This window comes from Megalobrama amblycephala, linkage group LG6 (assembly GCF_018812025.1).
Source record: "Megalobrama amblycephala isolate DHTTF-2021 linkage group LG6, ASM1881202v1, whole genome shotgun sequence".
Lineage (NCBI taxonomy): Eukaryota > Metazoa > Chordata > Actinopteri > Cypriniformes > Xenocyprididae > Megalobrama > Megalobrama amblycephala.
In genome coordinates this window covers 5271396-5539667 of record NC_063049.1, presented here as the reverse complement: position 1 = coordinate 5539667, position 268272 = coordinate 5271396, and the positions used below count along the sequence as shown (strand labels likewise).

Genomic DNA, 268272 nt, shown 5'->3' with positions numbered 1-268272 from the left:
GGGACATAATGATTGACAGGTGAATGCATTTGGTAACTAAGGGAACTAATTAGGGATTAAACAAGACTAAACTGAACTGAAGACACAGGTGACAAACACATGGAAACAAAAAGGCAACTAATCTAAGCATACTCCTGACAGTCACAAGATGTAAACATTCAACAAATTATGAAATCTCACTTACTGACCTTTTCTGTGTAATTTTACAACTTTGTTGCCATAGCAATGTAAAGCAATGGCTAAAACAACTGTGAAAATGACAAGAGCAAGTATAAGAAGTTTTAACTTATTTCTAGCTTATTTCTAAAGCACTTACAGTACATTAACTCTTCTAGTTAATGTACTGTAAGTGCTTTAGAAATAAGCTTCCATTTCCACAAAACTCTGGCCCTATTCATTTCCACTGCAAGTGCTTTGTGTGTGTGTGTGTGTGTGTGTGTGTGTGTGTGTGTGTGTGTGTGTGTGTGTGTGTGTGTGTGTGTGTGTGTTTTAAGGAAATATTTTTGTTTAGTTCTCTTTATTGTCTCCAAATATGCTGTATAAAATAAAACAAAAGTAAAAAGAACAAAAAAGAGAAGAAAGCACAGAGCTGGAATCTTGTAATTTAGCACAATGACACATGAAGTGTCTTCTTGAGCACAGTAGTAACCAAAGACTTGACCTAGAGAGGAAGACAAAAACCATTTCCAGTGAAATGGTAAGAGCTTCTTTGTTGATAGATTTTACAGAATTTAAACCACAGATACCAATGTTTTAACAAGCTTTGGGACTGATGATGCTACTGAGAATTTGTACTTCTGCTTTTTGTTTGTGGGATTGAGGTTTGTTTCACTATACCGTCAATGGAATTTTCAAAATATGGGCTATTTTCAATCAGAAGCCTTAACCAATCACACAAGATTCTTGACCGCTCCCCTATCTTCCATTGGTTGCTCAAACAGATAGTTCCGCCCCAACCAGAGTTTGTATTGACGCCAAGCGGCAACCTCCCCCAGTTTCTCGTGAAGCCAATACAGAAGTGACTTAAACTGCGATTCATCGACTGGCCGCTAGGGACAGGCTCCAAAAGAGAGCAGAATCTCATAGAGTCCCATGTTAAATTGGCCAAGTTTATAGCAGAAAAAAACATGTTTACAAGTTGGTTCAAATTGTGGTTTTGGTCTATACTGCTAATTTTGCCCTTCATGACAACTGTGAAGGTTTGTGATTTTTTTATAACTCATCCGTTTAAATTATATTAAGCCTTAAAGTTCTGCATAATTAAGGGCGTGGTCACTTGAGTGACAGGTGGATTGGCGCTGCTGTCTGTGAGCCGTCATGTTACCTCAGCTGCCGCTGAATTTGGCATCTCAGCCGTTTTTGTGCTTTTTTTCTCGATTATTTTATACAATTATAAAATATGGCTTGCTGCATAATATTCGAGACTGATGTGTGTCTGTGTAGATGCGCATGCATGGGGAAGAGACACAGAACACACGTTGTTTGGATCGTGGCATTGGCTGAAAGTTTTGGTTGTGAGATTTACTACAATGACAATGGCGGGAGGATATCAAAATCCGACAGCACTGCTTGGATATTATAACTAAAACTGCTGCACTATTTGGAAAACTTTGGACACGGGCTCATTTGTTTGTTAGATATGATCATATACAGTTTTACAACATAAAGGCTGCTCAGATTGCATTATTTCTTGAAGAACGATGATCATTCAGAAGAAATGTGAAATGTTTTTTTGTTTTGCAATGGACACTCATATTTTACCCAAGTGCCACAGATTGGATTCATCTCGCGATCTCTATTTCATTATAAAGGTATGAAGTCCCATTTGATTTTCCATGTTGTTATTTGCACACAACACTACTGGTGTTGGAGGATCTATATCTTAAAGAAACACCGTAGATTGACAGTAAACCTTTAGAACGTTCTGATGATAAAACTTATCTTCATTAATATTTTAGATCGTATCTAAGATAGATAGATAGCTCCTTTGCTGCTAACATGGTCACGTCGAGCTAGGCGGGCGTGGTTTCAGCAACCAGTCATATCAGCTCAAACCACCTCCCCGCCTCTTTGCCCATTTTCAGTTATCCGGGAGTGACGTGCGGTGACGCGCAGCTAAGATGGCCGCGGCCTCATTTACGCGTCAAAACTGCTGTTCAGAACTCTATGGGTGACGTCACGGACGCTACGTCCATATTTTCTTTTACAGTCTATGATTGACGCTAGAATATAGGACAAAAGTATTTAGCACACTTTTAAAATTTAAATGACCAAACAGCAAAAACTTTTTATTTAAGCTCAGTTTATTCCTGTAAGGCTAAATTTGGTTTCATTTGAAACGTGCTTTTTTAAACAAACTGATATTTAATGAGTATCCACTCAGAGCACAGTAGTGTATTGTGGGGTTCCCCTTTGCTTGTTACTATGGTGTTTCACAATCATTCAATGTTAGCCAAATTTAAAAGGAGGAAGAACACGAGCCAACAGACGCACAGCCAAGACATGAAGCTAGAAATAGGGTGGAAGCCATGGGCCTACAGTTAAGCAGCTATTAAGAAATAAAATAAACTACATACAAAAAGTGCATTCACAGAGGCTGACTCCACACTACCCCATAAATAACATTACACAAACAAAACTCAACAAGCAAACTGTTTAGCATTCTACAGAAGTGGCACTAAAGCTCACATGTCTTTCTGAGGAGCAAGATGTGTTGGCATTTCTACCACATATGGTGAAAAGATTTACATCTGTGTAGAATTTGCTCCTCGTCACACAAAGAGTGTGTGTGCAGGTCAACGAGAGGACTTCCTTTGTTTTAATCTTTAAGATAAAGTGTAATTTCTTAAGCCTCACCAAACAGGGGTGCATTTCCCAAAAGTAACCAGGGTCGCAAGTTTTATTTTACTCTGTCGGTAATGACGGAACTTACGACTAGTTGCTTCTGGGAAACGTGTTCAAAAACAGAAAAAAGAAAGAGAGGTTTCTCAAACACTGCCCTCGCTTCCCATTGGTTGATGAAACACATAGTCCCGCCCCATACTCATGTTATTAGATGAGGCGATGTTGGTATTGAGCAGGTCGAGATGCTCAACACGATAAAGGTTAGCATATATAAATAACTTAACAAAGCACCAGATTGTGGCAATGGAGCAAGTTGAGCCAGACGCTTCGGGATAAGTTGGGCCAGTGGGCTGTTATTATTTAGAAGCATGTTACATTTTATTTTCATTCAAAACTGCACATTTTGTGTTGTTTTTAAAAGCTGTAAAGAGCAAACAGTTCACCAAACTCTAGACAGGCTCTGAAGAAAATCAGATCTAGACAATGCAGACTGTCAGTGAATGTTGCAACCAAATGCAGGAAATACCATTAGAATGGCTTGATTGAAATCTGGCAATAAAATTGAAAAAGACTTTTGCAGTATTTTTCCTAAACATATGTGCCAAAGAAGACGACGTCTTAGGGAAGCAAACTTGGGGAAAATGCAGGGAGGGAAGAACAGCTGGAATGCTGAACAGTTTCACAAGAACAAATGTTATCTTATCTGAGTGTTCAGTCCTGTTGTAGAATCAGCACTTTCCACACTAAATAGGCCTAAACTCTTTTCGTTTTCAAGAATTGGTCAGTGAAGGAGGTGCTCAGCCTTTAGAAATGATCGTCAAGCCCAAGAGGTTAAAATAAATATTGTATTGTCCATTTTATTGTGTAATACTTTTATTTATGGGGTCTGCAATTTGAACAAATCTGTAACCAAACTTGGCAAGTAATGTTGCAAATTTAGCCGAAATGACTCAGTAGGGTGTAGCTAGTTTGGTGGTTTGTGTTTATTCATAAGCTTATATTTCCCCCAAAAATAAAGCACTGCTTCTTCTTTTTTATTAAAAACTGATGTTGAATGATTTGTTGAATGGTTTAGCTTGCCGTGTGACAACGCAATTAGTATTTTACTTTTTTTTTTACATGAAATGGACAAAAGGTCCAAATGATGGGTTCTTAGGTGTCACATTTTTAAAGTGTCCCTATTATGTTATTTTAAATCTTCCTAATTTTGTTTTGGAGTCTCAATAGCAGATTTACATGCATTCAAGGTAAAAAACAAAAACAAAACAAAACAAAAAAAACTTTAATTTTCTCATTATAGCCTATACATTGTACATCACCTCATTTCTCAAAGAGTCTGAAAATGGTTAGTTTGAAGAATTAGTCTCTCTAAACCCCTCTTTTCCAAGAGCTGACTCTGCTGGTTGGTCAGATGGTCCACTCTAGGCTGTGTTCAGCCCTGACAAAACATTGCAAAACTTTTTTTTAATTGGAAACGGTGCATTGAACACCCCGTTCTGATGACGCAAGCGTTGCAACTACGGCAGCTGAGAAGATCATTCTGTATTCTTTTTGAAGAATTTTCAGAGCCTGATGAAATTGGTATAAATGTTTTTGTCAGATGACCCAGTCTGTTGTGATTGGTCTACTCTACTCTAATTGGTCAGATGACCCAGTCTGTTGTGATTGGTCTACTCTGCTCTGATTGGCGTTTTTCACAGAAGTTCGAACGCACGTCCGGTTCAGCGTTCGTTGTGCATAGTGACTTCCAGGCGAAACAACAATGGCTGAAGCATCATCGAGCGTCCCTCACTGCGCAAGTAATAAGCAGCAACAAGCATATTTGAGTTTTCATGCATTTCCAAGCGACGATTGTCTGAGAAAGAAGTGGGTGCATGCTATTTGACACGTACGAGGTCCAACGTTTACGATCCATAGAGGAAGCACATTTGTCTGTAGCCGGCACTTGACCGACACTGATTACACTGCAGCTACCGGTCATAAGCGGTCTAAAAAAAGGGCTGTCTCATCCCAATTTATTTGGAACAACTGGGGAGAAACTTGACAAGAGTCGGTTTACGAAAGGGATAGAGCTCGGTCCTTACTTGACACTTTTCCTGTCCTTTCCTCTGATGACACCCAAAGAAGACGACATAGTTCCTGAGGAAACAGCTGGAGCAGATCATGACTATGCAGTCACTCCTCTTCCAGGTATATTTATGTATTCCCAAAAACACAATGTATGAAGCACATTCCCCCTTATACTTTATTAAATCTATTATTGAAGTCTTTATTAAATTTAAGTCCTCTCACTTTCAAGTCTTAATATCATTTTAATTCATTTTGACACAAATTACTGTTCAAGAAAAAATATCACCGTACTTTATTTCTATCCTAATTTCTACTACAAATGAGCAATAATAAAAATAAGTCTTAAAATTATTTAAAATGTCTATTACAATAAACATTGGGTTTAAATCATAGAAAAAGCTAGACAATTAATCATATGAATTTGTAAATTATTCCAAGACAACTTTTAATGCTAAGGGGACCTATTATGCAAAATTCACTTTGGATATAAATGTGTGTTGGCAGTGTGTGTACACAACCACCCTATAATGATAAAAATCCAACCACTCCTTTTTAAAAAAAAAAAAACATAATTCATAAGCAGTGTCTCAGAACAAGCCGTTTCCAGATCCCTGGCAGTGTCACATTAGCCACAGGCCCCGCCTACAAATGTTGACAGACACTTCTGTTTGAACATAGAACCGCCCTGAGCGAGTTCACAGAGAGTTGTACACAGTCCGCCATTGCTGCACTACGAGAACGTCTCCCAAGAGTTTTAGGTGTTCTGTAGCTGGATGGATTAATCCACAGAGCTCTCTCCATTTACTCCCTAAATCTGAGCCGCTGAAGACAAGGTGGATTAATTTTGTTTTCAAAGAAAATGCTCCCTCAACTCTACCGAAATTTGTTTATGTCTGCGCGAATCATTTCACACCGGACTGCTTTATGAAGGAATGTCAATACAAAGGGACAATACAAAACACTAAAAAGTTGTTACTCAAGGATAGATCAGTACAAACTGTTCGTGATCCAGCTTACAGTCTCCAGAGTGATACTGGATACGGCAGTAATAAAGGTGAGAGCACTTTATTACAGTTCATCGGAGTTGATTTACGGATATAAAGTTTACCAGTTTATTTAGCACCACCCGAAAAAGCATAAGGTCTTTATATATTTGTTTACTGTTTAGTGTTTCTGTGTAATTCACTGTGTATGTTGATGATAATGCAAGGGAGAGAGAGAGTTTATGGATAATATTTTAATGCACACTTGCACTGTGTTTTATTAAACTCTTACAGTGAAAACGGACGATTCATCTTTTGTGTGAAGTACAATAAACATCATAAAACTCATCTGTATAGTTTTGGCCATCATTCGGAAGGTACAACAGGCTTGCAGTAATGGTGGATAAAATCAAGAAGACAATATAAGTTATAACTGTAATTAACCTAAACTAAACCTATTCTATCTCCATGCAGCATATATTCACAGTTTCTGACATTATTGTGTGTCCTGACTGACTCCTGACACTGGAGAACGAGTTCTTGAAGCTCCGCCCTCTTAGGCCGAGCGCAGCAGCTCATTTGCACAGAAACGGCACGTTTTTGCTCACCCCCAAAAAGTGGCAATTTTAACATGCTATAAAACTTCACATACACACTCTGGGGACAACAGACACTTATTTTACTTCTTGTAAAAGGGGGCATAATAGGTCCCCTTTAATGGTAAAGACACGTCAGGTTGTGTCACTGCACTACACCACACAACATTGTATGTTTCCATAGAGACATACCAAGTTGAATGTCATTATATAAGCATTGTTGATATAATATGGACACAGGGTAAAAGCTATAATATTTGGGCATAATGTGTAGTTATAATAATATTTTGTAATAATTGTTAACGTAAACAATGCTTGTTTTGCCACTATCTTAATCTGTTAATTTTTTTGTGGATCTAGGTGCACAGGATGCAGCAGTTGCACATATACAGGAATTGGAAGCTGAGGTCATGCAGCTGAGAATAGGCCACTCTCTGTCCTAGTTTCAGAGATTCTGTGCTTCAGATGAAGACATACATTTTTACACCAGGTTTCCTTCTGAAGAGGTCTTCTGGAAGGCAATTTGCGTCCATGCTAGTCTACTGGTCTAAGGACCAGAAGAAAGGACAGGCAACTGCAATGCTGTCGTGTTGCTGCAGGACTGAAGGAGAAAGTGTTGGCTGACATTTTCAAAGTAAGCATCTCCACTGTCCACCGCATCATCATAACTTGGGCTAGTTATCTTTACCTTGTCCTGGGATCATTGCCCATATGGATAAGCAGAGAACAAGTGAATTCCACCAAGCCAGAGAAATTTAGGCAGTTTTGTCCAGAGGTGAGGGTCATCATTGGCTGAAGAGATAAGGTACTAGAATCCATCTTCACTCACGCTCCAGTCTGAGGTGTTCTCTTCATATAAAAATGCCATACCTTCAATGGGGTTGATCGGTATTGCAGTTACCTTTTTCCAGCTTGTACACAGGCTCAAGAGTTGACGAAACAGTCAGGGATTCTTGACTTGCTGGAGCCAGATGATGCTTGCATGGCTGACAAAGGATTCACCATTGAGAATATGCTGGCAGAACGTGGAGCCAAACTCATTATACCACCTTTTAAAACAGAAACTCAATTCAGCAAAGAAAATGCAGAAAGAACAGAAGCCATAACTCATCTTCGAATTCTTGTTGAGAGAGCCATCAGAAGAGTGAAGGAGTTTGACATCTGGGACAACTTTAACCCTGTCTGGAACAGTTAACCAGCTGTGGAAGAACTGCTGCTTGATGAGCAATTTTCAGTGGCCGCATGATGTTAAAGGTCACAAAGGGGTATGTCCATAGTCTTTTTATTTTAAAGGGATAGTTCACCCAAAAATGAAAATGTCATTCATAATCATTTACTCACTTTACATCTTGTAAAAGTGGCATTATACGACCCCTTTAAAAGTTCCCCTTACACTATAAGCTTTAGTTTCAATATGGTACTACATCAGCATTTTGAAAAGTGCAAGTAGGGGTCATGTCATTCTGAGAGCAGACATTCTGAACTTCTACTGTAGGGGGTTAGTTTTATCATAACAGCAGTTCAGAATCGCTTCTTTGTTTTGGGAGACAAAAAAACTCCATTTATCTGCAGTTTGATCTTTGAAACTTTGCAGATCTTTTACATTCACAAACAGCTCAATTACACATTACATGAAAGAGCATATCTAAAAAAAAGAATATAGGGGCACTTTAACTCTTTTCCCACCAGTGTTTTTTTTTTAAAGGTGCCCTAGAATCAAAAATTGAATTTACCTTGGCATAGTTGAATAACAAGAGTTCAGTGCATGGAAATGACATACATTGAGTTTCAAACTCCATTGCTTCCTCCTTCTTATGTAAATCTCATTTGTTTAAAAGACTTCAGAAGAACAGGGGAATCTCAACATAACACCGACTGTTACGTAACAGTCGGGATCATTAATATGTACACCCCCAATATTTGCATATGCCAGCTCATGTTCAAGGCATTAGACAAGCCAGTATTAACGTCTGGATCTGTGCACAGCTGAATCATCAGACTAGGTAAGCAAGCAAGGACAATAGCGAAAAATGGCAGATGGAGCAATAATAACTGACATGATTCATGGTATCATGATATTTTTAGTGATATTTGTAAATTGTCTTTCTAAATGTTTCGTTAGCATGTTGCTAATGTACTGTTAAATGTGGTTAAAGTTACCATCGGTTCTTACTGTATTCACGGAGACAAGAGCCGTCGCTATTTTCATTTTTAAACACTTGCAGTCTGTATAATGCATAAACACAACTTCATTCTTTATAAATCTCTCCAACAGTGTGTAATGTTAGCTTTAGCCACGGAGCACTATCAAACTCATTCAGAATCAAATGTAAACAGCATGCATGACGAACATCTTGTAAAGATCCATTTGAGGGTTATATTAGCTGTGTGAACTTTGTTTATGCACTGTTTTATAGTCAAGGGGTGGGGTGGGGGGCAGCCTGAATCAGTGCGTCGTTAATGATGCCCCAAAATAGGCAGTTAAAAAAATTAATTTAAAAAATCAATGGGGTATTTTGAGCTGAAACTTCGCAGACACATTCCGGGGACACCTTAGACTTATATTACATCTTGTGAAAAAAAGTTCTAGCGCACCTTTTAAAAGTTGCCAGCCACCACCAGCATTTTTGATCATTTTCACAAAACTTTCATGGCCCATAGAATATTTTGTTTTATGGATATCATGCAATATATCAAACAAAAGAACAGTCTCTACTTTAAAACAAACAAACAACAACAACAACAACAAAATTATTCTAGGTTAATTCTAGTTTCATTAATAAAAAAAAACATTTTGAACAAAAAGCTGCGAAAAACATGTTTTTGTCAAATACTACAATATGTTTTGTTCCAAAGATTACTCTTTCAGAAGATTGTGTAACTACATCTCCTACCATATATAACAGTGAAAACATGGATTGCCAGGAAAATTCCATCAATGGCAGGGAAGCGTTGTGTCATAAACGATGGAAAATTATGTCAATGGTGGGGAAAGGGTGGTACAATTTTTTGTAACATTGAAAAATCATGCAGTAACAGGGTTGCACTCAAATGTAGTGCTGGTAAAATGTTGTATGATATTGTATATATTAAATATTATGATGTTGTATGATATTCATTGTTGGATACAGTCGAGGTAAAAACTGCTCTGTACTGTGTTTGTGGAAGTCACCCTTGATGTAAACTTTTTTTTCTTCCAAGAATTCTTGTTGAATATCTTGTGGATATAAAGTCATGAGAGATACATAATACTGTCATGAGTTTAATACATTTTAAATATATACATAGCATTGTGGCATATCATCCCGCATTCACACATACAGTGGGTACGGAAAGTATTCAGACCCCCTTACATTTCTCACTCTTTGTTTAATTGCAGCCATTTGCTAAAATCATTCAAGTTCATTTTTTTCCTCATTAATGTACACACAGCACCCCATATTGACAGAAAAACACAGAATTGTTGACATTTTTGCAGATTTATTGAAAAAGAAAAACTGAAATATCACATGGTCCTAAGTATTCAGACCCTTTGCTCAGTATTTAATAGAAGCACCCTTTTGATCTAATACAGCCATGAGTCTTTTTGGGAAAGATGCAACAAGTTTTTCACACCTGGATTTGGGGATCCTCTGCCATTCCTCCTTGCAGATCCTCTCCAGTTCTGTCAGGTTGGATGGTAAATGTTGGTGGACAGCCATTTTTAGGTCTCTCCAGAGATGCTCAATTGGGTTTAAGTCAGGGCTCTGGCTGGGCCATTCAAGAACAGTCACGGAGTTGTTGTGAAGCCACTCCTTCGTTATTTTAGCTGTGTGCTTAGGGTCATTGTCTTGTTGGAAGGTAGACCTTCAGCCCAGTCTGAGGTCCTGAGCACTCTGGCGAAGGTTTTCGTCCAGGATATCCCTGTACTTGGCCGCATTCATCTTTCCCTTGATTGCAACCAGTCGTCCTGTCCCTGCAGCTGAAAAACACCCCCACAGCATGATGCTGCCACCACCATGCTTCACTGTTGGGACTGTATTGGACAGGTGATGAGCAGTGCCTGGTTTTCTCCACACATACCGCTTAGAATTAAGGCCGAAAAGTTCTTTATTGGTCTCATCAGACCAGAGAATCTTATTTCTCACCATCTTGGCAAACTCCATGCGGGCTTTCATGTGTCTTGCACTGAGGAGAGGCTTCCGTCGGGCCACTCTGCCATAAAGCCCCGACTGGTGGAGGGCTGCAGTGATGGTTGACTTTCTACAACTTTCTCCCATCTCCCGACTGCATCTCTGGAGCTCAGCCACAGTGATCTTTGGGTTCTTCTTTACCTCTCTCACCAAGGCTCTTCTCCCCCGATAGCTCAGTTTGGCCGGACGGCCAGCTCTAAGAAGGGTTCTGGTCGTCCCAAACATCTTACATTTAAGGATTATGGAGGCCACTGTTCTCTTAGGAACCTTAAGTGCAGCAGAATTGTTTTTGTAACCTTGGCCAGATCTGTGCCTTGCCACAATTCTGTCTCTGAGCTCTTCAGGAAGTTCCTTTGACCTCATGATTCTCATTTGCTCTGACATGCACTGTGAGCTGTAAGGTCTTATATAGACAGTAGGGTTGCACGGTGTACCGGTACTACGGTAGTATCGCGATACTAAAGCTTCAAAATACTGGCGATGCCATTGTATTTTTTAAACGGTAGTATCGTCAGTACCGTAAGGAATGTTGTATGTGCGGCAGGTATGCTTCAGTTGAACATGCGTGCCTGCAAAAACATTACAGGAGACTGCCATTGACTGTTTGCTGTGCCCTATGTAGTAAATGCTCTGTAGAATTAGCGCCTCATTGTTTCCTGATGCTTCAGTTCATTTGGCAATGAGATAACGTTGCTCTTGCACGTTGTTCGCATTGCATTTTATCTGGAGAAAGGGTCTGAAATGCACTTAATTAACATCATAAAATCTTTATATAAGAATAAATTCTCACAGTTTTTCCGTTGCTCATTTGACCACTTCTGGAAAAGATTAAATAGTTTGTTTCTAGAAACACGATCGAACACGATTCAGACAAATGCAATTCCATTCATCAATAAGCTATAGCGGCTTTGCACTCGGTTCTTATCAATCATATCAATCGTGATTTTATAATTATAAGTGTATTATATGTTTTACATACTGCTCTCCAGTCAGGGTTGGAAATTTCAAGATAGGCTGGCAAAAATGCTCCTGATAGTTTGTGACACGAGCAAGAGCGCTGTTTTTGTTTCGTTTCTAAATGAATCTGTTTTTGAACAAATTGGGCGAGTCTCTGACTCACTAATCCATTCATGAAGACAGTCATTTGCTTCGTTCCTGAATGAATCAGCCGTTTTGAACGAATCGGTTGAATGATTCATTGACTTAATCATTAACACTTGCTGCCACCTACTGGCGACTTTAGTCTCCCATCTAAAAGTAGGCCAATTCTATAATTTTTTACCATCTAAAATTAGGTCTATTCTATCATTTTTTTTCCACCAACATTTTTATTTCTATATTCAGATTTTTATATTTGAAACATTAATATCATAACATTATTTATGCAATTGTAATTGAAGTGTAAATGCATAAATGCTACATCGTAATGTCAGTTCATACAGCTTCTGTGCAGTGCTAAGATGAATTTTGTTTACATTGATTCATTTGAATCGTAATAAAAGCCTGTTATTCATTCTCATTAATGAAATATTCAGAGAAAAATCTGTTCTGTTTTCATGTTTTTATGAAAGTTTGGTTCATTTTGTATACTGCATGGTATCGCGATACTACCTGGTATCGTGATACTTCAGCTGGTATAGTATCATAATATGGCGTTATTTTACTGTCAAATGTCGAGAGCACATTATTGTGACACGAGAGCATATCAATGTAATGCGCGAGCGCAAATCTGTTCCCTCGCGCGCGGATTTCCTTTGTTCTCGCGCAAATCTGTCCGCTCGCGCGCGGATTTCCTATGCTCTCGCGCAAAACTGGACGCGCGCTCTCAAATATACAGGGCTCTCTCATGAACTGCCTCTCCTCTAGCTCAGATATTGCGTGTGCACGCTCAAACTGTTTCCTGCATGCTCAAACGTGTCCTGCGCGCTGAAACTGCACATGTGCGCTCACGAATCTCTCCGTGCTCTTGCAGAAATTAATTTGCTTTTGGATTAAACGCTGTCAAAAGTTATCAACCAATCAGAAGAGACGACTGATCCATGTAAATGATACGTGGAATCTTATTGGCTGAGAGTGAACTGCGCCTGGAATTCTTTCTACAAAAATGGATATTTCATAATATTTATCAAATGTAACCTAGTCTAACTGCATCACATTACAGGTCAAACCCCAATTTATCTAAACAAACAAACAAAAAATGTTTCTTAAAGTTATTGTGGTCATACGTTTTGTGTTGAAATTTATATAAAAAATAGGTAACATTTTACAATAAGGTTTTTATTTGTTAACATTAGTTAAATGTATTATCTAACATAAACTAACAATGTGCAATACATTACTGTAATTATTAATCTTTGTTAAGGTTAAAAATACAGCTGTTTGTTGGTTGTTTACTTCACAGTGCATTTACTAATGTTAACAAATTCAATAAAAAGACCTTCAATAAAGCAGACTCTGTACTGTGAAGGGCTCAGAAACTAGACTGAAACATCTTGTAAGAATTTAGATTTAAATAAGAGTGAAGTTGACGTGAAACTATTTTTTCAAAAACATTTGAGATAAAAGGTAGATTAGAAATATGCTGTAATTTTCAAGTACAGAAGAATCAAGATTTGGTTTCTGAAGAGCAGGAACCACCAGACCATGTACTAATGTACCATTTACTAATGTTAACAAATACAACTTTTGATTTTAATAATGTATTAGTAAATGTTGAAATTAACATTAACAAATATTAATAAATGCTGTAGAAGTGCAGTTCATTATTAGTTAATGTTAACTAATGCAGTTAAATAATGTTAATGAAACCTTATTGTAAAGTATTACCAACAAATATCTTCTGATTTAAGACCGAACAAGATCAGGTCAGATCATCATTCCCTTAATACTTAAAATGTGGAGATCACATATACCACCATAGTCAATTTCTTTTGAGGTCGGGTATAAAACATGACATACAAAAATACTTAAGCTCTTATGTATGCATGATTAATCAAAATAACACGATCTTATTCCTAAATGACAACGATTCGGTTATGTCTATTAAACCTTTGAAATTACGAACATACTGGAATATTTAAACCTGGTTTTGCATTGCCGCTGAAAACAGTGGTCATAAACTATATGTTTTAAACAGCTTCACAAAGCGTTTTCAACAACACACTATTGCTACTTCTGTGTTGCAAACATTAAATAATAATGCAAGTAGCCTATTGCAATAACAATTTATAGTCCGAATATACACTGATTTTAGCAATAAATTACCTTTGAAACTAATGTTATTACACTGTTCTGCCAGTAGGTGGTGACCAGTGACTGTTAAAATGTATTTGATGATCAGAATCATTAATTCAAGAAATTAATTTAAAAACACTGTACGAATCATATCTTCATTCATTTCAAACGATATTGTAATTTAAATTAATACATATTTTTAAATAGGCTTTATAACATTTTACACATTTCTAAATAGACTGATTTATAACATTATTAGTTGTTTAATCTTTTGTTTTTAATTAATGTTTAATTTAATGTTTTGGTCCATGATATTGGCTAATATGATGGTTTTGGATAAATCGTTCAGTGGGGTTTGACCTGTAATGTGATGCAGTTAGACAAACAAGCTTATTAATATAGAAAACATCCAAGCGCCCCATTCCAAGCCATTTCTAAGATATGTCCTGCATTTTGATTAATATTATTAAATATTATTAAATTGTAAAGAAATGAAATATCCATTTTTGTAGAAAGAATTCCAGGGGCAGTTCACTCTCATCCAATAAGATTCCACGTATCATTTTCATAGATCAGTCGTCTCTTCTGATTGGTTGATAACTTTTGACAGCGTTTAATCCAAAAGCAAATCAATTTCTGCAAGAGCACGGAGAGATTCGTGAGCGCACATGTGCAGTTTGAGCACGCAGGAAACAGTTTGAGTGTGCACACGCATCTGAGCGAGAGGAGAGGCAGTTCATAAGAGAGCACTGTATATTTAAGAGCGCGCGTCCAGTTTTGCGCGAGAGCAGAGGAAATCCGCGCGCGAGCGGACAGATTTGCGCAAGAGCAAAGGAAATCCGCGCGCGAGCGGACAGATTTGCGCTCGCGCATTACATTGATATGCTCTCGCGTCACAATAATGTGCTCTCGACATTTGACAGTAAAATAACGCTATATCATAAGACATTTTTATGGTATCGTGACAACCCTAATAGACAGGTGTGTGGCTTTCCTATTCAGGGTCTGAATACTTAGGACCATGTAATATTTCGGTTTTTCTTTTTTAATAAATCTGCAAAAATGTCAACAATTCTGTGTTTTTCTGTCAACATGGGGTGCTGTGTGTACATTAATGAGGAAAAAAATGAACTTAAATGATTTTAGCAAATGGCTGCAATATAACAAAGAGTGAAAAATTTAAGGGGGCCTGAATATTTTCAGTACCCACTGTATGTTATAACTAATCCTGACCGATTAAAATGATTAAACTAAGACATAATTAATTTCCAGGACCGCACTGTACACAACTATCAGTCTTTGCATTAATGTTGCAACAGCAACAATACTACTATGGGTTTGTAAAACTGTGCATATTACAGACTTTAAAGGATTAGTCCACTTTTAAATAAACTTTTGCTGATAACTTACTCACCCCCATATCATCCAAGATGTTCATGTCTTTCTTTCTTCAGTCGAAAAGAAATGAAGGTTTTTGATGAAAACATTCCAGGATTTTTCTCTATATAATAGACTTCAGTGGGCACCAAATGGTTCAAGGTCCAAATGGCAGTTTCAGTGCAGCTTCAAATGGCTTTAAACGATACCAGACGAGGAATAAGGGTCTTATCTAAACGACGATCGGTCATTTAAAAAAACAAAGTTTGTTTTATAAGCACAAATGCTCGCCTTGCTTGTTCTGCGATGCGCGTTCGTGACGTCACGTAATACGCAATTACATTGAAAAGGTCACGCTTGATGTTGGCAGAAATACAGAGTCAGTGTTTACAAGTTTAAAGTGCAAATACTAAGTCAAACGCCGTTTACAAAAAAGGGTAAAACAACTAATGGTTCTTCCATCCTGTTGTCAGTGCCATCAGACTGTCATACCCTTCTCCATCAGAACAAAAACACCTCTAAAGGGGGTCGCACACCGTACGCGAAGCTCGGCACAGCGCCACGTCTCTGACAACTCACAGGTACCGCACACCAGCCACGCACATTATATACGCACAAGCTCAATTTTGAATCGACTCCTAATAGAAGAGCTGCACAATGGGAGTGTTTTATGTCAACAGGGAAATGTTACATATGCCTATGCTTTAATGTTTCGCACTGAGGTTAGTGTACATGGAAAAATGGCACAACAAAGCAAAAGGAAAGAAAAGGCTACATTTATTATACATTTTTAGACTTTATTCATGCTGTTAAACAAAAAATGTAAAACTAATGTATCTTGCAGCACAGGGTGAAGTCAGTATGTACATTAACGACGATTTGAGAGAAATAATATACATTTAATGTAAAACAATGTACATGGTGCTCTGTGGCGCGGCAGGATTTTGAACAATTTCCTGAGTCGTAGCTGGGTACCGTGGACAGGTGCCGAATGTCACTGCTGGTGTGCGTACACTCATAGAAAACAATGCGTTCGAATTTTAAAGACGTGGTGCGGCGCTGAGCTTCGCGTCCGGTGTGTGACCCCCTTAAAACACTGTTGCTCAGTAACGGTGGAAATCCATTCTGTCCGGTAATGCATCGAGATGGAAACAGGGAATCACCGACTGATTGAAATGGCGGGATTGAAATGGTCAAGTCGTGGTGAGATTCTTCCTCTGTTGGCAATGGTTGGCATTTGCCACCACGTCTCGTTAGATCTTCGTCGCCCAATGCTTGAGAGGTGTGTGTCGCTGCAGGAGTCTCTTCCATCTGCCTAATTTCTTCCTCTGTGTACTTTTAACTTGTAAACACTGACTCAGTACTTCTGCCTACATCAAGCGTGACCTTTTCAACTTAATTGTGTATTACGTGACGTCAAGAACGCGCATCGCAGAACAAGCAAGGCAAGCATTTGTGCTTATAAAACTTAAACTTTTTCATTTTTTTTTTTTAAATGACCGATCGTTTGGCTAGATAAAACCCTTGTTCATCTTCTGGTATCGTTTAAAGCCATTTGAAGCTGCACTGAAACTGTCATTTGGAACTTCAACCGTTTGGTGCCCATTGAAGTCCATTATATGGAGAAAAATCCTGGAATGTTTTCATCAAAAACCTTCATTTCTTTTCGACTGAAGAAAGAAAGACATGAACATCTTGGATGACATGGGGGTGAGTAAATTATCAGCAAAAGTTTATTTAAAAGTGAACTAATCCTTTAAGCTGATGACAACAGGAAAATAAGAGTGAATGAGATGAAATATCATTGAGAGATGACAGAAGTGTTTATATATATCCAGAAACATCCAGGGTGCGAGCAGTCCTGCTTCTCATTATGAATCAGAGGATCAGGTCTGCATGATAAGGTTATTTATTTATTTTTCATGATTATTACACATCATGAAAAACACTGCTGCATCACAATTTGTATACTATCAACCCTATCCACCCTAAATAGTATTGAATATTAATATATCACATACTATTTAGGATGGATAGAATGCACATTGAGACACAGGCACTGTCTTTACAGCACATGGAGTGTGATAATGACACTGAGAATATAACCAATTAAAGTGCCATCACTTCGAATTAGTTCATGAATTTAGTTCTTAATGAGAGCTCTGTAGTCTCACCAATAAATCACCAAGACCGTTCAAACATTTTCAATATATTTAATTCGTAAAAGACTTTGATTCCCAAACTTATTCCCAAATCATGTGGCGTTGTGCCATTCTGGAAAACAGCCTAAACAGCCTTAAAATTAGTTATGAAATATGAAAGAGCTAAAGATATTAGAAATAAATGTTTATTTGGTAACACTTTATTTTAGGGTCTTTAAACTATTTGCTTATTATCATGCATATTACTAGAATATTAGCTGTTTATTAGTACTTATTAAGCACATATTAATGCCTTATTCTGCATGACCTTATTCTACATCCCTTAATCTACCGAATACCTACACTTAACAACTACCTTACTATTAATAAGCAGTAAATTAGGAGTTTATTGAGGTTTATTGAGATTGTTATTTGAGCATCATGCTGCTTTTGCTGAAGTGCTCTGTGGGTGGCGACCCCAAGCAATGGTAATGATTTCAGCATGAGGGCATGAGGCGCAGGTCAAATCTGTGTTTGCATCTCTGCTGTGGGATTACCTGCAGGCTGACATTGTGATCTGAGTAAAGAGCCTTGTGATAAAGCTTTATTGAATTACAAATAAAGCATGGCATCAGTAAACTATCACAATAAAGCCCTGAGCATTTAGACACTATTATGTTGACAACACCATCTGATACTATTACTAAAACATGGAAGTAGCTAGCATGACACTTTCTGTGAGGGTGCACACTTGCATATAATTTAGTATAGGAAAACCACAGCTATTTGTCTTTTTTTTCCTCCAGTGAATGTCTTAGGGTGGAGTTGTTTTTGATAGTTACTATGAATATATACCATACAAAAAAAGCTATTGAACATTTAAGACACTGATCTTTTGCGATCATATGCGGCATGTATCAGCACACTATATGGGGTAAGTTTTCACAAAATGAGTCTGCTGTCTATTGCCTTTTCTACTCAAAACTATATAGTCCTTGTGACAAATTCCCTGTGTGACAACTAGGCCCAGTATGACCTATAATTCTCTGTTAGACAGGTTACACATTTTATCTGCCCTTGTGAAAAAGAACTACACTTTAGCATACTTGGAAATAATATAGGCCTACTTTAAAAGAATATACTTAAGTAAGAAATTAATGTAATGTTTCTGGACACTTAATTGCAAGAAAATAAAAATGTAGTATAATTTAAATGCATTACCTGAATTTAGAGTGCTTTTCTGACCCACATAAGAAGGCCTTAATACATCTTTAAAATGTAATTTTATAATTACTTCTGTTGTCTTTGAAATATAGTTAAAATTGTACTGACAAGCATTTATGATAAACTAAAATATACTTCAATGTCATTTCTATTAAAAACTTTTTATGCCATGTATTTAAATATATTTTGTAATTACACATTTAGTACATTTAAAATATATTAATTTTAAATGTAATATCAAATAACACACTATAGTTAGGAATGGAGTTGATCTAAGGACAGATGCATGTAATACACTGTCAAAAGTAATACGTTATATCTATTTGTCAGCCTCTGTGATAAAGAAATACAGAAGATCCAAATGCGAGTAAACACTGGTTTATTAACTCAAGTTCCACAGAACAATAAGCAAAGAATGTTAGGCAGGCAGGTAACCGAAGGTGGTGGGCTGGGTGACGCAGGGCTGCAATGGGTACCAGAGTCTGAAGAATAATCCAGCCCAGAAAACAGGGCAAAGCACGAACAGTCCAGAGAATCCAAAATCCAGGAAGACACACGGGAAAAGGAGCAACCACACCCCAGGACAGCCTGCAACGATCTGACAAACAGGACACGTTGGCACACACATTAAATAGAGCGCTGAAACAAGGCACAGCTGACGAAGATCACAATCAGTCGTCAACAAGGTAACGCCCACACTGATACTCACGCACACTCTCTTACACACCATGCAAGGGCGAGTCAGTGAACCCATGAACCGTGACAGTACCCTATCTCCTAAGAGCGCCTCCTGGCGTTCCCAGGAGAACCTACCTGTTGATTGTAATCATCAATCAGAGAGTGATCCAGGATGTCCCTAGGAGGAACCCAACTTCTCTCCTCCGGACCGTAACCTTCCCAGTCCACCAAGTACTGAAATCTGCATCCCCTCGTGTCCAAAATGTGACGAAACGAATAAGCAGGTTCCCCATCTATGAGACGCGGTGGGGGAAGGAACCGGAACCGGCGGATTAATGTGGGAATGAAAAATAGGTTTGATTTTGGAAACGTGGAAAACGGGATGGATTCTCCTGTACACCGGAGGAAATTTGAGGCGGACTGCCACAGGACTAAGGATTTTAGTGACAGGAAACGGACCAATGAATTTGCGTGCAAGCTTATTACAAACGGAGCGAAGAGGAATGTTCTTAGAAGAAAGCCACACTTTTTGACTGACAACATATACGGGTGGCTTCAGCCGGTGGCGATCAGCCTGAGCCTTGGTGCGCGCTTTTCCACTCATCCCCCTCCCTTATGTGGACCAAATGATAAGCGTTGCGCAGATCTAATTTCGTGAAAAAAGATGATCCCTGCAACCGTTCAAAGGCAGAAGACATCAACGGTAAAGGATAAGTATTCTTTACCGTGATGTTGTTCAGTCCTCTGTAATCAATGCACGGCCACAGCGAACCATCCTTCTTACTCACGAAAAAAAACCTGCACCAGCGGGAGACGAGGAAGAACGGATGAGCCCAGCTGCCAAAGAATCAGCAAATATATTTCTCCATGACCTCCCTTTCTGAATTAGAAAGTGAATATAACTTGCCTTTAGGCGGAGAAGTACCTGGCAATAACTCTATTGCACAGTCATAGGGACGATGTGGAGGAAGAGAAGCAGCCCCGGACTTACTGAACACTTCCTTCAGGTTAAGGTAGTTCTCTGGCATGTTTGACAGGTTCACCGACTCCTCCTGTAACACAGAACGAGACACAGACGAACAAGCAGACACCAAACAAGAAGCGTGACAGTTGGTTACTCCATTCAGCCACTGAACCCTGGCCCCAATCGATCCTGGGTCTGTGCTTGACCAGCCACGGATGACCCAGTACAACGGGCACAAGTGGAGACCTGAAAATAAAAAAACAGTCTGTTCTGTGTGGTTACCGAACGTGACGAATGTCAGGGATCCCGTTGTGTGAGTGATGGCCGGTAACCTCTGACCGTTGAGTGCGTGCACAGAGATGGTCTGACTGAGTGGAAACATCGGAATTTGAAGGTGCCTGGCCAAAGAATAGTCCAGAAGATTCCCCTCCACTCCTGAATCGACCAGTGCCTGGCAGCTGTGAAACCCCGTTACCCATTGCAGTCTCACCGGAAGGAGAGTCGCTGATGAGGATTTCTCCATGGTTATCCCACCTGACAGTAACCTCCTTACTACTGCCAGGCTTGATCTTTTACAGGACATTCTCTCAGGAAATGTCCAGATTTACCACAGTACACGCACAACCCTCTCTCTCTCCGATGTTCTCTCTCCTCCCAGGAGAGCCAAGCCCTACCCACCTGCATGGGCTCGTGTTCGATCAGATGGCTGACCATGTTACATCCGCTGGCACCAGCACCCTCCAGACACTCGACCCTTGACACTGGTCATATACGATCAACACGTTCTTGTAAACTGGCATCCACTCGTAACGCCAGCTCTATCAGTCCGTCGAGTCTTACTGGTAGTTCCAAGGTGTAGATCTCCTGTTGCACACGGTCAGCCAGCCCATGCAGTAACATATCCCACTGTGCCTCCTCGTTCCACTTACACTCTGCCGCCAAAGTCCGGAATTCAATAGTGTAATCCGAAACGGGTCTATTAGCTTGACGAAGATCAGCGAGTTTATGTGCCGCCACAGTGCGATCAAAAACTCTCTTCATCTCTTGGGAGAGTGTAAGGAACGAGGAGCAGCAAAGATGGTTGTTTTCCCACACTGCCATTCCCCACAACGGTTTTTGCCCTGACAGCAGCGTCATGACCAACGCCACCTTAGATTCCTCCAAAGAAAACGTTATAGGTTGGAGAGAGAAAAAGATAGAACACTTCGTCAAAAATGCTCTACACACATTCGGTTCTCCAGCATACCTCTCAGGTGTTGGAATATGTGGCTCATGTTGGTTACCGATGTTGACTGGTGGGTGAGGAACGGACGGTGTGGCTGGCGCAGTGGGCGATGACAGATGTTGAACTTGGGTAGTCAGCTCGGTCACCTGCGCCACCAAAGCCTGTACGGCCCGAGCCGTCGCCAGTACCTGTTCATCTTGCTGGTCCATGCGCTGGGCATTCTTACTTAGATACTCCTGTAAGTCGGACGATCTCGCTGGATCCATGATGGTCAGATCGTTCTGTCAGCCTCTGTGATAAAGAAATACAGAAGATCCAAATGCGAGTAAACACTGGTTTATTAACTCAAGTTCCACAGAACAATAGGCAAAGAACGTTAGGCAGGCAGGTAACCGAAGGTGGTGGGCTGGGCTGCAGGGCTGCAATGGGTACCAGAGTCTGAAGAATAATCCAGCCCAGAAAACAGGGCAAAGCACGAACAGTCCAGAGAATCCAAAATTCAGGAAGACACACAGGAAAAGGAGTGAGCACACCCCAGGACAGCCTGCAATGATCTGACAAACAGGACACGTTGACACGCACATTAAATAGAGCGCTGAAACAAGGCACAGCTGACGAAGATCACAATCAGTCTTCAACAAGGTAACGCCCACACTGATACTCACGCACACACTCTTACACACCACGCGAGGGCGAGTCAGTGAACCCATGAACCGTGACACTATTCCATAAAATTTTGGCAACAGATTGCAAGCAATATTATTAATTAAATTCAACAAATAGAATTGAGTTAGAATTAATCAAATTAATTCCTTAAATGTCAACCATTAAAAAAACGAGTACAATTTAAGTAAAATTTAAACAAAAATATCTGAAAAACAGACAGACGTCAAAGATGATTTTTTTATTTTTTATTGCCAACACTGAAGACACCTGTTGATAAAAAGCAGAATCACTGAAGGAAAGAGAAACACAAGAATTAACAGAGGTTTAGATGTTGATTTAGATTTTATTGAAAATATTTGGTCATCATTATGGTGATCGGTGTGTCATTTAGTTGGGCAGGTTGACTCTTTGCTTTTTATGTCAGTTTGTGGTTTTTGTAATGGTGTTTGCTAATTTTACACATTTTAAATGGTTGAATTTTAAGGAATTTATTTGATTAATTGTAACTTAATTCTTATGTGTTGAATTTAATACATAATATTGTTTGTAATTGAGTAGATAGAGCGTGTTAATTTTTACAGTGTAATACATAATTTACTGTTATTACTACAGTAAGTACATATAACAAGGGCACTATAAAATAAAGTGTTACCAAATATACTTTGAAGATTTAAAGTACACTAAAGTGCACATTCAGTAGGCCTACAATTAAGCACACTTCTTTTTCACAAAGGCGGTGTCTGTACTTGCAGTTGAATGTAGGGCACAAACCCACACAAAGGTTTATCAGTGTTGTTGTTGTCGTCAGTGACGTGTGTCAATGACTGCTGACGTTGAGGCCGAGATTTTCCATCAACAAGACATGTAGCCTCCAACAATCTCACAGGAGAATAATTCATGTTTACATTCCTCTCAGATGAGGGGACCAGTCTTCAAAATATAGTACACATTGTCACATTTTGGTGTGGCATGTAAAATTACAGGTCCTTTGTGCAAGTCTCTTCACATCCCTGAAGCCCCACTAATCCAGAGACAGAAATGTGGTAAACATGGTTTAATGAGTGTTTCTACAGGACTGTTGATATGAATTTAAATTAAATGTTGAAAGAGCACAGGAATTCCCAGCTGTTGAATTGTTGATGAATAATACTGATCGACAATGTCTTTTAAAGTTCAGGAAGTAGTCATTAAGATATTTAAAGGTGCCACAAGAGTTCAGTACATGGAAATGACATACAGTGAATCTCAAACATCATTGTTTCCTCCTTCTTATGTAAATCTCATTTGTTTAAAAGACCTCCAAAGAACAGGCGAATGTCAACATAACACCGACTGTTACGTAACAGTCGGGATCATTAATATGTACGCCCCCAATATTTGCATATGCCAGCTCATGTTCAAGGCATTACACAAGAGCAGCCAGTATTAACGTCTGGATCTGTGCACAGCTGAATCATCAGACTAGGTAAGCAAGCAAGAACAACAGTGAAAAATGGCAGATGGAGCAATAATAACTGACATGATCCATGATAACATGATATTTTTAGTGATATTTGTAAATTGTCTTTCTAAATGTTTCGTTAGCATGTTGCTAATGTACTGTTAAATGTGGTTAAAGTTACCATCGTTTCTTACTGTATTCACAGAGACAAGACTGTCACTATTTTCATTTTTAAACACTTGCAGTCTGTATAATTCATAAACACAACTTCATTCTTTATAAATCTCTCCAACAGTGTGTAATGTTAGCTTTAGCCACGGAGCGCTATCAAACTCATTCAGAATCAAATATAAACATCCAAATAAATACTATACTCACATGATCCGATGCATGCATGCATCATGCATGACGAACACTTTGTAAAGATCCATTTTGAGGGTTATATTAGCTGTGTAAACTTTGTTTATGCACTGTTTAAGGCAAGCACGAGCATTTAAAGGGGCCGCGCGCTGAATCGGCACATTTCTAATTATGCCCCAAAATAGGCAGTTAAAAAAATTTATAAAAAAAAAATCTATGGGGTATTTTGAGCTGAAACTTCACAGACACATTCAGGGGACACCTTAGACTTATATTACATCTTGTAAAAAAAACGTTCGATGGCACCTTTAAACGGTTTTCTGTTCACCAAGACTGCGTTTATTTGAGCAAAAGTACAGTAAAAACAGTAATATTGTGAAATATTATTACAATTTAAAACAGCTGTTTTCTATGTGAATATACATATGTTAAAATGTAATTTATTCCTGTGATCACATGATCAGTATCACATGATCCCTCAGAAATCATTCTGATATGCTTATTTGATGTTCAATTATAAAAACTAGAAAGCAGTTATTTTAAATTGTAAAATTTCAAAATATGTATTAAATATTGTATTTTTGATTAAATAAATGCAGTCTTGGAGAGCAGAAGAAACCTAAAAACTGACCGATACAGTAGTTATATACTTACATTTCTGTCGGAAAGCTGTCATTGAAAACTTGGCTGTAGAAAACTATATTTTTTCCATCACCATGTCCCTTTAGGGGCTCTGTAAAATATAGTCATGGTACATGGACTACTTTTAAGGTGCCTTTCATCTGCATCAACATTGTGCTCAACATCTTTGTGTTCCACAGATGAAAGAAAGTCACGCAGGCTGGAACATCATGAGGGGGAGTAAATAAGCACAGATTCAGATTTTTTGGATGACTTACAGTGAATAATTTCATTGTTTACTGCTTTGAGCCATGCTCGTCATGAAGGCCTTCGGCAGCAAGAAACGTGCATCTGTTGTTGACGTCTCCTTATTGCACTAGTGAGTCACTTACTTTGACTGCACTAAATAAACCCCCTGAAACATGATTCATGTCTTTAAAAGTATTTTAATAATGTTTGTGCTGCGTTTTGTGACTGTTTTGTGCCATTTGTTCTGCACACTTATTATTGACTAAATGATCTCTCTACCTCTCATGTTTGATGTTTTGCCGTAAAGACTCCAGGAATGCTGTTGGATCACAGTTATTTCAGGAGATTCTACTGGACATGAGAGTTTGTGTCCCATTTGTGTCCATGGAGGGGAATGTGATCTGCAGGTCAGCATCGTAAAGCGTTATCTTCTCAAATCCCCCTCAGCCGGCGCAGACCGAACACAGCTGCCTTATGGTTCTTGTTAAGTTGTTTTACAGAGTCAGAACATTTTCTGAAATTATTTTGAATAATAAACCTACAATTCTGTTTTGTGATAATGTGTCTGACTGTACATTGTGCACATGGCTACTTACCAATTAAATAAATAGATGGACTTGAAATAGTTTATCCCAATATTTCACCCAAAAACTGAACGTTGGTGGGGTCCGAAACAATTTCACTGGACAGACACACACAGACCACTGAGACATGTCTAAGATGATTTGTGTTCAACATAGGGTTGTGCGATATCGACAAATTATATCTTGATATTTTCTGGCATTTTCTCAATAATGATAACTAGTAAATAATTGAGTTGGTACTTTGGTAGATTTTGGGCTGCCGTGAACAGCTGATTTCTAATATTTTATATTCTTCATATGTTGTGTAGTGGTTTGTTCGCAGTAGTGACAGAAATTATCTTTTTTACATTTTTTTTAAACATTTTATTCATTTTTACCTTTATAAAGCCATTTTTATAACCTTATAAAATATATGCATAATCTTTTGTGTCAAATTCTTACATTTAATTGATAAATTAAATTATAATAATAAGACACAATAGAGCTGTTACCAATCAAATGAAATCAGTATCAACCTAATGTATCTTTGCAATGCAGAGGAAATGCAGAAGCTGCATCTGAAGGTGCATTTAGATGCATTTACAGACTGTTTAATGCAGCTCAGAGGGACATAAATAATATTTTGATGTTTTAAACATAAAACGTTGAATACTGATATTTTGAAATTATTAAAAAAAAAAAAAAAATCAGTACAGATACACATGAAAAAAAATGAAGACAAAAAATACACAAACACAGATAAGTTGCCAGGGTAAAAAAACAACAACAATGCAATCAATTTAAACCTTAAGAGGACAAAAAGGATGAATATAGAGATACAGTTTTCATAGCTTTGGGATTAACAGAGCATTGGATAGTTTCTAGCTCATCTTTGAATAGAGAAAAGAGGTTTAGAGCCAGTAAATTTTTGTTTATGTATGTGGAATTTAGCTAGCAGGAAATTAATTATGTAATTTTTCCCTATTACCTTTTGAGTAGTCAAACAATCCAAAGAAAACATCTTTAAAACAGAAAGAAAAGCCACTTATAAAACATGATTGGATAAACATGAACACATGTGACCAAAATTTCTCTGTGTGGGTACATTGCCAAAACAAGTGAGTGACATGTTCCTCAGCAGAGTGACAAAAAGAACAATTCACTTCAATATCTCACTTATATTTCTTAAGAAAGGCTTTGGTCGGGTAACATTTGTGACTTAATTTAAATGTCATTTTCTGTACTTTATTGGTAAGCAGATAGCCTACTTATGAGACTAGGACCACACTTTCTCCCATGGTAAATTCTCTACAATATTATTCCAGTATGGAATTACATAAGGAATTGTCATTACCTCTCTCTGGAAGAGAACTCTGATTTTATCATTATTTTATGTTGCTCTACAGATAAGCACACAATTCCGATCACTGTGTCATTTAGGTTCAGAGAGTAAGTACATGGCCATGGAAATGTAGTCCCTTGTAACAGTAAAGACACTCCAGAAGGAATAGCATTGAAAACAATAGCATATTCATTAGCAGTTATAGGAGCATTTGACGTTCTAATAAGTGAGTCATTGAATCATTCGCTCAAATGATTCGTTCATTCACCGCCGTGTGTTGCTCAGGGATGCAAAACAGTCCTGTGGCTTTGTTTGGAACTATTTTCGTTGGTGAAATAGAGCAAAAACAGGCAATATTGTGTCTAAAATGTAAGTCACTTAATATTAACTTTATTTATTGAACGATATAAAAACAATATCACATTTGTAATCATGCTGGTATTTGACAAAACGACACTCTTCATGTGATATCAGGTATATTAAATGATATAAATATAAAATACATACAGAGGTATTTTGCCCCCTTATCTTGATTATTGGGTGAATTCTAAATGCATTTAATTAGACTGTATCATGCAGTGAAAGCATCTAAATGCGCAAATGCTAGTCTAACCTACTAGACTACATCATGTGTGCACTCTCCAGGAGTGTTTTTGTACAGTGAGGGACACATTTCTAAGGCCTCTAGATGATAATCATGATCAACTTTTCTGATAAACCTGTTGCACACAATCTACAGTCCTTCCTCATCTGATTGATAGTTTTTTTTAGCAAGTAAAGGGTATTTTAGTATAACTGTACAAACGTTGTGGTTCATATGTCTTTTTGCTGTGAAACTGATTTTTGTAAAGTAAACATAAGAATCACTTTGATATTGTTAGTAATATTTCAAGATGAACATTTACTGGTCCGAAGCAGCTTTATATGATTATCCAGACATCATTTCTTAGAAAAATCATGTTCAAATGTGAGAATCAAATATGATCATCAGGGTTTTGAGGAAGGATTATTTGTTCATCTCACAATCATCATTGTATTGCATTGCATTATATAAAACTACAGAGATTTGATCATAAAAATAAGCATTTAAAGGTGCCATCAAACGTTTTTTTACAAGATGTAATATAAGTCTAAGGTGTCCCCTGAATGTGTCTGTGAAGTTTCAGCTCAAAATACCCCATAGATTTTTTTTTAATTAATTTTTTTAACTGCCTATTTTGGGGCATAATTAGAAATGCGCCGATTCAGGCTGCGGCCCCTTTAAATTCTCGTGCTCCCCGCCCCCTCCCGAGCTCTCGACTCATTGCATAAACAAAGTTCACACAGCTAATAAAAACCTCAAAATGGATCTTTACAAAGTGTTCGTCATTCATGTTGCATGCATACATCGGATCATGCGAGTATAGTATTTATTTGGATGTTTACATTTGATTCTGAATGAGTTTGATAGTGCTCCGTGGCTAAAGCTAACATTACACACTGTTGGAGAGATTTATAAAGAGTGAAGTTGTGTTTATGAATTATACAGACTGCAAGTGTTTAAAAATGAAGTAACGACGGCTCTCTTGACTCCGTGAATACAGTAATAAACGATGGTAACTTTAACCACATTTAACAGTACATTAGCAACATGCTAACGAAACATTTAGAAAGACAATTTACAAATATCACTAAAAATATCATGATATCATGGATCATGTCAGTTATTATCGCTCCATCTGCCATTTTTCGTTATTGTTCTTGCTTGCTTACCTAGTCTGATGATTCAGCTGTGCACAGATCCAGACGTTAATACTGGCTGCCCTTGTCTAATGCCTTGAACATGAGCTGACATATGCAAATATTGGGGGCGTACATATTAATGATCCCGACTGTGGATTCGCCTGTTCTTCAGAGGTCTTTTAAACAAATGAGATTTACATAAGAAGGAGGAAACAATGGAGTTTGAGACTCACTGTATGTCATTTCCATGTACTGAACTCTTGTTATTCAACTATGCCAAGATAAATTCAATTTTTAATTCTAGGGCACCTTTAAATATCATATTACTAAGATATATTATTGCCAGATAATTATTTGAGATTTATTTGATTTTATTTAAGTAGTCACTATACTGTTTTAAAGATCTCATCGATTTACATTATAATCATTGGACTTTCATCCATAAATATCAGCATCTAAAACACATTTTTTTTTTTTTTTTAGATTTTTGTCTTAAGAAAACTAAAAACGATTTTTCTGATTATTATTTCATATATCAGGGTTTACAGGGCTAGTAGTACTAAAAAGTGACTTTCTTCTGTTTTAAGTTGTTTCTCATCCAGCTCTCAGTCTCTTACTGATATATTATATAATAAAGTGTGAAATACAAAAAACACCTGGATGTTTTCGCCAGCAAAGCAAAGGCATTTGTTTCTTCTCTCTGAAAACATTCCTGGTGTTCCATCTTCCTCTGACTAAGCTCATTTTATCGTCCCTGCGGTTCAGTTCCGTCCATGATGTTTGGCAGCGATCCGAGCTGATTCACAGTCAAACAGAGCAGGACAAAAACAAGTCCATTCATCAAAACCACAATAATACACGGTATTCAAGCACTCGATGTGTCCAGCATGAGCAGGACGGAGCTACTTCGAACTTGTGAAACCATGAGTTCATCAACGTTCTGAGAAAATGAAGCTATAAGAGACTAAAGAATAACAGATTTTTTCTGTGCTGTGTTGGTTTTGCTGGCACCGAGGGACTGAGTACCACAACGACAGGAAATGCCATGGAGAAATGCTCATGTCAGAGCTGTCTGGGAATGTTATTGACATCTGCCCAGTAGGAGCGCTGACCTCGAAACCTAACGATTTGACCTCTTGACCCTGAAAAACCAGGTGCAGAGACACTTCACACACACTTTGATCTCTCACATACATAAACATGTTCTTAGGGGCCATTACATGACACCGTTTAACTGAAACAGGAAACGTTTTATGCATTTCAGCCGTTTATTTACATGATAACTGCATTTTGGGGGCCAGAAAATGAAAACTTTTGAAAATGGGTTTTAGAGTGCAAGTTTTTGAACTGGCCTGGCATAAATAATACCGTGTTTTTCATTTCTGTGGATCCATTTAAGCTTATGCTTCTTTCTACTCCTTTTCGAACATGTATAAGTTAATATTATTTTGTTTTTTTGTATTTTTTTTTCTTTCCTAGTTTTTATTGTATAATTTTTACATATTCGAAATAAAATCAATCAATCAATCAATCAATCAATCTGTGTGAACGGGATCGTTTTGATGTGGTCTGTAAATGAAAAATGCAAAGGAAAACGTTTCCGTTTGTAGTACATCATTGTCATGTAAACGTGTTCTTGTGTGGTGAGGTGAGTTACTGGATCAAAGTTAATTTAGTCACTTTGTATTTTCATGTTTATTCCAGTGCCTCATAGACTTCTATTATACATCTATTAGATCACCCCAAAATTAAACTTCTGTCATTAATTACTCATCCTCATGTTGTTTCAAACCCTTAAGTCTTTCATTCATCATTGAAACACGAATAAAGATATTTTAATATACCCTTCAATTGAAAGTCCACTCAACCAAAACTTTTGTGCATTAAAAAGCACAAAAAGACATTGTGAAAGTAATCTGAATGAATCAAGTAGTTCAATTCAAGTCTTCTGAAGAGACACACTTGTTTTAATTTAGGCTGTAATCGAGTGGTGGAACTATGATGCATTTTTGTAGGTCAAAACCCAGAAGCGAGTTCGCATTTTAGCACCTCCGGATCCATCGTCCCACAGTAAATGGGTTCTTGAATGGGTTAAATGGCTGACACAAGGTCTGTGGTTAACACAAGCTCAAGATACATTCACATTTTATTCTACGACATAAAGTTCATCAGCATTGACCTACCCATGATTTTTTTAAGCTGTTACATGTCTTCAAAAGGCGGTCTTGGCCTTCGGCTGTCGAGCGTCGGTTTGGTGTGTCAGGGCAACTTTGGACCCAGACGCTGCCGGCGTGAGCCAACCCCGCAGTCTGCTTTCTTCGCCGCTAGTTCGTCGGCATCGGTTTGGTGTGTTCCTGCCTTAACAGAAACAATGAAAACAAGGAACACCTGGAAAAAATTACAACGAGCAAAAGAACTACAAAGACCATGGACACGTGAATGGCAAATTTCAAAATAAAAGACATGACACAGATCACAGGATCCCAACAGTTTCCTTTGTTGTGGTAAATAAGTATGTTTTCATTGGTTGTCATGGTGATTTATTGATGATCTCACACCTGTTTCATATTCAGTTCATTATATTATGTATATATTGGCCTTGGTTCTCTAGTGTTGTATGTGCCTTAGCTCACTGTTTTTCGTGTATTTCCTTGTTTGTCGATTACTTGTTTTGTTTATTAAATCTTATGCTGCAATGTGAGATTACAGATTACAGCACGTCATGATTTCTTACGATGATTCAGCATGTTCAATCGGTGTAAATAAGCTCAGACAGACTCCGACAGGGGTCACACACTGATCCGACAAAACCAGGTGAAGTGTCTGTTGCCGTCTGCCGGTGCGGTGTGAACTGGCCTTAACTTTACACACATATTCAGTCAAGCATGTCCAAATATTTTACTGCTATAAATAAACTTGCCTGTTTCAAGTTTAGGTTCGCAATGTTTTTCAAAGGTAAAAAAAATATATAATCTATTCAAAGTTTAATGCATTCACCCTTGCTTAAACTAAATGACTAACACTAATAATTGCGCTGAGGGAGATGTGAGTCAACAGCTGCCCTGGATCTGGGCTGGAATCCATGAAGGAGGCCATGAGGAATAATCCACCCAAAAAGCTCCTCCTGCGGCCCACGACTGCTTCATCATTTCCCGGTGCTGGACACTTTACAAAAATGTTTTTTGTCCTAAAGTGTTTAATGGGAAAAAGTTCCTCATAAGCAGAGGGGTGGCAGAACTTCCCAGCAGCATATTCATCTGATTTTACTTCCTACACAAATGTCAACATGAAATCAAAATGGACAATTCTTATTTATTTAAGGTTTTTTTTTAGTTACATGAACGCTGATTACATTTTATAATGTTTCAAATATTACGGGAATGTAATTCTGAACATTCTCAAACAGATAGTAAAAAATGTTACACAAACTAAAACATTTCAGAAAAAAAGTTCCTTGAACGATGTATAAAGAATTATTTTGTGCTTAATGTTACTGGAAGAACATTTGTCCATAACTTTGACAGAACCTTGCCAGAACGCTAAAATTCTGAGAACGTTCCCTGTTAGCTGGGCCAACAGTGACATCTCTTCTCTTCTCTTCTCTTCTCTTCTCTTCTCTTCTCTTCTCTTCTCTTCTCTTCTCTGATGCTGAGGGCGGGGCAACCTGTCACTCACTTGAGATCCACCAATAGCAAACCACAACCATCCAATCAATTCCCCACGGACAAAATCAAGCCCCGCCCTACATTTGTTCTTGCTCCAGAAGCCGTTTCACTCAGATATACGTCACTTCTGTTTCATGCCAACTTTAAGCAGGAAATATGTGAGTTATTGTTTTACACAGAAACAGTAAGCAACTACTTAGAACATCCTAATAACCATAATCTGGCATTGCCCTAAAAACCTGCCAAAATGACCCAGAATAGCCAAATTTTGAGTTCAGCTTGGATTGAGAATTATGTTTTTGTTTGTGCATATGTACATATACATATATGTAACACAGTTCGTATGTACGGGAAGAAGGAGGCGGGAACCGGCGAACGTTTAACAAACTTTAATTTAAAACAAACAAATACAAAACGAAAGTAAAATGCCAGCAGTTCCTCGCGGACAACTGCCGGCCACACAACAAAACATAAAATAAAATCCAGGCCTGGTCCTCTCTCGTCCTTCACTGTTGTTGCTCCTCCTTTAATGCTTCTGGAGCTCCTCCGTGATAGATTAGAGACCGGTGCAACACGCAGCTGATGCTCGTTAACACTCGCGTCACCGGCACTCTCGCCCGCCCTGCTCATCACACTATATATAGGTGCAGGTCATATAATTAGAATATCATCAAAAAGTTGATTTATTTCACTAATTCCATTCAAAACGTGAAACTTGTATATTATATTCATTCATTACACACAGACTGATATATTTCAAATCTTGACCAACTGAAAAGTATGAACATGAAAAGTATGAGCATGTACAGCACTCAATACTTAGTTGGGGCTCCTTTTGCCTGAATTACTGCAGCAATGCGACGTGGCATGGAGTGGATCAGTCTGTGGCACTGCTCAGGTGTTATGAGAGCCCAGGTTGCTCTGATAGTGGCCTTCAGCTCTTCTGCATTGTTGGGTCTGGCGTATCTCATCTTCCTCTTCACAATACCCCATAGATTTTCTATGGGGTTAAGGTCAGGCGAGTTTGCTGTCCAATTAAGTACAGGGATACCATGGTCCTTAAACCAGGTACTGGTAGCTTTGGCACTGTGTGCAGGTCCTGTTGGAAAATGAAATCTGCATCTCCATAAAGTTGGTCAGCAGCAGGAAGCATGAAGTGCTCTAAAACTTCCTGGTATACGGCTGCGTTGACCTTGGACCTCAGAAAACACAGTGGACCAACACCAGCAGATGACATGGCACCCCAAACCATCACTGACTGTGGAAACTTTACACTGGACCTCAAGCAACGTGATTGTGTGCCTCTCCTCTCTTCCTCCAGACTCTGGGACCCTGATTTCCAAAGGAAATGCAAAATTTACTTTCATCAGAGAACATAACTTTGGACCACTCAGCAGCAGTCCAGTCCTTTTTGTCTTTAGACGCTTCTGACGCTGTCTGTTGTTCAAGAGTGGCTTGACACAAGGAATGCGACAGCTGAAACCCATGTCTTGCATATGTCTGTGCGTAGTGGTTCTTGAAGCACTGACTCCAGCTGCAGTCCACTCTTTGTGAATCTCCTCCACATTTTGAATGGGTTTTGTTTCACAATCCTCTCCAGGGTGTGGTTATCCCTATTGCTTGTACACTTTTTTCTACCACACCTTTTCCTTCCCTTCGCCTCTCTATTAATGTGCTTGGACACAGAGCTCTGTGAACAGCCAGCCTCTTTTGCAATGACCTCTTGTGTCATGCCCTCCTTGTTCAAGATGTCAATGGTCGTCTTTTGGACAACTGTCAAGTCAGCAGTCTTCCCCATGATTGTGTAGCCTACAGAACTAGACTGAGAGACCATTTAAAGGCCTTTGCAGGTGTTTTGAGTTAATTAGCTGATTAGAGTGTGGCACCAGGTGTCTTCAATATTGAACCTTTTCACAATATTCTAATTTTCTGAGATACTGAATTTGGGATTTTCCTTAGTTGTCAGTTATAATCATCAAAATTAAAATAAATAAACATTTGAAATATATCAGTCTGTGTGTAATGAATGAATATAATATACAAGTTTCACTTTTTGAATGGAATTAGTGAAATAAATCAACTTTTTGATGATATTCTAATTATATGACCAGCACCTGTATACAGTACTGTGCAAAAATCTTAAGCACGTTAGTGTTTTCAAAAATGGTTTTAAGCCAGTTATTTATATCTATTTCTATAGTGTGTCAGTGGGAAATATCAGTTTACATTTCCAAACATTCTTTTTGCTATTAATTACTTGCCATTAATAACTCTTCACAGTACTGTATCTTTTCAGGTCGGTTTCTTCAAGCCTCCTTATCAGTTTCTTCATGTAATCACAGACAGACTCGATGATGGTGAGATCAGATCTCCGTGTGGAGCACCGGCTCTTGTCAGATTTCTTGTGTATTCAAAAATCTCACTGGATTATTACAATTAATGGCAGAAGGAATGTTTGGATATTTCCCACTGACACACTACAGCAAAAGATATAAATAACTGTTTAATTTTTGGGGGGTGAAAATACTAACATGCCTAAGACTTTTGTAGCAGTACTGTGTAGATACCGATCATAACATTATGATCACTGACAGGTGAAGTGAATAACAGGTGAAGTGTCTTCATCACGGCACCTGTTAGTGGATATATTAGGCAGCAAGTGAACATTTTGTCCTCAAAAGTTGATGTGTTAGACACAGGAAAAATGGGCAAGCGTAAGGATTAGAGCGAGTTTGACAAGGACCAAATTGTGATGGCTAGACGACTGGATCAGAGCATCTCCAAAACTGCATCTCTTGTGGGGTGTTCCTGGTCTGCAGTGGTCAGTATCTATCAAAAGTGCTCCAAGGAAGGAACAGTGGTGAACTGGTGACAGGGTCATGGGCGGCCAAGACTCAGTGAAGGCTGGCCCGTGTGGTCCGATCCAACAGATGAGCTACTGTAGCTCAAATTGCTCAAGAAGTTAAAGCTGGTTCTGATAGAAAGGTGTCAGAATACACAGGGACTATAAACTATACAGGGAACCCTGTCAGCTGGTACATTATTATAATAAGGTTAAAATGAACAGTTGGCCTATACAATTCATATACAATTACTATAAAGTGTTTTTATAATAATAATATTATAATATTTTTTAATGATGTAAGAGTAAAAATATAATATTTTAATATGCCTATAGTGCATATATATTTAGCAAAATGCTCCTCTCTATAGTTAATTTTTTAAAGCGGTTATTGAATGGCTTTCCTGAGGTAAATGTAAGGTTACATATAGACTACATTGTTTACAAGCTGTTTTTATCTTTCAACTTACCCTCCCTGATGTTCATTCATGTTTATTTGGTGCTATAACTAGTAGTAAAGCAGAAGAGATTATCATTTGATCTGAGCGATCTGTTACGCCACATTAGAGAGCGCCAAAACGCTATTTATTGTTTGAATTTCATAATAAAATTGAAAGAATTTGAAAGCTGAGACTTTGTCTTGATTGTCAGCGTGTTGTCAGAGTCCTCTCTTCGCTGCTTTATTATTTCACTGAGTGAGAGCAGTGTCAGTTGTGTGGGTTGGCAGTCCTGCGGCAAAATCCTTGCAACCACTCCACAGCCTGGTCTCATGCCAGTGAGATTTGCACAAACAAGATTCACTCAGAATCCATTCTACCAGCTTAGACACTCATCTTCTGATAATGTGTCTGTTCAAACTGCCTCCATATTGTGAAATGTGCTTTCTATCTTTATTCTAAAAAATATGTCTTGTATAGAAAACACTAACAGCTATTCTGTGAATCGGTGTTTGTGTATTATTTCTCTCAGTCGCCCTCTAGAGTGTAAATCAGGCACTGCCCCTGATTCCCTCTAGCAAAATGTCTGACCACAGGAGCTTATGTTATACTACTGGCATTTTTTTTCTGAAGTTCACAAAAAAATTGTTCCACATCTCAAGTGAAATGTAAGCTTCATGTAAGGCTTTGTAATAGATCATTGTGAAATTGATAACTTTGCGAACTGGTTTGACATATTTAAAGGAAGCGACTTGATCCAAAGATTTATTTGTGAACGATGAGTTTTTGCAGTTGCAAATGTAACGAAATTGTATAAAGAAATGTTTTGGAGAATTAGTTTTCTTTTTCTAATGTAGTGAAATAAAAGTCAACAAAAATATTATACTAAAGTAGAGATTAGCTTTTTTTTAAGTTTATTTTGTATATTGTATTTTTAATTTTAATATATTTTATTTTATTTCAGTTAACAAAAATGTGGGGTTTTTTTTAATATTAGTAAACTGTAGGGGAATTACAGTTAAACCACATAAAGAGACCAATATGCTCAGTGAAGACCAGGAGAAAAGAAAGTTTACTGAAGACAAAATTCTCCACACTTCCAAAGGCCGTAGAAAATGAGTAAGAGGATCCAGCCCTGAAATAACTCGGGATACAGAAGCACTAGTACTTGTAGTAATCAGCTGACGTCATGTTTACAAGTTCTGAAGTTCCCAGTACAGATCATTCTAGCAGCATCCAAACGTGGTGTTCTGTTCTTTACTCAAATGAGGTCATTTAAAGTCATTATCTTGAACACATGTTCAAGATAAGCATTTAAGTATTCAAACAAGCATTAAAGTATTCAAATCTTAGATGTTTACTAAGATCATTCTATTATCTATTGAATGCAACAATAACATAAATGGGTCATGAACTGCATTGTTTTATAATGTTTCCTGGGGTGCACTTATAATATTAGTATGATTTTTACATAAAATATCATAGGCATTTTTCCTACCCTAATTTTATCCTCTGGTTTGAACGCTCTTGTTTTAAGGGGCGTGTCTGTTGTGAGACTTCAGTGTAAACGCCCACTGCTGTGATTGGCTGACATATTTGCATATGAAAATATCCAAGTATTACTCTCTCTTTTACCGTGTTTTTACTATTACAGCTCACAAGGTTAACTAATCATGAAAAGTGTTGATTATATTTGGATCTATGGCATTATATTTAGATTGTGGCATGAAAGGTTGCAGTGATGAACATTGTAGTCGATCACAGACATGTGCATGAAAGCAGTGATCTCGTCATTGTAACTCAATTTCTGCACACTAACAAATTTTTTCATCATAAGTAACAGTGTAAACACAATGTAAATAAGAGATTCTTTGAATAAAACGGGAGTTTTGGCACGAGTCCAGAACTCAGTCACTGATAAACTCACTCTGTTTGATTGACAGCTCCAGCGATTGTAAAGGGAGCGTTCTTTGATTGCGTTCTATATATAATTTAATCACGTTTAAATAACAGATTATTTTCATCCTACTAAGAGAAACAAGGTGAAGTTGAGCGTTTAGTCACTGGTTTGATTTAATGACACAGAGAAAGAACATCTGACTGCACATGAATCATTAATATCAGATCAGGCATTAGAATGAACACAGTTACTGACATGTTGTTGCATTACAGTCGAGTCCATATCATAAAAGTCTGTTTGCCTGCGCTGAAATGCGATTGATTTACCAAAGAATTGACAGAATATAAATAAATAAATCTCAACTGAGACATTCACATTGTTGAAAATAAATAACCATATTCCGGCATTAGGATCATTTGAAAGGTAATGTTATTTTAGTCCTGTATCGCTCTTCTCTCCTCCTCATCTCACTAACACACCAGTGGGCAGGGCTAAAGTTGCATTGATGAAGTAGGCGTTGATTTCTTCTGTGGAGGCGGAGTTTCACCCATCTATAGACAAATTCCACATAGAAGGTGACATTCTAGTGACCTTGCGCAACGTTCTCTAAAAGTTCTCTAAAGGTGACGAAAATTCCAAACTTTTACAGAACATTTGGGACGTTCCTAAAATGTTCTCTAATGAAAGTGCTGCAGTTCAAGGTTCCTTATATGAGTTTAGAGGGACGTTCTATTTTGGTTATTTTACGGTCACACAAGAACGTTACAAAGAGGACATTTGGGAAGTTAACAGAACGTCCTATAGTAATAGTCCCCTAAACATTGCCAGAATGTCCTGAATGTTCCCTGAAGGTCCACCGTACTGGGAACGTTACTAGGCAACGTCCTTAACACCAGTGGGGACATTCTGAGAATGTTCTGGGAACATAACATAGCGGGGATTCCAGGATCAGTCGTTCGATGGGCCTGGTGTCAATAAAAGCTTTTATTGGACTAACAAGGAAGTTTTCAGTTCTGAAACTTACAGGATATTCTTATAGTACCTCTTATATATCAAAAGCTCAAGGAAAAGTTGATTTCCCAATTCATGACCCCTTAAAATTGACCCCTCATGGTGCTCTAACCTGCAATATGCCCTTTCAGTAAGATTTTGTTTGGGTGCAGTACCAGCGTTTCCCCATTAGATGCCAGCAAAACTCCACTGGAACACACAGTGGTTGGATTTGTGATTTGCAGTAGAGTTTTTCTCTCTCAAATATTACAAGCACACATAAAATTTCTTTATTTGGCTCTATAATATGCATAATCAGAAAACAAGATTAAAGCGAGTATTTGCTTTAATAGGCCAAACCTGAGAAAATGGCACCATCTGAAAAAAAAAAAAAGTAAAACATTCAATTTTGAAGCCTTGCCAACAAAATGAAAGCCTATTAACAAAGAGTGCATCATTTTATAGTTAAATGGCCCGGGGATTGATAATTGCAGTTTTAATGGGTTTCAATGGGGACATTTTTGTCCTTAAAGGATTAGTTCACTTTCAAATTAAAATGTCCTGATAATTTACTCACCCCCATGTCATCCAAGATGTCCATGTCTTTCTTTCTTCAGTGAAAAATAAATGAAGATTTTTGATGAAAACATTCCAGGATTTTTCTCCATATAGTGGACTTCACTGGAGCCCAAACGATTGAAGGTCAAAATTAGTTTCAGTGCAGCTTCAAACGATACCAGACGAGGAATAAGAGTCTTATCTAGAGAAACCATCACTCATTTTCTAAAAAAAAATAAGACACTGCTAAGTGTATTACTGCCCTCCTCAGGTCAAAGTAATTGTTATATACTTGCACTAGCATATTGCATATGACAACTTAGTTCAAACTTTGACCTGTGGAGGGCAGTAAATCACTTAGAAGTGTCTACACTGCTATAATTCTAATAGAGAAGAAGAAGAGAGCTAGTTCAAGATAAGCATTTATGGTTAAAACATTTATTTTTTATTTTTATTTTTAGAAAATGAACGATGGTTTCTCTAGATAAGACTCTTATTCCTCGTCTGGTATTGTTTAAAGCCTTTTGAAGCTGCACTGAAACTGTAATTTTGACCTTCAACCGTTTGGAGGCCATTGAAGTCCACTATAAGGAGAAAAATCCTGGAATGTTTTCATCAAAAACCTTAATTTCTTTTCGACTGAAGAAAGAAACACATGAACATCTTGGAGTAAATTATCAGGAAATTTTAATTTGAAAGTGAACTAATCCTTTAAGGTCTTGAGAGGAACTATTATGTTCCTAGTGCAAAATAGATTATTATAAAGGAAATGGAGATGAAATAGTACAATTCCAATAAAAATACACACATGTGCCAACATTTATGCAGTTGGTTTTACAGACAAAATCATAAAAAAAAAAAAAAAAAACAACTGAAAAAGACAGAAATGTCCATAAGGTCGCACAAGGGTTAAAGAGATAAAATGTGTTTATAAACAGACTATTAAGAGCAAAATATGAGATAACACTGTATATATAATGGAGATAAACTGCAGTCGCATTACATACAATGTTTGTGTCTTTGATGACCTCTGTCTCTTGGTAACGGCTTATTAACGTTTATAAAATAAAAATATTATTAATATTTTACTATTTAATGTCTGGGTCTGGAATGGAGCTAAAGCAATGCAGCCTATACATAAATGGCATTGGACAAGTATAAGGTGTAGTTGATCGTGGTAGACTGAAGCTCGATGATGGCAGTGGAGCAGCTGTCATGTCCCCGCAGCGCCGCTAGAGGTGCTGTGAATCCGCCGAGCACTGAACTCTAAACCCCCGCAGATCTGTTCAATGAGAGCAGAAGATATCATAATATCGAAAGTGCATTAGTGGTCGTTTTAACGGTTCACCACCTCAGCAGGGAATAATATTCCGTAGGATAAGGAATTCCGATGAATATTCGGTGCAGTTGATGATCTGTGGCGTTTATACAGTCTGTCCGGAGTGAGATCCCGTAGAGGCTGAACCCACTGCAGGTAAGCGGGCTCGATTACAGATCTACCCGACGCATGAGCGCTCTGACCGGGTCACCGCGTTACTCGAGCACCGAGGCTTAGTAGCTACTGTAGGCCAATGTTTACATTTACTTATAATGTATATCCAGTCAGCGGTATTGTGTGGAGATCACTTTTCCTGAATAAAATGACGCTGCAATAATTGTATAAATTTTGTAAGAGATTAATTTGAAAAGACTTGTAGATTAAACGACCATTAACGCTTAATCGGATGTAGCGCCCCGCTCTTTCGGCCTGATTTAACGGGCCTCATCCGCCATTGTTTTAGAGCCACTTTTACAGCGATTAATATACACAAACTTTACGTATTTAATAAAATTAGATAACAAAACTCGCACTTGCATGAGGTTATATTTCTATTTTTAGCATTTATAAGTTAAAATCAGCGCAGCATCACATCAAAGTTTCTGTTTCCTGGGTTTGTTTTTAGCATCGCAGCTAACGAGAGAAATATCAAAATAATGTGTGATTATGACAGCTAGAGCCTCAAACTGAATTTTAAACTGATATATAATACAGATTTGCTTTAACAGCGGTTAAGGCGTTCAAATACCGACTGAATGTGATGTTTTAGAAGTTATTTAGCGTATCGATTTGATGACAGAGATGTTTATTTAACAAAATCGATCATTTGTTAAGTACAAACTTAAAGGGAAGATGAATTGGGTATAGTTATGATATCCGCAGAAGTGTTTTAATTCAGTGTCACAATACAGTCAACATGTACCATGGTGGTTTTCTTTGCCAATTACCTTTATTTACCATGCATGTCACATGATACATTAAACATGCTAATCATTCAATGTCATTATGTAAAAATGTTTACTCATCGAAGGACTTTGTGCCACCATACAGTACATCATCTTATTTTGACAACATAATACATATTTTATAACAGTGTGTGCTCATTGCAAGCTGAACCGTCCTGTCAATCATGATACAGTCATGTCAAAGCCAAGCTGAGGATGTAATATTCATCAGTTATGGCTTTGTCACATGCCTGTTTGTTTTGGTCCCACTGCTCTCTGTTTTTGTGTCGGGATCTTAGTAGTTAACCTATGACCGCCTCAACTAGCTGTGACTCTGTTTAGTTCAAATATTAAACCGAGTCACAAGGGCTAACTATTATATTCTGCTTTAGTGTTTGGTCATGTTTAAAGCATGGATATTACATAACATTTACAGTCTTAGTGTAGTATACGAGTTGCATTCGTGAGTTGTGAATCTCTATGGTGAGTTTGTTGTATGTCATTCATTCATGTGGTGTAACGTAGACTCTCTTCTGTCTCCGATCAGCTGATGTTCTCAGGGACCAGAGTCACGTGATGTACGAAGGTAAACACATCCATTTCTCAGAGGTGGATAATAAGCCGCTGTGCTCCTACAGCCCCAAACTCTGCAAGCAGCGCAGATTGAACGGATACGCCTTCTGCATCCGTCATGTTCTGGAGGACAAAACCGCTCCGTTCAAACAGTGCGAATATGTGGCGAAGTACAACAGTCAGCGATGCACCAACCCCATCCCCAAAGCAGAGGAGCGACGGTAAGACGAGAGGCTTGAGGAGTGTGTAGAGTCGGTGCTTATTCAGGTGTTCAGTTTATTTAATCATTTATTTAATCACTTTCATTTCCTGTAATGGTTATAGAGCACCAGGTAAAGAGTGGCTTTCCTGTGGTACGGCCCTATGAAATCCCATTTTATTTTTTTCCAAATTCCGTTTTTCAGTTTGAATTTTTCTGTACTTGCGGTTTAATAATTAAATTAAATGTTAGTGATAAAAAGGCACATTTAATTAATTGAAATCATGAAGCTTATACGATTTAACAACGATTTATTGAAAGTTTTATTTTTTTTCTCAAATTCAGTTTTTTCCTAAATTTAAATTTTTCTGGATTCCTTTTAATGGTTTAATAGGATTTTAATAATCAACAAGCATGTCTCGTTACGGAGAAGACTTCATATTTAAATTAGGGCTGCACAATTATTAATCGCGATTAATCGTGCGCAAAATAAGTCTGTGTTTACGTAATATGTGTGTGTTAAGAAAAATATTATATATATAAAATATTTATATTTATATATAATATAAATTGTATATAAATATACATATTTATATATGCATATTTTTCTTAAAGATATACATGTATGTGTGTTTATATATACATAATTATTATACACATAACACACATATATTATGTAAACACAGACTTTTATTTTGCACATGATTAATCGCGATTAATAATTGTGCAGCCCTAATTTAAACGTCTTTTTGTGGTTTAATATTCACAGACATTAGTCCATATCACGATTTGATTAAGTGTGCAGCTCTACTTTTGATTTATTCATCCAATCAATCACATCAATTCCTTGACATTCTACATGATACATTAAATAAAATTTTTATATCTGGATTCCACGATTCTGTCCTTGTTTTCTGCACCACAGAAATCATAGGGCCTGCTGTGGTAAAATCACTGTAATGCACAGATTTAGTGCAGTTATTGAACAACAGCTACAGTAATATGATTTTCTGCAGTATCAATACAGCGATATAAGCTGCGCTTTCTTACTCTTTGTACGACAGCAAGTAGTTTGTGTAGTTTAATGTAATAAATATTTAGTCTGTTGTTGTGCTGCGTTTGAGAGTGTGTTCATTTACATGTGAGCAGCTCATGCTAAAATACCTTTTCAGTCATACACTGTTAAAGGATTAGTTCACTTTAAAATGAAAATTACCTCATAATTTACTCGCAGATCATAAGCAAACTTAAGATGCTGCGGAGACATTACACATCACATCCTGATGGAAAGTGTCTTTGCGGGATGTGTGTGAACACACCCACAGATTCCAGAAAATCACTGGCAGTGTGAATGAACCAAAATCAAACCATCCCTGGACACATTATCGGGGGATTTTCCAGGATTTCTGTGTGAAAAGGGTTTTAGTCTTTCCTCTTTCTGATGAACACAGAGTTATATTAATAAATATCCTGACACATACGAGCTTTATAATGGCAGTGAGCGGGACCAACAAGTATGAGCTGAAGAAAGTTTCTCCATCCACGGCTCCGGGGGATAATAAAAGCCTGAAGTGAAGCGATGTGTTTGTGTAAGAAAAATATCCATATTTAACATGTTATGAAGTAAAAGATCTAGCTTCCACCTTCTGTATACAACAAGCTTGTGGCAGTAAATAGAATGAAAACTGTCTGAACATTGTCCATTCTTTCTTCACAATGTTTAATTAACCAGAATTATTAAGCAAAATCAGAATCACAACCAGAATCATTACATTTCATATAATTCTATGTGTGGATAACAGGGTTATTATTACCAAAACTAAAGCTAAAACAATTAACAACAACAAAAAACACGGTAAATAGATTAAAATAATAATAATAATGACAAATTTTGCCTTGGCAACTACCTGAAATGAAATGTTTAAGTTGAAGTGCTAAAATTACTAAAATAATAAACAAATAAATAAAATATAAACACATAATGAATATAAATTTAAAAACTGTATAGACATATTTGGGGGAAAAAACAACAACTAATAAAACACAACAAAGTTACTAAAACTTCAACTAAAATTTAAGTGCAGTAAAAAAAAATAGAAACAAATAAATTGAAAAACTATAATAGTATAATACTAAAATAAAACTGGTGGATACGTTTTCTGGCCTAATAACGCTTTTGTGAAAGCCTGTGTATCACAACAGTATTACATGAGAATGAAATAAAGCACTAAAATTTGAGTAGCATGGCTTCATTGACAGAACTGTAATCAATTCATGATCTAATCATTCAGATGTTCTTTTAAATGTGTGATTTGAGTCAAACGTTGTTCATTTGCTTTGGCAGATACTGTAACAGCCACCTACAGGTGCTTGGCTTCATCCCGAAGAAGGAGCGTAAGAAGAAGCAGGATGCTCTGGAGGAGGTTCGCGCCCGCGCTCATGTGGAGTCTGTCGCTCTGAACATCACCGTTCCCTCTCTAGCTCTGAGAGACTCTAACGGGCTGGACGGCCTCCCCCCGTCTCCGCCCTGCTCCCGTCTGACCCCAATGCACCTCTCGGACGCCGACCTCCTCGACCCCTTCGCCTTCTACGAGGAGGACACGGACGGGGAGGAGAGTGTGGCGCAGAAGAGCTCCGGCAAGTGGAAGCTGCCCGGCCGGCCGGTGATTGGCCTGAGGGTGACCGCCCGGGACCCAGAGCGCCGCCAGCCGGACATCGAGCACTTTAGCGCCGTCACTGAACCCTGCACACTTCCAACCTCCCCACACTTACCACAGCCACCTCCACCACCGGCTCCACCTCCGCCTCAACCCTCAGCGAGGCTCGTCCAGCCCCCTCAACATACAGAGCGGCCCGCTTACGCCCAACATGGGGCAGTGCAGACTCTGCTATGCAAGCCAGCTCCTCCTCAGACTGGGCCTTCTGTGTTGTCTGGTCTGCTCCCGTCAGCTGGGGTTCAGCACCAGCCTGTTATCCGGAGACCTGTCCCCGCTGCGTCCCCTCGCCCACCCGCTGCCCCGGACTGCCCGCAGCCCCGCTCTGTGGCCATGCGCCCCGCTGCCTTTACAGCACCCCCTGTCTGCCTGCTCAGGCTACAGCACCTTGTGCAGCTCTACGCTCAGAGACAGAGAGAGCACGGAGACCTGTTCCCACATCTTGGTATGACCTCCTTACTTCATCAAAACACTACTGTCCTACACACTGCAGCGCTCCAGACTAGCATTTGAGTGCAGTGGCGCTGGTGCTACTAAGATCTACAGATGGTGGCACCAGCACCTGATTTGGTAGCGCTGGGGGGATTTTTAATCATGAAGTTATTTTAATCACAAAATTACTATTGTTCTGCTTTAATCAGTGCAGTTACTAATAATGTTACATTTTTTTTTATTATTGGAAATTTGACAGTAAAGCGCTGAGCTTGAATTCAGATGCAGATAAATGTGCAAAAACCAAATTTTTATAGGGAAAATTTAAATACTCTACTCTTATTAAATGTACCATTTTTCTTTTGAGGGCTTTTCACACTGCGCTTAACCCCGGGTTATCTTTGATCTAAACACCACTTTTAATCCAGGGTAAAGGAATGTACTTGTGCTCACACATGTAATTTAGATGCGGGGTTAGCACCACTTTTTACCGGGGGTTATGAAACCCTGCTCCGGAGCAGGGTTAGCACTGCTTTCGTGGTGTTATTCCCTGCATTGCGGTGCCAATGTTAGAGCTGGACGCTTGGCAACAGACAACCAATCACATACTCATATTTGCCTGCTTTGGACAGTCACGGGAAACCGTGCACATTGTATATAAACAGTAAATTCAGTGTTTGAGAGGAAAAATGTCAAATGCTGACAGAAAACATGACAATTTGTGTGAAGAGACTGTTTAATTTTTACCTTTTATAGTGCAAAATGTCCATTCAGTATAAACTCGATATTACTGTAGTATTGGAGTACTGTCAGCAATACGAGGATATGCAATGCTAGCACTATGTAAACGGGTCGCATGCTGCATTTATCCAATCAATGACACTGACACCGCAAATATGCAAATAAGAACATTAACCCAGGGTTTAGGAATGTACAATGTGAAACGTCAGCTTACAAATACCCAGGATTAATTGTTAACCCCGGGTAAATTATGAGCAGTGCGAGATGTGAAGCAAGATAACTAGGGTTGGGTATCGTTTGAATTTGAGCGATTCCGATTCCGATTTCGATTCCTTGTTTCGATTCCGGTTCCTAACGATTCTCGATTCCGATTCTTTTAAGAGGCAGGGTCAAAAAAAGTTTAGGATATTTTAAATGAGCTAGCTAACCAACGGTCTTTCTGAAGGAAATAGTCTGACCTTCTCCATCAATTAATTCTATGAACTTTTTACTTTTTATGAACTTTACTATGATTTTCTCACAGGGCTGTTTTCAACTACAATATAAATATCAAATCTATGAACTTGAATATAAATATTATAAATTATGAATATATTGAAAACACATTTACACATGAGTGTATGGCTGCATTTACACTGCAAGTCTTAATGCACAAATCCGATCTTTTGACCATATCCGATTTTTTGGCCAGTGTGTTTACACTCACTTTAGACGCGACTGGTATCGATATCTGTGTTTACATTAGGCTACTTCCTGCCCCAAAATGATCGTCACTGATAGTTTTAAATGCACATAGTAGATCCTTGGGTTTTGAATGGCCGTGCTATTAAAATTATTTATATAATTCATGGAGTGGCCATGATTAGCCTGTCAGAATGGATAAGTTAACAGCTGTCATGGATGTATTGCAGCGCGAATTCTGACTGAACGGATATAGACCGGAAAATAAAGGTAATTTGTGTTTTTGATATTTTATCTACATTTATTAGTTTTATTTAACTAATTTATCCGTTTTTTGAATGAATTCGAGCGAGCAAGGGAGAGAGCGCGCGCGTGCGAAGCTGCTGAATATATGTGTGTGCGCAATTTCTTTCATGTTAGACAAAGTTCCCACATTAATATTGAGCTGCGAATTTTTAGTGCGAGTGCATACATGCACGTCTGCTTCATAAAACAACATTGAAGCTATATTTTAGTGAGCAAACGTGCCGCCCTCGCCGTTTGATGGCTTGGAATTACAATAGGAATCGGATATGTGTGTTTAGACGTAGGTCGCATGTTCAGAGATCGGATATGTATCGGATTTAAAACCACATTTGGAAGTGGCTCAGATCGGATACGAAAAAATCGGATCTCGTGTGGATTGCCAGGCTGGGGGTCGGAGCCAGAGGAAGAGGCAGCGGAGGACGGTCGGCGCAGCGCATCAAAGAGATTTATTTATTTCTACTCCATGAACTCGGAGGTGCTTTATCATGTTCGACGTGCACCCTCCTATGCACGAAACAATCTTGCCGCAAATGTTGCATTTTGCCGAGATTTCGTTCTATTTAGAAAATTGAAGCAGCACTTTGGACCGCCAACGCACGCTATCCATGTTCGACTTGCTCGGTTATACCAACACTTTCGGTGGACGCTTCTTCGTTGATGTTAAGCGGTTTCTACTTCCAGTCGGCGGACTGGGAATCGAAACTATGAATCGAAATTTAAACTTTTGAACGATTCCGGGAAAATCGCAAAGCTAGTCCCGGTTCCAATCGATACTCGATACCCAAGCCTAAAGATAACCCAGGATTCCATTTACCCGGGGTTTGGAATGACACGGGGTTAACTAGTTCAAGTGTGAAAAGCCCTTTGTAGTATCATACTGAACTGACCAGTTATTATAAAAGGAGCGCTCTTTACTTGCTTTCTTTGTAATTCAGTCACAATTTGAAGAAAAGTTTTTGTTTTTCATGAGACTTTGACTTCCTACTTTTTTTTCCATAGTAGGGAGTAGAAATGGCTAATAAGTCAATAAGTGCTCCTCTGCCACCATCTTACGGTTAAAATGTTAGTTTTCTTACATTTCACAGACGAGGCTTAAGATAGTCCCAGACTAAAATGCATGTTTGAGCTGTTGTAACTGAAAGAATCTTGTACTGACAGATCTTAAAATATGTCATTGTTTCGTCTCAAGATTCACACCAGTAATGTTTTTTTCCTAGTGAACATTTATAAAAGCTACTTAAGTGCCCTAATTTAACTAAGGCTTAAAACTGGCTTAGGCTAAGCCCTGTCTGTGAAACCGGGCCTTAGTTTTACAAATCATCACATTAAAAATAACATTAAAACTGGATAATATTTAAAGCTTTGAAGTGCTGGAAAAAGTGTGAAGCACTTGAATGCCCTTGAATTTCAATTTTAAAAGGTTGTAAGAAATGAACCCTGAGATGAAGAATAATGTAAAAAACAAAACACTTGACTATTTCTGCCACAATACCATGGTTACAGTTAGCATTACATTAAATCAACGTTGGTGATTTGTGGATTGAAAAGCCCTCTATTACTTGTTCGTTCATGGCACAAAGTATCTCCTGATTTCCACGTCAGCGCTGTTCGATCTGATATGGTTTATAACAGAGAATTCCTCCCTCAGAATTGTGGGATATAAAGTCGCAATTAACTTTATTTTTTATTAAACAAGTTTCCATACTAGAAATACACAAATTTGTGGTCATTAAGCTTTTTTTGTTGTTGTTGTTGTTTTTGTAAGAAATTAATACATTTATTTAGCAGTGATGCATAAAATTGACCAAAAGTGACAGTAAAGATATTTATAATATTACAAAAGATTAATATTTCGAATGAATGCTGTTCTTTTGAACTTTCTATTAATCAAAAAATCCTAAATAAAAAAACTGAAGACAGGAGTAATGATGCTGAAAATACAGCTTTGATCACAGGAATAAATTACATTTTAAAAATATAATAAAATAAATCACGTCCTTGATATCTGATAATATATGCATGTGTGTTTGCGTAGGGCTAGACTGGTCCGAGGACAGTACAGATGAAGACACAGAGGAGCTTGTTCCTTTATTGCCTCAGGCCTGGAGACTTCAGGAAAGAAGCCCCCATCAAAGGTAAGAGATTCACTCTTCACTTGCGTCTCAGGTTAATATAATGCCATTTACAATTAAATTACTTCATGAGTGCAGAAAAAAATGTTTTAGAGACAAAGAAGCATTTAATTGCCATTTTTTTAAAAATCATTTTATCATATCTTATTATTTTCTTGGTATGTTTGTGTGTGTTTGTCAGCTCCTCCAACGAAAAGCCGCTTTCCCGGCGGGCACGTCTGGCACAGCTATGTACATACCTGCAGGAGAGGTATAAACACCTGTGCCGACAGGACAGGGCAGCCACCCGTCACAGCAGATACCGATACGCCTTCCGGAAAGCTCTGCTCCATGCTGCAAGCAAAGACCCAGACTGCACTGCACAGCTCATTCAGAAACTCAGCAAGAACTCCCAGACCTCAGCCGGGTGTGTTGAACATGGACTGCGTTCAGTCAACACGTGGACTGTGTATGTTTGCTTTCATTTTAATATTTGTATCATTTCTTTTCAGTTCAAGGTCTGCAGTACCACCCAAGTATGAAAGGACAATGTGTACGGGAACTACGAAAGGTCAAAACTGCAGCAACGTAGCTTTACCATTTTCACGCCACTGTTTTCAACGTATCCTTTAACATACACTTACTTTAAGTAAACTCTTAGTGGTGGCCTAGTGACGAAACAATGTCAGTTTGAACAAGTAACACCTTCGTGCGGTTGTCAGATGTGTCAGTGTTATGTTCTTGACAGCATGTCGCCGCAGATATCCTACTGAATCGCTCTCAGCAGCTGTTCTCCAGTTGCACGGCACGGTTCGCTGATGGACAGCAGTGCTCCGTTCCTGTGTTTGACATCACTCACCAGACACCTCTTTGTGATGAACATGCCAAGAAGATGGTGAGAGACCACACCTTACATGGACAGCCTTAACAGGATGTGTTAACAGCACAGAATTGGTTGTAAGTAAATATGTGTGTGTGGCAGGATAATTTCCTGCGTGGAGATGGCAACAGACGCAGTCTGCAGCAACAGCGGCGTCCACGTAAGAAGACCAAGCCGCCCGCACTGACTAAGAAACACAAGAAGAAGAGACGACGAGGTCCGCGCAGACCGCAGAAGCCCATTCCCCCAGCTGTGCCACAGGGCAACTTGCTAATGCCCTCCCTCTCACTGCCGACCCACCACGCCCATGTCAGGTGCCCTTACTTTCAAATACATCACAGTTTTGCTTCACGAATGTGTCATTGTTGCATTCCAAAATGTCATAACACATCACAAACACCAGTGTTGTGTTCAAGACTGGCTCATTCAGACGGTGTAAATATGTTTTCCACTGGGGGGAATGAAGCCTGGTGTTGCATCAGTTTCACACAAGCCTCTGCAGCGTACACACACACACACACACACACACACACACACACACACACACACACACACACACACACACACACACACACACACACACACACACACACACGCGCGCGCGGTCTGTCATCGAAGTAGGGTGAGAGTGATTCAAGATCAGTTGGCTGAACTATGTTGAACTTTACTGTTTTACATACAGCCGCTGTATTAAACAGTACATAAAGTATTGAATGAAAAGTGTTTGTGTTGCTGTTTAATAGTGTTGTCACGATACTGGAATTTCTTAGCCTGACGTGGTCATACTCAATTCTAGTCAGAATATGAGTCTGATACTGCTCCATTGGGCTTTGATTATGGGGCCGTATTTCAACCGATCCAGGAAAGACCTCAATTGGATAGACCTACAACCAATCAGAGCTACAGAGTAAGTGACGTATGTTGAGCGACGCATAGTTGTCAACAGAACTCTTCTTAGCGACCATCGGGGCCAGCTGATAAATCAAACTTTTGCCGAATCCCGTAGGAAGGACGGCAAAGACATCTTTCCCATCGACAAATGCCTTGATCGCGGTCCTCTGTTCCTCTTTTAAAATTAATGCGCTGTCGATATCTTCTATAACGGACGCGATGGCGGAATCTACACATCTCAGTTCTTCAACAACAGCCATCATTGTTGTAAACTAATTGACCTTTCGCAAAGACTCGCCCCCCTTAGTTACTGTTGCTTTGTCCGACAAGCCGTGGCGCTGTCACGCCACACAGAGTGGAAAATACATCGCGGAGCAAAGAGGAAACTGACAACACATCGACAGACGAGACAGAGCAGGTTACTTATGATATTAAACAAAGTCCCAGCTTTCAAACTGTGTAGTTATTAAAAAAAATTCAAACAATAAAAACCGTTTTGTGGCTCTTTAATGGGTTGTGACCATGATCGTGACAGATTGCTGTAGCGCATCAGCTCAAGAGGCTCGTGAACCGATCATCTCTTCCTACTAGTCCATTTATAGCATCAAATAAACATGAATGAACATGAGAATGAATGTTGTTTCAAACGCGGAAAGACGTCAATATGCACAATTTTTCAAGTTTAACTCCACCGAATGTTAATCTTCTAACTCCTGACTGCTTTGTCGGACAAAATGGCGGATGCGTCGTTCTGATTGGTTAGATCGCTTGTCAATCAAACTCCCCAAGCGCTCTTTGATGACGTGGGTGGTTACGTAACCACAGATAGCCTGTCCATCATCGATTAAAGCCCGCCCTGGCAATTTGATTGGCTCGGCCTTCTGGGAGCCGAGCATAATTACTCCACAATGGATCGAGTCCAGACCGAACTTCCCATCCAAAAAATGTTGTGGGCGGGGTTCGGGCTGGCACCCAGGCTAGGAATTTCTTTCTTCGATACCATACCTTGAAAAATATCGATATTCAATATAGGGCTGCAGCTAACAATTATTATGATAGTCGATTAGTTGGCTGATTTATTTCTTTGAATCGATTTATCAGAAAAAAAAAAGCCCCTTTTTGTTTTATTTATTTTATTGACAAAACACATTATTCCACATCCTGCCCAAAGCTGTCCTTCAAACAAAAGTACCAACTGAATGCTCTGAAATCATATATAGTGAATATATATATATATATATATATATATATATATATATATATATATATATATATATATATATATATATATATATATATATATATATATAAATGCTATAAAAAAAAGAACATGTTAAATCCCTACATTAAAAATGAAGATAGTAATAAAGAGAAACAAAAACACAGACTCAGCGTTAACAGATAAGAGGAATGTTCTGCAGGAACACATACATTCACTCTCGACACAGTAACCTTTACTGTCATTTTATTTATCCTGTAAATGTAAGAAACGTTTTACATTTATATTCAATTACATGCAGTTATCCCTTTACAGTTACCACTCTCATAAAATACTTAAATCACATACAGACTTTTAAACCTAAATTATAATAAAAACCTTAACGTCCAACAACAGATATTTCAGCAAAATTTATATTTTTGCGCTGAATTTTAATTGTCTCCCTCTCTAATGACTCTGAAAACATTCCAGGATTTTTCTCCATATAGTGGACTTCACTGGGGTTCAACGGGTTGAAGGTCCAAATTACAGTTTCAGTGCAGCTTCAAAGAGCTTTAAACGATACCAGACGAGGAATAAGAGTCTTATCTAGAGAAACAATTGGTCATTTTCTAAAAAACCAACCCTTCTATTCTTTTTAACCACAAATGCTCATCTTGCACTAGCTCTGCGCCACGTATTATGTAATCATGTGTGACGTGGGCAGAAGTACCGCGGTAGGGTGAAAAACTCCATTTCATTTTCTTCTCCAACTTCAAAATCATAGTTGTTTTACCTTTTTTTTTCTTTTTGGTAAAGGCCGTTTGACTTAGTCTTTGCACGTTCACTTTGTAAACACTGGATCGGTACTTCCGCCTACGTCACTCGTGACCTTTCACAATGTGATTACTTAATGGTGGTACATCACAGAGCAGTGCAAAATTAACATTTGTGGTTAAAAAGTATATAATTTTTATCGTTTTGCTAGATAAGACTCTTATTCCTCGGCTGGGATTGTGTAGAGCCCTTTGAAGCTGCACTGAAACTGACATTTGGACCTTCAAACCATTGGTAGCTGTTGGAGAAAAATCCTGGAATGTTTTCCTTAACCTTAATTTCTTTTTGACTGAAGAAAGAAAGGCATAAACATCTTGGATGACATGGGGGGGGTGTGTAAATTATCAGGAAATTTTAATTCTGAAGTGAACTAATCCTTTAAGGACAAACAGGAAGGAAACTCTTGAGAACCCCTTGAGAACTGAGGTTTGTTACCGCCAAAGCAACAACGCAAGAGGATCTGTGCTTGTGATGTGTTGGCCATATTCATGATATATTTCATAGAGTGTTTCCGACTTGATTCAACTAAAATTGAACTAACTTTATTCTCCGCTTGCATTCACTCTATGCTGTCGCTCTTGCAGGAGTCCGTCGACCCCTGAACTCAGTGCAGATGAGCTTCCTGATGACATCACAAACGAAATGCCTGACATTCCCAATGATCTTGAGCTGAATCAGGAAGATTTCTCCGACGTGCTGCCCAGACTACCCGATGATCTTCAGGATTTCGACCTTTTTGAGGGTAACGTCACATGTGATTATATGACAACAGAATATCGTAGAGACTTGAGGGTGGCCTCTTTTGACTTGGGCCAGCAAGCAATCACACAGACTACCCTAGCATTGTGGCAGTTTTGCACCAGTTTGTCAATCACCACTCATGTTTTCTTCAGAAAATGTAAAAATCTTCTTGTTAGTTGGCTTGTTTGCACTTTGTCTGAGTTGTCTTTGTGGATCCAGGTAAGAATGGCGAGTTGTTGCCCACCACAGAGGAGGCAGAGGAGCTAGTCAGAGCCCTGCAGGCGATGGGGTCGTATCCCGACTCTCTGGTGTGTTTGTCCTCAATGGGTGAACTCACCCCAGCGGACGGGGTAGACCACCGAACCATGGCCGTGTTCTCGGGATCAGGGGTCACGGCGACTGGCATTGGAGACCTTCTGAACAGCCGAATGACTTCCGAGACCTTTCATAATCTAGAGCTGGAGGGGAACCTCCTCCATGCCCCAACAGACCATCATCATTTCCCAGCATCCCCTTCTCCCCAGCCAACCCAGAGCAGTACCTCCGCACCCTCTACAAGTTCCAATGGTGGATTAACAGAACGAACGTTTTCCCGAGTTCCCAAACCAGACTCCTCCCCACCAGGTAGTCATTACAGCAGTGAGCATGTGCCATCGCCCTACAGGGATCACATCTCACCCCCACATGGTGCCTCTTATCAGACCGACCCGCCTCTCTTGCTGGAGGTGCCTTTGAGTGGAGCGCCAGGGCCTCCGCGCACCTCCTGGAATAACCTCCCTCTCTCGCTCACAGACCCGGCACAGTTCGGTAACCTCCTCACTGCTGAAACTCACCTGCTCTCCACCGCTCTGTCCACCCCGCCTTCCACGTCCCACTCCACAATCCTGCAGCCCACCGCCGCTCTCTCCGCTCTTCCCCAAACGGGCCTGACCGGCCTCACCACACCGTCATCCTCGCCCTCTTCACGTGACCTCCTCACCCACACCCAACCTAAACTACAGCTCCCACAATTTAGTGCAGCCTTTGGCCACCAACTGGCTTCCCACAGCGGGATCCCCAAAGACCTGCAGCCCAGCCATAGCTCGACAGCGCCACCTACAAGCTTTACCAACACTAGTGCCACTGCTGCCACTCCCCCATTCCCTCAGAGCAACTGAGTTTGGGTAGAGAGACCATGCTATCTCACATTTTAAAGAAATAGTTCACACAAAATGGAAACTTTTAATTTTACTCATGACTTTCTTTCATCCGTGGAACAAGAAAGAGATTTTGAACAATGTTCACTCTCTGCTCTTTTCCATAAAACGAAATTATGCAGTGACCAAGGTCTGTCAAGCTCCAAAAAAGCTATTTCTGCACATTCAAACTTGTGTATCATGATAAATTATGACTTGATGACCGAAGGCATTTGGGAAGCACGTTTTCACTCACACCTCGTCACATGTTGACACTTGGTCAGGTCTCCTTGGCGTCATTTTTTAACACACAGGGTAACTTTTTAGCATCATTTTTCGACAAGCAGGGTAATCCATTGCTTTCAGTTGTTTGCCTTGTGTCTGATCAAGATGCATTTAACTCTTTGCATTTGTAAAAGTAGAAATGATTTTTATAAATATTTAAACTTTATTAGATATCACTTAATCCCACCTCTACCCTAAACCTACCCTCTTCTCAACAATATAAAACATGTAACAGGCAAATAAAATTACAGCATTTAATATTATATTATATTATATTGTATTATAATATATTTATTGCAAAAACTGACCAAAAACTGTATAAAAGTATTTCAAACAATTTGTGTTATATTCCAAGTCTTCTGAAGCCATACAATATCTTTATATGAAGAACATAGTGGAATTTAAGGTCAAGATACACCCAAACTCAGGATTCAAGATATACCCAAACTTTAGCATGAACCAATTGGTCACGAGACACACGAGAGCCAATGCCATTTCACAATCAAAGCTGATGTAACACTTATTCTGGCAGCAATTTTTGAATGTGCACAGGATCTGATCTTGATGACGGATGGCGACGGTGACTGCTTTTGTGTCGGTTCCTCACACAAATGATGTTTTATTAACAAAGTTCGGGAGGAGCATGTTCAGTTAATTAACCTAATTAACACAGGAAGAGGACATTCAGTTAATCAACTCAATTAGCATCAGGAGGTATATATACAGCAGACTTACCTCTGTTCTGTGACAGTTTTCCAGCATCCCTTCACCACCCCATTTCCTCACTTTTAACTATTCCTATCCCAACCCGAGTATTCAGGGTTCGGGCCAAATTCCGAGCTTAGAGCCCTCCCCCTTGGTCAGCACGCCAAATACGCATAACCTTTACTCTGTTTAATTATATGTAAGTGTGAACTCGTGAAATCAATCGTTTGGCCTCTGAACATTTGGAATATTTGTACTTTTTGAATAAATTGTGACTATTTGTATCTGGTTATGTTTTTTTTATTTCCTGTGTTTTATATTATATAATATACGAATGGGTAAGTTTAGGGATAGGGATTGGGTTAAAACATGACTAAATAGTGAAAATAAATAAATGTAAATAAAATTATGTTGGTTGATTTACATTGAAAACCACACCCCAACATATGTCTCAATGGCAAAATTATACCCCAATATATAATTTCATCTTGATGATAAAATCTGTATTTACTCTAGAGGTTTCTCATTGAAAGCAATGGAGTTCCCTGTTTGTTGAAGAATTACCCTGAAAGGGGTACCCTGTGCATTAAAAAGCGAAAGTCAAGTCACTTTTATTTATATAGCGATTTTTACGATGCAGATTGTGTCAAAGCAGCTTTACAATGATAACTGGTATATAATTTTTGGCTGCACAGCAGCTCTTAAAGAAAATGGTGTCATTGTCTAGGTAAAGTAAATTCAGTATTGAATCAATAGTTATATTGAGGCCTTAGATACCGTGGGGTCCTGACCAAGCGTCAATGTGTGACGAGTTGGGAGTGAGAATGTGTTGGTTTGGCGTCACTTATGTCAAAGCTAATGCGACACGTATTCACGTACCATATTATTCTAACTTCCATATTTGCCTATATGCACACAACTTTTGATTGCTGTAAGATTTTGAGCAAGTAAAGGCCTGTTCACACCAAGACTAATTTTTGAGTGCAATAAACTTTTTAATTTATATGAACAGCTGTTAATGCGTCTGTTCAGATGGACTCGCCAATAAATCTTGCACTTTTGGCCACATACCTGAAGCTGCTGCTGGTATATAAAACTATGACTGGGCGACGCTCACAAACAGTAAGCGACAATGAGTAGCCAGAGGAACCGGTTCTCTTGTCTCGTTACTCTTGAATTTGAGGTTGTTTGTGATAAACACCAAAGCAAATACAAACATCTGTATGGCTGTTTGAAAGCATGAACATACTGTTTGACTTCCTTACTTCCCTGTGACAAGTGGGTGTACTGCTATGCATATGCATAAGCACCACTTACTGTCACAGAGTGAATTTGCATTTTCATTCAGCCCATATGCCTTTTTTTTGTTTGTTTTTTTGCATTGGTCTTAACAGACGAATTGGTCTGAAAATCAAATTGGTATAAACAGGCCTTAATGACTTAATTTTCAGTCTGTTCCCAACACAAAGCTTTCGTATGAAGTCAGAAGACTTGGAACATAGTGTACTAAGTCATATGGATCAGTTTCATGGTGCATTTTTGGAGCTTGAATGGCTTGAAATTGACTTTATTTGCATGGAGAAGAGCAGCATGAATATTCTTGAAAACATCTTTTGTGTTCTACAAAGGAAAGTCTGTCATGGGTTTAGGGTTTCTCTTTTGGGTGAACTAACTGTGACTGGCACCATAGACCAGCAGCAGATTTGAGTCTTTCTGGACATGTATCTCTGCTTGGTCGGTCAACAGTGTCCATCCTATGTTTATTGTTGTAGTGACCCAAGAATTGTGTTCTGCCCTTAAATACCCCTTTTTCACCAAATGGTGCTAGTGCTGGAGCCGGTGCTCGGTTGGGAGATCTGCGGAGCCTCCTCAGAGCCGACCCGTAGTGAGAGCAAAACAATGACCTAACTGACAACATTACTACATAACCTGCTCATGTGCATTGCAGCCTTAGTTCATTCCTAGTTTTGAGAACTTATTTTCACATCCAGAGTAATTGTCATTAGAAAAATGAACATAGAAATGTCAACTGAAGTAATATTTTTACATTTTTATTTTTAACATTTAATTTTATTTTTAATGGGAGTCTTTTACCATCCAGTGGCACTCCACAGGCTCTTAACATTACTACTTCTACGATTGAGACCAGCAGGTTTAGAAGCTAAGGATCAAAACCAACTTTTTTCAGTGAAAACATGCAAAATGGTGCCTTGCACCAGCACTGTGTCGGTGGAAAAGGGGTGATGGTCTGTTGTAGTAAGGCTAGTGAATCATATTCTTTCATATTACTTATTCCATTAGTTATTTTTCAAATGAGAGTAGCAGGTGTCCTGTAGAGTCCTTGTGTTAGGAAGGTGCTTGTGTGTGTTGGCTGGAGAAAAACAGGACAAGACTCTGGTTTATATTTGGTATTAGCATCTGTCTCAGGTGATCTGATCACAACACTAAGGAATTCTCTTTTACACCAGTTATTAACATGCATCTCCTGTGACCTTATGACAGGTTTTTGTTTTCATGAATACATCAGTGTCACTGCATGTTAATGAAGCAAAAGACTGGCACACTCATGCTCTCAAATGTACTTGATACAAGACATAGAGAATAATTTAGAGTGCATGCACATTTTTACAATTCATTTAATATAAAAATGTTAACTTTGCCTCCCCTTGCATACAACATCTCTTCTCTGATGACGTGTGCAGTGGTGAGAAGGCGGGACAGTCATTTTCTCCAGCAATCTGTCACTCACGGAAGATAGCAGCAATTGGCAAACGACGACAATCAATTCCCAATGGACAAAATCAAGTCCCACCCTTACATTTTTCAGAAAGTTTCCCCCTGGTATTAAGATGCGTTTTGGTCGATCGAATCAAGTGTACGACGCTAAATACAGTGTAAACAAGGTCTAAAACATTTTGAGCTTGTCTACTTTCAACCACTTCCAGAGGTAGTTGAAAAACGCATTCGACCGGATTGCTTTCGTAGTAGAAACGCTCATGTGGTCGAATGTTGAACAGCCACTAAAGATTGTCTATGTCTACTGATCTAATGCGTAAACATGGGAATCGCTCTAGCCAGATGGGATTTAAACTTTGTCGGCTGAAGACCCAAGTTTGGTTTGAACATGAAAAATGTACCAAGCACCATGTTCTCCCACCATTCCTGATTTCTAACACACACTGAAAAGCATTTGGCTGGTCTTGCAGCTGTCAGAGCAGAAACGAAAGCTGATGCTCTCTGTATGTTTTTCCATCCTCTCTGGGCGCTTTCATATGTAAATTGCGCAAGCTTATTTTGTCCATTAGATCGAAAGGTCTGAAAAAGCCATACATTCACCCGCCTATAGACCCTTGCCTCGAAGAAATCAGGTTAGTTGTTGAAAGTGGACAAAAGAGACGGCTTTGCGTTTTCCTCGTCCACTTGTGATCCGATCGACCAAAACGCACCTTAATACCAGGTGAAAACGGGGCCTGTTATATACATCACAATAATACAGAAGAATATATGGTCACAATTTCGGTTAATGGCAACTTTATAGTTGTACCCTAGCTCGCAAACTTTTGTCCCAGTGAAGGTGGTCCTTCTCTGTTGTCCAGGATGCATTAGTGTAATGCGATTGTTGCACCTCTGAAAGTGTGTTTTGGTCACCCAAGATGAATACCAGGTATAAAAAAAACGAAGCCTAAATGAGCACAGCAACACGGTCATGGTGGCATTGCAGTTGTACAACTTTCAGCCAGATTTCAGAGAGTATCCCAGAGTGTGAACTCCAGCACAGCCATCAACCCTCCTGTCATTCAGCAGTCTGTCTCTCAGATACCAGGGCCGGTCTAAGCTTGATGTGGTCTCAAGAGAATCCACCATACGACTTGTAATCAGGACACAAATCTGTATGACTGAACAGTATGATTTGTTCATGGGTTTTTGCACACACTCAGTGGACCAGGCCTGGACTGCTCGCGTCACAAGCTTAATTAAAGCAATAATCTCCTCAGCAGAGCCTCCCACGCCAGTCTTCAGGTGTGGCTCACTCCTTCAGTGACAAACAGCTGGATCTCATTCTCCTCCAACGGTTTCATTCATGGCGTAACTGTTTGATTAACAGCAAAGCTCTCAACTTGCTAATCATGTAAAAACACTGACATGGAACTCATTCAGCGAAGAGTAAACAGAATAATGACACTTTGAGGTAATTTTTTGCCAAATATGAGTTAAAATGTTTGTTCTCCTTCATGGTGCTTAATCAGTTTAGAGCCTCGTTTGGTCTTTCTAACACAAGAGCCCTTGGTGGCAAGGTTTCAGAGTACAGTAGAGGTGGCGGGAGGGTGGATGTCAACTGAAACGACCCTGCGGACATTTGGTGCAATTTCTTTGGAGAATGGTTTGTGCAGCCTGATGGTTCTTCTCCAGACTTCCACAGAAGTGTCAGGTTCAAACTCAGCCATTTTTAGCCACCGTCAGTCAGCCTTACGCCACGTGGGACCAATGTTCCCTGCAGATTTCGTTTTCTCTTTTGAAGTTCTGACCGTAAAACCAAGGTTTTTGGTAGATTTTAGACACTGAACAATGATCTCATATATTGTTAAGTATTTAAATATATTTATAGAATAGAAACCTCTAGATTGGGTTTTATTGGGTGAATTGAGTGGCGAAAGATAAACATGAGATTTTAAAAAAAAAAAAGAAAGAAAACTAGTCATTTGCAAAATACTTGGTGGAACTGAAGCATTTAGTGGCATAATGTTTAGTAGTTTTAATGGCTATCAAAACTCTCGTGATTAATCATTTTTATTGATGTTGTGTATCTGTGTCATTTATTCGGACGATGAGACTGTGATCATGTGCAACAGTATTTTTGATAGCTATTAAAAAGTAACAGTCAGTGGTCGCTGAAAGACATAAAACCACAACCCTTATTCACGCTTACTTTGATCTAGTGTTGTCAAAAGTACCAACCGTGATACCAAGTGGGAACTGAAGTTTTAAAAATGTGATGCTTTGAGCGCTGTTGAGTGGATTCGTAAACACCTCTGATTGGCAATATTCACGGGCTCGTCAGATATGTCTGTGATTGGCTACAATGATTAATGCTTAAAAAACATAATAGCATTAATGCAAACTCCTCACCTTTTTGAGATCAAAGTAGGTCACCAATGGGAATTGCATAGATCCAATGAGAAAGTGTTTTCATGGGGTGGTCTTACAGGGGTAAACAAAGAACTGGTTGTTTCAGTAAGTACTGTACAGTGTTTCCTTTACTCTTTACTTTAAAATTACTATGTCTATAATGGGTACTATTTTATGTATTTGAGGTCTGAGATGTGGCAAACAGTATTGCCGTCTAATTAGCCAATATTGTCTTAAAAATCCTGCATAGCACTTCGTCTTTTAACCAAATGTTAATTTTGGTGAAATGTTGCAACAATTTAATTTTTTTCATGAAAAATTACAGTTTTGGACATGTAGGGTAATAAAAAATAACTACAAATGAGCATGTAAAGCAAACCCTGTGCAATGTTCTCACCTTTTTTCCCCCTTACCTGTTTGCATCCCTGTAATAGACATCATAATAGACATGACGCTCTTCACAGAGCGCTTACACAGATATGGGATACGCTCCTATGTGTTGATCATTGTAGCCAATCACACATATCTGTTGAGCACATGAACACAGTGGCCAATCAGAGGTGTTCAAGAATCCACTCAACAGCGCTCAAGGCATCACAATTTTAAAAATTTCGGTATCGACTTCGTTTCGCGGTCGGTGCTTTTGACAACTCTACTTTGATCCAATCTCACTAGTCCAAAAGATAATGGGTCTCATTCATGAAAAACCAGCAGAATGTTGTTAATTTATGGTTTCTCAAACAATTATTACACTGAATAAAACCAATTTCTAAAAGTCAGTGTGACCGTTTATAGAATTGATTCAGTTGGTTCTTACGCCAACTGTCGCGTTGAATTGAACAGTTCTGTTCATTTGTAAAACCAGTAGAATATAAAATTGTTGCATTTGAATCACTCAAATTTACATTGTTAGATTCATCTGAATGAAGTTTATGTATTAATGATTTTCTGAAGATTTTTCATGAACGAGATCTGTTGAGTGCCAGAATGATCACAGGCCATTGCTTCATTTTCAGTGAACCTCAAGATTCCTCCCCATAAACGTCTTGTGTTCAGATGCACTTTCACCTGCACTTCGTTCCACGGGTTCTTGTGAACAAGAGTCGTCTTTGTTTATTCTCCCCACCAATGTTCATCAGTTGTGACAAAAGCCTTTTCGTTTCTCTAACGAGCTGAACTGTTGTGTGCGGTCCACGTTTTTACTGTGTTACTACTGTGTGTGCTGTGCGAATGACGGCAGGTCTGCTGCACAGAGAAACCCCTGACAGAAATCGCTTGCACTCTGCGTTAGGATGGCTGACTGATTCCTGTACTCACTGAATGTACTGTAGAACTGTTTTTAAAACTCATAGGATAGTCTAGTCACCTTTTGTTATTGGTCTTTAATTTGTCTAAGGTATTTTTTTGTATACAAAAGTTTACATTTTTATGTATATTTTTCTTGTGTAAAAATTATGTAATAAGTGTATAAACATTGTATGTAATATCTGTATATAGAGTGAGAAATTTTGATCTTGTTTTTTGATGTAAGAATTAAAATTGTGTGAATTTGCTCAGTGTCCGTTTGGATTGGTTCAGCTGTTTTCGACACACTCAAGCCCTTTCTCAGCAGCGGGTTAAAGGACACTGGTGCTTCCTCAATATGTACTAATAAGGGTCATCGTAGCGGTGATTGCTCGGAAATGCATGTTAGTCTGATTCGAACTTTAGCACCGATTTATAGTCCTGTAAATCCCACAGGACCTTCTGTGACATAACACTATTAAAATGCCGTTATCATTCAGGTGCAATCAGAAGTGCTGTAACTCAGAACTACTGGAGAAACAGGAAGCACAACAAAAATGGTTTACTTCTAAACGGCACGTCTAAAGGGTTTCCACAGAATGGACTTGAGGGGCCATTTAAAGCACAAGTGTGTAATTTCCCGATGTTGAGATACTTAATCATTCCAGTGATTTTTTTGCATTTCTGATTGCTTGTGGTTTAGACATGACACACTTTAGCTTTAAAATGCCATTTGTTTGCTGTACAATAATTAACATGAATGAGTTAAACTTTACTATCACAAAAACACTGACTATAAAAATCAAGATTATGGTTTCTACAGTCTACATTAGCATGTTGCTAAGATATTGATACAATAAGCTTCTTTTGGGATATTAAACAAAAAAAAACTTGGGGGCTTGTAATAAAACAAAGAAAATTGCAATTTAAAGAAATACAAATCTGTTAATATGTTTTTAATATCATAGTCATTTTTAAAATTTACCAGAAGGACAATCAACAGTAATTAAATTATTACAGCTATGTTTAAAAAAAAAAAAAAAAAAAAAAAAAAAAGCAGATGTACAGACAAACCCCTTAAGAACATCATTTCTAGCTTTTAGTTCATGTTTCCGTGCTTCAGTAGGCTATGGTGACAGTTTTATTTTTAACAGATAAATAAAATCAAATATTTACACTCTCTTCCAGGAATTAGTGAGTATTCATTTTGCACTGGAAATGGCCACTCATTTCAGGTTTATCCAGTTTAGTCCAATCAAATGCTCTTTAGAATGAGAAGCCCCTCCCCCTGATATCACCTGCCTCTCACTAGCAATAGCAAGTAGCATGAGTTGTGGCTGTGATGTAAAAGGCAACTGGATTTTTAAATAAAAAAGGACAATTTTATATATCCCGACCCACACCAAGATCCTGTTTCAACAGAGAGCTGATGAGAATGACATATTTTTGTAGGCCAAAACCTGCAATCAAGGTAGCGTTTTAGCACTTCAGTTTCCATTGTTCTGAAGTTGATGTTTGTTTTATGAGTTTTTTCCAATATGATTTCAAGCTAAGGATATTTTTCCCTTGTGTTTTTTATTTTAAAGCTTTTATTTGTCTGGTAAAGTGTGTTTGCTAACATGTATCTAAATGGGACAGCAGAGGTTGTTGGGGACATTAAACATCACGGCGAACAGGGAAACTCATCTACTCACTAGTCCACTTTCACAGCCTCGTGTACTGTGTTTTCTAACTCAAACTTTCAGGGGAAATGTTTTTTTTTTTAAATAAAGACTGAAAGAGTTGTCAGATGCTTAATTGTAGTGATGTTGAAGTTGTGATCATGGTGTAGTTTATGGTTGCACTTTGCGATTGTATTTAGACTTCAGAATTCATAAGCGTTGCAATCATTTTGAAGATGATCAAGAACAAAATGTGTAAGAATCATAAACTTGTTTGTCACAGAGCTTATTTTCTGTAATAATCCAAAAGCCAATGGAAAAACCTATTGGGTATTTGTCAAGAGAACCAGGGTGATGCTGACAACGGGTTGACCAACAAAAATACGTCATCACTGCAGCACTCTATAGGAAATATCAGCACAAAGGAAAGCTTCAGTTATCACATGATTCTACAGGGTTGATAAACAAATCCAGTCCACATTCATCACACAGGAAGTACCTGAGAATATAAATGGCTTAATCAGAATCCCAGCATAATAACAACATGTAATACACACACTATGCTACAACATTATTCTTAAGAAACATTCAGCTGTGTGCGTGTTGAAGTGCACTGTGAGTCAAACGTCACACCCACAGAGAAAGAGTCTTCACGCAGAGTCAGTCAGTGATGAGACGAAAACCTGTCAGGCAGAAAACACACATCAGACGACTCACCCCAAATCACACATGTGAAGGGCAGTGCAGGCAGGGTGCTGTGAATACCTCTTTAACCTCTGAACCAACCCCGTCACCATAGAGTCAGTGATCCCGGGACACGTCTCTTCAGCCAGGAGCATGGCCTGCTTCAGCTCCTCTAACACTGCCGGCTTATAAACACTTCGCTTCTGCTTCAGCTGACCGAACAACACACACACTCATGCTGTGATTGATCCGTTGAATTGATACAGCATTAATAGTTCAGTATAATAAAATTCTTACCTCTGCAAACAATGGGGACATAATAGAAGACATGCACTTGGACGGAGACTTTTTTGGAACCTGAACAATGAGAGAGAAACAGATGTGTGTTTACTATGGCTGCAGGAGCTTTTCTTTTCACTAACTTCACTTTTGTTCATTATGTTTGCTCTAAATCAGCATGTTATTTCTTGATTTTTGGTGCATGTATGCAGTCAGTTCACCAATGGTGTAGATAATCAAATGAACTATCAGCATGATCGACTAACATCTGACAACCACAAACAGTATCTTTTATCATTTCAAAACTCAACAAACATCTTTTGCTTGATAAGTGTATATTTTGACATTGGCACATTTGATTCCTCACCTCTTTGCGTTTGGGTTCTTCTTTATTTATGACTCCATTTTGTTTCGGTTTGGGCTCTTTGTCATTGATAGTGTTGAAGATCCAGTCATCATCCACAGACTCTCCAGATGCTTCACCATCATCTCTGAGAACATGCACACACAATATTTTCTCAGTGAATAAATAATTATAATATTTATATAACTAAATGTGCCGATGTTTGTTTTGTGCTTACGAGTCTGAATCCGAGCTGGACTCGTCACGGGCCTGTTTGACTTTCCATCTCTTGTACTTGTCTATGAGATCTGTCAGGTATGATGGTTTCTTGGCATATCGAATAAATTTGTGTTTCAAAAGCTCTTTAGCTGTTGGCCTCTGGCAGAGACAACACAAACATTGTCTTTTGATTATACATGACTATACATTAGGGGTGGGCTGCTCTGGCCCTAAAGGGCAACTGTCCTGCAGAGTTTAGCTCCAATCCTAATCAAACACACCTAAAATATCTGACCCAGACTTTCTTTGATTAGGGTTGGAGCCCAACACAGCAGCATAATATCTTGCTGTTTTTATGTACGCTGAAAAAAAGAGGAGGAAGCGAAAGAGGAGAATATGAACTTGGTCATGGCTAGGGAAAAGAGACCAACTTGACATGCCAATTTTGCAAATGGAGTTTGAGGTAAGTAGTTTTAAGTTTTAGTGCCATGTCCTGTTGATCAATACACCATTTCATGTTGCAATTTTATTGACACTGTCAGGAAATTATCGCAGACTATCTTTGGTCTCAAGACCGTGACAAGGGCCATCTTTGAACCTCTGTCACTGTATGACTTGGGACCACTGTTTAGGAGCCACGAATACAGAAATCGCCATGATTGACTATCTTTGTCTGGGACAGCCCAAAATCATACAATGTGTACCAGGCATTACTGGAACATTACAGGTAGGTGAGATTGATCATAGTTTGAGCTAAACTTTGCAGAGCAGTATCCCTCCAGGGCCGGATTTAAAGAACCCTGCTATATCATATGTGTCCAGTCCTGCTCCTGGAGAGCCTCCTTCCTGCAGAGTTTAGCTCCAACCCTAATTAAAGCTAATCCCTGGAAACTTCCAGGCAGGTATGTTGGAGAAGGTCAGAGCTAAACTCTGCAGAGAAGTGCCACCCCAGAAACAGGATTGGATACCCCTGTGTTAAATAGTTTGTCACTACTTACAAAGTTGGGGTCTTTATTGAGACACGCATCTACAAACTCTTTGAGAGCTTTATTGTAGTTTCCTTCCAGTGTGGGTGAATTTTCCTTAGGGATGAGAAATAACACCTTCATGGGGTGAAGATCAGAGTGGGGTGGCTCTCCTTTTGCCAGCTCAATTGCAGTTATGCCCAATGACCAAATATCTGCCTGCAAAACACACACACACACACACACACCTGAATGACGTATACATTACATGTGCCTGACTATATTACGTTACACATCATTCTATTCTATCTAAGGGGGCAGTTCTGGGCCAGAATAAGCTACAAATGAGGCTTATAACTAGAAATCATGAACTCTTAAAGGGTTAGTTCACCAAAAATGAAAATTATGTAATTAATTACTCACCCTCATGCTGTTCCAAACCCGTAAGGCTTTCGTTCATCTCCGTAACACAAATGAGGATCATTTTGAAGAAATCTGAGAGATTTCTGTCCCTCCATAGACTGCCTTTGCAACTGTAATTTTGATGCTTCAAAAAGTTCACAAAGAGATTGGAAAACTAATACATATGAATTGAGCGGTTTAATACAAATTTTCTGTAGAGACTCAATCACTTTTTTTGATGAACAGATTTAATTTAGGCATTTACTCACATATAAATCTTAATCAGCAAACATAAACAGAAGCTCAACCGAACCTTGCAAAGGCAGTCTATGGAGGGACAGAAATCTCTTAGATTTCATCAAAAAGATCTTCATTTGTGTTTCGAAGATGAACGAAAGTCTTATGGGTTTGGAACAACCTGAGGGTGAGTAATTAATGACAGAATTTTTATTTTGGGGTGAGCTAACCCTTTAATATCATTAACAATAATAGAAATACCGCTGTAAACACCCTAGAGATGCCAACTAAACCAGCATTTCTGGGCAACTGACTTCTGATGTTACCTAAATTGTGAACACAAACAGGATTGTTCAGGTTCAGGATTACTAGAAAATAACAGGCATGTGTGTAGGAGCAGGGTTAAACTGAAGTCTGCAGGAAGGTAGTCCCTCCAGGAGCAGGGTTGGCTACCCCTGGACTAAACGCTAACCTAAGCCTAGCTATGACTAAAACTTTGAGCCATGCATTACATGGAGAGCGGATCTGACCTTTGAGTCATACTCTGACTGTTTAATGACCTCTGGTGCCATCCAGAACGGAGTGCCCACAAACGTGTTCCTCTTGATCTGTGTGTCTGTGAGCTGCCCAGCCACACCAAAATCAGCTAGCTTCACATCACCCTGCTCTGACAACAGGACGTTAGCAGCTAGAGAAACACACAAACACACATCAGCCATGTTGATTTGAGCTTTCAGAACAGAAGTTCCATCTATGCTGGAAATCATTTATAGCCTTCAATGGTAGAAAACTGTGCAGGTACCACATCATAATTCACAGGTACCTTTAATATCTCTGTGAATTTTCTTCTCCGAATGTAGGTAATCCAGACCCTTCAGGATCTCTCGAAGGATGGTGGCAATATGAGACTCATCAAGAGCTCCAGGTCCCAGCTGTAGATCAAAGAACCTGTTAGACCTGTTAGAGAATCTTAATAAACATCTGTAGGACTCTAAACCAACTTTACACAACTTTTAGCCCTAGACTAATTTCTAGCAACACTGCTCCTGGAGGGCAACCATCTTGCAGAGTTTAGTTCCAACTTTAATAAAAACATCTCAAGCAGCTAATTAAGGTGTTTAGGTTTAATAATTAATAACAGGTATGAGTGTTGGAGTAGGGCTGAACTGAAGTCTGCAGGAAGGTAGTTCTCCTGGAGCAGGTTTGGCTACACCTGTCCCAGTGATTTTGCCTTACAACAAAATCACCACACCAACATTTTATTTGTACTAGATGGATACTAGAGGGGTTTCAAAGTGCATGTTTTGAAAATCATACTGTTATTGTCTCCATGTAAACAACAACTACTGGCCTGGCAGCATAATACAGCGTTTTTGCGGATCCCTGTAAACAGGGTAGTTTTGACAGTGTTGTCATCTATATGCAAAAAAAGTCCTAGCCTTATCCCAACTTAATATCCCAGCCTAATCCCAACTTAAACCTAACCTTACCCATAATTTATCCCTAAAATCAGAAGCAAATGATAGGTGAATAACACTGATGTAGAAGTATCTAACCCTGGTTGTGAACATAACTTGAAATAAACTGAAAACATGTCCCTCAAATCTGATTGGTTAATTGGAATGTTGTTCCAGGATCAACAAAGATGTTGATCCAGAAACATGTTGTTCTTGGTAAAATCACGATCACCATTACCCACATTTGGCCTGGTCTTGATTGGGGAATCACTACACATTTTGGATGTCTGCCTCTTCCAACACACCTGTTTCAACTCATCAGCTCATTAATAGAGACTGCAAGACCTGAATCAGGTGTGTCCGATAGGCGTACTAACAGCAAAAAATATGCGTTTCATATTTATTGTGTTAAATTACATATTTTTAATTAGTAAATACCAAGGTGATTGTATGAACCCTTATTAGTAAAGTTAAGGAAATTAAAATTCTTACCAAATCCAGAGCTGAGCCCCCTCCTAAATATTCCATGATGATCCATAGTTTTGTGTCCTGGAAGAAACATTGTATATTTCCAGTTTGAACTTATCTTTTTGTCTGATGAGCAGCATTGATTTTTAAAATCTCTAAAACTATGTACCAAACCTGTAATTTTTAATTCAGATGTTCCCATTAGCTGTAAAGGGTATCAGACCAAAAAAGGGATTCAGGAATAAAGGGACCCCTGGTATATGGAAGAGCCTTGTGAACTTCCTGTGTGAAGGCCCTTGCACTCTGTTATAAGCAATTTATTTTATGGTGAAAATTTCCTGTCTAGAGCAGTTTTAATCTACATTAGGCTTATTTACATCTACTGATTGAATAGGTATATGATCATGAAAAGACAAGTGAAAAAGTCCTACAAGATGCTCTTGAGACTCAAACCACATCTTGAGTTGATCAACCAAAGTGTGAATGATTCTGGTTGTACAAGCCACAATATTAAACTTTGCTTCACCTGAAACACCAGCATACAAAAGCTTGGAACAATGAAATTCAAACACTAACTGCCACATGGGGTGTTAGGCTGGAGCATCCCAGCATCTTGGGCCAAAAGTGGGGAAGACCCTGAACAGGGGACCAGTCCATCGCAGGGCTCACACACCAGACACACTCGCATTCATACTCTCACTCATACCTATGGGCGATTTTTTGTCTGTCCAGTTCACCTATCCTGCATGTCTTTGGATTGTGGGGGAAACCAGAGTACCCACGTTAACACAGCAAGAACATGCAAACCCCACAGAGATTCGAACCGGGGACCTTATTGCTGTGAGGTGACAGTGCTTCCCACTGAGCTGCTCTCATAGTGAACTCATATTTGCATTAGTGGGGGATGAGTAAATTAGATTTATAGCCATTTTGCAGAGACACAATTATGTGCAAACACCGTTGGAGGGCAGTTCAAATAACCAACACGCATGAAGTGATCATCTGCTTGGTCACATAACAACATTACATAATACAGCTTAAACAGTCACCACAAGCTGCCTGACACACATTAAACTGCTTCACACTAGCAGTGCTTGGGACTCACCTTCAGGTAAGAGCCATAGTATTTAGTGATGAAGGGGCTGTCACACTGGCTGAGGACTGTAATCTCCTGTTGGATGTCCTCCACTTCATCTTCAGCCTCCTCCAGGTCAATGATCTTTATAGCAATGACCTGTTGCGTGCGATTGTCAATGCCTTTGAAGACCTCTCCAAACGATCCCTTTCCGATCCGCTCAAGCTTGGTGAACAGCTTCTCTGGATCAATATTCAAATTCTACAAAAGAAAGGAAATGCTGCACTTTTCCATGAACAGAAAATAGTAAATCCTAAATTGTGTAATATGCTTGTCTTTTTACAATAGAGAAAGTCCAACATACAAAAAGCAAAAACTCAAAAAGTATAAAATAAAAACAAGTGTCTACACATATCCATACAACATATCTGTAAACATACAGTTGGCATAGATATGGAAACATAATCAAAACAACCTGCTTGACCTGAACACAAGGTCTCATCTTCATCACACCCTATGCCCATCTCTAGGTATGTCTGATTTTTGCCCTTGTTTTACTGACTGTCTGAAGAATTCTGAAAATGTCTATTAGATACTGAGAACTGCACACGGCCAATGAAACAAAGGTTCAGCATGAGAGAGGCATTCAAACACTGATACAGTTACCAGATGTTAATTTTAACAGTCAAAATAAATCACATTGTCATCCAAGTAAGTCTTGTGATTCTCATGAGGTGCTGGGACATGGCAGGTGCATTCTGCATTCCCAAAGGCATTGCTGCATACTGGAAAAAGTTAAATGGAGTTTCAAACACAAACATTTTTTGTGGCTCAAGTGGTCAAACTCTTGACAAGTTTGGCAGCATCTAACCTGATATAGTTTCCCATAAGGGGCAAAGGGATTCCTCTTTAATGAAGGCAGTACTTGCTAAGTTAATGTTTTGACAATATGGAACTCTTAGCACAGGCCAATGACGAGCACATTATGACTCCATAAATGTTAATGCAGCTTGTGCTGAATCAGGACATATACACAGCTAATCTAATCTCACACACGTCATTTACAATAACCACAGTCACAGCCTTTCCACTAACAGTGGCACTTTGACCATCAAATGTTATGTGACTCGGTGAAGAGAACAGCAAACACTTGGGTGGGACTGAAATTATAGAGGAACCCTTACAGTGGTAAAACTCAAATTAATTTACTTACAGAATGTTTCTATTCGTAAAACAATGTTTCAATGTCAATTTTCACAAAAATCAATTTCACACACTTTAAGAGTCTTCCTACAACTGCTTTTTGTCTATTCCCCATTCGTCTGATACCAGGAACATGTTTTCAACATATAACAACCAGAAAACTCTTTCACACACAAACGCACAGTACCTTTAGTCCATTAGTGTCCATGACTGTGGCTGCTGCTTCCTGAATATGCTGCTCACACTCATGTGTTAGTCAGTCCATCAGGACTCTTTATCATATGGGTGTAGCGGGGCGGTAACTCAGCCGCCCTCTGCCACCGTAACAGGGTCAAAGAGCAGGTTGCCTCTTCTAATGTTTAGGAATACAGTTTAAATACAAATAGATACACGAAATATTAGAGCTATGAACCCGATTTAAAACCAATGGGAAAGTTGTGTCTGATGCAAAAAGTGATTTCCGTCACGAGTATAACTGTAATTACATTCATTAAAGGGATTTACCAAAAGTGAAAATTCTGTCATCATTTACTTACCCTCATGTAGTTCAAAACCTTTATTACTTTCTATAGCTTCAAGCTCTAATTAGGACAACAACAAAAAAATACACCATGAATTTGATATTCACTGACAAGTTCACTTTTTAAATTGTAGGGTATACTGGTCAATCTATAGAAGGAAATCATTGATAAAAATCAATGGGGAAACTCTGGCCACAACGCCATGATTACATTACACTCCCATTCTTTGAAATCGTTAAAACTGGGTCATTGTAAACTCAGGCTTAACAGAATCCTGGGTTGTCTTGTTCCATGTTTCACACTGCTAATACTTGACCCGGGGTTAACAGTTAATCCTGGGCATTCCTAAGCTTATGCTTCACATTAGGGCTTTTTCACACTTATAATTTAGAAGAGGGGATAGCATCACATTTTACCCAGGGTTATGAAACACTGCTCCAGAGCAGGTTAGCACCACTTTTTTGCTTTTAAAGATCATTTCATTCTTACCTTTATAGTCTGAAAAGTCTGGATAAACTTGATAGTATAGTCGACAATATATAATATGATGAAGCGCAATGCTAGAGTCTCTATCTAAATAGGTCACGTGATGCATTCAATCAGTGTGTAGGGAAGTGGGTTTTGACGGCCCATATATGAATATCAGAACATGCAATATATCAAAAGAAAGAACAGACCCTCTGCTTTTAATGAAAAAAAAAAAAAAAGCTTTTTATTCTAGCTTCATGCATTCTTTATATCAACAATTGAATGTGGGTAAATTTCATAAAAATAAATATTTTGAGCAAAAAGATATGAAAATCGTGTTCTTGTCAAAGACTACGTCCGGACCGGATTCGCAATGATGATCAAAACATAGATAGAGTAGATCGAGTTCATCAACACCCCCAAAGCTTGACAGTCCTCCTGGGTCGACATTTCATTCTAGTAAGAACTTTACCTGCTGCATTTTGGACCAGCTGGAGTTTATTTATTAAGTGTGCAGGGCAACCACTTAGTAAAGCATTATAATAATCTAGCCTTGAGGTCATGAATGCATGTGTTATTTTTTCTGAATCTGACACTGAGAGCATATGTAGTAATTCTGATATATTTTAAAGATGGAAAAATGTGGTTTTACAAATGATAGAAATGTGGCTTTCAAATGAAAGATTGCTATCAAATAACACACCCAGATTCCTAACCGACAACTAAGAATTGGCAGAGCAAAAACAGTTAAACAGTATTCTAGGTTATTTCGTGCAGAGGATTTTGGTCCAATCATTAAAACCTCTGTTTTTTACTAGTCATCCATTTTATAATATATATATATATATATATATATATATATATATATATATATATATATATATATATATAGATATAGATATATAGATATAGATATATATATAGATATAGATATAGATAGATAAGTATGATTTGAACCATGGTAATGCAATTCCACTAACGCCAACATTATTTTTGAGGCTATTCAAAAGAATGTTGTCGAAAGTATCAAATGCAGCACTAATGACAATGATGAATTTATTAAATAAGGAAAAGGATCTATGACTTCTGGAAGCATCACTTTCAGTAGTTTAGTCAGTAAAGGCTCTAACATATTGTTGAATTTTAGACAATTCTACCTCTCCTATAGCAAAAAAAGATTGGAACTGTTCCTCAGAGGGTCTAATTTAGCCAGTGTATAAATACCTTTTTGTTTCCTTCTAAGAGAGTCGCAAAGTAAGCACAACTAGCAGTTTTTAATCTCTGTAGGCTGAAACACTATCCTTCCACACAATGTGAAACACCTCTAGTTTTGTTTTCTTTCAGCTGCACTCCATTTTTCGGGTTGCTCTCTTGAGGGCCCAAGTGTGCTTGTTATACCGGACTGTTTTCTTTAATCTTCTTTAAGCGTAAAGGAGCAACTGTGTCTAAATTGCTAGAAAAGAGAGAGTGAATAGTTTCTGTAGCAAAATTGAGTTCTTCTAAGCTATCTGGTATGCTGAGGAGTTGGGACGAGTCAGGAAGATGTGATAGTTCTAAAGGTGTTCATATTTGTAACAAGGAGTTGGTTTTGCAGCCTTGGCTAAATGGTGTATACACAACACTAGATAATGATCTGAGAGAATTTCAACGCCATCAACATTGATTCCATGAGTGAATATTAAATCTATGATTACAACAATCCTTGTGATTATACTGGTCCTGACATGTCTCTCTCCAATAGAGTTTAGAATGTCTGTAAATGCCATTACCTACATGAATATTAAAATCACCAACAATTAAGACATATCTGCATAATTGTACATAAAGCACCATCACTTCAAAAGAATTATAGAAAACTAAAAATATTACTAGAATACTTAAAATATTATTACTTCTAATACTTAACCATTACTATAAATTGCAGCAACACCTCCCCTTTTGGCAGAACCCGATTTCACCAAGCTTTGGTGTTTCTGTTTTTTTGATTTGTTGAACATCAATTAAATTATTTCCCTTAAATGGGTTTTAACACTCAACATCTGCACTTCAACACTTTTAATACTCACTTTGTTTGGGACTAGTGCAAGCCAATCACTGAGTTAACCTAAATTGTTTTATGTTAAATTATTCATATTTTTAATTGTCATAACGCATTAGTACTAGTATGTGGGTGGTCCCCTGGAAATGTATTTCATTTAATTGAGCTGTTTTGTCATGACGCCAATTTTTATAGGTCAACATACAAGGAAAATTCAGCTTGTGTTTAGGTTTGGCAAATTGGACACCCATTTTAGGCTTTGATATAGCAACTTATCCATTTTGGATGAGTTTTTTCACCGATCATATTGCTTCCACCGCAATCATTATACATGTGATGTAGCCTTGGAATTTGGTAAAAAGAAGGCATCTAATATACTGCTTTAAAATGCTATAGACAGCTAGGTTTTGTAATAGTCAAGAGATGATCAAAACCAGAGCGTTTACACATCATGGTGAATTCAAATGTGTTTTGCAATGACAAACATCCTAAACTCAAAAGATTAAAGATAGACAGACCATTGTTTCAATGTTCCTTGTTTATTAGCTTAGAAAATCTTCACAAAACGCAAATGATCACACACAATAACACTATCTGCAATATAAACCATCTGCATTTTAAACCATGTCTAAAATTATCATGACAGAAGGTTTTTACACATTACATTTTTCATGATACATTTGTTCACTCAGTAGGGTCTTATCAATACAGCCAACGGTAACACTGAATTTGACAACAATGGATGCAAGTAACATCAACATGTCTGTTCCCAGTCATTCTATTTGAATAAATACGGAACTAAATGGGAGATCTTAGCATATTAACATATAACAATCCAATCTTCACAAATGTTTTGTAGTATCTTACATTTTGGTCTGTTTGCCCTCCTGCTCATTGTTCTGGTCTTTATCTTTTCGCTCCATTTCCAGTGTCTCTTTCTTCTTCTCCTCTGGCTCAAGCCCTTGCTCTTTCCTGATCTTGGCCTCAATCTCCGCTGGGTCAATGTAGGTGTAGAAATAAGCCATGATGGAGAAGATGATACTCACGGCCACAAGCAGTGACGCAAACAACACATACTCTGCCCACTGTGTGAGAAAACACAGAAAATTTAAAAGAATAATTCACCAAAAGATAATTCTGTTTCAAATCTGTATGTTGTTAATTTATCTGTATTATATATTACAATATTCCAGCCTGGCTGATTGTGTGTTAGTGTGTCTATTCATATGCAGCACCTGTTTCGGAAGCTTTCCCAGCTCTGCCACAATCAGCACAATAAAGTTTCCCACGGCATTAGTGCACAACCAGCCAGCCTGCAACACTGACTTCATATTCTTTGGAGCCTAAAAGCATGGAAGTACAGCTGTTAAGAGGGAAGTGCTTACAGATATTGTCTGGAGAGTTATCTTTGCAGACTACAAGATATCCTATGCCAAATTAAGCCTTATATTGACATATATTCCAGTTAAAAACACACTATTAAAGGGTTAGTTTGCCAAAAAATGAAAATCCTGTCATCATTTACTCACCCTCATGTCATTCCAAACCTGTATGACTTTCTTTCTTTGGCTGAACACAAGAGAAAATATTTTGAAGTAACAGTTTTGGTAACAAAGAAATGCATACAGGCTTGGAAAGACATGATGGTGCGTAAATGATGACAGAATTTTAATTTTTAGGTGGACTATCCCTTTAATACTACATAATAACACATAATAACTTCTCTAATCATTTAAACCTTGTCCTTTTCTTACAATTGACTGCAAACTTACATTCAGATCTGCCTTCATATAAATCAACAAACAATGGATTGAACCCCACCCTATATTTTTTTTTTTCCGATAATCCGTTTCAATTGGATCTATGTCACAATACAGAAGAAAGACTACTTACACTACATCCTAACTTTAAGTATTTTTAAAGACAAATACTGTTCTCCAACTGACACCAGTTCTTGAGTATTGGAGGTCACTGGGCACATTATGTGGCAACTAGACCGTGTATTTTAGCACGAGGTAATGCTGTATTAATCAATCAGCATCAAGGACTATCAATTTCATTACTGATCTTAAAAGTTAAGTATGTAGTTTCTGCAACACCTAGCGGAATTACACAAATAAAACATATTTTTCAAATGCCCTTTTTGTGCATTGCGCCTCCCAAAACTCAAATACACAAATCACAAATATAGCTCTTACGAGTGCTTGTGAAGGCATGCCTCAATGGGTAAAGGTAGGCTACTTTCAATAAAAGGTCCAACATATTAGGAGTACTTTTACAATGCCCCGTTCGCTTTGATGTGTTCATGACCTGTTCATGACCTGTTTAATCAAAATGCAGTAAATTTTGTCTTGCACTCCTGTCTTTTCCAATGTAACGTGACAGTCATAGTTCCAACACCCTCTGGCTCCACCTGCTACAGTAGCCACGCCCCAACCTCATGCTATAGGCTGAGCTGAAAATAGATTAATCTCTTAAAGGATTAGTCCACTTTAAATAAACTTTTCCTGATAATTTACTCACCCCCATATCATCCAAGATGTCCATGTCTTTCTTTCTTCAGTCGAAAAGAAATTAAAGTTTTGGATGAAAACATTTCAGGATTTATCTCCTTATAGTAGACTTCAATGGGCACCAAACAGCTGAAGGTCATAATTAGTTTCACTGCCGCTTCAAATTGTTCTACACGATCCCAGATGAGAAATAAGGGTCTTATCTAGTGAAACCACCGCTCATTTTCTGAAAAAAAATTGAAAATTATATAAGTTTTAACCTTAAATGCTCATCTTGAACTAACTCTCTTCTTCTTCTCCTCTATTAGAATTCCAGCAGTGTAGACACTGCTAAGTGTATTACTGCCCTCCACAGGCCAAAGTTTGATTAATTGTTATATACTATTGAACTAGCATATTGCATATTAAAATTAGTTCAAACTTTGACCTGTGGAGGGCAGTAATACGCTTAGCAGTGTCTACACTGCTGGAATTCTAATAGAGAAGAAGAAGAAGAGAGTTAGTTCAAGATGAGCATTTAAGGTTAAAACTTATATAATTTTCAATTTTTTTCAAAAAAATGAGTGATGGTTTCATTGATAAGACCCTTATTTCTCATCTGGGATCGTGTTGAACAATTTGAAGCTGCAGTGAAACTTATTTTGACCTTCAACCGTTTGGTGCCCATTGAAGTCTACTATAAGGAGAAAAATCCTGGAATGTTTTCATCAAAAACTTTATTTTCTTTACAACTGAAGAAAGAAAGACATGGACATCTTGGATGACATGGGGTGAGTAAATTATCAGGAAAAGTTTATTTAAAAGTGGACTAATCCTTTAATGTTTACATGGTGCCTGGGGGATTCAATATTTACACTTTTTGGGGAGATAAACACTCGAATGGCATACTAATAGACATAGTAGTCAATTAACAAAAAAACTGGGTTAAGAGAATGTATTTTGCCATAGCCTAAATATCTTATATAGTGCACTTTTAAAGACATGACAGAACATTTGATATCGTTCTACTGTCCACTTGGTAACAGCTGATACTGTATTGGTTTTAGAAGGTAATGAGTGATGACTGTTCAAACAGTGTAATTAGTAAATTATAATCTCATTATAACATGTAAAAGTAAAAGTCCTCAACGCTGCTGACATGAGCTGTGAAGTGAACCGTTGACCTACCTGTGAGTATGAGAACTGCAGGCCGGTGACTGAGAACATGACCTCTCCTGTAGTAATTAGGAAGTACTGAGGAATCTGCAGTGCCATGTGGACTGAATTGGGCTGCATGTCCTCAACTACCTTTATAGACTCACACTGCACACACACACACACAAGAACACACATGCACATATAAACCAAAAGCTATATAGAAGCTTCTGTGAAATTACACATATAGGTCTATATAATATGAGACATGCTGAGGGAGGTTACACACATCAGTCGAGAACAGCGTGCTGGGGATGAGGTAGGTGTATGAAGAACCAAATCCAAACTTCTGAGAAAACTCACATGACTGCTCACCATTGCTGAGCACGAACTTCCGCCTTGGAAGATAAACCAACAGAACAGCAAGTCAACATGATATGGCATTCAAAAACCATATTAATCCTGTATATAGCATAGTTTATAAAATTGGGTAACCCTTTATTTTAAGGTATGTTATATGTACTTACTATAGTAACTAACCCTAAATCAAACTTTTACCTTAATCCATAAAGTGTAAAATTGAATATGTAGGAGGACTTTTATCCTTCAGGAACTGATTTTATTATGAAAAGTGGATGCCAGACCAGGAGGTCTTTAGAATGATTAGTCACATGATATGTACAGCTCAGGTGACTGACTTAACTTAGCATTTAAGTTGTGTATGCGCCAGCCAAGCAACTGCTTTTGACATGAATGGAAATCCTAACAGTAAAAAACCAAGAAACATCAATAGAAAGTAAGTAGTCGAGCATGGCACCCAAGTATTTCCAAGAAGGACTGAGATTCAGTTTGGGATCATGCTTTCATGTGCTATTCAATTTAAAATAATTAATCGATTGTGTGGTACCCCTTACATTAGAAAAAAAAGATGAATTCTATACTCCCCCTCCCTCAGTAATAATTGAAAAACATAATTTGGAAACTATATTCATTCTGAATGTCATAGAATTTAGCTGTATTGGAAGAAAATTGTACACCACATTAAGAATGTCTTGGGCATAAATGTAAATCTTGATCCATGTTCACTTATTTTGGGCGTCCCCTCAGCAAGGCTTCTGAATAAACACCACAAAAGACCCTTTAGTATTTTGCTGCTATGAAGAACATTTTAATATTTTGGACAAAACACCCTAAATAGGGAAAACAGAGCATGATGGGCAATATGCATTTAAGTAGGTAAATATAGGAGGACTACGTCAAAGTCATTTGCCATTTATTACGTCAAAGTTGCTAGCCTATTTAACATTTGCTGACACTTTTTAATATGTTGCTAGGAGTCTATAACAGTGTTACACATGTCACTTTCTGTTGCCAGCAGGTGGCGCTATGACTATAACTGAATATGGGCATGGACATGGGCATGGCAATCGTAATATTTTATTAAACTGCTGTCACGATTACCGTCAGTTCCTGTCAGTTCCTGGACTACACTTCCCATAATCCTCCCTGACTCACTCACACACCACCTCATTGCGAAGTCTTTTTTCACATTGTGTACTTTTCTGAGCGTTTATATCTTGTCTGCCTGTCTGTTACGGATCCTGTCGGTTTACCGTTTACAATTCACTGCTGCCTGCCTTTGGACTGTTTGTTGTTATCTGGATTGTGAACGATATCTGCCTGCCCTGATCTACTGCCTGTATCCTGACCACGATTCTGCCTGTCCCTTGCTGTTCCTGTTTGTTCCTGTTTTGACCTTGCTTGTACGACCACGCTCACTTTTAATAAAAGCTTGCAATTGGATCCCTGCCTGAGTCCAGCTTCGTTACAACTGCAATGAAAAATCTTAAGAACTGACTTACGTTCCCTGAGAAACAAGTGTGTAGTTTGAAGAGATTGATGGCTGAATAGAATCCAAGTTAGTGATGTTCAGATCTGCTGTCCAGCCATTCACAAACCTGTGTGACATCAAACATCATTCAAAGAAAGTTCAGTTCCCTTTTGAGGAAACTCTATGCTACATCTGAGTGATGACACTATGATAACGCTCCAGCATGATTGTGTTTGAAGCACGTTCAACAAACTCCAATTTCAATGGTACAACACCACCCTGTGACATGTGATGGCATACGATGGAAGCTATAAAAGATAGCTGGAACACAACAGTGGCAGCTTCTGTGTCTTCGGTAATTGCCCTGTGTTACTCTGTCCTCATCTATTTGATGTTTGTTTGTCAACTTGAAAACCTTTAGAAATAAGGAGTTCAGATTGTGCATGCCTTCTTGCCCTCACTACATCATGAGCAGAGATACTGCGTTCATTGTAAATGTCCCAATGTGTACATCCGTGCACTATCGGGAGTTTAGCTCTGCTCCTTTTCACTTTTCTACTCCAGGGAATAAAGTCTTATGCAATATAAGAATCGAGTGGCTTGGATCTTGTGTTTGCCTAGGCAATGCGTAGATTATGGGTCCATAACATTATAATACCTGAGGAAACTTTGAGCAGACGGGAGATCCCCTTTCTCTCTCTTTCCTCTGATTGTGTGCAAACTAATTACTAATTGTTTACAAGCTAGGATTCCATGATTCTTTTGAATTGCATGTTGACTATTTTTTTATTAATATTCAAACTTATCATCCAGACTGTGTTTACTAGTCTGGTGGATTATGGCTGCATTTAATTCCAAGGAACTAAATGGTGGGATAGTCTTCTGGCTTTAAGGAGTTGGATGTCTATATAGACAAGCTAAGTGTCACTACTCGAGCCCTCCTTCTGAGAGAGTTGAGGTGGCACTTGCAGCCATAGTCCTCTTAGGGGTAGATGGATCTGAGAACCATCATCTTCTCAAGAAAGGCTTCAGTCCTGATGCCGCATGGCTCTGGACTTCGAGGGCAAGCCCCTCCAAAGAGAGGTGGCTCAGACCAAGTTTTGGGGGTACCCACTTCTCCTTGATGCCTTTAGGAGGCCGGTCTGTCAACCATGCCACCTTTGGTGTTTGGCGTGCAGCAGTTTCCAGTAAGTTTTTGGCCCAGTTGCCACCCAGGAATGTTGCAGAACTGGGAGGCTCACTCCCTCTGAGGAGAATGTTGGAGAAGTGTGATTGGTTGTTGGTTGTTCCATGCTGCTCATCCACTTCAGGGCATCAGACATGTTAATCAGCCTACACCAGAGGTTTCAGGCAACTCTTTCATGCTAATTTTATTTTTTTTTAATCCTGATGTTTCAGGGCTCAGGACTTCTTCTCGATGCCCACTGGAAATCGATTTGCCAACCCCACCACCACTACCGGTGTCTTGGGGTGCAGCGGTTTCCAGCAAATTAATTCCTGTTGGCAGCAGTGTCCAGTGTAATTCCTTTTGGCCTTCTGTACATAAGACCATTGCATTGGTGGCTCAAGACCAAGGGGTTTTCCCAGAGGGGCAACCCATTTTGCATCATCAGGGCTATGCACAGATTTCTTTGTACCTTAGTGATGTCGAAAAAACCTTGGTTCTTGTCCCAGGGACCTGTGTTGGGGGCCTCTTGTCATCGCCATTATGACTCCTTGCTTGCTATTACTTCTCTCAAGAGGGTTGGAGATCTACAGGCACTGCCTTCTCCTTTCTAGAGTTTACTCTTGAGAGGGTTAAAGCAATTCTTCACCTTATACTGGTCTTTGTGGCGAAAGTTCCAACTAACATTGGACACTCAGTAGTCTTGCAAGCCTTTTATCCTCCTCCATGTGTGTCGACAGACCAAGAGAAGCTAAACTTGCTTTGCTCAGTGAAGGCTCTTGAGTGTTACATCCACCGGTCTGCTCAGTGGCATAAGGCTAACCAAGTGCTGGTATGTTTTGGTTCACCCAGGCCTCTCTGCACACATTCATCAGGTTTTATAATCTGGATTTGGACTCTACACCAGGTTCTCAAGTGCTTATGTCCTAAACTGTATTCAGAGTGACTCACACTAGGACAGTCATTTCATTAGTATGGAGCAATGGGTATTTCATTCCCATAGTGTTATCGCTCAGACGCAGCATAGAGTTCCCATTGAAAGGGAACGTCTCGGTTACGACTGTTACCATGGTTCCCTGAGAAGGGAACGATACGCTGCGTCACCTTGCCATACTTCCTGCATGCCTGTGAGCGACTTCAGCCAATCAGAAGCTGATGCTTTCGTGTTCTGGGTATCCTTCATAGCTTCTGCAGTACGCAATCAAACGACAAGGGGTGACGTTGCACAAATGACACAGATTGTTGAACACATGCTTCAGACGCAAACACACAGGAGTGTTCCCATAGTGTCATCACTCAGATGCAGCATCTTGTTCCCTTCTCTATTACATTCGTAACAGAGATGATTTAAGGAGCAGTTAAAACAATTTTAAAGTTAACTGACCTAACAGCATTCTTTCCTCCCTTTGGTTTGGACTTTATATCTTCTTGCTGGAGGAAAAAAAATCAAAAGACAGGGACAATTATAGTATCACAGTAATGTTTAACTAGGCCATGAATCTGTTTGTTCATTAAAATGTAATTGGACCAGTCATTTAGAACCAATTCTGACCAAAACAAAAGAAAACAGCTTGCCAGTGCAAACATTCCTGAAAACTTTGCACCAGCTGTTAAACTCCTTTAAGCTGCCATTGGTTCATGACGATTATATAATAGATGGCTGTACTCTTTGAAAAGAAAGTGGTGTCTTTTTAAAAAAACATAAATTCAACATATAACAAATAATAATGAATCCAAAATGTAAAAATATATTATTCACTCAACTTTCCTGCAGCGCTGCAAATCTGTGGCTTTAACATTTGTATTCCATTAAATGTGTTAAGAGGTCAAGCTGTTTTCTGTTGGTCACACATCTTGACATTATACAAATTTGCAGATCAGAATTCACCAGACTTGAACTTTGGAATGCAGAGAAATGTGAAACATGAGCTTGTGTTTCTGCTCTCCAGAATTCACATGTGTATGAATAGAAGTGAATAAAGTGAAATGTGACCACTCCTATGCCATGAGTACTGTGTGTCAGGACCCCCAAAAGCATCCTAGTAACTACATAGCAACATACTAAAAAGTACTCTGAACACCTTCAAAAATACATAGCAACACCCTAGCAACAACCCAAAGCACTTTAAGCATTGTTGTGGTGACTTTTGCATGAGCAAAAAGAAGCACACTTACCAGATACATGATGGATGGGTCAGAGGGGATGATCAGGGTCTGGCGGCCTCCTTTAATTAAACTAAAAGCTTTGGTGATCACAGGATTTGTGTTTAAGGACACTGTGATGTCCTGGTGATCAAATGTCACATAATCTCCATTGCTCTATAAAAAACATGAGAAACAAATGGTGAAACATCTCTGTTCTGCAATGCTGCACAAAGTGTGAATTAGATGAGTATGTGTGTGTGCAATGATGTGGAAGTTTCAAATTTCAATATTTTATTCAGAATACAGCATAGATGACATATCAAATGTTTAAACTGAGAAAATGTATAATTTTAAGGGAAAAATAAGTTGATTTTAAATTTCATGGCATCAACACATCTCAAAAAAGTTGGGACAAGGCCATGTTTACCACTGTGTGGCATCCCCTCTTCTTTTTATAACAGTCTGCAAACGTCTGGGGACTGAGGAGACAAGTTGCTCATGTTTAGGAATAGGAATGTTGTCCCATTCTTGTCTAATACAGGCTTCTAGTTGCTCAACTGTCTTAGGTCTTCTTTGTCGCATCTTCCTCTTTATGATGCGGCAAATGTTTTCAATGGGTGAAAGATCTGGACTGCAGGCTGGCCATTTCAGTACCCGGATCCTTCTTCTACGCAGCCATGATGTTGTAATTGATGCAGTATGAGGTCTGGAAAATGCAAGGTCTTCCCTGAAAGAGACGACGTCTGGATGGGAGCATATGTTGTACTAGAATTTGGATATACCTTTCAGCATTGATGGTGCCTTTCCAGATGTGTAAGCTGCCCATGCCACATGCGCTCTTGCAACCCCATACCATCAGAGATGCACGCTTCTGAACTGAGCGCTGATAACAACTTGGGTTGTCCTTGTCCTCTTTAGTCCGGATGACATGGCGTCCCAGTTTTCCAAAAAGAACTTCAAATTTTGATTCGTCTGACCACAGAACAGTTTTCCACTTTGCCACAGTACATTTTAAATGAGCCTTGGCCCAGAGAAAACGCCTGCGCTTCTGGATCATGTTTAGATATGGCTTCTTTTTTGACCTATAGAGTTTTAGCCAGCAATGGCGAATGGCACGCTGGATTGTGTTCACCGACAATGTTTTCTGGAAGTATTCCTGAGCCCATGTTGTGATTTCCATTACAGTAGCATTCCTGTATGTGATGCAGTGCCGTCTAAGGGCCTGAAGATCATGGGCATCCAGTATGGTTTTCCGGCCTTGACCCTTACGCACAGAGATTGTTCCAGATTCTCAGAATCTTTGGATGATATTGTGCACTGTAGATGATGATAACTTCAAACTCTTTGCAGTTTTTCTATGAGAAACTCCTTTCTGATATTGCTCCACTATTTTTCGCCGCAGCATTGGGGGAATTGGTGATCCTCTGCTCATCTTGACTTCTGAGAGACACTGCCACTCTGAGAGGCTCTTTTTATACCCAATCATGTTGCCAATTGACCTAATAAGTTGCAAATTGGTCTTCCAGCTGTTCCTTATATGTACATTTAACTTTTTTTAACTGTCCCAACTTTTTTGGAATGTGTAGCTCTCATGAAATCCAAAATGAGCCAACATTTGGCATGACATTTCAAAATGTCTCACTTTCAACATTTGATATGTTATCTATATTCTATTGTGAATAAAATATAAGTTCATGAGATTTGTAAACTATTGCATTCCTTTTTTATTCACAATTTGTACAGTGTCCCAACTTTATGAATGTGTATGAATGTGTGTAGTACCTCAAATGAGTCTATCAGAAGAGACTTGTTGGGTGAGATGGTCACGTTCAATGAACTGCTGTACATGTTCACCACCTTAAGCTGGCTCTCAGAGGACGATGGGAAGTTTGGCAATGTTTTCTGAGGAGAATAAGATCATTAGATTGTAGAGCTTGAGAAGGCTTTTTCTGAATGTGAACACTTGATTCTGATTTACAAATTTCATACTCACATCGATCTCAATCTGGACTAAAGCTGCACAAACAAACGCCATGGCAGCAAACAACATGCCAACAGTCATTCTCTTCAAAGGACTGGAGCATAAAACAGATTCTCACAATATAACATTTATTATACACTGTATCCTCACCACTCTCTCTGCAGTTATGCCATTTCTTATTATGTAGTAATTCATACCTGAAATTGAGGCCACACTTTTTAATGAGAGGGAAAATAATTCGGTCCATGATGGGCACCAGGGTCAGGATCAGGATGGGGTTCACAGTCTGACAGGGAAAAGAGCGATTTCAGTCGAGCTACATAAGATACAGGTTTGTTTTGCCATTTCACACTCTTTCAAAAGTTTGAGGAACTTTTTAAAGTTCCTCAGACTTTCCCCACTGAAGCCTGGAGCAATAATGCTGAAAATTAAGCAGGTTGATCAAATAAATGCAGTCTTGGTGAACAGAAGAGACTTCTTTCAAAACTTTAAAAAGTCTTACTCACCCTAAATTTGAACAAATTTGAAACAAAATCTTTGGCCATTATAATCAAGACCAAGATGAATAACTCAGCTTACAAGCACTCTGATAACAATACTAACACTGTCTGTTGAGCTGGATGCAAACATAACAGGAATAAACTCACCTGCATCTGGTCTGGCTGCAGGATGAATGCTTTCTACAGACAGGAGGAAATGACATCGATTTTAAAAAACACACATCTCAAGTGATATTTCATAAATCTTTGTGTATTGAGCCTAATTCAGCTAGATTTTAAATTTTAATCGTGACTACAGACATTGGATTATGTTAGACTGATAACACAAACATAAAGTGAGTCACTGCAGACTAACTCCATTTAGAGCAATTAATTGAAATCAAGACACTTACAAAGTCTCCGCTCATGGTGGTGGCCTGGAGAGTCCAGCGGGAGCCCTGGACATGATCAACAGACACAAACTGATAAGAAACACTAGCCCAACCTACACATCCTACAGAGTTACCAGGTCAGATCTTTACCTTTTGGTCAAACAGGGTCCAAAACATAGGCAGGGGGATGTAGAGGAACAACACCTTCAACACCATCTTTATCTGAGCGATGAGAAGTTTCTATAGAAGAGAGAGAGAATAGAGGAATGTGTGTGTGTGGTTAATGGAATATCCTACATTGTGGACTAAATGTGGACTAAGGATAGTAATATCAGAAATGTGTGTGTACCTACTTAACCATGTTTTAGGGACAAATGTGTATCTAGGAATGAGTTAAATCTGACAAAACCTCCTTTTGGGGACCATCCTCATTTGTAATAAGTAATATTTGTACAATTGTACTTATTTATTACAATTTTTTATAAACTTTTACTTTTTAACAATAGAGGTCTATGGAATGTTCCCATTTAGATAGCTAGATAAACTCATAGAGATGGCAGGATTGTGGCATACATCATATTTCTCATTGGCCCAGTCCATCCAGTGTTCCCTCTTTGGATGAATGCTGCTTCTGTGCCTGAAACGGTTTTTGATGGCAAACTACAGAGAAGACACATTTAATGATGATCAGTGTTGGGAGCAACACAAGTAATGCAAATTACATAATCAGATTACTTTTTTCAAGTAACTTGTAAAGTAACGCATTACTTTTAAATTTACTTCAAAAAAGTTACTTTGTGAAGGGGCCTTTACATTTGCCAAAAATAGGACTTTTTTATTTAAACAAAACAAACAAACAGTTTACTTTCCATAAAAAGTAACTAAGTAATGCAATAAGTTACATTTTTAGGGAGTAACACAATATTGTAATGTATTACTTTTAAAAGTAACTTTCCCCAACACTGAAGATGATTATAATAGTACATTGAAATTTAGCATCTATACTGGAGGAGTTTCAACAAATTTAGTTAAAATTAAGTGACTTAAATTTTGTTGTGTTCATCACACAAAGGTATCATGTGACCTTGGAATATAGAGCACAAGACAAATGGACTGTTTTCATGATTTTTATTGTCCTGCAAAATATCTCTTTTTATGTTCCACAGAAAAAAATTGTAAAAAAAATAAAATCATGTTTTAAAACAATAAACGATGACAGAATTTTAATTTTTGTTTGAAATACTCCTTTAAACAGGCTCAAACAGTATGGCCGACTCACCCCTACGCATTTACACACAGACCAAATGATGTTTCCTTCTGGATCTGTTTTGACATACATGCTACTGCCAGCGATGAACACCACTGTAACACACAGCACACATCAGAATCACATGCACAGGTCACAGTGTGTGTACAGTTTGAACTCAGTCTTACCCAGAGACACGACCATGAGAACGGCTGGGACGCCAAAAGCCAGAGGATAGCACTGCTGCTGAGTATGGATGCCACACTCCTGAGCTGCACACACGGAGGAGGAGCGTTAGTCGGGAGAAGGGTGTTATGGAAAAATATAATGGAAATGTGTGTTAAAGTGCCCCTATTATGCTAGTTTAAAGGTTCTTATAATTTTGTTTTGGAGTCTCCAACAACAGGTTTACATGCATCCAAGATCAAAAACATTGTCTCATAATATCCACTGCAGGATCAGCTCTGAAACGATTCGATAAAGGATTCAGTCTCAATAAACCCCGCCTTTCTGAGAGCTGCTCTGCTCTGATTGGTCAGATGACCCATTCTGTTGTGATTGGTCGACCATTTACAGTGCGTGTCAGAAACCATGATCAATGTCGGTTTTACCGTATCAATCTCAAAGTGTCTTCTCGACGAACCAAACTCTTCCAGTCTCAGCTACAACTACAATGTTTGAGGGTCAAAGTTCACCGGCAGCCAATGAAGACCATAGACTGGCTTTATGCAAATGTATTTCAAACCTACATAGATTCAGCAGGAAGTGAGACTGAATTACTGACGACTCATTTCAGTTCAGAATCACTGAATCAAAAACTCCATTTATCTGCTCTTTGATCTTTTAAATCTTTTACATTCACATACAGCTCTATTACTCACTATCTGAAAGAGCACAATAGGGGCACTTTAATGCATGTACCTCTGAGAACAGGCGTAATGAGGGTGGAAAGAAGACTCCCTCCATTGATGCACAGATAAAACACTGAGAAGAACGTGTTGAGCTGGCGACTCTGTAACGATCAACACATCACAGCAAACCATTAGACAGAAAGATGAAGAAGTAGCAAAGCTGATGAAGATGTTAGTATCGTACCTGATGTTCCTGAAACTGATCGCCACCAAATGCAGCCACACATGGTTTAATACCGCCAGTGCCCAGAGCAATGAGAACCAAACCCAGCATGGACAGAGCGCTGACATACAAACACACATAAGCAGGATTGTTTTCCATGTTTCATGGGGACTTTCCATAGACATAATGGATTTTATACTGTACAAACTGTATATAACATCTCATGGGGTGTTTTCCTCATGGGGACCAAAAACTGTCCCCACAAGGACAAGGATTTCAGATATTGTGGACATTTGTGGGGACGGTACCAGCGAGATAATATTAGATAAAATTAGCCACTGTGGAATGATGTGTTGCAGCTCTTGAGCATGAAAACAGCTCTTAGAAAACACATTAAAGGGTTAGTTCACCCAAAAATGAAAATTCTGTCATTAGTTACTCACCCTCATGTCGTTCCACACCCGTAAGACCTTCGTTCACCTTCAGGACACAAATTAAGATGTTTTAGTTGAAATCCGATGGCTCCGTGAGGCCTCCATAGCCAGCAATGACATTTCCTCTCTCAAGATCCATTAATGTACTAAAAACATATTTAAATCAGTTCATGTGAGTACAGTGGTTCAATATTAATATTATAAAGCCAAGAGAATATTTTTGGTGCGCCAAAAAAACAAAATAACGACTTATATATTGATGGCCGATTTCAAAACACTGCTTCAGGAAGATTCGGAGCATAATGAATCAGCGTGTCGAATCATGATTCGGATCGTGTGTCACTGCAGAAACTGCTGAAATCACGTGACTTTGGCGCTCCGAACAGCAGATTCGACACACTGGGTGCTTCTCAATTCTTATTTGTGCGTCCTTGTTTCCTTTCCTTGCTTCCTTTCCTCGTGTCTTAGCTCCACCCCTCCAGGATGCGAGGGAAGGATGCGAGGACGGAGGAATTGAATCAAGTGTAATGATATATCCTCGCTCCCTTAGCGTCACTTCAAAGCGTCATCAGTTGCACTCGAGGGATCTGCCCATATGTTCTTAAAGTTTGGTTATTTAAAAAAAATATAATAAATATTAATAAAGCAAGATGCCCCGTTGAAATATGTGAGATGTAAAGTTAATTTAAACTGCATACATTAAAGCATACATTTAAATTATTGTGACAGATATGAAGGGGGAGGAGAATTTTCTCGACGAGAAAGGAGACACCTCTGTATCCTCGCTCATGACTTCCACACTCCTCGTTCCTCGCCTCCTCGCGGTGCAATTAGAGAATTGAGATGTCCTTCAAGATGGCTGAGCTCGATAGGTTTCCGGGTCATAGGATGGAGGATGGAGGAGCGAAGAAACGAGGAGGGATACTGAGAAGCACCCACTGATTCATCTGTGCTCTGAATCTTCCTGGAGCAGTGTTTTGAAATCGGCCATCACTATATAAGTCGTTATTTTGTTTTTTTGGCGCACCAAAAATATTCTTGTCGCTTTATAATATTAATATTGAACCACTGTACTCACATGAACTGATTTAAATATGTTTTTAGTACCTTTATAGATCTTGAGAGAGGAAGTGTCCATTGCTCCCTATCTAGGCCTCATGGAGCCATCGGATTTCATCAAAAATATCTTAATTTGTGTTCTGAAGATGAATGAAGGTCTTACGGGTGTGGAACGGCATGAGGGTGAGTAATAAATGACAGAATTTTCATTTTTGGGTGAACTAACCCTTTAAAACACAGTGCTTTATGAGCTTTTTATATACTTTTGACTTCAAATCAGTTGGTGTAATGTCATTGGTGTGGTTCATGGCTCAGAACGTGCTTCTCTTCTGACTAAATTCTATGCTGAGATTCTCTTCTAAAGCGAGTCGTGGAGCTGATGGACAGATGTGCTCTGCGTGTCGATCGACTCACATGTGGAAGGTGAAGTTATCCGGCGTGCCGTCTCTATTAGTATCGGTGATGTCATGAATGGTGCTGACGGCCATGATGACCTGGCCAATGGCGTACACTATAGACAGGTATATGATCGTTCTGAAAGCACACAAACACAGTCATGACAGAACTGCACTCACTCTCAAAGTGTGGGACAGATTCAGATTCACCAGCCAGGGAATTTCCCCATAAAACCTACTTGAACTTCCCGAGCCAGGAGTCGGCAATGATGGCACCCATGATGGGTGTCAAGTAGCACAGCGCCACAAAGGCATGGTAGATCGAGGTCGCTTTGTCATCCTCCCAAAGCAGAAAATTTTGGAAATACAGCACCAACACAGCTAGACAGACGGAGACAGATTTATTTTCATTGTCATGATCATTTAATCACAATTTTACACTGTCACAGTATCGGTAGAGTCGTTTTATATTTTGCTCTTTTACTATTTTATTGCAAGCAGTGAATCTATTGGAATTGTATTGTGTGATTTTTGAGCTTCTCGCTTATTTTTAAAACCATAAAAGTGTCTGTGCGTTAGAGACTGTAAAGATCCTGGGTTAGGATGGACTCAAATCAGTCACACCCCTTCAAAGGTTAGTGCAACGACATGTGTCAAGCTCTAGATGGCATTGGGTACAATATGCAAAAGTCCACCGTGACAGTTTCTGTCCTGTAGGAGTCACTCGACAGTCACTGACCAGCAGGATCTGCTCTTTATTACTGTAAGATGACATGGTTGTATACTTGGATTTTTATGATTATTTTATCACACTAGTTATGTTCACACAGTGTTTTACTTGTCTTTTTAAAAAACCTTTTCTTTATTATCTTACCTCGCATGCCATAGTAGGAAAATCTCTCACAGAACTCGTTGACCACAATGAAGAAAATGCTGACTGGATACCCACAACACTCAGCCGTCTGTACCAACACACATGAGATGAGGTGGAAACCAAGGTTATTATAGTTTTGCATTTTTCATTAGTTTTTATTTTTATTTCGTTTTGACTTTTTGTTTTCAAATTCAGTTTAGTTTTAATTAGTTTTTCAAGTGGGTTTGCTAGTTTAGTTTAGTTTTTATTTTTTGAAAATGCTTAGTTTTAGTTTAGTTTTTATTAGTTTTAGTGTTAGTTTTAGTCTTTTTTTTGTAATTTTGGTTATTTGTCAGGGGCAAGATTCAAAAAGGTCAGAAAAAGTATTATGTATTTAATAACTCAACAAAAACATCATACAATTTTAGAAAATATTCATTCAAAAATAAAACCAGTACATGAAATGTACATATGGGCACAAATATGTAAACAGTCTCAACACTCCGCAGTAAGTGCAAAATGTGTGACGTGTGCCAGTAAAAAACCTAAAGAGCCAACAGACTAAAGAAGACATACATGAACCGCATGTATTCAACCCATTTTTGAGCCACAACAAGACATTTCTGTCAGATTGTCAGGGAGCTCAATCTGAGAAAAGAACATGACAAATAACAACAACAAAAAAAAAACTTTAAATACAGATTTTCAATTTTTTTAGTGTGTGACACCTTCAAAAAAATTGCCAAAACAAATCTACCAAAAATCTACACATCTTCTATACAGAATTCACACCCAATACAAATACCACAGCTGTACAATTTTCACACCCTATACTAAATTTACAATAGCCTACTCGTCTGGATTGAAGCAGCAAACATTCAGTGTAAAGGCCAATTCACACCGCACCGACAAATGCCAACAAACTCGTCTGTTGGAGTTTGATCGGATCGGTGCGATACTGTTGCCGTTGGTCTGATTCGGTTTTCACCGGACTGAACGTGTTTAATCGGCATTAGTTTGGTAGTCTGAGCATCCAACAAACGGCAACCAACTCTGACGTAATCTGACCTGACTACGAACCGTTGTTGTGCGTGTGTGTGTGTGTTTGTGTTGTCTTACTATGGTTTGGAAACAAAATTGTTCTCAAAAGCGATGTAAATCTTCTATAAATACCCTTAAGGACATTCGGGTGAATCTGCATTTGGAAAATAAATTCATAAACGAAGCAAAATCTGTTTTCTTTTGTTCTAAAAACATGATTTAATTTAGGGTTAGTGTGTAATAATTATAATTAACTTGTATATAATATCAATAAAAGTATATATGTTCTCATTCAGACAGCTACTGTAAGTGAACGTGTCTGTGTTTATTGACTTATCAAAGTGATAATCTGATTCTGATAAAGCTCATCACAGCTGAACAACGCCATTGCATTGTCTTTGGCTTTATGCTTTCAATCCTGTCCTTTTTTCCCCTTATGTATATTGTAGAAACATCAACCTAAATAATATGATGTAATAATAGCATTAAAAACAAATAACTAATATAACAACATGAAATATATGCTATTTTTGTATATGTTCTGTACATGTTCAGTGTGTTTCCACCAAGGTTATAATCGTTAACGAAAACGAACGAAAAAACGAAAACTAGGTGGGAAAAAACATTGTCGTTAAATGAAATCAAAATAAAAACGAGGCATTACAAAAAAACGATAACTAACTAAAACTGTAATGTGTGTTTGGCAAAACTAACTAAAATAAAATAAAATTATAGATTAAATTTCCTTATATCGTCTTTATCAATGTATTTCATAGAGCAAATAAAGTTTAGCTGCGTTTCCTTTCCCTGTGTCTCTCACACACACACACACACACACACACACACACACACACACACACACACACACACACACACACACACACACACACACACACACACACTGGGTTTCCATGTTTTATGGGGAATTTCTATAGACATAGTGATTTTCATACTGTACAAACTGTAAATTTTGTCCCATAACCATAAACCTACCCCTCACAGAAAACTTTCTGCATTTTTACATTTTCAGAAAACATCACTTAGTGAGATTTATGAGCTGTTTTCATCATAGGGACCAAAAGACGTCCCCACAAGGATTTAAGAGATTGCCGTCTTTGTAGGGACATTTTGTCCCCATAATGTAGGTTTTAATTTTATGTAGATAAAATGATTTCATAAATAATCTTACCTTTTTAGTCGTTTTCTTAGTCTCATCCATCTTTTCATCTGTGAGATGAATACATTTTTCAAACATCAAATTGTCAACATCAAGTTGTACTGATCATTTCTGAGATTGTATAGAGTTTAACGCACACACACGAGGTCCTCACCTGGCATGTTGACAGCAGGAGTGTGTTTGTGTGTGTGACTGCTGGATACCTGAGTGAGAAAAGACCTGACCAGCGCAGAACGTCTTTGTGAGAGCAGCTCAAACAGGTGTGTGTCTTATTAGCTGGACTGTGTCCTGCCTGCTTTATGACACGAACAAGAGCAAGACAGATAGATAGATAATACTCAGGGGTCCATAGGGTAAGAACAACAGCACACACTGCATTTCTACACTGTTTACTGTGCTTTATAGAAGATGTAATCATCACTTCGAATCTGCAGTTCTCAGATAAAACAAAATACAAAACAAGACAAGCCAAAAAGTTAAAAAACAAAACAAAACAAAAACATAAAACAAGGCAAAACACAAAAACAACAAGACAAGGGGAAAAAAAACACTTTAGTTTGGGGAGCACATATTCACTATTAACTATTTTTGCCTAAATAAACTCTTAATTTACTGATTATTAATAGTTAGTAAGGTAGATGTAGCATTTATAAGTACAAGTAAAGTGCTTGTTTTATAAGCACTAATGAACATTAAATATGCAAGCTAATACGCAACTAGGTTAAAGTGAGGATTGTTCCTCATGCTAAAGTGTTACCAAAAATGACAAACAAACAAAACAAGAGAAAAACAAGCAAACAAACAACAAAAACAAGACAAGACAAACAAAACAAGGTCAAGTTTGTTTCTATAGCACTCTAAAAGCAACACAAGTGACCAGAGCGCTACACAACCGACATACAAAGATATTTGAGCTGACAAAAGTATAAAGAAAAGACCAACATAATTGTATTTTGTGAATATAAACAAATTTTAATTTTGATGGCTGCAACACACTCCGGGGGACAGAAGCTAAATAAAAGTGAAAAGATTATATAATATCCAGGTTAGCAGGTGAATTGGTAATGGTCTTTGCGTGAAAAGATGGGTCATGTCTCACCACTTTAAAGTGCCAAATGTCATGAGAGAATTGTCAAACAATTCAAAAATCACATTTCTCAATGCAAGATTACAAAGAATTTATCTTTCACCCTCTTCCATACATAATAATGTAAAATCCAGAGGGAATCCAGGGAAATCTCAGTCTGTATAGGACAAGTGCCTTACCTTTGAGTCCTCAGATGGCACTGCATTAGAAACCGTCATGATACTGTGTTAAATACAGCCACATGTGCTCAGGAGTACTTTGGAAAACAGTTGTCACTTAACCTTAACATTTTGTTGATCCTGGAACAACATTTAAATCAAGATTTGATGGACAAGTTTACAGATTATGTCAGGTTTAGGCTTAAAATCATGAATTGGTGCTTCTACAGGTGCTGGTCATATAATTAGAATATCGTGAAAAAGTTCTTTTTTTTATTGTAAATTATTTTAATAAAATGAAACTTTCATTTATACTAGATTCCCTACATGTAAAGTAAAATATTTCAAATTTTTTTTTTTTTTTTGTTTTTTTATTTGTCGATTAGAGCGTACAGCTAATGAAAGTCCAAAATCCAGTATCTCAAAATATTAGAATATTTACATTTGAGTTTCATTAAATGACCATCCCTACAGTATAAATTCCGGGTTTCTCTTGTTCTTTGAAACCACACTAATGGGGAAGACTGCTGACTTGGCAATGGTCCAGGAGACAATCATTGACACCCTCCACAAAGAGAGTAAGTCACAGATGGTCATTATTGAATGTGGCGGCTGTTTACAGAGTGATGTATCAAAGCATATTAAATGCAAAGTTGACTAGAAGGAAGAAATTGGGTAGGCAAAGGTGCACAAGCAACAGGGATGACCACAAGCTTGAGAATACTGTCAAGTAAAGCCGATTCAGACACTTGGGAGAGCTTCACAATGAGTCAAATGAAGCTGGAGTCAGCACATCAAGAGCCACCACACTCAGACATCTTCAGGAAAAGGACTACCAAGCCACTTCTGAAACAGAAACAACGTCAGAAGCATCTTACCTGGGCTAAGGAGAAAAAGAACTGGACAGTGAACAGTGGTCGAAAGTCCTCTTTTCAGATAAAAGTCAATTTTGCATTTCATGTTGAAATCATGGTCCCAGAGTCTGAAGGAAAACTGGAGAGGCACAGAATCCAAGCTGCTTGAAGTTTAGTGTGAAGTTTCTGAAGTTAGTAATGATTTGGGGGGCCGTGACATCTGCTGGTGTTGGTCCATTATGTTTTATCAAGTGCAAAGTCAATGCAGCCATCTTCCAGGAGATTTTGGAGCACTTTATGCTTCCATCTGCTGACAAGCTTTATGGAGATGCTGATTTCCTTTTCCAGCAGGACTTTAGCACCTGCCCACAGTGCAAAAACCACTTCCAAGTGGTTTGCTGATCATGATATTACTGTGCTTTATTGACCAGCCAACATGCCTGACCCCTGAATCTATGGGATATTTTCAAGAGAAAGATGAGAAACAGTCGATCCAACAATATACAGATGATCTGAAGGCTCAATAGTGCCTCAGCAGTGCCACAGGCTGATCACTTCCATGCCACACTTCACTGATGCTGTAATTTGTGCTAGGAGCAAGTCATTTTCTGTAATATGTGCTGCCGACCAAGTATTGAGTGCACAAATGAACATACTTTAAAGAACTTGAACTTTTCTGTTTTGAAAATCCATTTTTTGATTGATCTTACGAAATATTCTAATATTTTGAGATACTGGATTTTGGACTTTCATGAGCTGTACGCTCTAATCATCAAAATTAAAAAAAAAAAAAAAAAAAAAAAAACTTTTGAAATGTTTTACTTTACATGTAGGGAATCTAGAATATATGAAAGTTTCATTTTTAAAAATAATTTACAATAAAAAAATGAACTTTTTCACGATATTCTAATTATATGACCAGCACCTGTACATCAGTGTTATTCATCTATCATTTCCCTTTGATTTTTGGGATAACTTATGGGTAGGGTTAGGTTTAGGGGTTAAGACTCAATTTTCAGACTAGAATGTTGTTCCAGGATCAACAAAATATGTTGACCCAGGAACACATCCAACTTAACAATACGTGCCTCACTTTACACAGTCTGACGCTGCATCAAGAAATGCAGCTGGAATCTCTGTTAGACAAGTAGAAAGCTACACATCTGATCTATGCAGAGATGCTGCTGAGTTCTCTGGGCCTGAGCTTGGACACTGAGTTCTCAGTCCCAAAGACAAAAGGGATTTCATCAGCGACGGGTGCAAAAGCAAACATCTGTCACGGTATGGAGGTGCATCAGTGCAAACGGCATGGGTGACTTGCATTTGTGTGAAGGTGCCATTGACATGGAGGCATATATTTGGATTGTATAACTGCCATCAAGATGACATATTTCCTGGGAAGCAAGACAATGCCAGGCCTCATTCTGCATGTGATTCATCAGAGTGGTTTCTTGACATTCTACACTGTACAGTAGATGTGTCTGACTGCAGTCCAGATCTGACTCTGTATGGCCCATCATGAAAAGGAGAATCAGACAACGATGACCACAGACTGTTGAGAAGCTGTCTTGTATCAGGAGAGACTGGGTAAAAATCCCACTTGCAGAACTGCAACAATTAGTATCCTCAATTCCCAAATGATTAAAAATTGTAATTAAAAGGAAAGGTGATGTGACACAGTGGTAAACACGGCTCTCCATCAAAATCAAAATGTGTTTATACTTACAAAATACAATAAAGTTGTTCAGTGAAGACATTGGAAATCTTTTCTTTGTACTTTTGTCAGTTAAATAGAGGTTTGAGAGAATTAACACTTCTTGATTTTATTGCATTTTACAAAATGTCCCATCTCTTCTGGAAATGTGGCTTGTACAAAACACCACAAAAAAACATGACTGAACTAAAGGTTTCATCGAGGATTAGTTCACTTTCAAATTAAATTTTCCTGATAATTTACTCACCCCCATGTCATCCAAGATGTTCATGTGTTTCTTTCTTCAATTGAAAAGAAATGAAGGTTTTTGATGAAAACATTCCAGGATTTTTCTCCTTATAGTGGACTTCAATGGGCACCAAACGGTTGAAGGTCAAAATTACAGTTTCAGTGCAGCTTCAAAGAGCTTTAAATGATACCAGACGAGGAATAAGGGTCTTATCTAGCGAAACCATCGGCCATTTTCGAAAAAAAAAATACAACTGTATATGCTTTATAAACACAAATGATTGCCTTGTACGTGCTTCCACTTTCCGTATTCTTCAAAAAGCTTATGCTGTATGTCCTACATCTTTCCTGTTCTACTTACGGAAAAAAATGAATGGTGCTGCGTTCGTTCTGTAAGTAGAATAGGGAAGGTATAGGACACACAGCGTAAGTGTATTTATTTATTTTTTTAAATGAGCGATGGTTTCTCTAGATAAGACCCTTATTCTCGTCTGGTATCGTTTAAAGCTCTTTGAAGCTGCACTGAAACTGTCATTTTGACCTTCAACCGTTTGGTGCCCATTGAAGTCCACTATAAGGAGAAAAATCCTGGAATGTTTTCATCAAAAACAATTCTTTTCGACTGACGAAAGAAAGACATGAACATCTTGGATGACATGAGGGTGAGTAAATTATCAGGAAAAGTTTATTTAAAAGCGGACTAATCCTTTAAGCATAAGCCTGAGGAAAAGAAAAAAAAAATTCAAGAGATGATTTAAATATAGATAACATAGGGATGCCCTGTTCCTTTTGGATTTTAGTTGAGATTTTGGAATAGTCAGTGACAGCTGAGAGGAGGATCTGAGCGTTCTCTCAGGAGAGTATGGTGATGAAGATCTGAAATATAAGTAGGAGAAAGACCATGAAGTGCCTTAAATACAAAAACTAAAACCTTAAAATCTACTCTGAATTGAACAGGTAACCAATGAAGTGATGCTAACACGGGTGTGATATGCTCCCTCTTTTTTTTGACCATCAAAAAATGAGCCGTGGCATTCTGTACCAGTTATTAGCGCAAGACTGAGGACTGATTAATTGCAGCGTAAAGAGTTACAATAATCAAGTCTGGTTGAAAATGAATGCATGGATAACAGTCTCCAGATCATTCAAACTGAGAAAATTCTTAAAATTCTTAAAGGGTTAGTTCACCCAAAAATGAAATTTCTGTCATTAATTACTCACCCTCATGTTCTTCAGAACACAAATTAAGATATTTTTGATGAAATCTGAGATGCCTGACCCCTCCATAGACAGCAAAATAATCAACACTTTCAATGCCCAGAGTAAAAACATCATTAAAACAGTCATGTGACTACAGTGGTTCAACCTTAATGTTATGAAGTGACTAGAATACTTATTGTGAGTTTGTGATACTGAGTCAGCGTTCTGCTGTAGAACCCAGAATGACAGGGAAGAGAAGAAATTGTTAAATAAAGTCATTATTTTGTTTTGTTTTTGTGCACAAAAAGTGTTCTCATCGCTTCATAACATTAAGGTTGAACCACGGCAGTCACATGACTGTTTTAACGATGTCTTTAATACCTTTCTGGACCTTAATTACATTGCTTTCTCTTGGGGATCAGAAAGCTCTCAGATTTAATCAAAAATATCTTAATTTGTGTTCTGAAGATGAATGAAGGTCTTACGGGTGTGGAACGACATGAGGGTGAGTAATTAATGACAGAATTTTTATTTTTGGGTGAACTAACCCTTTAAGACTTATGAAGCCTCTTAAGCTGCAGAATACTAGTTCTGACTACAGAACTGAATTGTTTGTCAAATGTTAGCTCAGGATCAAGAATAACTCCTACATTTTCAACTTTATCTCAAATGTTATCTTGAAGGGGGCCCAGGGTAGGACTTAAATTACTTAAAAGTGCCCTAGAACCCTTTTTCACAAGATGTAATATAAGTCTAAGGTGTCCTCTGAATGTGTCTGTGAAGTTTCAGCTCAAAATACCCCATAGATTTTTTTAAATTCTTTTTTTTTTAACTGCCTATTTTGGGGCATCATTAGAAATGCGTCGATTCAGCGAGCTTCCCCTTTAAATGCTCGCGCTCCCCGCCCCCAAGCTCGCGACAGCCTTAAACATTGCATAAAAAGTTCACACAGCTAATATAACCCTCAAAATGGATCTTTACAAAGTGTTCGTCATGCAGCATGTCTAATCGTGTAAGTATGGTATTTATTTGGATGTTTACATTTGATTCTGAATGAGTTTGATAGTGCTCCGTGGCTAAAGCTAACATTACACACTGTTGGAGAGATTTATAAAGAATGAAGTTGTGTTTATGCATTATACAGACTGCAAGTGTTTAAAAATGAAAATAGCGACGGCTCTTGTCTCCGTGAATACAGTAAGAAACGATGGTAACTTTAACCACATTTAACAGTACATTAGCAACATGCTAACGAAACATTTAGAAAGACAATTTACAAATATCACTAAAAATATCATGTTATCATGGATCATGTCAGTTATTATTGCTCCATCTGCCATTTTTTGCTATTGTTCTTGCTTGCTTACCTAGTCTGATGATTCAGCTGTGCACAGATCCAGACGTTAATACTGGCTGCGCTTGTCTAATGCCTTGAACATGGGCTGGCATATGCAAATATTGGGGTCATACATATTAATGATCCCGACTGTTACGTCACGGTCGGCGTTATGTTGAGATTCGCCTGTTCCTCGGAGGTCTTTTACACAAATCAAATTTACATAAGAAGGAGGAAACAATGGAGTTTGTGACTCACTGTATGTCATTTCCATGTACTGAACTCTTGTTATTTGACTATGCCAAGGTAAATTCAATTTTTGATTCTAGGGCACCTTTAAGAGGTGTGGAGCGCCAAACATAATAACTTCTTTTGTTGAAGTCAATTATTGTCCATCCAATCCTTAATGTCCTCTAAACAAGCTAGCAAAGAGGACACTGAATCAGTACCTGATTTTAGAGGGAAACAGAGCTGGGTGTCATCAGCATAAATATGGTATGAAACTTTATGAGACTCAAATATAAGCTGAAGAGGGAGCAAATACAGAGAAAATAAGGTTGGACCCAGAATGGAGCCCTGGGGCACCCCACAAGTGACAGGAACTGAGCTTGGTGAAAATTCTCCAATTTCCACCAAAAAACTCCTATTTGTGAGATATGATCCAAACCAATCTAATGCAGCATCATGAATGCCAATCTCAAGATCTAATCTCTTTAACAGAACGCGATGATCCACCGTATCGAAAGCAGCATTCAAGTCCAATAATAGAAGAATAGTACAGCTACCAGAGGTCAGATACCACCCTTAAAAGAGCAGATTCAGTAGTGTCTGACTCTAAAGTCAGACTGAAAAAACAAGACAAAAACAATGAAAACAACAAACCAAGACAAAAAACAAAAACAACTCAAGGTCAAAACACAAAACAAATATTTTGATATCTTTGGCTAAAAAATACTAAAAGAGCGTTTGGGAACTGTGTGAGATTTATTCAAAGCATCAGAGACAATGTCAGTTTAAATACAGCAGAGGAAAGACTATTAAATACAGATAAAAATAACATCACATTCAGCTGTGTCCCACAGTATAAAAATATTTGATAATTGATAAACATGATGCAACATTTGTGTGTCCGCCGCACCTCCAGTGTATCACATGCAGTGAAAGCGCTGAGGCCACGCCCCCTGCTGCAGAAACACGGCTCATTTATAACAGCGTTATAACCGACTCCACCCAGACTGATGCTGACGGCGGTTTAAACTCGACGGCAAAGACATCCGACTCTCAGACTTCAGACCGTCATTCGAAAACTGAAAAGTCTGAGCTTGAAGAAATAATATAAAATTAGCAAAATAAAAAATATATTAGCAGAGGACGCAGATATTTATAATAGGTAAAAAGCCGTTGCAGTCTGTGCTCACATTGGGGACATGAGTTTGATTTCTGAACCATTCTTCCTCTCTTCTCCGCATCATTTCCTCTGCTCTCTTTACTGCGGTTACTAATAAAACTGGCAAAATGGCCAAAAGTAAAATACACAGTTTTTTGATTAAGTCTCCACAGGAAACAGTAGGTGAAATCCCCTGGATGAGGCAGAAACGTATAGATCTCCTTCCCTCAGTTCTCCTCCACTTCTGTGATGACATCTGGGAAAGCAGCTGTGTGTGTCAGGGTTGGAGATGTGAAACAAAAGGTGAAAGGTCATAAGGTCAATGCAGGGGTCAGGTTCACACCACTGAGGAGGAGTTGGGCAGGCCCTGGATGGTGGCGGCAGTGGGCGTCCCGCTGATGGCGTTGAAGATGTGCAGTGAATCTGGAATAGGACTACGCATCCCATCGTCCAATGCACTTATCTATAGAGAGAGAGAGAAGGAAAAAGAGCAAGAAAGATCAGAGATAATGCAACACTGCAGTGTGTTTGACGCCCACATGAAATCTGAACATATTCTTCAATGATTGTGGGGTCAAATGTGTGGAAATGTGCAGAAGGCTGAATCCTGTGGATTCCTGCAGATTCCATGTAAGCCTAAAGGCCCCGATATACTTCAAGCGAAATCCAAGAACGAACTGGTGTGACGTCATTTCGAACAAAATCAGGCCAAAATGACGTTTGTTTTGGGAGTTCAACAGTTTGCCAAAGTGACCCTTCCAGAAAAGTTTGCTCCGGCTAATAAACTCCTTTGAGCTACCATTGGTCAGCGGCGATGACATAATAGGTGGGTGTGGCTCTGAGGCTCCGCCTTGTTTGATATGTAAATCATCTCAGGTTCATTTCTTCTGTTCAGTCCGTCAAGGTCAGATGTGAGTAAAAACACAAACACTCTGGAGAGCCGCTTTATAGTAGAAACTGAAGATGTAACTCTAACTGAAAGACACACTTTTCTTCATGTTTAATACTGTAAAGCTGTGGATTTAAAGCAATCTATTGTATAAAGTGCTGTATAATAAACTTGGCATGACTGGAGCGTTGAATTGCAGAGCTGGTGCAAAGACTTTATATATAGAAAGACGGTGCACTTGTATTATTATGAATGGGAGAAAGTGGAATGCGCAATATGGCGGAATAAGTCCCGCCTTCTAATTAAGAACCAACCGCTGATTGGTAAAGTCATTGTGTCACTGCAGCTGCCATTAGAAGCTCTGGTTCCCATAGAAACTGTCAGACTCACACTTCCACGCACTTAGGACTGCGCATGCGCATCAGCTTTATCCAGCCTGAAAAATGCTGTTTTTTTGTCATGATTCGAGCGTCCAGAAACTATATTTATGAGGCAGTTGTTGTCAGATTTCACTGGTGATTTGAAATAAGAAATTTAATCGAAAGCTTGGCAAACAGCTTTGGAGAATTTGATGTTTCCCCATTCAAAGAGACATTAGCTGCACTTGCATGCCTGAGACGCCCGTTTCTAAGATGGCTGCCGAGTGAAATGACTTGTCTTAAAGGGACTTTGGCTGGTGCAAACATCCACATCACTATGATCAGATGCTTTCTCAACTTCTGTTTTCTCACCGCTGTCATTTTGGTTGTATTGAGAGAATATCATGCAGCACATATTTACAGATTAATCTAATCGTCACTCTCAGCAGCATGGATGGGGTCAGGATGTTTGTTAATAGTGTATTGCTGAAAAGTCATTTCAAACTCCTTGTTACCCCTAAGCAATGAACAAAAAAAAATTGCCGTGAATGTATCAGGGCCTTAAGAATGCATATAAGAAATGATTTACCATTCAATCTGACCATGAGAGCAAAAGAGGAAGAGAAAACAGAGAGAGATTAAAGAAAAGCATGGAAATCCAACAGAGGCATTATGGATAAAGTGTCAGTGTGTGTGTCTTACAGGCTCGTGCATGATGGCGGACAGCTCTTTAGTGAGATCTCTGTAGTTGGCCTTCATCTCGTCATGATACTCCTGCTGATCTTCTTTAATCAGACGCTCATTAATGCCCAAACCCAGACCACACGCCTCCACAAACTGCCTGCAGAACACAAACACAAACACACACCATCTGAGCTGACAGTTCAACCAGCCAAAGACGGAGCCAAAGGGTTTTCCTTAAATGCAGGAAATTAGTTCTATCTATCTATCCATCTATCCGTCTATCTATCTATCTATCTATCTATCTATCTATCTATCTATCTATCTATCTATCTATCTATCTATCTATCTATCTTTTCTTTTTTAGTTTTAATTTTTCTTATTATCAGTGTTGAAAACAGTTGTGCTGCTTCATATTTCTGTTGAAACTGAGATACATGTTGTTTTCAGGATTCTTTGATGAATAGAAAGTTGAAAAGAACAGCTTTTATTTGAAACAGAAATCTTTTGAAACATTACAAATGTTTTTTTTCGGTCCCTTTTGATCAATTTAATGTGTCATTGCTGAAGAAAAGTTTTAATTAAAAAAAGCTTACTGACCAAAAACCTTTGAACAATATTGTAAATATGTGATGTTGTTAATAGTTTCAGAGGAAGGACCGGCTCAGACGGTGTGCATTTACCGGAAGACTTCTTTCAGCTGTTTGACTTTGTTGTCTGGGTATTTCTTCGTGCTGGCATCATCCAGGAAAGCCCTGGCGTAGGCAAGAGGGCCGGCATTTACCTGGAGAGTGAAAGACAGGTTTACAGACATCACATGACACTCTAAAAACTGTCTGAGCTTGAGGTCACAGGTTTGTGTGTGTCTGTGTACCTGCACACTGATGCTGCCCTGCAGTTTGAGCTGGAGCTGGATCATGTCCACGTCGCTGCAGGAACACAGCTGTCTGATCTCCAGCACCTTCTTACTCATCTCATCGATGGCCACCTCGATGGGGTTCAGATCCACATGATGCTGGTACATCACTGCGATACGCTTCTTCACATACGGGAACGAGTGTGTGGCTGAGAGATGAAGTGAAAGTTAATAGGATTTATAATAAACGTTATTACATTTTTTGGTCACACATTAGTTTAGGGTCCAATACTCACTATTAACTATGACTTTTCCCTCAATAAACTCCTAATTCCTGCTTATTAATAGGTAGTTGTTGAGTTTAGGTATTGGGAGTATTAAGGGATGTAGAATATGATCATGCAGAATAAGGCATTAATATGTGCTTAAAGGTGCCCTAGAACCAGTTTTCACAAGATGTAATATAAGTCTAAGGTGTCCCCAGAATGTGTCTGTGAAGTTTCAGCTCAAAATACCCCATAGATTTTTTTTAATTAATTTTTTTAACTGCCTATTTTGGGGCATCATTAACTATGCATTGATTCAGGCTGCGGCCCCTTTAAATCGCTCGCTCCCTGCCAGTTTAATAATGAAAATAGCGACGGCTCTCTTGTCTCTTGTAAGAAACGATGGTAACTTTAACCACATTTAACAGTTCGTTAGCAACATGCTAATGAAACATTTAGAAAGACAATTTACAAATATCACTAAAAATATCATGTAATCATGGATCATGTCAGTTATTATTGCTCCATCTGCCATTTTTCGCTATTATCCTTGCTTGCTTACCTAGTCTGATGATTCAGCTGTGCACAGATCCAGACGTTAATACTGGCTGCCCTTGTCTAATGCCTTGAACATGAGCTGGCATATGCAAATATTGGGGGCATACATATTAATGTCGTGTTATGTTGAGATTCGCCTGTTTTTCAGAGGTCTTTTAAACAAATGAGATTTACATAAGAAGGAGGAAACAATGGAGTTTGAGACTCACTGTATGTCATTTCCATGTACTGAACTCTTGTTATTCAACTATGCCAAGGTAAATTCAATTTTTGATTCTAGGGCACCTTTAATAAGTACTAATAAACAGCCAATATTCTAGTAATATGCAGCTAATATGTGTTTTGTTCGATCGGATCACAAGTGAATGAGGGAAACATTTCTCTTTCCACCTGGTGTTTTAATCTGTCTCTTTTGTTCACTTTCAACCACTTCTGTCCTGATTTCCTCAAGGGAAGGGTATGAACATATGAACACGACCAGAGAGGATGGGAAAACATACAGAGAGTATCAGCTTTCATTTCTGCTCTGACAGACACAATTTCACGCTGAATGCTGTGAAGAAATCAGGAATGGTGGGAGAACATTGTGCTTGGTACATTTTTCATGTTCAAACCAAACTTGGGTCTTTAGCCGACAAAGTTTAAATCCCATCTGGCTAGAGCGCTTCCCATGTTTACGCATTAGATCAGTAGACGTAGACGATCTTTAGTGGCTGTTCAAAAACATTCGACCACATGAGCGTTTACACTACGAAAGCAATCCGGTCGAATGCTGTTTCCACCTGGTATTAAGATGCGTTTTAATTGATCGGATCACAAGTGGACGACACTAAACACAGGTGTAAACAGGGTGCAAAATGTTTTGAGCTTGTCCACTTTCCACCACTTCCAGAGGTAGTTGAAAAATGCATTTGACCGGATTGCTTTTGTAGTGTAGACGCTCATGTTGTCGAATGTTTTTGAACAGCCACTAAAGATCGTCTACTGAACGCTAAAACATTTTGGGAAGCGCTCTAGCCAGACAGGATTTATACTTTGTCGGCTGAAGACCCAAGTTTGGTTTGAAGATGATAAATGTACCAAGCCCAATGTTCTCTCTCCATCCTTATATGTAAATTGCGCAATCTTATTTTGTCCATTAGATCAAAAGATCTGAAAAAACCCTTACATTTACCCACCTATAGACCCTCCCCTTGAAGAAATCAGGACAGAAGTGCTTAAAAGTGGACAAAAGAGACGGACTAAAATACCAGGTGGAAACGAGTATGTGCCTCCTTCATCCACTTGTGATCCGATCGACCAAAACACATCTGATTACCAGGTGGAAACAGGGCCTGAGACATGAATGAAGTGTTTCTGTAGCTTTAGTGACTTCTGAATGTGAAATTGTGAAGCTGAAAGTTGGTTTGAACCGTGTGAAAAGTTTTGAAAAAGTGACCAAAGTATTGAGAAATGTGTCCTAGCGATGGTAAAAAACTATAATTAGGCTGGTCAAAACAAACGCATTAAAAGTAGAGAGTAATTTTTTGCCCATTAAAAGGTTGAAACGAAAAGAGAGATGAAAAGCTGTTTTCTTAAGAAAGAGTAGCACCATGTTGAAATCACATGACCAGAACACTACATATAGTTTATTATCACCTTCACTTGTGGAATAAATTAATTAATTTAACATAGTTTGAAATTGAATAAAATTAACTCTTCTATTTGAGCTCTGCTATCTCTGCTTCATGAGGTGCATCCTGGGATGATTTTAAACCGTACTGAAGGAGTTGAGACACAGAGAGAGACACTGTCTGGATGTGTTAGATAAGGCCTGTACTTTGTGATTGGGAGGATCATATAACTCAGATTCAGCTGACACTCAGATCTTTATCGTAGGACTCTCTGGAAGTGTCAGTCACTTATCTCTAATGTTGTTGATCTCTTCTCCATGGTGAGTATGTAGTGTAGTGTGTAAGTGTGCGTACTCACCGGTCAGTATAGTCCTGCGTTTGCACTGCTCCTCTACCCCGCCTTGTTTTTTGCCTGAAACAGTGAACGGCATCTCAAAGACAAAGCGACGGATGTTGTGGCTCCTCTCGAAGTCTGTTTTTCTCTCCAGCAGCTCCTTTTCCTCCAGGAATGGGGTGACGTGAGTCACTTGGATGTAGGCGTACTTAGAGTCCAGATCCTTCGTGTTAATCTGCACCAAACAGCAAAGCATCTTTAGTGAAGATACACTGGATACATATGCTACATTTAATGGCAAACACATTTTCATTCATGAACTTTCTGTTTTCAACACTGATAATAATCAGAAATGTCAAAGTCAAACTCTTTCGGTCTTGCTCGGCCAGAATAAGCTGCACTGTGGATCAGACTTTATTCTCATACTGTAACTGGACATCTCTTACCCTGCCAGAATCCTGGATCATTTTGACATTCTCAGCTCCAAACTTGTCTGAATAGAGCTTCAGGAGTCTTTGTGAGATCTCAGACAGTGGCGTGAACTTGGGCTCCTTATATATGTATTCTTTACCATCTTCATCCTCGAAGAACCCCTAAAACAACAAACACATCTGAATCAATCAGAAGAATGCATTAAAAACCAACTTTGAAAACCTGCTGCTGACCATCTAGACAGAAGAAAGCTAATTGCCTACTAAATTTAAACACTACATTAGTCACAGGAAACACCTATTTACAATACTGGGATGCATAAAAACTGTAATGTGTTGACGATAAATCCTAATTATGACACAGGGATATGACGACTTCCACACACGTGAAATAATGATCCGTTTACCTCGTTGATCTCACAGTCATTACACTGGTACTGCTAGAGACAGAAACAACTCATCAGTGACCGCAGTTTATTCACTTCTCTTAACTTTTTTTAGGGATGTTAATTGGTAAAAACAAAATGCCAGTTAATCACATTTCTACTAATGTTTGCTGACAAAAGACATTATATTATTGTGGGAGATGAGTAAATAATTGATTAGACATTACAAAACGTGGCTTTAGAAGTCAATGCATAGTTTGTTTCCGTATCACTGAATTTAAGCCTATCACTCACTTTAGCATACTTTTAAAGAGAGTACTTATTATGGAAATAATATACTTAACTGAATTTAATGTTTTTGGACACTTAATTACAATTAAATGAAAATGTCTACATAGTTTAAATTTATATTAAATGCAATTAATGAACTTTAGTGCGACTTTTTGGACTCACTTAAGATGAATTTCACTTTCATAATTACTTTTATTGTCTTTGAAACATGATTATAGTTCTAGCTGAATGTACTGATAAGCATTTTTGGTAAAAACCCAAATCATGTGATGTAAACATGCCTCTGCCCCCAATTTTGTAGCGTGTAGCAGCCATCAAATTTTGGTGATATTTGCAAAATACAATTAAGTTGGCCAGTGAAAACACTGGAAATCTTTTTTTTTTCTTTGTACTTTTGTCATTTAAATAAAGTTGAAAGAGAATTAACAAAATCACACATTCTTGATTTTATTGCATTTTACAAAATATCCCAACTTCTTCTGATTTGGGGTGTAAACTAAAATATACTTCAATATCAACAGTGAAACTTGGGCATCATGTATTTTACTATATTTGTAATTACACATTTGTAATGATGGAGTTGCAGTTAAGTACATTTAAAATATATGAGAAGTTATAATCAAAGTCCTTTACATGTGATTTATCATGTTAGTCAACACACCAAAATAAGTGAACTTCTTAAAAACACGACAAAAGATTATTAAAACATAATGATTTAAAATGTACTTAAAAAAAAAAAAAAATTGAATTTGAGATTATTAATTTTTTTTTTCAAAAGTGTACATAGCTGTGCTAAGAAACAGCCATGAAAGTGTCTCTCTTTAAGTGGTCTTTTATTTCATAAAATAATATAATATTTATTTATTTATTAGGGATGCACCGAACATTTTGGCTGATACCGATAACTATTTATATTTGAAAGCCAATAATTGATATATTGGCCGATAATTCTATCTAATTCGAACATTTTTATATAATTTTTAAGAGCCCGATTACAAAAACAAAAGTCTCACCATTAAAAGCCATGTCCCAAACACACAATTATAATGTTCTCATTATAATATTATGGAGCCGATATGACAGACTTGTGCTGTTCATGTTGAACTTAACTGTACTTTTCTTTTTGAAGTGATTTCAATCATATTTAAAGCAATTCAAAACCATCATGGTGGACAGTGCACAAGTGTCTCAGCTGAAGGAAATAATCCATTATTATAATATATCGGCCAAATTTTGTTATCGGGCCGATAATGATAACATTAAAAATTATCATATATCAGCTGATAACGATATGGTGGCCGATATATCGTGTATTCCTAATATACACTACCGCTCAAATCGGTAAGACTTTTAATGTTTTTAAAAGAAGTTTTGTCTGCTCACCAAGACTTATTTTATTTGATTAAAAATACAGTAAAAACAGTAATAATTGTGAAATATTATTTCAATTTAAAATAGCTGTTTTCTATGAGAATAAGTGTTAAAATGTAATTTATTCCTGTGATCAAAGCTGAATTTTCAGCATCGTTACTCCAGTCTTCAGTGTCACATGATCCTTCAGAAATCATTATAATATGCTGATCTGCTGCTCAATAAACATTTATGATTATTTTCAATGTTGAAAACAGTTGTGTACATTTTTTTTCAGGATTCCTTGATGAATAGAAAGTTCAAAAGAACAGCATTTATCTGAAATACAAAGCTTCTGTAGCATTATACACTAACATTTTTATTTTTATTTTTTTTTAAAGAAATTAAAGAAATTAATACTTTTATTCAGCAAGGATGCATTAAATCAATCAAAAGTGGCAGTAAAGACATTTATAATGTTACAAAAGATTAGATTTCAGATAAACACTGTTCTTTTGAACTTTCTATTCATCAAATAATCCTGAAAAAAAATATTGTACACAAATATTTTGTACAATTGTACACATTAAATGTTTCTTGAGCAGCAGATCAGCATATTAGAATGATTTCTGAAGGATCATGTGACACTGAAGACTGGAGTAATGATGCTGAAAATTCAGCTTTGATCACAGGAATAAATTACTTTGTGAAATATATTCAAATAGAAAACAGTTATTTTAAATTGTAATAATATTTCACAATATTACTGTTTTTTTACTGTATTTTTAATTAAATAAATGTAGCCTTGGTGAGCAGACGAAACTTCTTTTAAAAACATTAAAAATCTTAGTGGTTCCAAACTTTTGAGCGGTAGTGTGTATGTTTTATATATATATATATATATATATATATATATATATATATATATATATATATATATTTATATTTTTTATTATATTAAACCTGCAAGCACATTCTTTTTAAATATACTCTATTTATATTATATATATTATATATATACTCTATTTATATTTATATTCTATATAAGTGCACTACAAGTTCACAGTACAATCAAGTGCCCTTCTTTTTCTTAAGGGATATATATTCATTTAATGTAAATTTGAACTTAAAAATCTTGATGTTGATCAAAAAAAGCTCACAGTTGGATTAATGAGTTATTACACCCAAAGCTGAACGAAGTAAAACACGAGCACAGACGTCCAGGCCACAGCAAGCTGAGCTCAAACACAGGACTCACCGCTGCCTTCAGACAGTACACCAGCAGAAACAGCATTCAGATAACAGATAAACACAATGAAGAGTCATTACAGAGCTCATCCTGATCAACAGATGTGTGAGGTGTGAGGTGTGAGAGGTGTGAGGCTGAGGAGACTCACCTGACCGAAGAACGCCACTCTGAAGTATGTTCCCAGCAAGCGCTTGCCCGTGTGCATGACCTCTGTGACCTTACTGTAGGCGCGGTGCAGCGTGTCATACAGGTGAGCCAGTTTCTGACACAAACACCAACACAGAGTTACCAATCACATCTTTAGAGGTGACATTTGTAAAAAGCTGTTAACACTTTATTTTACAATGTCCCTGTTACATGTATTTACTATAGAAATAACTATAATAACACACAACCCTAAATTAAACCCTATAGTAAGTATATACAATATATAAGATCTCCTAACACCTATCCCTAACCTAACAGTCGACTAATACTCTAATGACAGTTAGTTGACATGCAAAGTTACAAACTCACTTATAGTTAGTAGAATGGTTAAAGTGGACTATTGAAATAAAGTCTTCAGCTTTAACTTGCTCAAAAAACAACATATAATGAAAGTAAGGGAGTGAAACCTCTCAATGCATAAACTTAAGGGCTCCTGGGAGCAAACTCAGAGGCTGTTCACACAGGACTTCTATTTGAAATGGGTTCGACTGAGTTTCTAAATAACTTTTAGGTTGATGTTCACTGCACAAGTGCAAATCTGCGGCCGAAGGCATTCATCTGATGCGGCTCAGATAGTTTATGAGAGGACTGATCTGACAGGATCAGCGTGTGTTACTGCTGTACCTCAAAATCTCTGCGTTTCTCATAAATGGGAATGATGAGTTTGTAGATGTCAGAGATGAGCTCATAACGCTCGGCTTTCCATAATCCATCAGCGCATTCTTCCAGAAGCTCCATCAGGACATCCTGTGACGCACAAAGACAAACACAAAACCTTACAATGCTGATTTGTCTCAAATATAGTATATAGACAGTGAATACAAAAGTATCTGGACACTTAAGTCTCTGCATTAGAAAGGAAGAATGTAAGGGTGATCTGTTCTCAAAGGCTGCACAGGCTTTTCTCTCGACTGAACGCACTTATCTTCATCATTTTGCTCAGTGAGTTTTAATCAGCAGCTGTTTTGGTGATTGTCAGTGCATGAAGTCAATTCTACTCAAGTTAATATCAGTGAGATATATATATATATATATATATATATATATATATATATATAATTTTATATTTTTAATTTTTGCATTTTCTGTTTTCTTGTTTTCAAATTTTGTTTGTTTTTGTCAGTTTTATTAATTATTGTTTATTCAAATGTTTATATAGTTTTACATATTTTACATTATATATATTATTTTCTATTTCTATTATTACATATTTTTTTATATATTTTTAAATAATTTGTTTTAATCATTATACATTATTTATATAATTTTTTATTTCTATTATTAAATTATATTTTATTATTAATTATTATGTATATATTATTATCTATTTCTAATATTAGATTATATTTTATATCATTATACATTATTTATATATTTTTTATTTCTATTATTAAATTATATTTTATTATTAATTATTATGTATATATTATTATCTATTTCTAATATTAGATTATATTTTATTATTAATTATTATGTATATATTATTATCTATTTCTAATATTAGATTAGATTTTATATCATTATACATTAATTATATAATTATTTACTTCTATTATTAAATTATATTTTATATTTTAATATTCATTATTATGTATATATTATTATCTATTTCTAATATTAGATTATATTTTATATTATTCTTTTATTTTAGTACATCAAGTCAGGGTTATTATTATTAACAAAAACTAAAACTATTCAAAACATTTCTGCTAATTGAAATAAAGCTGAAATAAAATAAATTAAAATATAAATATTAGTTGAATATTAGTTAGTAGATTCCTTGGCAATAAACTGAAATAAGCTGAAGTACTAAAATTATTAACTGTAAATAATTAAAAACTAAAACTGACTAAAACTAAAACTGAATATAAAATATAATATAAATTATATATAAATATAAATTAAACCTCAATAGCAATATTAAAAAAACAACTATAAACAATAAAATTACAAAATCACATAACAAAATTACTAAAAATGTAATTAAAATTAACAAGCTCAATTAAAATAATTAATAAAACTATAATAAATAAAAAATAACACTGCATTAAGTTAAACTAAATAAAAAAAATTTACTTTGGCAACTGGTTTAAATTTATATTATACTATATTTTATTTCAGTTAACGTTTATTTGATGTCAAGTAACGAAACTGGAAATGTATTTATGTTTTTAGTTTTGGTTGACTATAGTATCCCTGCTTCAGACGACTGAAGGCTGATGATTGTGAACTTATTAGTGTTTTATCTCTCAGTCAAAGTGCAGAAACGATGCTTGAGTATCAGTCAGTGATAAAAGCTCACTGATAATCACCATCAGTTACAGGGACATTCGCTTATTGCTTCCCTCTTTTATTGTACTAATATTGAACTAAATCTACAAAGACAATATAATACTGTATCCTAACCTGGTGAGACGTGACAAACATGCGTGACATTCTGTCGATCAGTCAAATCTTATAGTACTTCACAAATAAATATTAAACATCAAATGTTCTGATTGGCTGTGATAGTAAAATATATGTGGAGGAAATCTGAGGTCTATTTCTGCAGCAGTGCTCTTTACTAAAGATATACACATTCAATATTCCTAAAAATGAATCCAGCAATTTCAGACAGATATTCACCTCATTAAAGTGAACATCCTGCATCCCCACATCTTCCATCATCGACGCTTCTTCATCAATGTTTGGTGTGACCACTCTGAACGCTGAACAGCCCTGTTTAAACATGCCTACACAAACACACAAAAAACACTTCACATCTGGAAACACAGACGGTTTCCTGAAGCACTTCAAAATCAGCCAATATAACAGTCTAAAGAAACGGTGATCATTGCTGTCCTGCTGATTAAGCCTTAATTCTTAGAAGTGCAGCAAAACGTGAGTGATAACTTATATCAGCAGGGGCTTTATCAGACAGAGAGAAAAACGAGAGATATGATGAAAAGAAACAAGACTGATATGGGAATCTTTCATATACTACTAATCATTAAGAGTAATTACACGTGTGTCCTTGGATTTAAAACTAACGGAAGTATTCTCAGCCATTATAGACCAGACAGCAGGATCTCCAAAAGTAATAATTGACGAGATCTTGTGCCACGAGATTAAAATGTGATGAGATTTCTTATCGAGGTGATAAATCTCGTGATATTGCCATGATGGGAGTGTGAGGGTGAAATTAGGATAGAATATGCCACCGTTACGTTTACATTACACCTCCACTGACGTTTTGCTTTTTATAGAAATAAAAACCATTTAATTCAGTTGAACACCATTATTTTCATGCATGCAAATATCTCCCAATTTGTTGCACAACAGAGCCTAAAAGGGTCTGATAAATGTCCCTACTCACACAGTACGCACGATCGAGAAAGTAAAACACAAGCGCGCATTCAAACGAGATGTCAATACCGCGCATTTTGAAAGCGGCTCCCTGATGCATGCAAATATCTCCCAATATGAAAGCTATCTTAGGCTGGGCTGTGTAGTTGTAACCATCTCTCAGCTCTGTATCATGATTGAAGAAAAATCTGGTCTCTATTTGCACTTTAAGTACTTTGATTATGGTTGCACTTATTATTTTATTCATTTGTATTTATCCTGTTTTTATTTCTATGGTCAATTTGTGGAAAGGAGTTCAGTTAGGAGGTCAAAAGTTGTAGAAGCTCATAAATCATGTACAGTTCAAAGGTCTGAAGAGACTCATGAAATCATATGAAAGGGGTAATATGATATTTTTTAATGTTTTCCTTTGGTGTTTAATGCATCTGTTTGTGCATGTTTAAGATCTGCAAAGTTACAAAGCTCATAGTTTCCCACAAAGGGATTTGTTCTATCTAGCAGAGAACGCTGATCCAGACCTGCCTAAAACGCCCAGATATTAGTTCCTCAAACATGTCACAAAGTGAAATATTAGCAAAATGCCGCCCAAAGGCATATGCAAAAAGAGAAGATGAGGCTTCAGTGAATTGTAGTGTTGTCACTGTGTGTTTGCATGCGAAAACAAAACCCCTTTGTTTGGCCTTCCGAAAATGGAAGGAATAAGGAATCTGTGTGTCTAACCTTTCCTCCTCAGGTACTCGGCCACCAGCGCTGCAACATGCACATAACACATGGCTGCCTGCAGAGAACCAAACCAGACAACATGAGCTCCACAGTATGTTACGCATGCATGAAGATGTGTGTGTGTGTGTGTGTGTACCTCAGAGAGGTCTCCATTCTTCACATGGATACGGGCCATGCTGTCCAGCCAGGTCTTGCGGAGCTCAGGTGTGCTGGCGTAAGACTTGGCCAGACTGTACTGAAGGTCCACCAGCATCTCCGGGTCTCTCTCGTGCTCCTTCATCTGAGCCGTGGCCATCAGAACGGTCCGGATCTTCTTTGTCAGGTCTTTCACATCCGACGGGAATGCTGTGCTCTACAGGAGAATGAAGGAGACGGGTGACGACTGTGTGTAACTGTCACAGTCTGCGTAGAACTTAAAGAGAACCTACTATACTCTTTTTTACAAAGTCTTGATGTTGTTTTGGGCTCTACTAGAACAGGTTTTCCTGCTTGAATGTTGATTATTTTCCTCATATTCTCCATTGTTGCAGCTCCTCTCTTCCCAGTCTGTCAGTAACGCTCTGTTTACTTCCTGTCTCTATGAAGCCCCTCCTTCTGAAAAGCTCAGAGTGCTCTGATTGGTCGGCTGGATCAGTGTGTTGTGATTGGTCAAGCGCTTTGAGCGAGTTTGGGAAATGTCCCGCCCCTTACCATAACCACCAGTTTCAACACACTACTAACTAACTCAACCAGGCCCCGCCCCTTTATTCTGTGTATGAATTATTTAAATGAGGAATATTGTGAAGAAAACTCAAGACTACAATGGAGGAGTTTCAGGGAGTTCAGAAACACTGACACTGATATAGAGAAGAACTCCTGCTTTGGATCTTCTAAAAAAAACAATGTGAATACTTTTGGATCCACTGTAAACTACATCACTTCCTCCATAATCGGCTCTGTGTCTGATCTAGTGTTTGTGTATGAGTGCATTTGAATGTAACTAACTTTGATGGTTTTGTCACTGTTGGCACAGTTGTTGATGACTGACAGCGACTGCTGGAACCTCGTCCCTCCTATTCCGATGACATCAGCGATCAGCTGACTGACGCCAATCACCACCTGAGGAATCACAAATCACACAGTTATGACAACATCACATGCTGCTTCAAAAGACTGGATGAAATGATCCAGACACATTCGTCCACTGTGATGTCAGGGTCACACGATGAACGTGGCGTTACTCCACCTGCAGGTGCGTGCGGACGAAGGATTTGCGTCCGGTGTAGTCGAAGTTGCTCTTCATGAGGAAGTAGAGCAGATGAGCCGCGTCGCTGCGGATGGAGCTCAGTTTGGAGTTACAGCACTTCAGAATCTCGTAGCAGAAGGACGCGCACATATCCGCACGGCCCTCGAAGAACGTACACGGGAACTGGACACAAACATCACACATCACAGACAGGAAAACACTTTCAACACTTATTTATTGGATTTAATTGTGTCATACAGGTCTGAAAGGACATGAAGGGTGAGTAAATGATGGCAGAATCTTCATTTTTTTATGAATTGTCCATCTATGCACTTATTCTACTGCCGTGCGTCACACTCACCTTGTAGATGAAGGTGCGAAGGGAAGTGAAGACCTGTTTGAGGGCCGTCTCTGATTGGTTAATTTGTAAGAAGCAGAGATGAACCTGGAACACTTTCTTCATGAGGGGATTGTGACCGTGATCCAAACTTAGCTGAGTCTGAGCACACACACACACACACACACACACACACACTGATGTCACAAGCAGCACTCGAGAAGGCAGGTGATGATGATGGTGATGATGATGGTTGATGTCTGACCTTAAACCCCATGATGAAGATGCTCAGTGTGTCCAGAACTGTTAGACAAACTTCTGTAGCAATGTTTCCTTCCAACAGAGACTGATTCAACACATCAGCGTCTGAATGACTGTAAGCTACACAGAATAATGCTAATTAAAGTGATTTGTTATAAAAACAAATAACTGTGAATGTAATTAAACAAATGAGAATGTTTAAGATGTTTTAAGGCTGTCAATAGATTTAACGCAGTTAACCCAGTAAAACCTGACATACGAAATAATAGTTAGATAAAATGCATATAAATGCATCAAATGATATAAATATCAGTCATCACTCTATATCTGCCAATAATATGTCTTAGTAAGATAATATTTAAATGCTTAGTTTTTATAATCAAAGCTCTGTAGTTTTAAAACATACACCGATCAGGCATAACATTATGACCACCTTCCTAATATTGTGTTGGTCCCTCTTTTGCTGCCAAAACAGCCCTGACCCGTCGAGGCATGGACTCCTCTAGACCCCTGAAGGTGTGCTGTGGTATCTGCACCAAGATGTTAGCAGCAGATCCTTTAAGTCCTGTAAGTTGCGAGGTGGAGCCTCCATGGATCGGACTTGTTTGTTCAGCACATCCCACAGATGCTCGATTGGATTGAGATCTGGGGAATTTGGAGGCCAAGTCAACACCTCAAACTCTTTGTTGTGCTCCTCAAACCATTCCTGAACCATTTTTCCTTTGTGTCAGGAGCATTTTCCGGCTGAAAGAGGCCACAGCCACCAGGGAATACCGTTTCCATGAAAGGGTGTACATGGTCTGCAACAAAGTATGTGTCCATGTAACATCCACAAGGATGGCAGGACCCAAGATTTCCCAGCAGAACATTGCCCAAAGCATCACACTGCCTCCGCCGGCTTGCCTTCTTCCCATAGTGCATCCTGGTGCCATGTGTTCCCCAGGTAAGTGACGCACCCGGCCATCCACGAGGTGTAAAAGAAAACGTGATTCATCAGACCAGGCCACCTTCTTCCATTGCTCCGTGGTCCAGTTCTGATGCTCACAGGCTCTTTCGGCAGTGGACAGGGGTCAGCATGGACTCCCTGACTGGTCTATGCAGCTCCATACGCAACAAACTGTGATGTACTGTGTATTCTGACACCTTTCTATCAGAACCAGCATTAATTTCTTGAGCAATTTGAGCTACAGTAGCTCGTCTGTTGGATCGGACCACACGGGCCAGCCTTCACTCCCCATGTGCATCAATGAACCTCGGCCGCCCATGACCCTGTCACCGGTTCACCACTGTTCCTTCCTTGGAGCACTTTTGATAGACACTGACCACTGCAGACCGGGAACACCCCACAAGAGATGCAGTTTTGGAGTTTATGCTCTGATCCAGTCGTCTAGCCATCTCAAAAACCTGTCAGTGCTCATAATGTTATGCCTGATTGGTGTATTTATATATATCTCAGTCATCACTCTGTATCTGCCAATAATATGTCTTAGTGAGATATTTAATACTCATGATTTTTCTAATGAATGGGTATGTGTTCATCTTGAAATATTACTAACAATATTAAAGTGATTCTTAAGTTTATTTGATAAAAATCAGTGCAGATTTGACAGCAGAAAGACACACGAAGAACAAGCTGAAGGACGTTTGTACACTGCTAAAAAAATAAAGGAACACTTTTTAATCAGAGAATAGCATCAAGTCAGTTAAACTCCTCTGATATTGATCTGGTCAGTTCAGTAGCAGAGAGTGTTGTTGATCAGTTTCAGCTGAATGAAATTAACAACAGGTGCACTAGATGGGCAACAATGAGACGACCCCAAAACAGGAATGATTTTACAGGTGGAGGCCACTGACATTTTTTTACCTCATCGTCTTTTCTGACTGTTTTTCACTAGTTTTGCAATTGGCTATGGTCGGTGTCACTACTGGTAGCATGAGGCGATACCTGGACCCTACAGAGGTTGCACAGGCAGTCCAACTCCTCCAGGACGGCACATCAGTACGTGCCATTGCCAGAAAGTTGTCTGTGTCTCCCAGCACAGACTCAAGAGCCTGGAGGAGATTCCAGGAGACAATTCCAGGCAGTTAATCTGGGAGAGCTGGACAGGGCCATAGAAGGTCCATCAGCAGGACCGGTGTCTGCTCCTTTGTGCAAGGAGGAACAGGATGAGCACTGCCAGAGCCCTACTAAATGACCTCCAGCAGGCCACTGGTGTGAATGTCTCTGACCAAACAATCATTAACAGACTTCATGAGGGTGACCTGAGGGTCTGACGTCCTCTAGTGGGCCCTGTGCTCACTGCCCGGCACCGTGGAGCTCGATTTTCCATTGAACACCAGAATTGGCAGATCCCCACTGGTGCCCTGGGCTTTTCACAGATGAGAGCAGTTTCTGGAGAAGCCGTGGAGAACATTATGCTGCCTGTAACATCGTTCAGCATGACCGGTTTGGTGGTGGGTCAGTGATGGTCTGGGGAGGCATATCCATGGAGGGACGCACAGACCTCTACAGGCTAGACAATGGCACCCTGACTGCCATTAGGTATCGGGATGAAATCCTTGGACCCATTATCAGACCCTACGCTGGTGCAGTGGGTCCTGGGTTCCTCCTGGTGCACGACAATGCCCAGCCTCATGTAGGCAGTTTCTGGAGGATAAAGGAATTGGTACCACTGAATGGCCCCCACGCTCGCCTGACTTAAATCCAACAGAACACCTCTGGGACATTATGTTTCGGTCCATCCGACGCCAGCAGGTTGCACCTCAGACTGTCCAGGAGCTCAGTGATGCCCTGGTCCAGATCTGGGAGGAAATACCCCAGGACACCATCCGTCGTCTCATTAGGAGCATGTCCCGATGTTGCATACAAGCATGTGGGGGTCATACAAACTACTGAGTACCATTTTGAGTTGCTGCAATGAAATTTCAGCAAAATGGACTAGCCTGCTGCATCATTTTTCACTTTGATTTTCGGAGTGTCTTTGAATTCAGTCCTCTGTAGGTTGATCATTTTCATTTCCATCAAACAATGTGGCATCCTTTTGTTCCTAACACATTATCCAGTCCATATAAGTATAGATATTTTTCCCCATTGAGATCTGATGTGTTTTCAAAGTGTTCCTTTAATTTTTTGAGCAATTACACTAAAAGACTTTTACTTGATAAAGTTCATACTATTAATCAGATGACAGAAGGACTGTAGGAGATTGGGTAGCACTTTAGTATAGGGAACACATATAAACTATGAACTATGACTTTTCCCTCAATAAACTCCTAATTTACTGCTTATTAATAGTTAGTAAGGTTGTTGAGTTTAGGTATTGGGTACAATTAAGAATGTAGAATATGATCATGCAGAATAAGGCATTAATATGTGCTGAATAAGTACTAATAAACAGCCAATATTCTAGTAATATACATGGCTAAAAAGCAACTAGTTAAAAGACCCTAAAATAAAGTGTTACTGGAGATGGTGTGTGACAGGTTTATCAGCAAAGCTTTGATCATGTTGATCATTTAAAGGCCTTTAAATTTTGTGCATCAGATATGATACAGAAGGCTTTATAGGGTTGATCTCAAATTAATCTCAAAATTTGAATTCACTGATATTTACATATTCTGTAAATTCCATTAAATTTGTGTTAAATAACTTTAACCAGTTTCATTTGATCTCATAAATGAAGTCAATTTTGTCCATGTTAAATGTTAAAATACAAGGAATCGTATTTTATTCAAATATAAAAGAGAGCTGAAGATGAAATGAACAGATGAAGTTTGTGTGTGTGAATGCGTGTGTGAGCGTGAGAATGTGTGTTCATGTGTGTCTCACTGTGGTTGTAGGTGTAGGAGTTGTCCAGACTGTTGAGCTGCTGCAGTCTCATGTGTAAGGCTCCTGTCCTGCTGCGGGACACAGGGAGAGTCTGAGAGCGGCGCTCGTGAGCCACCGGCCCGGATCCTGATCCCTCCAGAGTCCTGATGACAGAGCCCAAATCAAACATGAACTTCAGAAACTAAATAAACACTCACTGACAACAATAACACTTCTGTAGAAGGTAAAAGAGAGCATCTTCTGTTTGAAGATTTTGTATTACATCACACAACAGTGTATGAATTCATGACACATTGATTCAGCACAACTCATTCATCCCGATACAAGAACTTCAGCACCACTGAACATCACTGTGGGCACCAGGATCTTCTCACTGCACAATGCCATACAGTAGATATTGGATGCTGTTAAATCCAAAATGATTGATTTGGTCTCATGAGATCAGAGTATGGTCTATATTTTGTTAATATGGGGCTTGGGAAAGGTTAACGGAGATTCTTTGGCTGCAGTAGGAAGTTTCAGTGTGGACAACAACAACGCTTTTCACTTCCGCACGTTCAGTCTTACTGTGTGAGATGAAAGTGTCACTCTTCTCACAGTTTTGCTTGGCATTTCTTCTCCTCTTCTCTTAACAAAACATCATTCATCATGAAATGAAGGGGTTAAAGTAAGGCCTGAGTGTTTCAGAGAGTTTCTTTTGCTATATTTTCACACTTAAAACATTGCTTTGGTAGTACTCTTGTACCATGGTCCGCTTTTGTGCAAAGAAAAAAGTCTCCTGACAGTTCTCTCCCAAGAGCTTCCATTGTTGTCAGACATTAAGTCTGGGAATGATTCAGTGGGCTTGATAACACTTTTAGACATTACCTGACAATGTGTCTCTTCCCCATGTATCTGAACTGATGAAGACACACTCTGAAAAAAGATGAGAAAAGAATGATGAGACTGGTGTGTGTGTGTGTGTGTGTGTGTGTGTGTGTGTGTGTGTGTGTGTGTGTGTGTGTGTGTGTGTGTGTGTGTGTGTGCAGCACTTACTCTAGCAGACTGAAGAAGTTCATCAGGTCTGTTGGTGAAGCTTTATTCCAGTAGTTGAACAGAGCATCTAACACACGGCAAACACATTGATCAAACAACAGACATACTACAATACAGCTGAAGCAACTTCATATCATCTCAGTGTGTGTGTGTGTGTGTGTGTGTGTGTGTGTGTGTGTGTGTGTATGTACCTTCAGACATGCTCTTCAGCACGTGCAGGAAGCACATCAACATATTCTTCACTTCAGATTGGTCCAGTTTGTCGCATCGGAGTAAAGAAGAGCCCAGGACTCCAGCAGCGTGACACTGAGAGCGAGAACACAAGACATCAGAGCTCCACAGACACGACAGCACTGGACACTCAAGCCACGCTTCTCTGAGCTCTGTGCAACGTATTAAACATTTCACCAATGTCATTCAGTTTAATTCTAGTACAAACCCGATTTCAAAAAAGTTGGGACACTGTACAAATTGTGAATAAAAAAGGAATGCAATCATTTACAAATCTCATAAACTTATATTTTATTCACAATAGAATATAGATAACATATCAAATGTTGAAAGTGAGACATTTTGAAATGTCATGCCAAATATTGGCTCATTTATGAGAGCTACACATTCCAAAAAAGTTGGGACAGGTAGCAATAAGAGGCCGGAAAAGTTAAATGTACATATAAGGAACAGCTGGAGGACCAATTTGCAACTTATTAGGTCAATTGGCAACATGATTGGGTATAAAAAGAGCCTCTCAGAGTGGCAGTGTCTCTCAGAAGTCAAGATGGGCAGAGGATCACCAATTCCCCCAATGCTGCGGCCAAAAATAGTGGAGCAATATCAGAAAGGAGTTTCTCAGAGAAAAATTGCCAAGAGTTTGAAGTTATCATCATCTACAGTGCACAATATCATCCAAAGATTCAGAGTATCTGGAACAATCTCTGTGTGTAAGGGTCAAGGCCGGAAAACCATACTGGATGCCCGTGATCTTCGGGCCCTTAGACGGCACTGCATCACATACAGGAATGCTACTGTAATGGAAATCACAACATGGGCTCAGGAATACTTCCAGAAAACATTGTCGGTGAACACAATCCACCGTGCCATTCGCCGTTGCCGGCTAAAACTCTATAGGTCAAAAAAGAAGCCATATCTAAACATGATCCAGAAGCGCAGGCGTTTTCTCTGGGCCAAGGCTCATTTAATGGACTGTGGCAAAGTGGAAAACTGTTCTGTGGTCAGATTAATCAAAATTTGAAGCTCTTTTTGGAAAACTGGGACGCCATGTCATCCGGACTAAAGAGGACAAGGACAACCCAAGCTGTTATCAGCGCTCAGTTCAGAAGCCTGCATCTCTGATGGTATGGGGTCGCATGAGTGCGTGTGGCATGGGCAGCTTACACATCTGGAAAGGCACCATCAATGCTGAAAGGTATATCCAAGTTCTAGAACAACATATGCTCCCATCCAGACGTTGTCTTGTCAGACGTGTATTCTGAATAAAATATTGAAACTTCCACATCATTGCATTCCTTTTTTATTCACGATTTGTACAGTGTCCCAACTTTTTTGGAATCGGGTTTGTATTATTTATATACCGTTATAGCATTTATTACTATTTTGGATTAGTGTAATGTGATTTTGTCATTTTTATTAGTATTAAGTTAATTTTCAATGCACAATTTAAAAGGTTTAGTTTTGATTAACACACTCACACAAACATGACCAGAAACAAAGTGTCACAATAGTTTTTGTCTTTATTTTGAACAGTATATCTATTGTTTTACCATTTCAAACCTAACAAACATATTTTTATTTTTAAATTTTTTTATATATCATTTTTTTTGTTTGCGAGGTGTTTGTGCAATCTCTTTTCAAATCAAACTGAATTTGGTTTGATCTACTGCAAAAAAAAAAAAAAAAAAAGTGTGGCTTAAGTGTCCAGAGATTTTTTGGGGCAACTGTAAATACTCACACACACATCCTCATTCACTCACATCCACACTCTCACACATGACACACACTCACACACACACACACACACACACACACACACACACACACACACACACACTAAAGACCATGATACAGAAGCAGTAATGCACTGTGTGAGCAGGAATAGCTCTTTCTCTATAGGACGTCACAGACAGGGAGGAGAGCAGCTCTACACACACACACACACACACACTGGTCTATGTGCTAATGCATCTACCACAGCACAGCTCTGGCCAGAACATCTCCCATGATCCTGCCAGCAGGTCGGCAGTGAGACCGCAGGCGGTGGAAACAGCATTATTCACTTCATTTATCATGAGGCTACAGACATGGAGACTGAAGGACTGTTTCTGGACTAATTTAAAGGCAAGCAAAGACAAGATCATCAAAGATCATGTCACAGCATTCCTCCAGTCAGCATATTTACTGACTCAGCTTCCTGTGACTGGAAGCGCCTCTGTGGATTTAGGCAGAAGATCCGCCCTGTTTCTCCATTCAAACACTGATGTGCTGAACCTGGTCACCCAACAGATCAACGAACAGAGCTATTTTTTCCAGCGTAGCCCCCCTCCACCCTAATACAAGGCACCACGGTCCCCACCACTTTTTAAGACAAAATGATTTTTCTTTATGACCATTTAGTCTTTTCCAATCATATCCACATTTTTTGTGTATGTGTTCACACAGCCAGAGCCACAAAAATCACCAAGCTTTGTGCCAGTCACTGTCCTGTGGCTGAGGAGCGGAGGATCAGTGAAGCCACACGCACACACTGGGACAGTGCAGGGTGAGAGGTCAAATGTGAGCGGTACTAGCAGGGGTCAGAGGTCAGAAGCGATGTAATACTTGTGTAGGGTGTGTGTGTTGGTCAGACGGTGTCGACAGCAGAGAGAAGTCCATGGTCTGACGTTTGAGACGTGCGGAGAGCGGCGTCTCCTCTGAGTCAGTAAAGAAACGCAGAACGCTGGCGGAGTGACGGCGCGTGAACCCGTCCCGCTGAGAGCCGCCACAGCAGGAGACACACAACCACAGGTTAGCACACACACACACACACACACACACACACACACACACACACACACACACACACACACACACCCTACACACACACACTACACACATAAATGCAAAACACTGTAACGGTTCATCAGATATACTGTACTCAATCAGGTCATGTGAGCGGTACCTTGTCTAGAGGGTGTGGCTTGTCGATGCTGCGCTCTGATAGGCCGTTTCCAGAGTCCATGCTGATGAGGGAGCCCCGTGAGTCAGTGTGTCGAACAGAGCTGACGCCGGGAGTGTGAGGAGAGACTGACACACACACACACACACACACATCAATACACTGGACGCAGTCAGTCATCACACTACAATGGTCTGATGCAATTATTTTAACCATGTAAAGCCTGACATTATCAAAATAATAATTGTTTGAAATGGAACAGTTTATTGAACTTTTATAATAAAGAATATTTTAAAAATGTATATTTTTGTGTACAAAATATGAAAAAGGTTTGCATGTGCTTCATGTTGAGTGTCATATTTGATAGATCGGGATTTTGTGTCTCGTATAGTTTGATATAGTGAGAATCTGAAGCTCAGACTCAAGGAGGAAAAACAGCTCAGTTTTATTCAGAGACTCAAACTGAGCAAAAATATGCAATTTGGGTTCAGATGCTGATATTTATATGGTCAAATATCTTCTCGTAATGTAAATCAATGAGATGCTTATAACAGTATAGTGACTAATCATAAAATGCTTATAAAAGTCAGTCTTCACTCTACATCTGCCAATAATACGTCTTAATAAGATGATAATTAATGTTTAGTTTTATGATCAAAGCTCTATAGTTTTAAAACATATAATGCAGTACAATGATGATTGACAGATGAACAAATAAACCTTCCTCAAAAGCCTGATGATCATATTTGAGATTTTTCTAATAAACGATAATCAAGTGAACCTGAGTCGCTTCAGTCCAGTAAGTGTTCATCTTGAAATATTACTAACAATATCACAGTGATTCTTACATTTACTTTATATTATACTAATAGGCTTTTACTTGATAAAAGAGTCTAAACTGTCAATCAGACGACAGAAGGACTGTAGGAGATTTATCAGTAAAGTTTTGATCATGTTGATCATTTATCAAACACTGTATATACCGTAGGCTTTATAGGGTTATTTTCCAGTACGTTTGGTTGTGATTGTCATGTTGCACAGCATTTTCAGTGTTCAGTGAGGACAATCAAACTAATCGTTTCTGTAAACTGTCGCTGGTTAAGACACAGTGTGAACGCAGAGGGTCTCACCTGTTCCTGAAATCACTCCGAGCACCTCTTTATGCAGACTGCCGTCCACCGGACTGACCATGTTTTTAGTAGGTGTCGTCATCACATGATCATCACGGCCATTCTGAAGCAATAAAAGAGAAATCAGTATGAAGATCAAGCACTGACCTGCTAATCTGTATTCAGTTCACTCACTGTACAGCAATGCATATCTTTTTGTAAGCATGTTAGTATATGTTCAGACCTTGTTTCTTTCTCTAAGAATTACATTAGCAAAAGTGAGGGCTGAATAGAAATATACACTTCCTGACAAATATTGATTCTAAGATCCTTTTTCAATGGATATGTGATGTTTGAAGTTGGTTAGATTGTACTGCATTTATTTATCATAAATACAGTAATATTGTGAAATATTATTATGATGTAAAACAACTGTTTTCTATGTGAATATATAGTAAAATGAATTTTCAGCATCATTACTCCAGTCTTCAGTGTCACATGATCCTTCAGAAATCATTCTAATATGATGATTTGATGCTCAAGAAACATCTCTGATTATTATCAGTGTTGGAAACAGTTGTGCTGCTTCATATTTCTGTAGAAACTGTGATACATTTTATTTTTCAGGATTCTTTGATGAATAGAAATTTCAAACGAACAGCATTTATTTGAAATAGAAATCTTTGGTAAACATTATTAATGTCTTTACTGTCACATCTGATCAATATAATGTGTCCATGCTGAATAAAAGTATTCATTCCTTTCAGAAAAAAAAAAAAAAAATTTACAGTGTCATTGTTACATATGTTACATGAAGTTACTATAGTAATAACTATAAATGATGCATAATTACAGGCAACTAACCCTAACCCGAACCCTATAGTAAGTACATGTAGTTACTTAAAGGGTAGTTCACCCAAAAATGAAAATAATGTCATTAATTACTCACCCTCATGTCGTTCCACACCCGTAAGACCTTCATTCATCTTCGGAACACAAATTAAGATATTTTAGTTGAAATCCGATGGCTCTGTGAGGCCTTCATAGGGAGCAATGACATTTCCTCTCTCAAGATCCATTAATGTACTAAAAACATATTTAAATCAGTTCATGTGAGTACAGTGGTTCAATATTAATATTATAAAGCAACGAGAATATTTTTGGTGCGGCGAAAAAACAAAATAACGACTTATATAGTGATGGTCGATTTCAAAACACTGCTTCAGGAAGCATCGGAGCGTTATGAATCAGCGGTTCGGAGTGCCAAAGTCACATGATTTCAGCAGTTTGGCGGTTTGACACGTGATCCGAATCATGATTCGACACGCTGATTCATTTGTGCTCCGAAGCTTCCTGAAGCAGTGTTTTGAAATCGGCCATCACTAAAGAAGTCGTTATTTTGTTTTTTTGCTGCACCAAAAGTATTCTCGTCGCTTTATAATATTAATATTGAACCACTGTACTCACATGACCTGATTTAAATATGTTTTTAGTACCTTAATGGATCTTGACAGAGGAAGTGACATTGCTCCCTATGGAGGCCTCACCAAAGTCCCTTTGAGACAAGTCATTTGACTCGGCGGCCATCTTTGAAACGCCTCTCGGGCATCCTGGGCATCATGCAATCTCTTTGAATGGGGAAACATCAAATTCTCCAAAACTGTTCGCCAACCTTACGATTAAATTTCATATTTGAAATCACCAATGAAATCTAACAACAACCGGCTCATAAATTTAGTTTCTAAACGCTCGAATCATGACAAAAAAAAACTGTATTTTTCAGGCTGGATCAAGCTAATGCGCAAACGCAGACCTAAATGCGTGTCTCTTCAGAGGTTTCTATAGAAACCGGTGATTCTAACGGCCGCTGAAGTGACACGATGACTTTACCAGTCGGCGATTGGCTCTTATTTAGAAGGCGGGACTTATTCCGCCATATTGCGCGTTACACTTTCTCCCATTCAAAACAATACGAGTGACACGTCTTGTGTTATTCTATAGTCTTTGGCCTCACTGAGCCATCGGATTTATCTTAATTTGTGTTCTGAAGATTAACGAAGGTCTTACGGGTGTGAAACGACATGAGGGTGAGTAATTAATGACAGAAATTTCATTTTTGGGTGAACTAACCCTTTAATATTACTCAGTACTTAAAGGTATAATTACAGTGTAACAAAGACACCTTAAAATAAAGTGTAACAAAATAATCTTACTAACCCCAAGCAAGTGTAAACACATGCAACTTAATAAGTCTTCTTAATAACAGAGAATCAAATGAAAATCTAAATGAATAAATTCAGTGCAAGTCTTCCTGAGTCTCAAAAAACTGACTTTCTTCACTGACTTTCAAAAAACACTTTTCTTACAAATATCTTCGACTGTGTTCCTCAGAAGAAAGAAAGTCACACAGGTTTGGACCAAGAATCCCTCTGGTGATCTGTTGAATATGACACAGCCTGAAACAAACACTAGGTGGCAGTCTCACCATGTTGGTCTGGTTGGTTACAGGAGCCACATCTTTAATGTTGAGCCTGTGGACGTTTTCCAGCAGCAGACTGAACAGAGGCAGGTACAGCGTGGCCAAGCGAGCCTGCTGACCCTGAAACACACACACACACACGCGGCTCGTATTCAGTACAGTAGCAAAACAGCACACGACGCAGCAGACGCACGAGTGCGCGCTCACCTTGGAGGAGTAGCGGTCGTCGAAGGCGTGTTTGATCATCAGGTTCTTCAGCACCTGTACGGCGATCTGACGGATGTCTCTGAACTCCTGCATGGCTCCACCCACCTCCCTCAGCAACAGACCCACCAGGAAGTGATTCTTACAGAAGTCATCGGTTAGAGAGTAGTCCAGCTGAAGATCTGGGCCCAAAACACAAGAAATATTCTGATTTGTTGTTGTTTTGGCTTATTCTAATGTTCGTTCTCTCTCATTTTAAATCATTTTAAGTCATCTTAAACTGAATGTTTGCTGAAGCCTGGTTGAGGACCGCTGGATTTGAGGAAGACGGCCGTTATAAAACTAATGCTCATTAGAGATATGAGTCAGTCAATTCACATTCAATCAACGTTCAACAAGCTCTCCGACTATAACATGTGTTTCTGATCTTCTCTTCAGTGACGGATCACCTTGAAAGCGCTGGATTCGACCCTTCCCGAACGGCATGGGCAGGTTGAGAGGAACGTAGTGTTCGTGATTACAGACCACCTTCAGAAACTCAAACTTAAACTCATTCAGCGTCTGAGAGAGAGAGAGAGAGAGAGAGGAGGGTGTCAGATGGGAAATATTTCTGAGCTGGAATATCTATATGAAAAACAGATCCAAAGCCAAAAAAAATCATCAAAATCTGCATGTAAACAGGGATATAGAAGCAGGAGCAAGTTACTTTTGAGTCTCCGGGCATGAAGCAGTTGATGTAGTTGTTGATCTGTTTGAAGACGAAGCCTCGGTCCATGAAGGTGAAGCAGCGCTGGTGAAAACAGAGTTTAGACCGATTCAAGACGTACCTTTATCCTCAAAACAGATGAGTTGTTAACTAAAACTGAATTAACTAAAACTGAAATAAAAATAAACACTGTTGACCTTCTCTTACCTGTTAACCCACCCTTAAACCCTCCCATCCCACCAAACCTGTCCTAATATTACCCATAACCCAAGAGTTTTACAATACAACACCTACACCAACTATACCTACAGAATTAAGAAATATTGCATCCTTTACTTCTTTTCTGCATCAATAAATCAGTGGATAATCAATCATGTGTTCATAATCTGGAGTGCTCACCTTGACAAAGACAGCGAGGCTGTGATTGGCGTTTCGTGTGGCGTCCAGGTTGTCTTTGTATTTCTGTGTGATATGAGGCATCAGCATGGTGACCAGTGTCTCCACAGAGTGATAGAAGGACGCTGAGAAACGCTGGCTCCTGGAAACCTACAGGTCACGGCAGGGGTCAAAGGTCTGAATCAATGTGAGTTTTGTTTTTGTGAGTATAGACGTACTTATGAAAAAAGAAAATTCAGAAGAACACTTGACTGGTATTTGCTCATACAAACACGTTGACTTATACTGACCTTGACCTTGCCTGTCTCGATCAGGTACTGAGCCATAGACTTGACCAAAACCTCACAGAAATACCAGGAGTACTAGAGCAGGAAGAACAGAGGAGCAGATTCAAGAGGATATACAGCACAGCAGCAGCCCTTAGACATGAACAGTGCTGGAGTTTACTCAAGTCAGCTTTCTTTTGAAGTAAAATAATAGATGAGAATTTCACTCTTCTTTTTATGTACTTAATACATTTATACTTAATTATACTTGACAAGTATGGAAGCTAAGCTTGTTTCCATCACAGAATAAAAAATAAAAATGGGGTCACGCTTAAGTTTAGGTATCGGGTACGATTAAAGGATGTAGAATAAAGTCATTAATGTGTGCTTTATGAGTAATAATAAAAAGTCAATATGCATATGCATATTAATATACATGCTAACAAGCAACTAATGAGAATTGGACCCTAAACTAAAGTGTTACCAAAAAAAGGTAATTGCAACTTTTTAAATGACAATTTTTATAAAAGCAAGTTTTATAATAGCATCTCACAGTTCTGAGAAAAAAAGTCACAATTACGAGTTATAAACTCAGAATTGCAATAAATAAAGTCAGAATTGGATATAAAAATTCATAATGACCTTTTTTATTGTTTATTCCATGGCGGACACAAGCTTTCATAGACAAGGATACAGAAAAGTCTAAACATATTCAGCCTATACTTGTAATATAAACAAAATCGTAAATCTTTTGATGGAGATATACTTAAGAAAAGTATTTTAAGTGTATTTTTCTTGCAGTTGTATTTACTGTTTTGATAAAGTGGCTTATTAAATCCTTTTTTTTCACACATATTGGCTTCTTTGAGGTACTTTTCAGCATATGTGTTACATACTATCTGAGAAACCTACATGTTATAGTTTATATAACAAGCTTTGTGGTGAAATAGTACACTAGTGGAACTGAACCTGATGGTTTTTGTACAAAGTGCCGCTGACCCTCACAGAAACAGATAAACATGTGGCTGATTTTACTGATAATTTCTCCATGGTTTGAGTTAAACCATGAGTATCACGTTACGTTCACTTAAAAAAACAAGTATACTTTCAGTATAAAAATTTAAAAATTATAAAAATTAGACAATTTAGTCCTAAGAAGTTTTGAAATAGTGCACTTACAATTATACTACTAGTACATTGATTTTAGCATACTTACTACATAAAGTATACTCGTAAAATGTGCTTGAACTTTACTTAATAAAATGAACTTAAAGAATACTTTTTTTGTCAGGGGTGTTGAATCTGATTCACCTTCAACAGTTTGTTGCTGGTGAGGAAGTCCGTCGAGGGTTTCAGGATGGTGGTCATGGCTTTCGCCAGTTCCTCATGGACAGTTTTACCGTTGGTTAAGTTTGTCTCGGTCTTCAAAACATACTACACACACACACACACAACACAAGAATGTCGATGATTCAGGGTCACAATCAGGATTACGTGTTTTACATCACAAGAAAGATGTGACACGTCAGCTCACCTTTACATAGGAGCGCAAGTGATGCTCCAGACCCTCTTCATGACACTGAGCCACGACATGGATCATCACCCTGACCAGAGCCGAGCGGGACGGCACACAAAATGAGTGAACATCCTTAAACACTACAACTGAAACAGGTTTGTTAACTGAAATAAAGCTGAAATAAAATAATAAAATAAAAAATAAAGCTGTAATAAAAATAAAATAATAAAATAAAGCTGAAATAAAGTTAAAAAAATAAAAATAAAATAAATAAATGAAAAACATAAACTAAACAAAAATTAGAAAACTTTAAGAAATACATTTAAATTTAAGCTAAAATAAAATAAAAAGAAATAAATAAATGAAAATAAATGAAAAACAAACTAAACAAAAATTAGAAATGTTGAATAAATTAGATAAATTTAAGTTTAAGCACTAAAATTTCTAACTGGATATAAATAAAATAAATAAACTAAAATAAATAAATTAAACCTGAATTGTATTATTTAAAAAAATAAAAAATAAAATAAAATAAAATAAAATAATAAAATAAAATAAAATAAAATAAAATAAAATAAAATAAAATATATTTATATTAAATGAAAAATGAAACTAAACGGAAATTAACAATATTGCGTTGGTGAGTAAATGAAATAAATTTAAGCTGAAGCACTAAAATTACTAACTTGAAATAAATAAAAACTAAAACTGAAATAGAAATAAATTAAACCTAAATTGTATTATTTAAAAAAAAGACAACACAACAAAATTACCAAAAATTTTACTTAAATTAAAATGAAAACTAAAAAAACGTAAAAGCAATAATAGTACATAAATGGCCCCACTTTATATTAAGTGTCTTTAACTAATGTATGATGCTCTTATTGTGTGCTTACATGTTTTTACACTGTACTTATATGTAAAAATACCTGCATGTAATTACACATTTCTGTAATCGCACCTATAATGACACTTTTGATCTTCTCTTAGCCCGTAACCCACCCTTAAACCTTAAACCTTACCTATATCCCAAGTGTTGTACAATATAACACCAACACAATCAGTTCATCCTAACAATTATTGTTTTTAATGTAAGTAGTAGTTAAAGACGCTTAATATAAAGTGGGACCTAAATGACACTAGATGAACACTGTAAGAGACCTGGTGACGTTCACAGCAACATCTTCCAGGCCGGAGGTGGTGAGCACACGAAACAGCTGGTTGAGAACGGTGGGGAGGAACTTCACCATCACATGAGCCTCCATGGCGTGAAGACTCTGATAGAGAGAGAGAGAGAGGGAACTGTGATCTCAGGAGGCCTGATAATGTAGATGAACAAACACCTGCAGGCCTCAAACATCCTCAGGAAGGACAAACAGGAAGTACCTTCAGGTATTTGATCAGTTCTCCTCCTGATTGGCCCGTGGATTCAATACTCTGGCAGTGATGGAAAAAGTTATGCAGATGTTGATCCTGATGAGAAACAGGCACCAATCAGGACGAAAAATAATGAACAAGTCAATCGATAAGAGTTTGTGACACAGCAGGGGTATCACATGTGTCTCTGTGAAGATGTGCAGGCAGACGCTTCATACCTGTGTGTAGACGGTGGACACCAGCTGTGTGGAGACTTTGAGCAGCGGCCTCCCCCCATCCACCCACTTCACCTCCTGACCTGTGTGCTGCTGTAACACACACACACACACACACACACACGCACACACACACACACACACACACACACACGTTTAATTAAGGTCGCCACGGAACCAACATTGACAATTCTTGTTTTTTGTTTTGTTTGTTTTTTTATTGGATATTGCAATATTTATTATAAATAATTTATCTGTGCACATTATTTTATTTTTAATAAGAGCTCTTGTATGAATATATGCAAATTTCACCTCTTCACTTATGTACTTGTTTACTTCCACAGTGTACACTTTTATAATTCACCCCCAAACAAAATATGTCAAAAGGTGCGTCCCAAATCGCATATTTGTGCACTATTCTATGATGTTTTTAAGTATAAATAGTGCAGTAGTGCGTTCACACTGAAAATTCCAAAAAGAAAAAGTGCACTTTAAATACCCGGATGATGCACTAAATTAACGGAAAAAAGAAGTGTGGAATGTTGGACACTTCCTGCACTCAACTGTAGCAGCTTTAATTATGTAGCGGAGGGGGAGGGGCTGTCAGACCCCGATGTTAAATGACAAAATAACCTTATACAATTCACGCACTACATGGATGAGTGCATAGTGCACAAGTACATAGTGTGTAAGTGCATAGTGTATAGTGTGTCGTTTGGGACGCAACTAAAAACATTTTTATAAACAATGGCTTCCAAAAGGGACAAAAGAAAAAACAAAACAAAACAAGACAAAATAACAAACAAAACACAACAAAATACAACATAACATAACACAACAAAACATAAAATAAAAAACACAACACAACAAAACAAAAACAAACAAAACAACACAACAACAACACAAAACATAAAACAAAATGTACAAAACAAGACAAAATAAAATACAAGAAAACAAAACAAAGCAAAACACAACAAAAACAAAACAAACAACACAGCACAGAAAAAACAAAAAACAAACAAAACAACTCAAAATAAAACAACACAACAAAAAACAAACAACACGACAAAACAAAACACAGCAAAAACAAAAACAAATAAACACAACAAAACAAAAACACAAAAAAGAACCAAACAAGACAAAACAGAAGAAAACAAAACAACAAACAAAACAACACAAATTAAAAAAGAAAAAAGAAAACAACAAACAAAACACAACAAAGTACAAAACAAGACAAAACACAAGAAAACAAAACAAACCAAAACACAAAACAACAACAAAAAAACACAACAAAAACAACACAAAACTCAACAAAACAAACAAAACACAGCACAGCAAAACAACAAAAAAACAAAGCAACTCAAAACAACAAAATTAAACAACACAACAAAAAGAAAACAACAAAACCACACAAATAAAAAACAAAAACACAACACAACAAAACAACAAAGACAACAAAGTACAAATCAAGACAAAACACATGAAAATAAAACAAACCAAAACACATGAAAAAACAAAACAACACAACACAACAAAAAAACAAATAAAACAACAACAAAAACAACAAAACAAGACAACAGAACTAAAAAAAAAAAACAAATAAAACAACAACAAAAACAAAACAAAACAAAAGAACTAAAAAACAAACAAACAAACAAACAAACAAAACACAGCATGCCAAAACAAAAAACAAACAAAATACAAACAACACAGCAAAAACAACACACAAAAAAAACTAACACAACACGGCAAAATAAAATAAAAAAATAAACACAACAAAACACAAAACAAAACACAAAAACACAACATAAACAAAACAAGAGCAGCATGATCCCATCAGAGCGTGGCTCTCTCACCTTGCTGCTGTTGTCCTGGAAGCTCAGGTAACCTGGAGGCAGGTTTGCAGCTACTGCCACCTGCTGTTCATTCACGATCACTCTGCCGTCCTTCAGCAGGGGGAGCCACGCGTATCCCACTGCAAACACACACAACACACGTGGAGAACAGAGACAGAGACTGTGTTTAATTAGTTACAATGGAGCGAAACGTTAATCCTCCTTTAATTCTTTCACAGGGTAAGTTTGCGGCTGGTTTCAGACGGCAGTGCGTCTCACCTTGCGTCTCCACCTGCTCTCGTCTCTTGGTGCTGGCTTTGCTGTTGCTGTCACAGCTGATGTGATAGAGGGTGAACAGAAGATGATGTCTGTCTGTCAGCTGAACCGGCAACTCTATTTTAAACTGGACACGTAAAGACAAGTGTTAAAAGAGTCTGTAAACACACAGACACACGGAGATGCAGAGCTCCCGTCTCACCTCCTCATAAAACTCTGGGCTCTGCTGGTGGTGCAGGACGGCAGCAAACGCTTTCTTACAGAACAGAGGTCCTCCGGGACGCCCATATATACACTGACAAAACACAGACACACGATCACGTACACATTTAACTGTAGGATTACAGTTTTAATAAATATAACTACACTATCGTTCTGAAGTTTGGGGTCGGTAAGATTGTAAATGTTTTTGAAAGACGTCTCTTCTGCTCAGAGTTATTTTATGAACTGAAAAAAACATTTAAAAAAAAATAGAAATCTTTTGTAAAATAATAAAATGTTTATAAAATGTCTTTACTGTCACTTTTGATCAGTTAAATATGAAGCCTCTAAAGGGATGTGAGGATGGAAAAAAATATAAGATGGGAGGAAAAATTAAATTTAAAAGGTTTTACGTTCTCTCGCAAAAGTTTTGTGTTCTTTCCGAGGTAACGCAAAGTTTCTTGAAGGAACGCGAAACATTTGTGAGCGAACGTAAAACCTTTTAAATTAAATTTTTCCTCCCATCTCATATTTTTCAATTTAGGGGCTGCGTAAGTTAATGCATCCATGCTAAATAAAAGTATTAATTTACTATAAAAAAATAATAATAAAAAAAATCTTACCAACATCAAACTTCTGAACGGTAGTGTATATATTGATTGTGTCATGTGGCTTGTTGCTGGCATGTTACAGAACAAATGGAGGCACATGTGCAGTCATACGCCTGGGGTAAAAATGTGGTAAAATCACTGCAGACACTGAGCTGAGTTTGTGTGTAACGTTACCTTCAGTGGGAGAGCGTCCTCTTCATCCGAATCTCTGAATTCCACACACAGAGCGATGTTTCTGGCCTGAAACACAAGAGGAAAGCATGAAACACTTCACTGAGCCCCACCTTAAAGACCGTCCACCATAATGTCTGACACACTTTTCTCAAACTTCATGAGGGAACTGCAAGGTATTTTGAGCTGAAACTTCACAGACACATTCTGGGCACAGCAGAGACTTATATTACATCTTGTGAAAGGGCCATTATAGGTCCCCTTTAAAAAGAGACTAAAAAGGGGGTGATGGTTAAACGATTAGTTCACTTTTAAATAAAATTTTCCTGATAATTTCCTCACCTCCATGTCATCCAAGATATTCATGACTTTCTTTCTTCAGTTGAAAAGAAATGAAGGTTTTTGATGAAAACATTCCAGGATTATTCTCCTTATAGTGGACTTCACTGGGCACCAAATGGTTGAAGGTCAAAATGTCAGTTTCAGTGCGGTGTTAATTTCGTTGACGAAACGACATTTTTTTCACGGACGAAAACGAGACGATGACTAAACAAAAATGCGTTTTGAATGACTAAAACTATGACTAAAATCTACTCTAATTTTCGTCAACGAATAAAAACGAGACGAAAATGAAAGAGTGACGATTTGGGAAGATATCCAGTCAGGACTGCTGTTCTGTGTGGAAGATGCGCACATTTGAAGTGTAATGTGCTTATCTAACCGCGGGAAACGCGGCGCTGTTGCGCCCTCTACAGGCTCGTCCAGCAGCACTTCAGACTGCTTCGCAATTAATGAATAGCGAATATTCATTATTCATATTCATTCATTGATTGCTTATAAGCTAAAGTTGATGAATTATGGCAATGTTTACAACACAATGTTTATATGGTAGCATGTTTTAGACGGTTGTAAGAATGCATATTTTATCTCCCTCATGAGAAGCCTGCTACAGTGCAGACTGCAAACATTTCAGAATAAGAGTCACGCTGTATTTCGGGATGGTTTATAATTATTATTTTTTCCTGGTCATTATTGTTATTTTGTTTAAACAATAAACTGTATTTAATTTAATTTCTATTTAATTCATAGTAAACTACTGTATCTTCTGTCACAGGAAGGAAAGACTAAGAACCTTAATTGACACATTATTCAATATATTTTACAAGTATAAGGGTTATTATAACTAAACCTAAAACCAAAGAAATCTTTTCATTACTTGAAATAAACATTACCTGAAATAAAAATAAATATATAAAAATGTAAACTTATTTTATTTCATAGTTTCTAAGCTTTAGCTTAACCTGAGGTATTAAAATAAACAGAAATAAAAACTTAGACATTTAAAAGCAAAATCTAAAAGACATAAACACAAAAAATTACTAATACTTTTAACTAAAATTACAATGAAAGCAGAAAAACTACAAATCAAATCTAATAAAAATTAAACGAAAAGTATAATAGAATGAAAGTGAAAAGTGTGTCAATCCCTGAAAAGTACTGAATTTTGCTCTTTTGTGTCTTTTTGCACTTGAATGGTCAAAAACCGTCTGCTTTGGGGAGCAAAGTACAGTAGATTTAGTCGAATAAAATCTTATGATATTTAGTCTACTAAAACTAGACTAAAACTAAAACAATTTCCGATGACTAAAACTAGACTAAAACTAAAACAATTTCCGATGACTAAAACTAGACTAAAACTAAATCAAAATTTGCTGTCAAAATCAACACTGGTTCAGTGCAGCTTCAAAGGGATTTAAATGATACCAGACAAGGAATAAGAGTCTTATCTAGAGAAACCATTGGTCATTTTTGAAAAAAATACAACTGTATATGCTTTATAACACAAATGATCGCCGTGCACGTGTTTCCGCTTTCCGTATTCTTCAAAAAGCTTATGCTGTATGTCCAACGGCTTCCCTATTCTACTTACGGAACAAAAGCGGAACTGGAGCCACGTTCGTTCCGTAAGTTAAATAGGGAAGGCGTAGGATATATATTTTATAAAGCATATACAGTTGTATTTTTTTTTTAAATGAGCGATGGTTTCTCTAGATAAGACTCTTATTCCTCGTCTGGTATCATTTAAAGCTCTTTGAAGCTGCACTGAAACTGTAATTTTGACCTTCAACTGTTTGGTGCCCATTGAAGTCCACTATATGGAGAATAATCCTGGAATGTTTTCATCAAAAACCTTAATTTCTTTTCGACTGAAGAAAGAAAGACATGAACATCTTGGATGACATGAGGGTGAGTAAATTATCAGGATAATTTAATTTGAAAGTGAACTAATCCTTTAAGAGGTTAAGACATTTTAAGGACCCACGGGGACTCCATAGAAAAGGAAGTCAGAGCTGTGTGTTGAGAGCTTTAGTGTTGTTGTACCTTCGTGAAGCTTTTCTGGCTGTCGTATTTGAGATGTCGTGGATACACGTACAGGTGATTGTTGTAAGTTGTGAAAGGCTGAGAGCATTTGGCGATAGATGGCACAAACTCTTCCACCTCCGACACCAGCCTGCCCCGATCCACACCATCAGTCTGACGCAGAGGAAGATAGGAGGGCGTGACACAATCTACACACACACACACACACACACACACACACACACACACACACACACAGAGAGGAATCAACCAATCCTGAACCACTCCAAACACTCAACATGTGTCTTTCACTGCATTCAGAAAGGCTTGTGTGTGAGTATGAAAGCCTTACTGCTCAGATCTGGTGCCACGCTATCAACCGTAACATCCAAATTACCCAGAATCACAGGCAACTTGGCCATCTTTTCTGGCCTGAGAGAAGAGAAAGCACAAAGGAGGGCAGAATAACAAGCGTGAGTGCCTGACGGGGGCGAAGAGAGACTATACTGTTTCTAAAACATCAACACCGCTGACAGAACTGAGAAAAACAACACCAGTGTGTACAACTTGATTCTGCAGGTCATACAAACACCAGTGCTACTATTGGAGCGCTCGACTGTAAGACTGACTTCCTGAAGTCCGCGAGCAGTCTGAACATGTCCTCGTTGGAGAGCTTGTTGCCGTCCTGCCTGTAGAGAGCCGAGAATCGAGCGCTCTTGTCCACCGTCCCAGAGGCGTCCTTAAACAGAGGCCTGAGAAACACACGCGGAGATCAGAGCTGGTGAGAGAGATAACAGCACACACATCCTGATCCTGCCCAGCTCATCTTTAACATCACAGTGGAAAGATAAACTTACTGGCATGGCTTAACATCTACAACCAACACCCTTTTCCAGAACAAAACACAGGAACAGAAAAACAGCTGGACAGTCATTTGGCTGAGCAATATTGATTCTGCTCGTGATATCTCACACACTCAGAGCAGACATCAGCGTGTGATGCTTCAGTGCAAAAACATTTTCATCTTTATTTGAAACTTAACCAGGTGCTATAAGCACAGGTACAGCGCTGTGAAACACGTATCTGCATTTACAAAGCTCCAATTTTCACTTTTAACTAGTTGCTTATTAGCTGCATATTACTAGGACATTGGCTGTTTATTAGTACTTATAAAGCAGATATTAATGCCTTATTCTGCTTGACCATATTCAACATCCCTAAATCCTACACAATACCTAAATTTAACAACTACCTCACTAACTATTAATAAGCAGTAATTAGGAGTTTATTGAGGCAAAAGTTATAGTTAATAGTGAGAACTGGACCCTAAAAGTGTGACCAAAGTTTTGTCTGAGCAAACCTTTCCATAAAAATAAAGCTCAATATATAATGTGCCAGATTCACAATATTTCCCTGCTGAAATTAATACAGTTTACATGCATTATTACTACTGTATGGAAGAGGATTAGGGCCAAGCAATAATAAAAAAATAAAACCACCTCGAGATTAAAGTTGTTAAATTTAGAGAAAAAACTCGTTAAATTTCGAGAAAAAAGTCGAGATAAAATGTTGAGAATAAACTCGTTAAATTACGAAAAAAAAACTCATTAAATTTCGAGAAAAAAGTCGAGATAAAATGTTGAGTATAAACTCATTAAATTACGAGAAAAAAACTCGTTAAATTTCGAGAAAAAAGTCGAGATAAAATGTTGAGAATAAAGTCATTAAATTACGAGAAAAAACTCGTTAAATTTCAAGAAAAAAGTCGAGATAAAATGTTGAGAATAAAGTCATTAAATTACGAGAAAAAACTCGTTAAATTTCAAGAAAAAAGTTGAGATAAAATGTTGAGAATAAACTCGTTAAATTTCGAGAAAAAAGTCGAGATAAAATGTTGAGAATAAAGTCATTAAATTACGAGAAAAAAACTCGTTAAATTTCGAGAAAAAAGTCGAGATAAAATGTTGAGAATAAAGTCATTAAATTACGAGAAAAACTCGTTAAATTTCAAGAAAAAAGTCGAGATAAAATGTTGAGAAAAAACTCGTTAAATTACGAGAAAAAAGTCGAGATAAAATGTTGAGAATAAACTCATTAAATTACAAGAAAAAAACTCGTTAAATTTCAAGAAAAAAGTCGAGATAAAATGTTGAGAATAAACTCGTTAAATTACGAGAAAAAAACTCATTAAATTTCGAGAAAAAAGTTGAGATAAAATGTTGAGAATAAACTCATTAAATTACGAGAAAAAACTCGTTAAATTTCAAGAAAAAAGTCGAGATAAAATGTTGAGAAAAAACTCGTTAAATTACAAGAAAAAAACTCGTTAAATTTCAAGAAAAAAGTCGAGATAAAATGTTGAGAATAAACTCGTTAAATTACGAGAAAAAAACTCATTAAATTTCGAGAAAAAAGTTGAGATAAAATGTTGAGAATAAACTCATTAAATTACAAGAAAAAAACTCGTTAAATTTCAAGAAAAAAGTCGAGATAAAATGTTGAGAATAAACTCGTTAAATTACGAGAAAAAAACTCATTAAATTTCGAGAAAAAAGTTGAGATAAAATGTTGAGAATAAAGTCATTAAATTACGAGAAAAAACTCGTTAAATTTCAAGAAAAAAGTCGAGATAAAATGTTGAGAATAAACTCATTAAATTACAAGAAAAAAACTCGTAAAATTTCAAGAAAAAAGTCGAGATAAAATGTTGAGAATAAACTCGTTAAATTACGAGAAAAAAACTCATTAAATTTCGAGAAAAAAGTTGAGATAAAATGTTGAGAATAAAGTCATTAAATTACGAGAAAAAACTCGTTAAATTTCAAGAAAAAAGTCGAGATAAAATGTTGAGAAAAAACTCGTTAAATTACGAGAAAAAAGTCGAGATAAAATGTTGAGAATAAACTCATTAAATTACAAGAAAAAAACTCGTTAAATTTCAAGAAAAAAGTCGAGATAAAATGTTGAGAAAAAACTCGTTAAATTACGAGAAAAAAGTCGAGATAAAATGTTGAGTATAAACTCATTAAATTACAAGAAAAAAACTCGTTAAATTTCAAGAAAAAAGTCGAGATAAAATGTTGAGAATAAACTCGTTAAATTACGAGAAAAAAACTCATTAAATTTCGAGAAAAAAGTTGAGATAAAATGTTGAGAATAAACTCATTAAATTATGACTTTATTCTCAACATTTGATCTCGACTTTTTTCTCAAAATTTAACAACATTTTTCTCATAATTTAACAAATTTGTTCTCGTAATTTAACTACTTTTTTCTCGTAATTTAATGACTTTCTCAACATTTTATCTCGACTTTTTTCTCAAAATTTAATGACATTTTTCTCGTAATTTAATGACTTTATTCTCAACATTTTATTTCGACTTTTTTCTTGAAATTTAACAAGTTTTTTTCTCGAAATTTAACAACTTTAATCTCGAGATGATTTTATTTTTTTATTATTGCTTGGCCCTAATCCTCTTCCGTACTACTGCCCACAGAAAGCAGATGATAGATTTAAAAAAAAAAAAGAAGTTTGTACATTTTGTATAATTTGTGCACAAAATAAATGTACAAAATATGCAGTTTTCCTTCCCCAAATCAAAAGAAAGACCAAGAAATATATATTTCACAAATTATAGGCAAAGAAGACTATTTTAAGACCATTAAAGTCACCATGAAATCAAAATGGACAACATTTTTTTTTAATAAAAAATAGAATGTTGTTGTGTTTATTATAAAAGATTTTTAAGCATTGTGGCATTTTCATGACAAATAAATGGATATTACACCCAAAAATGAAGAAAGTCTTCTGAAAAGTAGCAATACCCTAGTAAAAAAAAAAAACTATTTAAAATAAATTTATTTCATACTAAATATATTTCAAATCCATTAACATATTTATTGACACATCACTGAAGACTAACTGATATAAAATTATAATGCATCTTTATTTGGAGTATTTCTTTATTGCACAATGTCTTAAAATTATGCCTAAAATGTGTTTTAATATCACTATTAATAAGGATTATATGATCTTTGTATAATATCAGTCTTTAAAAGCGAGATATTTAAAGTGTACCTGAAGTTTACTTGCAATAGTTCAAGTTTATCACAATCAAATATACTTCAGTATATGTTTAGTTGGATCTCAGCACTATAACTAAAGTGCATTAAGTACAAAATTAGTTTAAGACTTTAAGTATAACAGTTTAGTATACCAAAAGTACAGTCGCAGGGTATTTTTTTAAGCACATAAATATGTAAATGTATTCGTAGTATACTTACCACAAAATAAATGTATTTCAAATACATTTTAGTATTTATTTTTTTCCACTAGGGTAGGTTTGTGTGAAGAAAATAATATTTGAAACCTTAAACCGTTGTTTCTGGCCAACTGTCATGAATGGAGGTATAAATTATTAGTATTTTCCTCACATGCACATATCATTTAGCTTCAGAAGACACTGATTCATCCACATGTATGAGTTACTGTCACATTCACTTTGTGTGGTTTTTAAAGTGTAAAATGTTAGGTTACTATCCACTTGCATTATATAGGTCATTTTTCTAAAAATCTTTGTGTTTATCTGAAGAAAATAAAGTCATATACATCTAAGGCTGAGCAAACGATGAGAGAGTTTTCATTTTGGGGTGAACTGTCCCTTTCAGCAAATTCTGGTCAAGATGATTTTTTTTTTTTTACATATTTGTTTTTAACTAACTCCAGTACAGCAAATACTACTATGATGAATACTCACCGTACTTTATTTAATTACAGTAGTCTATTGAGATTTGGGGTGGTGGGGATAATATCACAATGTAAAAAATTACCTAAAGTATATTATTTGCTAACTACATTCTTTAAATTGTAATGTTGACATCCATTTTCTGTAAAGCTGCTTTGAAATGATATGTATCGTGAAAAGCGCTATACAAATAAATTTGAATTGAATTGAATTAAAAAATGGTAATGCATCATCTTAGTGTGTGAGTTTCAAGAGGTTTTTCTCACCTGGCAGCCCATGCGAAGGGCATTCGGTACTGACCCAGGCGGCTGCAGGCCATCTTGGCATTCTTCAAAACCTTCTGAGCAGCCTGAGGAGAGAGGAAAGAAAAGCATTGCACGACTGAAGAAATGCAGCTCTGTAATTACGTTTGTCTGAAGCGTTTCACATTATTTATTTTATAGAATGGAAAGAGCATGACAGGTCTCTAGGCGGAGTGGAGCTAGTATATCTGACAGCTTTAGAAACACTCGCCAACATCTGCTTTATCCACTTGTTTTGACTGTTTCCAGAGGGATAAGAATGATATCACACACACACACACACACACACACACACACACACACACACACACACACACACACACACACACAGCCGTACCTTAGCAGAGTCGGAGTTCTTCATGTAAGGCTCAGCACAATGTGCTATTCCACCCTGTAAAACCTTCTCTATCCGTGCGACCAAGAAGATCTCAGGGTGCGGACAGGTCACGGAAAACACTCCCTACAGACACACGGGATTGCAAAGAGTCAAAGTAGTAGATTTTCACAAACAAGCTTCACAATGTGTTATGTACACTACTGTTTGTGGTCAGTAATAATGTTTACACTTTATTTTGATGGCACACTTTAGACATTCTACTGACTAACTGTGCAACTACATGTCTAAAGTGGACCATCAAAATAAAGTGTATTTTATCCAGTAATGATGCATTAAACTGATCAAAAGTGACAGTTAAGACATTTATAATGTTACAAAAGATTCTATTTCAAATAAACGCTGTTCTTTTCAGAGAATTCTGAAAAAATATGAATCAGCGCAACTGTTTTCAACACTGATAATAATCAGAAAATATAGCTGCAAGCAGCAATTACGGGGCCAAGCACAAAAACGGCACAAGAAGCCAGCCAACATGGCTGGGAGCATCAGACTAACTGCAACAGTGAGCAATTAAAGACCTATTAAGATCATTTTAGGCAAACGAGCTGAAAAATGACCAAAAATGAGGATTTACTGGTTCATCACTTTCGACCAATAGGTGGCGCTGTCTCCAAATTGTTGTGGTATGGTCAGAGTGAGGTGACAATGACACTTGCAAAGTTTAGTGTCAATATGTCAAAGCATTGCAGAGATACAGCTTCAAGAGTCGTTTTTGCATCATGCCTCAAATTCTTTGCTCCAGTATACGAAAACGTTTCGACTTATCAACTTGAAATCCATAACTTTTTGTCGGCATGGTCTGAAGATGATACGGTTCAATTTTGGTGAAAATCGGAGCAACGGTCTAGGAGGAGTTCGAAAAAGTAGGTTTTTATAGAAAAACAATATGGCGGACAGGAAGTTCAGCTGACTATGGCAAATTTGATATCTGTGTTCTCAGCATGACCCAAGGAATCTACTGAGACCAATATCATTACAATCGGTTAATATAGTCAAAAGTTATTAGTATTTTTGTAAATTTTGTTATAACTTTTGGCCACAAGGTGGCGCTGGTCCGAAACTTCTCAGGCGCCTTCAGGGCATTGTGCTGATGACCCATACCAAGTTTTGTAAAGATACGTTAATGCGTTCGTAAAATACAGCATTTTAGCACAAAATTCAAAAAATGTCTGATATGGGAAAATTGGATATCATTAGACTCGGCATGATTCCCCGAATTTATTATTTTTGGACAAACCCATCAGAAGTTATAAGCAAAAATAGCCATTTTTCATATCTCTGCACCACTAGGTGACACTGCGCCGAAACGCTGCATGATGCCTCAGGTCATGCTTGTGATGACATGTACCAAGTTTGGTCTGAATACGATAAAGCGTTGCGGAGATACAGCTTTATGTCTATTTTCGCAAGCACTGCGTACAATTTGTTCGCGTGTTTTTCGAAAACAGTTTGAGGAATCAACTTGAATTCCATAACTTTTTCTCGGCATGGTCTGAAGATGATCTGGTTCAATTTTCGTGAAAATCGGAGTAACGGCCTAGGAGGAGTTCGAAAAAGTAGGTTTTTCAGAAAATTCAAAATGACGGAAAAATGACGTCATAGGGTGCAATTGATTCGGCTTGAGCCAAGGAATCAGAGGAAAAGAATTTTGTTTCTAGCCCTTATGGTTCAAAAGTTATTAGCATAAACATAAGTGCAACTTTGGGCAGCTGGTGGCGCTAGAGGGATTGAGTTAGAGACGCCAAATTTGCTATGGACATAGTTCAGACTGTCCTCTAACTGTGTGCCAAATTTCATAACTTTCCCGCAAGCGGTTCTATGGGCTGCCATAGACTCAAGAGCGGAAGAAGAAGAATAATAATCGAAAATAAAAATAAAAAAAAGAACGCCAACAGAAACAATAGGTGCCTCCGCACCTTCGGTGCTTGGCCCCTAATTAAAGTATGAGGCCTGAAAATGGCAAAAACTGCACAAAAATTCAAAACAGCTGTTGCGTTTAGGGCTTTGCTCCAAGAGGGCTTTTTTTTTTTTTTTTTAAGGTATTGGGACATTATATGTATGTACTGAATTTCATTTGTTGGAATTTCATAGGTGGCGCTATTGAGCCATTTTGTCACACCTAATTCTGAAACCCATATCAGATGTAAATTTTCACCAGTTCTGACGAGTGTGCAAAGTTTCATGAGTTTTTGTGCATGTTTAGACCCTCAAAAAGTGATTCATTTTGCAGAATAAGAAGAAGAAGAAGAAGAAGAAGAAGAAGAGGAATTGGAGCAATTCCAAGAGTGTCCTTGCACCATTGGTGCCCTAATGAGCAGCAAATCATCATATTAAAATGATTTCTGAAGGATCATGTGACACTGAAGACTGGAGTAATGATGCTGAAAATTCAGCTTTGATCACAGGAATAAATTACACTTTACTATATATTCACATAGTCAAATTGGTGAGCAGAACAGACCTGCTTCAAAGCATAAATAATCTTACGGGCTTCAAACTTTTGACCTATTTTTAACAGCGTATGTGTGATTTTCTTTGTATGTGCGACACTTTAAATGCATTTGAGGAATGAACCCAAGTTATTATCTCTGGTTCTGAACAGCAGGTTGTTGATAGAGACCGGATGTGGTGTGTGTCCTCACCTGTCGTGGAAACTGACCGACGCTCTCTGTCAGGCTGCCGGCGGTCGGTTGCGCTCCTTGCGGACTGTCTGGTGCTGCGGAGCTGTTGTGAGATCCTGACGAGGGCAGCAGCGCTTTCACAGACGGATGGTTCATGTCCACATGGAAGTCTGAGGAGATCTTACGACAACTCTGAACATCAAACAACGACAGAGAGACGAAGAAAGGCTCCACCTGCAACACAAACCAATGCAGAAACTCTCAGATGAAACAAGACGAAGAGGGTTTATTGTGAAGAAGGTGGCTGGAAACTCAATTTACGAATTTCTTCATGATTTCAGCAAAGGTACTAAGTGATCAATGGTTATAGTTAATGAGGTGAGGTACGTTAGTGGTCGGTCCCTCTTCATTCTCCGCCACACAGCTCTGCAGGTTGAAGGACAGATCGTTACAGTTCACCAAGATCCGTTTCCCAAACTTCTCCTCAAAGGGCTTCACTTCCGGCTCGATCCCGGAGAAGTCCAGTTTCTGCTCAGAGTGGAAGATGAGATCGATGATAAGTTCATGAGTTTCATCTATGCTGTGGTCATTTAGTGCAGAGAGGAAAACTAGTGTAAGAGGCTGTTGTATCTCAGTGATGTACCTGTAAGTCTGGGTCCAGCGTGAAGAGTTTCAGCCGTGTCTCGTTTCTCATCTTGCTCTCGATGTCTCTGGCACTCTGAGAACAGAGCAGGAGAGATATCAGTCAAAACCTCTGAAGATTTTTGTCATTTACTTCCACCTCCAGATGAACAGAACCAAATGTGGTTAGCATAGTACAGTTATGTTCAAAATAATAGCAGTGTGTTTAAAAAAGTGCTCGTTTACTGGTGTGTTTGGGGTCGTTGTCTTGTTGAAACACCCATTTTAAGGGCATTTCCTCTTTGGCATAAGGCAACATAACCTCTTCAAGTATTTTGATGTAGTCAAACTGATCCATGATCCCTGGAATCCGATAAATAGGCCCAACACCATAGTATGAGAAACATCCCCATATCATGCTTGTGCCACCATGCTTCACTGTCTTCACAGTGTACTGTGGCTTGAATTCAGTGTTAGGGGGTCGCCTGACAAACTGTCGGTGGCCCCTAGACCCAAAAAGAACAGTCTTGCTTTCATCTGTCCACAAAATATTGCGCCACTTCTCTTTAGGCCAGTCGATGTGTTCTTTGGCAAACTGTAACCTCTTCGGCACGTGTCGTTTTTTCAACAATGGGACTTTGCGAGGGCTTCTTGCCGATAGCTTGGCTTCACATAGGCGTCTTCTAATTGTTACAGTACTCAAAGGTAACTTTAGACTTTCTTTGATCTCCCTGGAGCTGATCATTGGCTGAGTCTTTGCCATTTTGGCTATTCTTCGATCCATTCAAATGGTTGTTTTCCGTTTTCTTCCATGTCTTTCTGATTTTGGTTGCCATTTTAAAGCATTGGATATAATTTTAGCTGAGCAGCCTATCATTTTCTGCACTTCTTTATATGTTTTCCCCTCTCTAATCAACTTTTTAATCAAAGTACGTTGTTCTTCTGAACAATGTCTGGAACAACCCTTTTTACTCCGATTTTCAGAGAGAAATGCACAGTACAACATTTGCTGCCTTCGTCCTTAAATAAGGGCCATTTGTTTGACATCAGTTTTTTCACAGAATTAATTGAAATTGATTAATCTCTAATTGAACTCCACACTGCTATTATTTTGAACACGCCCATTTCAATTAATGATTCAGTGACACACAATCAGCAGCATGCATGTCATGACTGTTGGGTTTTTGGTTTTCTATTACTCTACTACAACTATTAGTAAAATATTTGCCATGTACAAATATAATTTCTATCAAAAACAGTGATTGATCTGGTTAGTGATGTTGGACTGGTTAGAGGTCAGACAATAAATGATTATTAGGACAATACTGTACAATGAGGATTTTATTACTAATCTGGGTTAAAAGGTTTAGTTTACAAGGTACTTTGACCAACAAAATGATTGTTTTAGAGTAAAGGTGCGGTCACATTTATTGCTGGTGATTTGGCAAACAATCCAGTGCGTATCTGTGTTTGTGCTCTGGAGAGCGTCAAAGGTTTCTATTTACAATGTGTTTTTGCAGCGTTGAGCAGTGTAGCCACTCATAGGCGTATCTGTTGAGTTCTTGAATGCAATAGCCCATCAGAGGTGTTTAAATTACAATCACTCACCGTACAAAGTTGGAGTTTGTCAAGTGCTGTGTTCTGCACGCACAAATCTTCTCATTATAACAAAATAAGGACGTTATGTAAATAAGAGATTCATTGTTAAAGATGCCCTAGAACCAGTTTTCACAAGATGTAATATAAGTCTAAGGTGTCCCCTGAATATGTCTGTGAAGTTTCAGCTCAAAATACCCCATATAATTTTTTTAATTCTTTTTTTTAACTGCCTATTTTGGGGCATCATTAACTATGCACCAATTCAGGCTGCGGCCCCTTTAAATCGCGCGCTCCCTGCCCCCCGAGCTCTCGACTATAAAACAGTGCATTTACAAAGTTCACACAGCTAATATAACCCTCAAATGGATCTTTACAAGATGTTCGTCATTCATGCTGCATGCATGCGTCGGATCCTGTGAGTATAGTATTTATTTGGATGTTTACATTTGATTCTGAATGAGTTTGATAGTGCTCCGTGGCTAAAGCTAACATTACACACTGTTGGAGAGATTTATAAAGAATGAAGTTGTGTTTATGAATTATACAGACTGCGAGTGTTTAAAAATGAAAATAGCGACGGCTCTTGTCTCCGTGAATACAGTAAGAAACGATGGTAACTTTAATCACATTTAACAGTACATTAGCAACATGCTAACGAAACATTTAGAAAGACAATTCACAAATATCACTAAAAATATCATGTTATCATGGATCATGTCAGTTATTATTGCTCCATCTGCCATTTTTCGCTATTGTTCTTGCTTGCTTACCTAGTCTGATGATTCAGCTGTGCACAGATCCAGACGTTAATACTGGCTGCCCTTGTCTAATGCCTTGAACATGGGCTGGCATATGCAAATATTGGGGGCGTACATATTAATGATCCCGACTGTTACGTAACAGTCGGTGTTATGTTGAGATTCGCCTGTTCTTTGGAGGTCTTTTAAACAAATGAGATTTATATAAGAAGGAGGAAACAATGGTGTTTGAGACTCACTGTATGTCATTTCCATGTACTGAACTCTTGTTATTCAACTATGCCGAGGTAAATTCAATTTTTGATTCTAGGGCACCTTTAAGAGTTTCTTTTGGTTCTTTTGGTCCAGACCAGAAAAGTTCACATCTTATGACATCACATCCTGCTTTTGGTTGGTTTAGATGTCTTTGGTCTGTGTTGTGTTCAAATGAACCGCACTAAGAGAGCAATCGCACCAGAGTTCGTTTTAATCCAACCAAACCTGCCAAGTGTGAACACAATAGTCTAGCTACAGATCGAGTGTACCATGATTACTGAAGTGTGACTTACCTGAAAACTGTCCATACTGCTAGAAGAGTGATCGCTTTTCCCCTGTTCATCATCTACAACAGAGATAGACGGAAGAACGTCATTACACCACACAGTAACCACAGTGACTCTCTGGTCATTGTGTATACAGTCACTCCCATGTGTGGAGGTCAGTGGTTTGTGTGTGTGTTTGATTCAGGAATGTGACTAAAATGAACATATGACTAAGGGTTCTGTATAATCTGGATAAACACACACCGTCGTGTAAGTCTCCGTTCCTCTTGTCCTGCATGGCCAGCTCAAAACTGCTGTTGAGGATCCGGTTGAGGGTGCCGATCCACTCCTCCATCTCGCTCTCGGAGTCTGCGGCCAGAACATAGCCACTCTTATCCTGCATCTTCAGCTCGAACGCAAACCTCCGCACACGATTGTTCTACATGCAAAGAAAAACTAATGTCAATACATATAAAAAACGGATAGAAATGAACATGCACCTGCCGATGTCTAGTGAACCAAGACATTCAGATTATCATTGGTACAATTTAAACCATGTAAAACCTTCCCAGAAGCCTGGGAAAAGAGTGAGATGATTTCCATATGGAGGCTGACAGATTCCCGACCCGTCCCAGGGCAGGACTTACAGCGTGGTTAAGTGTCTTTAAAGGGATGGGTTTCAAAACATAAGACCAGGGGCATTTGGTCAGGCAAAGACAACCAAAGAGAAATGCAGGAGTCCAACTTTTGACCCCTGAGCAGTCGGGGATTTCTGCTCCATCAGAGGCTGGGAAGATCTTCTGCTCAGCTGGCAGAATGAGCTGAGATCAAAACCATCCACGCCTTCACTGTGACTCTGACAGGAAGTTTCATGTGTTTACAAGTAGGATATGAATGTGTGAATTGTATGAAAACATGTTTGGGTCCAAAGCCAAAAGAAATGAAAGAACTTCTATTTTTCATGAAGAAAATGAAGTCAATTTGTAGGACAACTACGATTTTTGCATTTGGACTTTTTCATGACAATTAAGCACATTTATCAAAAGCTTAATTTTTTTTTTTAAGTTCATTATTCTGAAGAATGACCCATTAGATTCTCATAAAAGAATCTAATGAGTAAAACAGTAAAGTAAAAATACAGTATGGAAAAAAATAATTTTTTAATTAAAAATAGCCTAAATTAAAGTCAGTACAAACCGATGACGTGATGTAATATGATGTATGCTGAAAATGTTATATATACATATAATTATTGTAATACAGAAAAACAAATTATAAAATGTACATAATATATTTACATTTAAATGAATACATTTAATGACATTTTATAAACATATTTTGGGATAACGCAGTTACATTCTTTTCTCTTCTGTTCTTTTTAGTAAGTGTTGTGTGGAGGCGAGGTGAGGGGTGTGTCAGAGGTCAGAGGTCAGAGGGCTAATTTAACGGATACAACTCATTACAGATAATGACAAAGCAACGCATGAAGGGTGTGACGCTGGTTTGTTGACCATACCTATGAGTGATTATGGCCACAGGTTCCAGAAAATTCCACACTAAAATAACTCGGGGGGCCGGGTGTGGGTGTAGCGCGTTATTTTGGGAGTGTATGTGGAAAATTCACTCCCAGAAAGAATGCTTATCAATTATCAAAACACAGGGAGAAGAGCTCTTTCATCCTTCACTCTCTCCTTTCTTTGCCTTCCCATAATGCTCAGCTCTCCTTTCTATTCTATGAACAGTTCTGTTTTAAAGTACACTTCAGCATACTTTTAAAAAGAGACTTATTACGGAAATATATTTTAAAAGAATATACTTAAATGCTAAATTAATGTAACGTTTTAAGACAACCGCAATTAAAAACAATGAGTTCATGGTTGTGACATCAATACCATGATGATTTCTAAAATGGAGCAAACATTTGAGTTTGTCTTCACACCTGCACCACTCCCATACAGGAGTCCAGGAAGATGGTTCCTTTGGGCTCTTTGTTGATCTTCTCATCCTTGTAGAAGTTGAGATTATATGACCCGTCGCCCAGCTGCGTCAGGTGGAAATACCTTCTTTTAAATGACTGAGTGAAAAAAGAAGAGTGCAAATGAGACATGAAATGCAAACACGTGCATAGACATAACATCTCTTCAGAATTAAGTCTCACCCTCATGGTGACGCTGATGGCACTGTTCACGTTGCCCTTATGCAGCCAGCCCTGTTTAATGAGACCACCCTTCTGAGAGCCGAGAGAGGCCGTGTCCTTTACACACACACAAACACAAAAACAAGAGATAGTTTTGTGATGACAGTCTAATGCTTGTCTGTTTGATCCTGCAGATAGAAAAAAGTGGGAGTCAAATAAGGAAGAAAGAACAGAATCCAGACTCACAACTGAACAGAACCTCAGATAATCCTGATTCAAAGAACACTAGAGAACCTCAGATAAACCTGATTCAAAGAACACTACAGAACCTCAGATAAACCTGATTCAAAGAACACTAGAGAACCTCAGATAAACCTGATTCAAAGAACACTACAGAACCTCAGATAACCTGATTCAAAGAACACTAGAGAACCTCAGATAAACCTGATTCAAAGAACACTAGAGAACCTCAGATAAACCTGATTCAAAGAACACTACAGAACCTCAGATAAACCTGATTCAAAGAACGCAACCGAACCTCAGATAATCCTGATTCAAAGAACGCAACCGAACCTCAGATAATCCTGATTCAAAGAACACTAGAGAACCTCAGATAAACCTGATTCAAAGAACACTAGAGAACCTCAGATAAACCTGATTCAAAGAACGCAACCAAACCTCAGATAATCCTGATTCAAAGAACGCAACAGAACCTCAGATAAACCTGATTCAAAGAACGCAACCGAACCTCAGATAATCCTGATTCAAAGAATGCAACAGAACCTCAGATAAACCTGATTCAAAGAACACTACAGAACCTCAGATAAACCTGATTCAAAGAACGCAACCGAACCTCAGATAATCCTGATTCAAAGAACGCTACAGAACCTCAGATAAACCTGATTCAAAGAACGCTACAGAACCTCAGATAAACCTGATTCAAAGAACGCTACAGAACCTCAGATAAACCTGATTCAAAGAACACTAGAGAACCTCAGATAATCCTGATTCAAAGAACGCTACAGAACCTCAGATAAACCTCAGATAAACCTGATTCAAAGAACACTACAGAACCTCAGATAAACCTGATTCAAAGAACGCAACCGAACCTCAGATAATCCTGATTCAAAGAATGCTACAGAACCTCAGATAAACCTGATTCAAAGAACGCTACAGAACCTCAGATAAACCTGATTCAAAGAACGCTACAGAACCTCAGATAATCCTGATTCAAAGAACACTAGAGAACCTCAGATAATCCTGATTCAAAGAACGCTACAGAACCTCAGATAATCCTGATTCAAAGAACGCTACAGAACCTCAGATAAACCTGATTCAAAGAACGCTACAGAACCTCAGATAAACCTGATTCAAAGAACGCTACAGAACCTCAGATAATCCTGATTCAAAGAACACTAGAGAACCTCAGATAAACCTGATTCAAAGAACGCAACCGAACCTCAGATAATCCTGATTCAAAGAATGCAACAGAACCTCAGATAAACCTGATTCAAAGAACACTACAGAACCTCAGATAAACCTGATTCAAAGAACGCAACCGAACCTCAGATAATCCTGATTCAAAGAATGCTACAGAACCTCAGATAAACCTGATTCAAAGAACGCAACCGAACCTCAGATAATCCTGATTCAAAGAACACTAGAGAACCTCAGATAATCCTGATTCAAAGAACGCTACAGAACCTCAGATAATCCTGATTCAAAGAATGCAACAGAACCTCAGATAAACCTGATTCAAAGAACACTAGAGAACCTCAGATAAACCTGATTCAAAGAATGCAACAGAACCTCAGATAAACCTTATTCAAAGAACGCAACCGAACCTCAGATAATCCTGATTCAAAGAATGCAACAGAACCTCAGATAAACCTGATTCAAAGAACGCAACCGAACCTCAGATAATCCTGATTCAAAGAACACTAGAGAACCTCAGATAATCCTGATTCAAAGAACACTAGAGAACCTCAGATAATCCTGATTCAAAGAACGCTACAGAACCTCAGATAATCCTGATTCAAAGAACGCTACAGAACCTCAGATAAACCTGATTCAAAGAACGCTACAGAACCTCAGATAATCCTGATTCAAAGAACGCTACAGAACCTCAGATAATCCTGATTCAAAGAACACTAGAGAACCTCAGATAAACCTGATTCAAAGAACACTAGAGAACCTCAAATAAACCTGATTCAAAGAACGCTACAGAACCTCAGATAAACCTGATTCAAAGAACGCTAGAGAACCTCAGATAATCCTGATTCAAAGAACACTAGAGAACCTCAGATAAACCTCAGATAAACCTGATTCAAAGAACACAAGAGAACCTCAGATAAACCTGATTCAAAGAACGCTACAGAACCTCAGATAAACCTGATTCAAAGAACACTACAGAACCTCAGATAAACCTGATTCAAAGAACACTACAGAACCTCAGATAAACCTGATTCAAAGAACGCAACCGAACCTCAGATAATCCTGATTCAAAGAACACTAGAGAACCTCAGATAATCCTGATTCAAAGAACGCTACAGAACCTCAGATAAACCTGATTCAAAGAACACTAGAGAACCTCAGATAAACCTGATTCAAAGAATGCAACAGAACCTCAGATAAACCTTATTCAAAGAACGCAACCGAACCTCAGATAATCCTGATTCAAAGAATGCAACAGAACCTCAGATAAACCTGATTCAAAGAACGCAACCGAACCTCAGATAATCCTGATTCAAAGAACACTAGAGAACCTCAGATAATCCTGATTCAAAGAACACTAGAGAACCTCAGATAATCCTGATTCAAAGAACGCTAGAGAACCTCAGATAAACCTGATTCAAAGAACACTAGAGAACCTCAAATAAACCTGATTCAAAGAACACTACAGAACCTCAAATAAACCTGATTCAAAGAACACTACAGAACCTCAGATAAACCTGATTCAAAGAACGCTACAGAACCTCAGATAAACCTGATTCAAAGAACGCTACAGAACCTCAGATAATCCTGATTCAAAGAACACTAGAGAACCTCAGATAAACCTGATTCAAAGAACGCTACAGAACCTCAGATAAACCTGATTCAAAGAACGCTACAGAACCTCAGATAATCCTGATTCAAAGAACACTAGAGAACCTCAAATAAACCTGATTCAAAGAACACTAGAGAACCTCAAATAAACCTGATTCAAAGAACACTACAGAACCTCAAATAAACCTGATTCAAAGAACACTACAGAACCTCAGATAAACCTGATTCAAAGAACGCTACAGAACCTCAGATAAACCTGATTCAAAGAACGCTACAGAACCTCAGATAATCCTGATTCAAAGAACACTAGAGAACCTCAGATAAACCTCAGATAAACCTGATTCAAAGAACACTAGAGAACCTCAGATAAACCTGATTCAAAGAACACTACAGAACCTCAGATAAACCTGATTCAAAGAACACTAGAGAACCTCAGATAAACCTGATTCAAAGAACACTACAGAACCTCAGATAAACCTGATTCAAAGAACACTACAGAACCTCAGATAAACCTGATTCAAAGAACACTACAGAACCTCAGATAAACCTGATTCAAAGAACACATCCGGATCTTTCCACATCTGGAGTACTGTATGCTATGAATTACATTTTACTAGTTGCTGATGATTTTGTATGAATCTGCACAATTTGCACAATAATTTGTATGAAAACATGGTTTGTTTTTAAAAAAATAACCTCAGTGGGACATACGCAGTAGTAAAAAATGCAAATAAGATTGTACAAATTCATACAAATTCACCAAAGCGTAAACATAAATTAGTTACGAATTGCCATGATACTGTGTTGGTATGTCCTGCTAAGAAACTTTCTTTCAGCTGATGAACAATAAAAACATTGACAGCCAATCAGAATCCATCCTACTTTTAAAGTGGCAGATGACATAACTGCAGTTCAAGGTTATTACATAACATTACTGGTGTGGATGCTAATATAGTCATCATTATAGTTGTCTTTATAGTTATCGTTCTTGCTGAGAACAGGCTTTTGTGTCTTTCAGCTGTGAGATGGGCAACGCTATGGGCCCCATGCTGAAAAGACCCTTCAAAAACAATAGAAGGTTAAACTTTAGTACAATGGGTCAGTTTGTTTCTGAATCACCAGTTGAACACTCCTTATCGCTTTACTCTTGACACTCTGCAGATATAAACAAACCACACACACAACAGAGATTAACAGATGAAATGCTTTTGCTGTGATTGTGTGGGTGGGCAAAGGGAGTCTGGATGCTTCATAGACCTCACAGAACTGCCTTCTCTCAACAAACACACACTATCTGAGGTTTCCAGTCAGCAGATATCAAAATACAGCCCGAGTGACTGCACAGTCTTGGACAGTCTGGACTTGTGTTAAAAGTGCTTAGATTCACACTTTCTCACAAGGCTTTGTTTTTATTACCAAAGAGACATCATGCAAGAAATCTATATTTGTATATGTTTTGAATGTGAGTGATGTTTGCCTATGTAAACCTAGCTGCCATGCTAGGGCATTCTGGGTGGTTGCCAGGGTTGACGGTATAGCGACTACTTACATAAAATGATATTAATATCAGTCATCACTCTATATCTGATATTTAATGTTTAGTTTTATTATCAAAGCTCTGTAATTTTACTTTAAATATGAGCACTAGTAAAAGTGAATGCAAACATCAGCAACCATCACTAATAAATGTTAAAGTTTGTGAAAACAGCCTAAGATTCTGACGGGCTGTGATGTAAAACCTTGATGTGGCGAGCTGTTATGATTGGCTGTGCTGTTGGACGGACATCAGCGATTGGCTGTGTTTACTGTAATGCCAAAACACACTCATTATCACACAAACTTTCTATAAACACAAGAAATCAGTCAGCAACCAAATTAGACAAATGAGTCCAACAGTAACTGAAGAGTTGAGTCCATAGTACAGGCCAAAACTTGCACAATAACACATTGAATTCCTCAAACCTACGACCTGAGTTATATTTCAGTCTGTCGTACTGCACACATTTGGGCTAAAATAAGAAACGTGACTCAAACTTGAGTGGGAAGCTGATTAGTAGAATTAAATAGGTGGGCAGCATTCATGGAAAGAGGAATTCTGGGAAGGACAAGCCAGAAGGGATTATTTCAGGTCATGTCCATTCTGGGAAAACCTGGAAACCTGGATCCACTCAAAGAGCCTTTCTGTAGTACAACTTATATATTATTCTAAACATTAAGTGACATCAGTATTAGTGCATCTTGTATTATAGCATGTTTAAAATATTTAAAGAAAAAACCCAAATTATATTTTGGGGTAATGCTGCCCACAATCCCTCAAGCAATGATAGAGAAGGAATTTGGGATGGATTTCTATTAACTTTGAGTTATACAAAAATGGTAAGTATTTCAGTACGAGACACTAGGGGGTCTGTGGTATCAAGATGGAATTTGTGTTAGTTCATCCCAATACTGGCATCCTGACTTACTTCATCCTCAAAACTATGGCTACTATTAAAATACACGTCTTTAGTGCAAAGCAGAAATATTTGAGGTGAGCTTCACGGCATGTCTCAGGACTTGATCCTTACTTTTTCTCAAGGTGCACATGCGCTCCTAAAACACTGTACAGGCACAATGAACATTTATCAAAAAAGGGGGTAAGGGTTACAAGGAAATATTTACAAGAAAAATGATTTATGAATTAAATAGAATACAAAAACAGACTAGGTTTTTAAATATTTCACCTTCAAAAAAAATGTATGAATAATGTGGGTCTTTTAATTATATACAGGCCTGAAATACACAGGACTCTTATTTTGAAATGTATTTGCTTTATTATAGAGTGCAACAGTCGGGTTCCATAAGTAAAAACTTGATTTTGAATGCTAACTTATAAACAGGGCCTCGCCAAGTGGCAAATGTGAGTAAAAATCAGCGTTAGGGAAGTGTATGAAACGGTGTCTCTCGCCAGTTGACCGGTAACATTTTTATGAATTATAACAATGCAAGAACGTGAACGACGCTCGGGACAGTTGACGGACCAGCACAGCATTGTCACGAAAGTTTAAGCCTTGACAATTTAAATATTCAAGCGCAAGAAGATGCAAAAGGGAGCTTATTTCATTACTCGTTACAGTGTGGAAAGTTTTGTGCGCACACAACCGAAGCGCTCCCAGAAAGCCGTGCCTCAGACAGCGTGCAAATACTAAACTGAGCTCTCTTTCACATCTTCTTGCACTTAAGTGCCCTAGTAAACATAGTCAGTTATGTCCTAGGTTAACGTAAAGAGTTGAGAAAGTAAACACACGTGTAGCAGTATCAGCATATTAGATCCGTGCATTTGCTCTTAAAGTGCATTTGCTCTAATATTCCTGCTGTTTTTAATGTTAATCAAACAACAAAAGACAAAGAAAAAAAATCACTCGTTGCTCTTGACTGAGTAACTTCTGTAACTTTAATAAGGATTAAATTATAATGATGTTTAATTTATACAGTGAAGACTATGCAGTGTTATTTTATATTTGCTTTATTAAATTTCTGTACCTGAAAAATCCTCAGGCCTACCAGAAAAAGCACTGTTTATTTCATTTGTATCGTTGTTATATTGTATTTATTTGTGCTTTTGCTTGTAATTTGATTGTTTGTTCTTATTTTATTACTGACTGTTTACTTGTCTTTAATAATGTTTTAAATTTAAATTAGTTAGGCTAGTAGTTTCAGCTGTGGTATCTTTAGTTCCACTTACTCCCATGAAGCACTGCGAATGTTGTAATTGAGCCCGCTGATGTCTGTCACCCACAATGCCACAGGATTTATCAGAGAGAGAAAACATCACTTAAATCTGACCACAGGTTCAGAGTTCAACCAGAGGGCCACAGAGCTAGAAGATGTGTGTGTGTGTGTTTGATTTACCTCATCTTTATCAACGTCTTCATCCACCTCAAAAACATGCTGAGCTAAATTATCAGGTCTGGACACTTTGCTGTGTACAAAACAAACACAGATCAGATTCACATCAGAATAACACCACTCACACCACCATTCAGTGCACTTTTTGAGGGGAAATTAATTATTTTATTCAGCAAGGATGCATTAAATTGATCAAAAGTGACAGTAAAGACTTTTATAATATTACAAAAGATTCGATTTCAAATAAATGCTGTTCTTTTGAACTTTCGATTCATCAGAGAATCCTGAAAAAACATTATCACTGTTTCCACAGAAATATGAAGCAGCACAACTGTTTTGAACACTGATGAGAGAAAATATATTTGTGATATACTGGAATGTATTTATGTCTACATAATATTATTTTCTGTTCATCTTTATGTAAAGTTTTGGTATGACTTCCTAATGAAAGTGTTTATGTTTCTTTTTCCAGGTAATCAGATTTTGGCTGCCCTCTCATCCTCAACAGAGGGCCATGTGTGTGTGTGTGTGTGTGTGTGTGTGTGTGGAGATGATGACCTCACTCACTGCTCCTCTGCTCTATTGTTACCCAGCAAAACACATTTCCTGCTCTCGCCAACAAAAACATCTTTCCAAGAGCTGACAATCACACTCACACATGTTCGTTTTTGTGAATTGTGGGGTCATTCCATAGGCGTAATGGTTTTTATACTGTACAAACTGTATTTTCTATCCCCCTACACTACTCCTACCCATCACAGGAAACTGTGCACACTTTTACTTTCTCACAAAAACTCATTCTGTATGATTTATAAGCCTTCGAAAAGTGGGGACATGGGTAATGTTCTCATAAGTCACCATCTCCTTGTAATACCTGTGTCATACCCATGTCATTATATGCATTTGTGTCCTGATATGTTACAAAAATAGCTATAATCAGTCACACAGGCCGTAACGTGTTTCGTTTGGGTTCTTGTGTCTAGTTTGGGTTCTTACATGGGAAGCTGACGGAAGTCGCTGGAATAATCCTCATATTTGTAGTTGACAACATGCCAGTCGGAGATGTAAGACTTGATGCACTGTAAGAACAAACACAACATCATTAGCATTATTAGCATTAGCATGTACAACTGCAATGAAGTTTTTACACAAACTCTCACTATTACAAGTCTCGGCAGATGAATTTAACAGCCGAAGCGATGTGGATCTGTGATCTCGGCGTGAGCATGGACACATTAAGCTGTGCTGCTCAAGCGGGAGATGTGGGTTCAGTTCTGGTCCAGTGCATTCTTTCTCTCTCCTATGATGTCCTGTCCATTCTCTCTACTGCCCTTACTTTAAAAAAGTGTCAAAAGCGCTATAAGAGTCAATGTGTAAATTAGAGCTGTCAAATCGATTAATCACGACTAATAGCATTTAACATAAAGCTTGTAAATATATAATTTGTGTGTGTGTGTTTATACACATTTACAAACATTTATATTAGATGTGATTATTCGCAATTAATCAATTTGATAGCACTAGTGTCGACTATAAAAAGGAGAAAAAATGAGTTTGTATACAATTTAAAAAATGTCTAATTTTTTAAAACTTGTATTGAATTTTAAAGAAAACATATTTATATATTTATGCTATTTGAAATATAATTAATAGTAACTAAATATATTAAATAGTAACAATATTAATATTAAAAAACTTGATTTATTTAATTTAAAAAATAAAAAATACATTTCAGTTAGTTGTCAAGGCAATGTTTCTGAAGGTTAAGTACTAAAATAAAATAAAAAAAACTAAAACTGAAAATAACTAAAGTGAAACAAAAAAACATAAATTGACTAATTTAAATTAAAAAAAAATGAATGAAACTGACATAAAAAAAAATACTAAAACTAAAATGAAAATAACTAAAATATGGAAAATTTGTATATACATATATATAAAATCAAAATATGATATTAGCAATATAAAATCAAAATATATGTTAGCAATGTACATGTTTTGTCAATTTGAATAATGAAGAGTGGGCACTGGACAGGAAACTACTGAAGGAGTCTGGAACAGGATCAGAACGAATCTGCAAGCGGAACTGAACCTGAGCATCTCAAACGATCTGACCGCAACCACATCTTCCACTGCTTTTCTCCTTTCTGACAGGAAAAGAAAGTCTACACTACAGCATTACTATTTTGGGTCACTGTTTTATGCAAAGTCACCCTGTGCTCAAAAAGATCTCATTTATCCCCTCAATCCTTTGCTCTGTGTCCAATCTGATTTTTTAGGAAGAGCGGAAAGGAGATGAAAAGCAGGAGCAGTAAAACCCTTTTCTCAAAGGTAAAAAAAAGAAGCCTTTTTTAATAGATCAAAACAAGTGGAAAAGAGGAACCACTCAATATTCACACACACACACACACACGCAATATTTCAGGCATCATAGGTATATTAGACATAAACATTTATTATTAATCATCATTTTATTGCATTGCATTATAAGTTTTAAAACTGCAGATCTTTGATCATAAAACTAAGCATTTAAATATCATCTTACTAAGACATATTATTGCCAGATATAGAGTGATGACTGATATTTATATGATTTTATGTCATTTGAATTAATTATTTAAAAAATGGTGAATAAATTAATGAATCATAAAGACTTCATTTGTTTCATTACTGGATGAATCAGCCTTTTTTGAACGTATCTCTTGAATGAATGATTCAATGACAAACATTTTAAACAGTCACTTGTCGCCACCTACTGGTGTAATGATGTAACTAATACAGTCTTTGTTTGAATCGTCATGTTACTTTCAAAAGGTGATTCTCTCTATTTCGATCACTACTGTAGACATCAGTGTTTATATCCCAACTATAAACTTTTATCCCATTACTTCTGTGATAATGAATTATTGCAAGACAGAAATAATAATACTGTGTGGTTGAAATCTCTATGTTCCATTTTTTTTTTTTTCTGACTATTGTTTCATATGTCAGGCTTTACAGTGTTAATATGTTGCAAGGTGTCAAGTGAAATGGTGATTATAAACATATTTTTCAGTCTCTTTTGAAGGTAGCTTCTCACGTAAACAGCAGACAGAGAGGAAGATCTCTAGGTTTAGAAATCTCGCAGTAAACCATCTGCTCAATATATTCTACTGGAGAACAGCCAGTATCATCGGTGTGTGTGTGTGTGTGTGTGTGTGTGTACTTAAAAATTTGGGGAGTATCCCATGAGTTTATACCTATCTGGCAGTCAGTTTAACAGAGAAGTGGAAATATCTGTAGAACAATAGAGCACTATTCTCCACTCGACTAGGAGTGAGTGTGTTACGTGACATGAAGGTCAATCTCAGACAAAGTCTTCTCTACAAACATCAGAGGAAATCCTCTGAGTGCAGTGAGTATGTGTGTCAAATACGGTTAAAGAACAATAAGTGCTGTACACACACACATCTGACTTCGACTGAGATGGTGAAATGTAAGTAAGTGTGAGAGAGTAAAGTTCTGGACTCATAAAAAGTGTTTTGCATGTATGTGTGTGTGTGTGTGTGTGTGTGTGTGTGTGTTTCACCTCTTGCACAAACAGACTCTGGGCGTCTCTCAGCGCGTGTGCAGGTATAGAGGAGTAGAGCGTCCGGATCTGTCGTGACAGTGTACAGACCTGCAGAAGACAAACACTGTGTTACAATCAAATCTAGAGAGAGATAAAATCATCCATGCACAAACCTAGACAAAAACTGGCATCCGATCCAACAACCACCAACAAATTAGGGCGCACAAGTACTCTGAAGTGACGGTGATGATCGATCATGAAAAATCACATGCTTTTTTATGTTCCACAGAAGAAAGAGAATCACACAGGTTTGAAACAACATGAGGGACATTTTCATTTTTTGGATGAACTACACCTTCAATTAGCTAATCTTATCTAAAAAATTAACAAGAATCACAAAATTAAATTTGGTACATACAAAAAATAACAAGAATACAATTTTCATACAATGCAGGGAGAGTTTTCTCGTAAGAGAAACAGAACTGGACAATCACAGCTTGACCACAGTTTCACAGCAAAACTCCCCAGCCTGACTCATGTCTGCCAGATCAGCAGGACTCAGACTGCCAGCTTCAGCTCTTATAGACAGATAGTCTCCATCCTGCCAGCCAATAAGAGCCTGAAAGTGCTTTGGCTGGTCATCAATGAGCCCCTGTTTGTAGATGTTTTATTGACGATACCATTTGACTGCAAAAAGCATCTTTCCCTATTGACGCCCTTTCAAAAATATGTGTACCCTGTGTGACGATCCAGTGTATGACTCCCCCGTATCTGGATGATGGGTGATTCCATGAGTGGTTTCATTATTGTCACCTGGATTCCTTATCATTATGCCCTTTAAAAGGAGCCATGTTATCACTTTTGGAGTAGGGCTGGGCGATATGGCAAAAATGTAATCTCGATAATTTTTCCCCATATTGATCGATAACGATATATATTTCGATATATAAACTGTTAATGTTGCCAGCTTAAAAGAGTATCCCAAATATGACTGAAGCTACAAAAATTTGAGGGTTTATTAATTACATTTTAAAGTATAGTTTATTAACAAGAACAGATTACACATTTGGCCTTAAACATGCATCATGCATCGCTCTTTGTGAAATATCCACATCTCTGCAGCGCATGTGGGAATGTCAGCGGGAGTAAACAGTTCTGACGCACACATAACGAGCAGGTACGAAACGCGTAGTGCGAGGGGAGATTTTCCACTAGTTAATCGATCACGGATGGTTTCATTATCTTGGGCGGATACAAAAGTATGAGAGGATAAAAATAATAAAAGCATAAATGTGTCTCCAAATATACTTGGGCGGCCATTAATATACCTGGGCGGCCCGCTCAAGTAAAGTCAATGTGTGCGTCTCAATCAGCTCCCTAGTTCAGTAGTCAGGGCACTGATCAGGGAGTCGGCCACATTCATTTACATGATATACTGATTCACGACTTAGGAAGCTAGGGAGCAGATTGAGACGCAGGGTATGTGTGGGAAGCACTGTGATGGAATAGGTTGGTTGTGTTGCCAGTCTTGTTTTTCACCATCCGACGACATATTTTACAGATCGCTTTAATCTGCGCCTGGTCGCTTTTCAAATAACCAAACCACTTCCATTTAACTGAATTTGTGCTAGCTTTTTTGTTGACAATTTCATCATTTTTGGATAATAACTCGAGATTAGTTTCACTTTCGTTGCTGCTTCCACTCATTTTTGTCGTCCTTGTGTCGAGTTTGCGTTGCAAAGTGCCGTAGGAAATTGACTTTGTTCTTTGATGTGAACGTTAAAAGCTGCATGCTGATTGGCTGTTGTCATATATTTCTGCTGTATGATTGGCTCTTATATTAATCCATATCGAGTAAAAATGCCTAGAGCTTATCATCGTCATCGACATATATTTTATTGTGATTCAATATGATATCATTATCGGCACAGCCCTATTTTGGAGCCATGGGTCATAACAAATGGGATCCCGGACGAGCCCCCATTTCTTACGACCCATGGCTCCAAAAGGCTGCAACAAAAGAAGGGACACACACTGTTGTCAAATTTAACTCAAGGTTTATTAACAAAATAAAGAAAATAAAGTAAAAGAGTGCTAATGGAACAGCAGTAAAATCACTAATGTAGAGTAAGGTGTATGCATGGTCTGTAATGTACTGTGGCTCCAGTGTAAGTGTAACAAAGACAAAATACAAAGTAAACAAACAAGGTCAACAAAAGAAGGAGCGCTGAAGAGTGGTAACATGGCTCCTTTTAAAGGGCATAATGATAAGGAAGCCTGGTGACCATGATGAAACCACTCATGGAATCACCCAGATACAGGGATTGTCACACCTGTCAAAATAATTCAAGCAAATGCAATTGAGATGAATGAGAATGCAAACGGAAAGCTCCCGGGATTATAGACCTCCTTGGTTTAAACATATAAACATCAAGCATACAGCGAACCAGAGAGCTCGAATTAGGTGAGAAACAAACATTTTGTCCTCAGCGATTTCACATTATCCCTTTGTTTTCATTCATGCCAAATGAAACATGGCATCTGACTTTAACAAGGTCTGAGGGTCCACTGAGATTGGAGATGAAATGTATAAATGATTGTCACTAATGCTATTGATGTTTTATTTTTAGAAGTAAAGTGCTTCTCCACATCACTAGGGTCAGTGGGTCTCAGTACCAGCGGAAAATATAGTTAATAGCATTCCAAAGAAAAAACACACAATAGAGCCCTGCTGTTCCCAAACTTCCTTTCCTGAAGCCCTCACTTCCTCCTGGAGAGATGCTAATCGCAGGGGGTGAGAAGAGGAGGAACACTGCTGGAGCCATCAAGGAGCCACACACACAAACACAGTGTGAGAGTGAAAGAGCTCATGGAGATTCAGGCAGTGGTTAAAGGATTAGTTCACCTCAGAGTTAAAATTTTCTGATAATTTACTCACCCCCATGTCATCCAAGATGTTTATGTCTTTCTTTCTTCTTTCGAAATGAAATGCAGTTTCAGTGCAAAGAGCTCTACATGATCCCAGACAAGGAATAAGGGACTTATCTAGTGAAACGATCGGTCATTATTTATTTATTTTTTTAACCACAAATGCTCGTCTTGCACTGCTCTGCGATGCACCACACATTACGTAATCACGTTGTAAAGGTCACGTGTGACGTAGGCGGAAGTATCGCAGTAGGGCGAAAAACTCCATCTCATTTTCTCCTCTAACTTTAAAATCATCTCACATCGTTGTTTTACCTTTTTTTGTAAAGGCCGTTTGACTTGATCGGCACTTCTGCCTACGTCACGCATGACCTTTCCAACATGATTACGTAATGCATGGCGCATCGCAGAGCATTTGTGGTTAAAAAGTATATAATTTTTATTATTTTTTTATAAAATGGCCGATCATTGTGCTTAAGACCCTTATTCCTCGTCTGGGAACGTGTAGAGATCTTTGAAGCTGCACTGAAACTGACATTTGGACCTTCAACTCGTTGAACCCCAGTGAAGTCCACTATATGGAGAAAAATCCTGGAATGTTTTCCTTTAAAACCTTAATTTCTTTTCCACTGAAGAAAGAAAGACATGAACATATTGGATGACATGGGGATGAGTAAATTATCAGGAAATTTTAATTCTGAAGTGAACTAATCCTTGGTAAGGTTGGTAAGCTAAGGTCACAGGTTCAAGGCAGGTTCAGAAGGGGACACATGGGAATGGGGCATGTTTGATGTCACATCACAAACTAGAGATCAGCAGCACATGAGACACACCCACAACAAGAATTTTAAGATGGTAAACATGCTGGTCTGCAGAGGAACATGTAGCAAGAATTGAAAGATATGGAAGAAAAAAAATCTAAAGAATAGTAGATGTTAAAGAGCTTGATGGACTTAAATATGTGCATATTCATCCAAACCAAATTTAAAGCAAAATACAGCCATGTTCAAAAGCACTGCCAGTGACATAAATTGTTTCGCCAAGTTGCTGCTTCAGTATTTGTAGATTATTCATTCACATCTATAGTATACTAGAACTGGCACTGCTATGGGATACTGGAAAACAATGATTAGCCTTTATAGGCAAAAACATTCAATATATGTAAAGGTTGACCACTGTCCTTCATAACCTCTGTAATTCACTCTGGCATGCTGGATATCTGCTTCTGGGCCAAATCCTGACTGATGGATCCATTCTTGCTTTATATGTGCTCAGAGTTTATCTCAATTTGTGGACTTCTGCTTGTCCACTCGCCTTTTGAGGATTGACCACAGGTTCTCTATGGGATTATGGGCCACAGATCCAAAATGTCAATGTAATGATCTTCGAGCTGCTTCATTATCACTCTTGCCTTGTGACATGCTGGAAAATGCATCACCAAATTTGCTCCTGGGTTGTTGAGAGTAGTTGCTCTTGCAGGACATTTTAATACCATTCTTTATTTCTGGCAGCTACTATTGTTCACCTTTTGTTCTCCAGACAATCGATTTTCCAAATGTCCCAAAGAGTTGGAGGGGGCTTCATTAGAGAAAATAACTTTGCACCAGTTTTCTGCTGTTCAATTCTTGTACTTCCTGCAGAATTTCAGTCTGTCCTTAATGTTTTTCTTAGAGAGAAGTGGCTTCTTTGCTGCCGTTCTTGACACCAGCTGTCCAAAAGTCTTGGTCCTGGCAAATCTGTGTGTGTAATATCACTATATTGGGGTAGGGATGGGCCAAGTTAGTCATGCTCTACCTAACTATTTTTTTTTTAAATATTTTTTTAGTATTGCTACAGACAGATGCACAGACAGACCTCAGTTTTTAGCATTCTGTATGGGCTGTATATTTTGTTCAAAAATTATAATAGCAATTATAGTTAATCTCAAATCGTTGTTCTCATTTAAAAACATATTTATACATTTGATCCGAATTACTGTACTTTCATTTAAGCACAAATCAATAAAACATCAACTCACACGCAGGGTTTATTTGACCTAATCTAGTTTCCTGATTTGTATTTATGATGTAGATTTTCTATAAAAACAACAACAAAAGACTTTGTATTGTAGCACAGAGGCAATTCAATTATTCAGCAACCACAATCACAAAAAAAATAGTTGATCTTCATGTTTGGATTTATTACAGTTCATCACTGAGAAGTTGCAGATTTAGTAGAGGCAAACAGCACAAGCGGCTCATGAAAGAACATTGGCTGGCTGTATTACACTTCCATTTGAGCAGAATATCGCATGGAGATCAGAAATGCCAAATAAAAAAAAAAGGGGGGGTTACACTTCATTTTAATGTGACCTAGCTACATTGTAATTACTCAGATAATTACTGAGTGATATTAATTAACTATATGTACTTGCTGTAGAGTTATGGTTAATGTTAGAGTTAGGTTTAGGGTTAGTTACTTGTAATTATGCAGAATTTACTGTTATTACTATAGCAAGTACATGTAGTAACATGTAACTACTTCACCTTAAATTAAAGTGTTAACAAAAATATGTTTTCAGGATAAATAACCAGTGGACAAATATCGCTGATGAATATGCATAACTATTTGAGAATGTGATCACGATTAAAATATGATTAATTATGCAGCCTTAATTCTGTGTCTTAAGTGTCTTATGTAAACAACACCCAAAGAAACATGTCTGAGCAGGGTCAGGTGACCTGAAAACAGCCATATTTTACAGGCCTGATTAGTACTGTAACTAGTTATTAAGGCAACCCATAGTTATGTATAGTTATGCCCATTATTAACTAGTGGCACCAATTGGAATTTCAAAAATAATAACTTTTATCCAAGAGGTTTCCCAAATACTGGCCTTATCCATCCCGTCTCAAACTAACAGCGTTGGTTGAGCCAGAAATTGCCATTGCCAATTTTACATTGTCAGATTTCCCCTCCTTCTTTCAGTGACATCTCTTCTCTTCTCTGATTACGAGGGCGGGGCAACATGTCACTCACATGAGATCCACCAATAGCAAACCAAAACCATCCAAACATCCAATCAGTTCCCCATGGACAAAATCAAGTCCTGCCCTACATTTGCTCTTTTTCCAGTAGCTGTTTCACTTGGATGTACGTCACAAAAGGGACAAAAAGACTAGTGAATTGGGACAGGAAGTAACATTAAAATGGCACACTTCAACTTGTGAACAATGAGATTCTGTGACCTGAGCCACAGATCTCATGACTCAAGGCTCTGTCCATCCTGATCTGTGCCATCCTGACACACTGACACATTCCACAGAGATCCTGACCGGCGGAGCCTCTTTCTCCCGCAGTGTCTGGTGTTGTTTCTTTGATCACGCTTTACAGCAGGAGTCATGGCTCTCAGAAAAAAGGTTCAAGGCTGTCACACAATAACAGAGTGTAGCAAACAGCTGTCTGACCCTCACAGCTGCACACAGACTGAAATCCAGTACTACATCTATGTTAAATGAAATCCTCTAGAGCGCTCACTGTTTCCGATGTACAAACCCGATTCCAAAAAAGTTGGACACTGTACAAATTGTGAATAAAATCAGAATGCAATGATGTGGAAGTTTCAAATTTCAATAATTTATTCAGAATACAACATAGATGACATATCAAATGTTTAAACTGAGAAAATGTATAATTTTAAGGGAAAATAAGTTGATTTTAAATTTCATGGCATCAACACATCTCAAAAAAGTTGGGACAAGGCCATGTTTACCACTGTGTGGCATCCCCTCTTCTTTTTATAACAGTCTGCAAACGTCTGGGGACTGGGGAGACAAGTTGCTCAAGTTTAGGAATAGGAATGTTGTCCCATTCTTGTCTAATACAGGCTTCTAGTTGCTCAATTGTCTTAGGTCTTCTTTGTCGCATCTTCCTCTTTATGATGCGCCAAATGTTTTCTATGGGTGAAAGATCTGGACTGCAGGCTGGCCATTTCAGTACCCGGATCCTTCTTCTATGCAGCCATGATGTTGTAATTGATGCAGTATGTGGTCTGGCATTGTCATGTTGGAAAATGCAAGGTCTTCCCTGAAAGAGACGACGTCTGGATGGGAGCATATGTTGTTCTAGAACTTGGATATACCTTTCAGCATTGATGGTGCCTTTCCAGATGTGTAAGCTGCCCATGCCACACGCACTCATGCAACCCCATACCATCAGAGATGCAGGCTTCTGAACTGAGCGCTGATAACAACTTGGGTTGTCCTTGTCCTCTTTAGTCCGGATGACATGGCGTCCCAGTTTTCCAAAAAGAACTTCAAATTTTGATTCGTCTGACCACAGAACAGTTTTCCACTTTGCCACAGTCCATTAAATGAGCCTTGGCCCAGAGAAAATGCCTGCGCTTCTGGATCACGTTTAGATATGGCTTCTTTTTTGACCTATAGAGTTTTAGCCGGCAACGGCGAATGGCACGGTGGATTGTGTTCACCGACAATGTTTTCTGGAAGTATTCCTGAGCCCATGTTGTGATTTCCATTACAGTAGCATTCCTGTATGTGATGCAGTGCCGTCTAAGGGCCCGAAGATCACGGGCATCCAGTATGGTTTTCCGGCCTTGACCCTTACGCACAGAGATTGTTCCAGATTCTCTGAATCTTTGGATGATGTTATGCACTGTAGATGATGATAACTTCAAACTCTTTGCAGTTTTTCTCTGAGAAACTCCTTTCTGATATTGCTCCACTATTTTTCGCCGCAGCATTGGGGGAATTGGTGATCCTCTGCCCATCTTGTCTTCTGAGAGACACTGCCACTCTGAGAGGCTCTTTTTATACCCAATCATGTTGCCAATTGACCTAATAAGTTGCAAATTGGTCCTCCAGCTGTTCCTTATATGTACATTTAACTTTTCCGGCCTCTTATTGCTACCTGTCCCAACTTTTTTGGAATGTGTAGCTCTCATGAAATCCAAAATGAGCCAATATTTGGCATGACATTTCAAAATGTCTCACTTTCAACTTTTGATATGTTATCTATATTCTATTGTGAATAAAATATAAGTTTGAGATTTGTAAATTATTGCATTCCTTTTTTATTTACAATTTGTACAGTGTCCCAACTATTTTGGAATCGGGTTTGTACATAGTCATGCTACATGAATCAATACATCATCACATACCCAACAGCACAGAGATCCATGCTGTATATGTAGCGCTGTCCCCAACCACAGACTTTCCTCATTGACTGGTAGCCTAAGTTAACCTCCACACTTGCCTGAACACTTATATATCACACTATATACCATGATATGTGGCTAATAATAGCACACATTTATCTAAGTTAACATTAGAGTGAGCAGCCATGTAAAGTGTCTAACGTTAGGCTACTATTTACATGTTTGAAATGATAAGCCATGTTTGAAGTTAAAGAATGATAGACGAATGTTTGGATTTCCTGCCCAACATAATTACCAACTGTGTTAACTATCTGTCCAACATGACTTTGCCACTTCCTGTGGAGTGTTTTTATTTTCTGTGATCAACAGACCTATTCAAATTTGGTTGACAGAGTCTCTTCTTGTCGACTGTTCGGGGGCACACACTTAGTGGATTCATTATGTCGGACTCACCGCAGGTAACTCATAATCTGCAGTTGTTACTCCTGTCTCCTGACAAAAACATTGCATGCGGCACCTGTGGAGTGTGGAATGTTACTGGATCGCGCAGCCGCGCGTCTCTCACAAGGAACGTCATGGCAGTGATTGACAAGCCAGAGGGCCAATCGTTTACGCGATGATCGCGTAAATGATTGGCTGATGTTTTTAAGGCCCTACCTCGTGCACAGATGATGTATATTAATATTATTCCTTTCAGTGCACCTAATAAATAGTCTTTTATCAGTTAGTAAAGACAGTTTCAAGTAATATTGCAAAAATGTATAAAACAAAACATCCTCTTTAGCACCTTTAATAGTAAATTAATAGTTAATACATTTAAGATCATCATGTTTGCAGTGAAAAATATAGATCAGAATTGAAATATATATATATATTGTACTTTTAAATGGATCAAGCTACAGACATAATGATCTTATAATACATGATGCATTGCTGTGTCCATTATCACATAATTCCCATTTTTGCTTTAACATACAACACTGCAAAATCAAGCTGTTATATTCATATATTTATTGTCCAACATTCCCAATTTTTCTAATGCATGACATGTCCTTAATTTAATTTCATATGTTGGTATTAATTCAGTGTTTATAATCCAAATACTAGATCTTTTAAAGTATTTTAACCCAAACTGACTGGGTTTCTAGAGAGCAAAGGTTTTGTGAAAAAAGTGGAAGACTTAAACACAAAATAAACTGTTAAAAGGATTTGATGATCACTAGTGATAGTAATTTATTCTGTGTTGTCATCATTCAGGTTTGATTTCAGTTTTAATGTACGTTTTTTTTTTTTTTTTTAACAAAGCAAAAAAAAATGATATTGCCATAGAAACTAGTGGACCGCTTTCACCCCAAAATGGTGGAAACGCAGGGCTGCTGCTGGGCGCCGGTGTTGCAATGGAACGTTCTATTGACTGTCACTTCTTGTTAGTGTTTATTCTTTGTGGAGGGCCACAGGTTCAACCCAAATTAAACGCACCTGATCCAGCTAATCAAGTCCTTCAGGCTTATATGAAAACTACAGGGTGGGGTGGGGTGGGGTGTGTGTGTGTGTGTGTGTGTGTGTGTGTGTGTGTGTGTGTGTGTGTGTGTGTGTGTGTGTGTGTGTGTGTGTGTGTGTGTGTGTGTGTGGTGTTGGAGCAGGGTAGGAACTGAACTCTCCATGACCTGAGTTTTGCACCCCTGTACTAGAAAGTATGCGGTTTCGGAAGCAGCTACGGACTTCATGATGGTTCTCTTTTTCAGCTGTAGAAAAATCCTGAGGAATTTGAGACTAAAGATACTAATTAAACGTTTGAAACTTACTGCATACTAAAAGGAATGTAGCTACTGTCCCATCACCAGAAACACACATTCTTTTAGTGTGTAGAAGTATGTGATTTGGGAAGCGCCAGGGGCATCACTAGACCCTTTTTACCTCAGTACGAGCCCCAGCGAAATACTGCATATTACTGATAAATCCTTGTCTGATGGTGGAGATTACCATACACTGCCCTCCAAAAGTTTGGAAACAAAGTGTGGTTTTGGACGATATCAGCATAAATCCTTCTCATTTTTTGGTGCAAATACATTACAGTAACTTGACATTATCACTGAAGACCAGCAATAATAATTTTCATTTTGATTACATAATAATGGCAATATATACATGTCAAAGTCAGACATGCCCCTTTGCCAGCTGTGATGCTGGTTACTGGTTTAAACTTGGCCCACGTTTGTAAAAGATGTTTGGGTCAGCACACCTTAATAGCTTCAACAATTGATTGATAATTAAGTTTAGAATACAATGAACCAATCAGAACCCAGTTTAGGTCAGATAGCTGCTAATGCTGGATATTTTGATGAATCGAAAATTTACTTTTTTTCTATGTATAAACTGTTTATGTAATAAAATATGTTTTCGTAGTTTGTGTTGTCCCTTATCAGTGCAAAATTATCACTAATTAAAAAGGATTCATGCCAATATTGTCCAAAACCCCACTTTTCTAGGGCGTTTCCAAACTTTTGGAGGGCAGTGTATACCAATCTGAGAATCATTTCTCCTGATAATATTTCAGCAATCATGTCATGCAAGTTTTCTATCAACGTGCGATGCCAGCAATCTCTCTTTTGAATTAATTTGTCAAATAGGTTTGCCCATCTGAAGTTCTGAGATTCTATTTGATTCAGTTTCATCATTCGGTTTCATCCTAATTAATTTAAACTACTACAAAAAAATATTTTATTTTGTTTATTTTAATGCACACATTCACTTTTATTTACATGTCTCGCGTCTCGCACGCAGTCGTGTTCGCGCATCTTTCAAAGTATACTAAACTACGGATACGTCTGGATGACCGAGTTCGACACATGCGCAGTACATTTTTTTCTATACTCTACCAGACATCGTGTCATCAACGGGACATTCGCTGGGCAGGATCGGAGAAGAAAAATAGCACATCCACCATTCAGAAGACACACCAAAAGAACAAGAATCAAAAACGATGGAGAAGGTTATGTTTCTGAGTTTACTCGTCTTGTTTTTGAATCGCTCTTTACACACACTTCTTCGATGACTGCACTGTACTATGCGTATTGCAACCTAGTGGACTCTTCTGTCCTGCTTGTGCATGCGCTGTCGCACGTGCACCGTCCGCACGGTCTTGAAATTTGGGCTGCACGTGGACGGGGTGTATACTGTTGTATAGGGTGTATGCCAAAGTATACTTTGGGCTTAACGCTTCTCATTTATTTGAAAGGTTGACGTCTAGGGCTGGACCCAAATATTAGAATATTCGGACCATGCGTTGCCGAACTGAATTTAGGGTTCCATTGTGTCCTTCACTCGCATTGCTCATGGCAGAAGTTTAAAAATTCCCAAATTTTCAAGCGCCAACACAGGCGTCAGCCAATCAGATCATCTTATGCAAATACCCCAGGTCAGACACTAGCCAATTGCGTTCATGCAACACCAGAAAGTAATGTGATTGTCTGTTGTCACTATGGCGGTAGCTTCAGACACATTTGGCCAAATCTAATTATTGGGGATGGACTTGTCCAACTCAGTGTCAATGGTGGTTACGAACTCAAATCAAAATAGTAACGGAATATTTATTTTATAAGAAAGAAAACAATCTTCTGCAGTTTATCAGCAATGAAGCGGCTCTTTACTGCGCGTGATGCCTGTGAGTGACCCTGTACTGCTGGCAAAGATACGTTGTATCCATAACAGTATCAAAATATGGAAACACTGTTTTTCTGACGGGGGCCTGCATACTTCAGTACTAATGAAAGGCTAGAAATGTCTCTGAGAAACACTCGATGAGACAGCAAAAGTTCCTCAGGGTTTCTGACAGCATGATGGTTAATGAACTGGGCTACAAAAGTGCACAGACCCAGAGATAACCCAGGATCTGAGATCACAACACTGCTCTATCACCGAAGTACTTAAACTGCTCCTGTGGGACGCCCCTAACATCCGATTGCAGCTCTGTTAGATGAAAAGAGTTTGTCAAATGTAGGAAAAATGCCTGTATCTCTCCCTTGAGCTATCAGCTTATGATTAACAAGTGTCACTAACAGGTTAACACATGCCACCATGTTAATACTGGATAAATCCACAGAAAAGACCAGCTAGACCAGTCTTGCAGATTCAGACCTTTCACCAGTATATTGTTCCTGCCAATAAATGCTTATTAAAACAGAAAAGGGTGTGTGCAGTGACCCACCACTCTTCAGATGTTGTGTAGCGTCTAAGGTCAGGCAGGATCCCACAGTAAAAGATTCTCACCTGGAAATCCTCCAGAGGAAACTGCAGCATGTCCCTGAGTCCATCACTGAGGATCTGAGTCTTCCTCTGCACCAGCACACTCTCATAGTCCAGAGGCTCCACCACACGCGGCTTCACCTGAAAACACACACACATTTCATATTCCAGGGGCAGACAAAGTGAATAAAAACTGAATTAGCACAATCAAATGAGGCAAGGGTTGATCCATAAAGTCCCATAAAGAAATATTATTCCAATGAGCAGGACACCTCATGATACGCCATTGTGACCGTTTTAACAGAGTCAATGGTGTTCAATGGAAACATTGTCTGAAAAGTCAAGCTCCCTTTGCTCCAGTAAGAGTTGAGTTCAGGAACTTCAAATCCCACTGATTTTTTTTTAAGAGATAAAAGGAGTTTTTACGATAACAAATGAACTCTGAGGTTATTAAGTGATGAAATCAGTTTAAATGTAAATTGAAATTGAAATTCCCATGAATAACTACACTACCCATAATCCTGAAGACAGCTCCACCAATCAGAGTAGTCGCTGTTACGATGGGAAGAGAAATCACAGCCCGAACCACCCTTGTTGGTCTAGTTGGTCTTTCTACATATATGTCATTTTGTATTTGATGGTAGTAGTTCATATTTTCTCAAACACCTATTTTTAATTTAAAATCAAAGTTTGTAAGGTTTGATTCAATTCACGGATTTGAATCTTTAATAAATGAGAAAAATACTGATCAAAACCAAAACTGAAATAGCAGGGAATCAATGTTATGCTCTATTGTGCAGTGATAACATCCTCCCTTTTTTCTCATTTCGTTCTGTAAAATAATAAATTGGTGATCTCTGAAGAATATGAGAATTTTGGACGAGGATCTCGGTAATATGTTTCCACTGATATTATATAGGAGGAATCTGGGAGTGTGTGTAAGACTAAGTGAGATAACACAGTCCACTCACACATCTGGGAGTGATATTGGTAAAATGACCTCAGATGCAGGTCTCCATGGAGACAGAGTTGTTTTGTTGATGATATCATAACTGGATAGACCAATGAAAGGGCAGAATTTCACACAAACACAACGAGCACCAGCTTCACTTCTGTACAACATCAAAGCCTCCACACACCATATAAAATCACCATCAACCACTTCAATCCTGCCAGTGTGTGTGTGTGTGTGTGTGTGTGTGTGTGTCATGAGCATACAAATCAAGATTCTCAAACTCAGACTAATCCAGACTAAGCCTGTGGCAACATTTAGGTAACACTTTATTTTATGGTCTTTTAACTAGTTGCTTATTAGCTGCATATTACTAGGATATTGGCTGTTTATTAGTACTTATTAAGCACATATTAATGCCTTATTCTGCATGATCATATTCTACATCCCTTAATCCTTCCCAATACCTAAACTTAACAACTACCTTACTAACTATAAATAAGCAGTAATAAGGCGTTTATTGAGGGAAAAGTCATAGTTAATAGTTTATATGTGTTCCCTATACTAAAGTGTTACCGTGAACATAACGTTACGTCGCTTCTTGCATGGTTCACAACACTTTCAAAGTGAAATGTCCAGTGAGTGGCGCTAAAAACGTAATACTGTCACGTTTGTAAACAACGTACCACCTACACTGAACCTAACCAATCACGTTAAAGGGTTAGTTCACCCAAAAATGAAATTTCTAATTACTCACCCTCATGTCGTTCCACACTGTAAGACCTTCGTTTATCTTCAGAAAACAAATTAAGATATTTTTGATAAAATCCAAGAGTTTTTCTTTTTCATCCCCCATAGAAAGTAACGTAATTGTCCAGAAAGGTACAAAAGACATTGTTAAAATAGTCCATGTGACTACAGTGGTTCAACCTTAATTTTATGAATCGACAAGAATACTTTGTGCGCAAAAACAAAACAAAAATAACGAGTTTATTCAACAGTTTCTTCTCTTCCCGGTCATTCTTCTATGCAGTTTTTGTTGTTAACACAGTGCAGCGATACCGTTGTTCAACGAAGGACTTGCAAGTTTGGAACGACATGAAGGCGAGTAATTAACAGGGCTGGGACAATACATTGATGCACTGAGAATCAAGAAATGACTCGAGCAATTCTGATATTTTCCAAATTGTATTGTGATTCTCTCTCAAATCGATTCTGAGCTTAGTTTTTAACAGCAGATGGCGCTGCGTGCTTTAGAAACACACACACTCTCCAATTCCTTACACACACCACTTAAACCTTCTATAAAATAATCATCCATGAAGTTCGAAAAGGTTGAAGTGAATTACAAAGGTGGGCTGTTTACATTAAAGGGGCTCTATGTAATAATGACACCCAGTGTTCAAAATAGGTACTGCAGTCCAAATTCAAAATATTGTTTGCCCCGCCCCCTCGTTCAAAGACGCAGGTTGCCAGCAACAATAGGGAGCGCAATTGACAATGAAAACTGAGGAGACGTACACACTGTAAGCTGATGAGTTGATTTATCTGTTTTAATATGCTTTTGTTCATAGAGATATTTAGATGGATGCAGAGGCTTTTTAGGTCTGGAAGTATCTGCGATTCTCTGACCCAGTTTGTTTTCTGGTTTCCATGGTTGCAATATGCGTTTTCCGCCAACTGGCAACCTGTGATGTTGAAATACTATTGGATAAACTGCAGCACATGGTTTCGCACAGACCAAAACAAAGACAGACATTCCGACACGGAACACACATTTCAAAGTAGAATGTCTGGCTGTAGCACTGTTTTTCTGAGAAACAAGTAGGTGAACTTGGCGTGTTTCCTAAATATCTGCAAACATTAACGCATATTTTTATGGGTTATTAAAGTAAAAATCTTACAAAGAGCCCCTTTAATCTTGCATCATAAAAGCATTCTGAGGTCCAAGTACTCAGCCGAACGCACGAGCGCTCTTCTTCATGAGCATTTGAGCATGCGGTTAAAAAATAGCCTAGAGCGCCATCTCAGCCTAAGCTCAGAATCGATTTGGGATGCATTTGGAAAATATCAGAAACAATGCACGAATCGCAATGCATCGATAAATTGTCCCAGCCCTAATTAATGACAGAATTTTCATTTTTGGGTGAACTAAACCTTTAAGTTAAAAACGCATTTGCTGAAGCAACCATGACATTTTATCCTGCTTCTACAAGTCTCTGAGCTCTTTTATCGTGACGTGTTTTTCATATCGAAAGTGCAGTGCTGTACCAGCTGAGCTACTGAGAAAATTTACTATATCAGAAAAGCCAAACACATGGAGCTTACTGCAAACATCAAAATGTATTTGTTTACAAATCATGCACCACGGTAAAAGTGTTTGGAGGTCATAACACCATGCAAAAACAAGTCTTTATTAACCAATGATCATAACTTGTGTGAAAAGGAATAAAAGTTGCTAGTGCTTTTACTGACACCAGTGTTCGTTTCAGCAGTGAATTGTACAGTATGTACAGGTATGTTTTGCAAATAATGTATAGAGGCACGTTTTCCACTGAACCTGAGCAGAGAAACAGCTGTCCAGGGAAATGAAGTGGATGTGATTGTATGTTTGTGAGTGTTCACAGACATATTTCAGACATTCAGCAGTTTAATCTTTAACACAGATATGAGAGAGCTGAGTTACAGTCATATGACTGAAAGCTGATTTTATTGTTGCTATAATGAAACTAAACACAAAGGTACAAACTCACTCTAGAGCAGTTTCAGGGAGTAATGACCTAAACACAGAGATGCTACTAACTTCATCTTTCTGGAGTGTAAACTGTGACTCAGCTGTTGTCACAATACATTAATAAGCTTTACATTGCTCATCACTCTCACCAATTTAATCACAACTATGCCTTCACTACTTTATTTTAAATGGCCCTGCTGTGTGACAACTGCATTAGAGGTACAATTATTATATATGATTAATGTGCTTACTATTTCTAACTTACTATTTCCAATTATAACAATTATATATATATATATATATATATATATATATATATATATATATATATATATATATATATATATATATATATATATATATATATATATATATATAGTCCAAAAGTTTGTTAACTCTATATATATATATAGTCCAAAACTGTTTGGTAACTCTCTACTTAAAGCTTTTATGTATAATGTATTATAAAAAAATATATATATATTTTTTTTTTAAATGTAATGCATTAATCATGCCTTGTAATGCATTGATTGGATGGCTTCATGAATAATTGTAACCAGTTATAATATATTATAATACACCTTTAGAAAGTATAATGCATTAAAACATGACAAACAACCAGTTTCAGATATAACAAAGAATCATAATAATATTATTATGCATTTTAACTTACAATTACAATTATTTTGCAAAAGGCATATATAAAGTGTTACCAACTGTTTTAAAACACATTTTACTATATATATATATATATATATATATATATATACACAGTACAGTCCAAAAGTTTGGAACCACTAAGATTTTTAATGTTTTTAAAAGAAGTTTCGTCTGCTCACCAAGGCTACATTTATTTAATTAAAAATACAGTAAAAAACAGTAATATTGTGAAATATTATTACAATTTAAAATAACTGTGTACTATTTAAATATATTTGACAAAGTAATTTATTGCTGTGATGCAAAGCTGAATTTTCAGCATCGTTACTCCAGTCTTCAGTGTCACATGATCCTTCAGAAATCACTCTAATATGCTGATTTGCTGATCAATAAACATTTATGATTATTTTCAATGTTGAAAACAGTTGTGTACTTTTTTTTTCAGGATTCCTTGATGAATAGAAAGTTCAAAAGAACAGCATTTATCTGAAATACAAAGCTTCTGTAGCATTATACACTACCGTTCAAAAGTTTGGGGTCAGTAAGAATTTTTATTTTTATTTTTTTGAAAAGAAATTAAAGAAATGAATACTTTTATTCAGCAAGGATGCATTAAATCAATCAAAAGTGGCAGTAAAGACATTTATAATGTTACAAAAGATTAGATTTCAGATAAACACTGTTCTTTTGAACTTTCTATTCATCAAATAATCCTGAAAAAAAATATTGTACACAAATATTTTGTACAATTGTACACATTAAATGTTTCTTGAGCAGCAGATCAGCATATTAGAATGATTTCTGAAGGATCATGTGACACTGAAGACTGGAGTAATGATGCTGAAAATTCAGCTTTGATCACAGGAATAAATTACTTTGTCAAATATATTCAAATAGAAAACAGTTATTTTAAATTGTAATAATATTTCACAATATTACTGTTTTTTACTGTATTTTTAATTAAATAAATGTAGCCTTGGTGAGCAGACGAAACTTCTTTTAAAAACATTAAAAATCTTAGTGGTTCCAAACTTTTGGACTGTACTGTATATATATATATATATATATATATATATATATATATATATATATATATATATATATATATATATATATATATATAGTAAAATGTGTTTTAAAACAGTTGGTAACACTTTATATATGCCTTTTGCAAAATAATTGTAATTGTAAGTTAAAATGCATAATAATATTATTATGATTCTTTGTTATATCTGAAACTGGTTGTTTGTCATGTTTTAATGCATTATACTTTCTAAAGGTGTATTATAATATATTATAACTGGTTACAATTATTCATGAAGCCATCCAATCAATGCATTACAAGGCATGATTAATGCATTACATTTAAAAAAAATATATATATTTTTTTTTTTATAATACATTATACATAAAAGCTTTAAGTAGAGAGTTACCAAACAGTTTTAGATGGAGTATAGTACGTCACAGTGTGTGTACAAACACAAATGGGAAAGACACACACCTTTATTTATTCCTGGGAACATGAATGGGACAATGTTTGCACAGTTGTGTTGTGTTCAAAATGACATTACTGTGGCTAAGTGTGTGTGTGTTTGTGTTTGTATGTGTGTGAGAACTTACAGTATTTTGCATTAGAAACTTCTAACTGCAAACCAATTAGAAAACACACACACACACACATGAAGAGCTGTGTGAATGTGTGTTTATTTCTTCACACAACTGTACTCTGAAACATAGACACTTCAACTGAGCACAACAGACTCACAAATTACTGTACAGCGCACTCGGTTTCCAGAATAAAGTTCATAAGTCAGCAGAACAGCAGAATATATTGGATTAAGCTGACAGCAGGAAAGACGTACACATGTGAGATGATGGAAGCGTGTGTGATCTCCTTATAAATCATCTCAACACGTTCACCTCTCTCTTCTGAGGACCAGAGACCTCTCCAGCCTGAAAGATGATCTCAACTCTATTGTGTGTGTGTGTGTGTGTGTGTGTGTGTGTGTGTGTGTGTGTGTGTGTGTGTGTGTGTGTGTGTGACAGACAATGTGAGTCTGGACTCAGGCGATAATCCTGGATGAGATATTCAAGACCTTTTTTAACCCTTAAAACTTCCACCACTGTAATACCATGACATTCCTTCCAGATACGGCACCGTTGGAGTCGGTAAGATTCATTAAAGTTTTTGAACAAAGTCTCTTCTGCTCATCAAGGCTGTATTTACTTGAGCAAAAATACAGTAAAAACTGTAATATCGTGAAATATGATTACAATTTAAAATAGTGTCTTTACTTCAGTGTCACATGACCCTTCAGAAATCATTCTAATATGATGATTAGACGCTAAAGAAACATTTATGGCCAGTATCAATGTTGAAAACAGTTGTGCCGATTCATATTTTTGTGGAAACTGATTTTTTTTCAGGATCCTTTAATGAATAGTAAGTTCAAAAGAACAGCATTAATTTATACAGTCTGTCACTGATCAATTGAATGAATTCTTGATGAATAAAAATCTTCACTATTTAAAGAACCCAAACTTTTAAACAGTAGTTGGAGTAACATGTAAATACACCATACAGCACCACATCAATGCTATATATCATGATCTGACACCATCACTGTACCATCACACCACAATAATACTTTTTAGTGAAAAAAAGTTTCAACCCAAAACCTTTAAACTGCTCGGTTAAACTGCTCGATTAAATGGCTTAATCAATAACTTTAAACAACCATCTATCACAACCACACCTCAGTTTTTCATAAAGTTGTTTTGCTTTGACTCAACTTACATTTGAATTATCACAGAATTGATTAAAAGGCTATCGAAGCATCACAAAATTGAGTCTGATCATCACAAATCTGACTGCAAAAGGTGGATTGACTATTAAACTATCACACAGTTGACTGACTGAATAAAAGAAATCAATCACTGCTGACTATCACAAAATTGCTCAACTATCAAACTACAATAAATGTAATTAACTCTCAATCTGACTGATGGTCAAACATTCATAAACTGTTTGAACAAGGCAGATTCACCAATGAAAACAATGACTATCAAAAGCTTCCACTCAAGACTTCCCTCAGTTAAAGACGCTCCCGGGAGTTTACACGAGCGCACTAACCTTCCCCTGAGGACCCGAGCCGTCCTGCTCTTCCTCCAGCACGGGAACATATTTAAACTGCTGAGGAGACTCGATCACCAGCTCTTTCTTGGGCGCTTTCCCCGTCCTGCCCTGCATGACTACAAACTCCTGTCAGATGAACTCTCCACATCCAAGCGTGTCCTGTTGAATGTGCAGTTGTGAGCCTGCGGAGAGAGATCTCAGCATGTCCAGCAGCCCGCTGCTCTCTCCAAAACACACTGGACACGAGCCTCACCTCACGCTCTGACTGAAGACAGACCGCCCCTCCCACACACACACACACACATTCCTTCCCCCAGTCACACGGCCTCACGGGATCCACCTGCACGCTAATGACAGTGTCCCGACAGACACACACACATTCCACGACAGGAAAACTCATCCTGAGAGGCTGGAGATCTGAGGTACGTCTCATTTAAGTATCAAGTTTGTCTAATTTGTTTTTCCCACTCTTAAAAATAAAGCTTATTTATTGGCATTGATGGTTCCATAAAGATCCTTTGGAACATCTATGGAACCTTTTCATTCCATGGAAGGTTTTTCACAGTGAAAAAGGTTCTTTAGATCATTAAAATTCTCTTTATACTAAGAAAAAGTCGTTCTCTTAAGAGCTGATCACTGAAAGGTTCTTTGGGGAACCAAAAATGGTTCTTCTATCAGTGTGAAAACCCCCTTTCAAGGGGCTTTCGCATCAGATAGTTATACACTAAAAAAATGCTGGGTTAAAAACAACCCATGTTGGGTTGAAAATGGACAAACCCAGTGATTTGGTTGTTTTAACCCAACGGTTGGGTTAAATGTCTCAACGTGCTGGGTCTTTTTTTATTTAACTCAACTATTGTTTAAAAAATACGACATATCTGGCTTAAAATGCACTCAAAATAGGTTGGAAATTAAAAATCAGACACATAATTAGTAGAGAACAATTTTATAAATGTTTATTGATTAATTGTTATCCATTAAACTTATTAATAAATGTTCATTTCCAACATATTTTGGGTTCATTTTAATCAAGCAATATAGTCATTTTTAAACAATAGTTGAGTTAAATAAAACTACCCAAACATTTAACCCAACCGCTGGGTTAAAACAACCCAAGTTGGGTTGAAAATGGACAAACCCAGTGATTTGGTTGTTTTAACCCAGCTGTTGGGTTGAACCCAAAATAGGTTGAAAGTTAAAAATCAGACACAATTTAATAAATGTTTATTGATTAATTATTATTCATTAGACTTATTAATAAATGAAGAGTTTGGTTCCAAAACGCGATAAACGCCATTTTCAAAAAATTGAGTTTCCGCCAAAATCTGTATTGTATCTGGTCGGCATTGAAAAGTAATTTATTTATTTTGCGCAAAATACGATATCCGTCGTGTTATTCTGTCATGTTTTCTCCCTTTCTTCCCAAAACGCGACAAACGCCAGTCTCCTTTTTCTGCAGATATCCGCTCAACCAATCACAGCGCACCATTCCACCCACTGTAAACATTAAAGGCTTTTTTAAAAGCCGTTTTTAATACCAATGTACTCGGCAAATATGTTTATTTAACCGTGCGGTGGCGCCAGATACTCTTTAATCGGTAATGACAAATAATTCATAACATTAACAAGATGACCTTTTTGGGAGCGACGGCTGAATGTATTTTTAGTTAAATGCCTGTATATAAGATAAATATTGGCAAAGTTTAGACTCTGTCATATATGTGAATCAACTTACTTTGTTGTGTAATTTCAATTTGAAAAATAACTTTTTTATTGATGGATTAATTGCATTTAAAATAAAAAAAAGTGTCATGGATTTATTGCATTTTGGGGAAAAAAAATTATACGTTTTTATAATAAACTTTTTAAAATCAAAATGTAGATTTGAATTTTTAATGTTTTTATCTCCAAAAGATGCTATGTGAAAGTTTGAAACAGAAAATAGTGGTTTAAATCTTGCCACTTTCTTGGTAAAGAAAACACATTTTTACTCAAATTAATCAAAATGGAGTTATTGCGTTTTGGAACCAAACTCTTCAAATGTTCATGTTTGGTACCCAAACATTTAACCCAACCGCTGGGTTAAAACAACCCAATCAATGTGTTTGTCCATTTCCAACCCAACTTGGGTTGTTTTTAACCCAGCATTTTTGTAGGAACTTCATTATAGGCACCAGGACGGTTCCCCTAGGTTCATTCTCCTGGTCGCATTCGCACCGGCAGTAGGAACTCTGAAGTGACGTACGGCCGGCCGACAGCGATGTCATTTAAGCGCGGTGTTCAACAACGTGTCGTGGGTTTCATGATAACAGAGATGGAATGTAGACGTATAAGTTATGTGATTGAAAGAGCAAAAAGGAGGGCTAAGAGATGAAATATCCTACAACAACGTGCAGTGCTACTTATCATCAAGACTCAGAAAAGAGCACAACACCGCAGACAAAGGCGACAGGTAAATGCCGTTAACATTTGCTTTCTCTATGTTTGACTTTTCACTGTTTTCCATGTTCATAGAGTTAGTTTGTGCAGTAAATATGTGTAAAGTGTGTGTTTACACAGCATTTAAAAAATGCCAGTTTTGTTTCGTATGGCATGCATTTGGTTCATAGGTGCAATGGGGTGATATTGTCCCCACCACTTTTTGAAACATCTTGCGGCATGGATGTATAATAATACAAAAGAAACATCACTAGTTGATTAGCAATGCACATCAAAATGCAATGTAAAATGAATGTGAACGGCACAGCTCAGATCCTCTGGATTATGGGAGAAATAGATGAGAAATGTTTGAGACCACAGTTTTAATCTGAGCTTTTAAGACTTTAGAATCTTGGCAAATCTAAGCAGGGCTGTTATTGTTAACTAAAACTCAAACTATAAAAAAATAAAAAAATAAAAAAAAAAAAATCAGGAAACACTATTTTAGTGTCCTTGTACAGTAATAACAGTAAATTATGCATAATTACAAGCAATGAACCCTAAATCAAGTCTGAACCCTAAAGTATATGTTGTTAATATTTATTACACAGTACTTTATTGCATAATTACAGTGACAACTTAAAATCAAGTGTAACCGCAAATAAAACTGAAAAAAAAAAAAAAATAAAGCTAAATAGAAATAAAAAATACAATTTTAGCACATAATTAGTCAAACATGCTAATTCAAATAATAATAAATATTATAATAGTATACTGAATCTAAGTGCAGTTTGAGACAGTACTGAGATCTCTCCTGAAACTTTAGGAAGAGCAGACATTTCTCAGGAGCCTAAAGCAGAAGTGCCCATTTGCTCTCATTTCTTCTCATTGTTGTCTGGGAGAAACGAGCGAGATGTCAAAGATAACCCTAATGATGTTTCTTCCCCGAGGCAGGATTGTGATTGCTTAGTTCAGAAACACTCATACTGCTGATTACTCTACTACATTTCATTAAAACATATTGTTTGTTCCTCGTTATGTCAAACTGAAGACATTTTCACAAGCTCCGAGGCACAATAGCAACGTCCAAATTCACGAACAAGCTGATTATTTACAAAGAACCTGTGAATTGTTTCTCAAAACGCAATGAACGATTCATTTGTGAATCAAACCGATGCAGTTACAGCTGTTCTCAGGTGAACAACTCACTGATTCACTGATTCACTGATTCGCTCAGAGAGTCTCTGTGAGTCAGGACTGGGAGATCCTCGGAGCTTGAGTGTGTGTGAAAAGTAAGCAACTTTTGTACTTTTACTGAAGTAAAACTGATAAGGAGTACATTTACTGGAGTGATATTTGTTAAGGGTAACTGTACTTTTACTGGAGTAGCTGGACAGAAGGTTTAAACATGTGTCTGTGTCTGTGGGCACACCCTGTTTATTCATCTGCTCAGAGGGAATTCCACACACACACAAAACAAACCCAAACACACTGTTAAGAGTCGACAAAAGGACAGTGTGTGAGTGTGTGTGTTATCTTTTACTATACAGAGACATGAGGGGGGAAGGTTAGGAACTAGCACAGCTGCACTCACACACACACACACACACACAGTGATCTTGCCCGTCATAAGCCTACACTTCCTCAGTCATGCCCTGAGCACAACACCTTTCTGTGTGTGTGAAGGGACAAGATGACTTAAAGGGACAGTTCACCCAAAAATGAATTTTCTGTTAATGTACTCACCCTCAGGCATCCAATATGTACAAGTCTTTTTTTCTTCAGTAGAATAGTAAGGACGATTTTTAGCTGAAACCGTGTATCGTCAGGAGTCACTGGTATTAATTTTGTTTTGCCCATAAGTTTTTATGACTTTATGCCATTGACTTGCATTTTATGAATCACAAAGGACCGCGGTTTCAGCTAGAAATCTTCTTTACTGTAAAGTGCAGAAGTGACTGCACACATCCACTAAAAACCACCTGAACGCCAGTGTCGGGGGTAACGCATTCGAGTTATGCAATCAGATTACTTTTTCCAAGCAACTAGTAAAGTAACGAATTACTTTTAAATTTACAAGAACATATCTGAGTTACTTTGTTTTCCCATGTATTGACTGACAGCTCTTCTGTCCCCATGATGAGAGAAATCAGGAGTAACACTGCCTTCACGTGCTAGAGGAAATATAATTCACACTTCTGAAGTCGTGATTATGAGCTTATCTTATTCAAGTTTTGACATGAGAGGGCGTTCATGTGCAATTTTTTATCCAAGAAACTGCGCTCTGTGAACATGATGGTTATTGTAGTTCTAGACTAAATGTGAACATTTATTCATCTCACTTGCATGAAAACACATTCAGTATTCCTCAAAATGAATAAAAACAGTGAAATGCAAAATTAAATATGTTAAATAACACAAATATACTTTATGTATTTAATCTCACTTTATTAAGCAATGTCTTTGCTGCTGAGCTTTGATGATCCAATTTAACCATACAAATAATCAAAAATGACAAACTTTGTTTGTTTTTATTGTCAAAGAGTGCTGAAGTATTTTGTTTGAGTGGCGCCCTCTACTGTACAGGTGTAAATTTGCATTTCCTTCAGCCTGAGGCTTATTGATTTCACTTCTGGTGTGAAAGGGCCTTAACATTTGACAAAAATAGAATAACTTTTTTTGTTATTAAACAAACAAACAGCCCAGCCCAGATGAGAAAAAGTAACACAAAAGTAACGTAACGCATTACTTTCCATAAAAAGTAACAAACGCAATAAGTTACTATTTTAGGGAGTAACGCAATATTGTAATGCATTACTTTTAAAAGTAACTTTCCCCAACACTGATGAACACCAGCTGGATAAAAGACATTGATCAAAACTGATGAAGAAAAATAACGGGTTAGTTCACCCAAAAATGAAAATAATGTCATTTATTACTCACTCTCATGTCGTTCCACACCCGTAAGACCTTCATTCATCTTCGGAACACAAATTAAGATATTTTTGATGAAAACTGAGTTTTTTATCCCCCATAGAAAGTAACGAAATTACCACATTCAAGAGCCAGAAAGGTATTAAAGACATCGTTAAAATAGTCCATGTGACTACAGTGGTTCAACCTTAGTGTTATGAAGCGACAAGAATACTTTTTGTAACAAAAATAACTTTATTCAACAATTTCTTCTCTTCCTTGTCAGTCCCCTACACATTTGACGCAGTGAACACAGTTCAGCGCTTCCGTGTTTACGTCAGATGCCGGTTCAGTATTGGCCGACTCCTGTGTCAACATCACACACATGTCGTGCTGCTCACGTGATCAGTGTCGGCCAATACTGAACTGGCGTTCTGACGTAGATCCTGGAAGTGCTGCAATGTTAATAGTGTAGGAGAATGACAGGGGAAAGACGAATTTGTTGAATATAAGCATTATTTTTGTTTTGTTTTTGCGCACAAAAACTATTCACGTCACTTCATAACATTAAGGTTGAACCTCTGTAGTCACATGGACTATTTTAACAATGTCTTTAGAACCTTTCTGGACCTTGAATGACGGTAATTTCATTGCTTTCTATTGGGGATAAAAAACCTCTCAGATTTCATCAAAAATATCTTAATTTGTGTTCTGAAGATGAACGGAGGTCTTACGCATGTGGAACGCCATGAGGGTGAGTAATAAATGACATTATTATAATTTTTGGGTGAACTAACCCTTTAAGGTAAAGGGAAAAGATCTGTCAGGATTTGAGCGCACAGACAGACACTTGCTTTAATAATCATCAGCATCTACATCTAGATCTATTTTCTAGAGCTCTGATTGGGGGGATTTTCTTGTGAGGTCTTTCAGTATGGCTCAGTCTGACCTCTGACCCCTGACATGTACATCATCACACCATCGCAGGCGGTGTTGCATAATCAAAACTAATGTAACTGGCACTCGCTCCCTGCAGGAATGGGGAAGCACAGAGAGGGTGTAACTCGGAATGTGACAAAACACACACTTCCAAGAAAATGGAGTGAGAGCAGAGCTGTTTCTCCTAAAGACCCCCAGAGAGCTCACACACACACACACACACTTGACAACAGAGAGTGAGAGAAAGAGTGTTTGTGTGAAGTGTGTCAGTGTGTGTGTGTGTGTGTGTGTGTGCTTTCCATCTCAAATATCCGTTAATTACCTATTGTTTTGTCCATGAAGTGTGAGTCAGAACGATACGCTCTCGGTTTTAGAAAGTGTGTCCAAAAGATTTCGTCAGACTAAAGCAATAATCTGTCTTCTTTAAATGATATTTAAATGTCATATTTGGTCCAAATCCAACCAGTCTTATTTTTATTAAGTGACACAAACTGACCTAGATGATGTGATTGTAGCTCGGCTTCGTCCTGCATGCTTACGTGTTTAACAGCCTCAGCAATACATGCGATGCATATTTAATCTTTCAAATATTCGATTCTGCATTGCGTCATGGTTGGACAGAGAGATGGAGAAAATGATTGTAACTGCTGATGGAAATACAGGTTTTAAAGCACATTTGAGTCTGTTAGTTGTCAGATTGGTGCAGAAGTGATTTTCTGATCTTGTGTGCACCACTGAATCACACTGACACACTGTTTTGAAGAGTTTGAGGTACGGTTCACAATATTAAGGCAATCAAACTTCATTTGTGGAAGTGAAGCGCTATAGATGACACATAATTTGCATGTTTGCATGATTGTCTCACTTATAATAATGCATATCTCAGAGCTGCTGAATAAGTTGCATTTTCCAACTCAGATTTGGATCAAGAAATCGAACCAAGTGTTGACAACCTGTACAGACCAAACAACTGATGCTGCATGAGTCGAAACAATGCACTTATATGAAAAATAAAAAATCTTCCGTATACTGGACAAAAAAAACTGGAGTAGGATTTACTTTAAAACTGTTTTCAATTAGAAATTACTAGTAAATTTCACAAATAACGACAAAGAAACTGCAAATAACGCTTTGAATTAAATGTGAAATTTAGAAGTAGAAAGACTGAAATAGTATTTTATTGTAAAACATACTTAAATAATCTTTTTTTAGAACTTTTTTCAGTGTAGGTGAATTTTTCTTGTTTGTTTGTTTCTTATTTCTTGTAATTGCAAATTTATCTCACAATGTGACAATACATTTCTCTTAACTGACTTCATATCTCAGTGTGAATTTATATCTAACAATCTGACTTCATTTCTAATTTTAAACCTTATGTAATAAATCATTTTGAATAAAATATGTAATTTCAAATATCAAAGATGAGTTTTAAGGGATAAAATTATTGACTGCAGGGGACTTTAAAATAAAAACACAATTTTATTTTCAAACACCTCATTTCCTTTGTCTGCATGTGTGGTGCTGATTTTACATTGTGTTTCAGCATGACATAAAACATGACAAGAAAAGAGATAATTTACTAACAAACTGAATAATTTGACAGAACATCAACTTCTTTATGGAACACACACACATACAAATGAGAGCTAAATGTGACATTAATTTGTAGCACACACACATATCTCTTACTAAAACATTTAAAACATGACATCTGTGGATAATAGAGAACAGCACTGCTGCCACCTGCAGGCAGGAAAACACACTGCAGCTGATCTATCAGCACTCACACACACACACACACACTAAAGTGTTCCTAGACTTATCAATGTCTGCCATACCAGTGTTTAGGAAACAGAACCGAATCTCTAAAACAAGTGTTAACAGATGCCACAAAACACTCTAAACATCCATTAGTGTTGGAGAAACAACACATTACAGCGAGTACACCATGACATGACCTCTGTTTATATGCTTATCATTCCTGTCAGTTCAGCATCTCCATTCATTCATTCATTCAGGACAGATTTATGAGTGTTGATTCACGTTCACAGAGTCATCATCTGAATCACGAATCACTCATCTGCAGGAACGAGAGTGTGTTTGAGGGGCGTCTGAGCGAGTCTCTGCATGTTCAGCTAATCTACTTAACCCCAATTCCTCTCTCAACACTCTCTCAGGAGAACATACACACAGTCTACAGTCAGGTAACAACATCTGTCTGCTGCTGAGCTGCATTCATCTGATGAAACCACACATCAGACTACAAGGAATCAAACTCTGCAGGACTCTGAACTACACCTGAACCTGACATTACAGATGATCAAGAACATTTGAGACCTTTAGATCAGATAAGAAAACACCACACAAGACCTGAAGTGAAGAGACAAAGACACATTCAATGACATTCAGAAGAAGATTTGTGAACTTGAGAAGATAAGTAATAAGAAGATTTGTGAACATTGGAGATGAGACGTGAGAAGAGACCAGACCAGATGAGACAAGACTTGAAGACTGGGAGAAAAAAAAAATTGATACACCTAACTATCGCAATTTTTTAGTTTAGTTTCTTAAATTCCAGAATCGATATTAATTCAAATTAAATTGCTTTACTTTAGTCCTTGCTGCTTATAGACGAGGTGGACATAAATTACCCACTTTTGTTCCAACGGGGAAATGTGTCATTATCTATGCGTGTCATGTGACGTACCATCCCTTTCCAATGGACGTGAAACTACCAGCACTTCAGAGAGAGCGAAACACATCGATTTATTTGTGGCGACTCTCCACAATATCAACACTGACCTCCACAAATAGATTTAACTGTTCTGAAAGCAGTTCTGGTGGGATGTGTGGGAGAAGCGCTGTCTCACTTCATAAATATTAATATAATAATGAATGCACTGAAAAGCCCACACACTACTCGTATACGCTTTGCATCAGATATCAATGCTGAGAGAAAGAGAGTTAAAGACAGTAGATCTGCACGATTCATCTTTAAAAGATCGTGATCTTGAATCAAACATCCACGCGATCTTATTTCTAAATGACAACAATTCATCTGTCTATTAAACATCAAAATCTCATTATTTTAACCTCATAGTATTATTATTTCTGTGATATAGTAGTTCAAATTATCATAAAAGTGCTGGGATAAACGTTTATAGTTCAAAATATAAACACTGATGTCTATGGTAGCGATCAAAATAGTTGTCACCTTTTGAAAACGGCGTTTCAAATATCGACTGTATCGTTTACATTGTTTTGCCACTAGGTGGCGACAAAAGACAGTAAAAGGCCGACTGAACGCACAGCATTATTGACAATTTCAACTGGAATAGGAAGACAGGGTGGGGCATATCAAACAGCTCCTCCCCTTTTTTAAAATAGCAAATAGCGTTTTGTTTATATCACAGCTCAGCCAGAGCTGTTGATCTTGGTAAAGCCTCAGTTTCCTTCTAATCTCTAACCATTTCTCCTCCTAATATCCTCAATTGTTGCTTTAAAATATATCATTCTGAGCAGACTTCAAATGGGTCCGATACGTTTTGTGGTCTGCGCTGACTCGAGCATATGATCCGCTCTGTGCTCTAGACCAGAGCAGACTTGGTTCATTTGTAATTTGTAAGTGTTTGTTTTTCCTATGGCCAGTCTATTTTTCACTTGTTTTCAATGGGAGCGTAGCGTATTTAAAAATGATAACAGTATGATGAGGCACTGAGTGTCTACTTTCTGTTCGCAGAGAGTTATAAAATGTTCAACTTAAGGTAAAACGCAGCGCTCATCACTGTCACTTTTTACCCAGCCGTTCAATCACAGTTGAGGAGAGGCGGGACAAATACAACACTGACTAACAGTCTGTCAACAAGCATGGACAAGCAATCAACGACAACAAGCATGGACAAGCAATCAACGACAACAAGCATGGACCAAAATCATTTAAAACAAGTAGATCTAAACGATTAATCTTTAAAAGAATGCCATCTTGAATCAAACAGCCATGTGATCTTATTTCTAAATGACAATTCATCTGTCTATTAAGCCTTTGACAAAATCATATCACTACTCAAATCTGTGTCGGTGCTGCTGCTGATCCAGAGAGAGCAGTTGTCATTATTTCAACCTCATAGTAGCATTATTTCTGTGATATAGTAGTTCAAACTAGATTAAAAAAGTCTGTCTTGACAAACTTTAAGTTGGCTTGAAAAAGCTGGTCCAGAAAGTTTGAAGCAGTTTTAAAAGTTTGAAAGTTTCAGTTTTAGTTTAGTAATTTTGATAGAGTACTAGGGTGCTCTGTGTGGTTGCTAAGGTGTTGCTATGCGGTTGCTAGGGTACTCGGGGTGGTTGCTAAGGTGTTGCTATGCGGTTGCTAGGGTACTCAGGGTGTTGCTAGATTTAGTTTGATAGATTTACTTTGATAGATAGATAGATAGATAGATAGATAGATAGATAGATAGATAGATAGATAGATAGATAGATAGATAGATAGATAGATAGATTAGATGATTTTATGAGTTTGAATGAGTTTCAATGGATTAGAAATAGTACACAGAATGGCACTTGAGTTTTTAATTTGAGTTTTTGAGTCTAATGGGCTTCCGTAGTTTAAATTTGAATTTTGACAGTTGGAGTTTGAACAGTCTAGGCTCATTTGAACATTCCGTCAATGAAAGTCAATGGGATTTTTCCAAGCTTTAACAGTCATTTTTAGGAAAACCGTAAGTCTGATCAGTTAGAAAAGATATAGCACACTAAGTCAGAACAGTCTGAAGATCTGACCCGAGTTTGGAGTTTGTAGAGTAAAAGCTCTAGGAGGAGTTAGAGTTGGAAATTTTTGTCTCAGAAGAAAATAGCAAAATAACTTTTTCAAGCCAACTTAATTATCATAAAAGTGCTGGGATAAACGTTTATAGTTCAAATATAAACACTGATGTTTACGGCAGCGATCAAAATAGTTATAACCTTTTGAAATCGTTTACATTGTTTCGCCACTAGGTGGCGACAAATGACAGTAAAAGGCCCACTAAATGCGCAGCATTTTTCAATTTGTTGACAGTTTCCTCTGAAGACAGGGCGGGGCATATCAAACAGCCCCTCCCCTTTTTTAAAATAGCAAATAGCGTTTAGCAAAAAAACACTTCCGTGCCGAAGCACCTAGTCTTTTCAGAAGAGCGCCTTGGCTGAAAAGGCTTCTGTGGACACACTTAATCTCTGAAGCATCATAAATCACAGCAGAGCTGAACTGGGCTTGTAGACGAGGAGTGAAATGATGCTCATCACAACAGACCTGAGGAGACACTCGGGTCAAAGGTTATCACAGCAGTGATGTCCCATCTGTTCACACAAGCAGCAGAAACCGTGTGCTCCATGGACACACACACACCCTTCCTGCTCAGGAAACACATTTAGTCATATGACCCCATTTATAGAGCCGTGTTTCATGCTGTTTCCTGTTTCATTGAGTAGAGGTAACACTGCCCGACACATCAGACAACCTTATCTCAAGACCAGCACAAATACTCACACGGGAGCAGAAAGATCTCAATCAAGTAATATCACACGTTTATCACACGTGTATAAAAATCATTGTGTGTGTGGAAAGTCCCCATAAAACATGAGATCCTGTGTGTGTTAGCGTGAGTGAGTGTTGCTGTCTCTCAGTCAGTGATTCAGTTTACTGGCATTAAGCCTGTTGGCACGACAGACCTTATTCATACGTAAGTCAACTGTTGTGTGCATGTTCGCTTTCGTTTTTACTGTGTTCTGTCCCTGTTTTGTCTGCCTGGGTTCCCTAGTTAGTTTCCTTGGTTGTTAATGAGCTCCACGCACTGTTTCTGTTCAGATGATCTCTCTGTGTATTCAAGCCTCAGTTTCCTTTGTTTCATTGTCTGGTATCATCTTTAGCTTGTGTGGTTGTGTGATATGCTCTATTCCTGGTAATCTCCTGCATGATTTGATTTATTATTAAAGACTTTTCTGTTTATGCTCCTATGTTGTGAGCTTCATTACAGCCACTCGTGAGTCAAGTCACCTTTATTTATATAGTGTTTTAAAGATTGTTTCAAAGCAGCTTTACAGAAAATAATGATTCAATGATGCAAAGCAGCTCTAAAAAGAAAACAGTGTGAATCACATACAACCATTTTCACTAGTTTGACATTTTTCAAAAAACTTTTACTGTAAACTGTGAGACACCAAGAAGTGTTGAATGTGAGTGTATCTTAATCATTATTTCAAAACTCAATTATTGCAATTTATAATCATAACATAAGTTTTTAGGGCGTTGAAAAATATAACATTATACAACCTAACTAATGTTGCCATGCTATAAAAAGATCCAATTTTCTGATACTTTAAGACACTTATTGGTTTCACATCACGTCACATGATTTTGATTTCATGGACAAACATTGCTTCAAACATACTGTAATATTAATGTAATATTTTAATAGCTTTTTTTGCAAAAGATTATGCCAATCTACTCATTTCAAGATTTGCGTGTCGAACGTGGCGCCAGTTCCGTTTTTTTCCGTAAGTAGAATAGGGAAGGCGTAGGACATACAGCGTAAGCTTTTTGAAGAATACAGAAAGCAGAAGCATGTACAAGGCGATCATTTGTGTTTATAAAGCATATACATTTGTTTTTTTTTTTAAGAAAATGACCGATCGTATCATGTAGAGCTCTTTGAAGCTGCACTGAAACTGTAATTTTGACCTTCAACCTTTTGGTGCCCATTGAAGTCCACTATAAGGAGAATAATCCTGGAATGTTTTCATCAAAAACCTTCATTTCTTTTCGACTGAAGAAAGAAAGACATGGACATCTTGGATGACATGGGGGTGAGTAAATTATCAGGAAAATTTTATTTGAAAGTGAACTAATCCTTTAATTAATTTTCTTTCTTCGTTATGATATCAGGACAATCTAGTGTTCTTATTGTTAACTAAAACTACTACTAATATTTTTTATTAATTAAAATTTATCTAAAATGGTAACACTTTACAATAAGGTTTCATTAGTTTACGTTAGTTAACAAATTTAGTTAACAAACTAATAATGAACGATTGGTGGTTGTACATTAGATGACTAATGCTGTCAAAAAGCTACAATATGCAGCAGACTTTATCAAGTCTTGCTCTGTGAGACTATGGCATAATACCCCAAAAAACACCATAAACCCCGTCTGACAGATGTGAAGACTGTTAGCGTGGAGTTTATCTGCTGGGCGGTGGAGGTTCAGCATTTCAGAGTCCTGACATAATGGGCTTTATTTTATTTTCCAGAGAACTGTGGTCAGAGCTCCACCTAAACATAAATCAACAAGAATGAAAGAAACGATGGAGGCTGTGTAAAGTGGTGACCGTTTTGCACATTCCATTATTCATTTCAATCAGATTGCACAGAGAAATATCTACAGGGGAGAAAATATCCCCCCAAATCCACATCCAGATACACACACACACGTAATGCTGACGGCCGGCCTATAAACACACACACACACGTGCAGGAATGTGAGGCATGCAGCGTAACTGGCAGCAAGAGCGTCATTTCAGCTGATCAGCTATAGTGATACAGTGAGATGAGTTGATCAACTACACACAGGAACGACTACTGATAGAGTCTCAGAAGAGTGAAAGTGAGCAGAAAATATTTTGCAGTGTAATGAAGGTGTGTGAGCTTAGAACTGAAAAGGTCCTTGAGGTTGTTTTGGTATACTGCAGAAAAAATGTTAATTATTTTACAGTAAAAGTATTAAGCAAGTATTACATAATTACATTACATTTTCCTGCCATTGATGAAATTCAACTTTGTAAGCATCTCACCTTGCCAAACCACATCTAGCACGAACAGGAAGCAGAAAATAGGGATATGTTCACACAGGACATGCTTTTCAGAGCTCTCAGGACACGCTTCTCAAAGCTGAACTACTTTGATCTTGACATGGCATCTAAAAAAATAAGAGAGAAGCAGGTCCATGCTGCATCTGTCCAAAGAACAACGATCAAAACAGCACAGATGAAACAGATGAAGAGTGTGTCGCGTGTAAATCTCATGAAGTAAGTAAAGGAAAGTAACCTGATTGTAGTGGACTACAGCCCAGTTAGACTTGTCTTCAATGAATGGCATTAAACAAACAATATATTGACTACTAAAGCCATTTTTGTCAATAGATGCTTTTCACAGACTGTGATGATTAGGGATGCTCCCGAATCCTAATTCTGAATTTGGAAAGGCACGGAAAATGGATAATGCATTCCCCCCTTAAAGGGACATGGTTAGCTCCCTGATGCCCACAAATGATATACAATATACTGTAATTACTAGGGGTGTAACGGTACATGTATTCGTCCCGAACCGAAGTTCGGAGCATACAGGCAGACGACAAATACAGTCAGTCACACTCCAATCCAGAAGGGGGCGCACAGTAATGCAACACTGTTTGTGCAGAAGAAGAACAGACGATTTATGTGTAATCTCTCAACCAGTGTTTCAACTGTGGAAAGACATCGATAAAACAGCTCGAGAATAATATCTAACGCAGCATTACATTTACCTCAGGCAAGTCATTCAGTGTCCACAGCATGTTAGTTCACTGGAGAAATGAAGCATTTCACTAAATATATGCACTATATTAGCTTATACATTCATTATATTTACTTTAGCTGTTAGTAATGTCTTAATTACTTAATATATGTTTAAATATAGTTGTCATGAAAACAAGTTATGACAGTAACTGTGCAAATGATTATATTTGAAAAATGAATTGGTGCAATAATTGTATAATTAGTTTCAGAAGTTAGATGTTTGTTTGTTTTTGTTGATTATATAACCAAAAAATTAAATAGCAACTGAATTTAATAGTTTGGGCTCTGTTGTTAATTGTAACTTTTAACATTATAGTATTGCGCAAGAAAGTGCTCTGTGTAGTTTACAGCATTAGCAGATTTTTTTATTAATAAGAAAATGTAAATTATAATTGAAATTATTTAAAGAGAGAGCTCTGATGAATGAATTAGTAAGTAATAGTGCTCAGTTGAAGGTGGTAGTTCATTAGCTAATCAGTAACTGTGTTGTCAAACCTCACAGAGGACTACTAAGAAGTACTGTATGCATGTTCATAATTAATGTGAATAATGCATAGAGTATATTTAATTCTAAAGTAAAGATCTTAGTAACCCACTAGTAACGACTGAAGTATTACCAAATCCTTCAGAAGGAATTGCTAAATATTTGGATCAGTATTCTAAAGTGAAAAACATGATTACCTAATAATGAATGACTAATATAAAAAGTCATTGCAAGCATTTGAGTTTTTTTTAAGGTTTTGGATAGTAATTCCTTCAGAAGGATTTGGTAAGAGTTGAGTCATCACTAGTGGGTTACATGATCTTCTCTTTAGAATGCCGTTCCAAATAATCAGTAATTCCTTTAGAAGGGTGTAGTAACACTTGAGACTTTACTATCCAAAACATTACATAAACCTCAAACGTTCACAATGACTTGTGTATCTGCATTAGATCGTCCCACAGCGCTGGGTGATGCTGTAGCTGACTCTGCCCTCTGTAGTGTTCACTGCGCTGGGGCGAGTCACGTGAGACGGCCTTGAGTCGGTCTGAAACTCACTGCTGTCAGATCCAGACCTGCAGTGCAGTAAAACTCTTCCCAGAGATCCCTCTCAAGAGCAGGAATTCACAATGAGCAAACACTCGCTCACAGAGTAAACACTGACTGGGGTGCTAACCCTCTCTAAAAAACAAACCCAGAGAAGGACTGTAAAAACAGAAAAATCTAAATCTGAGTAAGCGACACAAACAACACAGAAGAGACAAGTGGACGAGAGCGCAAGTCTCTTGTTTGATGTCTCGACCCTTCCACAGAGGATGGAGATTTTTTAAGATTACAGTGGCTGCAGTCAGAGGAAAACAAGTCAATATGACCTTTGATCACAGCGGAAGAACTCACAAAGTCCATAAGCCCCTGAATCAGACACACACACACACACACTCAACACCATATCAAACACACTCAGCCAAACACGACACAGAAGTGTGCGCTGCGCTTACTTTCATTTTACGTTCATTCATACTTTTCAGACAGATGTTGTGACTAAATACAGAAAATAAAGTGATTTCTGGGTAAAGTGAGGTTCTGTCTTGTGTAGTTTTCAGTCTCTGGGTACATTTACACGACAACAATACTAAAAGCAGAAAAGTGTTTCATTTGTGTTTTTCGCATACAGACGACAACGTTGTCAAAATGATCCCCGTTCACACGGAGCCACGAAAACTATTAAAAATGCTGTATTCTGCTCTCAGGCCAGTAGATGGCGATGTGACTTTGTAAAGAATCACTAATTAGACTGAACACGTAATACGCATACGTCACTGTTTTCACAAATTCATGTTTTTGTAGTTTACATGGAGACAATAACGTTCTCGTTTTCAAAAACAAGCACTTTGAAGGGGTCATGAATTGAGAAATCAAATTTCCTTTGAGCTTTTGACATAACAGATCATCACACTATAAGAATAGCCTGTAAGTTTCAGAACTGAAAACTTCCTTGTTAGTCCAAAAACAGCTTTTATTGTAACCAAGCCCAGAAAACGACTCATTGACTCATCTCTGCAGAAGAAATCAACACCTATTTTATCACTGCAACGTTAGCCCCGCCCACTGGCATGTTAGTGAGATGATGAGGAGACTCAGGAGAGGAGAACAATACAGGGCTAAAAATGGAGCTGGACTAATGGAGCTGTCAATCAAACAGCGTGAGTTTATCAGTGACTGACTCACGCCAAAACTTCCATTCTATTCAACGAATCTCTTATTTACATCGAGTTTGCACTGTTAGTTATGATGAAAGCATTCGTTAGTGTGCAGAAATCGTGTTTCACTGATGAGATGACTGCTTTCATGCGCTTAACAACATGTCTGTGATCGGCTACAATGTTCATCACTGCAACCTTTCATGCCACAATCTAAATGTCAAATGAATCACGTTTTCTTTTACACCTCGTGGATGGCCGGGTGCGACCTGGGGATCACATGGCACCAGGATGCACTATGGATAGAAGGCAAGCCGGTGGAGGCAGTGTGATGCTTTGGCCAGTGTTCTGCTGGGAAACCTTGGGTCCTGCCATCCATGTGGATGTTACTTTGACACGTACCACCTACCTAAGCATTGTTGCAGACCATGTACAGCCTTTCATGGAAACGGTATTCCCTGGTTGGCCTCTTTCAGCAGGATAATGCTCCTGCCACAAAGCAAAAATGGTTCAGGAATGGTTTGAGGAGCACAATAACGAGTTTGAGGTGTTGACTTGGCCTCCAAATTCCCCAGATCTCAATCCAATCGAGCATCTGTGGGATGTGCTGAACAAACAAGTCCGATCCATGGAGGATCCACCTCGCAACTTACAGGACTTAAAGGATCTGCTGCTAACATCTTGGTGCAGATACCACAGCACACCTTCAGGGGTCTAGAGGAGTCCATGCCTCGACGGGTCAGGGCTGTTTTGGCAGCAAAAGAGGGACCAACACAATATTAGGAAGGTGGTCATAATGTTATGCCTGATCGGTGTGTATATACATATATGTTTGTGTGTGTGTGTGAATGATTCCAGCACAGGTCTTTGTTTCATCCTGTCAGTGGAGGAGCTGCAGGCGTGTGTGAGAAGCTCCACCGGTCGACTGTCTGACTCAGGTCTCCGTACGGGCCGGGGCAGAGCTCTGCTGCAGGCTGGGGAAGATGTGAAAACTGACGCTGTATACTTTCCTAACACTGTGACATGCTTCAGCCCCTCCTAATCTAATCATATTACAAAAGACAGCAGTCTCACCTGGTATTATGTCAAGCTGAATATTTAGTTGCACTTTGAATTTTGGAAACATTTCTGATTACGTGATTTAAATGAGCTGAAAGTGCCTTTTGAGTTTGTGATGTGCCATACTGTATGTGTTCGCGTTGATCAGTGTTTACATGTGAATAAAAGCCTAAAATAAATCTGTTCATCATATAAAGCAACCATGTCTCTTCAGAAGACTTGGATTAAACTGCTCTATTCATATGGATTACTTTAACAATGTCTCTTTGTACATTTTCCCACTTCATACTGTTAGAAAAAGTAAACCTCAGATTGTCTGAAGTGACAGAGATCCATTCATGAATATAGACAACACGTGAAGATCGAAACCTGAGCTCTCACGAGAGAAAATGAAGACGATTCCTTTCCACAGAACAGAGCGAAGGTGGAGTTTGTTTGCATCCTTTCAGAAGAACTGCTGATCAAGACGGACCAGAAAGATCAGGATACCTCAACAAATCAATGGACCTACAGATGACATATTAAACTGGGATGGGAGAAAGCTTTTAAAGATATTATTACACACTTCACTTTTATGAAGGCACTACACTGCTTCCAGATTCTCTGTATAGATGCAATGGCACATAATATAACTATTATAGTATACTTATGTTAAGAAAGCATACTTTTCTGCACTTATCAGAGATATACTGAACAAAATTATACTTAAGTATACTGACAAGTCTAAGTATATTTGGCAATTTCTTGTACTTAATTTTTTTGATCAATATATGCTTAAATAAAAGTATCATCAAGTTTTCTAAGTATACTTGGCTTGTACTGTAATTGTGTTTAGTCTTTTGACAGACACTTTTTTCATGTGTTTTTGTTTTGAACTGTGATGTCAATGTGAGCTGTCATTATGGTGTTATATTTTGCCATCCAATACAATACTTGTTTGACAATTTTATTTTATAAAGAAAATAAGACATGTTCTTAATCCTGAGTAGTGTACGTAGGAGTTAACTTCGAAACTACTTTATTTCAAGGAAACATCAATACCTGTATCATGCAAAAAACAATATAAATAGTAAACTTTAAGTATGATGTAAAGTTAACATAAAGAAACTAGTAGAGCACACCTCAAAATGTACAAAATAAACTAGTTCAAGTACACTTACAGTAAAGTACACTTAAAAGTATACTTTTCTAAACTAAATTGTAGGCCATATAGTCCCAAGAAGTCTTGAAATAGTACACATACACATATAATACTACACTGATAGCATATTACATAAAGTGAACTTGCAAGATATACACTAGCACTCAAGTTTACTTATTAAAATGAACTCTTTTTTCATGTATCTGTTGCAATAGCACACTGTACTTGACTCCTGGAAGTTGTGTAAAGCCAACTAATGAGCTTAGAGCTTGTGATTCAACAAATGTACACAGAGAGTCTGTGAATGAACTGTGGACGTGTTGTCTGAACTAGATACTGAATGTGTGGGAAAGATATGACAGAATGTGTGTGTGTGTGTGTGTGTGTGTGAGAGAGAGAGGAAAATAATCCTGGCTTAAGACTGTGTCTCTGAGACAAGTCTAAACTGAGCCCTTGCCAGACTCAGCAACCCAAGTCAAATATATCTGTCCAAAATCCACATATATCATATGATATTGAGCCAAACCACCAGTCAGTCAGCGAGACATTGTGTTTGTGTGAATGCCAAATATTCATGCAGGGCTTAACACATACTTTTCCCGCCCTAAACAGGTATGTAAAATCTGAATAATACATGTTAAATAAAGTTAATCTTTCCTTCCTAGCAAGTTTCCTTTTAGCTATAAGCAAGTCCAAAATACACTGGGACTTTTATTTTGAAATGCATATGCTTTACTATTGCCGGCTGCTTATTTAATGTGGAGATAAATACACATTCTTACAATCATCTACAGCAGTAGGTCATGAGCAGAAGAAAATGTGATGTATTCACTGAATGCAAACTGTTCTGAAACCGCCAGCCTGCAGAACGCGCAACAGCGGCGCGTTTGACTTTGAAAGAAGCAACGCTCATATTTGTTTAATGAAATCATAGCCTTTTCACAGCCAATCACATTAAGCTGTATCGTGATTCCTGTTTTTGCATCCTCAAACTTAAGACCTCTTAAAATGATAATTAAGACGTTTGTTATACCATTTAGGTTAGGCCTATTATATCATGATTCTCACAGGAATCAATATATTCATGCTATAACCACAGTTATTTTTCAAGGAGGTATTCAACAGAGAGAAGCAAGCCCCTCCTCTCTCTCTCTGTCTCTTGTTCATCTGTTATGGCTCTGTGATGTTTCTATAGCAGTGTGGATGAGCTGCAGACTGTGATCTGAGCGCTGGGCTCTTCTCCAGGACAATAACACACACTATCTAAACATTCAAATGAGTGTGACTAGTGTATCACTGATTTGAATAAGGGGAAATATTGTGGTTTGGAATATGGATCCAGCATTGCTCTTGGAATAAATCGAAGGAGTTATTCTACCTTTGAATGTAGCCTTCGAAGGATGCAGTCTCTGAATTGGGATGCAGCTCATCATCCTTGAAGCTTTCACTTGACCGGTCAATGATTTGTTTATGGCAGGGATCCACAGTGAGTGCATTTCACTTACATTTGTGACTAAAAACAGATATGCAAACTGTAAAATGTATAATAAAAAAATAATTAAGCTCATAAAAAGTCTTAAATACTATCTAAACTTTTGGTCAACCATATAACCAAATAAAAATCATATCTAATCCCAGAACACCAAAAGATAGCAATTAAACACATTCCCCCCCTAAACTGACATTACTATAATGTGAAAATATCTTGATGTTTGATTATAGTTCTGATTATAGGCAGTTCAACAAATAAATGTTCTTACTTCTCACAAAGACAATGCCACTGTCACGATCACCAGCTTGATAGCCACCAGAGGGCACTCCACCCCAGACTACTGCCACATCATCAAGGACTTCATTACCCATAACCGCCTGCCCGGACTAATCAGCCATGATTGTTCACAGCTGTTTCTGATTATATCCTTACCCCTGCCAAAGAGCTTAGAACCCAAGAGGAGACACTTTGATATTTTTTGGGCAACAGCCACTAGATGGCGCTCCGGTAGCACGGCCGCCATTATGGGGTGAAAATACTAACTGGACCATTGAATCCTTCACATCTTATGCACCCAAAATCGGCGAATTTCACTGCAAAATCAGAAGCGCAAAAGAACAGTTTTTTAAATGAAATCATCAGTAAATTGTATGAATCCTACAGTAAATGTTGTATTGTCTTATATATGTAGTTAGCCTACTTTATTGAGTATTTCCATTTTATGCAACTTTACACATTTATTAATAGTAAATTAATAATTAATAAATTTAAGATCATTATGTTTAAAGTGAACAATATATTTCAGACCTACTGGAGTAATAGTAATAATATCTAGGTCTGAATTGAAATATATTGTACGTTTTAATGAATCACGCTACAAACATAATGATCTTATAATACATGATGCATTGCTGTGTCCGTTATCCCATAATTCCCACTTTTGGACACACTTGCTTTAACGGACATTAGACAACACTGCAAAATCAAGCTGTTATATTCATATATTTATTGTCCAACATTCCCAATTTTTCTGATGCATGTCCTTAATTTAATTTCATATGTTGGTAATAATTTGGTGTTTATAAGCCTTTTAAAGAATTTTAACCCAAACTGACTGAGTTTCTAGAGAGCAAAGGTTGTGTGAAAAAAGTGGAAGACTTAAACACAAAATAAACTGTTAAAAGGATTTGATGATCACTAGTGATAGTATTTTATTCTGTGTTGTCATCATTCAGGTTTGATTTCAGCTTTAATGTAAATTTTTTTTAACAAAGCAGCTGATATTGCCATAGAAACTAGTGGACTGACGACTCACTTTCACCCCAAAATGGTGGAAACGCAGGGCCGCTGCTGGGCGCCGGTGTTGCAGTGGAACATTCTATTGAGTGTCGCTTCTTGTTGGTGTATATTCTTTGCCCCTGCCTATAAAATCCAGCTAAAGTCACTCTTCGCTAGGTCTTGCATGTCTGTAATTGCTGCATTTCCGAGAGCTCTGTTACCCGATTCTCTCATGTCTTGGTTTTGTATCTTTGTTTGCGTCTGCCCTGTTCCTTGTTACTGTTTGGACTGATTTGCTTATGTTTTGACCTTTTGCCTGACTTCTGGACTACTAATGTGGATTACCTATTAATAAATATATAGTGATTGGATTCTCAACCTTGGAGCAATTTCAATACAGCCACAATGTCACAATGACATTTTAATCATTATGGATCTTAAAATAGGTTTCATTTTCTTTATGCAAAATATCGCTTTTTTTTTTTCTTCAGGTTTTGGAGTGAAATATGACCTGGACTTGTTATGGACTGGTGTGATGTGGTATAAAACTGCACACACACAAGCACAATCATTTCCATACAGAAGGACTGTGGTCTGATAACAGTGTATTGAACTGCTACAGCAAACCACATTCAGATCAACCTGCAATCAATGACACGATCTAAACACACTGCACAGTACTGTACACACACACACAGAGGGAGTGTAAAATGTGAGAGCCAATAAAACAATTCAGATTTTATTTCCTAGTACATTTGTTAACGTTGTATGATTCTATTCATTCATTTCCCGGAGTCAGCACACACTCACTTCTCATTGGCCAATGACTGACCAACACAGTTTACCCAAAGCTTGAAAGAGTCTCTACATGAGTTTTCATTTAAATAAGCAAATAATGCTGAATTTGTTTAACCAAGAAACAGTTTTGACAGGGGAGGGTGAAATAAAAGGAAACAAGGAAAGGACAGAGAGCCTGTGGATATAATGGCTTACGCGCCAGTACTTAGGCGTGTGTGAGTGTTTAAGAGTGTGCGTAAGTGTTTGTGTTCTTGTATGCATGGTTTATGAGGACACAAATGTGTATAATGCATGGGTATTACAACGTAAACATGGTTTATGAGGACACTTCCTGTGTCCTCGTAAACCAAATGGCTTAAAAAAAAAACATACTAAACAGTGTTTTTTTTTAAATTCAAAAAATGCAGAAAGTTTTCTGTGATGGGTAGGTTTAGGGGTAGGGGTGTGTGTGTTTCCCTGCAGGGTGTGAAGCCGAGACTCATCATCATCGGGAGCAGCTGTAATGTGATCTGTATGAGTGTGTTTATGAGGAAGGAAGTGCCATGGTGGAGGTCAGTCACTGAACAATGCGGCTCCAACGCTGGCAGAGAGGAATCAGTAGGAACCAGGATGGCCAGTTCCTCATCTCCATCTCCTGCCTGATTCACTCACACAATTACAAACAGCATCACGCAGACAATAAAGCCATAACACATCCATCTTCAGATGTCATAAACACATGCTGTCTGGACAAACAGCCAGAGTTCATCAATGTCAAACAGCTGGACAACAGTTCAGGCTACGCCTACAATTATCCAGATACGTTTAAAAATGGTGTTTTCATCTCAGAATGAAACACTAGCATTTTCCAAATGTTTCTCGTTCACACTGAAACATCAGAAAACATTTAAATCATCTGCACAGGTGAAAAACAATAAAAGCTCACTGAGATGATACAGAGAGACCACACATAATAAAGTTCAACACCTCTTAAACTTAAACACCTCTGATTGGCTATTGCATTCAAGAACTCAACAGATATGTCTGTGATTGGCTACATTGCTCAACGCTGCAAAAACAAGTATGGTTTAAAATGCAACTGCCCTCATGTTTTGCTGCATAAGGACAGCATAAATGCATACATTTCTGTCATCTTTGCAGGAATGTAATATGAAGATTGTACAAAGTAACATTTATCCTTAGCAACACTGAAAGTGAACAGCACATAGCAGCTATCAGGACTCTACGCTTAAATTTCTTTTTAAGAGCACCTTCTGATCAATGATTGAAATTAACCTTCCCATTACAGTGCGATATTTGATTACTTAAATTGATTTCCTCTCTTATGAGTACTGTGAATTTGTATACATCTTTTGTCTCATACTGTTTTTCACCTACTATATATAGTAGGGAAGTATGCGATTTCAGACGCAGCCGCTGTTTTTATGAATTGGTCGTTGAATCATTCACTCACCCGATTCGTTCAAAAAGGCGATTTATTCATCAATAACACACCGCTGTGTGTATGCACCGAGATGTACAACGGCTCTTCTGTGACTTTGGATAGAGAAAAATCAGACAATGTTGTACCTAAAATGTAAGTCACTTAATGTTAACTTCTTGTTTATTAAACTGTTGTATAAAATCAACAGTACATCTGTAATCGTGCTGATATTTGGTGAAAACCGCATTCTTGCTTGTGTGACATTGCTTAAAGGATTAGTTCATTTTCAAATAAATTTTTCCTGAAATTTTACTCTCCCCCATGTCATTCAAGATGTTCATGTATTTCTTTCTTCAGTCGAAAAGAAAATTAAAGTTTTTGATGAAAACATTCCAGGATTTTTCTCCCTATAGTGGACTTCACTGGCCTCAAAACGTTTGAAGGTCAAAATTAGTTTCAGTGCAGCTTTAAAGGGCTTTAAACAATACCGGACGAGGAATAAGAGTCTCATCTAGTGAAACAATCGCTCATTTTCAAAAAAAAAATGAAAATGTACGTGCTTTATATAAACAAATGATCACCTTCCAAGTGGTTCCGCCAAAACCACACTTTCGCATTCTTCAAAAAGCTTACGCTGTATGTCCCATTCTACTTACGGAAAAAATGGAACTGGCGCTGCATTCGTTCCATAAGTTGAATAGGGAAGCGTAGGACATACGGCGTAAGCTTTTTGAAGAATACGAAAGTGCGGTTTTCAGCTGCACTTAAACTGTAATTTTCACCTTCAACTGTCTGGAGACCATTGAAGTCCACTATAAGGAGAAAAATCCTGGAATGTTTTCATCAAAAACCTTCATTTCTTTTCGACTGAAGAAAGAAAGACATGAACATCTTGGATGACATGGGGGTGAGTAAATTATCAGGAAATTTTTATTTTACAGTGGACTAATCCTTTAAATATATCATATATTATCAATATTAAAAACAAGAACTCATTCGCATTTGCATTGGGCATTGGCGCCCATATCTCGAATTTTGGTGGCATTTATATTAATTTTGGTGGCATTTTTGCCCCAAACCCCTGGTAATTTCTGACCCTGTTTCTGATCGTCCAATATGTGAATCTCTTATTTACACCATGTCTTTGTTTGTTATAATGCGAGGACTCGCGAGCGTGCAAAACGCAGCACTGGACAAACTCCAGTGTTTTGAGCGACAAGTGAATTCTGACTAACTTAAAAACCTCTGATTGGCCACTGCGTTCCGGAAATCAACAGATACGTCTGTGATTGGCTACATTACTCTGCTCAATGCTGTAAAAACATGTTGTAAATAGAAACCTTTGACGCTCTCTAGAGCGCAAACACAAATACGCACTAGATCGTTTGCCAAATCTGTTTCGCTAATATGCTATTATTGGTTTCAGCTGAGGATGTAGCCTCTAGCACCCTACAGAAGCGGGCCTGATCGGGCCAGTTGCACTGGTGGCGTTTGGAGAGTGTTTTAGTCCCAGTGTAGGCGGAAGGCCAAAACAGAGAAAAGATGCGATTTCAAATACGGATGCTGTAGTGCAAGCTAAAATTACTAGTAACCAGACATTTACCCAGATAACTTTATCACAGGCTGATTAAGCACACACTTGTGTGTTGGTGATGCCATCAGTCAGGTGTGTGTGTGTGTTTTGGGTGAGTGAAACGTGTAGATTTATAACTTGAAGACAAAGCAAAACATGAATGATTTCAGCACACTGAAAATGCTTGATTAAAATACATGCCGTTTATTATTATGACATCATATATTTGATTTGCCAACACAGACCTCATGATACACAGAGTTCATTTAAATGAGGCTTATATATAAACTGCTGATGAATGTTGGGGGTAAACATAACCCTTCAAGCAACTGTGTGCTTTTGTTTTCCAGAGCCACTAAGAGTGCCTAATGCCTACCTGAACAAAGTCCATGATTACTCAAAAGCATAACAATCCAGTCTGAAGATCTGATTATAGTGCACAGCAGAAATTAACCCCAGGTGTTTTATTAGTAGTAGTGTTCATTACAATCCTCCTATAGAGTGCAACAGTCGGGTTCAGGAAGTAAAAATCCCAATCGTTTTCTCCATAGGGGAATGATTTTTAACGATTGCTAAAAGATATGTTAGGCTACGAGGTTGATAAAGGAATATGCCATCAGTCTGCAATAAAGCCAAGCCACATTTAAAGACTCGACTCGATTCTTTGGACTTGATCCAAACTCAACCTAGCAACACCCTGGCAACCACTCACAACACCCTAGCATTGTGGCGCAGAGTTTTACACAGGAACACACCACTTGTAAAAATCCGGTTTCATGTTTTATATGATTTGAAACACAAAACTCTACTTATATCTACTTGAAGACATCAAAGAGGAGGATTTTGAAATCAATCCCACAGTCCAGAGTGGGTTAGACTGAATCAAACTGGACACCTGATTCATGATGAAATCCAAAATGAATACAGCCACACTTAGAGTTTACACGCCTAAACACATATCTGAGTGTCCAACACACAATACATTTGTGTTCAGAGGCCTGTCAGAGCACAAACCATGCAAACGTGACACAATCTAGCCTTTATTCTGTAAACACAGAGTCTCATTTCATTTGTATGTACATGTATAATGCAGGAATGTAAGCGTGTGTGAACTCAGTGGAGTTACACACACATTCTTGGCCCACCATGCGCTTCATTGAGATGAGAGTTTTGATCATCAGATCAGAGCATTCTGGGATTAGCCTGTGTTCAGAATGGAAAACTCTATACTGCCTTATGCTTTTAAATAGTGTGTGAAACAGAAAGCATTATATGGAACGATAAACATTTCTATGCTACATTGCTGTCACATGACTTCAGGGCATAGAATGTTTAATTCAGCCAATAGAGAGTCCAGTTACCATCATGGAAACAAAACACTTTGCGAATTACATGTACAAATGTAGAGGTGGGCGATATTAGAAATGTAACAGTCAGTAGAAATGTTGGATTATTGTTTCTGTCGTGGTTATACTCTCACATATGATGTTGCAGTATTGTGTTGTCATGAATGTTCATCCTTTCATGCATTTTGAAGCTCTGAAGACTTTAACTCAGTGCTGTAACTCATGTACATTTATGTCCCTGGACCCTGTTACACTTAATTTTCTGGTTAAATAAACATTGCATAAAAAAGAGACCAAATACAATTCTATTTTGTATTTCTACACTAATTGTGTAATGTTCTATTTATTAAAACCAAGTTTAAATTTAATAAAATTAGTTACGCATTTTTACATGTATTCCAAAATAACTAAAGGCAGTAACAATTTTAACAATATATTTTATTCATGAACTAATGATCAGCTTTTCTTTTTAATAGTCATCTTATTTTCATCAGTCATCAAGCTTGTAGACACGAAGATGTACCTTTAATTTCACCACTAAAAACCTCCACAGTCATCATGTGTTGAGGCCTTTTCAAGTTTGGTTTTGACGTGTCATAAAGCAGTGATATCCAAGAGTTGTGTAGTTACTTTTTAAATGAGTCTTTCCATTAACCGTTGACATTTAGGCCGATTCGAGAATGCACACAAAATCAAGAGGCGGGATTTATCACACAAACCAATCATATCCAACCATAACTGATCATCTCCAATCATAGCGTGATGGAGGCATTGTCTCCTCTCATGTGACTTTAACCCATTCATTCTCAGTTACCCCCCACTAAACCCACTGCACACTTTAGGGGGTCATTGTACACTATGTTGAGGAAGTTAATGCTTTTTAGGCGTCAGTCGAATGCGTATGGCTGTCACGCTGAAAGTCGTTATTTTACTTTATAACGTTTTAAATAAGGATATTTTTTCTCATACAAACGCATGGATTCACTTCAGAAGGCCTTTATTAACCCCCCAGATGGATGCACTTTCTTGGGCTTCAAAATCTCATCCTCGATTCACTCCCATTATAAAGTTTGTAAGAGTCAGGATATTTTTAATATATCTTTGATTGTGTTTGGCTGAAAGAAGATAGTCATATACACCTAGGATGTGTAAATCATGGGGTAATTTTCATTTTTGGGTGAACCTTTTAAATGCTCCTTGAATACACACAAAGCAACATGTTCTCCAACCAATACGCCTATATAGGTCGTTTGTCACTTCCCTGAAACTTCCCCATAGGCGCGTTTGCTAAAGTTACGCTCCAATCGACAACAGGACACTTTCATTTTAATGAATTGTTCCCTTTTATCTGCGTCATATTTCGGGTTTCGCGTAGCTCAAATGGTAGAGCATTGCAATATATAACAATATGCAATCATGTGATCGTGGCTTCGATCCCAGAGAGTGCATGTGCTCATAAAGAGTATATGCACTATAAATCACTAAGGGTAGGTTTAGGGTTGGGGTAGGTGTAGTCGTTAATACACTGTGTACAGAATTATTAGGCAAGTTGATTTTCTGATCATATTTTTTTCCCAAGCACATTTTACCAATTCCAATCCACATCAATCTTAATAACTACTATTAATATTGTTTTTAATCATTTATAAGTGATATATAATTGTTCATGAAGGCTGGAAATGAAAAATGCCTTATATTCAGGTGTGCAGAATTATTAGGCAGGTTTTCTTTTACAGGCAAAATGAGCCAAAAAAGAGATTTAACTCAGACTGAAAAGTCAAAAATTATTAAATACTCATGAGAAGGATGCAATACTAATGCAATACTAGAAATTGCAAAGTTAAAGCATGACCAAGGGACAGTAAAATGCTCATTGGGTCAGCGGGGTCAGACAAAAACAGGTGGAAAAGAAAAGACACATGTTAACTGCAAAAGAGTTAAGAATTAAGTGTGAAACCATCAGGAACCCTTTAGTTTAGTAAGTTTTGGAAGATCATTTTTAGTCCATCTCTGCAAGACAGACATTTCAGGATAAGAGATGGACTAAAAGTGAACTCAAACACCTTACTGCCAGATTCTGGAAGATAAATTCTTCAAACAGTGGTACAAGAGGATGTGGTGCTGGTCCATCAGGAGTCATTCTCAAGCTGTCTGTCTATAAGGCCTATAAAAACCCAGTCTTCATGTATTTTATAACACTTCAGCTTGTGATTCTTATTAAGTGCGGGTCATTTTTTAGGATTCTTTAGCTAACCTAAGTCTCTGAGATCCTAACACCTTGCACTTCTGGAGACTCCAGGTAGGTTGCAGTTCTGGAAAATGGTGGCGCTGGAGACTAAAGGGTTCCTGATGGTTTCACACTTAATTCTTCACCTTAATTCTTAATTATTTTGCAGTTTTTCTTTTCCACCTGTTTTTGTCTGACCCCGCTGACCCAATGAGCATTTTGCTGTCCCTTGGTCATGCTTTAACTTTGCAATTTCTAATATTGCATTAGTATTGCATCCTTTTCATGAGTATTTAATAATTTTTGACTTTTCAGTCTGAGTTAAATCTCTTTTTTGGCTCATTTTGCCTGTAAAAGAAAACCTGCCTAATAATTCTGCACACCTGAATATAAGGCATTTTTCATTTCCAGCCTTCATGAACAATTATATATCACTTATAAATGATTAAAAACAATATTAATAGTAGTTATTAAGATTGATGTGGATTGGAATTGGTAAAATGTGCTTGGGAAAAAAATATGATCAGAAAATCAACTTGCCTAATAATTCTGCACACACTGTAAAGAAATTAGTTTTGCTAAATGGAAATAGGACAAATGGTGTAAAAAGTGCACGCATTGCATTTAAATGAACACGCATTTTGATTGGTAATGACAGACATACGTCATTTCATGACAACAGACGTAACACGACAATGTCATTATTTTTACGCCAGCTAGAGGGTGCAGGATTTTAAAACGTAAATGTAGTTCATAATAAGGTGCTTGAAAAACGACCTATAGGGTCGTTTTTTGGGGGTTTTTTTTGGAGGACAGTCTCACACAAAATCATGTCAAAATGCCTGTTGGCCCAATTATTCACATAAACACAATTGGCCACTTGTATCTTTGTTCTATTCTATGTAGGTTATTTGTCCTTTTGCTTTTTTTTAGTTTATTTGTTCTTAATTTAATATTGACTGTTTATTTGCATTCAATAAGCTTAATAACGTAGTTTGGCTAGTATTAGGTTTTGCAGTGGTGTTGAAAATGGACTGGAGAATTGTGAAATTTCACTGTTATCTATCATTATGACATTGTAACAACCTTATTTTTAGGGCTGTCAAACGATTAATCGCGATTAATCGTATTCAAAATAAAAGTTTGAGTTTGCATAATATATGTGGGTGTACTGTGTGTAATTATTATGTATATATAAATACAAATTAATGTATATATTTAAGAGAAATATGATATTTATGTACAAAATATTTTTATTTATATATAATATAAATTATATAAAAATATAAATAAAAACATACACTTGTAAATATTTCTCAAATATATACATGAATGTGTTTGTATTTATATATACATAATAATTACACACAGTACACCCACATATATTAGGCAAACTCAAACTTTTATTTTGTATGCGATTAATCGCGATTAATCGTTTGACAGCCCTACTTATTTTAAAGCAAAAATAACTATCATGATTGTGGGATACAATAATTCCAACACACTCTCGTGTAATCTTAAATTTAAAGGGGGTTTTCACAGCAATGCAGCTATTTTTTCTAAGTGTAAAGAACATTTTAACAATCTGAGAAACCTATTAAGAACTCTTGTGTGAAGTGGAAAGTTTCCACAGATATTAAAGGTTCTTCATGAAACCACTGCCAATAAAGAACCTTTATTTTATGAGTGTGGCAATTGTAACTATTTTACACTTTGGCGAATTGGTGGCTAATTCGTATTAATTTTGTATGATCTCATCTGCTTTGACGATTAGGTTTAAAGGTGGACATTCTACCTCACGTTTTTTTCTCTACGTTTCTGTACACATCAAATTCATACGAAACCACCAACTCATAAACAAATGATGTTTTCTCATGAGATCAGGCTGATATTTTACTCATTGTGCTCTGTTGCACTGAACATTTTGGCAAATGTCATTCCAGTATTCAGTGCGTAAAGAAACCGTACATACTGCACACAGTATGCATACTACATAAACAATAGTATACTAGTATGTATTCTGCACACCGCCTTAAACAGCTTGTGAGATGCTGGTTAAGAAACAAAAGTTGAGTTTCAGTGACTCATTCACACAAGTCTGGACTCAAATCACTTCCTGTTGGGTTAAGAGGGAACACCTGAAATGTGCAACTTAGTAATTAAGTAGTCATTTAGCTGAGGCTTTTATCCAAAGCGACTTACAGCGCAGGGTCAGTCCCCTGAGGTTAAGATTCTTACTCAAGGACATACAGGAGACAGTTCAGGGCTCAACTCTCGTGGGATTTAAACCAAACATCTTTAAGTACAGATCTTTAGCCACTACATCACACCGAGACGTCCACTCAAACTGCCCTCCAGAAAAACACTGCCTCTGCCACATCCTCTCCATAATACACAAATAATAAATCACACCGAGGTGCGACCGCTAGTGTTTCTGACTCTCTTTGCCTGGCAACGTGTTGGATGAAGTCTATTTCTGTATCCAAAAGATGTGAAAGGAAAGTTGGAACCATCATTCAGGATAATAACACACACACAACAAAGCATGTATTAGTTCTTCCTGCAAAACAAACTTAGTCCATGAACTAATTAGTAATAAATGGTTAGTTCACACAAAAATGAAAATAATGTCATTTATTACTCACCCTCATGCCGTTCCACACCCGTAAGACCTTCATTCATCTTCGAAACACAATATATTTTTGATGAAATCCTCCATAGCCAGCAATGACATTTCCTCTCTCAAGATCCATTAATGTACTAAAAACATATTTAAATCAGTTCATGTGAGTACAGTGGTTCAATATTAATATTATAAAGCCACGAGAATATTTTTGGTGCGCCAAAAAAAAACAAAATAACGACTTATTTAGTGATGGCCGATTTCAAAACACTGCTTCAGGAAGCATCGGAGCATAATGAATCAGCGTATCGAATCAGCGGTTCGGAGCACCAAAGTCACGTAATTTCAGCCATTGGTGGTTTGACACGCGATCTGAATCATGATTCGACACGCTGATTCATTTGTGCTCCGAAGCTTCCTGAAGCAGTGTTTTGAAATCGGCCATCACTAAATAAGTCATTATTTTGTTTTTTTGGCGCACCAAAAATATTCTCGTCGCTTTATAATATTAATATTGAACCACTGTACTCACATGAACTGATTTAAACATGTTTTTAGTACATTAATGGATCTTGAGAGAGGAAAATGTCATTGCTGGCTATGGAGGCCTCACTGAGCCATTGGATTTCAACAAAAATATCTTAATTTGTGTTCCAAAGATTAACGAAGGTCATACGGGTGTGGAACGGCATGAGGGTGAGTAATAAATGACATTATTTGCATTTTTGGGTGAACTAACCCTATAAGTAAAAATATTTAAAAAAAAATTCCTCTCTCAGAGGCCACATAAACAACCGCCTGCATTGATGCCTGATTTTATTCTGAGACTTCTTCATCTAAAGAGTTAAATCAGTAAAAAAAAAAACTAATTAACAACTGCTGTCATGCATTTGAGTCTTCACAATGAGTTTTTCTTCCAATACAGTGGAAAATTGGTGCATATGTGACATGACATTGACATCAAATCAACCAGATACAATAGCAAATCACTGGTTTATCTTATGTTTTATCCAAAGTTTCACTTATTACACCAGGGTCAGCCCTTTACAGTTATCTATCGTCTTACGCTTATGACAGAGGTTCGAACCCACAGCCTTCTGGTATCACTTTCAGCTGTTAACCACTACACCACAGCACAGACGGGCGATACTCACCACCAGCACCGAGGTCCTGACCGCCTCCGACACGCTCTGCCGCAGCTCCGCCGCCGTGCCCGGTTTACTGAGCCCGCGGGTGAATCTGCGCGTCTCCACATGAGTCGGGACTGACATTTCTGTCTACAAATTTTCATTAATTTCTATCCGACTGTTAAATAAATAAATTAAAAACACTCAAAGTCCGTTTTCTCCGCGGTCCCGAGTACAGGCGCGCACCTTTGCGAGTGTCCGAGATATAAAACTCCTTCTTAAAATCCCTCTGCTAGTCCAGCCGTTAACTCTCATGTTCAGATGAACGCGACAGATCCTTTAGTCCGTATTCCCAGAGGTTCGAAGTCTCCTGGAAGTTCTGGCGGTCTAAATGAAGCACTTTCCCGTGCTGTCATGCTCTCGTGTCCGTGTGTTTGTGGAAGGTTTAACACACGCCGCTGAAATCAGGCGTAATCCCGTCGCCTCTGAACTCCCTCCCCTGTGCAGATAGCGCACTTACCAATTCTACTACGACGCAGTCTTGCTGCTTAATATTCATGAGCGATATCAGTCGGAAAGTTCACAGAAACCTTATCCCAACTATTACTCATGAATGATAGGAACGGTAACGCGTAACGTGCCCGAGAATACATTCATTCGAGTTCGCCATAGTAGGAATCGTTAATTCGCTACCGCGACTGGTCTTTAGTTAAACAGCAATACATAATGCTGAATACAGTGGATTCACATCATTCCACAAGTCAAAGGGCATTCAGACACAAAACTATAGTTACAGGTTCACTTTCATCGGTCTCTCATGTCAGCAGTAATACAGGGTAATCTCAGCGGGAGGCGAAACCTGTGTGAAATCCCATTAGAGGAGCGCTTTACACGCCACCGGAGAACGGGAGGAAATCCTCTCTGCAAACAGCACCAGCTGGCATGTGGAAGTGGACCTCTGACTACCTTATGACATGTTTGTTTGTTTGTTTGTTTGTTTCATCGTCATCATCAAACTTTATTACAGACTCAAGGTCCAAATTAAAAACAGACAATACTAAAATTCAACAGCAAACACACACAAACAGAAAGAAAAATAAAAGAATATAAATAAATAAGAGTCAAGATTAGATTAAAATTTTTCAACTTCATAATTTTTAGTGCTGTCAAATGATTAAAATTTTTAATCTAATTACTTAGATGATGTGGAGATTAATTAATCTAGCCTAATTCATTACAAATTTATCGCGCATCAAATTTGGCTGAGAAATTACCCATAAAGTCATTATTGTGTTAAATGAGAAAAACATCAAATAAACATTTCAAAAAGTAGCTTTAGAAAGAAATACATATCTTTTATTATTATTATTATTATTCAACAGAATTTATTACACAAAATTTGTCTGCTTCAAGCTTAATGACCCTGAGAGTGATTCATTTTTGGGTGAACTATAGCTTATCTGTAATGGGTTTTTTATTGATATTGAAATATGATTTTTTTTTGTTAATAAAATGATACTCTAAATAAGAAAGTAAAACTGCCAGTAGGTGGTGGTAAATGTCTAAATGAGTAAGTCATTGAATCATTCCTTCATTCAATTAATTTAAAACGCAGATTCATTCAGTATTACATTGTGCTCGTTACCCGTGTGATACTGCTTACCTATATCATGATAAATATGAGACAAAAACTCATACAAGGGCATTTTAGCCCTGATATCTTGAATTTTAGGTGCATTATAACTACATTCTAGGCTTCATCACAGTGAGTTGTTGCCCTGCTTCATGTTCGTCATCAATCAACTGAAACGTCAGATGATCTGCGTAGGTCTGGGGCGGGACGGGTGCGTTAAATGCATTAATAATTTTAACACATTGGCTATTTTTTTCCCATAAATAGGCTAATTAAGTTAATGCGTTAAAACGACAGCCCTAATATATATACAGTACAGTCCAAAAGTTTGGAACCACTAAGATTTTTAATGTTTTTAAAAGAAGTTTCGTCTGCTCACCAAGGCTACATTTATTTAATTAAAAATACAGTAAAAACAGTAATATTGTGAAATATTATTACAATTTAAAATAACTGTTTTCTATTTGAATATATTTCACAAAGTAATTTATTCCTGTGATGCAAAGCTGAATTTTCAGCATCATTACTCCAGTCTTCAGTGTCACATGATCCTTCAGAAATCATTCTAATATGCTGATCTGCTGCTCAAGAAACATTTAATGTGTACAATTGTACAAAATATTTGTGTACAATATATATTTTTTTTTTTCAGGATTATTTGATGAATAGAAAGTTCAAAAGAACAGTGTTTATCTGAAATCTAATCTTTTGTAACATTATAAATGTCTTTACTGCCACTTTTGATTGATTTAATGCATCCTTGCTGAATAAAAGTATTCATTTCTTTAATTTCTTTTCAAAAAAATAAAAATAAAAATTCTTACTGACCCCAAACTTTTGAACGGTAGTGTATAATGCTACAGAAGCTTTGTATTTCAGATAAATGCTGTTCTTTTGAACTTTCTATTCATCAAGGAATCCTGAAAAAAAAGTACACAACTGTTTTCAACATTGAAAATAATCATAAATGTTTATTGAGCAGCAAATCATCATATCAGAATGATTTCTGAAGGATCATGTGACAATGAAGACTGGAGTAACGATGCTGAAAATTCAGCTTTGATCAAAGGAATAAATTACTTTGTCAAATATATTCAAATAGAAAACAGTTATTTTAAATTGTAATAATATTTCACAATATTACTGTTTTTTTACTGTATTTTTAATTAAATAAATGTAGCCTTGGTGAGCAGACAAAACTTCTTTTAAAAACATTAAAAATCTTAGTGGTTCCAAACTTTTGGACTGTACTGTATATAAAATTGTGTGAGATTATATAATGACATTTCTTATTTTTGGACAGAAACAACAATAAAAGAATTGATTCTGAATTAAAATGATCTAAATAGGCTCTTGGGTGGTTTGATAATGGTCTTTTAAAACAGCCTTCAGATAATGAGAAATATATATATATAAATTATTTTAAAGGGGTCATGAATTGAGACATCAGCTTTTTCTTGAGCTTTTGATATATAAGAGGTACTATACGAATATCCTGTAAGTTTCAGAACTGAAAACTTCCTTTCATAGTCCAATAAAAGCTTTTATTAACACCAGGCCCATCAAATGACTGATCCTGGAATGTGTCTATAGGTGAAACTCCGCCTCCGCAGAAGAAATCAACGCCTAATTCATCATTGCATCATTAGCCCCGCCCACTGGTGTGTTAGTGAGATGAGGAGGAGAGAAGAGCGATACAGGACTAAAATAACATTACCTTTCAAATGATCCTAATGCAGGAATATGGTTATTTATTTTCAGCAATGTGAATGTCTCAGTTGAGCTGTATTTATTAATATTCTGTCAATTCTTTGGTAAATCAATAGCATTTCAGCGCAGGCAAACAGACTTTTACGATATGGACTCGACAGTAATGCAACAACATGTCAGTAACTGTGTTCATTCTAATGCCTGATCTGATATTAATGATTCATGTACAGTCAATGTTCTTTCTCTGTGTGTCATTAAATCAAACCAGTGACTAAACGCTCAACTTCACCTTGTTTCTCTTGGTAGGATGAAAATAATCTGTTATTTAAATGGTGATTTAAGTATATATAGTAAGCGATCAAAGAACGCTCCCTTTACAATCGCTGGAGCTGTCAATCAAACAGTGAGAGTTTATCAGTGACTGAGTTCTGGACTCGTGCCAAAACTCCCATTTTATTCAAGAGATCTTTCAGTAATGTCGCATTTGTACTGTTAGTTATGATGAAAGCATTCGTTAGTGTGCAGAAATTGACGAGATCACTGCTTTCATGATCTCAACAACATGTCTGTGATCGGCTACAATGTTCATCACTGCAACCTTTCATGCCACAATCTCAATATAATGCCATAGATCTAAATATAATCAACATTTTTCACGATTAGTTAACCTTGAGAGCTGCAATAGTAAAAACGTGCTAAAAGAGAGAGTAATACTTGGATATTTTCATATGCAAAGATGTCAGCCAATCACAGCAGTGGGCGTTTACACTGAAGTCTCACAGAGACACGCCCCTTAAAACAGAGCGTTCAAATCAGAGGATAAAATCAGGGTAGGAAAAATGCCTTTTATTTCTAAATTATGACCATTTTTGATGTAAGAATCATACTAACATTATAAGTGCACCTCAGGTAACATGATACAACAATAAAACAACGCAACAGCATGACCCCTTTAATATTTTAATATGGATATTTAAATGTATATAATATTAAGGCATTCATTATTTTATCTTTAATTAATAATTTTATATACTTGTGATATATGATTTTTATCCTCTGTGACATTTCTTATTTTTGGAGAGAAAAAAGAATGGATTGTTTCTGATTTTATACTCACTAAATAGGCTGTTGGGTGGTTAAATAATGGTCTTGTAAAACAGCTTACAAATAATGAGAAAAATAATAAATTATCTTAATATTTTAATATGAATATTTATTTATTTCGAAATGCCTGTTTGATAGAGATGTGCACCTCTCTCACTTCCATATTAACACAATCTTAGTTATTGAAGAATCATAAATATATACTAAAATATCATCTATTGTTGAATTTTATGGCACTTATATGATGTGTTTATAGAGCTATATAAATTGTTTTCCTCTGCTCTATTCTGGGTTAAGTGACCTCAGTGCTGATGTAACGCTGCCCTCTGCTGGCCAGTGTAATGAAGAAAGAGCACACAGAAAAGTCAAGCGGTTTCTGGAATGAGGTTTTATTGCTTTCATTTCCAATAAACTCTCTCTCCTCCTCTCTCTCCTTTCATTTGAGCAGTGTTTGGGCCTTATGAAACTAAAACATCATGTTTATATGCACATTTTAAAGCTTTACGTCTTCTGTGGTCTAAACTAGCCTGTAATATACAGTTGTGGCTCATTACATACTGAATCTATGGGTGAAGGTTGCTTAGTTTGGTGAAAATTATATTCCTAAAATGACAGTGAGGGGTGTCAATCTTCTCACAGCTTTGAATAACAAAATATCCTCTCTTCTTCAATATCAAATGCTACATGGTGATGGAAATAAATGGCGTAGCGTAAAATAACATTTGTCTGTTATGCTCTTAATGGCACTTTAACACTATAAATATAAGCTCAGTAAAGTTCATATATTTTATACCTCGCCTCTAAATCCTCAATGCCTTTTCATTATTGACCATTCAATCCAATATGGAAACGAACAGAAATACCCAAAGTGGTTTTGGCACATTGGCTTCTGGAACCCGACATGGTTTCAGCTGAAGTCTAAAACATAGAAACATAGAAATCTGTACTATAAAAACCATGGCACTGAAATGATCCGCCTCCGTTCAGAGGCAACAAGTGACACTTACGGCTTATGCTTACAATTAAACGTCGCTTACAAAATGAGATTCTGTAAAAGCCCAGTAAAAAAATGCAGGAAATGCTTGTTCGTGATGTTCTTTACACTAGAGGACGAAAAGCAAACATTAAAAAGCACCTGTGTGTTCATGGGGAAAGTCACGAGGTTAAAGGGGAATTCCACCTCTCTTCATCTCTGAGCCTTTATTAACACTTTCAGTTTCTCAAGATAATGACTTCAGTACGTCAACACGTGCTATAAATAAATGTGCTAATAAACCTCATGTCATATTCAAACCCAGCATAATCATGAACATAGCACCTTGAAATATTTGAGGCCTTTTTATGAAATCCATAATGCAGTTTTAGTGAGAATCTTGCTAGAGATTTGGAGGAACCTTTTATCCAAAGTGCAAGTACAATAATGACACTGGAGTGTGAAATCCTCCACGATCTGTCCTGTTTTACTCTCTGATTTTCACCTCTTACAAATAAAGGCTCGTTATTGGCAGTGAAGGTTCCATTAAGATTCCATGGAACCTTTTCATTGGATTTTTAAATGTTCTAAGAAAAAGTGGTTCTAGTGGAACTGATCACTGAAAGGTTCTTTGGGGAACCAGAAATGCCTCTTCTATGGCATCACTGGGGGAAAAACACAGTTTGGAGCCTTTATTTTTAAGAGTGCATAATAAAACTTTAATGTCACTGATGGAGCTTAAGTTAGCAAAATTACAAATGATAGGAATAAAGCGTGTCTGAGGCTGATATCTGAGCGAGTGGTGACATTCCCCTTTAACATCATATTATGTAACACTGTTATTTAAAAAAGAAAGTCAGTCACCAAAGTGACATTGTCATAAAACACACACACACACACACACACATACACACACACACACTGAGATGGCTGCATGGGTCTGTTGGCTTGTGTTGTTTTCTGTCCTGGTCACATGGCAGTTTCTGTGGGGTTCAGACGGCAGGCTCTATGCGGTTCAGTCCGGTTCTGTCCGGTTCAGATAGCGGGTTCTGCTGGCAGAGACTGTGGCACTTCTGATCACTGTCATCCATCTACACATAGATGAAAATACTACAGCATTAAAGGTGTGGTCACATTTAAAGCTCTTTGAAGCTGCACTGAAACTGTAATTTTAACCTTCAACTGTTTGGTGCCCATTGAAGTCCACTATAAGGAGAAAAATCCTGGAATGTTTTCATCAAAAACCTTCATTTCTTTTCGACTTGAAGACATGAACATCTTGGATGACATGAGGGTGAGTAAATTATCAGGAAAATTTTATTTGAAAGTGAACTAATCCTTTAACTGTAAAACTGTTGCTCAACTAAATGCAATCACATAAACTCTGCTAATATTTTCCACACTGCACAAGAAAATAATAATATTTACTGCACAATGGGAACAGTATGTCTGGTAGCCATAGTCCTCCTGGATGCTGATTGGTCAATACAGTGTTCCAGCTGTGCTAAAATACACAATATGATAATAATAACAGCTGTGAGACAGAATATCTAATGTGTTTATCACTGCGCAGCACCCACAGAGATCAAATAATAACCAAACATTAGTAATATTACATTTTTTAAAGTGCACTTGTATATTTTTAATCAGTTTGTCTAAAAGCAATAAAAATCTTTTTTAAGATTATTTTGTTTAAATAGTATTTTGGCTTGACATCATACTGACTGCAGAAATTATTATGGGTTTTATTCATTTTTCTGGTGTTTTTTTTTTTTTAGTACTTAACGGAAGATATGATACATATTATGAAAAGACATCACAATAAACATTAACATTAGTTTCTCAATAGTAACTAGTTGCTTATTAGCTGCATATTATTAGGATATTGGCTGTTTATTAGTTCTTATTAAGCACATATTAATGCCTTATTCTGCATGACCTTATTCTACATCCCTTAATCCTCCCAATACCTAAACTTAACAACAACCTTACTAACTATTAATAAGCAGTAATTAGCAGTTTATCGAGGCAAAAGTCGTAGTTAATATTGAGAATTGGTGTGATAAACTAAACTAAAGTGTGACCAAATATTTTGGTGATACTTTATTTTACAGTGTCCTTATTAAATATGTTGCATGTACTTACTGTAGTAATAACAGTAAATGATGCATAATTACAAGCAACTAACCCTAAACCAAACCCTAATCCTATATTAAGAGCATGTAGTTAATTATTATTACTCACTACTTAAATGTATAATTATGTGTATAATAAATGTATAATTACAATGTAGCAAGGAAATATAGGGTTAGGATTCAGTTTAGATTCATGTAAGCATGCATCATTTACTGCTATTACTATAGGACGTACATGTGTAACAAAGACACAGCAAAATAAAGTGTTACCAAACTAATACACTAATCAGTAAAAAAACTGTGTATTTTACTAGATTCACTGTATCTCTTTGTAAAATAGTGAATTTTGCTGTACCTTTCGAAAAAGTACTGACTCTCAGTTCTGAAGAAATAGACGTGAGATTTGAAGTGCAGTTTGAAGACGTGATCCTTATGGATGTTTTCAGACTCTCCAGCATCTGTGACGGAGTAACCCAACAACGGCAGACTGGCCAGAGGAAACTCGTCCTTACAGAGAGAAATGAGCGTGAGTCCAGATATTTCACACATTCACTGAGACACAGAAAGCGAAGTGTGTGTCTGTCGACGCTTTACCTCGTGTGTTTTGTAGAAGAACAGGGTGAAATTGGTGAAAACCACCCAGAGTTTCTGCCAGCCGTTGCTGTTTTTGAACTTTCTGAGCAGATTTCCTGAGAGCTTGTTCTGTCAGACACAGAGAAGTTGATGAAGAGCTATAATGAATTCATTACACATTCTCACACTCAGGATTGATACCGGTACCTCCGTCGCTATGCTGAAGTCCAGCATGGAAACGCTGGTGTTGCGATGCCAGCACACGTGTGCCGTGGTGTTGCCGCGGTGAAGCGCGTTTGCTGAACTGTTGCCATGACGCGGCAAAGATGTTTGAGACCCACAAACATCATCCTCTGACTCCACTTCAGACGCCCCTGAGGATGCTGGAAAAGCAATAACTATAAGGCCATTTAAGAGACACACTTGACAACACTTTTTAAGGGGAGACACTACAGGCAAAAGCACTGTTTTTTCAGGCACCTGTCAATTTTGAGATTTTGCACTTTTTGGCTTTTCATAAAGTGTTTTTTCAGACTGGTGGAAAGAAAACATCCAAAATACACTTTTAAGTGTATATTTTATAGCACTTTATCTATTTGTGTCTATAGATTCCAATTACAGTAAATATCTTTAAAGGCCGTTTTCTCAAAATCAGAAATCAGAGTCAGAAATATCCACTTCAGCAGAACTTACATACTTTACATTTACATTATTCCTATCTATATTCTGAAGGTTTTTACAGAGGGATTTGTTGATATATAATTTGTCTGATTTTATACAACATTTTATTCCTAAAAAAATGGTGAAAATATTTTTTTTTTTCTGGCTGTTGATTTTCTGATTTATGGAGTGATAAAAAGAAATATCCAAAATTCCCTCTGTAAAAACCTTTGAATTTAATATGTCCAAAAAATTAAATGAGAATTTTGAACCTGACGTCATCCAATATTCCGATTTTTGTTCTAGAAATGTATGCAAATTAGCGCATATTTAATTAGATAACACCTCATTTGCATATTTAAACATAACATTTTAGAAAACTTGTAATACAAAAAATGTTTGCTATTTTTAATGTAATCAATCACATGGGGTAGTATGGTGATATCTATTAGTTAATTTTTTTACCCTATTCACCTGGGGTGTCTCGCCTTAAGTGCACTTTGTAACAAGGTCGAATAGTGATTAAATACTTTTACTAAAGTACATTTTAAAACATTATGTTGTAATAATCTTTAAAGAAGTACACTTATTTTGATGTGTTTACTAACATACTAAAGCACATGGAAAGTACTTGATTATAATTTTGACTGTATTGTGTTATTCAATGTTACATTTAAAGTTAATATATGCAACTTCATCATTATAAATGTTTAATTACAAGTGCAATCAAACACATGACATACAAGTTTCGATAGAAATGCCATTAAAGTAAATTTTATTTTATCATAAATGTTTGTCATTTATGTTCATTCAGCTACACTTTAATTATTTTTTAAAGACAATAGAAGTAATTATGAAATGATAAATTCCTCAAATTCCTGAAATGAAAACTCAATTCCTACTTAAGTGGGTCAAAAAAGCACTCTAAAGTTTAGCTGATTGCATTTAATATAAAGTTAAACTACATTACATCTTTATTTATTTTCAATTAACAAAAACTAAAATTTAGTAGGAAAGGTACAGAATGTGCGATCTGATCATATGTCACTTACAGACATCCTTGCTGGGAGTCAGCAGGTCAGAGGTCGGTCCGTCAGACTCTTCAGCCATGTCGACCGCCATCTTTAAATCCTCCATCCATTTCTCCATTTCTGACTCTGAACTACAAGAGACAAGAAACCTCAATGTGTTTTGATTCATCCATCAAATATGGATCTCTAACACTCCTGCATCCACTGAAGAAACTGTACTGGACCGATCAATTACAAATGTGTAAACGATGGGCACAGATGCGATGTGAGATTTTATAAAATTACTACACAATTGACTTGCTTTCTATTACTATACTGGGGTGCGTTTCCCAAAAGCATCGTTAGTTAACTACGATCGCTAGTTACATTGTTACCAGTATAGTTCAACAGTTCTGTTTCTCGAAACCATAGTTCCATTCACGGCGCAAAGTTGTGTTGTGTGGTTAAAACTACAGCTCTCCACCTCTGGTTAAAGCATTTCTTCTTAGAATGAAATGCTCTTAGTTCAACAAATTCGTCTCTCCCTTGTTAGTCTCCTACACTATTTATGTTGCAGCACTTCCAGGTTCTACGTTAAAACGCTGACTCATTATTGGCTGGCTCCTGCATCAGCATCAATACTGAGCTGACGTTCGGACGTAAACACGGAAGCTCTGCAACGTACATATCATAGGAGAATGACAGTGGAGAGGCAAATTTGTTGAATAAAGTTTTCTTTGCGCACAAAAAGTATTCTCGACACTTCATAACATTAAGGTTGAACCACTGTAGTCACGTTGACTGTTTTAACAATGTTTTTACTACTTTTCTGGACCTTGAATGTAGGGGTTGCACTGACTAGTCGACTAAGCAATTTTAACGCTCTGCCATGACGCTTTAAACATGGCACCGACTAGTAGCTGGTCATGGCCTATAGAGGGCATAACAGGATAAAAAAATCTTTGAAGTCCACATTTACGCTCCATATCCTACAGTTAATGACAAATAACTGCATACTCCGAGAGCACTCCACAAGATATGTTTGATTACCATCTGGATGCTCGATATTGATCGGGTGAATGCATGTTTTAAACAGCTTATTGCACAGGTATGTTAGTCGCCTTTCTGAACTGGACTGCTACACACACTACACACGCGCGCTTCATGTGCAGATAGATTACGTGCATACAGAATCATTCAGTAGTGCAGAAATGTATGTCAACACACTGTTCTGTGATTTATCAGCAGGGTTGGGGAGTAACGGAATACATGTAACGGCGTTACGTAATCAGGATACAAAAATCCAGTAACTGTAATTCGTTACAGTTATGTCAAAAACATAGTAATCAGATTGCAGTTACATTTTGAAAAAAGGGGGGATACTATCAGGATTACAATCGTTTCATTTAAAACTAAATAAATCATTATTTTGCCATGATAACACATTGATTATACAGTATTTCCTGGTTCTGTTGCAAGTGATGACTCACGTGAGCCACCCGCTGGTGCATGCGCAAATAGCACCCGTCTACAATCTCCTCAGACGCAGATTGAATCACTGCTGCTAGTTGAAACGATGCGCTTTCAATTCATGGAAATTTCGCTGCTATTTTGTTTTCAAAAAAGAAAATGCAAACAAAATGGTTGTACAGTGCAAATGCTGCCTTCTAAAAAATAATCTAAAAAATAATCTGTAAAACCATACACTAGCCACTAGATGTCTTAATAGCCCTTTATATATATATATATATATATATATATATATATATATATTTCAGGTATTCTGTGTTTTCCAAAGTTGTGGAAATGAGACATGATTGCTTATTTTTAATAGGTTTTAAAAGTAACCAAAATGCTAAACATTAAAATTAAAGCAGAACAAACATAAACAGAAATGTTTGATCTGAGCTTGTTCAGTTTGTTTATGATCTGATGTGACTTTTATATTTTTAAGCTCTAAACAACAACAATAATAATAAAATTGCTATAAATAATTTATCAGATTTGTAAAATATTTTTATCGTTGAGACCCATTAAAAAGTATGGAACGTGTAAAATTTAAAAACTTACAGAAATTGAGAAGAAATAATTAAATTTAAATTTAAAAATGCAATTTATTTATTTATTCTCTCTCTTTCTTTCTTTCTATTATATATATATAATCTAAAAGTAATTGGATTACATTGCTGAATACTTTTTTTATGAAGTACTTTGTAACTGTAACGGAATACATTTTTAAAGTAACCCTCCCAAGCCTGTTTATCAATAAAATAGTTTAGAACCTGAAGAGTTCTAGCATGTATTTCTTAGTAACTAAAACCCACAGCTTCCCTATTAGTAAAGAGATGCTGCCAGGTAGAATTAATTCACACACAATCGCTCTCTCACAATTGTGACTAGCTTTCTGTGACTAGTTTCTCCAACAATGCATCATACTATAGTAGTTAAGCAGCGGGAATGCACTCGATGACACACAGACACTGCGAATGACCCTTAAGCATTACCATGCGGCGACCACCAGTGACTGCTGCTGCACCGTCAGGGTGAAGGAGTGCGGGACGCCCCACTCATCCTCACTCTCCCGGATCTGAACACAGAAACACACACACAGTCTGTTTCTCATGGCTGATCATTAACATCAGCACAAAGACGGGCGAGTTCTTACTGTCATGCCGCGTAGAGGAAGTTGTCTGTGCACTGAGAACCGATTGGCTGAAGTTATTCCTCGAGTGCTGTACAACAGGACATCATTGAACTGGCTCCACATAGAAAGAGAAAGAAGAGTTCATCAGAACGTAAAGAGTTTAGTGTTAGGTGGTTCATTTCCTCAGCTATATTTTTAATTTAGTCTTGAGGCTCTTTCACACCAAGAACCATAACTATATCGATAACTATATTTGCGTCCACACCAACGAACGATAACGGTCTGTTTATTCCAAGCTCACGCACTTGCGGTTTCAAAGTGTGTACAACATGTTTTTGCTGTTCTTGTTGCATTTACATGGCTTTAACCAGCAGATGTCCTCAGCATGCTATGTTTCAAATGAATAGCTAGTATAATCGATCTAATCTAACAGTGAATTTAGCTGACGAAGTCAATATAGTGGAATAAAAACAACACCTAGTCTTTTTCACTGCAATTTCGAAGCAAGCAAGACAATGTTGTCGAAACTAGCGCTGGATACCTGAGGTCATTTTATTTTACACTGTTCACTAGCCTGCCATAATGATCTCATCATTAATACTTCTCACCATTTATTCCGAGGGTATGACCGATTGTTTTCCATATACATTTTCTTTAAAGTATTCTTGAAAAGGGGGTTTGACTTTTTCTGGACCTCGGTGATTAACTTCTCCTCAATGTCGTCTGCCATTTTAAATGCCCTTAAATTAATATGGATACTGATTGGCTGTCAGTGTTTTATTGCTCAACAGCTGGAAAAAAAAAATGTTCTGTGAGTGATCCCATTGATATCGTTTCTCTATATCATTATTGTTATAGCTGTGGTGTGGACAGTGCTATTCTTTTATATTTAGAATGATTTTTAGAACTACATCTTTATCGTTATCTTTATAAGCCTCATTTCCACTGAAATTACCCGGAACAATTTGTCCCAAGAACTTTTTTCCAGGGAACATTTTCCCCCCAGACCTGTTGCTGTCTGCGTTTCCATCGCGGTCTAAAGTACCGTGAAGACTAGTCTGGTGACGTAGGACTGTGCACGACTTTTCAGTTCCCCTCTGGATTTTGTCCTCCACATATAGGCTTAATAAAGCCAGAACCTCGTCGTCGGTCCATCAGTCGAACTCCATTGTTGATTCAAATAGCAAACAACTCTTACTGCACACCGCAACTGACTTTTAAAAATGGTGGTTGAAATAAAATGCTGAGTGAACTCAACCAATCAGCATGTTCAGCGCCCAGGTCCCACCCCCGAAAGTTCCTGAACTTTGGAAAAGTATGTCCTCGTGAGCAGGGACTTTCTGAGGGGGAAATTTTTACCCCGGAACTTCATTTTGACCCTGGTCCCTGTGGTCGAAACACACAAAATATCACCCCAAAGTCCCTATTTCCTGGGGAAAGATTCTGCAGTGTAAAAGTGGCTTTAGTTATCTTTCTTGGTGTGAATGGGCCTTTAGTCTTAGTCCTGTGTCAAATATACTTTTTAGCTTTTATCATATTTAATCAACCTGTTTTTAGTTTTAGTCGACTAAACATCTAGTCTAGTTTTAGTCATTTTCATCATGCTGCATAATGGATAAATTGATAGTTATGATTATATTTAAAATAATAGTCAACAAAAAAATGACTGACTTGTGTGAAACAGGACAGAAAATGTATCGTTTTAAGAGAAAACCAACCTTTTTCACCATAGTTTTCGTGAACAAAATGAACACTATAGTAGTATTAGGCCTTGGGTTAGTTATATAGTTGTTGTAATTATCCTAATTTCTGGTTCTGAAGGTTCTGAAAGTAGGTTTTTTTTTTCACAGTGATGCCACAGAACTACCATTTTTGGTTCCCCAAAGAACCTTTCAGAGATCAGTTTTTTTTTCTTAGTGTGAAGAACATTTTAATGATCTGAAGAACCTTTTGTGGAATGGAAAGATTCCATGGATGTTAAAGGTTCTTCATGGAACCTTCACTGCCATTAAAGAACCTTTATTTTTAGAAGTGAATGGGAAGTCGCTTCCATCATATAAACATAGACGCGTGTGCATGTGTACAGTGAAATCTCACCAGGAAGAACATGCGCTGTTGAAGGCCTTTCCCGGAGAGTTTGCTGAGGCAGCCCAGTCTGATGAGCTGACGTCCCGCCGTGGCCAGACGCTCAACACCAGACACATCCTTCTGAAGTTCCAGGAGTTTCTGATAGTTCTCCATCTCCACCAGACCAGGATGAAGCACAGCCTCCAGTTCACACACATCGTCCAATGCAGCTAGAACACACACAAGCACAAATGAGCACACAAATATACACACACATTAATGTTACAAAGATTTCTGTTTCAAATAAATCCTGTTCTTCTCAACACAGTATCATGGTTTCCACAGAAATATGAATCAGCACAACTGTTTTCAACTTTGATAATAATGTTTCTTGAGCATCAAATCATCATATTAGAATGATTTCTGAAGGGTCATGTGACACTGAAGACTGGAGTAATGATGCTGAAAATTCAGCTTTGATCACAGGAATAAATTACATTTTACTGTATATTCACATAGAAAACAGCTACTTTACATTATAATAATATTTAACAATATTACTGTTTTTTAAAATAAATGCAGCATGGGTGAGCATGAAAGACTTCTTTCAAAAATATTTTTAAAAATCTTACCAACCCTAAATATAATATAATATAATATAATATAATATAATATAATATAATGGGAGACTAGTGCAAGTGAAATCACACTTTTTATTCAAGTGTAAATTTATATTTATAATTATGTTTAAACTGAATTTTTAATTTCATGTTTATTTTATTTTATAGTCTTATTTTAAAAACTTTTTTTATTTCAAGTTTATTTTATTTATTATAACTTCAATATAGGTCAAATTTAAAATGAAATACAGAAAACTCGTAAGGGTTCAAAAACTTTCTAGCACCTCTCTATCTAGATGTGAACTTTCCATTTACAGTACTTTTACTGTCCTTCAAATGTTTGGCCATTTTAAAATAAGCACCTGTCTTCAGGGAACATGTTTCATCACTGTTTTCTCTAAATCTCCAGCTTTGTCAAAAGCGTGTCTCTCACCTCTGCAGTGGCTGTAGTCGGTGTGTGTTGGCGGCTGGTGTTTGCAGAGTCTGTCCAGGATCTGTCTGTAGTGCAGCAGGCGATGTAGAGGACTCAGCAGAAAGACGTTTAATGGAATGTAACACACCTTCTGCAGCTCAAACTCACGGCACACGTGCTCCAGCCGCCGGGACGCAGCGCACGCTCTCTCCAGCGCATACACACACTCTGAGCTCATCTGCAGCTGAGCTGAGAGAGACTGAAGGAGGACAAACACACAAAACTGTCACTGACAGGACTGAGAACACGGCATCTGCTCAACACACGCACACGCACACACACACACACACACACACACACACAGAATCACCTTGAGGTGCTGTATGGTTTTCAGCAGCAGGTCTCCTACATGCTGGAAATCTCCTTTATCCTGCATACTGCAGCGGCCTTCCCTAAAATACATTACAAACACATTGTTTTGTGGTTAACAGGAGAAAGGAAGTCAGGTTCGGAAGGACATGATGGTGAGTAAATGATGACCCAGTGTACAATTTTGTTTCCTGATTCTGCAGAGTTTAGCTCTAAACCTGATCTGTGTGTGTGTGTGTGTGTGTGTGTGTGTGTGTGTGTGTGTGTGTGTGTGTGTGTCACCACAGTGATAGTCTCTCTTTGAGCTCCTGGAAGAAGTGTGTGTGTGTGTGTGTGTGTGTGTGTGTGTATGTTTCTCACCACAGTGATAGTCTCTCCTCGAGCTCCTGGAGGAAGTGTGTGTGGTGGGAATGTAGCGGCTCATAGGTGGAGCTCAACAGTGTCTTCAGAGTGTCAGGAACACAGTCCTCTTTATCCAACACTCCCTGAAACTAACACACACACACACACACACACACACACACACACACACACACACACACACACACACACACATCAATCACATAACAACACAATATCATTCCGTAGTTAGTAGATTGTGATTCCTATTAGTGTGCAGTTCATAATCAATCTACTGTTTTGGTCCTACTTTATATTATGTACTTATGTACTTACATTAAAAACAATAATTGTTAGTTACAGTTTACTTATTGTGTTAATGTTGCATTGCAAAACACTTGTGCTGCCATTGATGTGGGATACTGGTAAGGTTAGATCAGGTTTGTAATTCATTAACATACATGCTGGACACATTTTACACAGTTTTATAATTAATAAAATGAATTAGATGTATGATAAATTAACCCTCTGGGGTCTGAGGCTGATTTGGGGTCCTGGAGAAGTTTTGACATGCCCTGACATTTATGCTTTTTTCAGTTTATTATAAACATATTAATGACAAAAGTCTCATTACACTGTATTCAGCAGAAACTAGGCTACAAAAATATGTGAGCAACAAGTATGTACATGTTTGTATTTTTGAGAGAATTATGTATATGCATGGTTTTTAAAAACAAAAAATAAGTCACTGAAATAAGACCTCAAAACACATACTAAACAGTTTTTTCAGAAGACTTTTGAGAACTGTATATTTTAGTGTAGAGTTTTTGCTTCAAAATGATGTTAAAATTATCCTGCCTACAAGCTAACATAAAACACTGTATTGATTTTACATTTCTAAGACTCTTTTTGTTTAGAAAAGCCATATGCGAGGTGGTGTGAATCTTCATGAATAATGTGGTGATTATGAAGTGAGTACAGGTGAACAGAAGGAGGGATGATGGGAAATGTATTGTTTTTGCAGGTGAGAGAGCTGGTGACTGTGACAGTACTCCCCACTCCCGGAAGGCACATCCTCGTGCCGTGAACAGTCCAACTGGGAAGGGAGGGCGGGCATCCTGGAGTCTTAGCAGGTAACCAGGGTGGTGCCGGCAGGCTCGTGGGCTGAAGTGATCTCTGGAGCGGGCTCGTGGGCCGTAGTGAACTCTGGAGTGGGCTCGTGGGCTGAAGTGAACTCTGGAGTGGGCTCGTGGGCTGAAGTGAACTCCGGAGCGGGCTCGTGGGCTGGAGTGAACTCTGGAGTGGGCTCGTGGGCTGAAGTGAACTCTGGAGCAGGCTCGTGGGCTGAAGTGAACTCTGGAGTGGGCTCGTGGGCTGAAGTGAACTCTGGAGCGGGCTTGTGGGCCGTAGTGAACTCTGGAGTGGGCTCGTGGGCTGAAGTGAACTCCGGAGCGGGCTCGTGGGCTGGAGTGAACTCTGGAGTGGGCTCGTGGGCTGAAGTGAACTCCGGAGCGGGCTCGTGGGCTGGAGCAGAATTTACCTTACGGGAACAGACTGGTGAATTTCTCTCGAACTTCTCTCACAGGAACAGACTCTAGGCTGAACTCTGGAGCATGAGTGGGTGCTTGAGCTGATTCATGACTAAAGTCTTGGACTGAAGCGGGCTCTGGAAAAAAAAATTGGAGCAGGCTCTGGAGAACATACTGGAGTGAACTCACAGGAAAAAGAGTGCACTGGACCAGACTGGAATGGAGGAAACTCTGGATTGGACTAGAATGGAGCAGCCTCGAGACTGAAGTCTGGGACTGAAGCGGGCTTGTAACTGGGCCCTATGGCTAGAACGGGCTGGATGGCTGACTCTGAATGTAGAAACTGGAGAGGGGAACGTTTTTTCAGAGCTACTCAGATGGACATGACGGGAAGATCTACCACTTTTGACATCAGGTCAGCACTGTTGGATACCACTCTAGTTAGGGGAACCTTGAATTTGGTACATGAGGAGACACCAACTGAGTAGGGAGAGCCACACTACCAGAGCACCATATCAAAATAGCATTCAAGATTGTAACTGGAACCACCAACTGGTATCCATGGGGCAACGTGTGGATCCAACCCACTCTAAAACAAATCCATTAACTGGTGGTCAGTCCAGGTTGAAAGATGGCTATATTGCAGGAATTCCTCCACATAGGCTTCAATTGCCAGGCCATTTTGATAGACAAAACACAGAGTCTCTCCCACTGAGTCCATTCTGGTTAAAAGTCAGGATTCGCTGGACCGCTCGGGGGGAGGAAAAGGCTCATAGTGCGATTTTTGTTGTCGTTGTTTTTGGTCTGGTCTTCTGTTAGCAGACAGATGGAGACAACACAGGTAACTTCCACATACACAGTCATTTATTTACAGGTTCAGCATGACAAGCGATGGCAGCAGGTAAGGCAGTGCACTCAGTGATAGTTTGAGACAACTTAGCTTGAACTGAACAGTCTTACTTGGTCTGCAGGTTGCAGAGTGATTGCTTGACAAAGAAGACAGAAGACAGATGAAGACTGACGATGATCTCAGGGCAGGTAAGTAGCGCAGGTAAGTTGTAGCACAAGGTAACAACAATGAGACCAGACACTGTGATGTGTGTGTGTGTATGGAGATCTGATGAAGAGTCTGTCCATCATTTACCGCTGTGATCAGCTCCAGGTCCTTCAGGTACGTCCTCTCAGTGCTCAGCAGCTCTTTAGCAATGAAATATGCCTTATCTGCTGGACAGATCTGCACAAACACGTACGACATCAGCACAATATAGAACTTCATGAAAAATGACCTTAACTATACTACAGTTGAGTCATGGACATGTTTTATTGTGCATATAAACACACATACAGTACTATATAATAACACATTACAATGACACATTAAAATACACTTTATTGACTGTAGAGTCAGTGACATGAACATGTGTTGATACACAGATCTCACCTTCCTCCTGTTGTCCTCCTCATCATCAGTGCGTATGGCACCACTGTCATTCAGCATGGGCGAGATGAGAGGAGACGGCGTCGCTCCTCTACAGTCATCAGCGTGACCATTAACTAATGTGACCGAAGCACACGTCACCTCTGAGAGAGACAGACACAGATGAAGATCGTTAGGACAGATCTGAGACAGATTCCCAGTATATTTATTATTTCAGTATGTGATGGGTGCTTATTTAGCATGCAAATATGCATCAATAACAAAAAGTACCATGATATTACCATGTTTTTTTAGGATATGAACCATGGGTGTGGAGTACCATGTGAATACCATGGTGATTATACAAAATCTTGATTTTTATCAAAATTGTTGTATCATGGTATTGTCATAGAACTCTTGGTAAAGGTTATAAACATTAACAATTGAGTCTAAATGGGTAAAAAATAAAATAAATAAAGTGTGGATGTCTATGTCCATGGTCCCTCTAGAAGTGCACTTCCCACTAAAATCTACTCCTACAGGGTTTTTTTTATTTTATTTTTCTCTAAGTACTTGCCCAAATCTGCCTCTTGTGTTTCCTTAGAGCAGTGCAGTCATGATGAATGAAGCAGCTGTGAGTGAAGCCATATACACTACCAAACAAAGGTTTGGACACGTTTCTCACAAGCTTAAAGCTCTCAAAATAAAAGTTTGAAATGGATGAGTTAGGCCCCACTTCTGAAAAGAAGTACACTTTAGCATACTTAGCATAACTTAGTACTTACTACAGAAAAAATATACTTGCGGTTACATACTTTACTGTTATTACTATAGTAACTACATGTATAATGCGTAACAAGGACACTGTAAAATATACTTAAGTGCGAACTGAGTGGAATGTTTTCGGACACTTAATCGCATGTTAAAAGCAAATGTATTACAGTTTAACCCTCTGGTGCTCTTCGGTCATTTTTGACAGAAAAATTTCATGTTTTTTTTTTTTTTTTTTAGCATTTTTTTAGCATTTTTTACTTCATTAGAATGGTACGAAACTTGGTAAAGGTTTTGGCACTTGCTATGAAAGTTTAAATGGTCCTGAAAAAAATAGTCACACTTGTGCTCCTCGAAGTCAAAAATGAGCGCATTGGAAATGAATGTGAGACAAATTTCATCTAGTGGAAGCGTTTGGTACTGCAGCCAAACAAAATCTTACTGAAAGCTAATTTTTTGAGATATCAAGCTCAAATTTGGAACACAACTTGTTTAGATTTATGGCTTTGACTTTCTTGAAAAATCAAAAATGTTTTTTAAAATATATAGTTAATATAAAAATTGAAAATAGTATTTTTGTGCATTTTTCATAACAAAAAACATAAAATTCTGTAACTTTTTAATTTTATAATTAAGTCTGTCCTCTAAAGCATTTAAAATTTATGACAGTTTAAGTTGGAAATTTCATTTTCAGGTATATGCTCAAAAAGTGAATAAATGGTTTATAACTACAGCGTAAATATAATTTACTACCATAAAATCCCCTAAAAATACTAAAATATAGTACATTCATTTCATTGAAAAACAAAAACAAAAAAAACATACATTTTTTAATATAAATAGGACTTAAGTTCATCTTTATATGTAATTTTATAATTCTGTTGTCTGTGAGATATAGCCAAAATTACTGCTGAATGAACTGAAAAACATTTGATAAACTAAAATATACTTTAATGTCATTTCTATTAAAACTTGTGTCATGTATTTAAATATATTTGTAATAATTAAACATTTGTAATGATGAAGTTGCAATTTTGTAAATAAATAATGTATAATTTAACCCTTTAAATTTCACCCCTAGAAGAAAAATATTTTTCTTTAAATTCTTATTATTGGACACCTTCCTGCAGGTCATATATATATATATATATATATATATATATATATAAATGACCTCAAGCTGTTTGTATGTATGTTTTTATCTAAAAGTTATAAAACTCTACTGTACGGTTGAGATGTCAGTTAAAGGGTTAAAATATATAAACTTTAAATGTAATAATCAAGTACTTTACATGTGCTTTAGTATGTTAGTCAACACAACAAAATAAGTGTACTTCTGTATAATGCTAATGTGTATAATACTTTAAAATGTACTTTAAAGAAAAAGTTTAATTTGTTTTTACAAAGTGCACTTTTTAAAAGTTGAGTGAATGTGCAGAAAGAACAGAGCTGGAATCAAAGAAGACGCTCAAATATAAGAGAGTTTTGGTTTGTTTCACATTTTGGTCACTACATTATAGCCATATTTCCATATGTGTTATTTCATACTTTTGATTTCTTCAACATATGAAACATTTTCTAATAATAAGGAACATGTCCAAAGTTGTAACTAGTGTACATACAACACAAGCTCATCCATGTAAACCATTCACACAACATAAACAATGCATACTCCACCATACATACACGTACATAAAACGTGAACTAATGCATGTATACTGCACTTCATATACATACATGTGCTGACAGAGAGCGAGACATGCGTTGTGCAGCCACGGACAGCAGGGAGGAGGCTGGGGGTGTGAGGGGGTGGGATTATGACAAATATTAGCTTCATAAGCTTAAAAAACAATTCCTGAGTCTTAAAAGGCCAACTGTAACTTTATTGACACTAGTGCACAAAATACATTGTTAAAAAGTCTATGTGGTTCATAAAGAGCAGCAGAACCAAAGGTCATTGAGAAGAAACAGGCAGGAAACATCAGAACAGAGAATAAGCTTGAACAGTGCTGAATGAGACAGAGGAGGAGCGGGAACGGCTATGTTCAGAATAGCATCTAACATACTGCCATACTTGTTTTGCAGTATGCGGCATGGTTATTGTATGCAGTGTCCATTTTTTGTATGCATGCAATACTTGAATAATGCAGTAATGTGCAGTATACAAGAGCACATATACTTTATTGTACAATTTCCGGTGTAAGAAATTAACTCGATGTAATAACATCTTTTTGTTTTTGATTTTTTGATCAGACTGACCAAATGTAAGATATTTTTACACACTATTAGTTTATTTTCTACAAGACTTGGGGTACAGTATGTGTCAGCAGTATGTAAATGTTTGTTGCATAGTTCATTCTTCATATACTTCATGTTTCATATACTATTTTTCTAAATAGTAAGAAGTGTACAATGTGCAGCACGCAGTATGCTTGTATTCCATTCTAAACATAGCCATTGTGTGAGAAAGATCATCAACATGTCATTCACACAAATCAACAGCAGGTGGCGTGATTTTTCTCAGGCCATGAAGCTGATGGAATCATTTGAAAACAATCCTGGTGTATAATTTGATCATTGTGTGAACAAACAAAAGAAGATCAGTCATGTCACAAACATACAAAAGGATATTCAAATTTTCATGTGTGAAAATTTCCCAGAATGCACTGCTTTTCAGCTTTCATCGAAATAGAACAGCCATAGGAAGGGAGAGCATGCAGCCCAGCATTTAAAAACACCAGTAGTTACAAAGATTCATTCATTCCATTTTAAATGCCAGCAGAAAACATAACAAGCATTTATTGATCGGAAATGACAAGGATGACAAGGAAGCTTAAGCTGTTTAAAAAAACAAAAACAAAAACAAAAAACAGGTATAAACCAATGGTGAATATCAGCCAATAGTGCAGTGATATCAAAGCTGAGTGAGAAATCAGGCAGGGATTAGAAACACTTGTGCTAGATGGCATTATCATATTGTTTTTTCCTGAATTTTTGGGAAAAAAACAAAAAAACTCTACAACTGGTATGCAATTTCTGTTAAAATATCAGTAAAAACCTAAATGAAATGGCCTTTCTAATCCCTGCTCAAGGATAAAAGTTAAACCCATGGGCAAGGTAAGGTAGAGGTGCTCAGGGAGGGCAGGAGAGTGAAACACAGTGAGACGCAGACACGTTCTCTCTATAGACCGAACCATCACACAGCTTAAAGGGGTTAGTTCACCCAAAAATGAAATTTCTGTCATTAATTACTCACCCTTATGTTGTTCGTTCATCTTTGGAACACAAATTAATATATTTTTGATGAAATCCGAGGGTTTCTGAACCACACATAGGCAGCAACGTCATTGCACATTTTGAGGCCCAGAAAGGTACTTAAGACATTGTTAAAATAGTCAACGTGACTGCAGTGGTTCAACCTTAATGTTATGAAGTGACGAGAATACTGTTTTAACCATCTTTTTACTACCTTTCTGGACCTCAATAGTGCAATGACATTGCTGCCTATGTGAGGTTCAGAAACCTCTCAGATTTCATCAAAAATATCTTAATTTGTGTTCCGAAAATGAATGCGGGTGTGGAAAGACATGAAAGTGAGTAATTAATGACAGAAATTTCAAAATGACAGAAAAACTTTTTTTAGGGATAGTTCATCCAAAAATGAAAGTTCTGTCATTGCTCACCCTCATGTCTTCCCAAACCCATATGGCCCAATGTGACCAATAAACTTTATACTTCTGTTGTATTCTAAAATAGCAGTGCGAACATTCTTCAGAATTTTTCCTTTTGAGTTCCATGGAAGAAAATAAAAGTCCTACATGAAGGTGAGTAGCCTATATAATGACATAATTTCATCACCAAATACATTCATCACAATTCTGACAAAACAGGACAAAAAAACCTTATATTCAAAATGCTCACATTTAAATCTACCTAATTAAAATTCATGCAGGATTTAATAAGATACCATTAAAAATTTCCAATCTCTGAGTCTGCTGGTTTCTCGCAGTAAACAGAGATATTTACCAGGCTCAGGCAGAATGAGAAATGAGCCACACAATGAAGACCATGATATAATGCTCTTTTGCCAAAGCTCAAGATGAGTGAAACTTCAAAAATCACACTGTCCTTTAAATGATTCAGTGAAGATCAGCTGCGAATGCCAGCACACATACTGTATACAAATGGCAAATTGATGTTTAAGAATATTAATGAAGATGAAGCTCTACACCAGGGGTAGCCATCCCTGCTCCTGGAGGGCTACCATACTGCAGAGTTTAGCTCCAACCTCAATCAAACACACCTGAACCAGCTAAACAAGGTGTTCAGGATTATTTGAGAATAACAGACAGGTGTGTTGGAGCTAGGTTGGAACTGAAGTCTGCAGGAAGATAGTCTGCAGGAGCAAGGTTGGGTACCGCTGCTCTACACCAGGGGTTCACAAATCTGGCCCTTGGGATCCACTGTCCTGCAGAGTTTAGCTCCATCCTTAATCAAACTTATCTGTACCAGCTAATCAGGGTGTTTAGGCTTATTTGAAAATAACAGTTAGGTGTGTTGGAGCTAGGTTGTAACTGAAGTCTGCAGGAAGGTAGTCTGCAGGAGCAAGGCTGGGTACCACTGATCTACACCAGGGGTTGTCAACTCTTGCCCTCAGGGTCCACTTTCCTGCAGAGTTTAGCTCCAACCTTAATCAAATTCACCAGTTTATAACTTTCTAGTAGTCCTTGAGATCTTCATTTGGGTGAGAGCTTGTTTGGGTGTGTTTGATTAAGGTTGGAGCAAAACTCTTCAGGAAGGTGGACCTAGGGGGCCAGAGTTGAGAAGAATGCTACACATGCTTCTATGACAAGGGTGGGCAACTCTAGTCCCTGAGATCCACTTTCCTGCAGAGTTTAGCTCCAACCCTGATCAAACTCACCTGTTGACAACTTTCTAATAATACTGAAGATCTTGAATAGCTTGTTTGTGTGTGTTTGATTAAGGTTGGAGCAAAACTCTGCAGGAAGGTGGACCTTGAGGGCCAGAGTTGAGAATCCCTACTCTGAGAGAATACTAAAGCCGAGTTCAGACTGCACGATTTTCAAAGCAGTCGGGTCACTGTTCTTTTCACACTGCATGACTATCTTGGCCAGCATTCAGTCGCTGCAGTGTTCAAACTGCACGATGGATCGGCGACAGAGGGTTTCACACTGCATGACTTTACAATAGGAAAAATCGCCGACAACTCTGTCTGGCACGCAAACTACGTTTCACAACCAAACACACGCGAGATGTGACAAGGAAACAACGCGATATCACGCGTGCAGGACCGGAGTTATTATTATTATTAAAAACGGTAGCCCGCAAGAAGCTTGCAATACGAGTTGCCTGTGCGCTGATTTGCAGCGAAAACAAGAAAAAGAAAAGAAAAATATGGAGGAGGAAATAGTTGGGGAAACTGTGGATTGTGTGTTCTGCATCGTGAGTTGGAGGTAAATAAATAACTTTTCAATGTGCTGCTGTTGCGGATGGTCAAGCAAATGTTTGTGTTTTGTTTCCGTTTGATATAATTGTAATGTTTATGTGAATGAAGCCATGCTTGCTGATATTGTGGTCTATAACTCCTCCCCGAACTCCCCGCTGCTCTGGATTTTGAATCGCCGCCAGGTCCAGATATTTAGCATGCCAAATATCTCACGGGCGTCGGCGACTCGTCGGCGATTCTCTCAGATCGCGTCTTTGCTCATTCACACTGCGTGATTGTCACTCGCGTGAACGAGCACCGATTTGCCTGAGATTTCGGGCATTTGTCGGCGATTTCTCAAAACCTGTCGGCGAGCCAAAATCGGGGCTAAAATCGTGCAGTCTGAACTCGGCATAAGGTTGCTACACATGCTTCTATGACAGGGGTGGGAAACTCTGGCTCCTGAGATCCACTCTCCTGCAGAGTTTAGCTCCAACCCTAATTAAACACACCCAAACAAGCTAATCAAGGTCTTCAGGATTACTAGAAAGCAACAGGGAGTTGAGTTTGATCAGGGTTGGAGCTAAACTTTGCAGGAAAGTGGATCTTGAGGACAAGAGTTCTAAAAGTACAACAGTCATTTCAAATGTAAGATCCAAGTTCTATTCCCTAACATTATTAAAAAGTCTAAATGTCAAAAGTAATGATTTATGGAGAGTGTTCCTCATAAAGGCGAGGCATGAAGGCCCCATAAACTGTTCTCCCTCAAACTCTTTCATATTACAGCCTCACCATTAACAACCCTTAAAAGCCAGGGTGGAATGATGAGTTGACATTGCTGTTGAAGCCCCAGATTTAACTCTAAGACTAAACCTAACCCAAACATCTGATTGGTCGACAGGAAAGTTGCTCCAGGACCAACAAGGATGTGGATCTAGGAACACATCTTACTTGGCAAAATCATGGTTACATCTACCTGTTATGGCTCCTTGCATGTTTCCAACCCAGAGATCCTGAAATTACTCCAGGGAGTGACAACATCACTCTGAGTTTCTGAATTATTCCAGATTATTGCAGCATCAGAACTGTGAGTAATTAGAGTTCTGTGCAGAACTTGGCACAACAAAAGTCCCCTCTTACTCAATAAAGAGGCTGGATACAATCACTTACAGGAGAACTGTACAGAGTTTTGCCTCAAGAAAGGGAAGAATATCCACCTTGTCACACAGCTAAGGCCGTCTCAGGTTATAGGAAAAGAAAACTCAGTATGGCATGGCCGAGAAGCACACCACAATGAAGTTTTCATGCTAGCATGTTAGCAGTTAAACACTTGCATCCCTTCCTCATCGCTGAGGTTCACACACCCTCCTTCATCATCAAGATCGTCCAGATGCAAGCTTCCAAAAGAGTACTTGTTTCTGGGTAGGGGGGACGAACTACGGGCAGCTTGGTTTTCAAACCCTAGTGACTGGCTGCAGGAGCCAGTAGACTCCGCCTCCTCAGAGTCGCTAGTGTCTGTGCCACTACTGGTGGAGCCATCAATCATCTGCACAGCCCCGAAACGTCGGTGCGGGGAGCTTGGCTTGAGATTGGCCTTGCCAGGAGGCGTGAGGCCGTTGGCCAGCATTCGACGCTCCAACATGGCCATTCTCTCAGAACGGGAGAGAACAGGAGGGTGGGGCTGATTCAAGATGCGCGTGTTTCTTTCTAACTGGCTAACGGCGTTCTGGGATTTATTTGCAGAACGATTCATAATTGGCGAGCAGCTACTAAAAAGTCCACCCCTTTCCTCCCGTCCTGCTTTTGAACTAATACTCCACCCGGGGTGTCCATTATACTGGGTGTGGCTTAGTGAGCTGGTCCTGTGAATTGAGGAGGGGGCGGGGCTAGTGGTCAGGCTCCTGGTGCCTGTGTGGTGGTTTATGGGGCTTTTTGCAGCCAACTCTTCCAATAGTGCGCTATGAAGCGGCCCACGTACCCTTCCTCCAAAAAATGATGACTCAAAAATGTTAGTACTTTGATTTGGAGAGGATGGGCTGGGATAGCTGTGGGCGGGGCTTTCGGCTTGGCTTACTGGGGAAAGAGATGGAGACTCTTTCTGCCTGAACTTGCCCAAGTATCTGTCCTGCTGATGTGTCCAGTGCACACCAAACCCTGTGCAATAAGCGCTGTCACTGTTGCCATCACGTGTGTGTGAGTGTGACCTGCTGACCCGACCTCTGACTTCCTGTTCACTAAACTCTGCATCACTGCAGTCAATATAAGGAATGGATGAGCTGCTGCCTTTAGCTGCGCGGGACGCCAGACCTGCTCGATCGATGGGGGACTGCTTAGCTGCCTGACTTCTGCTGTCCTCTTTAATGGGGTACGTTTGGTCACTGCATCCGTTGCGCTGAGTCGACGGGGAGGAGTTTCCACATGGCCTTAACACTGCAGAGTCTTCAGAGCTTACTAAAAATGAGCCATCCCGGCTCTGCTTGACAGCCTGAGAGAGGAAGAGACAAAGATAAAAGTCTTCCATTAGTGCCTAAATATTACAGCTTCTGGAATATCCTGGGTTTTGTACAAGTTATGGTCTATGATTACCACAAAGTAATCGGCATTGTCATTTATATTAATGCACTTACAATGGAAGTCTAGCATTGCAGAAGGTGTAGAAGCAGAAACTACTGTATTATTTAAGTTTAATTATTTAACTGCCCTTTTAGGGTGGAACTACTTCCTTCCCCCACCATCTATTTTTACCCCCCCAGAATTTCACTGGGGAACATCCCCCATCCGGAACGCGAGTGGGCTAGTTTTGCCTGTGATTGGGCGGGTTTTGAATAGCAATAGGGCTAGTTTTGTTACTCAAACCTGGCAACCCTGACTTCTTGTCTAGGTGAATGAACTTCTGGTTATGCCAAAACTTCTGGTTATGGGTGGAGTTTGCATTATGGGAATAGTTACATCATGTCCCTTTCTTGCATCCTTGCCAGGACTAGATTATTTTTTAAGTAAGTGACATGTCAAGGCCAAGTATGGTAACCCATACTTGGAATTTGTCCTCTGCATTTGACCCATCCAGTTAGTGCACACACATTAGAAGTAGTGAGCGGTGAAAACACTGCAAACTGTGGACACCCCATAGAGTAGTCATTTTTTTGCTGTGGCACCTAGGGAGTATTAAAAACTGGACCAGTGGGATCATTGCCCTGTGGCATCCAAAGCTTCAGGCTATGTAGTTGGATGCCAGGCCCTTAAGCCAAAGGAGTCTGAACAAGAGGCTCCTCAGTACATATAGAGCAAACTGATCACTAGGGCTCAGTCATTCGGTTCAGACGTTCATTTGTTTTACTTTATTATTTTTATTATTTAATATAAATCATGCTAATTTTAAGGTGCATTCAGTAGTTCTTTGTATGCTTTGTGTTCTCTAAGTACCACTACCACAATGGTGTTAGACCAGGGGTGTCCAATCCTGCTCCTGGAGGGCCACTGTCCTGCAGGGTTCAGCTCCAACCCCAAATAAACACCTGAACCAGCAAATCAAGGTCTTACTAGGCATACTAGAAACTTGCAGGCAGGTGTGTTGAGGCAAGTTGGAACAAAACTCTGCAGAACAGTGGCCCTTCAGGACTGAGTTTGGACACCCCTGTGTTAGGTACGTCACTGCCATCTATTGACATGGATCAAACAAGATGCAATGTGGGCATCACTACTCAGGATTTTCCCCATCAACAAATCTTTCCAAATTTTGTATTCTCTACCAATGTTTTTCTGAGAAACACAATGTATTTCTTAATGTGTACAAGTTTTTTAAATTAGCACCAACGTACTGAATGCACATTTAATATGTATCTCCATCTATCCATCCATTCTCAAAGGATTAGTTCACTTCAGAATTAAAATTTCCTGATAATTTACTCACCCCATGTCATCCAACATGAATATGTCTTTCTTTCTTCAGTCGAAAAGAAATTAAGGTTTTTGAGGAAAATATTCCAGGATTTTTCTCCATATAGTGGACTTCAATGGCTACCAACGGGTTAAAGGTCCAAATTGCAGTTTTAAATGCAGCTTCAAAGGGCTCTACACGATCCCAGACAAGGAATAAGGGTCTTATCTAGAGAAATGATCTGTCATTTTCTAAAAAAATAAAATTAAAATTATGTGTATATATAAAATGTACATACACAAATGCTCATCTTGCACTGCTCTGCGATGCGCCAAGCATTACGTAATCACGTTGGAAAGGTCATGTGTGACGTAGGCGGAAGTACCGATCCAGTGTCTACAAAGTGAACGCGCAAAGACTAAGTCAAACACCCTTTCAAAAAGGTAAAACAACGATGTTGGATGATTTTGGAGTTGGAGGAGAAAATGAGATGGAGTTTTTCGGCCTACCGTGGTACTTCCGCTTTACGTCACGCATGACCTTTCCAACATGATGTAATGCGTGGCACATCGAAGAGCAGTGCAAAATGAGCATTTGTGCTTAAAAAGTATATATACATATTTTTTTACTTTATTATTTTTTGATCGTTTTGCTAGGAAAGACCCTTATTCCTTGTCTGGGATCGTGTAGAGCCCTTTGAAGCTGCACTGAAACTGACATTTGGACCTTCAAACAGTTGATAGCTGTTGAAGTCCACTATATGGAGAAAAATCGTTCTCCATATAGTGGACTGGATAAATCTGGAACGTTTTCCTCAAAAACCATAATTTCTTTTTGACTGAAGAAAGAAAGACATGAACATCTGGGATGACATGGGGGTGAGTAAATTATCAGGAAATATTAATTCTGAAGTGAACTAATCCTTTAAATTAATTTCTGTGGTAAATTACATTATGCATCAAATGCTTTTAGAGTGAGTTTAAGCTGTATTGAAACCAAAACATCCCCTTAAAACATCTCTCTTAATTGATAATGCCTTGAAAACAGGCATATGTGAAGACACTAACTTGATTTGGCACTTGGTGTTGTGCAGAACGCAGAGGTGACAGGCTACTGTTGTACTGCACTCTACTGTGTTTCCTGAAAGAGAAAACAACAAACACACACAATGAACCGCACAGCCTTTCAAGTTTACGCTGAATATATCTTAAAGAAATGGCAGTGCTGAACTGCAGACTTTCCATTCATTAAAATAACAGATCAGACTCACCTATCAAAGGGCAGTTTTTTAAACTCATTTTCCTTCACATAATCTATCACCTGCTTCTGTGTCCGACCGCTGCAGAGAAGAGGGGGTAATTAGTCCAACTGCATAAGACAACATGTCTCCAAAAGTAGCCTATTAGCTCCCTGTTTTTCAGAATTAAAGGGGGTATCCTTTCAAAGTATTCCAAAGTTAGAAAAGAGTGGCTGCTAAAAAAAGTTTATTACAGACCAACATTTGTTGTTTTTATTGTTTTGTCAACCTGTCACAATGCAATGCAGGCAGTGCAAATTATACTTGACCTGACATGAAACCTGCAACCCGTTACTACTCATTTATCCTAAGAGTCTTAAAGGTACAGAAGCAAAAAAAAAAAGGCGTGTTTAATTATAGAGAGGGTGGAGAGAGGGTAGAAAATGTTAAAGAAAAATATAAAATAAACCCCTTAAATAAACAAAGTTGCTCAAATAAATTTTACCCTTGCAAAAAAAAAATAAAAAAAAAATATCACTTTAGCATACTTTTAAAAAGAGTAATTATGGTTAAAATAGACAATTAATTACATGTTAATTGCAATTAAATTAAAATGTATTATAATTAAATTTTATATTAAATGCAATTAACTGTACTTTAGAGCGCATGACTTAATTACATATTTATATATCATTTCATAACTACTTCTATTGTTTCATAATTACTTCTATAATATATTAAAGGTGTGATTAAGTGTGTTAAGAAACATAGTTAAAAGTGTACTCTCTTTAAGTACACTTAAGTGGCCTTTTATTTCATTAATATATTACTTTTTTTTTTTTTTTTTTAAGAAAAACACACTGTGAAGTATTTGAAGTACACTGCAAGTGCACATTCAAAACAATTAAGCACACTTCTTTTTTACAATTAAGGCTTCACACTAGTACATATATGACTGTTCAAAAAATACCCACAGATACATTTTTCCAGATGCTTCATCAGATGTCGTACCTGAACCTGAAGGAAGAGCCCCTGCTGAACAGCACTGGTTTAGGTTTGGGTCTGGGCTCCTCGAAGAGCCTGAAGAAGGCGTGATACTCCACACAGATCTTCCAAAACATTTTACAGCAGTCCCGACTCGCCATCAAAAACTCCAGAGTATCTTGATTAACGTTCTGCTACAGGACGAGACGGACAGGTTACAAGTGGACGTTATAATGAGAGCCTAATATAATGACGCATTCATGCTAAAACAGTAATATACAGCCACAACAATAAGTAGAAACAGAAGTGAGACTCACGCCAGGGTCTGCTCTTAATTTGATGAGAAACCTTCTTCTCTTGAAACTCAGCTTGCGTATTTTAGACCAGTTAAAGTTGTTGATCCTGGTGTGGCCCTGAGTAAAGCACAACTCGTGTCATGTAAAGCACTCTGTTGCTCGTGTGTGTGAGAGTGTGTGACTGTATGTACCTGAAACACGAGGACACCTCCGTGTGCTACAGCCAGGCTGAGCTTGGTTCCTTCTCTGTCTTTAGCAGGATGAAGTCGGATCCCGTACATCTCCAACCTGCACGCCACCTCCAGCAAACGGTAATCTGACTCTGCTGGAGTCTGCCCACTTAAACACACAAACACACAAAGTTAGAACACTGTTTTGTTGCTATATGTTATACTGTACTTAAAGTGCCCCTAATATGCTTTTTCATGTATTCCCTTTCCTGTATTGTGTAATAGAGATGTTTGTGAAGATAAAAGATCTGCAAAGTTTCAAAGATTAAAGTGCAGATACATGCAGTTTTTGATTCAGTGATTCTGAACTGCTGAAACGAGTCGTCAGTAATTCATTCTCACTTCCTGTTGAACCTACGTAGGTTTGAAACACATTTGCATAAACCCAGTCTATGGTCTTCATTGGCTGCTGGTGAACTTTGACCCTCAAACACTGTAGTTGTAGCTGAGACTGGAAGAGTTTAGTTCATGTTGTTCATGTCGAGAAGACGCTGTTTTCTGCTGCCAAATCAAATCCACTTTGATGAGATTGATACGGTAAAACTGTTAATGTTTGTATCACTGTGAATCAAGAGCTGAAATTCAGATATGATCATGAGAGTCTGGTTTCTGACACACACTGTAAGCTCTTGACCAATCACAACAGACTGGACCATCTGACCAGTCAGAGAAGAGCTGCTCTCAGAAAGGCAGGGTTTATCGAGACTGAAATCTTTATCGAACCGTTTCAGACACTGTGAGAAAGAGCTGATGATGCAATAGATATAATGAGACAGAGTCCTGTACGAGTCCTGTTTGTTAAACCCACGGCAACAGTATTTAACAGAACACCGTCCTGTTATCCGACAGCAGCACTAATTTAATTCTGTACCTGACCTGACCTGTCTGACATAAAGACTACGACCCGAACTGCACCCGCATTAAATCTACTACATCAGATAGACAAAAATCATTGATTTTCTTATGCAACACAAGCAATCAAACCAACATTAGGCATTCTGAGTTGACGCATTTGAGAAAAATAGAAAAGAAGTTTTGCCGACATCATGTGAACAATCTGCCCATACAGGCTATTTTGAACAATAAATCACACCACAGGCTATACAGACGGTTAGAGATTTCAATAAATTAAAAGATCATACAGCCAAATATGAGCCTTTACTGTCATATAATATCGGGATATTTAAGCGGATTCACTCTGCATTTCCTGAAACTCTGACATGTATACATGGCAGTTGGTCCTCTAAGGAAAAGAAAACTTTTATTCAAACTGTGAATAGATTATAGGCAGAAAGTGAGTAAAGAGCGCTCCCTTAATAACGACTGAAGCTGTCGATCACTTCAGCTGCAGCGTGATTGGCTACAATGATCAACACTGTAAATCCCATTGTAAACAGAAACCTTTGACGGTCTTCAGACTACAGAGAGTGAACACAAGTAAGCTCGGGAACGTTTGAAAGCAGCTGCCTTTCAGTGGGTACCATTTCAAAAATAGTCTTGGCTATTGGACCCACAGTCGCCCGTGCCTATTGATTTGCGCCCACACCACAAATGACAACGTAAATATTATTCCACATGTTACATCAAATATTAGCGGTTCAGCAATCGGGTACCCGTCCGTGTGAGAAAATTAAAGTGAGAAAATTAAAGTGTTTTGATCTTGGATGTGTGTAAACCTATTGCAAGAGACAGAAACAAAATTAGAAACCTTTAAAAGGTGCCGTAGAACACGTTTTCAAAAGATGTAATATAAGTCTAAGGTGTCCCCAGAATGTGTCTGTGAAGTTGATCAGCTCAAAATACCCCATAGATTTTTTTTTTTTTTTTTTTTTAACTGCCTATTTTGGGGCATCATTAACTATGCATCGATTCAGGCTGCGGCCCCTTTAAATTCTCGTGCTCCCCACCCCCAAGCTCTCGACTATAAAACTAGCTAATATAAGCTAATATAAAACTATAAAGCTAATATAAACCTCAAAATGGATCTTTACAAAGTGTTCGTCATGCAGTATGTCTAGTATAGTATTTATTTGGATGTTTACATTTGATTCTGAATGAGTTTGATAGTGCTCCGTGGCTAAAGCTAACATTACACACTGTTGGAGAGATTTATAAAGAATGAAGTTGTGTTTATGAATTACACAGACTGCAAGTGTTTAAAAATGAAAATAACGACGGCTCTTGTCTCCGTGAATACAGTAATAAACGATGGTAACTTTAACCACATTTACAAGTACATTAGCAACATGCTAACGAAACATTTAGAAAGACAATTTACAAATATCACTAAAAATATCATGATATCATGGATCATGTCAGTTATTATTGCTCCATCTGCCATTTTTCGCTATTGTTCTTGCTTGCTTACCTAGTCTGTTGATTCAGCTGTGCACAGATCCAGACGTTAATACTGGCTGCCCTTGTCTAATGCCTTGAACATGAGCTGGCATATGCAAATATTGGGGCGTACATATTAATGATCCCGACTGTTACATAACAGTTGGTGTTATGTTGAGATTCGCCTGTTCTTCAGTGGTCTTTTAAACAAATCAAATTTACATAAGAAGGAGGAAACAATGGTGTTTGAGACTCACTGTATGTCATTCCCATGTACTGAACTCTTGTTATTTAACTATGCCAAGGTAAATTAAATTTTCCATTCTAGGGCACCTTTAAAATAGCATAATAGGGGCACTTTAAATGGTTAGTTTACCCAAAAAGTATGTGTCCTCTGAACATCTGACAATTTATCGGCATATTTCAATCTACAAGCTACAAGGATGAAAATGCACAATCAAATCAAAGACTGGTGATGTGTGTGCGTTTGTGTTTTTGTCTGGAAGACTCACATGTGTTTATGGTGGAACTCCATGATTTTGTCCATCAGGGCCATCTGGTCAGGGATGTAGTTGGTGTTAAGCAGATGCTGTCTACACTGAGTTTCCTCAAAATCCCCAATCTCAGCTAAACAAAACACACACACACGTGTAACTGACTGAGACAGTGAGAGTGTTACAATAAAATGTCCCATATTCATGGAAAGTGTCACCATTTTTTTCCCATATTGCCACAATAAGTTGTGTTAAATGCAACACTCCAATCTTCAGCTTGATACAGTGAAGAGACACAAGAGGCTGTGCATTACAGTATTTTTACCAAGGGGTATTGTTAAAATTCCTTTCGGCACTAGTAATAATAATCACAGTAAACATTCCTTCTGCCACATACAGTAATAAAGTTCATTAGCCTAACTGTAGGCTCTCAGTTGGCCAGAAACAAAGCAACTGGATGCATTAATGCAGAACTCAATAGTTGTGCAGTCACAAGTGTGATTATTGGCTGTTTTATACCTTTCAGTCTGGCCCATTCAATTAGAACTATCTATCTATTTCAGTGAAGGCTATAGCTAGTTACGGCTGCATCAGCTTACACACACACAGACACTCTCACAAATGAACCGTAACTCACACTGGATGATATGAGACACCAAAAGAGCAGCGCTGGCGTCGCTACAGGTGAGACGTCCGCTGGCCAGATCCTGCCTGACCTGCAGCGCAAACAAGTACCTGAGAGAAAACAGGCGTATTAACACACGTGAGGGATACATGAACGCCTCATGTACTGAGCTGACAGAGACCTCACCTGGTCAGCTCCTCCAACAGCAGGGTATGATCAGGGGGGAAGAATTTCACAACAAACCGAAGGACGGTGTGCTTGGGCCCTGGACACACACATTTATATAAGCCTAGCATGAATGTGTTACACTCCCAACATTCAAAAATAGAGACTGCTATGTCTTGAGGAAACCTCAGGGAGATACTAAACTCTTGCACACACACACACTCTCACACGCACACACACACACACACGCACACACACACACACACACACACAGCAGAGAGGCCTCTTACGTGTGATCTGCTTTCTAATGGGCTTTAGTAAATCCAGCCAAACCTGTGGAGTAGAGCACACAGCAGAGATGAGTACGACTGTCACACAGATCTTTATATAGGCCTCATACAACACAATCTCAGCTTAGAGTTCATTAAAATACACACACACACACACACACACACACACACACACACACAGTAACAAAAAAATTCATAAAGTCCACATTAGACACCAGATAAATACATTAATGCATGACAGCCCACTTTGACATATTAACAACAACTATTTTATGCTGAGCTCACTGAGGTCCTACAGCAGCAAAATAAACTATTTAATTATAAGGGTCAGAGAGATGGTGGAAAATGGTCTGTATTTGGCATTTGAAATATGGTCTGTATTTGGCAAAACTTGAAAAACTTGGACCTCAAGCAAAAAAGCTCTCACTTACCATCTTTCTGTGATGGCTCTGGAACTCCAGGCCAAAGTAATCGCCTTCAACAAGGTTCAGATGCATGCAGACCATCTCAAACAGAACCCGTCCAGATGATCGATGCTGTTAACAACAGGACACACAGATGATTTTAATAAAAGGCCAAGTTAGAAGCAAATAGGCTTGATGCCAAAACTTCTTAATGTGCTGCAAAGGACTATTGAAGGACTTTCAGCATGACTTTTAAGAGACAAACTATTGCATGTTGACTGGACTATTTTATTAATCATTCAGGCACCTTTCAGTAATAACATATCCTTGTGAAAAAGAAGTACACTTCAGCATATCCTTTTATAAAGAGTACTTACAGGTGCTGGTCATATAATTAGAATATCATCAAAAAGTTGATTTATTTCACTAATTCCGTTCAAAAAGTGAAACTTGTATATTATATTCATTCATTACACACAGACTGATATTTCAAATGTTTATTTCTTTTAATTTTGATGATTATAATTGACAACCAAGGAAAATCCCACATTCAGTATCTCAGAAAATTAGAATATTGTGAAAAGGTTCAATATTGAAGACACCTGGTGCCACACTGTAATCAGCTAATTAACTCAAAACACCTGCAAAGGCCGTTAAATGGTCTCTCAGTCTAGTTCTGTAGGCTACACAATCATGGGGAAGACTGCTGACTTGACAGTTGTCCAAAAGACGACCATTGACACCTTGCACACGGAGGGCAAGACACAAAAGGTCATTGCAAAAGAGGCTGGCTGTTCACAGAGCTCTGTGTCCAAGCACATTAATAGAGAGGCGAAGGGAAGGAAAAGGTGTGGTAGAAATAAGTGTACAAGCAATAGGGATAACCGCACCCTGGTGAGGATTGTGAAACGAAACCCATTCAAAAATGTGGGGGAGATTCACAAAGAGTGGACTGCAGCTGGAGTCAGTGCTTCAAGAACCACTACGCACAGACGTATGCAAGACATGGGTTTCAGCTGTCGCATTCCTTGTGTCAAGCCACTCTTGAACAACAGACAGCGTCAGAAGCGTCTCGCCTGGGCTAAAGACTGGAATGCTGCTGAGTGGTCCAAAGTCATGTTCTCTGATGAAAGTAAATTTTGCATTTCCTTTGGAAATCAGGGTCCCAGAGTCTGGAGGAAGAGAGGAGAGGCACACAGTGAGGTCCAGTGTAAAGTTTCCACAGTCAGTGATGGTTTGGGGTGCCATGTCATCTGCTGGTGTTGATCCACTGTGTTTTCTGAGGTCCAAGGTCAACTCAGCCATATACCAGGACGTTTTAGAGCACTACATGCTTCCTGATGCTGACCAACTTTATGGAGATGCAGATTTCATTCTCCAACAGGACTTGGCACCTGCACACAGTGCCAAAGCTACCAGTACCTAAGCTACCAGTACCTGGTTTAAGGACCATGGTATCCCTGTTCTTAATTGGCCAGCAAACTCGCCTGACCTTAACCCCATAGAAAATCTATGGGGTATTGTGAAGAGGAAGATGCGATATGCCAGACCCAACAATGCAGAAGAGGTGAAGGCCACTATCAGAGCAACCTGGGCTCTCATAACACCTGAGCAGTGCCACAGACTGATCGACTCCATGCCACGCCGCATTGCTGCAGTAATTCAGGCAAAAGGAGCCCCAACTACGTATTGAGTGCTGTACATGCTCATACTTTTCAGTTGGCCAAGATTTCTAAAAATCCTTTCTTTGTATTGGTCTTAAGTAATATTCTAATTTTCTGAGATACTGAATTTGGGATTTTCCTTAGTTGTCAGTTATAATCATCAAAATTAAAAGAAATAAACATTTGAAATATATCAGTCTGTGTGTAATGAATGAATATAATATACAAGTTTCACTTTTTGAATGGAATTAGTGAAATAAATCAACTTTTTGATGATATTCTAATTATATGACCAGCACCTGTATTACAGAAATAATATTCTTTAAAAGAATATACTTAAGTGTGACTGAATGTTTTTGGACACTTAATCGCTTGTTAAATGAAGTTATATTAAAAAAATAGTTTGCACTTTATTTTACAGTATGTGCACTTTCAATGTATTTACAGTGTACTTACCAAGAAAGTACTGAGTAATATAAGATAACTACATGGGTTAAGATTAGGTTTAGGGCTAGGTTTAGGACTAGTACCTAGTTAATTCCCCAGTTATTGTAATTACTACAAGTCTATAGTATGTATATGCGAAACAGGACTGTAAAATAAAATGGTACCAAAAATATTATAGTTTAAATTATATTAAATGCAATTAGCTGAACTTTAGAGTGTGGTTTTGACCCACTTAAGTAGGACTTAAGCATATTTTCATATGCAATTTCATATATAATTTTTAAGAGTACTTAAGTGTGTTAAGATATGTAGTCATAAAAGTGTCTCACTTTAAGTGCACTTAAGTTAACTTTTGTTTGATTAATATTATATTATCTACAAGTAAGATACTTTAAAGATTTGAAATACACAACTACACTTCAATACAATTAAGCAAAAGTAAGATTCAGCTAAGAATTCTTACACTGTATCTTAAACAAGTTGTGAATTTGTCTGTTCACACTGAGAGCAAAAAAGCTTTGTCATGTGGAAAATCACAATAAGAGTACATTGGTGATGTCCCATACAGTTAATCTTGAATTTTGGACCAATGAGATTTGGTTGTGGGCAGGACTATGCAGTGCAACACAGGAAATAAACACCATCACAGCGATCATGGTTATTTAGGACAGAAACTCTGATTAACATAGAATTTATTGCTTGTTAGAATCTATACTGTCATGTAACAGCTCAGACTGATGGCCCAGACAATACTCTTCAGTGATATCATCACCACTGCCTTCTGAGGAAACACAAGTCTGAGCAAATATCTGCAGCAATGACAGTGAGATCTGGAACATTCCATCCAGATGAACATTTCATCCGGTTCCCGTGGAAGATTGGATGGTTGTCATGGTTATCATAACCAGGGGGCAAGATTATTAACTCATCATCTCACTGTAGAGATACACATCATAAAGAGAGAGAGGGGGGGGGGGGGGGGGGCTGGATAAAAGAGAGACACAAAGAGGTCATAAACAGAGAAAAAGGTCACAAGGGAAAGACCATTAGAAAGGAAATCTGAACAGAATAGAGCAAGAGGGAGGCAAACAAATGGATACTTCTTAAAATAGATGGCTATCATTATTCATTTCCTTGTAGGACCACAAAAATTAGTTGGGTCTGCGTTCTTTCATTGTTTGAAGAGAAACACTGTGAATTTCAATTGTGTATATTTGCTAAAAGCTAATTTCCACTAGTATATAGAGGATATTAATGCTTAAAACATGAACTAAAGCCACAACACCCGAATTTAGATTTCATTGGGTCTTTTAACCTTCTTAGTCACAATGTTAATTTGGCATGCTGTTTAAAGGAGAGAACTGGACAATAAAGATAAATGTACTTTCAAAACAGTTAGCTGCAGCGCTAATACACACATACGTTTGTCTGTCTCTCTCTTTGTCTTTCGCTCTACAAACAGAACTGACCCATTATATCTAGTTAACATGAGCCAAGTCAATTACTGAGAGGTCACAAGATAACAGAGGCGAGTGAAAATGCCACAGGCGTGTGTGTGTGTGTGTGTGTGTGTGTGTGTGTGTGTGTGTGTGTGAGTGTAGTCTATTCATTAACTCAGCCCTGCAGAAACTGGTGTTCAGTCGGCGGAAAATCATCCTGAAACATTTGTTCAGCCCTTTTGGTTTGTAAGATCTGAGATATTTTGCAAAGACAATCCTGTACAGACACAGAAATAGCAAATGGTCTGTGATAGTCATTGTTCTATTGTGTCAGGAGGACTGATTGTCTTTGCTGTACTTGCATCTGTCTTAAAGACATCATTACAGATCACATCACACACACACTTCCCCTTCCCCCACATATACACATGAAAAACACTATTCACATTCATTTGTATAGCGCATTTCACAATACATATAGTGTCAGGAATCTGTCATGGCAATCTACTAGATAGAGGACCCAGATGCAGAATGAGCAAGGGGGTGATATTTATTGACAACAATAGACTAGGTACAAGGAAGAAGGTGAGGCATGAAGACAATCCAAACAGTAGGACAAGAGAATAGGCAGGTAAGGATGATGCTGAGATCAGATCCGGGTGATGTTAGGCTGGTGAACTGAGGAGATGAGGCAGCACCAGATGGAAAGACAATACTGGAGATCAGGCAGCGGCTCAAGGAACCAGAGGCTTGACACTTGGAGCCGTAACTGAAGCTGCACTAGTCTAGCTGCCAGGCATAGATAATCAGAGGCCAGGGAGGATACGGGAAGCAGGGCAGGGAAGGGCAAGAGCCAACACCAGAGTCAAAATATACATGACAAGACACCAGACAACAAGAGACAACAAGAGCAAAATAAAACTACTAACAATACTATGACTAGAGAAACTAAGCAAGGGAGCTGGAACAATCACTGGATCTTAACAAAAAAAAAAAAATATATCAAAAACAAGAATTCTAGACTAGATAACAGAAACTTACAAATAAAAAGAAATAAAAAACGAGAGCAACTAGGCAGGGAACTTGAGGGAAAAGAAAGTCATGAATGTTACAAAATCAGGAACAAAAAAAAAAAAAAAAAAAAAAACGGAAACTTGGATAACCAGAGCAAAAGTAAAAACTGAAACAGGACAAGAGTAATAAACTACAACAGGGAAACACTATAACTATCAACAGGATCTACTAGAACAGTTAAGAACTCTATGTAGTGCAGTTAAACAAAAAACACAACCTTAGGCAAGCAAACACATATGTAAAAGCAATCCACGCAATGAACCAGCATAGACATGAGGGACAGGAGCACAATAAAAAAAGGGAGCAGAGCACATAAGGATCAGGTGAACACAATCAGGCAAACAAGGACTAGACAAGGGCAAAATAAGGGGGTGAGGTATCAGGAAACAAGGAGGCAGGACATGACCGACAAAAACAAAGACAGAGCCATGTGTTCAGGCATAAGACAAACAAAGAAACATTAAACAAAGACAAAACAGACAAGGCTGTCAGGGCAGGACCCTGACAGTACCCCCCTCCAACGAATGCCTATAGGCGTCCACACTGGGTGAAGGAGTCCAAGGGGACACAGGGTTAGTCGGGGGCCAAGGAGGTACCAACTGGGAGAGTGGGTGGGGAGTAAAACTTGGAGTACCGTAACACCCAGGGAAGACGGGGGCAGTACTGGCGAGGGTGGTAATCAGTCCAACAGGATAGTTAGGGGCTGACCAGAGAGGTGCCAACTCTGGAGGATCATGACGGCCAGGAAACACAGATGACGGGATGGGAGGGAAGGGAATCTGATTAGTGACACCTCTAGAAACAGGGACTTGCTTCACTGGTGGGGACTCTTCAACTAGGCTAGTAGGCTTGGTGTCTGAGACAGATTCAGGGCCAGTCTCTTGATTGGGAAAATACTTAGAAAAGAATTCATGGGCCATAACTGCACTGACGGGTAATGAGGATGGCCTCAACGAGCCAAGACCAACATGAGTAGAGATGCAGCCTCTGAGCCTCAGACATAGACAATTCTGGAGACTGCAGTGCTGGAGTGGACCTGGTTGTGTCGAGTCTGGCAGGAAAATTTTCTTTGGGCATGACGAGACTGGAAGGAATAGCCTTACTTGGCACTTTGTGGCTGGTAAGTAGCTCAGAGGTGGGCTCCGTGGCTATAACAGGCAGGTTAAAGCACCCTGAAATGGCCTCCGTGGCTGGGTCAGGAGCAGCTTCCAAGGAAGCAACATGACTGGCAGGATCAGATCCTCTGAGCATCACAGGACTAGGTGGCACTTAAAGGATTAGTTCACCCAAAAATGAAAATTCTCTCATTTATTACTCACCCTCATGTCATTCCACACCCATAAGACCTTCGTTAATCTTCGGAACACAAATTATCAAAAATATTTTTGGTGTGCCAAAAAAACAAAATAACGACTTATATAGTGATGGCCGATTTCAAAACACTGCTCCAGGAAGCTTCGGAGTGTTATGAATCAGCATGTCGAATCAGCAGTTCGAAGCACCAAAGTCACGTGATTTCAGCAGTTTGGCGGTTTGACATGTGATCCGAATCATGATTCGATACGCTGATTCATAACGCTTCCGGAAAAAAAAAATCTTGATTTGTGTTCCGAAGATTAATGAAGGTCTTACGGGTGTGGAACGGCATGAGGGTGAGTAATAAATGACATTATTTTTTTTATTTTTGGGTGAACTAACCCTTTAAGAGATGGCCTCTGTGACCATGGATTCGGACGCTCTGGAATGTCCTCCTAGGATGCTCCGGGATGGCCTCTGTGGCTCAGAGAACATGACATGACAGACAGGATTGTAGGCACAACATGACTGGCTAGCTGTTCGGAGGTTGATTGAGATGCTCTGGAATGGCCTCCATGGCCAGGTCAGGAACAGTTTCTATGGAAGTAGTCATGCTGATTTGAACACCCACCTTGGACATGATATGACTTGCAAATGATTCAGGTTGTGCAGTCATGTTTTCCTTCACCAATGTTGGCATACCTGGTTAAGTGGGTGGCTTAAGGGTTGGTTCCACCAAAGTAAATACTTCTGAAACCACTGGATACGGGACCAACTGATTCAGGTCCTCCTGAACCACAGGATTTAGGGCTACCTGACTTATGGTCATGCAGATAAGACAAGCAAGACATCATTAAAGGAAACTTTAAACAGTCTATTTTTATTTGTGTACACTCACAATAAAAACTTCTGCTGATGTTAGAAAACAAGTGTTGCATTACTGCGTGAGCCCTCTTCTGAATTCTGGAGTGTGGATTGCCTGACTGTCTGTATTTGTCATCTGACTGTACTGCACTGAACCGTGACGTCCGTACCTTGACGATTCAGGACGAATACATGTACTGCTACACCACAATATATATATATATATATATATATATATATATATATATATATGCTGGTTGAGGTAGTTAAGATACCAACATACAATATGCTAGTAGTGACCAGCAATAGCAAGGAATTCTATTTAAAGCAAGTTTTAAAAATGACGTGGACAAACACAATGTAAAAATCTAGTTTTGCAAAGGTTGCCAGGGAAAATCTGCCATGTGTGAAGTACATCAGAATGTGAAAACTAAAGAATGTGAGATAATTGCTGGATTTTCACATCAAATTACACTGTGCAACACAAACAGATAGTCAGAGTGAATGACTGTGGTCAAACACAAGATACACATCATGACCCATGCGATGACAGAGAAAACAAAGAGAGAGAGTGACATCTTTACCAGATACATGACCACATCAACACAATAAAACTGAGACAATAAGATATTTCACTTCAAACACTTTATGAAGATGCAAACCTCACTCTCGCTCCATAAGACTGCATCATATTTAAATTCACAGAAACAGTAAACGGTCTGTTTGAAAACTCTTACTAAGGTTTAGTATGTCATCTTCTTGCTCAACTAACAGCGTGAGTTTACAGTAGGACTGCCTAATCTTCAGAAAACTGTTGAAGAGGGCATAAAAATGGCCAAACGAGATGTTTAGAAGTGTTTGAGAAGCATTTCATTACTTTTCATAATCTGTTCATTACTTAATTAAAGCACCTCTAACAATTGTACATTTTACAATATATTCACATAGAAAACCGCTATTTTATATTGTAATAATATTTCACAATATGAATGCTTTTACTGTATAGTGTATTAATTTGGCTTGAGATAACACATGGCAATCATTTAACATATTCTTGTTTTTCAGTGAAATTCAATGAAAATTGAAATCAATTTTTAACACTGGAGGACTGCATCTGTTTCCTGGAATGACCCTGGTAATGTGTCTGAATGCAGAGCTCATCCAGCGTGAATGTCAGAAACAGATGTGAATATGAGGACAACAGTGGGAACTTTCTGCACATGCTCACAAACACAGAAAACTCCATTATACACACACAGATGCACAGATGCCATCCTGAGGTCACAGATATGTATGTGTATATGAATAACACATCTATATAATTTAGTAGACTATATCTCTTCTTTCTCCCTAATAGTTTCTGACAGCAGTTCCTTTAAGCTTTTCTGCCACATATGTGCGAGTGTGTGAAAAGGGATGTGTTTGTTTGTTGGCAAGGTGTCCTATTTTTATGTCTAAAATCTGTAGCTCCCCACCAGCAGGATAAAGGTCAGTATGAAAAGACACTGGAAGTGTGTGTGTGTGTGTCGGTGACCTGATTTATCAGTACTTTTTCAGTGCTGAGGTAAAGATTAAAGATGAGCAGAAATACACACAATTATGAAGCCCTGCACATGACATGCAGAAGAAAAAGAGATACTATGGCCATGAATTAAGAACTTGTATTAGTTAAACCATTGATTTATCCGTGCACATTATTTCATTTTAAATTCATGTTCCTCATAATCTTGAATCAGAATAACTTCCTCTCCCTCTTGCGGTGACATCTTTTCTCTTCTCTGATGACGAGGGCGGGGCAACCTGTCACTCACATGAGATCCACCAATAGGAAACCACAACCATCCAATCAATTCCCCATGGACAAAATCAATCCCCGCCCTACATTTGTTCTTGTATCAGAATAATCCATAGTGTCATTGCGTTCATACGTTCATATGATATGGCTATATCAGTGGCTTTATTTGAACATATATTTAATCTGAAGAAGACATGATGAAATATATGTGCGTACACGGTGCAGGCTGATGTTTGGAGAAGGAGAATATATGAAATATTTCCATAAAAACACGCTCACTCTGGTCCAGATAAGAACTGTGATCCGCATTGCCAGTGTTGTTAAAGTCATCGCATCGTGTGCGCTCTGCATGTTGTTACAAATTAAATAATGTTACAGTCCATGTGTTGGTAGTCAAACTCCAGTTCTGACTTCATCGCGGGGAAAATGCAAGCAACACTTTTCATCGCTGCCTCTGATCCCACAATCCTGTGCGTTAAATTCGATGACAGTTGCACTAGAAAAATAAAGATGCGTCTGACAACATTTTCCACTTTTGATGTAATTTCTAGTGAGAAATTACTATTGTAGTAATTAAATATTTGTTTAGTTCTCACCAAAGCTCACGCTATTTTGTTACGCTGCCTCAGAAGTCTGTCCAAAATCAGTTTTGTGTGGTGCAAACACTGCCTACAAAGTCATTGCCTGATAGGGCAATGAGGAAACAAGTCAGCTGCCCAAGTTTCCAGACGCAGCCTCAGATAGAAGTCCCAATAGGAAACAAAAAACTAGCGCAGCTTTAATGCCAACTTTAACTAGAAGGAGGGAATGAATTAATAATTTGTGGGAGCAAATTATTGTTTTTTCCCCCCGCATGTCAAGTGTGGCGCTCCATACAAAATACAGCAACAGTGAGAAAGAAGAAGAGAAACAGAAAAAGAGAGAAAGAGAGAGGTCACACAGCAGTATGATGTATCACAGGATGTGTTCAAAATCACCCCTATACCCTCATTCACTATTCCCTACATTACTCCACTAATATAGTCCACTTAAGGCAGTGAATGGAAACGAGTGAGTGAATTCGGACGCTAAGTGCCTCTTTTGCATAGTTTGTGCTTGATGTTTAAAGAGGTGGGTCATTGTTTTTTTTTCTAGGCTTGATTGTGTTTATGGGGCACAGTTTAACATCTTAATGCTTATTTATTTATTTTTTTTAAAAGCCGTATTTTTCATATATTTTACCGTTATTCTATACCGCGGTCTCCATTGTATTTTGAACAACCAGTTTGACTTCCTGGTTCTATGAAGCCCCTCCCTCAGAAATACATAATGGGCTCAGATTGGTTAGCTGGCCCTGTGTATTGTGATTCGCTGTCTGGAACATGTTGTCATGATTCACTTTGTCCGGAACCACCACACCCCTTACCATTACGGGCAAACATTGCATGTGATTCGGTCAAAGTCCAGTCTTTGCTTCGGTGGAAATGTAAATAATGGCGTCTATATTGCTGTATCAATTTGAGCCCCAATCAGACCCAGATAGCAGTAATGATGAAGAGGCTCAAGCAGAACCACTGTTTAAGCTCAAGCAGCAACATTACACACTAACTAAAGTTAAAAAAAAGTGAAATTGCAATGAACCACCCCTTTGATAAACTTAAACTTAGCAAACTGGCAGCTCCAGTAGTAATGAAAAGATTTATCTTAAACTATGTCATATATAAACCTTAATTAAACAATTTAATAATCAATTAAAAAGAAATTTATGCCTGTATGATATTACGCTGTAGCCACATCAGACCAGCGGTATGGAAAATGCTGGATGGATGATTCAGCTGTGAGCGCCATCTTCTGGTGAGACGTGGGAATTAATTTGATGCGCAACTCTCACAGTGCATTATGGGTATTCTTAAGCTGTTGAGCATACATCGGTTGTACAGTCGTTATTGCGGTGCATTGTGGGATTGAATGAGTACGCTCGATAACGTCAACTATGGTTTCGTCCACCACTACAAATGGCTGTCCCCTCAAATAGTGCACTATTTAAAGGTATAGGGGGCGATTTCAGACACAGTCACAGTGATTATGACTCAAACCAGTGTTTATTCTATTCAGCTCATCATTACATCACTAAATGACATATTGATTGAGTCAATGAGGAGGATGGAAGAACATCCTCTTCTGGGACTTTATCATCTTCACACAGACAGACAGCTTGAGCTCTAAAATAAACACAGCGTATGAGGCCAATAATGAGCACAAACTTCAGTCGAGGGTGATACTTCATGCTGTGTTCTCACCGGAGCAGTGACTGAAATCAAATTGTGCCCCCTCTTACCTCCAAAATAAGATGGATAACATTCACAAGACTGCATATGGCAATTGTTACTATTAAATAGACAAAACAAAAACTTACACAGAAGGAAGGACCTGAGTCGTATAGTCATATCTAGAGACTTGTTGGTGGGATCATCTGATTTGGGCAATTTATCAACCACCCAGCGCATGGCAAAGGGCTAAAAACACTAGCAATTCCATAGCAACACCATGGCAATGTGTGTGTGTGTGTGTGTGTGTGTGTGTGTGTGTTTACTGAACTCAGTCACTTCAGAGCAGCTGAAGTGCAGCCAAACAAACCTAAAGACAATAAAATACCTCTCAGCTCTCTGTGGTTTCACACTTACAAGAGAAAAATTACATATAATTTTAGATTTGGGTTAGCACAGGGATGCTCTATATTTATCCACAGAATAACTAAACACCTTCATGAAACACTCACATTCCTTCACCAATCAAAGTCTCACTCACACCTACAGCCAATAAAACAAGTTCCACAAAATCTATTAATAATTACAATCATATTCTATCACAAGCATACTATATTCTACACTGTACATACTTACAATATAACTTATTTTAAAAATATTCACATTTATAGATTAAGCTGAGCAAAACTATTGTAATTTTTACAAATACTACACTTGTTGTACCATGAACTGTAGTTTTAAGAGATTTTTAGGTGAGAATGTAGTTGTTTAGACCTGAAATATGTGACTCATATTTAATCATAGCGCCTATTTTACTATTTACGTTTTCAAAGATGCAAGCTCCAGGCTGTCAGCAGCCGTTCAGTGCTCGTGTACCCGCCGAGAACAGCTTCCTCCAATCAGTTACAGTGAGCAAATCACAATAAAAAAAAAGAGCTCTGCAGGGAACGCCCACCCCCATGACCCCAACTAACGTTCTCAGAATGTTGTGGCAAGGTTCTCTCAAAGTTATGAACAAACGTTCTTCCAGTAACGCTAATAGAATGTTAGTTTAAAGTTATCTGGTGTTTAATAATGTTCGCAAAATATTAGCACAGAAACATTATTTATACATCATTCATGGAACATTTTTTTCTGAAACATTAGATGATTGTTTCACTTTTTTAAACATTACTTGTTTCAGTGAACATTCAAAGGTTTCATTTGCAAAATGATAAAATGGAATGTTCCAATTTAATAAAATGGACAGAGAACATTCAGAAATAAAATTTTCATAGCTTAAAGGTGCCGTAGAACGCATTTCAAAAGATGTAATATAAGTCTAAGGTGTCCCCTGAATGTGTCTGTGAAGTTTCAGCTCAAAATACACCATAGATTGTTTTTATTAATTTTTTTAACTGCCTATTTTGGGGCATCATTAAATATGCGCCGATTCAGCGCACGGCCCCTTTAAATTCTCATGCTCCCCGCCCCCGAGCTCGCGACTGCCTTAAACAGCATAAACAAAGTTCATTCAGCTAATATAAACCTCAAAATGGATCTTTACAAAGTGTTTGTCATGCAGCATGTCTAATCGCGTAAGTATGGTATTTATTTGGATGTTTACATTTGATTCTGAATGAGTTTGATAGTGCTCCGTGGCTAAAGCTAACATTACACACTGTTGGAGAGATTTATAAAGAATTAAGTTGTGTTTATGAATTATACAGACTGCAATAGTGACAGTCTTGTCTCCGTGAATACAGTAAGAAACGATGGTAACTTTAATCACATTTAACAGTACATTAGCAACATGCTAATGAAACATTTAGAAAGACAATTTACAAATATCACTAAAAATATCATGATATCATGGATCATGTCAGTTATTATCGCTCCATCTGCCATTTTTCACTATTGTCCTTGCTTGCTTACCTAGTCTGATGATTCAGCTGTGCACAGATCCAGACGTTAATACTGGCTGCCCTTGTCTAATGCCTTGAACATGGGCTGGCATATGCAAATATTGGGGGCGTACATATTAATGATCCCGACTGTTACGTAACAGCCGGTGTTATGTTGACATTCGCCTGTTCTTCAAACAAATGAGATTTATATAAGAAGGAGGAAACGTTCTTTAATGGGAACGTTAACAAAATGTTCTTATATTTTTGTTACTTGGGAAGCACTGCATATGGCATATCAAATCAGTCTCCCTATGCTCTCAAAATCCAAATATTTACACATCAGCCTGAACAGACAAATCACATTCGAACATCAGACTGAACATTCAGGTTGATGTGAACAGTCATGTCCATACACTGGAACACAGCAGAGTCTTATTGTGTGTTACTCACCGATATGTCGAATATCTCCTCTGAGTCATCCAGCAGCAGGACTCTGATGGGCAGCAGGCGTCCGGGTGGCATCGCAGGCGGTTTGTGTCCGGGCTCCAGGGTGCTGATGCCCAGAGTCTCAGGTGCCCCTAACCTCTGCCCCGCCAACGACATCTGGCCCTGTTCCACCATGTTCTTCCTCACTCAACCTGCACACAAACACACACACAAACATCACAGACCGACTTCCACAATGTGAGGAGTACTAACTCTGTGTGTGTTTGATTCAGGTTTTGCCAGCAGTGTAGGGGCCAAAGGATATTAATAATCACTTTAAGTGCCCCTGTTATGCTATTTTAAAGGTTCCTAATTTTGTTTATTCTCTCCTACAGCAGGTTTACATGCATCCAAGATCAAAAACACTTTAATTGTCTCATAATATCAATTGCAGCATCAGCTCTTTTCTCACAGTCTGACACAGTTTCTATAAAGTATAAACCCCGCCTTTCTGAGAGCTGCTCTGCTCTGATTGGTCAGATGACCCAGTCTGTTGTGACTGGTCAGAAACCAGACTCTCATGATCATATCTGAATTTCAGCTCTTGAATCACAGTGATAAGAACAGTAACGATGGCGTCGGTTTTACAGTATCAATCTCATCAAAGTGGATTTGCTTTGGAAGCAGAAAACAGCGTCTTCTCGACATGAACAACATGGACCAAATGTGTTTCAAACCTACATAGATTCAGCAGGAAGTGAGACTGAATTACCGACGACTCGTTTCAGTTCAGAATCACTGAATCAAAAACTCCATTTATCTGCACTTTGATCTTTGAAACTTTGCAGATCTTTTACGTTCACAAACATCTCTATTACTCACTCCATGAAAGGTGAAATTTGAAAATGAAGACGTATGGTTCTTGACATGTCTTTTTGGCCTGATGTTATAGTGCTCTCCTCAAACAATGAACCTCTTACAGAGATCCCACCTCTCATCTCTCTCCCTCTCGGTTCCCATCATGTTCTCTGTTTATCACACATGCCTGAGCACTGATGTCATCACTTCTAACCAAGGGTCAACATGAGGAAAAGAGGGGAGGAAATGAGACAGGAAGAGAGAAAGTGAGCAGCTGAGAGAGTTAGAGAGAAGTCAGAGGAAAGTATGAAATAACAAACACTGATCTCTGTGGATCAGATGAGTGTACGTGACTGGCTCTCCTCAATCGCAATAACGCTCATCTAAGTGATCTTCAAAAGAGCCTTCCAAACAGTCAATATTCTCTGGTTTGGTGCATATATCCCTCCAAAAAAAAATAGAAAAAAAATAAACAAGATTCTAATGAATCAAGGTCCATAGTAAAAACAGACATCTGACAACCTTATCTGTAGTTTGTGCTGTAGTTTTATTGTCTATTATCAATAAAACAGCTTCTGGAGAAGCAATAAAGCATGGATCTGCTCTGGGTGAAAGATCAGACCAGTTCCAGACTGCAAAAACACAGCCAATACCTTACCAGTAGTGTTTAAAATTTCCATTCATTCAGTAATGCCATAAAGCCCTGGAAAAACCAGCGGCTCTGATGGTGATGATGTGAGCACATCTTCAGACACTGGTGTCTTTTGTTTGGCTGGGATGAAGCTGCCACATGCTGAACACATCTAGAGCGAGAAGCAGACTATAATTTGCAAAAAGCCACGATTAAGAAAATAGAGATGATCAAAACGCTCTGAGAAATGGCTCTCGAGCTTCCTATGGGCTTTTAAATGGAACACATGACCTCATCATCACCTTTGTTTACCTTTGATAACAACCATGTAATCCATGATTAAAAGGCTGACCATTTTCTATCATACATCCATTCGTGGCTTTTCAACATAAAACCTCGTCTAATAAAATGAATGAAAATGTGACGCGCTTTATTCTTCCAAAGCGCGCTTGTGGGCACTGCTCGCGTCGCGTCCAGGCTAGACGTCACCTAGCGTTCATTATGACCAATCAGGTGTAACGCAATTATTTTTAACTGAAATTATAAATGGACTTTACAGTCTCTATTTTAAAATAGCGAAATAATGTTATTGATTTGCTACAACTGTTATTCAGAAATCACGAGCTGGCTTTGATTTAACGACCATGCGTTATTTAAACAAGTAGCTTAACGAAAACAGTTCATAACACGCAATGCACAGATGCCTGACGAAGAAATGAAGAAGATGAGCAGCGCGTCAAAATAGAACGATAACGCGCGCTTGTAGTGGTCGCGTCGCACGCGCAAAAGCGGTGTGCGCTGAACAAAGCGCCGGACAGGTCTATTGACGTAGGCTATTATTCAAGGTCTTTATGGACATATATAATCCAGATATATGCTTTACGCACTGGGCATCATGAATGGACTACTGTAGCAGATCGCGCCTCAGCGCATAATGGAAATATAACGGTACGGAGCTTCAGCAATGTCACGGCAGTTCTCAGGCTCAAATCTGTGGCTAGATTTACCCCTTAATCTCTTCCAAGCGCAGAGCACTGTGAATGAGTAGAACAATCCATACGCTTACCCCTATTATAAATCCACTGTGTCCAAGCGTGCGTTTGCCCACAAATACGCGGTGATGCCGTGGAGCTGGAGCTGCCCGCCGGAGCCGCTTCAGATGCAGGTTGCTGTGCAGCATATGAGCGTCCTCACAGTCGCCATGTCGGCCGGCTGGAGAGACGGGATTTACACTGACGGAGACCAGCAGAGATCCAACACACACGAGACGAGATGAGCGCGCGTGTGCTGCCATCTGCAGAGTGAAGCAGCATAACGCAGTCCAACACCGACCTCCTGTCATCAGACACTGAAGCCTATAATAGACTTTTCAGCAAAATTAGTAAAGCAATTATCAAACCATTGTTTTTGGCCAACAAATAATTAATAAACTGTATACAAAATGAAATCTTCTACATGCTTTTTAACTTCTTTGTTTTTAAATCTAGACTTCTTTATTCTTTAGCCTTTCCCGATTATTATATTATGGATTAGTAATTGTTTTCTTTGTTAATTTTATTTTATTTCATTTTATATTTTATTGTATTTTATGATTGTTTTGTACAGCACTTTGGTCAGTGTAAGCTGAATTTAAATGTGCTCTATAAATAAAATTTACTTTACTTACTTCTTTAGCTCTGACAGCAACATAATGTCGGCCCAGATCCGGCCCGCATCTGGTCCGTGTGTAATCCACATGTATCAGATGTGGGCCGGATCTGGGCCACACTATGTTGCTGTCTGGGAAATGAAGATGAGGACAAAGTTTTTTTAGTCTCAAGAATAATAATTCAAATCAACAGCAGGTTGATAATATGTTGTTATATTCTGTTACAATCTGATCATTTTTGTGTATCGACACAAAATTATATTCTATTCTCACATAATTTTATAATTTATCTCAATAAACTACCGGTCAAAAGTTTGGGGTCGGTATTTTTTCACGTTTTTAAGTCTCTTCTGCTCATCCAGTCTGCATTTATATGATAAAAAATACAGTAATATTGTGAAATATTATTACAATTTAAAATAGCCTTTTTCTATGCGAATATATGTTGAAATGCAATTTATTCCTGTGATCAAAGCTGAATTTTCAGCATCATTACTCCAGTC

General features: G+C 38.0%; 5 protein-coding genes across 11 annotated transcripts; 1 reads left to right on the top strand and 4 right to left on the bottom strand.

Annotated features, from left to right (window-relative positions):
* Positions 1-40059: 40059 nt before the first annotated feature.
* On the top strand, positions 40060-62274 carry LOC125269746 (INO80 complex subunit D). The gene is made up of 10 exons (XM_048192707.1): positions 40060-40338; positions 41674-41920; positions 44243-45057; positions 48808-48907; positions 49086-49310; positions 49396-49505; positions 49645-49778; positions 49866-50077; positions 53274-53431; positions 53650-62274. The coding sequence occupies exons 2-10, from the start codon at positions 41703-41705 to the stop codon at positions 54585-54587; spliced, it is 2910 nt and encodes a 969-aa protein (XP_048048664.1). The 5' UTR covers positions 40060-40338; positions 41674-41702; the 3' UTR covers positions 54588-62274.
* Positions 62275-63044: 770 nt separating this feature from the next.
* Positions 63045-71316, bottom strand: stk24a (serine/threonine kinase 24a (STE20 homolog, yeast)). The gene is made up of 11 exons (XM_048192708.1): positions 71187-71316; positions 69827-70057; positions 68746-68802; positions 67620-67728; positions 67327-67484; positions 66191-66376; positions 65212-65351; positions 64998-65121; positions 64649-64708; positions 64433-64563; positions 63045-64350 (listed from the first exon to the last, which is right to left on the bottom strand). Exons 1-11 carry the CDS (start codon positions 71205-71207, stop codon positions 64332-64334), a joined length of 1236 nt encoding a protein of 411 aa, XP_048048665.1. The 5' UTR covers positions 71208-71316; the 3' UTR covers positions 63045-64331.
* Positions 71317-74568: 3252 nt separating this feature from the next.
* slc15a1a (solute carrier family 15 member 1a) lies at positions 74569-93701 on the bottom strand. Its single transcript, XM_048192706.1, has 23 exons — positions 93100-93701; positions 92958-92995; positions 90749-90836; positions 90114-90255; positions 89894-90013; positions 88008-88107; positions 87834-87924; positions 87101-87184; positions 86946-87028; positions 86240-86326; positions 85817-85906; positions 85688-85732; positions 85443-85475; positions 84993-85081; positions 84808-84889; positions 84597-84716; positions 82845-82988; positions 82054-82100; positions 79536-79631; positions 77963-78071; positions 77707-77841; positions 75262-75369; positions 74569-75111 (listed from the first exon to the last, which is right to left on the bottom strand). Exons 1-23 carry the CDS (start codon positions 93104-93106, stop codon positions 74890-74892), a joined length of 2160 nt encoding a protein of 719 aa, XP_048048663.1. The 5' UTR covers positions 93107-93701; the 3' UTR covers positions 74569-74889.
* Positions 93702-100487: 6786 nt separating this feature from the next.
* zmp:0000001200 (dedicator of cytokinesis protein 9) lies at positions 100488-216000 on the bottom strand. 7 transcript variants are annotated; one of them, XM_048192705.1, is made up of 55 exons: positions 215172-216000; positions 174566-174682; positions 162232-162321; positions 159660-159742; positions 158667-158736; positions 151752-151847; positions 151533-151667; positions 149858-150032; positions 149621-149673; positions 146738-146812; positions 146482-146622; positions 146116-146328; positions 143414-143536; positions 143041-143123; positions 138659-138781; positions 138382-138461; positions 138051-138238; positions 135672-135737; positions 134888-134980; positions 134689-134812; positions 134431-134549; positions 132578-132667; positions 132369-132455; positions 132144-132259; positions 131001-131070; positions 130778-130900; positions 129491-129562; positions 129204-129350; positions 128805-128888; positions 128548-128659; positions 128102-128280; positions 127901-128014; positions 125437-125539; positions 124310-124434; positions 121326-121440; positions 121135-121201; positions 120967-121014; positions 120100-120242; positions 116275-116390; positions 116034-116171; positions 115673-115855; positions 115432-115545; positions 114584-114799; positions 114445-114502; positions 113005-113111; positions 111004-111126; positions 110321-110434; positions 110182-110187; positions 107304-107336; positions 106912-107058; positions 106490-106700; positions 103713-103903; positions 103522-103622; positions 102860-102998; positions 100488-101372 (listed from the first exon to the last, which is right to left on the bottom strand). In XM_048192705.1, exons 1-55 carry the CDS (start codon positions 215286-215288, stop codon positions 101247-101249), a joined length of 6282 nt encoding a protein of 2093 aa, XP_048048662.1. In that variant the 5' UTR covers positions 215289-216000; the 3' UTR covers positions 100488-101246. The 7 variants fall into 7 exon arrangements, with proteins under 7 accessions (XP_048048662.1, XP_048048660.1, XP_048048661.1 ...); XM_048192703.1 differs by lacking the exons at positions 107304-107336; positions 110182-110187 and having other exon boundaries at positions 132578-132664; positions 215172-215998; XM_048192704.1 differs by lacking the exons at positions 107304-107336; positions 110182-110187 and having other exon boundaries at positions 215172-215997.
* A 3964-nt stretch (positions 216001-219964) lies between these two features.
* On the bottom strand, positions 219965-267613 carry LOC125269743 (FERM, ARHGEF and pleckstrin domain-containing protein 1). Its single transcript, XM_048192697.1, has 26 exons — positions 267188-267613; positions 264657-264844; positions 251523-251627; positions 251092-251134; positions 250823-250901; positions 250649-250746; positions 250030-250144; positions 247142-247289; positions 246972-247067; positions 246682-246848; positions 245704-245772; positions 245501-245573; positions 242864-243041; positions 234364-234503; positions 234067-234156; positions 231415-231545; positions 231056-231137; positions 230707-230944; positions 229684-229883; positions 227608-227697; positions 227447-227529; positions 224985-225094; positions 223480-223655; positions 223294-223401; positions 223055-223206; positions 219965-221655 (listed from the first exon to the last, which is right to left on the bottom strand). Exons 2-26 carry the CDS (start codon positions 264825-264827, stop codon positions 221580-221582), a joined length of 3018 nt encoding a protein of 1005 aa, XP_048048654.1. The 5' UTR covers positions 264828-264844; positions 267188-267613; the 3' UTR covers positions 219965-221579.
* Positions 267614-268272: the final 659 nt, after the last annotated feature.

Excerpts from the sequence above, each read along its gene's own strand:
- LOC125269743 (XM_048192697.1), bottom strand. The coding sequence starts at position 264,827 with ATGGTGGAACAGGGCCAGATGTCGTTGGCGGGGCAGAGGTTAGGGGCA. Across the intron at positions 234,504-242,863 it reads GTCCCCCATCGATCGAGCAG|AGGTGACGTGTGCTTCGGTC; the intron begins GTCTGGCGTCCC and ends TGTCTCTCTCAG. Across the intron at positions 223,402-223,479 it reads ACTTCAGCATAGCGACGGAG|AACAAGCTCTCAGGAAATCT; the intron begins GTACCGGTATCA and ends TGTGTCTGACAG.
- LOC125269746 (XM_048192707.1), top strand. The coding sequence starts at position 41,703 with ATGTACGAAGGTAAACACATCCATTTCTCAGAGGTGGATAATAAGCCG. Across the intron at positions 41,921-44,242 it reads CCCAAAGCAGAGGAGCGACG|ATACTGTAACAGCCACCTAC; the intron begins GTAAGACGAGAG and ends TTGCTTTGGCAG. Across the intron at positions 50,078-53,273 it reads ACCCACCACGCCCATGTCAG|GAGTCCGTCGACCCCTGAAC; the intron begins GTGCCCTTACTT and ends TCGCTCTTGCAG.
- zmp:0000001200 (XM_048192705.1), bottom strand. The coding sequence starts at position 215,288 with ATGTCAGTCCCGACTCATGTGGAGACGCGCAGATTCACCCGCGGGCTC. Across the intron at positions 114,503-114,583 it reads AGAATGGAGACCTCTCTGAG|GCAGCCATGTGTTATGTGCA; the intron begins GTACACACACAC and ends GGTTCTCTGCAG. Across the intron at positions 102,999-103,521 it reads CAGCTGAAAGAAGTCTTCCG|GCAGTTTGTGGAGGCGTGTG; the intron begins GTAAATGCACAC and ends TGTGTTCTGCAG.
- slc15a1a (XM_048192706.1), bottom strand. Across the intron at positions 90,837-92,957 it reads CTAAGAAAACGACTAAAAAG|ACGGCTGAGTGTTGTGGGTA; the intron begins GTAAGATTATTT and ends GTGTTGGTACAG. Across the intron at positions 75,112-75,261 it reads TGGGAAAGCTTCCGAAACAG|TGGGCAGAGTATGTGTTGTT; the intron begins GTGCTGCATATG and ends TTTCTCACACAG.
- stk24a (XM_048192708.1), bottom strand. The coding sequence starts at position 71,207 with ATGGACACTAATGGACTAAAG. Across the intron at positions 65,122-65,211 it reads TCCAGCTCGGATTCAGACTC|AGATGATGGTGAAGCATCTG; the intron begins GTAAGCACAAAA and ends GCATGTTCTCAG. Across the intron at positions 64,709-64,997 it reads AAGAACCCAAACGCAAAGAG|GTTCCAAAAAAGTCTCCGTC; the intron begins GTGAGGAATCAA and ends CTCATTGTTCAG.